The sequence below is a fragment of the Chiloscyllium punctatum genome, chromosome 27, assembly GCF_047496795.1.
Source record: "Chiloscyllium punctatum isolate Juve2018m chromosome 27, sChiPun1.3, whole genome shotgun sequence".
NCBI lineage: Eukaryota > Metazoa > Chordata > Chondrichthyes > Orectolobiformes > Hemiscylliidae > Chiloscyllium > Chiloscyllium punctatum.
Genome location: NC_092765.1, coordinates 68,136,716 through 68,425,073, shown reverse-complemented (window position 1 = coordinate 68,425,073; position 288,358 = coordinate 68,136,716).

Sequence of the window (288,358 nt, the reverse complement as noted above, 5' to 3'; positions counted from 1 at the left end):
TGCAACATCTCCAGCATTGTTTTCACATCTCTGTAACATCTCCAGATATGCTTTACTCTCTATGTAACATCTCCTGATTTGCTTTCCTCTCTATGTAACATCTCCAGCCTTGCTGTCCTCTCTCTCCGCAACGTCTCCAGCCTTGCTTTTGTATCTCTGTAACACCTCTAGCCTTGCTTTCCGATCTCTGTAAAATTTGCTGCCTTCCTTTCCTTTCTCAGTAACATCTCCAGCCTTGCTTTCCTATCACTGCATCATCTCCAGCCTTGCTTTCCTATCACTGTGTCGTATCCAGAGTTGTTTTCCTCTCTCCGTAACATCTCCAGCCTTGCTTTCCTAACTCTGTAACATCTCCAGCCTTGCTTTCCTATCTCTGTATCGTATCCAGACTTGCTTTTCTCCAGCCTTGCTTTCCTATCTCTGCAACATCTCCAGCATTGTTTTCCTCTCTCTGTAACATCTCCATCCTTGCTTTCCTATCTCTGTATCGTCTCCAGACTTGCTTTCCTCTCTCTGTAACATCTCCGGTCTTGCTTTCCTATCACTGTAACGTCTCCAGCCTTGCTTTCCTATCACTGTAACATCTCTAGCGTTGCTTTCCTATCACTGTAACATCTCCAGCCTTGCTTTCCTATCTCTGCAACATCTCCAGCATTGTTTTCCTGTCTCGGTGACATCTCCAGCCTTGCTTTCCTTTTTCTGTAAAATCTCTAGCGTTGCCTTCCTATTTCTGTATCATCTCCAGATTTTCCTCTCTCTCCGAAATATCTCCAGCATTGCTTTCACATCTCTGTAACATCTCCAGATTTGCATTCCTCTCTCTGTAACATCTCCTGATTTGCTTTCCTCTCTATGTAACATCTCCTGCCTTGCTGTCCTCTCTCTCCGCAACGTCTCCAGCCTTGCTTTTGTATCTCTGTAACACCTCTAGCCTTGCTTTCCGATTTCTGTAAAATCTGCTGCCTTCCTTTCCTTTCTCAGTAACATCTCCAGCCTTGCTTTCCACTCTCTGTAACATCGCTAGCCTTGCTTTTCTATCTCTGTAACATCTCCAGCCTTGCTTTCCTCTCTCTCCACAACATTTCCAGTTTTGCTTTCCTCTCTCTGTAACATCTCTAGCCTTGCTTTCCTCTCTCTGTAATATCTCTAGCCTTGCTTTCCTATCTTTGTAAAATCTCCTGCCTTACCTTCCGTACTCTGTAAAATCTCCGGCCCTGCTTTCCTTTCTCGGTAACATCACCAGCCTTGCTTTCCTTTTTCTGTAACGTGTCTAGCCTTGCTTTCCTCTCTCTGTAACATCTCTAGCCTTGCTTTCCTATCACTTAATCATCTCCAGCCTTGCTTTCCTATCACTGTGTCGTATCCAGAGTTGTTTTCCTATCTCTGCAACATCTCCAGCCTTGCGTTCCTCTCTCTGTAACATCTCCAGCCTTGCTTTTGTATCTCTGTAACGTCTCCAGCCTTGCTTTCCTATCTCTGTAACATCTCCAGCATTGCTTTCCTGTCTCTGTAAAATCTCCAGACTTGCTTTCCCACCTCTGCAACATCTCCAGCCTTGCTTTCTTATCTCTGTTTCGTCTCCAGAATGCTTTCCTATCTCTGTAACATTTCCAGCCTTGTTTTCACATCTCTGTAACAGCCCCAGACTTGTATTCCCAACGCTGTGACATCTCCAGCCTTGCTTTCACAACTCTGTAACCGCTCCAGACTTGCATTCCCAATTCTGTAACATCTCTAGCCTTGTGTTTGTATCTGTCTATCATCTCCGGCCTTGCTTTCATATCTCTGTAACATCTCAAGCATTGCTTTCCTGTCTCTGTAACATCTCCAGCCTTGTTTCCTATCTCTGTAACATCTCTAGTTTTGTTTCCTATCTCTGCAACATCTCTAGCCTTCCTTTCCTCTCTCTGTATCATATCCAGCCTTGCTTTCCTCTCTCTCCACAACATCTCCAGCCTTGCTTTCCTATCTCTGTAAAATCTCCTGCCTTTCCTTCCTTACTCTGTAACATCTCTAGCCATCCTTTCCTATCTCTGTAACATCTCTAGTCTTGCTTTCCTATCTCTGCAACATCTCCAGCCTTGCTTTCCTATCTCTCTAACGTCTTTAGTTTTGCTTTCCCAACTCTGCAACATCTCTAGCCTTGCTTTACTATCTCTCCACAACATCTCCAACATTGCTTTTGTATCTCTGTAACATCTCCAGCCTTGCTTTCCTATCTCTGTCAAATCTCCTGCCTTTCCTTCCTTACTCTGTAACATCTCCAGCCTTGCTTTCCCGTCTCTCCGCAATATCTCCAAACTTGCTTTCCTATCTCTGTAACATCTCCAGCATTGCTTTCCTATCTCTGTAAAATCTCCAGACTTGCTTTCCCAGCTCTGTCCGATCACCAGCCTTGCTTTCCAATCTCTGCAACATCTCCAGCCTTGCTATCCTATGTCTGTATCGTCTCCAGAATGCTTTCCTATCTCTGTAACATCTCCAGCCTTGTTTTCTCATCTCTGTAACCGCTCCAGACTTGCTTTCCCAACTCTGTAACATCTCTAGCCGTGTGTTTGTATCTCTGTATCATCTCCGGCCTTGCTTTCACATCTCTGTAACATCTCCAGCATTGCTTTCCATTTTCTGTAACATCTCAAGCATTGCCTTTCTATCTCTGCAACATATCCAGCCTCGCTTTCCTATCTCTGTAACATCTCCAGCCTTGCTTTCCTATCTCTGTAACATCTCCAGCCTTGCTTTCCTATCACTGTAACATCTCCAGCCTTGCGTACCTATCACTGTAACTTCTCCTGCCTTCCTTTCCTATCTCTCCGCAACATCTCCAGAATTGTTTTCCTATCTCTGTGACATCTCCAGACTTGCATTCCTTTCTCTGTAAAATCTCTAGCCTTGCCTGCCTATCACTGTAACATCTCCAGTCTTGCTTTTGTATCTCTGTAACATCTCCATCCTTGCTTTCCTATCTCTGTAACATCTCCAGCATTGCTTTCCTATCTCTGTAAAATCTCCAGACTTGCATTCCCAGCTCTGTACGATCACCAGCCTTGCTTTCATATCCCTGCAGCATCTCCAGCCTTGCTTTCCTATATTTGTATCGTCTTCAGAATGCTTTCCTATCTCTGTAACATCTCCAGCCTTGTTTTCACATCTCTGTAACCGCTCCAGACTTGCTTTTCCAACTCTGTAACATCTCTAGCCTTGTGTTTGTATCTCTGTATCATCTCCGGCCTTGCTTTCATATCTCTGTAACATCTCCAGCATTGCTTTCCATTTTCTGTAACATCTCAAGCATTGCTTTCCTATCTCTGTAACGTCTCCAGCCTTGCTTTCCTTTTTCTGTAAAATCTCCAGCCTTGCTTTCCTCTCTCCGCAACATCTCCAGCCTTGCTTTTGTATCTCTGTAACATGTCTAGCCTTGCTTTCCTATCTCTGTAAAATCTCCTGCCTTCATATCCTTTCTCTGTAACATCTCCAGCCTTGGTTTCCTCTCTCTGTAACATCTCTAGCCTTGCTCTCCACTCTCTGTAAAATCTCTAGCCTTGCTTTCCTATCTCTCTGTAACATCTCTAGCCTTGCTTTCCTATCTCTTCAACATCTCTGGCCTTGCTTTCATTTTTCTGTAACATATCTAGCCTTGCTTTCCGATCACTGTAACATCTGCAGCCTTGCATTCCTATCTGTGCAACAACTCCAGACTTGCTTTCCTCTCCCTCTGTAACATCTCCAGCCTTGCGTTCCTATCTCAGTAACATCTCCAGCATTGCTGTCCTGTCTCTGTAAAATCTTCAGACTTGCTTTCCCAGCTCTGTACGATCTCCAGCCTTGCTTTCCCAACTCTGTAACATCTCTAGCCTTGTGTTTGTATCTCTGTATCATCTCTGGCCTTGCTTTCATATCTCTGTAACATCTCAAGCATTGCTTTCCATTTTCTGTAAAATCTCCAGCCTTGCTTTCCTCTCTCTGTAACATCTCCAGCCTTGCTCTCCTCTGTCTGTAACATCTCCAGCCTTGCTTTCCTTTTTCTGTAAAATTTCTAGCCTTTCTTTCCTATCACTGTAACATCTCCAGCCTTGCTTTCCTATCTCCGTAATATCTCTAGTCTTGCTTTCCTTTTTCTGTAACATCTCTAGCCTTGCTTTCCTTTTTCTGTAAAATTTCTAGCCTTGCTTTCCTCTCTCTGTAACATCTCCAGCCTTCCATTCCTTTCTCTGTAACATGTCCAATCATGCTTATCTATCTCTGCAACATCTCCAGCCTTGCTTTCCTTTTTCTGTAACATGTCTAGCCTTGCTTTCCTTTCACTGTAACGTCTCCAGCCTTGCCTGCCTATCACTGTAACATCTCCAGTCTTGCTTTTGTATCTCTGTAACATCTCTGTCCTTGCTTTTGTATCTCTGTAACATCTGCAGCCTTGCTTTCCTCTCTCTGTAACATCTCCAGCGTTGCCTTCCTATCTCTGTATCATCTGCAGATTTTCCTCTCTCTCCGTGACATCTCCAGCATTGCATTCACATCTCTGTAACATCTCCAGATTTTCATTCCTCTCTCTGTAACATCTCCTGATTTGCTTTCCTCTCTATGTATCATCTCCTGCCTTGCTGTCCTCTCTCTCCGCAACGTCTCCAGCCTTGCTTTTGTATCTCTGTAACACCTCTAGCCTTGCTTTCCGATTTCTGTAAAATCTGCTGCCTTCCTTTCCTTTCTCAGTAACATCTCCAGCCTTGCTTTCCACTCTCTGTAACATCGCTAGCCTTGCTTTTCTATCTCTGTAACATCTCCAGCCTTGCTTTCCTCTCTCTCCACAACATTTCCAGTTTTGCTTTCCTCTCTCTGTAACATCTCTAGCCTTGCTTTCCTCTCTCTGTAATATCTCTAGCCTTGCTTTCCTATCTTTGTAAAATCTCCTGCCTTACCTTCCGTACTCTGTAAAATCTCCGGCCCTGCTTTCCTTTCTCGGTAACATCACCAGCCTTGCTTTCCTTTTTCTGTAACGTGTCTAGCCTTGCTTTCCTCTCTCTGTAACATCTCTAGCCTTGCTTTCCTATCACTTAATCATCTCCAGCCTTGCTTTCCTATCACTGTGTCGTATCCAGAGTTGTTTTCCTATCTCTGCAACATCTCCAGCCTTGCGTTCCTCTCTCTGTAACATCTCCAGCCTTGCTTTTGTATCTCTGTAACGTCTCCAGCCTTGCTTTCCTATCTCTGTAACATCTCTAGTTTTGTTTCCTATCTCTGCAACATCTCTAGCCTTCCTTTCCTCTCTCTGTATCATATCCAGCCTTGCTTTCCTCTCTCTCCACAACATCTCCAGCCTTGCTTTCCTATCTCTGTAAAATCTCCTGCCTTTCCTTCCTTACTCTGTAACATCTCTAGCCATCCTTTCCTATCTCTGTAACATCTCTAGTCTTGCTTTCCTATCTCTGCAACATCTCCAGCCTTGCTTTCCTATCTCTCTAACGTCTTTAGTTTTGCTTTCCCAACTCTGCAACATCTCTAGCCTTGCTTTACTATCTCTCCACAACATCTCCAACATTGCTTTTGTATCTCTGTAACATCTCCAGCCTTGCTTTCCTATCTCTGTCAAATCTCCTGCCTTTCCTTCCTTACTCTGTAACATCTCCAGCCTTGCTTTCCCGTCTCTCCGCAATATCTCCAAACTTGCTTTCCTATCTCTGTAACATCTCCAGCATTGCTTTCCTATCTCTGTAAAATCTCCAGACTTGCTTTCCCAGCTCTGTCCGATCACCAGCCTTGCTTTCCAATCTCTGCAACATCTCCAGCCTTGCTATCCTATGTCTGTATCGTCTCCAGAATGCTTTCCTATCTCTGTAACATCTCCAGCCTTGTTTTCTCATCTCTGTAACCGCTCCAGACTTGCTTTCCCAACTCTGTAACATCTCTAGCCGTGTGTTTGTATCTCTGTATCATCTCCGGCCTTGCTTTCACATCTCTGTAACATCTCCAGCATTGCTTTCCATTTTCTGTAACATCTCAAGCATTGCCTTTCTATCTCTGCAACATATCCAGCCTCGCTTTCCTATCTCTGTAACATCTCCAGCCTTGCTTTCCTATCTCTGTAACATCTCCAGCCTTGCTTTCCTATCACTGTAACATCTCCAGCCTTGCGTACCTATCACTGTAACTTCTCCTGCCTTCCTTTCCTATCTCTCCGCAACATCTCCAGAATTGTTTTCCTATCTCTGTGACATCTCCAGACTTGCATTCCTTTCTCTGTAAAATCTCTAGCCTTGCCTGCCTATCACTGTAACATCTCCAGTCTTGCTTTTGTATCTCTGTAACATCTCCATCCTTGCTTTCCTATCTCTGTAACATCTCCAGCATTGCTTTCCTATCTCTGTAAAATCTCCAGACTTGCTTTCCCAGCTCTGTACGATCACCAGCCTTGCTTTCATATCCCTGCAGCATCTCCAGCCTTGCTTTCCTATATTTGTATCGTCTTCAGAATGCTTTCCTATCTCTGTAACATCTCCAGCCTTGTTTTCACATCTCTGTAACCGCTCCAGACTTGCTTTTCCAACTCTGTAACATCTCTAGCCTTGTGTTTGTATCTCTGTATCATCTCCGGCCTTGCTTTCATATCTCTGTAACATCTCCAGCATTGCTTTCCATTTTCTGTAACATCTCAAGCATTGCTTTCCTATCTCTGTAACGTCTCCAGCCTTGCTTTCCTTTTTCTGTAAAATCTCCAGCCTTGCATTCCTCTCTCCGCAACATCTCCAGCCTTGCTTTTGTATCTCTGTAACATGTCTAGCCTTGCTTTCCTATCTCTGTAAAATCTCCTGCCTTCATATCCTTTCTCTGTAACATCTCCAGCCTTGGTTTCCTCTCTCTGTAACATCTCTAGCCTTGCTCTCCACTCTCTGTAAAATCTCTAGCCTTGCTTTCCTATCTCTCTGTAACATCTCTAGCCTTGCTTTCCTATCTCTTCAACATCTCTGGCCTTGCTTTCATTTTTCTGTAACATATCTAGCCTTGCTTTCCGATCACTGTAACATCTGCAGCCTTGCATTCCTATCTGTGCAACAACTCCAGACTTGCTTTCCTCTCCCTCTGTAACATCTCCAGCCTTGCGTTCCTATCTCAGTAACATCTCCAGCATTGCTGTCCTGTCTCTGTAAAATCTTCAGACTTGCTTTCCCAGCTCTGTACGATCTCCAGCCTTGCTTTCCCAACTCTGTAACATCTCTAGCCTTGTGTTTGTATCTCTGTATCATCTCTGGCCTTGCTTTCATATCTCTGTAACATCTCAAGCATTGCTTTCCATTTTCTGTAAAATCTCCAGCCTTGCTTTCCTCTCTCTGTAACATCTCCAGCCTTGCTCTCCTCTGTCTGTAACATCTCCAGCCTTGCTTTCCTATCTCCGTAATATCTCTAGTCTTGCTTTCCTTTTTCTGTAACATCTCTAGCCTTGCTTTCCTTTTCCTGTAAAATTTCTAGCCTTGCTTTCCTCTCTCTGTAACATCTCCAGCCTTCCATTCCTTTCTCTGTAACATGTCCAATCATGCTTATCTATGTCTGCAACATCTCCAGCCTTGCTTTCCTTTTTCTGTAACATGTCTAGCCTTGCTTTCCTTTCACTGTAACGTCTCCAGCCTTGCCTGCCTATCACTGTAACATCTCCAGTCTTGCTTTTGTATCTCTGTAACATCTCTATCCTTGCTTTTGTATCTCTGTAACATCTGCAGCCTTGCTTTCCTCTCTCTGTTACATCTCCAGCGTTGCCTTCCTATCTCTGTATCATCTGCAGATTTTCCTCTCTCTCCGTGACATCTCCAGCATTGCTTTCACATCTCTGTAACATCTCCAGATTTGCATTCCTCTCTCTGTAACATCTCCTGATTTGCTTTCCTCTATATGTAACATCTCCAGCCTTGCTGTCCTCTCTCTCCGCAACGTCTCCAGCCTTGCTTTTGTATCTCTGTAACACCTCTAGCCTTGCTTTCCGATCTCTGTAAAATCTGCTGCCTTCCTTTCCTATCTCTGTAACATCTCCAGCCTTGCGTTTGTATCTCTGTATCATCTCCGGCCTTGCTTTCCTATCTCTTTAACATCTCCAGCATTGCTTACCTTTTTCTGTAGCATCTCTAGCCTTGTATTCCTAACTCTGTAACATCTTGATCCTTGCTTTCCTATCACTGTCACATCTCCAGCCGTGCTTTCCTATCAAAGTAACATATGCAGCCTTGCTTTCCTATCTCTTTATTGTCTCCAGCCTTGCGTTCCTCTATCTGTAACATCTCCAGCCTTGCTTTTGTTTCTCTGTAACATCTCCAGCCTTGCTTTCCTATCTCTATAACATCTCCAGCATTGCTTTCCTGTCTCTGTAAAATCTCCAGACTTGCTTTCCCACCTCTGCAACATCTCCAGCCTTGCTTTCTTATCTCTGTATCGTCTCCTATCTCTGTAACATTTCCAGCCTTGTTTTCACATCTCTGTAACAGCTACAGACTTGCTTTCCCAACGCTGTGACATCTCCAGCCTTGCTTTCACCTCTCTGTAACCGCTCCAGTCTTGCTTTTCCAACTCTGTAACATCACTAGCCTAGTGTTTGTATCTCTGTATCATCTCCGGCATTGCTTTCATATCTCTGTACCATCTCAAGCATTGCTTTCCTGTCTCTGTAACATCTCCAGCCTGGCTTTCCTCTGTCTGTAACATCGCTAGCCTTGCTTTCCTATCTCTGTAACATCTCCAGCCTTGCTTTCCTCTGTCTGTAACATCGCTAGCCTTGCTTTCCTATCTCTGTAACATCTCCAGTATTGCTTTCCTCTCTGTAAAATCTCCAGCATTGCTTTCCCACCTCTGCAACATCTCCAGCCTTGCTTTCCTATCTCTGTAACATCTCTAGCCTTCCTTTCCTCTCTCTGCATCATCTCTAGCCTTGCTTTCCTCTCTCTCCACAACATCTCTAGCCTTGCTTTCGTATCTCTGTAAAATCTCCTGCCTTCCCTTCCTTACTCTGTAACATCTCAAGCCTTGCTTTCCTCTCTCTGTAACATCTCCAGCCTTGCTTTCCTCTCTCTGTAACATCTCCAGCCTTGCTTTCCTCTCTCTGTAGCATCTCTAGCCTTTCTTTCCTATCTCTGTAAAATCTCCTGCCTTCCCTTCCTTACTTTTATACATCTCTAGCCTAGCTTTCCTATCTCTGTATCATCTCTGGCCTTGCTTTCCTTTTTCTGTACATATCTAGCCTTGCTTTCCGATCACTGTTACATCTGCAGCCTTGCATTCCTATCTGTGCAACAACTCCAGACTTGCTTTCCTCTCCCTCTGTAACATCTCCAGCCTTGCGTTCCTATCTCAGTAACATCTCCAGCATTGCTGTCCTGTCTCTGTAAAATCTTCAGACTTGCTTTCCCAGCTCTGTACGATCTCCAGCCTTGCTTTCCCAACTCTGTAACATCTCTAGCCTTGTGTTTGTATCTCTGTATCATCTCTGGCCTTGCTTTCATATCTCTGTAACATCTCAAGCATTGCTTTCCTTTCTCAGTAACATCTCCAGCCTTGCTTTCCACTCTCTGTAACATCGCTAGCCTTGCTTTTCTATCTCTGTAACATCTCCAGCCTTGCTTTCCTCTCTCTCCACAACATTTCCAGTTTTGCTTTCCTCTCTCTGTAACATCTCTAGCCTTGCTTTCCTCTCTCTGTAATATCTCTAGCCTTGCTTTCCTATCTTTGTAAAATCTCCTGCCTTACCTTCCGTACTCTGTAAAATCTCCGGCCCTGCTTTCCTTTCTCGGTAACATCACCAGCCTTGCTTTCCTTTTTCTGTAACGTGTCTAGCCTTGCTTTCCTCTCTCTGTAACATCTCTAGCCTTGCTTTCCTATCACTTAATCATCTCCAGCCTTGCTTTCCTATCACTGTGTCGTATCCAGAGTTGTTTTCCTATCTCTGCAACATCTCCAGCCTTGCGTTCCTCTCTCTGTAACATCTCCAGCCTTGCTTTTGTATCTCTGTAACGTCTCCAGCCTTGCTTTCCTATCTCTGTAACATCTCCAGCATTGCTTTCCTGTCTCTGTAAAATCTCCAGACTTGCTTTCCCACCTCTGCAACATCTCCAGCCTTGCTTTCTTATCTCTGTTTCGTCTCCAGAATGCTTTCCTATCTCTGTAACATTTCCAGCCTTGTTTTCACATCTCTGTAACAGCCCCAGACTTGTATTCCCAACGCTGTGACATCTCCAGCCTTGCTTTCACAACTCTAACCGCTCCAGACTTGCATTCCCAATTCTGTAACATCTCTAGCCTTGTGTTTGTATCTGTCTATCATCTCCGGCCTTGCTTTCATATCTCTGTAACATCTCAAGCATTGCTTTCCTGTCTCTGTAACATCTCCAGCCTTGCTTTCCTATCTCTGTAACATCTCTAGTTTTGTTTCCTATCTCTGCAACATCTCTAGCCTTCCTTTCCTCTCTCTGTATCATATCCAGCCTTGCTTTCCTCTCTCTCCACAACATCTCCAGCCTTGCTTTCCTATCTCTGTAAAATCTCCTGCCTTTCCTTCCTTACTCTGTAACATCTCTAGCCATCCTTTCCTATCTCTGTAACATCTCTAGTCTTGCTTTCCTATCTCTGCAACATCTCCAGCCTTGCTTTCCTATCTCTCTAACGTCTTTAGTTTTGCTTTCCCAACTCTGCAACATCTCTAGCCTTGCTTTACTATCTCTCCACAACATCTCCAACATTGCTTTTGTATCTCTGTAACATCTCCAGCCTTGCTTTCCTATCTCTGTCAAATCTCCTGCCTTTCCTTCCTTACTCTGTAACATCTCCAGCCTTGCTTTCCCGTCTCTCCGCAATATCTCCAAACTTGCTTTCCTATCTCTGTAACATCTCCAGCATTGCTTTCCTATCTCTGTAAAATCTCCAGACTTGCTTTCCCAGCTCTGTCCGATCACCAGCCTTGCTTTCCAATCTCTGCAACATCTCCAGCCTTGCTATCCTATGTCTGTATCGTCTCCAGAATGCTTTCCTATCTCTGTAACATCTCCAGCCTTGTTTTCTCATCTCTGTAACCGCTCCAGACTTGCTTTCCCAACTCTGTAACATCTCTAGCCGTGTGTTTGTATCTCTGTATCATCTCCGGCCTTGCTTTCACATCTCTGTAACATCTCCAGCATTGCTTTCCATTTTCTGTAACATCTCAAGCATTGCCTTTCTATCTCTGCAACATATCCAGCCTCACTTTCCTATCTCTGTAACATCTCCAGCCTTGCTTTCCTATCTCTGTAACATCTCCAGCCTTGCTTTCCTATCACTGTAACATCTCCAGCCTTGCGTACCTATCACTGTAACTTCTCCTGCCTTCCTTTCCTATCTCTCCGCAACATCTCCAGAATTGTTTTCCTATCTCTGTGACATCTCCAGACTTGCATTCCTTTCTCTGTAAAATCTCTAGCCTTGCCTGCCTATCACTGTAACATCTCCAGTCTTGCTTTTGTATCTCTGTAACATCTCCATCCTTGCTTTCCTATCTCTGTAACATCTCCAGCATTGCTTTTCTATCTCTGTAAAATCTCCAGACTTGCTTTCCCAGCTCTGTACGATCACCAGCCTTGCTTTCATATCCCTGCAGCATCTCCAGCCTTGCTTTCCTATATTTGTATCGTCTTCAGAATGCTTTCCTATCTCTGTAACATCTCCAGCCTTGTTTTCACATCTCTGTAACCGCTCCAGACTTGCTTTTCCAACTCTGTAACATCTCTAGCCTTGTGTTTGTATCTCTGTATCATCTCCGGCCTTGCTTTCATATCTCTGTAACATCTCCAGCATTGCTTTCCATTTTCTGTAACATCTCAAGCATTGCTTTCCTATCTCTGTAACGTCTCCAGCCTTGCTTTCATTTTTCTGTAAAATCTCCAGCCTTGCATTCCTCTCTCCGCAACATCTCCAGCCTTGCTTTTGTATCTCTGTAACATGTCTAGCCTTGCTTTCCTATCTCTGTAAAATCTCCTGCCTTCATATCCTTTCTCTGTAACATCTCCAGCCTTGGTTTCCTCTCTCTGTAACATCTCTAGCCTTGCTCTCCACTCTCTGTAAAATCTCTAGCCTTGCTTTCCTATCTCTCTGTAACATCTCTAGCCTTGCTTTCCTATCTCTTCAACATCTCTGGCCTTGCTTTCATTTTTCTGTAACATATCTAGCCTTGCTTTCCGATCACTGTAACATCTGCAGCCTTGCATTCCTATCTGTGCAACAACTCCAGACTTGCTTTCCTCTCCCTCTGTAACATCTCCAGCCTTGCGTTCCTATCTCAGTAACATCTCCAGCATTGCTGTCCTGTCTCTGTAAAATCTTCAGACTTGCTTTCCCAGCTCTGTACGATCTCCAGCCTTGCTTTCCCAACTCTGTAACATCTCTAGCCTTGTGTTTGTATCTCTGTATCATCTCTGGCCTTGCTTTCATATCTCTGTAACATCTCAAGCATTGCTTTCCATTTTCTGTAAAATCTCCAGCCTTGCTTTCCTCTCTCTGTAACATCTCCAGCCTTGCTCTCCTCTGTCTGTAACATCTCCAGCCTTGCTTTCCTTTTTCTGTAAAATTTCTAGCCTTTCTTTCCTATCACTGTAACATCTCCAGCCTTGCTTTCCTATCTCCGTAATATCTCTAGTCTTGCTTTCCTTTTTCTGTAACATCTCTAGCCTTGCTTTCCTTTTTCTGTAAAATTTCTAGCCTTGCTTTCCTCTCTCTGTAACATCTCCAGCCTTCCATTCCTTTCTCTGTAACATGTCCAGTCATGCTTATCTATCTCTGCAACATCTCCAGCCTTGCTTTCCTTTTTCTGTAACATGTCTAGCCTTGCTTTCCTTTCACTGTAACGTCTCCAGCCTTGCCTGCCTATCACTGTAACATCTCCAGTCTTGCTTTTGTATCTCTGTAACATCTCTATCCTTGCTTTTGTATCTCTGTAACATCTGCAGCCTTGCTTTCCTCTCTCTGTTACATCTCCAGCGTTGCCTTCCTATCTCTGTATCATCTGCAGATTTTCCTCTCTCTCCGTGACATCTCCAGCATTGCTTTCACATCTCTGTAACATCTCCAGATTTGCATTCCTCTCTCTGTAACATCTCCTGATTTGCTTTCCTCTCTATGTAACATCTCCAGCCTTGCTGTCCTCTCTCTCCGCAACGTCTCCAGCCTTGCTTTTGTATCTCTGTAACACCTCTAGCCTTGCTTTCCGATCTCTGTAAAATCTGCTGCCTTCCTTTCCTATCTCTGTAACATCTCCAGCCTTGCGTTTGTATCTCTGTATCATCTCCGGCCTTGCTTTCCTATCTCTTTAACATCTCCAGCATTGCTTACCTTTTTCTGTAGCATCTCTAGCCTTGTATTCCTAACTCTGTAACATCTTGATCCTTGCTTTCCTATCACTGTCACATCTCCAGCCGTGCTTTCCTATCAAAGTAACATATGCAGCCTTGCTTTCCTATCTCTTTATTGTCTCCAGCCTTGCGTTCCTCTCTCTGTAACATCTCCAGCCTTGCTTTTGTTTCTCTGTAACATCTCCAGCCTTGCTTTCCTATCTCTATAACATCTCCAGCATTGCTTTCCTGTCTCTGTAAAATCTCCAGACTTGCTTTCCCACCTCTGCAACATCTCCAGCCTTGCTTTCTTATCTCTGTATCGTCTCCTATCTCTGTAACATTTCCAGCCTTGTTTTCACATCTCTGTAACAGCTACAGACTTGCTTTCCCAACGCTGTGACATCTCCAGCCTTGCTTTCACCTCTCTGTAACCGCTCCAGTCTTGCTTTTCCAACTCTGTAACATCACTAGCCTAGTGTTTGTATCTCTGTATCATCTCCGGCATTGCTTTCATATCTCTGTACCATCTCAAGCATTGCTTTCCTGTCTCTGTAACATCTCCAGCCTGGCTTTCCTCTGTCTGTAACATCGCTAGCCTTGCTTTCCTATCTCTGTAACATCTCCAGCCTTGCTTTCCTCTGTCTGTAACATCGCTAGCCTTGCTTTCCTATCTCTGTAACATCTCCAGTATTGCTTTCCTCTCTGTAAAATCTCCAGCATTACTTTCCCACCTCTGCAACATCTCCAGCCTTGCTTTCCTATCTCTGTAACATCTCTAGCCTTCCTTTCCTCTCTCTGCATCATCTCTAGCCTTGCTTTCCTCTCTCTCCACAACATCTCTAGCCTTGCTTTCGTATCTCTGTAAAATCTCCTGCCTTCCCTTCCTTACTCTGTAACATCTCAAGCCTTGCTTTCCTCTCTCTGTAACATCTCCAGCCTTGCTTTCCTCTCTCTGTAACATCTCCAGCCTTGCTTTCCTCTCTCTGTAGCATCTCTAGCCTTTCTTTCCTATCTCTGTAAAATCTCCTGCCTTCCCTTCCTTACTTTTATACATCTCTAGCCTAGCTTTCCTATCTCTGTATCATCTCTGGCCTTGCTTTCCTTTTTCTGTACATATCTAGCCTTGCTTTCCGATCACTGTTACATCTGCAGCCTTGCATTCCTATCTGTGCAACAACTCCAGACTTGCTTTCCTCTCCCTCTGTAACATCTCCAGCCTTGCGTTCCTATCTCAGTAACATCTCCAGCATTGCTGTCCTGTCTCTGTAAAATCTTCAGACTTGCTTTCCCAGCTCTGTACGATCTCCAGCCTTGCTTTCCCAACTCTGTAACATCTCTAGCCTTGTGTTTGTATCTCTGTATCATCTCTGGCCTTGCTTTCATATCTCTGTAACATCTCAAGCATTGCTTTCCTTTCTCAGTAACATCTCCAGCCTTGCTTTCCACTCTCTGTAACATCGCTAGCCTTGCTTTTCTATCTCTGTAACATCTCCAGCCTTGCTTTCCTCTCTCTCCACAACATTTCCAGTTTTGCTTTCCTCTCTCTGTAACATCTCTAGCCTTGCTTTCCTCTCTCTGTAATATCTCTAGCCTTGCTTTCCTATCTTTGTAAAATCTCCTGCCTTACCTTCCGTACTCTGTAAAATCTCCGGCCCTGCTTTCCTTTCTCGGTAACATCACCAGCCTTGCTTTCCTTTTTCTGTAACGTGTCTAGCCTTGCTTTCCTCTCTCTGTAACATCTCTAGCCTTGCTTTCCTATCACTTAATCATCTCCAGCCTTGCTTTCCTATCACTGTGTCGTATCCAGAGTTGTTTTCCTATCTCTGCAACATCTCCAGCCTTGCGTTCCTCTCTCTGTAACATCTCCAGCCTTGCTTTTGTATCTCTGTAACGTCTCCAGCCTTGCTTTCCTATCTCTGTAACATCTCCAGCATTGCTTTCCTGTCTCTGTAAAATCTCCAGACTTGCTTTCCCACCTCTGCAACATCTCCAGCCTTGCTTTCTTATCTCTGTTTCGTCTCCAGAATGCTTTCCTATCTCTGTAACATTTCCAGCCTTGTTTTCACATCTCTGTAACAGCCCCAGACTTGTATTCCCAACGCTGTGACATCTCCAGCCTTGCTTTCACAACTCTAACCGCTCCAGACTTGCATTCCCAATTCTGTAACATCTCTAGCCTTGTGTTTGTATCTGTCTATCATCTCCGGCCTTGCTTTCATATCTCTGTAACATCTCAAGCATTGCTTTCCTGTCTCTGTAACATCTCCAGCCTTGCTTTCCTATCTCTGTAACATCTCTAGTTTTGTTTCCTATCTCTGCAACATCTCTAGCCTTCCTTTCCTCTCTCTGTATCATATCCAGCCTTGCTTTCCTCTCTCTCCACAACATCTCCAGCCTTGCTTTCCTATCTCTGTAAAATCTCCTGCCTTTCCTTCCTTACTCTGTAACATCTCTAGCCATCCTTTCCTATCTCTGTAACATCTCTAGTCTTGCTTTCCTATCTCTGCAACATCTCCAGCCTTGCTTTCCTATCTCTCTAACGTCTTTAGTTTTGCTTTCCCAACTCTGCAACATCTCTAGCCTTGCTTTACTATCTCTCCACAACATCTCCAACATTGCTTTTGTATCTCTGTAACATCTCCAGCCTTGCTTTCCTATCTCTGTCAAATCTCCTGCCTTTCCTTCCTTACTCTGTAACATCTCCAGCCTTGCTTTCCCGTCTCTCCGCAATATCTCCAAACTTGCTTTCCTATCTCTGTAACATCTCCAGCATTGCTTTCCTATCTCTGTAAAATCTCCAGACTTGCTTTCTCAGCTCTGTCCGATCACCAGCCTTGCTTTCCAATCTCTGCAACATCTCCAGCCTTGCTATCCTATGTCTGTATCGTCTCCAGAATGCTTTCCTATCTCTGTAACATCTCCAGCCTTGTTTTCTCATCTCTGTAACCGCTCCAGACTTGCTTTCCCAACTCTGTAACATCTCTAGCCGTGTGTTTGTATCTCTGTATCATCTCCGGCCTTGCTTTCACATCTCTGTAACATCTCCAGCATTGCTTTCCATTTTCTGTAACATCTCAAGCATTGCCTTTCTATCTCTGCAACATATCCAGCCTCACTTTCCTATCTCTGTAACATCTCCAGCCTTGCTTTCCTATCTCTGTAACATCTCCAGCCTTGCTTTCCTATCACTGTAACATCTCCAGCCTTGCGTACCTATCACTGTAACTTCTCCTGCCTTCCTTTCCTATCTCTCCGCAACATCTCCAGAATTGTTTTCCTATCTCTGTGACATCTCCAGACTTGCATTCCTTTCTCTGTAAAATCTCTAGCCTTGCCTGCCTATCACTGTAACATCTCCAGTCTTGCTTTTGTATCTCTGTAACATCTCCATCCTTGCTTTCCTATCTCTGTAACATCTCCAGCATTGCTTTTCTATCTCTGTAAAATCTCCAGACTTGCTTTCCCAGCTCTGTACGATCACCAGCCTTGCTTTCATATCCCTGCAGCATCTCCAGCCTTGCTTTCCTATATTTGTATCGTCTTCAGAATGCTTTCCTATCTCTGTAACATCTCCAGCCTTGTTTTCACATCTCTGTAACCGCTCCAGACTTGCTTTTCCAACTCTGTAACATCTCTAGCCTTGTGTTTGTATCTCTGTATCATCTCCGGCCTTGCTTTCATATCTCTGTAACATCTCCAGCATTGCTTTCCATTTTCTGTAACATCTCAAGCATTGCTTTCCTATCTCTGTAACGTCTCCAGCCTTGCTTTCATTTTTCTGTAAAATCTCCAGCCTTGCATTCCTCTCTCCGCAACATCTCCAGCCTTGCTTTTGTATCTCTGTAACATGTCTAGCCTTGCTTTCCTATCTCTGTAAAATCTCCTGCCTTCATATCCTTTCTCTGTAACATCTCCAGCCTTGGTTTCCTCTCTCTGTAACATCTCTAGCCTTGCTCTCCACTCTCTGTAAAATCTCTAGCCTTGCTTTCCTATCTCTCTGTAACATCTCTAGCCTTGCTTTCCTATCTCTTCAACATCTCTGGCCTTGCTTTCATTTTTCTGTAACATATCTAGCCTTGCTTTCCGATCACTGTAACATCTGCAGCCTTGCATTCCTATCTGTGCAACAACTCCAGACTTGCTTTCCTCTCACTCTGTAACATCTCCAGCCTTGCGTTCCTATCTCAGTAACATCTCCAGCATTGCTGTCCTGTCTCTGTAAAATCTTCAGACTTGCTTTCCCAGCTCTGTACGATCTCCAGCCTTGCTTTCCCAACTCTGTAACATCTCTAGCCTTGTGTTTGTATCTCTGTATCATCTCTGGCCTTGCTTTCATATCTCTGTAACATCTCAAGCATTGCTTTCCATTTTCTGTAAAATCTCCAGCCTTGCTTTCCTCTCTCTGTAACATCTCCAGCCTTGCTCTCCTCTGTCTGTAACATCTCCAGCCTTGCTTTCCTTTTTCTGTAAAATTTCTAGCCTTTCTTTCCTATCACTGTAACATCTCCAGCCTTGCTTTCCTATCTCCGTAATATCTCTAGTCTTGCTTTCCTTTTTCTGTAACATCTCTAGCCTTGCTTTCCTTTTTCTGTAAAATTTCTAGCCTTGCTTTCCTCTCTCTGTAACATCTCCAGCCTTCCATTCCTTTCTCTGTAACATGTCCAATCATGCTTATCTATCTCTGCAACATCTCCAGCCTTGCTTTCCTTTTTCTGTAACATGTCTAGCCTTGCTTTCCTTTCACTGTAACGTCTCCAGCCTTGCCTGCCTATCACTGTAACATCTCCAGTCTTGCTTTTGTATCTCTGTAACATCTCTATCCTTGCTTTTGTATCTCTGTAACATCTGCAGCCTTGCTTTCCTCTCTCTGTTACATCTCCAGCGTTGCCTTCCTATCTCTGTATCATCTGCAGATTTTCCTCTCTCTCCGTGACATCTCCAGCATTGCTTTCACATCTCTGTAACATCTCCAGATTTGCATTCCTCTCTCTGTAACATCTCCTGATTTGCTTTCCTCTCTATGTAACATCTCCAGCCTTGCTGTCCTCTCTCTCCGCAACGTCTCCAGCCTTGCTTTTGTATCTCTGTAACACCTCTAGCCTTGCTTTCCGATCTCTGTAAAATCTGCTGCCTTCCTTTCCTATCTCTGTAACATCTCCAGCCTTGCGTTTGTATCTCTGTATCATCTCCGGCCTTGCTTTCCTATCTCTTTAACATCTCCAGCATTGCTTACCTTTTTCTGTAGCATCTCTAGCCTTGTATTCCTAACTCTGTAACATCTTGATCCTTGCTTTCCTATCACTGTCACATCTCCAGCCGTGCTTTCCTATCAAAGTAACATATGCAGCCTTGCTTTCCTATCTCTTTATTGTCTCCAGCCTTGCGTTCCTCTCTCTGTAACATCTCCAGCCTTGCTTTTGTTTCTCTGTAACATCTCCAGCCTTGCTTTCCTATCTCTATAACATCTCCAGCATTGCTTTCCTGTCTCTGTAAAATCTCCAGACTTGCTTTCCCACCTCTGCAACATCTCCAGCCTTGCTTTCTTATCTCTGTATCGTCTCCTATCTCTGTAACATTTCCAGCCTTGTTTTCACATCTCTGTAACAGCTACAGACTTGCTTTCCCAACGCTGTGACATCTCCAGCCTTGCTTTCACCTCTCTGTAACCGCTCCAGTCTTGCTTTTCCAACTCTGTAACATCACTAGCCTAGTGTTTGTATCTCTGTATCATCTCCGGCATTGCTTTCATATCTCTGTACCATCTCAAGCATTGCTTTCCTGTCTCTGTAACATCTCCAGCCTGGCTTTCCTCTGTCTGTAACATCGCTAGCCTTGCTTTCCTATCTCTGTAACATCTCCAGCCTTGCTTTCCTCTGTCTGTAACATCGCTAGCCTTGCTTTCCTATCTCTGTAACATCTCCAGTATTGCTTTCCTCTCTGTAAAATCTCCAGCATTGCTTTCCCACCTCTGCAACATCTCCAGCCTTGCTTTCCTATCTCTGTAACATCTCTAGCCTTCCTTTCCTCTCTCTGCATCATCTCTAGCCTTGCTTTCCTCTCTCTCCACAACATCTCTAGCCTTGCTTTCGTATCTCTGTAAAATCTCCTGCCTTCCCTTCCTTACTCTGTAACATCTCAAGCCTTGCTTTCCTCTCTCTGTAACATCTCCAGCCTTGCTTTCCTCTCTCTGTAACATCTCCAGCCTTGCTTTCCTCTCTCTGTAGCATCTCTAGCCTTTCTTTCCTATCTCTGTAAAATCTCCTGCCTTCCCTTCCTTACTTTTATACATCTCTAGCCTAGCTTTCCTATCTCTGTATCATCTCTGGCCTTGCTTTCCTTTTTCTGTACATATCTAGCCTTGCTTTCCGATCACTGTTACATCTGCAGCCTTGCATTCCTATCTGTGCAACAACTCCAGACTTGCTTTCCTCTCCCTCTGTAACATCTCCAGCCTTGCGTTCCTATCTCAGTAACATCTCCAGCATTGCTGTCCTGTCTCTGTAAAATCTTCAGACTTGCTTTCCCAGCTCTGTACGATCTCCAGCCTTGCTTTCCCAACTCTGTAACATCTCTAGCCTTGTGTTTGTATCTCTGTATCATCTCTGGCCTTGCTTTCATATCTCTGTAACATCTCAAGCATTGCTTTTCATTTTCTGTAAAATCTCAAGCATTGCTTTCCTATCTCTGTAAAATCTCCAGCCTTGCTCTCCTCTGTCTGTAACATCTCCATCCTTGCTTTCCTTTTTCTGTAAAATTTCTAGCCTTTCTTTCCTATCTCTGAAAAATGTCCTGCCATCCTTTCCTTTCTCTGTAACATCTCCAGCCTTGCTTTCCTATCTCCGTAATATCTCTAGCCTTGCTTTCCTATCTCTGTAAAATCTCCTGCCTTACCTTCCTTATTCTGTAACATCTCCAGCCTTGCTTTCCTTTTTCTGTAACATCTCTAGCCTTGCTTTCCTATCACTGTAACATCTCCAGCCTTGCTTTCCTATTAACTGTATCATATCCAGACTTGCTTTCCTCTCTCTGTAACATCTCCAGCCTTCCATTCCTTTCTCTGCAACATCTCCAGCCTTGCTTTCCTTTTTCTGTAACATGTCTAGCCTTGCTTTCGTTTCAATGTAACGTCTCCAGCCTTGCATTCCTACCTCTGCAACATCTCCAGCCTTGCGTTCCTCTCTCTGTAACATCTCCAGTCTTGCTTTCCTATCTCTCCGCAATATCTCCAGTCTTGCTTTTGTTGCTCTGTAACATCTCCAGCCTTGTTTTCACATCTCTGTAACCGCTCCAGACTTGCTTTCCCAACTCTGTAACATCTCTAGCCTTGTGTTTGTATCTCAGTATCATCTCCGGCTTTGCTTTCATATCTCTGTAACATCTCCAGCATTGCTTTCCTATCTCTCCGCAATATCTCCAAACTTGCTTTTGTATCTCTGTAACATCTCCAGCCTTGCTTTCCTCTCTCTGTAAAATCTCCTGCTTTCATTTCCTTTCTCTGTAACATCTCCAGCCTTGCTTTCCTTTCTCTGTAACATCTCCAGCCTTGCTTTCCTTTCTCTGTAACATCTCCAGCCTTGCTTTCCACTCTCTGTAATATCTCTAGCCTTGCTTTCCTATCACTGTAAAATCTCCTGCCTTCCCTTCCTTACTCTGTAAAATCTCCAGCCTTGCTTTCCTCTCTCTGTAACATCTCTAGCCTTGCTTTCCTATCTCTGTAAAATCTCCTGCCTTCCTTTCCTTTCTCTGTAACATCTCCAGTCTTGCTTTCCTCTCTCTGTAATATCTCTAGCCTTGCTTTCCTATCTCTGTAACATCTTCAGCCTTGCTTTTCTATCTCTGCAACATCTCTAGCCTTGCTTTCCTATCTCTGTATCATCTCTGGCCTTGCTTTCATTTTTCTGTAACATATCTAGCCTTGCTTTCCTATCACTGTACCATCTCCAGCCTTACTTTCCTGTCACTGTATCGTCTCCAAACTTGTTTTCCTATTTTTGTAACATCGCCAGCCTAAATTCCTATCTTTCCAACATCTCTAGACTTGCTTTCCTCTCTCTCTGTAACATCTCCAGCCTTGCGTTCCTTTCTGTGTAACCTCTCCAGCCATGCTTTCCTATCTCTGTAACATCTCCAGCCTTGCTTTCCTGTCTTTGTAACATCTCAAGCATTGCTTTCCTATCTCTGTAACATCTCCAGTCTTGCTTTCCCAACTCTGTAAGATCTCCAGCCATGCTTTCCTATCTCTGTAACATCTCCAGCCTTGCTCTCCTGTCTTTGTAACATCTCAAGCATTGCTTTCCTATCTCTGTAACATCTCCAGTCTTGCTTTCCCAACTCTGTAACATCTCCAGCCTTGCTTTCCTCTCTATGTAACATCTCCAGCCTTGCTTTCCTGTCTTTGTAACATCTCAAGCATTGCTTTCCTATCTCTGTATCATTTCCGGCCTTGCTTTCCTTTTTCTGTATCATTTCCGGCCTTGCTATCCTATCTCTATATTGTCGCCAGATTTGCTTTCCTATCTCTATAACATCTCCAGCCTTGCTTTCCAATCTCTGTAACATCTCCAGCCTGGCCTTTCTGTCTCTGTAACTTCTCCAACCTGTCTTTCCTGTCTCTGTAACATCTCCAGCCTTGCTTTCCTATCTCTGTAACATCTCTAGCTTTGCTTTTCTCTGTAACATCTCCAGCCTTGCTTTCCTATCTCTGGATCATCTCCAGCCTTGCTTTCCTCTCTGTGTAACATCTCCAGCCTTGCGTTCCTACCTCTGTGACATCTCCAGACTTGCATTCACTTTTCTTTAGCATCTTCAACCTTTTCTATGTTGTTCTCAGTATCTCAGATGATCCGGAGTACATCCAGCTTCATCTCCCGAACGTGTCTCCCAGCACCTGGATTTGGGTGCACTTCCCAAACACGTGTATTCATCACGAAGTTGAAGTCTCCCTGAACTGCCACATCCTGCAGGAGGAACATGCGACTGCCCTAACTGCCATCTCGACTGATGTAAGACTAGAGTTCAAAGGAGTTTACCTGAGCTTATCTGCACCTTTTGTTGAGCTGCTGCTCACTGAAACCAATCAAATCCAAGCACGACTACCTACTCTGCTCCTGGCAGCATGTCTATGGACAAATCCACATTTAGTTTTGGTGAGGGAAGGAGGGAGACACTGCAGGGAAAAAGTGTTAGGGCCTGAAGCACTCCTTGACACCAGGCACATAATGACCTTTTCGTCAGTGCAGGTCACCGCTTGACCTTGGAAGGTGTCTTACTGAGGTCTTCCTTCTGGTAGTGGTGACTGCGCTGATGCAAGTATTCCACCGACATCGAAACCACGTTTTCGCATTCCTCTGGTCTTTTCTGACTATTAGTACTGCATTTCTGAATACCTTGAATCTATTGATTGCATTCCAAACTGCGTCTCACTCCCTAGGGAAAGAGGTTGAAATTTCACTGAATACAGGCTATTGGGAAAAAAAGTTTACCATTGGACATATGAGCGACAGTATGCCGATCCGCTCACTGTCTGTTTTTACCTTTCAATTTGCATATATTTATTCTGACAACCCTCCATTCCACTTTCCTACATTTTCCCCATAACACTTGTTTAAAAATCTGTCCATCTCAGCCTTGAAGATATTTAGTGATCGAGCCTCATCAGCCTTCACAATTTTCTACAGTTGTTTTCCTCCCACTGATGTGAGACTTGGTGGTCTTTCAACCCATTGCCTTTTTTTTCTCACACTGTGTGGAAATTGAAACTACATTAACTTCAATCACACCAACTCTGTGGCCAGATCCCAAATAAAAAAAACACAAAGATTTTAGGAGCCTGCAAACTCTTCCCTCATCTTCCACATCAGCCTAGGGTACAGTTCATCCGGATCTAGGGATTTGCCACTTTTTATCCTGCATAAACGTCCAAGTCTTGCTCAGCTTGTGTGTCACTTTGCTTAAAGCACTCTATTAGGGACTGAGTGAATCCAGGAACTGCTTCTCCAAAGTGAAGCACGTGTTTAACATATTCTATGGCTCTGTCCTCAGGCTGCATCCTCGGGCCCTAATACTCCCTATTCTTTTGCTTGTCCTTAATAAACCGATAAAATGTCTTTGGATTATTGAAGCTATTGCCCGCTAATGCTTTTTTAACCCCATTTTAATTCTTCCACTAACTTTCATGAGATTAGCCCTACATGTTCACTGCTCTTCTGGCACCAATTTTTGTATCTGATATGTATTGATATAAGAAGTTCTCTGGAATAAATGTCAAGACATATTTTCCCTCTTAAAAATATTCACTGCCCTCATGAATGTTTTGAATTGAAATGCCTGAATACAATGATCCTATTACTGGATTTACACAACTCAATGAATTGGTTACATGTCTGCTCCTGTACACATGGGTTAGGGGAGGCAGTAAAACTCCGTAACAGCCTCGAGGGATGAATTGAGGAAAAACACATGGCTTAGGGGCAGCAGTTGGCCATTTGGCTGCACCATTCAGAATGCTCATGACTGATCTGAGTTTGTCTGTCCATCCATCTCCTGTCTGTTCCCAATAAACATTTACTCTCCTGTCCATCAAAGATCAGTCAAGCTCATAAGACCATAAGATCATAAGACATAGGAGTGGAAAAAGGCTATTCGGCCCACCGAGTCCACTCCGCCATGGCTGATGGGCATTTCAACTCCACTTAACCGCATTCTCCCCGTAGCTCAGACTTATGCACTTAATGGTAAGGTCCTGGGGAGTGTTGCTAAACAAAGAAGCCTTGGAGTGCAGGGTCATAGCTCTCTGAAAGTGGAGTCGCAGGTAAATAGGATAGTGAAGAAGGCGTTTATTATGCTTTCCTTTATTGGTCAGAGTATTAAGTACAAGAATAGGGAGGTCATGTTGCGACTGTACAGGACATTGGTAAGGCAACTGTTGGGATATTGCATGCAATTCTAGTCTCCTACCTATTGGAAAGATGTTGTGATGCTTGAAAGGGTTCAGAAAAGATTTACAAGGATGTTGCTGGGGTTGGAGGATTTGAGCTATAGGGAGAGGCTGAACATGCTGGGACTGTTTTCCCCGGAGCGTCGGAGTCTGAGGGATGTCCTTATGCAGGTTTACAAAATTATGAGGGGCATGGATAGAATAAATAGACAAAGTATTTTCCCTGGGGTCGGGAGTGCAGAACTAGAGGACATAGGTTTAGGGTGAGAGGGGAAAGATATAAAATAGACCTAAGGGGCAACGTTTTCACGCAGAAGGTGGTACGTTTATGAAATGAGCTGCCAGAGGATGTGGTGGAGTCTGGTACAATTGCAACATTTAAGAGGCATTTGGATGGGTATATGAATAGGAAGGGTTTGGAGGGATATGGGCCGGGTGCTGACAGGTGGGAGTAGATTGGGTTAGGATATCCTGTCGGCATGGACAGGTTGGACTGAAGTGTCTGCTTCCATGCTGTACATGTCTATGATTTTATAAAAGAGTCTTCACTGCTCCCTGAGGATGAGGACACCACAGGAAGCACAACACTAAAGTGAAAGGGACGTCCTTTTTTCTTTGTGGGACCTGTTATTTTAAAACTGAACATCAAATCACCACCTCTTTTCAGAAATAAGGAAAGAATAATTAGAAATAAACATAAACTATTCCGGACTCCAAACTTGTCCCACATTGCCACTGACCCTTTCAAATGGAATATGTATCAAACCCAGCCTCTTCTGCTGTCTCAGGAAGAGAGCACCTGATAGCATAACACCACATCAGCATGAACAATGTAGCAGAATGAGGCCATTCGGCCCATCGTGTGTAATATGCCATTCAATCATATCTTATATGTTCCTCAACGTCATTCTCCTGCCTTCGCCGGAGAATCTTTGATCCCCTTACAAATCAAAAGCTTATCTGTTTGTGTCTTAATGACACTCGTGTCAGTGAGAGTGTGTTTGTGTCCCCATCTGCTTGTCATCTGTGTGTTTGTGCGTCTACGTCTGTCTTTCTGTGTATCAGCCTGTGTGTTGTATCTGTGTTTGTGTCTATTTGTGTGTCACTCTATATGTCTCTGTGTGTTTCTACGTGTTGAATCTGCCTATCCCCTTGTATGTGTTGTGTTTGTTCGTACTTTGGGGTGTTTACCAATAATTCTGTGTATTTCAGTGTCTGCATCTGTATTTTTGGGGGGGAAGTGAAAGGCCTGTTGTTGGAACTGCCAGTGGGTTGAAAGTAAGAATTGTCTTTCACTGAGCACTGTTCCTTAATCGGTCAGTGGGATATGGATGTTTCAGAAACTTCATGCGTGGCATCCCAGTACACTCCATCTTGTACTAGTGTCCTCCCCACATGATTGGGTTAGAGGGGTGAGGGAATGGATAATGGCAATTCCACCACCCGGCTTGGCCATTTCTGCCTTATTCCAGGCTGTTTCTCTTGGAATGGGAGAAAGGGAGGGAGGGAGTGAGGGCAGGAGTGGGTGGCCCTGCTATTAGTGCTGGTGTAGGTGGGGCTGGGGGGAATTGTGAGCTGTCCGGAATGAGTCAGTTGACAGTTTTGAATCCATATAGCGTTATTGTGTGGGGGGAAATTGCGTGGGTGACAGAGAAAGTGTGGGAAGGAAGTTGCTGAATTCAATAGTGAGATTAGTAGTGCGTGAGCCTTATTTGGAAATAGAGCATGAGGATTGTCTGTGCATAGGTGCTATAACAGATACACAGTGAGTGTGAGGGAGCAGAGAGAATACGGTGAGCTTTATCCTTTCAGAGCGGGGAGGATATTGATGCTTGTCCTGTATTGATGGGCATTTCTTCAAATCATCTCAGTGTCGAGGTGAGCATTCCCGAATGTCTTGTCCAAGTCTATCATTAATAATGGCACAGAACTGTCCCTCAGATTCCACAGAATCAGTTTAGGTAGAGTTTACAAATAGCAAGGAGAAGCAAATATTGGTGTGTTATATATCGAAACCAAAACGGTTGCAGAAAATCTGAGCATCATATGCTCTGGAAATTAGATTTGCAAGTATCATGGATACTGCAGTTTTACTGGTTAGTCTCAAGTTGCATCTAAACTGCATTAACTAAGTGACTGCTCACATTTTGAAAAATAAATTCTGTAAGTGTATATGAGGTGGGTTTAAGAGTATGTTGTGAAGCAAACTAGTGAGCAGGTTATTTTGCATTTGGTGTTGTGTGATCAGAAGGATGAATTAATAACCTTGCTCTGAAACAGCTTTTAAGGAATAGTGACATTAATAAGGTGCATTTTACACGGTGTCTGCATATAATATCGAATGCTTGAACATTCTGGTCAAACATCATGGTAGCCTGGAGGGTCAAGTTCGCTCCAGTGAATTGGGAAAGTACAATATAACATTCAGTGGGACACACGCAATGGTTGTTAGAGTCATAGAGTCCGACAACATGGAGACAGGCCCTTCCATTCCGATCAAAATGTACATCCACGCAAACCCCATTTCTCTGCCATTGCCCTTTATCTTTCTAACCCTTTCCTGTCCGTGTATTTGTCCAAATGCCTTTTAAATTTTGCGAATGTTCCCGCCTCAACCACTTCAGCTGGCACATCATTCCATATGCGTACCACCCTCTGTGTATAAAACAGTTGTTCCTCCAGTTCTCTTTTATTGTTTCCCCTCAGACCTTAAACTGATGCCCTCTAGTCCGTGATTGCACAACCTCTGGGCAAATAAAATGTGCGTTCCCTCTGTCCATCCCTCCCATGATCTTATATACTTCTATTAGATTCCCCCTCAGCCTCATACAACTTAAGTAAAAGGTCCTAGCTTGTGCAACCTTCCCAATAACTCAGACCATTGAGTCCTTCGCTATATCTATGTAAATTTCTTCTGCACTCTTTCCAGTTTAATGACATCCTTCCTATAACAAAGTGAACAAAACTGAACATAACGCTACCAATATGGCTTCACCAGCATCCTGTATAACTGCAACGTAACTCGTTAATGTCAATATTCCATGATACACCCTGATGAAGAACAGTGTGCCAAAGGCTTTCTTCACTGCCCTGTCTACCTCTGAATCAACTTTCAGAGAACCATTCACCTGAATCCCAAGGTCCCTCTGTTCCACTACACTCCTTAGGACCCAACCATTTACCAGGAAACTCCAACCTTGATTTGACTTTCTAAAATGCAGGAACTTACACTGATATACATTAAAATCCATTTGCCATTTCTCAGCCACTTCTCCAGGTGATCAAGATACTGCTGCATTTTCTGAAAATTCTGATAAGCTTCTTCACTCTTGATGATGCTGATTTTCTTGTCATCTTCAAACTTACAAATCATGCCTGTACATTCTCATCTAAATCATAGATGTATGTAATATGTAGTGGTCACAGCGCTAAACCGTGAGACATTCCACGAGTCACAGGCCTCCAGGCTGACAAGCATCCTTCCGCTATTACCCCTTGCTTCCTACCTTCAAGACAATTTTGGATCTAATTTGGCAGCTCCTCCTCAATTTCATGTGATCTAACCTTCCAGAACAGCGTACCATATGGAACCTTTTTGAAGGCCTTACTGGAATCCATATAGACTACGTATACCACCCGGACCTCCTCAACGTTGCTGCTCACATCATCAAATAATTCAAACAAATTTGTGAGCCATGATCTCCCATGCACAAAGCTGTGCTGAGTTTGATGATGGGCTTTTGCCTGAAACATTGATTTTCCTGTTCCTCGGATGCTGCTTGACCTGCTGTGATTTTCTAGCACTACTCTAATCTTACTCCTAATCACACCCAGTCTTTCCAAATGCATGTATATCTTATCTCTCAGAACCTTTTCCAGTAAGTTACCTACTACAGATTTTAGGTTTCCTGGTCTATAGTTCCCAGGTTTTTCTTCGTAGCCCTTCTTGAGTAAGGACACAGCATTCGCTACCCTCCAGTCCTCCGGGACCTCACCTGTTGGCCAAGTATGATGCAAAAATATCAGCCAGGGACCCCGAAATTCCTTCCCTGTCCTCCTGCAGTGTTCCTGAATATATCTGGTCAGGACCAAGAGATTTATAGAAATACAAAGTCTGAAAAATACATCTATTTATTTCAGGTACAAACACCACAGAAAGGGAAAGTGACAAAATGATTTTTAACATAACAAATTCGAAAATGTATTAATCATAGGAAGTGGCTTCAGAAGAATTTCAGTCATTGTGGGAACTTGAGAATTTTCAGAAATTCACGATCCAGAAACAAGGGCAACGAAACTGATAAGGAAATCAGAAAGAGAACTTGAATGCTAACAAACAGGAACAAAAAAACCACTGCATAAATCTACAATCTGTATTTCAAAGGAAACAAAATAAAAGCAAGGTCAAATATGGAAATTTGTAATCGGGGGAGGAGTGTTTATTGTGAAGAACAGGGAAATCGGCAAGAAAATAATCAGTTACTATGCATCTGTCTTCATGTATTAAGATCCACAAAATCACCCAGTAATACCAAGTGATCATGTAGGGCTTGTGCAACGAGAGACATAAAGTCAATTTACATCAGTAACAAGGTAGTATTTGAAAAAGTGACTGGATTGAGCATGGCTAAGTCTGACAATCCTGATGTACTTCATATTAAAATGTCAGACATAAATCAGTAATAGAAGTATTAATTGCTCTGTTGATGACTGACTGTTTTATTTTCCTGTGGTTTCTGAAGAGGCCGGAAACCATTGCAGATAAATACAAGTTAGTGAACGTGGTCCAAGCACGATAGATTAATGGAAGGGAGCTAAGCATCTATAAAAGGGAAGAAGACATAGTTTGGAGACCTGCTGATCAATTAACTTGACATCTGCAGGGAAACTGTTGGAATCTATTATACAGCGTGTGATATTGGATACTTAGAAATTAACAGCAACAATGGAGAGGATCCGTATGTATTTCTGACAGACGTCTAACTAGACGCGCTATTAATTGTTAGACCCCAACTACTACACCCTGAGAAAAATAACAGGAAGTGACTTCACCACAGGAAATAACATCACCACAGGAAATGACATCAACATCCCAAAGAAACCCAAACATACGAATAGAAAGCATGAATTTTCAACATTGCTTCGCATGAGGTCCTCTGAAGATGTTACCTCGTAAGGTAATGAAGTGTCTGGAAATGAACCTTCCAGCTCAGCGAGAAAACCTGCATCCATTGGTGAAAATGTGTTGCTGGAAAAGCTCACGCCCGAAGCGTCGATTCTCCTGCTCCTTGGATGCTGCCTGACCTGCTGCGCTTTTCCAGCAACACATTTTCAACTCTGATCTCCAGCACCTGCAGTCCTCACTTTTTCCTGCATCCATTGTGTACAGTTTTAGTGACACAATTGGAGAAAGAATATACTGACCACAAAAAAAGTGCAGTGGACATTCTGCAGATTAGTCCCACAGATGGCGAGGTTGCCTGATGAGGAAACTCAGTCCATGTTCTCCAGAGTTTCAAAGCGAGATGTGTCACAGTGAAATTTAGAAAATTCACAAAACATATGACAGTTTGGAAATTAACAGAACGCTTCTCTGGCTGTCTAATCCACATTCAGGGCAAATAATGGCAAGATAATGGATTGGCCACGTAATACGGTAATAATGAGGAAATTCATCACTTGGTGAGAACTGCCTAAAACAGGGGCATACAAACCTGCTGGTAGGGTAAGATTAAGGAAAATCTCCAGATATTCTGCAAGCGTGTCAAGCAGAAAAGAATAACAAGGGAACAGGTGACTTGTCATTAGTGACTTGCCAAGTTGCATCCAAATTAACTTAGTGTTAGGAGACAAAGGATAGTTGTTGAAGGCTGAAGACCAGTGTGTCTGGAGACCGGTGTCCAATGGTGTATCATATGGATCAGTGCTGTATCCCTAATTATTTGTGATTCAGAGGTGCTGGTGTTATACTGGGGTGGACAAACCTAAAAATCACATAACACCAGGTTATAGTCCAGCTGGTGTATTCAGAGTCACATGCTTTCAAAGTGCACAACACCTGGTGAAGAAGCAGCGCTTCGAAGCTAGTGTCTCCGAATAAACCTTTTGGATTGTAACCTGGTGTTGTGTGAACTATAACCTTATTATTTGTGGTACTCATGAATGATGCAGCTGTAAATACAGACGGGGGTGGCGGGAATGTGACAACTATGTTTGTGTTTGATACAAAGATTGGCCGGGTGGTTCGCAGTGAGGTGGAAGGTCTTATGTTACAGGAAGATACTGATTGAATGGTCAGATGGGCAGATCAATGGCAGATGGAATGTAACCCTGATAAATATGAGGTGATGCACTTTGGGAGAAGGAACCAGACAGGGGAGGACTCAATGAATGGCAGCAGACTCGGGAGCTCAGAGGGTGCTTCTCCACACATCCCTGAATGTGACTAAACAGGTTAATACACAATTTGAGAAAACATCGGGGATGTAAACATAATCTTTATTCATCAAGGCATAGATTATAAGAGCTATGCAGAACTTTGGTTTGGCCAAGTTGGAATACTGTGTGTAGTTCTTGGAACCACATTACGGGAAGGATCTGATTGTAGTGGAGGGGTCTCAGAGGAGATTCACCAGGATGTTCCCTCGGATGGACCATATCAGCTATGGAGATAGGCTGGATAAGCTCGGGTTGTTTACTTTGGAGCAGAGAAGGCTGAGGGGGATGTGATTGCGGAAAAGGGATTGCGGCTGGGGGCCACTTACTGACCAAGCCTGGAATTTCCAAGTGCATTTCCGAAACAACACCTAACCATCTGCGTAGCTTCCATCTGCCTGTTTGTAGCAGGTCCGAAGGGCTGAATGGAACATCAGAACATAGGGCTGAGGGACACGAGTGGGCTAAACGGCCCTTTGACACTACCCCACCAGTAAATAAGGTCATGGCTCATCTCATTGTGGTCCCAGCTGCACTTTTCTCTCCTTGCACCATTATCCCTGATTCACCTGTCTATGGAAAATCAGACATAGCCAGCCTCGATATAATATAAAGATTCAGCCATCCCAAACTTCTGGGAAAGGGAATACCCACTTGAGTGAAATCCGACTTTGTGAATTTTTCCTCACTCCGGTTCTGACTGAAGTTGGAGGGTGTCACTGTTTCCTTTTCTAGTCCCACTACTCCACTGCTCACAACAAATTTTAAATGTAACCAGGTTGGTGATATGACCGATGATAAAGGTCTCAGACGGGGTCAGGTTCAGTGACAGGAACAAGTCAGGCAGATTTCTTTCGTCAGCCGCAGGTAACAAATAGGGCTAATGGAGCAGCATGTTAGATTTGTGGTTAGCACTGCTGCCTCTTATCAGCAAGGAGTTGAACTCAATTCCAACCTCATCCGACACTCTATGTGGAGTTTGAACATTCTTCCCGTGTCTCTGTGGGTTTCTTCCCAGTTCTCCAGTTTCCTCCCACAGTTCAAAGATGTGCAGCTTAGTTTGGTTGGCCATGCTAAATTACCGATTAGTCTGTTTATTTTTGTTTTCTCAGGGTGTAGTGAGTCTTTGAAACACTCTTCCCTGCAGACCATTCGAGGCAGAGATATTGAGTATTTTTGAGGCAAGGTTCACGAATCACAGATGAGTCAAGGATTATCGAGGAGTGGGCAGCAATGTGCCTTGTGGGGAATATGTAGTCAGTGGTACTGAATGACACGGCTCCAGAATATCCAGGAATTAAACGAAATGATAACATCGATAAAGTTTGAATGGGGAAACAAGATGGCAGCGATCTGAAAGGTCAGCTTTGCTGATCTCTGTATCACAATAATGCTCTACCTCACCCCACCACAGTCATTTACTTACAATTGAACACTGAAAGAGCGACAGAATCCTTACTAATGCCATTTTGTCAAGTGGAAATGACAAAACATTGGAAAGGATCGAGTAAGTCCCAACACGCAGCGGACCCGTCAGAAGCTTTCAGCATGTCTGTTACAGGCCGCACCTGTAACACCCTCTGCTCATTCAATGGACCGAGTTACTCACCAGGACTGGTCACCGAGTTCACCAAGTTACGGGAAATGACTGAAACCATGATTGAAGAAAAATTCAGCAGGAAGATAGAACCACTCTCAGCAGTGCTCCAAAAACATGAACAGCAACTTGAAAGGCTTGGAAACAGAACAGATGAGGTCAAGAGCCAAACTGTAGGTGCAGAGACTGTGATCGATTCCTGTAAGGAGCGGATCCTCACCCTTCAAAAACAGGTCCGTACCTTAACTGAACAAAGTGACGACCTCGAGAGCAGGGGCAGGATGAAGAGTGTTCATATCATCCGTCTGCTGGACCGGACATATAGTGATCAGTCAGTGAGTTATTTTGAGAGAACTGGCTGCAGAGATTCCTTCACTTCGAAGCTGAAGAGGGACGGGTGAAGAGTGAGACAGTTCATCAGGTTACAGTGCGCAGGTCAGACTCAGACCAACACCCTCACCCTGTCCTTGTGCTATTACATTGTTGCAGGGACAAACAAAGACTTAGGGAAGCTTCCAGAACACAGGGAAGAGACCCGAAGAGGACTCCAGGATTATGTTCTTCCAGGTCTTTTCAGCGGCAGTGATTCAGAAAAGAAAATCTTTTGATGATATCAAGAGAAGATTAAGGGAACTTGAGATTCAGTATTCCTTAATGGACTCAGCGGTGCTCCGTATGCACTCGTGGATCTTTCAATAGATCCACTAACTCTCCAGAGAATGAGAAAACTTTGTGGACACTTTAAAGTAGGGTGGGTGCGTTAATGGAAAGCGATAACCTTGTTTATCTTTTTTAAAAGAAAGTTTGTTGACCGTTTCTGGTATTAAGCAGTGTTAAATTATAGTCGGGGATGGGTCGAGTACACACTTTTAACTTCTTCATTAGTAATACTACTCGTTTTTCTCTTGCTTAGTTTGTGTGTGGGGTTCGGCTCAAGCTGGAGGAAGTTATGAAGGTGATCGTGATGACTGAATGCCTACCAAAGGGCAGTTCAGTCCCGATGTTTGTGATTAATTGCCCTGGATGCAGTATTGATAATGGGGCAGAAGATAGAGATTTGTGACGTGCAAATGCCCCCAGTCGGCGGCGGGGAAATACCCCTCCTGACAGCCATTGGCACTTTGTATCTTTTTTTTTGTTTTCGTATGTATTTAGTTTTGGAACGTTTTGAGAGCTTGTTAGTTGTAGTAGCTTTTTTGTGTATTTCTTTTAGGTTCTATGATTCTTTTTTCATTGGTGCTCAGTGATTTGTAACTTGAGTTCTTCTTCTCTGGATTTCAAATATTGTTTCAGTGTGTAATGGCTAATGTCATGCTTAAATGGCGTATCTGGAACATTAAGGGGAGCCATTCGCCAGTTAAGAAAAAGGAGAGGGTGGATATTGTCGTAATGCAGAAATGCACTTTGATAACAAGGAACATTCAACATTACAGCAGGGTGGGTTTGATCGGGTTTATTTCTTGTCTTTTAACACTAGGAATAGGAGAGAAGCCATACTGGTGAGGAAGACTCTTTCATTTAAATTAGTAGATTGTATTAGACACCCACGGGAGGATCATAATCCTCGAAGATATATGGGGAAGAAAGCAATAGTTTGAATGTTTATTGCTCCCTGGCTCACTGCCGTAAATTCCTGATAGATATATTTTCCAAATTAAGTAAGCTTTCTTTGTAGTACATTATCGTAGGAGGAGATTTCAACTGTCTTTTGCACCCACGGTGGACAGCATGCCCAAAGGCTCCCAGTACCATCTTTCCAATCTAAGCAATTAGTGGATTTTTGTGTGGAACTGGGGCTGGTGGATGTTTGGAGGCAGATCCACCTCATAAATAGGGATTTTACTTTCTTCTTTAACCCGCAGAAATGCAACACTAGGGTTGATCTCTTCCTCAACTTGCAGCAATCATCGATTCAGTGGTTTTCTGTACAATTGGGAATATTACCATTTCTGACCATGCAGCAGCATACTTACTGGTTAAGATTAAGGGCAATATAGCAGGTTCGAGACACTGGCGAATCCCTTTATTCTTAAGGATAGTAAGTACATTGAGTATTTCTGTAATGAATTCAGATCTTTCTTAGCCATTAATTCAGATTCAACCAGTAACCCATCCATTCTATGGAAAATTGCTAAGATTTATGCCAAAGGAATAATTATTCTTTAGGATGCGGCAGAAGCTTGAGCAGGAACGCTTGCTCCAGGCACGTTTGAAGGCAGCCGAGAGGGCATACTTTGATAGACCCTCGGTGGCTAGGCTGCGGAGGATCACAATGCATCGGTCTGCAGTGAATTCTATGCTCACACAGACAGCCAAGGAAAAACTTAATTTTGCAAAACAAAGGCTGTTTGCGTATGGTAATAAACCGGGCAAGTAGTTAGCCTATCTTGCGATGAAAATGAGAACCCCAAAGCCATTACCTCAACTAGGGAAGGTACTGGGAGCCTTTCGTGCGATTCCATAAAGATTAAAGTAGCATTTCGGAGATTTTACTCCGAATTATATCAGACTAAGCATTATGGGGATAGATGGATTAAGATGGAATCTTTCTTCAAGAACTTGGACCTTCCAGGGGTAACCCCCAAATAAGCGTCTTGCCTTCATTCACCATTGTCAGTGCGGGAGGGTGTAAAGCAGCTTCCAGGCGGAAAGGCACCCGGTCCCGACAGATGTCCACGTAAGTTTTATGAGGAATTTATAAACCTGTTGTCAGAGCCGATGCTTACTATGTTCGTCACTCACACAGTCACGACTGTGTCCCACCATCCTTAAGAGAGGCTCATATCTCTCTTATTCTGAAGAAAAGGAAGACACCAAAAGATTGTGCTCCCTATAGACCCATCTCACAACTAAATGTTGATTTCAAAATTCTATCTGAGTCCCTTACATTGAGGATGGAAACTATTTATCCTTCCATTGTCAAAGTATAACAAACCGGCTTATAAAAGGCTGCAGATATTCCAACAATGTTAGGAGATTACTCAATATGATCCAAGCGTGTCAACAGCAAATTATGCAGCTATTAATGATCTCTTTAGATGCAGAGAAGACATTTGCTTGGGTTGAGTAGCTGTATCTCTTCTATACGTTAGAATGGTTTGGTCTCAGCAAAGTTTTTATCAAGTGGGTGAGGGTCCTTGAAAATGACCCCCTGTGTGCGATCCTGCAAAATGAATATTTCTAGAGGCAGTCGACAAGGTTGTTAATGCCAATGTTGTTTACGATGGTGATGGAGCCACAGGCGAAGGCCATCTGCAGGGAGCCCAACATGTCTGCCCCAGAAGTGGGATAGAAGTCACGTAAGATTACATTGTTTACAGATGATGCTTTTAAATTTTTGTTAAATCCCACAGTTTTGGTACCTCACCTCATGCAATGCATCAGTTCGTTTGGTGCCTTTTCCGGCTATACCATTGATTTTACGAAGTCAGAGGCCATGCCTCTGGGCGAACTCAGGGAAATACCTGATGCCGTGGGAGAATCCTGATTTCCTTTTCAATGGTCCCAGGGGGTAATGGGGATGTTCCCTATTTAGGTATATTCATTAATCCTATCTTTGGACTTATATTTAAGTGGGATTTGTCCATTTGTTTGACAAAATTAAACAAGATCTTTGAAGATGGGAGACACTTCCAATATCCTGGCTAGGTCAGATAGCTCTTATTAACATGAATTCCCTCCCTTATTTGCTATACCCCGTGTGAATGCTTTCTTTGAGGTTTCCCAGACAGACATTTAGGAGACTAAATGGATAATGTAGCTCTTTGATTTGTCACCATAAGCGACCCCTTATCAAGTTAACCAAATTACAACGACCCCACAATTTGTGGGGAGTAGATCTCCCGGATATTAAAAGCTATCAATTAAGCTCTTCTTTACCCGATGTTAGTGAGGCCTCAGTGTCAATATGGTTAGATATTGAAGCTTCTCAGGCAAAGTGCTCCCTTATTAGTCTGCTACTCATAGACAAAATGCGGACAGTAACGAAGTATTAATTTTTCCCAATAAATATCACTAACTTTAAAGTAGGGAGGGCAATGTGTCCGATCGAGGGCAACACAGCCAAACCTCATTTCTTGCCCCAAAGCGTGGTGGACCATGTTTCCGAAGGGGAATACTGGATTCCATGCTTAAACTATGGACAAATCGTGCGTGTTTCTTGCTTTGATGGTTTATCTGAGGGAGAAACAAGGATGTCCTTTGATCAAATGTGTTAACTATAGACTACCGAGTAGAGATCTCTTCTGTTTTCTTTTTATCAGATCAGAGATGTTATTCAGAAAAGAACCACGCTTTTAACAGACCCGTACAGATCCGATAAAGAGAAGAGTGTGTTTATTGCTAAGAACACACTCTCTGTCAGTACCCTTTATCATTTGTTGGAGAGTGACCTCTCAGATGAGACATTGTGACTTTCTGAGGTCTACAAAGAGAGTTGAGGATTCAGATCTCTTTGAACATAGGGGAGGATATTTGTGTAAATGCAAGAAGGATTTCAATCTGCAAGAAGACTCTTGCCATGTAGTTGAAGATTCTTCATAGAGTCTATCTGGCCTCAGACACTCTCTCAAAATTCAAGATGGGAGTCTGTCTTAAATACAAAATATTTATGGACACTCTTACTCATTGCTTGTTGACCTCCCACCGGCGCTATAGGAGTGGTGTGCTCGCTGGGATGGAGAGGATCTTGCGGACCGAATTGGAGATGGATTAGGTTTCCCTTTTCCTGGGCCTGCCCAGTCTACCTTACTCAGATGTGCATAAGAAAAAATACTTCAATACCCTCACTCTCTGAGTTCAGAAAAAAAGGTCTGTTGCATTTGGTGTCTGAAAACCCCCTGGGTCTATTGGTTTGTCATAACCTCGTCATGGAGCATAGCCCTTTGGACTTTTTTAAAGGTATGTTGCACCATAAAATAGAGGATTTTTATAAGACATGGCAGCCCTTTTTGAATTACCAAGGTACAGGCTGATCTGCCATTCTAATAAGGACTTTTATATAGCTATGACGAACTTGACGAATGAATCTAATGGCCAGAGAGGAGGAATTACGAACAAATGAACGTGTATTAGTTAATGCTCTTGAAGGTTGAGAGTTATAGTTTGTTACACTGAGTTCTACTGTTCGTTTTTTAAATTTTTTTATTTTTCTTCGGTCTGTTGATTTACCTTTTCTTTATGTACATTCAAGTGGGTGTAATTGTATTCTTTTTGCATTGCTTTTTGAGTTGGGTACTTATTGGTTCATCGAAGCATTAAAAAGATTTTCTCTGAATAAAAATATTTTTGAAAAAATTAAAATATTAACATGGATAGAATAGAGTCCCAAAGGACCACTTTCTCGTTAGTGAGACCACAAATTATGGTTTATCTTAAGGGTCATCACACTTCGGGTGACAGGATGATGTTGAGAGGGTGTACCCTTCATGACAACCTCTGCCTGTGTGGGGAATTGAAAATGCGCTGTTGGTCCATAATACCACCAATTTTAGTGTCACCTTCAATTTTACTAATCATGCCTTATACATTCTGAAGAATATCATTGAAATAGATAATAAGCAACAATGGGCCCAGCACTGACCCTTGAGGCATTTCATGTGTTACAGGCCTCCAGTCGGAGAACATCATTCCCTATAACCCGCTGTTTACTACCATCAAGCCAATTGTGCACCCAATTTGTCAGATCCCTCTGGATTCCATGCGAATCTAACCTTCCAGACCGACCTATCAAGAGTAATCTTGTCAAAGGCCTTACTGAAAACCATACAGACTATGTCTACTGCGCTACCCTCATCAACATTCCTGGTCGCTTCATCAAAGAACTCAAACAAATTTGTGAGGTATGATCTCCCACTCACAAAGTCATGCAATCGTTCCAATCTAAAAACAACTATTAATAATAATTATTAAAATAAATAACAACAAGCAATAATAAATAATAGTAAGATGACATTTTCAATGGACAAAAAATTATCCATGGTTTGTGGCATTGGAACGTGCATCATTGGTGAAGGGCAGAATAGATTTTGTGGAGAGAGTGAGGACTGCAGATGCTGGAGTTCAGAGCTGAAAATGTGTTGCTGGAAAAGCGAAGCAGGTCAGGCATCATCCAAGGAGCAGGAGAATTGACGTTTCGGGCATGAGCCCTTCTTCAGGAAGGGCTTCAGATTGATTCCTGAAGAAGGGCTCATGCCAAAACGTCGATTCTCCTGCTCCTTGGATGCTGCCTGACCTGCTGCGCTTTTCCAGCAACACAGAACAGATATTGTACCTGTGTCATTGAACTGCGTTGAGAAAAAGCAAGGGTGGCATGGTGGCTCAGTGGTTAGCACTGCTTCCTCATAGTGCCACGGATCCGGCTTTGATTTCAGCCTCGGGTGACTCTCATGTGGAGTTTGCACATTCTCACTGTGTTTGTGTGGGTTTGCTCTGGGAGCTTCATTTTCCTTACACAATCCAAAGATGTACAGGTCAGGTGAATTGGCCACCGCCTTACGTGCATTAGTTAGGGGTAAATATAGATTAGAGGCATGGGACTGGGTGGGTTGCTATTCAGAGGGTCGGTGTGGCCTTGTTGGGCCAAATGGCCTGTTTCTATACTGTAGGAAATTGAAAAAAAAAACTATTTCTAATCAAACCCTGTCTTTCCAAACGTGTGTATATCTTATCCCTCAGAATCTTCTCAAGTAACCTACCTACTCCAGATGTTAGGCTTCCCGGTCTATAGTTCCCAGATTTTTTCTTTGCTTCCCTTCTTGAAAAATGGCACAACGTTTGCTACACTTCAATATTCTGGAACCTAACCTGCGGCGAACGATGATGCAAATATATCACGCATGTCCCCGTAGTTTCTTCTGTAGCCTCTTGCAGTATTCTTGGATGCATCTGTTTAGGACCAGGAGATTTATCCACCTTCATACATTCTAATGCATCCAACACGTCCTCTCCTGTGATATTGACTAACCCCAAGATATCATCACTACCTTTGTTAATCTCCCAAGTCTTCATGTATTTCTCCACGGTAAAGAGAGAGGAGAACTATTCATTGAGAATCTCACACATCTCCTATGGTTCTAGACATGCATGTCCACTTGGGACCTTGAGGGGTCATATTCTCATGTAGTTATTCTTTTAACTATAATATACTTAAAGAACCTCTTTGGCTTCACCCTAATCTTCTCAGACAAGGCTATCGCGTGCGCTCTTTTCGCCCTTCTGCATTCCCACCTGCATGGACCTCATCCACACCTCCTTTTTGCATGTCAAAGCCTCAATATCTCCTGACATCCAGGGTTCCCTCTTCCTACCAACCTTGCCTTTTATCCTCACAGGAACATACAGAACTTGAACTCCAGCCATTTGCCGGAGGTTCCTTCTCCTGCAAACAAACTCCTCCAACCAACCCCTACAAGCTCCTATTTAATTCCATCAAAATTCGCCTTGCCCCGAATTTAGAAATTGAACATGCGGGCCAGTTTTGTCCTTCTCCATAAGTATTTTAAATCTATGGTCACTGGTCCTAGCGTGCTCCCCCACTGTCACCTCAGTCACCTGTCTTGCCCTATTTCTTAGAGTAGGTCAAGTTTTACCTCTTCCCGAATTGGTCTCTCTACATACTGCTTGAGGAAACGTTTCTGAACACACTATCTCAGTCAATGTTAGGAAAATTAAAATCTCCGACTATGGCAATCCTATTGGCCCTGCAAGTCTCCCCAATCTCTGTACATATTTTAATTATTCTAATTCCCCGTTTACTATTTGGGGGCCTATAGTACAACCCAAATAATATCATCACTCCCTTTTTATTTCTTAGCTTCCCCCACAAATCCTCAATGGATGATCCATCAGTTATTTTATCTCTGATTACTGCTGTGGTACTCGCCTTAATCAAAAATGAAACCCCCACACCTCCTTCCACCAACTCTGTCTCGCATAAAGCACCTGTACCTTGGTACATTAAGCTGCCAGTCCTGTCCCTCCCTTAGCCATGTTTCTGTAATGGCTACAATATCCCAGTCCCACGCACCTATCCACGCACTGAGTTCATCGGCCTTACCTGTCAGCCATCTTACATTGAAACAGATGCAATTTAATCCAACAGGCATTCCTTGCTGCCTGTCGTGTTCCTGCCTAACTTGTCTCTGCATTTTACTGTTTGTGATTACGGTATCTCCTTCCAGCCTCGCATTTGCCTCCCTGCTGTTGAGGATCCTACGCCGTCCCCCACGCCAAAAATCTAGTTGAAACCCTCCCTTGTAGCACTAGCAAACCTGTCATCCAGGAGATTAGTCCCCTTCCAATTCAGGTAAAACCTGTCTTTCCTGAACACGTCACCTCTGCCCCACAAAAGATCCGAGTGATCTAAAACTCTGAATCCCTACCTCCTGTACCAATTATTTAGCCACGTATTCATCTGCCATGTCCGCCTGTTCTTACCCTCACTAGCACGGAGCACTGGAAGTAAACCGGATATTACCACTGTCGTGGTCCTGTCTTTTACCCTTTTTTCTCGCTCTCTATCATCACTCTGCATGACCTCATCACTACTTCTACCTGTGTCATTTGTACCAATGTGCACAATGACTTCTGGCTGCTCCCCCACCCCGGTGAGAATGTTCTGCAGCCGCTCTGAGACATCCTGGACCCAGGCACGTAGGAGGCTATACATCATCTTGGATTCCTATTTGCAGCCACAGAATCTCATGCCTGATCCCCTCACATATCGAGTCTGAATAATTACTTCTGAAGTTATTCATCTCGCATAACCTTCTGACAATGGGATTTCTTCCTGAAATAGTTGTATTTGGCTGAATTGCTTTGCTTCAGGCAGTGGGGAGATTCCAATGAATCATCATCAGGAATCCTCCATGAGTGGAAAAGACGACTAGGCTTTTTCTCACTCCCACGCATTGCTGTGTTGAGCGGCAGGGAAACAGAAAGGGAGCAATAGGCTGTTCCTTCACAGATAGACTACATTTTCCTATCTGTGAGTTAAATCATTCACGTTATCAGGCCCCAGACTGGACCATGTGAGCTCTCCTTGAATATTGTCCGAATTATATGACTCCATCACATTCTCGTCTCCAGGCCAGTGCATTAATGCTGTTGTCATACACAGAATCAAATCATTAACAATAAATGGTCCTACTTGTTTTGAAGATGTGTTAAAATGTGCCTGCATAATGTAAACATAAGCGTTTGATGACTTCGCAATATCTGTGTTAAGATGAATATGTTTTTTTCTTAAACAAATAGAGAAATTGCTGGAAAAGCTCAGCCTGTCTGGCATCAGATATGAAGAGAAATCAGAGTTCAATGTTTCCGTCCAATGACTTTTCCTTTGAACCTTACTTATTCTTAAATTATTTCCCAAATTTTATTCTCCCACATAAGAAGAACTCTCCATCCGGTATTCACCAACTACACTCTTCTCAAGATGTTATACGGTCAATAAAACATTCTCAGGTCGAACAGTTCCTTCTTCGTAACGTAATGCCTTCATAACAAGAATGAGTAAAGAGAAAGATCTTTGAAACGTTTCGAAAGCAATTTTGTTTTTATCAGTTAAGGCAATTATAACGACACATAATACATCAGATGTGATTTCAGAAATGCCCTGCACTGATGCAAAAAATCATCGCTAAGATCAAACACAACACCCCTTACACGGAACAGAATAATCCCATTTATTATCAAATCACCAGCTGCCTCTTCAGAGTAATTTGATGTGATTCATGTACAAAGACACACAGATCCCTCTGTACCACTCAGTTCTGCATTCTCCTTGCATTTAAATAATTTTCTGCTGTTTTGTCTATTGCCCAAAACAGAAAATTCCCATCACAGAAATGTTGTACTTTGTTTTCTGCTGAAGGTTTGCTCAAAACTGACCTCTGTCTGGATCCCATTTCAGACGCGCAGCCCTCCCCTATCTGTATCCCATTGCAGACGCACAGCCCTCCCCTGTCTGTATCCCACTGCAGATGCTCTGCCCTCCCTCTGTCTGTATCCCATTGCAGATGCTCTTCCCTCCCTCTGTCTGTATCTCATTGCAGATGCTCTTCCCTCCCCTGTCTGAATCCCATTGCAGACGCTCTTCCCTCCCCCGTCTGTTTCTCATTGCAGAAGCTCTTCCCTCCCCCTGTATGTATCCCATTGCAGATGTGCTGCCCTCCCCCTGTCTGTATCCCATTGCAGAAGCTCTGCCCCCCTCCTGTTAGTATCCCATTGCTTACGCTCTGTCCTCCCCTGTCTGTATCATATTGTAGACGGTCTGCCCTCCCCATCTGTATTCCACAGTAGACGCTATGCCTTCCCCCGTCTGTATCCCACTGCGGACACGCAGCCCTCCCCTGTCCGTATCCCATTGCAGAAGCTCTGCCCCTCCCCAGTTAGTGTCCCATTGCAGACGCTCTGCCCTCCCCCTGTCTGTATCATATTGTAGGCGGTCTGCCCTCCCCCGTCTGTATTCCACTGTAGGCGCTATGCCTTCCCCGTCCATATCCCATTGCAGACGCGCAGCCCTCCCTTGTCTGTATCCCACTGCAGATGCTCTGCCCCTCCCCTGTATGTATCCCCCTGCAGATGCTCTGCCCCTCCCCTGTCTGTATCCCATTGCAGATGCTCTTCCCTCCCCCTGTCTGTATCCCATTGCAGACGCTCTGTCTTCATTTGACATCTTATTGATTGACTATCCTGATGTATGAGCAAACTGAGCTCTATCCCCTTCATCCAATTCATTGGTATGGATTGTAATTTGTTGATGACCTCACACAGATCCCTGAAGAATTCCACTAGTTACAGCTTGCCTAAAATAAAGTAAGTAATGATCTCTTGTCTGTATTTCCTGATGCTGCCCAAGGCGCCCCTGCTCCTGCGTAACAGCCTGGGATGGTTATATGGCGTCCTCCGTGCTGTGTAATTTACTGAAATGATTTGAATACTTCATTCTATTCCTGTCTAACCCCATGGAGGTTCATTATGGCCTGATCTTGCTGTATTATCACGATGCTGACTGGCTGAATGGGATCTTTCTCTCCCACTGTAACAGCCTTGTGGGTGAATTGACAGAACAACGGATGAAGTAGGAACAGCAGTTGCTCATTCGTCCCCTCCAACTTGCTGCTCAGTTTAGAAACATTATGGCTGGTCTGATTGTAACTGAATACCCCTTTCCTGTCAGTTCCCAATAAACATTGACCCTCCTGTCCATCAAAGGTCAGTCAAGGTCAACCTTGAACATCCTCAGTGACACAGACTTCACTGTTCTCGGGGGATGAGAACACCACAGATCGCATAATCCAAAGGAGAAAGGACCAACGTTATCTCAAATGGAAATAGGAGACACCTTTTATATTAAAGCGTGTTAACCTCACAGCAAGTCACCTCCTCTTTTCAGAAACAAGGGCACAGCAAATAGGAACAAACATATACCATTCAGCCCCTCAAACGTATCCCACAGTCCCATTGGCTGTTCAGTCAAGTATTTATCAAACTTAGCTTCTACTGCACCCTTGGAAAATAATCCTGACACCTTAAGGCCACAGAGCATAAGAAATTGGAATTAGGCCATTTGGCCCATCACGTCCACTTTGCTATTTGATCCTGTCGGGTGTGTGTTTCTCACCCAACTTTCCCACCTTATCACTGTAACTCTCGATCGTTGTTTTAATCTAACATTTGTCTTAAAGACATGGTTACGTCAGTGTGTCGGTATGTGTGTGTGATTGCGTGTGTGTTTCTGTGTATATCTGTTTAATGGCAGGAGACAGGGTGATGGTGGATGGTTGTTTTTTGAAATGGAAGCCTGTGAGCAGCGATGATCCAGAGGCCAAATTGTTGGGTCCACTTTTGTTTGTCATTTATATAAATGATTTAGATGAGAGTAATAGAAGATATATTTCGCAAATTTGCGGATAACATCAAGTTTGGGTGTACAGTGGAGAGTGTTTCTATAATGGTGAACAACGAAGATTACAAAGAGACCTTCATTAATTAAATCAATGATTCATAGAGATGTACAACAGGGAAACAGACCCTTCAACTTGTTCATGCCATCCGATTATTCTAAATTAATCCACTCCCATTTGCCAGCATTTGGCCCATGTCCCACTAATCATAAAGCCATCCAGTTGCCTCTTAAATGCTGTAATTGTTCCAGCCTCCACCAGTTTCTCTGGCAGTTTATTCCATAGAAGCACCATCCTCTGCAGGAAAAAAAAGTTGTTCTTCATTGTCTTTCAAATATTTCTCTTCCCACCTTAAACCTATGCCTTCTAGTTTTAGACTCTCCTACCTTGGGGGGAAGGAACCTTGACCACTCACCGTATCCATGCCCTTCATAATTTTATAAACCTCTAGAAAGTGTAAATGTGACTCCAATCAAGACGGTTGGCTGCGCTTTCAGTCATCCTGGGTCTATAGTCTCAAATTCAGTAGTCGTACCTCTTCCTTCTCCATCAAGGCACGATTCCAAAAAAGTTTAATCAACTTGTTCAGACATGTGAAACAGCTCTGTGGGATTTGGAACTAGAATTTTCGTTGCAGTGATAGGGACACTACTATCATTCAGCATTAGCCCCTAAAGCTGCAACATGATGCTCCGGTGTGTTTGTTCTTCAGCCTGTTGTAACATGCTGTGACACACCTCCACAGGACATGACTCCACTCCACCTTCTCCAGAGATAGGGGCACTATCAGACAGTCATGGACTGGAATTGAATCCGGAGCTCCGGCTCAGAAATTTGGGCACCCATCCATTAAACAAGGCCTAAATCATGCCCAGATTTCGGGTCATATTTGAAGTTCATGGATTTATTAAATTCTGGTTAACATTACAAAATTATACAGGGGGCATTTCTAATTGAAAAAAAAGTACAAGTTATTAGTCTAAACAAAAGGATGTTGAGTGCATTCGCTATGCTATTGAGATAGCCAATGAACATCTTCAATTGCTTGGCTATGATTTCCGGTTTAAATAGCTATTACCAGCAGTCTGCGATATTAGGGAAAGAAATCCTGCAGACACACTCTACACTATGAAGGCTCTCGAGTAGATATCAATACTAAACATCAGAGACGAGAAAGGAGCACAATTCTAGGCCCAAAACACCGGTCACTATTTCACATCCCGTGGCTTCCCTCTTCCTAAAATCATTCATTGAGACAAGGCAACTGTTTCCTTTCCAGCTTTTGCTTTCCAACTCCTCCCTCTGCCTGCACAAGGCAAACCAAGTTCTGGGTCTTTGGGAAACTCAAGGCTGGTGTTTGTTGGCCTTATGGACAGGGGATTGTCGTTTAATCCGAAGGGGGAGTGTGAGGGGGCAGTAATATCATTCACTGGGCTAAGTTGTGGCAGATGGAGTTTAACATGGACGCATGTGAGGCATTGTATTTTGATAAAATAAACAAGAGGAGGGCTTATACAATTAATGGTGGGCTTTGGTAGTTATATAGTAAAGAGGGACCTAGGGACGCAGGTATAATTCTTTGAAGTTTGTGGCGCAGGGTGTTTAAGGTTACTTCATTGCTCATACTTTTGAGGTTAGAAGTTGGGAAGTCATGCTGAGATTGTGCAGGATATTGATAAAGCCTCTTCTGAAGTCCTGTGTGCAGTTCTGTTATAGGAAGGAGATTATTAATCCGGAGATGTTTGAGAAGAGATTACCAGGATGTTACCAGTAACACCTCATCTTCTGCCTTGGAAGACACAAACACACGGCATGAACATTGGATTCACTGATTTACAAATCTCCCCTGGCCAACCCAGATCCCAGATCCAACCCCCGGACTCACATCTGCCCTTTCGAGGAGACCTAATGTCCATCTTCCTTCCCACCATCTCCTCCACACTCCCGACCGATCTGTCACTATCACCTCCTAACTTCACTCACCTATCACTGATCTTTCCCCCAGCCTCACCCCATCACCCATTTTCTCTTAGCCCCTTCTCCCTCCCCAGTCCTGAAAAAAGGTCCTGCCTGAAACGTTACTCTCTTACTCCTTGGATGTTGCCTGGCTTCCTGTGCCTTGTCCACCTCCATGCTTTACCTGCCCTGAATTATCCATTATCTGTAGTCCCCATTATCTCTTAGATACAATTCCCTTTTAACATAGCCATGTCACAGTCTGTTATAACCGCATGGAGTCTGCGGGATATTTTCTTATCAGATCATGGACGATAAAAGTTCTCTCAATGTCTTCCTGATATTGCAGTGCCTGATCAGTAGATGCAGAACGTATGTTTCAATTTATAAACGGAGAAGCATGCTTATATTCTGATAAACCCCTGGCATTGCTCCCATATCCAAGGGAGATTGAATGCTTACACATGACTGATCTACCAGACCGAACATAACGTATGCTGTCCCTCAGTCACCCCCACATATCCCACCCAGAATATGTAAATTTTAATCAAAATTTTGAATTTTAATAAAAAGTATTGAATTGAAATGCGTTAACGGGAGGTATTTGTTCAGCGACTGTGATTGATGTTAGTCTCCATGCATCCCAAATACGTCGCTGGAGGGCTTTCCTCTTCTATTAATTAGGGACTCGGTTCAATGTGTTATCTCATAGTATCAGCGGGAGAATCAATGACAGCACTAACAGGCATCAGCAGGTTTAGAGAGAGGGGGAGGAGAGATCAGAATCTGAGAACATTAGACTGGAATGTTCCAACAATGGACAGGAGTTTATCCGAGGTTCTTTACTGTCTGTCTCGGCCTTGGATCTCATTAGTTTTGCAGATCTATGATGTACTGATGGTTGTTCAAGCTGGTTACTATCCCATCCTCGCTAAGTTGGTGTTCCTGGTAATTTATGCTATCTGTTCATTAAACCAGGTTGGACTGAATTGCTGCACGTATTATTTAAAATTTAGAAAGGTGGATGTCAACATTTTCAAATCCAATGAACTATTTCTTTCCTCACAAATTGTATCGAGCAAATTACTCATGACAAGTTACTCACCAAATTGTGAGGAGAACCAGACAGTTCTCAAACTCCATAATCCTTCTAGCCCTGCACAGATTCTACATTTCTATATCCTCCCACTCACTCAACCTGTCCAATACCAAAATCATGATATCACCGACTCCTCCTCTGCCTCAGTGCATCTTCTGAATAAACCATCAATTGTGTCTTTGTTAAATCTGGATACAATTTATCAAGTCCCTTGTAACCACATGTCAATTACAGAATAATTGCTCTTGACTTTGTTGAACTTGTTTACTGCACAGATTCTGTCAGATGGGCAGATGCTGCATGCTGCTTAAATCATTGACACATAATCGAGAGGCACAGAATAATAATCTGTTGATATCTCATGAACGAAATTGATGTGATTGGACTGAAACTATCATCATTTGTGAAAAAAGGCCCATCTGCTTGCTCCATGTCCTTCAGAGAAGCCAATGCATTATCCTTCCCCAGTCATGTCTGTGCAAACCCACAGCAATATGTTTTACTCTTGACTGTCCTGTGGAACAGCTGAACCAGTCACTCAGTTCAAGCTCAGCATAACATGCTGGCCTGACCATGACTGCACACATCCCATGAGTGAAGAACAAAAGTAAAGTTAGCTCCCTTCCTCTGCCTGTTTTCCTTATTTCTACACTTCATTTCCATTCAGGTAGGTGACCATTCCCTATTTCAAGTGCAATCTTTCTGACAAAGTCCCTCCCCAAGAGTGATGTTCATCTCCACAGGCACCTCTGGTACTGGCTTTACTGATGCTGACATGCAGATGTAAGGAACGTTTAAATTCCACAACAGTGGCAGTGCATAGAGAAGGAATGGGTTTTTATGTCATAATAAAGATACGGAGACCAATAAGTGAGGGAAAGGAATTATTGTGATCATCACTAAGAGTGTAGTTGAGGTAGTACTTGGGGTATTATGGACAGATTTTTCTCCTTTAGAAGGAATTATCTCACTACAATAGAGGCTGTGTAAAGGAATTTCATGAGACTAATCCCTGGGCTGATGGTAAAAGAGGAGTGAGTGAAGGTTAATCTGTAGCACAGTCAGAGAATAAGAGGTCATTGCATTGAAACTTGATGGTGATGGACAATCACTCGTTATGTTCTATACAGTCACCGAGAAGGTGATAAATTCCATGATTTGCATTTTTATTTTTAATCGGGATGCATGATTCTTGATATTTAAGTGCCTCTGTGGATAAAATCTTCAGTCAAATCCTGCCTTGATATCAGGGTCAATCCCTCTTACCTAAGCAGGTCAGTTAAACACTTTTGTTAATGTTAATATGTGATGGTGTCTGTGTGGAGAGTATTTTCTTCTCATAGAGGGCAGTGAATGTCAGGAATTCTCAGGTCTAGAAAGTTAGGGGGGGGCGATATTACTCCAAGAGGAGGTAGATGGATTTTTGACCTGTCAGAGAGCTGAGGGGTGTGAAGAATTGCGCATTAAAGAAGAGTTAATGCCAACAGTAGGTCAGCCATGATGGCATACAATGGTGTGAGCATCCAAATTACTACTCCTGTTTTTATGTTCTCATATTCTGTCTTTGGAAAGTTAATGGTTTTAATTTTCCTGGAAGTGTTGTTATTGAATGTTGAGGACAGTGAGAGAAAAGCATTTTGTGAGCCATCTCTGGGAGAGGTATGGGCCCGATATTCACATGAATCTGGGTCTACAACATGACCAACATACGAAACACCATTTGCAGAGAGGAGACACTCTTTAAAGAGGTGGGAGACCACTTTCATACACAGTTTGGATTTCCCATCACATTTTCCAACCCACAGCAAACCACACAGTGTTGACGGACTGAATGATATCCTGTAATACTGCGGACCAGGTATTTGCAGCAAGTGGTCTCCATCTGCTCCTATACAAGTGGTTTTAAGGACTGAATGGAAGATAGGAACAGAGAACTGAGGAGCAGGAGGGGGTCATTAGACACTTTGTCATTGCTCGACCAGACAATAAGATCATGGCTGATCTGAGTGTGGTCTGCGCAGCACTTTTCAGTCTGTCCACAATTTTCCTCCATTCACATGTCTGTCAAATGTTGTAAAACACAACTTTGAATAAATGCAGGCACCCAGGCACAATACTAGGAAACTGCACAAAGTCAAAGTACACAGGCAGCACAATTCTGGAAGGAAACAGACATTTATCTATCAGTCTTGTTCCCATTCAATTAATTCTGCTGCAGTTTATCATTTTAGATTTGTTCATGGAATGTGGGTGTTGTTGATAGGCCAACATTTATGGACCATGTCTAATTACGCTGGAAGTGGTGGTGTTTAGCTGCCACCTTGAGCTGAAACCTCTGGGGAAAAGAATTCCCATTTGAACAACCCATGTGAATTTCTCATTTCTGCTCCGACAAATGTTGGAGGGTCGCTGTGTCCTTTTGCAGCCCCACTTCTCCACTGGTTACAACAGGTTTGAAGTGTAACCTAGCCCAGTCTCTCTAAAAATGTGAGACACAGAGTCACACACGTACAGACACATACACAATCACATTGTCTGAAGATGAAAACGTATAGGAAAATGTTTCCAGAGTTTCATAGTAGGTGAACTCATTTCAAATGGAAAAGAAATGATGCGTCCCAACTGATATTCTGTCTCCGACGTTATTCTACTCAAACGAGCTGCTGGTATGAGACTTCTACCTGGAATAGTTGGATTTCCTTTCCTTCAAGCAGTGGAGCGATTCCCATGAATCCTCAACAGGAATGCTCCAAGTTTGGTGAAGATGACTCAGGGATTTTTTACTCTCACATTTTGCTGTCAGAAAGGACAAAGTGAGAGAGAGGGGGCAATAGACTGTCGCTTACGACCATAAGATCATCGGATATAGGAACAGAAATTAGACCATTCAGCCCATCGAGTCTAATCCACTCTTCAATTATGGCTGACAAGTTTCTCAAAACCATTCTCCTGTCTTCTCCCTGTAACCCTTGATCCCTTTGATACTCAAGAAGCTAACTACCTCTATCTTAATTATACACAATGACCTGACCTCCACTGCCTTCTGTGAAAATGAATTCCATAGATTCTCCACTCTCTGGCTGAAGACGTTTCTCCTTACCTCCATTCTTCAAGGATTTCCCTTTACTCTAAGGCTATATCCTTGGGTCCTAGAGTCTCCTACCAATGGAAGTCTTCCCACCATCCACACTGTCCAGGCCATTTAGTATTCTGTATGTTTCAATTAGATCCCCCCACAGCCCTCTGAACCCCATCAAGAACAGACCCAGAGTCCTCAAACGTTCTCATATATTAAGCTTTTCATTCCTGAGACCATTCCCATGTACCTCCTGTGAACCCATTCCAAGGTCAGCACATCCTTCCTGAGTTGTGGGGATAAAAACAGCGCACAATACTCCAAATATGGTCTGACAAGAGCCTTATAGACCCTCAGAAGTACATCCCTGCTTTTATATTCAAATCCTTTCCAAATAAATTCCATCACTGCATTTGCCTTCCTAATTACTGACTCAATCTGCAATTTTACATTGAGAAAATCCTGGAGTAGAACTCCCAAGTCCCTTTGTCCTTCAGACATCTGAATTTTCTCGGTAGTCCATGTTTTTTTTCTTCCTAACAAAGTGCATATTCCCACAATTTCCCACTTTGTACTCCATCTGCCATTTCTTTGCTCATATTCCTAACCTATCCAAATTCTTCGTGAGCCTCCTTGCCTCTTCAATGTTACCTGTCCCTATACCAATTTTTGTTTCATCTTCAAACGTAGATAGAATGCCTACAGATCCTTCATCTGGATCGTTAATGTATAAAGTGAAAAGTTGTGGTCCCAACACTGAGCCTTAAGGAACGCCACTTGTCACCGACTGTCAACCTGAGAGGGACACATTTATCGATATTCTTTGCTTCCTGCCAGACACCCAAACTTCTATCCATGCTAGCACCTTGCCACTAACACCATGGGCCCTTGCCTTACTCAGTAGCCTCCTGTCGGCACATTGTCAAAGACTTTCTGGATGTCCAGGTGGATGACATCCATTGGCTCTCCTTGTTCTAAGCTGATCATTACGTCCTCAATGTTTTCTAGCAGATTTTCCAGGCTTACCTCCCCTTGATGAAACCATGGTAACTTTGTCCTACTTTACCATCCACATCCAAGTATTCAGAAATCTCATCCTTCACAATGGAATCCAGGATCTTACCCACAGCCAAGTTTAGATTAATCAGTCTGTAATTTTCCATTTTTTTCTTTACTTTTTTTAAACGGGGGCATCACGTTAGCGATTTTCCAGTCCTCTGGGAATCTCCCTGATTTGAGAGATTCCTGAAAGATCACCACCAACGCCTCTCCTGTCTCATCAGCTATCTGCCTTAGAAATCTGGAGTGGAGTCCATCTGGTCCAGGTGATTTACTTACCTTCAGGCTATTCAGTTTTTCCAACACCTTCTCCTAGGTGATGGCCACCTTACTCACCTTACTGTCCACTAAGTCTTTTCAATGTTTGGGATATTACTCGTGTTTTCAACGATGAAGACTGACAAAAAGTAATTTTTCAGCTCCTCAGCCATTTCCTTGTTCCACATTATTATCAATTTCTAGCGATCAGATGCCCATTTTTGACTCTCGTTTGCCCTTTATGTATCGAAAGAAGCTCTTACAGTCTTTCTTTACATGACTGGCTTGCTTACCTCATATTTAACTTTCTCACTCCTTATATCATTTTTTTTGCTCTCTGTTGGTCTTTGCAAGTGTTACGATATGGGGGTGAACGCCTCTTAATTAAACCAAACACCCTGGAAAGCTCAACTAACCCGTCACCTATTAGAATATGAGTGACAGAGAACTCCCAAATTCCACTATTTAAAGAAAATAACGCCAATTTATTTTTAACTGTAAAAGTGAACATTACGCCACAACTATTTACAACTTTAACCAACCCACCCCCCACAACTGCCCCCAAATCTCTAACAATATGCTGTTTCAATAAGACACTTGTGAAGATTACATCAACTTAATTTCAAAACCACACAGCCACTGCCGTCCTCTGTGATGTTACTCTCCTGGCTGCTGAATTCCCTGGGTCGTCGTATTTCTGTTTACTGTGAATAGGTTTCATATGAAAAAATACATATGATTAGTGAGTATTTCCTAATTTCTTGCAAAGCAAGATGGTTGATCCCCAGGCTTCTTCTGTCTCGATGGCATCTGCTCTCTCCCTAATTTTCAAAATGTTCGCATTTTTATGTCCCCAGCATCCAATTGTCTCACTGGTTCAATGTTGGCAAAACAATAAATTCAATCTCGATTTGCTTTCAGTGACAGAGTGAAGGAAAGGGAGTGTTGCATGCGAAGGTGAGAGTGGTGTAGCAAGAGCCTTGTTCGGGGGTAGGTGCTGTAACAGATATACAGACAGTGTGAGGGAGTAGAGAGAACAGGGAGACATTTGTCCTGGCCGAGCGGGGAAGGTTATTGATGCTTGTCCTGTATCGATGTGCATTTCTTCAGATTATCTCAGTATCGGGGTGAGCCTCCCCAATGTCCTGTCCATGTCTATTACTAATAACACCACACACCACATCCCACAGCTTCTTCAGAATCAGTTTGTATGGATCGTGCAAACAACAAGGAGGAACACACATTGGTGCCTTACATATCTAAACCAAGACTGTTGTGCAACTTTGTGCATCCGATTCTCTGGAAATTAGATATGCAAATATCGTGGGTGCTGCAGTAATACTGGATTATCTAAAACTGCATCTAAAGTGTGTTAACTAAATGATTGCTAATGCTGTGAAAAATCAATTTCATGTGTATATGAGGTAGGTTGAAGAGTATGTTGTGAACTAAAGTAGAGAGCAGGTTATTTTGGGCGTGGTGTTGTGTGGTCAGAAGGACTGATGACTGACCGTGCTCTGAGGCAGCTATTGGCCAATCGTGACATTAATATGTTGCATTTTACACGGCGCCTGCAAGCAATATAGAATTTTTGAACATTACACTCAAATATCATGGAAACCCGAAGGCTAGAGGGTCAAGTGAATTGGAAAAATACAATATGACACTTAGTGTGAGACAAACATTGGCTGGTAGTCATAGAAATACTGTATATATCTGAACAATATGTACATATCACTAAGTTACAAACACCAGCGAAAGGGAAGGTGACTCATTAATGGTTAACGTAAGAAATTAATGATTGCATTAAATTGAAGCAGCTTCAGAAGAATTCCAGGTATTGTGCAAACCTGAACATACAGAGAGATTTACTTTTCTGAAAATAAGGACGAAGAAAGTGTTAAGGAAATCAAAAAGAACATGAATACGAACAAACAGGAAATAAAAAAGCCTGCTTAAATCTCCGATCCATATACCAAAGAAAACAAAAGTAAGGCCAAATGTGGAAATTTGTAAGGTATAGGAGAATTTATTTTGGGGAACAAGGAAATGGCAGAGAAACTAACCAGCTACTTTGCATCTGTCTTCATTGAGAAAGCGCCAGGCAATCTCTGTGTAAAGCAAGTGATCACATGGGACTTGTGGAACAAAAGACATGAAGTCCATTCATATCAGCAAAATGGTAGTACTTGAAAATTGAGCTAGATTAATCATTGCTAAGTCTGATGGGCCAGATATACTTCATATCAAAATGTCAGAAATAAAACAGCATATTTATTGCACTGCCGGTGACTGTGTTTTATTTTCTTGCAGATCCAGCCATTGTAGGTAACTGAAAGGGAGTAAACATGTCCCATCTATGTACACAGGGAAGAAGTGATAATGTGGAGGACTGCAGACCAATTAATTTGACATATGTATGGAAAGAGTTGGAATCCATGATATAAGATGTGATATTGTGTACGTAGAAATGAACAGCAAAATTGCAGAGAATCACAATGCATTTCTGACAGAGAAATCATGCCCGACAAACTTCGGAATTGTTTGAAGTTGTTTCTTGCAGCATAGACCACAGACAACCAGTGGGAGTAGTGTATTTGGATTTTCAGATGTCTGGGCGGGCGGGAAAAATTTCTGGCTGTAACAGCTGCTCCTCATTTTGAGGTATTTTAGGTGTTAGAGGTGATTTCCTCGAATTCCAGAAAGCAGCAATTACTCTTTTGTATGCACTTGCATTGTTTTGGAACTTTGGGATAAAGAAAGTCAAAGAAACAGCAGTTTTAAGAGGGAAAAGAACGGACAAAGGAAGCACATGGTGAGGGGAAGAAAGTGGCAGGACAGCGTACCTGCACAGTTACTGCCTTTGCTGTTTGAATTCATGTATCGCTGGATATCGGAGTGCCTCTTGGAAAATTAACAAACAGTGAAATTTTAAACTGGTTTGGAGGAACTGTTTGAGCAAAGTTCCCAGCCAGATAGTGGATTGTTTTAAATGTGTCCTACAGAAAGTCTGCAGAAGTAAGTAGAGTGGGTTATTCCTTAATTATATATTTTTGAGGTATGTCTTTTGATTAATCTTAAAATATAAGCCATAAATATTAATATAACCTTGGGCAGTGTTTTGTAGAGGAATAAGACAGTTTTGTTTTTCTGGGTCTGTAGATTGTGAAGGAGCACAAATGGCCTTAGTAGAATCATATGTGCTTCTTGTCAGATGTGGGAGTTTAAGGAGGATTTAAGGGTTACTGCGGATTATATCTGCAATAAATGCTTCTGGTTGCGAATCCTATCAGATTGTATGGATCGGTTGGAGAGACAGTATAAGACAATGAAGAATTGATAACAGCAACAGTATGTGATGGACGGCAGTTATAAGAAGGGGGGAAAGTCTCAGATACAGTTACATAGATGGGTTAACTCCAAGAAAGGCAAGATAATGAAGTAGCTAGTGCAGGAGTCTTCTGTGGCTGTCCCCGTTTCAAACAAATATGCTGTTTTGGAAAATGTAGCGGGTGATGGATTCACACGGAACGTAGCACAAACAAACAAGTTTGTGGTATGGAGACTGGCTCTAATGCAAAAAGGGATACGTCGGATTCCACGAGGTCAATTGTGTTAGGGAACTCGCTAGTCTGAGGTACAGACAGACGGTTCTGTGGACAGCAGAGAAATAAGCAGATTAGTGTGTTGCTTCCCTGGTGCCAGGAACAAGGATGTCTCAGAAAGGGTGCGGAATGTTCTCACAGGGGAGAGGGTCCAGCAAGAGGTCATTGTCCAAATTGGAACCAACAATATAGGAAGGGAAATGTTTGAGATTATGGACGGAGATTGCAGGGTGATAGGCAGAAATTTAAAAAGGAGTTTCTTGAGAGTAGTAATATCTGGATTACTCCCGGCGCTACAAGCTAGTGAGGGCAGAAATACAGGGATAGACCAGATGAATGCATGGCTGTGGAGCTGGTGTATGTGAGAAGTATTCACATTTTTGGATCACTGGAATCTCTTTTGAGGTAGAAGGAACCTGTACCAGAAGGACGGATTGCACCTAAATTGAAAGGGGGCAAATATACTGGCAGGGAGATTTGCGAGAGCTGCTCGGGAGGATTTAAACTAGTAAGGGAGTGGGGGTGCTGGGGGCAGGGAGATAGTGAGTAAATAGATCAATCTGAGATTGGTACAATTGAGAACAGAAACGAGTCAAACAGTCAGGGCAGGCAGGGACAAGATAGGACTAATAAAGTAAACCGCGTTTATTTCAATGCAAAGGGGCCGAACAGGGAAGGCAGATGAACTCAGGGCATGGTTAGGAACATGGGACTGAGATATCCTAGCAGTTACAGAAACATGGTTCAGGGATGGGCAAGGCTGGCATCTAAATGTTCCAGTTTACAACTGTTACAGGAAAGATAGAAAGGGAGGCAGGACAGGAGGGGGAGTGGAGTTTTTGATTAGGGATAGCATTACAGCTGTACTGAGGGAGGATATTCGTGGAAATACATCCAGGGAAGTTATTTGGGTCGAACTGAGAAATAAGAACGGGATGATCACCTTATTGGGATTGTATTATAGACTACCTAATAGTCAGAGGGAAACTGAGAAACATACTTATAAGGAGATCTCAGCTATCTGTAAGAAAGTAGGTTGATTATGGTAGCAGATTTTAACTTTCCAAACATAGACTGGGGTCTAGATGGAGAGGAATTTAATAAGTGTGTACAAGAAAATTTTCTGATTCAGTATGTGGACGAACCTACTAGAGACGGTGCAAAATTTGACCCACTCTGGGGAAATAAGGCAGGGCAGGTGACTGAGGAGTCAGTGGAGGTGCACTTTGGCACCAGCTACCATAATTATATTAGATTTAAAATGATTATGGAAAAGGATAGACCAGTTCTTAAAGTTGAAGTTCTAAATTGGAGAAAGGCCAATTTTGACAGTATTTGGCAAGAACTTTCAAAACCTGATTGGGGGCAGATGTTCACAGGTAAACGGACGGCTGGATAATGGAAAGCCTTCAGAAATTAGATAACAAGAGAAAGTATATTCCTGTTAGGATGAAAAGAAAGGCTGGTAGTATAGGGATTGCTGGCTAACTAAAGGGTTTGATTAATAAAAAGAAGGAAGCATATGTCAGGTATAGACAGGATAGATCGAACAAATCCTTAGAAGAGTATAAAGGCAGTAGGAGTATACTTAAGAGGGAAATCAGGAGGGCAAAAAGGGGACATGAGATAGCTTTAGCAAGTAGAATTAAGGAGAATCCAAAGGGTTTTTAACAAAAACATTAAGGACAAAATCATAACTAGGGAGAGAATAGAGCCCCTCAAAGATCAGCAAGGCAGCCCTTGTGTGGAGTTACAGGAAATGGGGGAGATACTAAACGAGTATTTTGCATCAGTATTTACAGTGGAAATGGATATGGAAGATATAGAATGTCAGGAAATAAATGGTTACACGTTGAAAAATGTATAAATTACAGAGGAGGAAGTGCTGGATGTCTTGAAACGTGTAAACGTGGATAAATCCCCAGGACCCGAACAGGTGTACCATAGAACTCTGTGGGAAGCTTGAGAAGTGATTGCTGGGCTTCTTGCTGAGATATTTGTACTCTTGATAGTCACAGGAGAGGTGACAGAAGACTGGAGTTTGGCAAACGTGGTGCCACTGTTTTAAGAAGGGTGGTACTGACAAGCCAAGGAACTATTGGCCAGTGAGCCTGACGTCGGTGGTGAGCAAGTTGTTGAAGGGAATCCTGAAGGACAGGATGTACATGCATTTGGAAAGACAAGGACTGATTAGGGATAGTCAACATGGCTTTGTGTATGGGAAATCATATCTCACAATCTTGATTGAGTTTTTTGAAGAAGTAACGAAGACGGCAGAGCAGTAGATGTGATCGATATGGACTTCAGTAACGCGTTCAACAAGATTCTCCATGGGAGATTTGTTAGCAAGTTTAGATCTCACGGAATACAGGGGCAAGTAGCCATTTGGATACAGAATTGGCTCAAAGGTTGCAGACAGAGAGTGGAGGTGGAGGGTTGCTTTTCAGACTGGAGGCCTTTGACCAGTGGAGTACCACAAGGATCAGTGCTGGGTCCTCTATTTTTTACCATTTACATAAATACTTTGGATGCGAGCATAAGAAGTATCGTTAGTAAGTTTGCAGATGACAACAAAAGTGGAGGTGTAGTGGACAGCGAAGAGGGTTACCTCAGAGTACAATAGGATCTTGATCAGATGGGCCAATGGGCTGAGAAGTGGCAGATGGAGTTTAATTCAGATAAATGTGAGGTGCTGCATTTTGTGAAAGCAAATTTTAGCAGGACTTATGCACTTAATGGTAAGGTCCTGGGGAGTGTTGCTGAACAAAGAGACCTTTGAGTGCAGGTTCATGGCTCCTTGAAAGTGGAGTCGCAGGTAGATAGGATAGTTAAGGCGGTGTTTGGTATGCTTTCCTTTAGTTAGAGTATTGAGTATTGGAGTTGGGAGGTCATGTTGCAGCTGTTCGGGAAACTGGTTAGGCCACTGTTGGAATATTGTGTGGAATTCTGGTTTCCTTCCTATCAGAAATATGTTATAAAAATTGAAAGGGTTCAGGAAAGATTTACAAGGATGTTGACAGGGTTGGAGAATTTAAGGTATAAGGAGAGGCTGTACAGGCTGGGGCTGTTTTCCCTTGAGTATTGGAGGCTGAAGGGTGACCTTCTCGACATGTAAAAAATTGCTAAGGGCAAGGACAGGATAAAGGGATAAAGTCTATTCCCTGTTGTCGGGGAGTCCAGAACTAAAGGGCATAGGTTTAGGGTGAGAGGAGCAAGATGTTGGGCGGCACAGTGGCACAGTGGTTAGCAATGCTCCCTCACAACGCCAGAGACTCCGCTTCAATTCCTGCTTCAGGCTGTGTGAACTCTCTATGTGGAGTTTGCGCATTCTCCCTATGTCTGCGTGGGTTTCCTCCCACAATCCAAAAATGGGCAGGCTAGGTGAATTGGCAATGCTAAATTGCCAGTAGTATTAGGTTAAGGGGTAAATGTAGGGGTTTTGGTGGGTCGGTGTAGACTTGTTTCCACTCTTTAAAAAATCTAAACGTAAAAGAGACCGAAAGGGCAACTTTTTCATACAGATGGTGGTACATGTATGGAATGTGGTGCCAGAGGATGTGGTGGAGGCTTGTACAATTGCAGCATTTAAAAGGCATTTGGATGGTTATATGAATAGGAAGGTTTCGAGGAATATGGGCCAGGTGCGGTCAGGTGGGACGAGATTGGGTTGGGATATCTGCTTGACATGGACGGATTGGACTAAAGGGTCTGTTTCCATACTGTACATCTCTATGACTCTATAACTCACAGAGTGAGTTCGTAAATGCAATTAGTGTGAATGGTATTTGGTGCAATACATGTAATTGGAAAGTTAAAGTTAGGTTGGAGTTTGTTTAAGGGACTCAGAATAGAGAGGTAAAGACATCATGAAGCAGTTGCATAGAGTGTTGGTGAGAGTGTATCTTAGGTATTGAGTGCAGTGTTGGTGACCTAATCTAAGAAAGATTACACTGATCACAGAGGACGTGCAATGGACATTCCCCAGATTAATTCCTGAGATGACAAGATTTTCTGATGGGGAGATTTGTCCTGCGACCTCTCCAGTTTCAAAGCATGAGAGGTTATCGCAGTGAAATTTCAAAACTCTATGCTACATGTGATGAGGTGGAAATGCATAGGATGTTTCTCTAGCTGTCTACTCTATACTTAAGGTAAATAATGACCGGATAAGGGATATGTCATTTAAGACCGTAATAAGGAGGAAAGCCTTCCCTCAGAGGGGACTGACTAACACAGGGGCAGGGAAGGGCAAGATTAAGGAGAATCCCCAGATATTCCTCACGTATATCAAGTGGAACAGAACAACCCGGGAACATGTAGGGCCTATTAGTGACTTGGCAAGTTGCATCCAAACTCAACTTCATGATAGAAGGCTGTTTGTGTGACTGGAGCACAATTTCCCTAGGTGTACCACAGAGATCAGTGCTGTGTCCCTTATTATTTGTGGTATTCATAAGAGAAGTGAATGTGAAGTGGGTGGGGGAGTGTGATAAGTAAGATTGTGTTTGACACAAAGATTAGCCGGGTGGTTGGCAGTGAGGAGGAAGGTCTTATGTTACAGGAAGATACAGATGGTATGGTCAGATGGTCAGATCAATGGCAGATGGAATGTAACCCTGATAAATATGAGGTGATACAGTTTGGATGAAGGAACCAGACAGGGGAGTACTCAAAGAATGGCAGCACACTAGGAAGCTCAGAGCGTGCCTCTCCACGCATCCCTGAATGTGAATGGATATGATAATTGATGAGTTCAGCATGACTGTAGATAAAGCTTTTATTCATTGACCCAATGCCATACGAGTTTTATATGGCAACTTTGGTTAAGCCAAATGAGATATTGTGTGCAGTTCTGGGAGCCACATTATAGGAAAGATATGATTGTACTGGATGAGGTTCAGAGGAGATTCACCAGGATATTCCCTGGGATGGAGCATATGAGCTATGGAGAGAGGCTGGGTAAGCTCGAGTTATTTATTTGGAGCAGAGGAAGTTGAGTTGGTAAGTAATTCAGGTTTAAGATTACAAGGGGCATGGACAAGGTGAATAGACAACAGCTGTTCTTTTTCGTCGATGTTTCAGATTCCTTTCAGTCTGAATCCAGGGAATGGAGAATGGAGAACAGAGAAACATGACACAACTACTTCATTTCTGTCTTCACAGAAAAATACATAAACAAAGCCTTCCCAGCAATAGGAGAAAACCTGAGTCTGATGAGGAAATGATGTGGAATGAAATTTGCAATCAAACTAATTTGGAGAAATTGTTGGATCTGAAAATAATGGGCATAGAAAAAAATCAACACACATTGATGAAATTGGAAACATATTTGAGAAACTGACTAGTAGATTAATTACAGAAAAATAACAATAGAGGCACTGAACTTGGATTTTCAGCAAGAATTTTAATAGAGTCCCAAGCCTAGTGTGCAAAGTAAAAACACATGGGATAGGGGGTAATATATGAACATCGTGTGAAAATGGGAGTGTTGACAGGAAACAATGAGTAGGAATAAATGGATGGTTTTCAGTTTGGAAGGCTCATGAGGCATCGCAATGATTGGTGCTGGGGCGCCAAATATTCACAATACATCTCAAACATCTCGTTGAGGGAAACAAATGCAAAGTTTCCAAGTCTGCTGATGGAATTGGATTTTGAAAATTGAGGAGGATGTGAAAAAAACTTTAAGGTGATTGAAACAAATGGAGTGAATGAATAAATATGTCGCAGATGAAGAGCATTTGGATAGATGTGATTTTGTCCACTTTGTTGGGAAACACTAAAATGCCAGCCAACCATTGGGAAAGGAGGTGGTTGAGAAATGTCGATCTTTAAAGGGAACTGTACTTTTCTCCTGTTATTGTTTGGACAGACATCTGAGTTCCATGCAGGGCAATGAGTTCTGAAGACAGAAGCCAATACTGGGAATACATTGGCACACAGACCAGTTTACGCAGACCCACCAAGTGGGGAGCTGTAACATTGAAAATGATCTCGGATCTCCCTGTACATCAGTCACTGAAAGCAAGATTGCAGGAGCAGAAAGCAGTCAGGAAGATAAATGGGGTGTTGACCCTAATTTCTGGTGGACTTGAGTCCAGCAGTAAGGGTGTCTCAGTGCAGCTATACAGGCCCTTGGTGAGACCTCAACTCGAACATTGTGCAGTATTGTGTGCAGTTTTGGTCTCCGTCCCTCATAAAGGACAAACCTGACATTGAGGGAGTGCAGCAAAGGATGACCAGACTGATCTCTGGGATGACAGATTTTTTTATGGAGCAGGGTTTGGGGCGACTGAGCCTGTATCCCATGGGGTTTAGGAAAATGAGTGGAGATCTCAGTGAGATATATAAAACACTGACAGGGTTAGGTAGATTGGAAGCAGTGATGATAATTCCCCTGCCTGGGAAGTCTAAAACAAGAGGCCACAGTATTAAATACAGATGGGTCACATTGCATTTAGATACCAATAAATGTCTGCACTCAGAGACTGGTGAACCTGGGAATTCTCTCTCACATAAGGCTGTGGAAGACAAGGCACTAAAGACTAATAAGGATGTCTAGACACCGAAAGGATGGGGGAGAGAGCAGGAGTGTGGTGTAGAAATAAAGGGTTATATATATATATCATTATATTGAATTGGATAGCAAACTCGACAGACCAAGGGGACGACTGTAGTTCCTATTTTATAGCTTCACAAGGTTAATCACATTAAGGCATGTGTACAGTGTGTGGGGAAAGTGCATTGAGGAGATGTTCAGACATGAACTAGAATGGGGCAGGCTCAATGTGCTCTATGGCCTATTCCATTCCCGATGTTTCTGTGTGGTCTATAGGAAAGCTCTGTAAATGTTGTCACAAGTTCACAGATGTTAGGAAGGAGGTCTCTGCAGGGTCAACAGGACTGTCTTTCCCGTTCCCTTTTCCATACTGAGGCTGGGGCTGGGTGCTCTGTCAGGTTTTATCCTTTAAGACTTCAGAGCAGTTTGATAGAATAGAGTGTCTTGCTTGGCCTTTTCAGAGACCATTGAAGAGTTGATACATGTCTGTGTATCTGGAGTCAGACATAGGCCAAACCAGGAAAGCACGGGAGATTCACTTCCTGAAAGTTCATTGGAAAAGCAAATTGGTGTTTACAAACAACGTTGACTTCAAGGCCGCTGTTACTGACACCAGATTTGAGATCTCGATATTTTATTAATTGTTTTTAATTTCCACCAGCTGCCAGAGCATTAGCCTGGTCTGGATTATTCATCCAGTAACTTTTCCAAAACAGCACCATCTCCACATGGGGACCAATCAGAAACCAAAATGAGCAAGTTTATGTCTGTGCTGCTTGACAGCTCTATCAAAACGAACTCCCAATTTGACTATCGTGATGAGACTGAGAGGGTTGTAATTGGTCAGATTGTAATTATTCCCCGACACTGAGTAATTTTCCACATTGCCAGGGAGATGTCAGAGTTGGAGCTGGAAGGAAACCGCTTCCCCAGGGACACGGCTTGTTGTACAGCACAAGTCTTCAGTCCTATTACAGGAATGGTGTCAGGACCCATTGCCTTTGCTATCTCTACTGTGTTCAGCTGTTTCTTCATGTCACGTGCAGCGAATTGAATTGATTGAAGACTGATCTGTGAATCTGTGGGCATGATGATGACGGTGAGTTAATCATCGACTCAACACCCCTGGCTAGGATGGTACAGATACTATTTCCTTGTTTTTTACACTGATGTGCAGAGCTTATCCATTGATAGAATGGAAATAATTGTGGAGCCCTCTCCATCAGTCAGTTGTTTAATCGTCTATCACGATTTTTGGCCGGATGTGGCAGACTGCAGAGTTCGATCTGGGTGTATTGACCTTGTGACAATTTCGCTCTCTCTATCATTAGATTTGGTTTCATTTGATTTGATAGGAGTAATTGTCATATGTATCTAAGTGGAGTGAAACTCTTTGTTTATACACAGTTCTGGCAGATCATAGTGAGAATTGGAGCTGCCTTTTTTTTAGAGACATGGAGTGGCCAAAATATAAAAGTCTACTTCAACTGTCTGTTTTTAAAGAGCTACAAAATAGACAGAAATTAAAATAGATTGCTTCAGCATTCGTGAAAAAAGGGCCTTTGAAAAGGGAATTATTCCAATGCAAAATAAATGATAATCTGATTCGTAAGATTCTGAAACATGCCAACAGAGTGATAAAGAAAGTTCTTTTTTAAAGAATCGATGATTTTTAACAGAACACAGAAGAAATAATGAAATTGTAGCACAAAAACTTTGAAGAATCATTACAAAAGGTAACTTATTCTGATCTCAGTAAGGATTCTTTTCATCCACAAAAACAGCAACTCAAGTTATCTTTCAGAAGCGCGCTGTTCCTTTGAAACTATTTACAATTGTAATAAGTCCGAGTTAAATATTTGGTAAATAATCATGGACACAGATTTCAACGTAATTCTAAAAGCTTAAAGAGATGCCTGGCATGTCTTGTCTAATTCATTAAGAAAAAGTTTAACAGTAGAAATAATAATAACAATACGAATTTTGTAACAGCATCAACTTTTTAATGTAAAATGTGATCTCGGAATTTGATAAGACATAGCCTGCCCATTGGAGAATAGAATTTATGCAATCCTTCAAGATAAACAATGAGGGCTATGACTAAAAAGAGCGCAACCACTAACTTTGGGAATGCATTATCGAAAGATCCCAAGGCCTAGAGATAACAATTGTTAAACATCCGAAACAAATAAGAACCTCGAGCTGTCCCTGGGAGTGTCCATCATTGATCAGTTGTTTTACAAGATTGGTTCTGCAGAAGGGGAGTGGAGTGTACACTGACAAAGTTGTGTATGATCATTGCAACACAGAAAGTATAAAAATACTGTCCTTTTACTGTAAACTCGAAGTGTGTCATTGATTTGCCGTCTGATCTGAGCTAAAGATTAAGAAAACGATTCTCTTCTCATGTCAAAGCCAGATTCTAGGAAGATCCTTTGGTATTCTCCCAGCATTAACCAGTTTTTGCTTGAATTAAAGTCCATTCCGTGCCTGTGCCCTGTCTGCCTCCAGAGTCTTTGTCCCTAGTAGGGGAATCTCACTCTTACAATAAGCAAGGACATACAGATCATAGGGTAAAGGAAAAATTTGTACTGAGGCATACAGGCTACACCAGAAAGGGCATGCAATAGGCAACATCAATGTGAGCAAGATCAGCATAATTTGAAGTTAGAGAGTCCATTCCTCAGTTTAATAATGGTCTGGGAAGATGCTGTTCATGAGCCGCTGGTTTGTGTGTTCAAGAATCTGTATTGTCTCCATGATGGAAGAGATTGTAGGAGATCCAGGGTACGATGTGTCTTTGATCATGTTGTCAGCCTTTCCACGGCAGCGAGCTGTGTAAATGGAGACAATGGATAGGACGTTGGTTTCCGTGATGGCATGGGCTGTGCACACAACCTTCTGTCATTTCTCTTACTGTCCTGGGCAGGGCTGTGGCCACACCAGGTCATTATGCACACAGATAGTTTGCTGTCAGTGGTGCATTTGTAGACATTGGTGAGGGTCCTTGTGGACATGTCAAATGTCATGAGCAGCCAGAGAAAGAAGAAGCGTTGTTGTGCCATCTCGTCTGTCACATCTACATGGGAGGTCTGTTATGGTCACTCCAAGCAACTTAATGCTTGCAACTCTTTCAACTTCAGTTCCATTGATGCAGATGGGGGCATGTTCTCCTCATTTCTTTCTGAAGTCATTGATCAGTTGGTTAGTTCTGCCGACGTTGAAAGAGAGATTGGTCTCAGTGCAGCACATCACCAAGTCCTCTATTTCCGTTCTGTATTTTGACTTGCCATCATTACATACCTGCCCTACTATGATGGTGTCACCAGTGAACACGTAGATGGCATTTGTTCAAAATTTGGCAATACAATCGTGGGTGAAAAGGGAGTATACTAGGGGGCTGAGGACACATCCTTTGGGATTTCAGTATAGAATGTTTTCATGGAAGAGACACACTGACCTATTTTCACTCACTCTGTACTGTAGGTCAGAAAGATGGGGATCCAAATTCAGAGGGTGAAGCCAAGACTAAGGTCAGGGAGTTTGGTGATCAGTCTGAAGGAATAATGGTGTTGAAGGTGAACCTATAGTCAATTAGCAGGAATCTGACGTGGGTGCCCTTGTTGTCCAGATGTTCCAGGGATATGGCACCCGCTATGAACCCATTCCACTGGTAGGAAAATTGTAGGGGATCGAGGCAGGCTGGGTGACTGGAACTGATGTGGACCATGACGAGCTTCTCGAAGAACTTCATGCCTCCCTCAGTCTCCTGTGCTCTAAAGAGAAATGTCCCAGCTTATCCAACGTCTCCCTATGACTCAGACCCTTGAATCCTGGCCAAATCCTTGTAAAGTTTCAGTTTAATACCATCCTTCCTATAGCAAGGTGACCAAAACTGAACACAATGCTGAACTGGGAAATATTTGGAACTATAAGTTTCATTCTGCTGCCAATTATTATGCTGCTGTGATATTGCTTTATTTTTTGAGTTATTCTGAAACATTAAAATTCATTGAATCCTCTGACGGTAATCCCCTCGGGTGAACGTCCTGCTGACTGTTTGAATTTGAATCAATCTATTTTGTTTGGACTGATATTTTGAGGCCACTGTATATCAGAGAACAGGAAGAGATGATGGATGATTGTGCAGTGTGTGTCCCTTACTGGACCAGCTTGTCTCTCCAGGCACCTAAAGATTTTATTGTGGGCCAGAGTACCTCAGAATCGTTACATCAGAGAAGAACGCTACTTAGCCCATTGTAGGTCCATGCACACAGAACATTACTGCTCAGTACCTACAACATCCTTCAGCACTGCCGACAGATCCACCGAGCTTACTGTCAACCGTAAATTTACTAACTCATCCTTCTATACCCTCATTAAGGTCATTTTCAAAAGGACAAACAACAGTCACTCCAAAGCAGATCCTTGCAGTATACCACGAGTAACTAAACTCCAGGATGAACATTCCCCATCAACGACCACCTTCTCTCTGCTTTCAGCTAGCCGATTTGTGATCCAAACGCTAAATCACCCACAATTCCACGTCTCCATATTTTCTGGGAGAAAGTAAAGACTGCAGATGTTTGAGATCAGAGTCGAGATTGTGGCGCTGGAAACGCACAGCAGGTCAGGCAACATCCGAGGAGCGAGGAGAAAATGAAGACTGCAAATGCTGCAGACCAGAAAACTGATTCCTGATGAAAGGCTTACAAGAGAAACATCAACTTGCATGCATCTTGGACGCTGCCTCATCTGTTCTGCTTTTCCAACACCACACTCTCCATATTTTCTTCAATAGCCTACCATGAGGGACCTTATCAAACGCTTAAATGAAATCCACATAACTGACTCTACCCTCATCCACCTATTTGGTCACCTTCTCAATAAACTCGGTAAGATTTGTGAGGCATGACATACCCTTCACAAAACCTTGTTGACTATTCCTAATCAAATGATTCCTTTCTAGATGATAGTAAATCCTATCTCTTATAATCCTTTCCAACACCTTACCCACAACCAAAGTAAGACAGGTATCTAATTACCAGGCTTGTCTCTTCTCCATTTCTTGAGCAAGGGGACAACGTTTGCTGTCCTCCAGTCTTCTGGCACTAATCCTGTAGATAATGGCGATGTAAAAATCCGAACAGATGGTTGTGTAAACTCCTCCCTAGCTTCTCAGAGAATCCGAGGATAAATCCCATCTGGCCCAGGGGACTTATCTATTTTCACACTCTCCAGAACAGCTAACATCAATTACAAACTTCAATCCTGTCTAGTCTAATAGCCTGTATCTCAGTATTGGCCTCAACAGCATTTTCTTTTTCCATTGTGAATACTGATTCAAATATTAATTTACAGCCTGTCCTATCTCCTCAGACTCCACACACAACTTAACACTACTGTGTTTGATTGCCATTCATCTTCATTTGTTCATTCTATTATTCATGACGTACTGATAGAAAGGTTGAGGGTTTTCCGCGATCCTACTTGCCAAAGACTTCTCATGTTCTCTCCTGGCTATTCTTAGCTCTTTCTTTAAGACCTTCCAGGCTGACTTGTAACTCTCAAGCATCTGAACTGAGCCTTCACGTTTCATCTTAAAATAAGACTCCTTCTTCCTCTTGACAAGAGATTCAACTGCTTCAGTAAACCACAGCAGCCTCACTTCCTCCTTTCCTGACAGGTATAAACTTATCAAGGACACACAGTAGCTGTTGTTTGAAAAAGCTCCACACTTAAATTGTACCCATCCTCTGCAATTTCCTTCCCCATCCTATGCATCCGAAATCCTTTCCTAATTGGGCGGCACGGTGGCACAGTGGTTAGCACTGCTGCCTCACAGCACCAGAGACCCGGGTTCAATTCCTGCCTCAGGCGACTGACTGTGTGGAGTTTGCACATTCTCCCCGTGTCTGCGTGGGTTTCCTCCGGGTGCTCCGGTTTCCTCCCACAGTCCAAAGATGTGCAGGTCAGGTGAATTGGCCATGCTAAATTGCCCCTAGTGTTAGGTAGGGGGTAGATGTAGGGGTATGGGTGGGTTGCGCTTCGGCGGGGCGGTGTGGACTTGTTGGGCCGAAGGGCCTGTTTCCACACTGTAATCTAATCTAATCTAATCTAATCTAATAATTGCCTTTCCCCCCAGCTATAACTCTTGTCCTGCGGTATACACCTGTCCCTTTCCATTGCTAAGGTAAACATAACTAAATTGTGGTCACTATCAGCAAAATGTTCACCTACCTCAAAATCTAACACCTGGTCTGGTTCATTACTCAGTACCAAATCCAATTTGGCCTCGGCCCTTGTTGGCCTATCTGCATACTGTGTCAGGAAACATTTCTGTGCACATTGGACAAAAACTGACCCATATAAAGTAATTGAACGGCAGCATTTCGAGTCAATATTTGGAAAGTTAAACTCTTCATTGACAACTACTCTGTTATTTTCGCTCCTATCCAGTATCATCTTTGTAATCCTTTCCTCTACATCTCTGGAACTTTTCAGACGGCAGTACAGAACTTTCAGAAGAGTGACCTCCCCGTGTTTGTATCTAACCTCTTCCCATACGCCCTCACTAGACGAGTCCTTCTCAAGCATCCTTTCTACCAACGTAATGCTGTCTTTGATTTCCAATGACACCTCACCCTCCCCCACACCCAACCCCCACCCCCACCCCACTGTTAGTACCTTCCTTGTTCTTATTAAAGCATCTATACCCGGACCCTCCAACAATCAGTCCTGTCCCTGTTCTATCCATTTCACTAAAATGGCCAAAACATCAAGCTGTACAACTGCACAATTTGGAAACAGGGAGTGATTGGAGGGATGCTAAAAGAGGGTGAGTTGGATAGATCAGAAGACAGCATGAGGGGAGATAGACAGGAACGGACAGAAAATGGAAGTTTTATTTAGAAATTCTCACGGATGGCAAGGTCTTTATCTATTGCCATACCGTTTGAGCACTGTGCGGATACTGGCTGTGGTCCCAGAGCATTTATCGCCAATAATATCACAGAGCTGAGTTGCTGACAGTTAAACAGAGTCCAAAAGGCAAAGTGTTTTTTTTTCTCTACAGTGAGAAGGTGATTTAATTTAAATAGACTGGATGAACAGCAGCAGGAACTGAGAATCGTGCTCGATACTGAGACACTGCGCCAGCGAATCTCAATGAGGTGAATCACTGACAGAGGGGAAATCAGCATCTCAGCTGTGGGCCAAAAAATGATTGACAAAGATTACACACCACTTCCGTGGTTTTGTAATGCACATTTCAATTTATGAAGCTCAATATCATGAGTGTATCTTATTTCTTTGTACTACCCATAGTTTAGCACGGACAGAAAATTATTTTGTCCCCGTACTTTGTGTTCAATAAACAAATTTTACTCCTCATTCCTCACATTAGATGTATCCTTGAATCTGTTCTTCACATGAGTTATAAAGAGTAACATTCCAATGCTGACGACTGGGGAATATTATTGTCCCTCCCTCCAGTCTGAACTGCCATGTCTCACAATTCTCTCTGTTTCCTGTCTCCTCCACAATGCCATAATCACACTGTAATTGAAGTCCAGTAAATAACATTTTATCACAGTTCACTAACATCGATAACAACAATAGCACAGGCCTCATCTGCCTCTCTCTAAACCTGGAATAACAATCTGAATTGTATTCGATACGTTCAATTCTCTGTTAACATATCGATGCTTCTTGTCTGTGACAACCCCACGTTTCTCAGACACGCATTCACCTCAGATCATGAATTATAAAAATTGTCTCAATGTTTAATTGAAATTATGATGCTTGATCAATAGTTCCAGGATGTATGTTTCCATTTATAATCAGAGACACGTGTTTACGTTCTGATAAACTTATGGCATTACTCCTGCATCCAAGACAGATTGAATGATTACACTCAATTGATCTACCGGCCTCAAGATTTGTTCCATCAGTCACCCTCACATATCCCATCCAGGAAATGACAGTTTGAATCATTGTTTTGAATATGAATAAAACAATATTGAATTGAAAGGCGTTGGCTGGAGCTATTTGTTCAGTGACTGTGATTGATGTCAGTCTCCGTGGATCCGAGATGTGTCACTGGAGGGTTTGCCTCTTCTATTAATTAGGGACTCGGTTCAATGTGTTATCCCAGTATGGGCAGGAGCATCAATGACTGGACTAACAGGGATCAACAGCTCGAGAGACAGGGGGAGGAGAGATCAGAATCTGAGAACATTAGACTGGGATGTTCCCTTAATGGATCAGAATCTGAGAACCTTAGACTGGAATATTACAACAGACAGGAGTTTATCCGAGGGTCTTTACTACCTTTCTCAGCCTTGGATATCATTAGCCTCACGGATCGAAGATATCCTTTGGATTATTCAAGGTGGTTACTATCCTATCCTCGGTATAGTTGGTGTTCCTGGTAAGTCATTCCATCAGACCATTAAGCTGAGTTGTACTGAATTGTTGTTCATATTCAAATTTTAAAATTTGCAAGTCATCATTTTCAGGTCCAGTCAAAAATTTTATTCCTTACTGATTATAACTAGCAAATTCCTATTCATAGCTTACTCAACAATACACGAGGAGAAACCAGACTGTTCCTAATTTCCATTATCTTTTTTCTTCATTCATATTTACATTTATACTTATTCTCCCCACTCACCAATCCTGCCCAAGACCACTACCAAGATATTTCAGTCACCTTCTCAGCCTCAATGCTGCTGTTGCTGAATAATCCATCGTTTGTGCCTTTGGTAGATCCAGATATAACCGTTTCAAGTCCCTTCTAACTAAGCTTACGTCACTTGAGCTGGTTAATTTGTCCTCTCCACAGAATCTGTCAGATGGACAGACAGTGCATGGTGGTCAAGTCATTTATTCATAATCAAGTGGCACAGAATAATAATCTTTTGGTGTCTCATGAAAGAAGTTGATGGAATGAAAATGAAATCATCACCACTAGTTTTAAACAGGAGCATATCTGTTTGCCTCATGTCCTTTTGAGAAGGCAATGGGTTATCCTTTCATGTTCAGGTCTCTGTGTGACTGCAAACCCACAGCAATGTGGTTTGCTCTTTATTATCCTGTGCAACAGCTGATTCAGCCACTCAGTTCAAGATCAGCATAACATGCTGGCCTGACCAGGGCTGCAGACATCCCGTGAGAACAGAACAAAAGGAAAGATCGCTCCCTTCCTCTGCCTGATTTCCATTTTCCTGCAAGTCATTTCCATTCAGGTAGGTGACCATTTCCTTTTTCAAGTGAATTCTTTCTGATTGAGTCTCCCTCTGAACGTGATATACATCTCCATCGACACCTCTGGTGATGACTGACGCACAGATGTAAGAAACTTCAAATTTCCACATCATTCGCAGTGCAGAGAGAAGGAATGGCTTTTTATACCATAGGCAAGAAGCTGAGACAGCTAAGTGAGGGAACAGAATTATTGTGATCAACCTTAGAGTGTTGTTGAGATAGTATTTGGAGTATTGTGCACAGATTTTCTCTCCTTTATAAGGAATAATCCTCTTGGCAGAAACAGTATAAAGGAGTTTCACCAGACTAATTATTGGGATGATTGTACCATCGGGAGTGCATGAGGATCTGTAGCGCTTTGAAGAATAAGAGGTGATTGCATTGAAACTTAAGGTGATGGACAGTCACTCATTATATCCCAAACAGAACAAATACGGTGATAAATTCCGTGTTTGTTTAACATGGTTTACATAATTCTCAATGGCTTAAAAGACTCTGAGAATGTCCCTCTCAGTCCACGCCACTCCCCATTTCGACAAACTCTTCCAACATTAATCCAGTGCATTTGGTGTGTGATCATACATAGAACTTCACGTTATCCTCCATCGCGACAGGAGCCACAATACCTTCATTCTAAAACAGTTAACTATCCCTACCAGCTTCTATCCCCCAGGGAGAACATGGGTCTGTCTTCTTGGAGATGGAAGATGCCTCCTTGAGGCTTGGCACAAAACATTTGATTCCTTCCTCATTGCCAGCGAAACACGTTAAAGAATCATCTGTTCCACAGGCAATGGAGCCACGAGGAACATTGTGAGCAGTCTATGAGTGCAGTCTCTGCTCCGTTCGTTTTCCAGGTTGGAGAATCAATGACACCCTCCTATTCCTGTATAAGTGTCTCGAGGGGTGAATGGTCTCCTCCTGGTTCCATAGAACAGGTTTAGGGGTCTTACTGAACTCTGCCTGTTCCTGTTTAACAGTTCAATGTACTGACCAGACGCCTCCTCTTCCTGTGGAACAGGCAGAAGGATTGAATGGGTTGTCCCTCTTCTTGTTCAGTCATTTCGATGGGCTGAATAGTTTCCACATATCCGGGTGTAACCAGATTGAGGTGCTGAATGAGTTTCTCTTTTAAATGTGGAAATGTGCAGTGCCTGGCCGTTCTGTTACATCAATGTTACCGACACTTTAACAGCACAAATGTGAATGTTGTTTGGGTCTTGCTGAATATGGACACATACCTGTTCAGGAGCTGAGTGGGGACAAAATGTTCTGAATATTGTGTGATCTTCAGTGATCACTCCGCTTCTGATCTTGGGATAGATGGGGGGCGCCGGGAATGGGGGCACATAGACACATAGACGTTGACGAAGGAGCTGAAGATGCTTGTGCTGAGGAAGTTACTCTGAGGATCTCCTGAAGTGATGTCCTGGGACTGAGAGGATTGTCAGCCAACGACCACAAACATCTTCCTTTGTGCCCTGAAAGACCCCAACCAGTGAGAACGTTAGACCTGATTCTCATTAAGCTCAGATAAGTAGGTGGTCTTGATGACATCCTCAGTCAACTACTGCCTTGATATCAAGGCCATTCACTCTTTCCTGAGCCCCTGTGTTCACCTCTTGTTCACATCAACAGGGTGACGGTGTATGCGTAGAGAGTGTTTTCCTCTCACAGAGGGTAATCAATGTCAGGAATTATCTGGACTAGAAAGTTAGGGGAGCGACATCACTGAAAGTATTTAATGGGGTGGTACATGAATCGTTGACCTGTCAGAGAGCTGAGGAGTTTGAATAACTGGGCATTAAGGAGGAGTTAATGCGAACAGTAGATTAGCTATGATCGTATACAATGGCTTGACCGTCCGAATTACCTATTCCTGTTCCTTATGTTTTCATTTTCTGTAATTTCAAAGTAAATGGCTGTAATTTTCCTGGATGTACTGTTATTGCATGTTGCAATTAGAGAGCAAAGCACTTTTGAGTCATCTCTGAGTGAGGCTCTACCATGCACTATGATCTGATTAAGGTCTCAGCACTTTTCTGTCAGTGTACCATTTTCCCACATTCATTTGTCTTTCAAATGTCTTACATAGACAATTTTGAACAAATGGAAATATCTAGGAAATATCACAATCTTCTGTGGAAGGGAATTCACACCTTGACAACCCTATGAGAATCTCTTGTTCGTGTTCTGACCAATGTTGGAGGGTCACACATGTCTTTTCCCACTCCTCTATTGGTGAAAGCAAATTTTAAATGTAACCAGTTGAGTGCTGTGTCCAATGATATAGGTATCGGACTGGGTAATTTTTCTTCAAAAATCTGAGACACAGAAAGTTGAACTGTGAACAAATGGTAAAATGATAGTGTCCCAAATGTTTTTTTCTGACTTTCAACTTATTCTGCTCACACAAATGTCTGGGAATGCGGATTTCTTCCCGGAACAGTTGGATTTGGCTGAATTCCCTTTGCTTCGAGCTGTACAGAGATTCTTATGAATCCTCATCAGGAATCCTCCACGAGTGGTAAAGATGACTCAGGAGTTTTCTGCTCTCACGCCTTGTTTTCAGGCAGAAGTAAGTAAGAGAGAGAGACCAATTGGCTGCTGCTTCTGAAGCAAATAATATTTTTCTCCGTCTTTGTATGGAAAAATACAAGAATGTCAACTGAACACCAAATTGGACCATGTGCACTCTCCATGTACATTCTCTGGAATGGATGATAATAGACTGTATGCTGTATGCAGCATCATTGCTGTTGTTGTGCACAATGTTTGTTCATTAGCAAAAGAAAATAATGTCCGCACCGACCACCCCACCAACCTCCATGTACAGCATATGATCCGCCGCCATTTCCGCCACCTCCAAACGGACCCCACCACCAGGGATATATTTCCCTCTCCTCCCCTATCAGCATCTCTACAAAGAAAGTAATGTGCCCGTTTGATGATTTGATGAGATGTTTGTATACATCTCCGTAATTTTTAAAAAATGGGTTGATATCTTCATAGTATTTGTGTTAATACCAATGCATCTCATTCAAAAATTATTATCGAGCTTTAGTCTTCTTAACAAGGGAAAATGTGTATCCAGCTGAAAAACTTCTCTGAAAATCGTGGTTTAATAAGATTTCTCATCTAAGATCAAAACAGATAATCCCTGATAACAAAAGGCCTTCATTTCAGGAATGAGTAAAGGGAAACATCTTTGAACATTTTTGAAAGGAATTGTATCCGGTTGTATTTTTAGTTTAGAGGATCAGAACTTCACCCAGAGTATCTGATGTGGTCTCAGCAATGCCCTGTACAGATACAGTGAAATATTCCGAATTAAACCCAATACCCGTTGCTAAAAACAGCATCATTCCACTTACCTTCCGAATCACTTGCTGCATCTGCAGACAGACTTCGTATCAGTCATGTAACAAGAATATGAAAAACATCTGCATCAAAGAGTTCTGCAATCTCTCTGCATTTAAATTGCTCCCGACTGCAATAAACAACTCACATTATATTATTTCTGTTGAGGGTATGCTCACTAACCTTCCCTGTCTACATCATAATGCAGATTCACTCCCTCCAGTTGAAGATCTATTGAATGATCATTTTGGTGTAGAAGATAGTTCAGCTTTGATCCATTCAGTCCCTTCATCCAGATATTTTACATAGATTATTGATCATTGATGACCTTACAGTGATCTCTGAGTCAAAACTAGTTACAATTTTGTTTAAAAAATCATATATCTCTACGATATCCTGTTAGTGACAGCATCCCTGTTCCTGTGCAGCAGTTCAGGCGGGTTGAATGGCCTCGTCCTGGGTTGTGTAATGTACTCAACGAGCTGAATTAATTCATCCTATATTCCTGTGTAATTCTTTGGAGGGGCAGAATGGTCTCCTCCCGTCTCATTGTAACGATCCATTCAGGCTGAATGGGATGGTCCTCCACCCTGTAATCGCACTCAGTGGTGGATGAGGGAACAACACATGGGGTATGGTCAGCAGTATATCTCTGTAACGGCCGGGAGTGTGGATTGAGGGAACAACAGATTGGAAAGTGGCAGCAGTTGGCCATTTAGCGGCACCATACAGAATGCTCATGGCTGATCCGGGTGTGTCTGACCATCCGTCTCCCGTCTGTTCCCAATAAACATTGTGTCTCCTGCCCGGCAAAGATCAGTCAAACTCAAACTAAAATACCTAAATTAACCGAGTCTTCATTACTCCCTGAGGATGAGGACACCACAGATCGCACAACAATAAAGGGAAAGGGACATCCTTCTTTCATTGTGGGACACATTTTTTAAAAACTGTGTTAACCTCATATCAAATCACTACCCCTTTTCGGATATAGTGGTACATTAACGAGGAATAGACATTAACCATTCTGCCCTCCAATCTTTACCCACATTACAACTGACTGTTTCCAATCAAATATGTTACTGTTGGTGTCTCAGGAAGAGAATACCTGATAGCATAACACCATACGGGCATTTAAAAAAAGGAGCAGAATTAGACCATTTGGTTCATCGAGTCTGATATACCATTCAGTCATTTCTAATATGTTCCTCAACATCACTCTCCTACCTTCTCCCTAGAATCCTTGATCTCCTTATAAATCAAAAACTTATTTATTTGAGTCTTAATGACACTCGCGTCTGTGTCTTAATGTGTATTTATGTGTGTGTGTGTCCATGTGCTTGTTACTTTTGTATTTGTGTGACTATGTCTGTCTGTCTTTGTATCAGCCTGTGTGTTTCTATCTGCGTTTGTGTCTATTTGTGTATGACTGTTTATATCTTTGTGTGCTTCTCTGTGTGTGCATGCTTATCTCCTTGTATCCATTGTGTATGTTAGTATATTGGGGTATTTACCAATACGTCTGTGTATATCAATGCCTGCATCTCTGTGCAATGGGGTATCTGTTCTTCTACGAGTGAGAGAGATGAGGTTGGAACTGACAGTAGGTTTGAATTGAGAATTGCTCTTTACTAAATACTGCTCCTTATTCGGTTGGTGGGACGTGGATGTTTCCGAATCTCCACACAAGGCCTCCTGGTCCTCTCCGGCTCTCTCCAGGATCCTCCCACATATCAGGGTAGGGGGATGAGGGAACGGATATCTGGCACTCCACCACCCGGCGTGGCCCGTTCTGTCCTATTCCAGGCTGTTTCTCCTGGAATGGGATAAAGGGAAGGAAGGAGTGTGGGTGGAAGTGGATGGTCCTGCTGTTAGTACTGGGGTAGGTGAGGTGTGATATGGTGAGGTGGCCGGAGGGAGTCTGTCCATAGTGTTGTATCCATGTCGTGCTATTAGTGTGTGGGGCTATTGCATCAGGGACAGGAAATGTCGGGGAAGGAAGGTGCTGAATTCAACAGTGAGTGTGGTCGTGCTTGAGCCTTATTGGAGTTAGAGTGTGAGCCTTGGTCGAGGGTAGGTGATATAACAGACATACAGTGAGTGTCAGGGAGCAGTGAGAATATACGGTGATACTTATCCTGACAGAGCGGAATGGATATTGATGCTTGTCCTGTATTGCTGGTCATGTCTTCAGATCATCTCAACATCGATGTGAGCCTCCCCGAATGTCTTATCCAAGTCTATCACTAATAACGACACAGGCTCTGTCCCTCAGATTCCACAGAATGAGTTTGGTTGGGTCTTACAAATAGCAAGGAGAAACAAACTTGTTGTGTTATATATCTGAACCAAAACTGTCGTGCAAATATTTTGCATCATATGCTCTGGAAATTATATATGCAACTATACTCAAAGGGAAGCTATGACATAGTGATATTATCGCTGGGCTCTTAACCCAGAGACACAGCTAATGTTCTGGGGACATGGTTTCTAATCCTGCCATGGCAGATTGTGGAATTTGAATTCAATATGTATCTGGAATCAAGGGTTTATGATGATTAGGAATCCATTCCTGATTGTTGGAAAAACTCATCTGGTTCACTAATGACCTTTAGGGAAGGAAACGGCTGTTCTTATGTGATCTGGCCTGCATGTCACTCCAGTTCCAAGGCAACGCTGTTGACTCTTAACTGCCGTCTGGAATGGCCAGTAAATGCTGGTTATCCAGCTGAGTCCCCATCCTGTGAATGTGCAACAAATACTCGTGGGTTCTGCAGTAATAATGAATGGTGTCAAGTTGCATCGAAACTGAGTTAACTAAGTGACTGCTAATGTTGTGAAAAATAAATTCCTTTAGTGTATATCAGATAGGTTGGAGAGTATGTTGTGAACCAAACTAGAGAGCAGATTATTTCGGATTTGGTGTTGTGTGATACTGATTAAGGATGATCAGCCATGATCATATTGAATGGTGGTGCAGGCTCGATAGGGCAGAATGGCCTACTCCAGCACCTATTGTTTATTATCTATTGTGTGATCTGAAGGACTAATTACGAACCTTGCTCTGAAGCAGCTTTGGAGGAATAGTGACATTAATATGTTGTATTTTACACAGCGTCTGCATTCAATGTGGAATGTTTGAACATTCTGGTCAAACATCATAGAAGCCCAGAGGTTAGAGGGTCAAGTTCACTCCAGTGAATTGGGAAAATACAATATAACATTCAGTAGGAGAACAATGGTTGTTAGACCCATAGAGTCTGACAGCACGGAGACAGGCCATTCGGCCCAAACTGGTCCATTCGAAACAAAATGTCTATTCACACTAACCCCATTTCCCTGCCATTTCCCTGTATATTTCTAATTCTTTCCTACCTGTGTATTTGTCCAAATGTATTTTAAATTTTGTGAATGTACCCGCCTCAACTACTTCTGCTGTCAGCTCATCCCATATGCAGACCACCCTGTGTGTAAAAGAAATTGCCCCTCAGCTTCCCTTTTACTCTTTCCCCTCTGACCTGAAATTGATGTCCTCTAGTCCGTGATTGCCCAATCCTGGGGAAAAAAAGACTGAGTGCATTGACTCTACCCATGCCTCCCCTGACCTTATACACTACTATCAGATCCCCCTCAGCCTCATATATTCTAAAGTACAAACTCCTAGCTTGTTCAACCTCTCACTATAACTCAGACCATTGAGTCTTGGCACCATCCTTGTAAATTTCTTCTGCAGTCTTTCCAGTTTAATAACATCCTTCCTCGAGCAAAGTGAACAAAACTGAACATGACGCTACAAGTATGGACTCACCAACATCTTGTATAACTGCAACATAACTCCCTAATTTCGATACTCAGTGCTCTAACTGATGAAGGGCAGTGAGTCAAAAGCCTTTTTCAGTGCCTTGTCGACCTGGGACTCCACTTACAGAAGATCGTGCACCTGAATTCCAACGTCACTCTGTTCCCCTGCACTCCTTAAGGCCCTGCCATTCACCATGAAATTCCAGCTTTCTAAAATGCAAGAACTTACACTTATCTGAATTAAACTCAATTTGCCATTTCTCTGCCCAATTCCCCACCTGATCAAGGTACTGCTGTAATTTCTGAGATTTCTGATAACCTTCCTCACTGTCCACGATACCACCTATTTTAGTGTCACCTTCAAACTTACAAATCATACCTGTACATTCTCATCTAAATCATAGATATTTGTAATATATGAATATATAGTCCCAGCACCGACCCCTAAGGCATTCCACTCATCACAGGCCTCCAGTCCGACCAGCATCCTTCCGCGATTACCCTGTTCTTCCTATCATCAAGCTAATTTTGGACCTAATTTGCCAACTCCCACTCAATTCCATGTGATCTAACCTTCCAGAGCAGCGTACCATGTGGAATCTTCTTGAAGGCCTTACTGCAATCTATATATACAAGCATGCCCTTGCCAAAGTTACTGGTCACTTCATCAATGCAGTCTACCAAACCTGTGAGCCATAATGCTCCATTCACAAGGCCCTGTCTTTCCAAATGCATGTATATCTTCTCCCTCAGAATCTTGTCAAGTAACTTACCTGCTACAGATTTTAGGTTTACTGGTCTATAGTTCCCCGGTTTTTATTTGTACCCCTTTTTGAATAACAGCACAGCATTCACTACCCTCCAGTCCTCCAGGATCTTACCCATTGACGACCGATGATGCAAAAGTACCAACCAGGGCCCCCGCTATTTCTTTCCTGTCCTCCTGCAGTGTTCCTGAATATATATGGTCAGGACCAGGAGATTGATAGAAATACTACAAAGTCTGAAAAATATGTCTCTTTATTTCAGGTAAAACATCCAAGAGTGAGAAAGTGAGTTTACAATGATTAGCATAATAAATTAAAGATTACACGAATCACAGGAAGTAACTTCAGAAGAATTCCAGACATTGTGGAATCCTGAGAATTCTCAGAAAATTAGGATCCAGAAAAGCAGGGCCATGAAACAGGTAAGGAAATCAAAAAGGGAACATGCATACAAACAAACAGGAACACAAGGACTGCATAAATCTATGATCTGTATTTCAAAGGAAAGAGAAAAGCATAGTCAAATGTGGAAATCTGCAATCAGGAGAGACGAGCTTATTATGGATAACAGAGAAATGGCCAAGCAAATAACCAGTTACTTTCTATCTGTCTTCTTGGAGGAAGATCCAGAAAATCACCCAAAATTACAACGTCATTATATAAGACTTGTGGATCGAAAGACATAAAGTCAATTTATATCAGTAACAAGGCTCTACTTGAACATACAGCTGGATTGAGCATTGTTAACCTTGACAAACCAGATGTACTTCATCCCAAAATCTTCAGAAATAAACCACTAATAGAAGTATTAGTTGCACTGTCGATGACTGTGTTCTATTACTCAGTGCATTCTGCATAGTCTGGATCCAAGCACTATAGATGAACGGTAGTGATCCAAGCATCTACAAAGGGAAGAAGAGATAGTGTGGAGAAGTGCAGACCAATTAACTTGACATTTGTGGGGAAACTGTTTGGAGTCTATTATATAGGATGTGATATTCGTTATTTAGAAATTAACAGCAACATTGGAGAGAATCAGTATGTATTTCTGAAAGGGAAATCATACTTGACAAGCTTTGGAATTGTTTGAAGTTGATTCTCACAGCATAGATAATGGGGAACCAGTACAAATGGCATATTTTAGATTATCAGAAGGTTTTCGATAAGAACTCACACAATGAGTTTGTAAATGCAATGAATGTGAAGGGTATTTGTAGGAATATATGCAAGTGGTAAGTTAAAGTTTGGATTGCATTGCTTTAAGGGAGTCAGAATATAGATGTAAAGACATGTTGAAGCAGTTTAACAGCGTGTTGGTGAGACTGTACCTGGAATATTGAGGACAGTTTTGGTCACCAAATCTGAGAAAGAATATACTGACCACAGAGGAAGTTCAATGGACATTCCCCAGATTAATCCCTCAGTTGGCGAGATTGCGCGATGAGGAAACTCGACCTGTGTTCTCTCGAGTTTCAAAGAATTAGAGATTGGTCACTGTGAAATGCATAAATTTCACAAAACATGTGACAAGTTGGAACTTAACAGGATGTTTCTCCGGCTGCCTAATACACAATCAAGGGAAATAATGGCAGGATAAAGGACAGACCATTTAAGACTGCAATAAGGAGGAAATTCTGCATGCGAAGGGATCCAACGAATACAGGGGCATGGAAACCTGCTGGCAGGGCAAGATTAGGGATTCCCAATTATTCTACAAGTGTATACAGCGGAACAGAATAACCAGGGAACAGGTAGGTTTCATTAGTGACTTGCCAAATTGCATCAAAATGAAGTTTAGTGGTAGGAGACACAAGGTGGTGCTTGACTCCTTTTGTGACTGGAGACCAGTGTCCAATGGTATACAACAGGGATCAGTGCTGTATCCCTTATTATTTGTGATTCGGAGATGCTGGTGTTGCACTGGGTGGACAATGCTAAAAATCGCATAACAACAGATTCTGGTCCAATAGGTTTATTCGGCGGCACTAGCTTTCTAAATGCTGCATCTTCATCAAAGCGCACAATCACCTGATGAAGAAGTAGCGCTTTGAAAGCTAGTGCCTCCGAATAAACCTGTTGGACTCTAATCTAATGTTGTGCGATTTTCAACTTTAATATTTGTGGTACTCATAAATGATGTAGCTGTGAATATGGACGAGGGGTGGGGAGTGTGATAAGTAAGTTTGTGTTTGATACACAGATTGGCCATTGGCTGGCAGTGAGGAGGAAGGCCTTAAGTAACGGGAAGATACAGATGAAATGGTCAGATGGACAGATCAATGGCAGATGGAATGTAACCCTGATAAGTATGAGGTGATACACTTTGGAAGAAGGAGAGGACTCAATGAATGGCAGCACACTGGGAAGGTCAGAGGGTGCTTCTCCACACATCCCTGAATGTGACTGGACAGGTTCATACACAATTTGGAAAGCATAGGGGACTGTAAACATAACCTTGATTCATTGAGGCACAGATTATAAGAGCGATGCGGAACTTTGGTGACGCCAAGATGGAATACTGTGTGTAGTTCTGGGAACCATATTACAGGAAGGATGTGACTGCACGGGAGGGTTTGAAGAGGAGATTCACCAGGATGTTCCCTGGGATTGAGCATATCAGCTATAGAGAGAGGCTGGATAAAATTGAGTTGTTTAGTTTGGAGGAAAGGAGGCTGAGGGGGCCGCATTCAAAAGCATAGGATTACGAGGAGCATGGACGGGGTGGATGGACAGCAGCTGTTCCTTTTAGTCAAAGGGGCACACTTTTAAAGTGAAGAGTTTGCGGTTTAGTGAGGATTTGAGGATTGCTTTTCAGCCAGTGTGTATTGGGGTCTGAAGTGCACTTCTTGAGAGGGGAGATGTCATGACAAACTCAAACTCATTCGAAAATACACGGTTGTGCACTTGAAGTGCCTTAAGATACACGATTAGGCGTATTGTGTCGGAAATTGGGCCTTATGTAGACCATGCTGTATTTCTGATAGTACAGAGTCTTTGCTTCTGTGATTGTATGGCTGTGGAAGGCCAATCAGTGAGTACCTTAAAATTGGAATTGATAGGTTTCTGAAGAATGTCTTAACAAAGTGTATAAGACAGAACTTACGATATTTTCTGAAAATATGTTAATGGCAAAATTAAGAGAAAGAAATGTGCAGCTTTCTTACAGTTTGATGTCAGATAATTGAGGACTGGGTCATGGTAGAACTATGGAACAAAAGTTTCAGTCATGCCTTCACAGAGGAAAACAAAATAAAAAAGAAAACTTCCTAGCAATACTAGGGATCTTTAGTCTGGTGAGAAAAGGGGAATAGAATGAAATTAGCAACTAAACAGTTTAGAGAAAGTATCGGAATGAAATTAATGGACGTAGACAAAGTCAACAGAGATTTATGAAATGGGAATCATATTTGAGAAAGTGGCTTTTAGCAACATTATGGAGAAGGTATCAATGTAATACGAAGGGAATCTCAGAAAGATTTTTGATAAAGCCCCAAGCCTATTGTGCAAATTCGAATCCTGTGGGACTGGCTCTAACGTATGGTCATGGTTTTAGAATGGGAGAGCTGGCAGGAAACACTGCGCAGGAATGAAACAACATTTTTTTTTAAAATGGAAGGCTAGGAGGATATAGCAAGGTTCGTGTCTTGGGCCTCAGCTATTCCCAACACACATCATATATTTGGTTGACGGGCTCAAATGCAATATTCCCAAGTCTGCTGACAGCACTAAACATTATCAGCCTGTCAGTTGGCGAGAAAGATGTAAAAATGCTCCAAAGTGACTGAGACAAGTGAAATTACTTGGATAATATGTGGCAGATGGAGAGCAATTGGGAGAGATGTGATGTTGTGTACTTTGATGGGAACAATAGAATGGCAGCCTCTCATTTGAAAAGGGAGTGGTTGAAAAATGTTCTACAAAGGAACTTAAGCTGCATTTTCGTTTATTTCTGCACAGCCCTCTGAGTACATATAGGACAGTGATTCTGAAGCTAGAAGTCAATACTGGGAATGGCATTGACACGCTGACCAGTGTATATAGACCCAGCAAGTGGGGAGCTGTAACATTGAAGGATGACCTTGTACCAGTCACTAAAGCAATATTGCAGGAGCAGAAAGCAGGTAGACAGATAAATGATGTATTTCACCTTCATTTCAGGGGAATTGAGTGCAGGAGTAAGAGTATCCTACTGCAGTTGTACAGGGTCTTGGTGAGACCCCATCTCGAACATTGTACAGTATTGTGTGCAGTTTTGGGCTCCCTACCCAATAAAGGACAAACCTGACATTGAGGGAGAGCAGCGAAGGATGACCAGACTGATCTCTGGGATGACAGGCTTGTTGTGGGAGCAGGGTTTTGGGCGACTGGACCTGTATTCCATGGGATTTAGGAAAATGAGTGGTGATCACAGTGAAATATACAAAACTCTGACAGGATGCGACAGATTGCAAGCTGGCTTGGATGCCTCAGACAAAGGGCCACAGCATTAAGTACAGAGAGGCCACTTTGCATTGAGATGAGAATAAATGTCTTCACTCTGAGACTGGCGAACGAGAGTGTTCTCTCCCAGCTCAGGCTGTGGAAACCTAGGCACTGAATATAAATAAGGATTTCTGGAAATTAAAAGGATAGCGGAGTATCGTTTGAAGATAGAAGATCAGCTATCAATCCAGGTTATTCTCCAATAACTCGGTAGCTGTGTTCCTGTGCAACACCGTGTTGTCCAAAATCGTGCAATATTAATAATGGGGTCTATGGGAAAAAGAGGGTAAGGGGCGAACCCCCAAAATTATTAGTAAAGCCAAAAATTTAGCTTAGTCTACCACACATACTAGCAAAGTCTAAATAAAACTTTAAGTCACATATTGTAATAAAACAGTGCTGTAAATGTAACACTTTCAATATACAGGTCACTGACTACAGCAGTGTACCTTTCATCACACTCTTCACCAGAAAGCGCGTGGAGCTGACTGACCACGTCATGTCGATGGGAAGATTCCAGTTCTCCTCAAGAATCTCCCCACAGTTTGAAATAAAGTTCTTTCTAAGCGGATACTACAATTCCCCGTTTCAGGCTCAGTTTCAAGGCTTCCAGAGCGGATTACATTCCTGTTTTAGCTGAACACATTAATTGTACATTTTGCAGACAGAGGATCCTGAGGCTGGGCTTTGCTGTTCAGTTGGTTCCCGGCAAGGAATTGCGTCACAATAAACGGGAGTTCACTTTATGGAAAAAGGTTCATGAATCACATTGCAACCAAATTGTATTTAATCAACACGCGTTATCTGAGAACTGCCTGTATATTGAATGGAGGAGCAAGATTGATGGGCTGAAGGGACTACAGCAGTTCTCACTTTATATTTCACAATGTTTAAACATATTAAGGGACATGAATATTGAATGGGTAAAACTGCATGAAGGAGATGTTCGACCATTAACTTGCACAGAGAAAGCTCGATGTGTTGTGTGACGTACTCATTTCCCGAAGTTCCTGCACAGTTTGTGGGAAAGCTCAGTAAGAGTTGTCACAAACCGTCAGACGTTAGGAAGGAGGTCTCTGTAGGGTCAACAGGACTATGTTTCCCGTTCCCTTTTCCAACACCAAAGTTGGAGCCAGGTGTTCTCTCCGGGTATATCCTTTAAGAGCTCTGAGCAGTTGATACAATTGAGTCTCTTGCTTGGCCGTTTTAGAGACTATTGAAGAGTTTATCACATGGCTGTATGTCTGGAGTCACTGTTAGGACAGACCAGGAAAACATGGAGATTCACTTCCTGAATGTACATTGGGTAAGGAGATCGATGGACTCATTGTTACTGAACCAGATTTTAGTTCTTGATATGTTAATAATTGTTTTTTATCTTCCACCAGCTGCCCAAGCATGAGCCTGGTCTGTATTAGTAATCCAATGACAATTCCATGACCGCACCATCTCCACATGGAGACCTATCTGAAACCACACTGAGCTGGTTATTTTTGTGCTACTTGACAGCTCTGTCATATAGAACTCCCACCAATGTGACTGTCGGGATGGGACTGATGGGGTGGTAATTGGTCAGATTGTATTTATTCCCCTCTTAGGGAACTGGACATAGCTGAGTAATTTTCCACGTTGCCAGGGAGATGTCAGAGTTGGAGCTGGAATGAAACAGCTTCCCCAGTGACACGGCTTATTGTACCACACAAGTCTTCAGTCCCATTGCAGGAATGGGGTCAGGGCCCATTGCCTTTGTTGTATTTACTATGTTCAGCGGTTTCTTCATGTCACGTGCAGCGGATCGAATTGGTTGAAGACTGCCAACAGTGATTCTGTGGGCATCATGATAGGGTAGGTTGGATCATCCACTCAACACGTCTGGCTGAGGATAGTGCAGACATCACATACTTGACTTTTACACTGATGTGCAGGACTGTTCCATTATTTAGGATGGGAATATTTGTGGAGTCCTCTCCCCCAGTAAGTTGTTTAATGGTCCGTCGACATTCATGCTTGGATTTGGCAGGATGACATTGCTTCGATCTGATTTGTTACTCGTGGTATAATTTCTGCCTCTGTACCAGATGTTAGTTCTGCTGTTTTGAGAGAAACCAGCCAATTGCGGTAGCTTTAATGGGTTTTCATCATATAAAGGTACACATGGTACTGACCCTGGCATGTTCACCCACACTCGTCACTAAACTATAGATCGGCTTGAGGGTAATGGTGGACTGAGGCATTATCCTGGGGGAAAGGTTACAGGTTGTCATTGAATACAATTCTGCTTCTGCTGTTGCTGCTGTGACCTACAGCATCAGATGATAACCCAGTTTTCGCTGCAATATCTACAATTCAATTCTACTGACTGTCCCCCAGTTCACACCGAGACCCATTCACCCATCAGCCCTGTATTCAGTGACCTACTCTGGTTTCTGATGCAGCAACCCTTCAATTTTCATATTCTCATTCTGCTGAAATTCTTTCCTTGGTGCCACGCCTCCAATTTGTTACGTTAACTCAATCAATTTAAGTTACGAATCTAAATCTTTTCCTTTCAGTAATGCCATCTTCTGTATTTGAAGTGAATGTGTTTCCTTCTGTTTTTCTCCCTGACCGTGAGTCAGAACACTGCAGTGTCAGTGATGCCAGCCTTATGCAGTTCCAGAGTTAAGGAACTTGTCACCATGCGTTATCGTTCAGTTCCCAGTGTACGGCACTCCATGTTCGACAGGATGTTTGAGCATCTTTGACGTTTGTCGTTGGAAATTGTTCAAAAACAGAAATTGCTGAAGATGTTGCAGCATTATATGGAGTGAATGCAGATATAAACTTTCAGGTCCAGTGAACCTTCTAAAAAGCTCCCGGTTTCTCTAGCAATTTTTGATATTTTTATTTCCAGTATCGATCGTTATTTTTTAATTGAAAATATGTTCTGTGCCGCTATTCATTTCTCGAGAAACTCAGCAGGTCTGTCAGCATCTGCAGAGACAGGGAAACAGAATTAGCGTTTCAAGTCTAGCGTGACACTTCTTCAGAACTCAAAATGATTGGAAAATGTGCTTTAAATCCCTAGCCAGAGTTGGGGAATGGGTGACAGGGGAAAGAGGGTGTGGCAAAAGATAAAAGAAGATTCTGTGAAATGAGTTTAACTTAGGATGCGATGGGGAAAGGGGTTCTCTCTATTGAGTGCAAGATAAGGAAGACACAAGCACGCAATGTCATTGGGAGGCCAGGAGGGGGAATGTTGACTATGTTTTATTATATCGATCTGGCCATAGATACGTTTTCATTGTCGAGATCATCACCCCCGTTAGACAAATAAATTCAGGTGCGTGACTTGTTATTGGCACTAAATAAGCGTTTCATGCTGCCTCAGTATTGTAATAAGGAGAAAAACAAATAATAGTATGAAGTTTTGACTGAGTATTGTTTTACTGTCATGTTTAATATAGTTTCAAATTTGCAGTACTTATCTTTAAATGCTTGTTCTTGAAGTTAGTATCAGATGGAGTGCAGAAGTTTGTGGGCTGACATTATAGAAGTTTATGAAATCAAGAGAGGTATGGATCGGGTGAATAGCCAAGGGCTTTTCCACAGGAGGGGAGAGTTCAACCATAGGAGGCATAGGTTTAAGGTGAAAGGGGGAAGATTTAAAATGGACGCAGGGGCAGTGTTTTTATACAGAGTGGCACGGGTATAGAATGAGCTTTCAGATGAAGAGTGGTAGATGCCAGTACAGCTATAAGATTTAAAACTCATTTGGACAAACATACGAATGGGAAACATTTAGAGGCCTATGGGCCAAATTAAAGCAGATGGGGCTAGTTTAGATTGGAAAACCTGGCCAGCATGGACATTAAGAAAAGCTTCATGCAGTGTAAATGTGGGTTTGTGAAAAGGAAATTATATTTTTCCCTGTAAGATCATGCAAAGATTTCTGGAGATGCCTGAAAATATAACAAGCGGACTTGATAAAGGGGATCTAGTAGAAAGAGGCTTTTCAGAGATTTTCCGCAGAGTATTACAAAATAAAAGATCTTACTCAAGCCAGAAGCTTGTAGGATGACAGATAATGTATTAACATAGGATGATGATTGGTTAACACATAGAAATCGGAGAGTCAGGATTAATGGATCTTTATGATAAAGGTGTTACTGCTGGAGCACCACAAATATCAGTCCGATGGCATCAGTTATTGCAATCTATACTGACAGCCTGAAGGAGGGGACTGAGTGCAAGAAACATCCGAGTTTGTGGAAGACACTGAGAACCAAAAGGCTGGCTGTTATTTAATGGAGAGGACTTCCAGAAAAGGAGGAGTACAAAGTGATTGGAGTCTTCCTGAGTATGAAACATAACGACAGCATGCTGATGCAGCAAGTAACTAGGTTGGATCATTAACCGGCTTCCAGAGATGAAAGGGTTGAGTTATTCAGAATCTCTATAATGGTGAGGTGATTATTCATTGCGGTTTAAATGAATGAAGAGGGATACTGTTGAAATATACAAGATACAGAGTGGGTTTGAGACGGTCGATGTTGAGAAGTTGCTCCCATTCCGGGGCAGAGTGTCGAACTCGAGGATAAAGATACCGAATAAGGAACATCGATTTCAATCTGAGATGCAAAGTTATGTCTTCTCTCAGAAGGTAGTGAATATCTGGAATTCCCTAACCCAGAGAGGTGTGGAGAGATACAGGAGTCGGCAAGAAAGTGGAGTTGAGCCCTGGAGTAGATCAGCCACGTTATTATTTTATGACAGGGCTAGCTTGAGGGGGCGAATGACCTACTTCCGTTCCTATTTATTACTTTCACATGTTACGATATTGGAAACTAACAGGGTTTTTTCCTGGAAGTCGTGTTGCACAATGTTGCGTTCAGGGACAACAGATGATTTGTTTCAGTTAACTGTAGGTGGGGTATAGGGGCTGTATCCCCAGCGTATCTAAGTCTGTAACATGACCCACATCTGGAACAGATGTTACAGAGAGGGGAAGCCTGGAAAGAAAGCTTGGGGGTGGCGGTGGGCTCCTGACCCAGCCTGAATTTTGCAAGTAGTTTTCCGAAACTACACCTAACCATTGGAGTGGCCTCGATGTGCCTTTGTGTAGCAGGTCCGAAGGGTTGAACGTAACATCAGAACGTGGCGCTGAGGGACATGAGTGGGCCATTCAGCCCATTGACACTACTCCACCAGTAAATAAGATTGTGGTTTATCTAATTGTGTTCCCAGCTGCACTTTACTCCCGATGCTCCTGATGCACCTGTTTGCGGAAAATCATTTTATATTATATCGAAGCCAGCCTCGATATAATATAAAGATTCAACCATCCCAAACTTCCGGGAAAGAGAATTTCCACTGGAATAAATTCCCACTTGGTGAATTTCCCCGAATTCCTGCTCTGACTGAGGTTGGAGGGTGTCACTGTTTCATTTTTATCCCTCTCCTCCACTGCTCCCAACAAATTTAAAGTGTAGCTTAAAAATGTGTTGCTGGAAAAGCGCAGCAGGTCAGGCAGCATCAAAGGAGCAGGAGAATGAACATTTCGAGCATATGCCCTGCTTCAGCAATGAGGAGGGTGTGCCAACCAGGCTACGATAAAAGGTAGGGAGGAGGGACTTGTGGGGAGGGGCGTTGGGAATACGATAGGTGGAAGGAGGTTAAAGTGAAGGTGATAGGCCGGAGAGTGGTGAGGCGGAGAGGCCGGGAAGATGATTGTAGCTCAAGAAGGCGGTGCTGAGTGTGAGGGACTGGGAAAAGGTGGGGAGAGGGGAAATGAAGAAGCTGGAGAACTCTGCATTCATCCCTTGTGGTTGGAAGGTTCCTAGGCGGAAGATGAGGTGCTCTTCCTCCAGGCTCTTCCTCCTCTTGCGATGGAGGACGCCAAGGACCTGCATGTCTTTGGCAGAGTGAAAGGTGTAGTTAAAGTGTTCAGCCACAGTGCGGTTGGGTTGGTTGGTGCGGGTGTCCCAGACGTTTTCTCTGAAACGTTCTGCAAGTTGGCGGTCTGTCTCCCCAATTTAGAGGAGGCCATATCGGGTGCAGCAGATGCAGTAAATGATGTGTGTGGAGGTGCAGGTGAATTTCTGACGGATATGGAAGGATCCCTTGGGGCCTTGGAGGGAAGTGAGGGGGGAGGTGTTGGCGCATGTTTTGCATTTCTTGCAGTTACATGGGAAGGTGCCGGGAGTGGTGGTTGGGTTGGTGGGGGGTGTGGATCTGACGAGGGAGTCGCGGAGGGAGTGGTCTTTCCAGAACACTGATAGGAGTGGGGAAGGAAATATATCCTTGGTGGTGGGGTCTGTTTGGAGGTGGCGGAAATGACGAAGGATGATACGTTGGACATGGAGGTTGGTGGGGTGGTAGGTGAGGACCAGTGGGGTTCTGTCCTTTTGGTGATTGGAGGGACGGGGTTCACGGGCGGAGGAGCGGGAAGTGGAGGAGATGCGCTGGAGAGCATCGTCGACCACGTCTGAGGGGAAATTGCGGTCTTTGAAGAAGGAGGCCATCTGGGTTGTTCAGTATTTGAATTGGTCCGCCTGGGAGCAGATGCAGCGGAGGCGAAGGAATTAGGAATATGGGATGGCATTTTTACAGGGGGCAGGGTGGGAGGAGGTGTAATCTAGGTAGCTGTGGGAGTCATTCGGTTTATAGTAAACATTCCTGTTGAGTCGGTCGTCTGATATAGAAATGGAGAGGTCTAGGAAGGGAGAGAGGTGTCTGAGACTGTCCAGGTAAATTTGAGGTCGGGTGGAAGGTGTTAGTAAAGTTGATGAACTATTCTCCTCGTAAACTTTAAATGCAACCAGGTTGGTGATATGGCCGATTATAAAGTTATCAGACTTGTCAGGTTCAGTGACAGGAACAAGTCAGGCAGATTTCTTTAGTCAGCCACAAATAACTAATAGAAGTGACGGATGTGCATGATGGATATCTGGTTAGCACTGCTCCCTCCCATCATCAAGGAGCTGCGTTCAATATAACCTCAGGCGACGCTATGTGTGGAGTTTGAGCATTCTCTCTGCAGATTTCTGTGTGGGTTTCCTCCCAATGCTCCAACAGTCCAAAGATCCGCAGCTTAGAGTGGATTGGCCATGCTAAATTGCCCATCGTGCCCAGGGATGTGTAAGTTAGGTAGGTTAGTCACGGGAAATGCAGGATTACTTGGATAGGATAGGGGGGCAGGTCCGGTGGATGCTGTTTGGAGGGTAAGAGTGGAGTTGATGAATGGGATGCCCTGCTTCCACACTGTAGAGATTCTGTAAAAATGGCAAGAAATTTGGTCTATACCCAGTGGGTATCTATCTGATCCACTCTCATTTAGGTCTTGTACGTTTCAATAAGATCATCTCTCTTTTCAAGAGTGATCTGTTAAATCCTTCATAATATAAGGTACTCATTCCTGGAATGCGTGATGTGAAACATCTCCGAACTGCTTCCAATGTAATTATATTCTTTCTCAGATAAGGAGACAAAGAAAAAATAATCTCACACTCAGATCTTGCGTTTTATTTTTTTTTCTCAGTGTTGTGGTTCTTTTTAACTCTCTTCCTCACAGAGCATTGGAGGCAGAGATATTGAATAATTTTGAGGCATAGACAGAAGATTCATAAATAACAACGGTGTCGAGGATTATCAGGGATTGGCATAATATGCGGTATAGGGGTAAATGTAGACAGTGGTACCAAATGACACTGCTCCAGAACATCCAGGAATATAATTCAAAACGAAATGGTGGAGATCTGGAAGGTCTGTTTTACTGGGTCTGTGCATCACAGCACAGGCAAAGTGGTTCTCTAACCCACCCCATACCAGCCAGTTACTTAACATTCAACACTAAAAAGAGTGATAGAATCTTTACTAATCCCGTTTTGTCAAGTGGAAATGACAAAACATGGGAAAGGATTGAGTAAGTCCCAACACGTGGTGCACCCGTCAGAAGCATCGAGCAGGCCTGAGGCTGTAGCTGCAAGACATTCTGCTCGTTCAATTGACCCAGTTACTCACCAGGCCTTGGTCACTGAGTTCACCAACTTAAGTGAAATGATTGAAGGCATGACTGAACAGAAGTTCAGCTGTGGCTAGAACCGCTCTCAGACGTGCTCCAAAAACATGAGCAGCAACTAGTCAGCCTTGGAAACAGAACATACAATGTCAAGTGACGAAATGCATTGACTGAGACTGCGATCAATTCCTCTCGGGAGGGGATCCTTCCCCTTGAAATACAGGTCCATACCTTAACTGAACAAGATGACCACCTCGAGAACAGGGACAGGATGAAGAATGTTCACATCGTCGATCTGCTGGGCCAGACAGCAGGTGCTCAGCTCGTGAGTTTTTTGAGATCTGCCTGCTGTGATTCCTTCACTTCGAAGCTGAAGAGGGATGGGTGAAGACAGTTCATCGGGTTATGGCGCGGCGGTTAGACTCAGACCAACGCCTTTGCCCTGTTCTTGTGCAGTTACATAGTTACAGGGATAAACAAAGACTGATGGAAGCTCAGTGTGGTTTCCGATGGCTTTAATTCACGAGAGCTCCAGCATTATATTCTTTCAGGACTTTTCAGCATCAGTGATTCAGGAAAGAAAATCTTTTGATGATATCAAGAGTAGTGTAAGGGAACTCGGGATTCAGTATTCCTTATGGTTCCCAGTGGTGTTCCGTATTGCTTTGAATGGATCAATGAACTCGACTGACTCTCCAGAGAAAGCGAAAACTTTGTGGACATTTTAAAGTAAGCTGGATGTTTAGATAATCATGTTTCTCCCTTAAAGAAATGTTGTTGGATTTTTCTGGTATTAACCAGTGTTAAATTGCAGTCGGGGATGGGTAGAGTTCATACTTTTAACTTCTTCATTAGTAATACGACTCGTTTTCTCTTTCTTTGCTTGTGTCGGAGGTGTGGCTCAAGCTGGAGGGAGTTACAAAGGTAGTTGTGATGACAAACTGCCGACCGAAGGACAGTTGAAGCCTGGTTTTTGTTATTAATTGCCGTGAATGCCATATTGGTAGCGGGCAGAAGATAAAGTTTTGGGATATGTAAGCGTCCCCAATGGGAGGGGGATAATTCCCCTATAAAGTGTCATTAGCACTTGGGATTTTGTTTCGTTCATTGTTTTTTAATGTGTTTAGCTTTGGAAAGTTTTGTGAGCTTATTAGTTATACTAGTTTTAGTTTGTATAGTTTTTAGGGTCGCTGAGTCTTTTATGATTAATGCTCAGCGATGTGTAATTCGATGTGAAACTCTCTCGAATTCAAATGTTGCTGCAGTGTGTTATGGATTATTATGTGCTTAAAATCGTTTACCTGAAACATTAACGGCAGTGATCTGCCAGTCAAGAGAAAAAATGTAATTTCTCGACTTAAAAGAAAAGTGGGTGGATGTTCCTCCATTGCAGGAGAGGCACCGTGATGGCAAGGAACATTTGACGTGACAGCAGGGCGGCTTTATTCGGGTTTATTTCGCGTCTTTTAATACTAGGAGTAGGAGAAAAGTCATAATGGATAGTAAGAATCTTCCATTTAAATTATTAGATTGCATTAAACACTCATGGAAGGATCATAATCCTCAAAGCCTTGAACTATGGGAATTAATACAGTATTTTGAATATTTATTGCCACCCAGTGCATCCTCTTAAAATCCTGGTAGATGCATTTCCCAAATTAAGTTATCTTGCATCGTGGCACATTATTGTAGAAGGATATTTCAACTGTCTTATGTACCCCACAATGGACAGAATGTCCAAAGGTCCCCAATAACCTCGTTATAATGTACGTAATTAGTGGATTTGTGTGCAGAATCAGAGCTGGTGGATGTCTGGAGGCAGTTCCACCTCACTAGTCGAGATTTTATTTTGTTCTTGAACCCGCATAAATGGCACACGAGAGTTGATGTCTTCCCCATCCCTGCAACAATCTTAGGTTCATTGGCATTCTGCACAATTGGGAATATTATCCCAACATACCTGCCCCAGAAGTGGGATAGAAGTCACATAAGATTATGTTGTTTGCAGATGAAGGTCTTATATTTTTGTCAAATCCCGCAATTTCGGAAGCTCACGTGATGCAATGCATTAATTTGCTTGTGGCCTTTTTGAGCTTTAAGATTAATTTTACAAAATTGGAGTCCATGCCGATGTGAGGTCTTAGGGAAATACCTGATTTTGAGGGTAAATCCTGTTTTCCTTTTAAATGGACGGGGAGGTGGGGGAGGTAGCTCTATTTCAGTATATTCATTACATCCGTTTTTGATCATTTATTTAACGTGAACTATGTCCATTTGTTTGAAAAATTAAACAAGACATTCAAAGAAGGGAGGCACTTCCAATATCCTGGCTAGGTCGGATACCTGCTCTTAAAATGAATGTTCTTCCTCATTTACTATTCCCTGTGTGAATGCTTCCTTTGATGTTTCCCAGACAGACATTTAGGAGACTTTATGGCTGGTTTAGCTATTTCATTTGGGGTCATAAGCGACTCTCTATCAAGCTAACCAAATTTTAACTACCCCGCAGATTGTGGGGAGTAGATCTCCCAGATTAAAAGCTATGAATTCAGGACTTTTTTATCCTATGTTAGTGCCTGGGCCGCTGAGGACTCGGCGTCAATAGGATTAGATATTGAACCCTCTCAGACAAAGTGAACCCTTATACGTCTGCTGGTCTTAGACAAAATGACAACACTTATGGAGTATTGTCATAACCCAATAATTATCAATACTGTTATAGCTTGAATCACAATGCGTCAGATCGAGGTCAATACAGCAAAAACCATGTTTCTTACCCCTATAATTGGTATACCGGGTTTTCATCCTGGGATAATGGATTCCAGGTTTAAACTGTGGGCAGCAAGGGGTGCGCCTTGCTTGAGTGATTTAGAATTAGTAGAATCCTTTCAGTGTGGATACAAGCCCTTGGGCCCAGCAAATCCACTTTGACCCGCTGAAGAGTAGCGCACCCAGACCCATTCCCCTACCATCCTATATTTACCCTGACTAATGACCCAACCTACTCATCACTGAACACTATGGGTGATTTATCAATGATCAATTCATCTAACCAGCACATCTTTGGACTGTGGGAGGAAACCCACACAGACACGGCGTGAATGTGTTAACTCCACGCAGCCAGGCATCCAAGGTCGGAACCAAAGCCGGGACCCTGCTGTTGTAAGGCAGCAATGTTCACCACCGATCGACCTAGTGTTATTTGAGGGAGAAATGATGATGTCATTTGATCAAATAACTCGTACATATGGACTGGCTAGTGGAGACCTCTTCTCAATCTTTTCCAGATCAGAGATTTGATTTTAAAAAAAACTTACTTGTAACAGACTCTTACAGATCCAATAGACAGAAGAGGGTGCTTATTTCTTAGAATTCACTCTCTGTCAGTACCCTTTATCATTAGTTGGAGAGTGTCCCCTCAGACGAGGCTGTGCAGCTTTGTGATGTCTGCAAGAGAGAGTTGGGGCTTCAGGCCACTTCGGAAACATGGGAGGATAATTGTGAAAATGCTCGACGAATTTCATCTGCAATAGGATCCATTCCATGCAGTTGAAAATTCTTAAAAGGGTCTATCTGACCCTAGATTACCTCCTAAAATTCAAAGTGGGATTATCTTCAGCATGTCCGAAATGCAGAATGACTACAGGCACACTTACTCATTGCATGTGGTCCTGCTGCAGGCTTCATATATATTGGAGCACTGCGTTAGGTGTGATAGAGTGGGTCTTGGAGACCGAATTGGAGATGGACCTGGTTTCTCTTTTCCTGGGCGTGCACAAGTTACTTTACACAGATTCACATGTGAAATAATATCCTTACTTTCTGTGCTAGGAAAAGCATTCTGTTGTGTTGGATGTCTTAAACCCTGCCGCCGCCCCCTCTCCCCACCCCCGGGTCAACGTAAGCTCTTCATGGAGAATATCCCTTTGGACTTTTTCACTAGCATGGTGCACCAAAAAACAGAGATTTATATAGGACATTGCAGACCTTTTTGGATTACCATGATACAGGCTTATTTGGCACTCTCAGAAGGGCTTTTATACAGCCCTGACGATATTATATAATGACTCTTATATCCAGAGAGGAAGAATAATGAACAGAAAAATGGATATCAGTTAATGCTGTTGAAGAACGAGAGCTATCATTTTGTTACGCTGAGCTGCATTATTTATTCATTATTTATTGCTTATTTTTGTTTTTCTTCTGTCCGTTTAGTTTTTTTAACTTGTTTTGTATGTACATGCACATGCGTTTAATTTTGATCAGTTACTGGAGTTGTGTTGCTATTGGTTTATTATAATATTAAAAATCCATTTTTCAATAAAGATATTTTTAAAAATATTAAAATGCTAACATTGATAGAATAGAGTCCGAAAGAACTCTCATTAGAGAGACCACTGATAGTGGTTTAACCTGAGGGTCACCACACCTCGGGTGATTGGGTGAGGTTGAGAGAGCATCCCCTTCATGGTAACCTCTGTCAGTGTGAGGAACTGACCCTGAACTGTTGGCCTCCCTCTGTATCACAAACCTGCCGTCCTGCCAACTGAGTGGGAGACAGTGTAACTGTTACACACAGAAACAGTCACAGACAAAGGGCAAGAGAAACTTTCATAACAAGGAAAGTGGTACAGTTCAGATAACGGTCAAGATAACGGCTGGGGGTAAAAACGTTCTCTGCTCGAAATTGTATTTTATAACAAGACGTCTTTAGAAGCTGTTTTTGGTTTAATATTTAAGGTGAGTCAAGTGAAATAACTAGACTTACTCAGTGTGATTGGATATCTATAACTATAAAATAAGTGTATATTTTTGTTTGGTCTGTGTAAAGCATGCTGACCATTGCATGAAAGTATATAATTAATGGAATATACTGTTAGGAGAGTGCATTCCATGGGAAAAGCCCTCAAACAGGCGCTTGAAGAAAACTGGGGTAAAAGTGCCTGAGTGCCGTCTGGACAGTGACAGGAACTCAGGGGGTTGAATGACTGAAAGTTTCTGTAACATGGAGCTGAGAAAAGCATCAGATCAGCCGGGACCTATTAAATGCTAGAGCACGTTTGAAGGGCTGAATGGCCTCAACAGGATTTGAAATGTGTGTGATTTGGAAAAAGTGCATCCCTACTCCTTCCTCTTATGTGGTTCCACACTGGGCCACTGCATTTTCCTGAAACTGGGCATTATTTGGAACACTGTGTGGAACATTCCATAATTGGTATTCTCCGGAATATTCTCTAACTGTGTGGGGGATATTGCAAAGGTGTGTGTGTGTGTGTGAGAGAGAGAGAGAGAGAGAGAGAGAGAGAGAGAGCAAAGCTGCTGCATGCGACGGTGAGAGTGGTGGAGCATGAGCCTTGTTCGTGCTATAACAGATATACAGTGAGTGTGAGGGAGCAGAGAGAATACGGTGAGCCTTAACCTGACAGAGCTGGGAAGGTTATTGATGCTTGTCCTGTATTGCTGGACATTTCTTCAGACCGCAGATACTTAACTGAGCTGGGTGGTGAGCACAGACCACGCTCAGTGCGTCTGGTGGTAAGGCCCCCTCTGGGAAGGCAATGGTCCACCTCTGTACTAGCCCATCTACTATGCACACCATGCAGCGTCAACAAACTGTGGTATAATTGCCGCTTATCTGCCATGATCGGGGTAAACTGTGCAGGGCAGCTCCAAACTGAAAAAGCTCAGCCGTGTGCCCCTTGGCCTTTTAAAGATGGCACCAGTGCCAGGGAACACGGAATATCTAGGGAAATCCTGGCGACTGTGAGTACCTCCAATCCTAATGGGTGGCAGAATCGGGCTGGAATTCAATGAGAGGTGGGTGGTATTTAATGAGGTGAGTTCGATAAGATTGCACCAGGAAACTAGCTCAGCTTCGTACAGACAATACCTTTGTCACACTCAATGAAAATGACACTGAGACATATTACTGTTTTATACAGTTCAAAGAGCCGAAGACTCTGCTGTCCTCACTCCCAGTTACAAAGCTGCAGAACAAATGCTCATTCAAAACTCTCCATCGCCTGAACTCACAGCAATATTCCATTCACTCATGTTGCATGATACTATCGAAATGTCTTCATATCAGCATTCTGAAACTTGGGAACATATCTTTCCATGACATGTTTTCTCACTCTGTTCCTCTCTGTCTCTATCCCCAAACGCACATATTTTCAGTCATACATTTCTACTGCATGGAAACAAGCCCTTAAGCCTAGCTGTTCCATGCCGACCAAAATGTACATCCACACTCAGCCCATTTCCCTGCCCTTGTTCCTTTCCTATCCATGTATTTTGCCAAATACCTTTTCAATGTTGCTATTGTACCCACCTCAACCACTTCCACTGGCAGCTCAGTCCATATGCAAACCACACTTTGTGTAAAAAAGTTGACCCTCAGGTTCCTTTTTATTTTTGTCCTCTCCAAACATGAACATTTGTCCTCTAGTCCTTGGTTCCCCAACCTTGCAAAAAAAAATAAATATTCACCCCTATGCATATTCTAACTTGTACAAATTCTCCCTATAACTCAGACCCTTTAGCCCAGGAAACATCTTTGTAAATTTGTTCTACATTCTTTCTCGTTCAATAATATCCTTTCTAGGGCAAGGTGAACAAACCTGAGCACAATACTCCAAATACAACTTTAACAACATCCCGTACAACTGCAACATAACGTCCTAAATTCTCTACTTAATGCCCTGATGAAGGCCAGTGTGCCAACAGCCTTCTTCACTGTCCTGTGTATCTGCGACTCAAATTCAGACAATCGTGCACCTTATTTCCAACATCCTTTTGTTCCACTACACTCCTTAAAGCCCTCTCATTCACTATTAACCTCCCACCTGAATTTGACTTTCCAAAATGCAAGACATCACACTTGCATTTGCTATTTCTCAGCCCACTTCCCCAGCTGATCAAGGTACTGCTGCAATTTCTGATAACCTTCCTCACTGTGAACAATGCCTCCCATTTTAGTTTCATCTGCAAACTTACTAACCTTGCATGTGCACTCTCATCCAAATCATTGATATAGATAACAAACAGAAATGGGGACAGAACCGACCCCTGAAGCACTCCAATAGTCACAGGTCTCCAGTCCAACAAGCATACCTCCACTGTAGCCAGTTGCTTCATAATGTCAAATCAATTGTGTCGCCAAGTTGCCCGTTTACCTTGGAGTCCATGCGATCTAACCTTCTCGAGCGGCCTTCCATGTGGAACCTTATCAAAGGCCTTACTGAAACCCATATAGACTATGTCCACCGTCCTGCCCTCGTCAACCTTCCTGGTCACTTCTGCCAAAAACTCAAACAAAATTTGTAAGGCATGATCCGCCACGCAAAAAGCCATGCTGACTGCTCCAAGTCAAACTCTGTCTTTCCAAATTCATGCATATCTTATTTCTCAGAATCTTCTCAAGTGGTTTACCGAAAACAGATGTGAAGCTTACTGGTCTATATATTCCAGGCATTTATTTTCAGCCCTTCTTGAAGAAGGGCACTACGTTTGCTACTGCCCAGTCTTCCAGGACCTTGGACTCTTAACAGTCTTATCTCGCCTCTTGCAGTGCTCTTGGATATATCTAGTCAGGACCAAGAGATTTATCTGACTTTGTGCATTCTCATATGTCCAACAACAGCTCTACTGTGATATGGACAGTACTAAAATATCTCAACTAAACTTCCAAAGGTCAAAGGTCTTCATGTCTTTCTACATGATAAACACATAGGGGAAATTGAGGACCTCAACCACCTCTTGAAGTTATACACATACGTGCCCATTTTGGTTTTCAAGGCGTCCTATTCTCTCTCTAGTTGTTCTTTTTCTTTACTATCGTGATTTTGGATTCACCCTAATCCTCTCAGGCAAGGCTATCTCATACTCCCTTTTCGCCTTGCTGATTTCCTTCTTCATTAAACTCCAATATCTCCCGTGTACCTCCAGGGTTTCCCTTGATTCCAGCTGCTTGCACCTGGGGCACGCCTCCTTTTTTTGCTGGTCAGAGCCTCAATATCTCTTGTCATCCAGGGTTTTCTCTTCCAGCCTCACTTTCCCTTCACCCTCACAGGAATATATAAACCTTGAAGTCGAGCTATCTCACTTTTACAGCCCTCCCTCGTGCCCGACATCCTTTAACCTGAAAACAAACTACTCCAATTAATCCCTGCAATCCCCTGTCTAATTCCAACAAAATATGCCTTGCTCCAATTTAGACTTGAATCTGTGGACCAATTTTGTCCCTCCCATAACTATTTTAAAATTAATACAGCGCTAGTCACTTTTCCCAAAATACTCCCCCACTTTACCACCGTCACCTATTCATCCCTATTTCCCAACAGTAGGTCGAGTGTGTCCATTCCCGTGTAGGACCCTTTATATACTGCTTGGGGAAACTTTCGTGAACAAACTTAAGAAATTACATTCCATTGAAGTTCTTAACCATCTGGATGTCCCAGTTTATGTTAGGAAATTTTAAATCTATTATGACAATCCTATTGCTCCTGCTACTCTCACCAGTTTCCCTGCCTATTTGTTCACCCAATTCCCATTGTTGATTTGGAGGCTTATAGTGCAACCACTATAACATCACCATCCCCCCTTTCTTCCTTGCACATTCACAAAAGCTCATCGGATATTATCTCAGTTATTTCATCTTTAAATACTTGTGTGATACTCGCCTTGATTAGAATATTGGCATATCAACTGTTTCCATTTGCAATGATTTTCACATCTGCAGCATCCCTTTTCAAGGTACATTGGAGATATGGAGTTGTAACTGGATGGCAGCTGCATATCCTGTCACTTCCAATATGGGCTGCAAGTTTCCCCACACTGGGCAGTGATCTAACACAGTGTTACCGAACAATGCAACAACCTGTGTTTATATATGAATGAGCAAGTGGGGTCTGCACAGCTCCCCACGCTGGACATTTAGCCCAGGATTATAGATCAAGTATTGGTGTGGGCTGCACAGAGTTCCATTCTGGATATTGCTGGGTTGTATTCAGCAGTACACTAGCCAGATCTACACAGTGCTCCATCCTGAATGTATTATGGATGAGCTGGTTATGGGAGTTTGATTGCGAATGTGGCAATACCTTTATTTTGTGTTTTCATTCTTGTGATTGGACCCTTCAAATCCTGACACATCCTTAGACCTGATCGTCTGGATGAGTGATGGTGACTGTTGTTACAGCATCTGAGTCTGTAACATGACCAACAAATGGAGCAGAGGCTGCAGAGAGGGCAGTCTCCGTAAAATGGAATGAGGGAATCACCATCAGATCAGCCGTGGTCTCAGTGAATGTTGGGGCAGGATTGAATGGACCACTAATGCAATTTATTCATATATTTCTGTTTGTTCCAAGCAAACTCTCCTTCTCTCCCAGTGTCCCATACTGGTGGGGAGTGAGGTACCTCCTCCTATTCCTGCATAACAGGACCATGGAAACTCACTAGCCTACAGATTTCCCTGTGGCCCAGTTTCGAGCAGTTGAGTGACTGTCTCCTGTCCCTGTGTCCCAGTTTCAAACAGTTGAATGACTGCCTCCTGATCCCAAGTTTGTGAAAGTGGATGTCCTCCTCCTGCTCCTGAGTAACAGGTTCCAGTAGCTTTGTGTTCACCTGCTGCTCCTGTGAATGGAGTTGAGGGACTGAATGGCCTCCTCACATTCCTTACAGCTTTTCTTACAGCATTGACTAAAAGCAATTCTCCTGCTTCTGTAAAACACCATCAAAATGTGACTGATGTATTTTTGTATTTTACTCTCAGAAATTGAGCAAACAAACCGACTGACAGAATTCAGAAGCTGAATAGCCTCCTCCTGTTCCTGTGTTATACACTCAAGAAGCAATAGACTATCAGAGATGTACAGCACAGAAAAAATCCTTCAGTTCAGTCGTCCATGCCGACCAAATATCCGAAATTAATCTCGTCCCCCTTACCAGCAGTTAGCCCATCTCCCTCTAAACCCTTCCCATTCATGTATCCATCCAAATGCCTTTTAAATGGTGTAACTGTACCTGCCTCCACCACCTCTTTTGTCTGTTCAATCCATACACACAGCAGTCTCTGTGTGAAAATGTTATCCCTCATGTCCCTATTTTAATCTTTCCACCTCACCTTAAACCTTTGTCTTCTAATTTTTGACTCGTCTATCCTGGGTAAAAGACGTTGACTGTTTACTTTATCTATTCCCCTCATGATTTTATAAACCTCTTTAACGTCCCCCCTCAGCCTCAACACTTTAAAATAGCCCCACCCTATTCAAACTCTCCCTGTAACTCTAATCCTCCAACACCTGCAACATTCTTTCGCATGTCTTCTGTACCCTTTCAAGTTTGACATTTTTCCGACAGTAGGGTAACCATAATTAAAAGCAATTTTACAAAAGTGGCCAAACCAATGTCCTGTACAGATGCAACACGTCGTGAAAATGTTCAGATTCAAAGCACGCACCAATAAAGGGAAGATCACCAAATGCCTTCTTCACTATGTTGTCTACCTGTGACAGCACTTTTAAGGAACGGAGAGCCTGCACCACAAGGTGACACAGTAGCTCAGTGACTAGCATTGCTGCTTCAGAGCACAGCGATCTGGGTTTAATTCCATCCTTGAATGACTGCCTGGGTGGAGTTTGCACATTCTCCCCGTGTCTGCATGAGTTTCATCCGGGTGTTATGTTTTCCTCCGACATTACAAAGACATACAGATAAGGGTAGATTGGCCATGCTAAATTGTGTATAGTACCCAGGGATTTGTAGGCGAGGTGGATTAGCCATTGGAAATGCAGACTGAGAGGGATAGGGTAGGGGTTTGTCCAGTGGGTCGGTGTGGCTTCGATGGGCTTAATAGCCTGTTTCCTTACTGTAGGGATTCCATAATTTATATGAGGTTCTCCTTTATTGGCAGCTTTCGATAGGCCCCTACCTATATGTCTTGCCTTGATTTTTCTTGCCAAAATGCAACACCTCACATTCAACTAAAATAAACCCCATCTGCCACTCCTCGGTTCACCTTAGCAAAGTCCCATTATAGTCTGAGAGATCATTCTTCACTGACGACTGCACCAACAAATTTGTTATTATCTACAACCTTACTGACCATACTTCATATACTCAAATGTAAATGATTTATACAAGTGACAAAAGGCAGTGGACCCACTATTGATCTTTGTGACACGCCACTGGTCACATGACTCCAAGTTTATTGAACAAATGTCCACTGTCACGCCCTGTCTCCAATATTCAAGAACATTTTGGATCTAAATGCTGAGCTCTCCCTGGATCCCAGGCAGTCTAACCTTGTTAACCAGTCTACCATGTAGAACATTTTGGTTTTCTTACTGAATTCCATAAAGACAACATCCACTAGCCTGCCTTCAGTAATCATCTTCATCACTTCCTCAAAAGATTACATTGAGTCCTGAGATGTGAATTCCAATGTACAAAGCCCTCTGCAGTCCTTGTATTTTCAAATGCATGCACATCCTTTCCATCAAAGTTCCCTCCAACAAATTAGTCACCATTGACGTCAGGCTCAGTGATCTATAGTTACCTGGGTTTTCCTTACTTTCTCAAATAATGACACTATGTTAGCAGCCCTTCAGTCTTTTGACACCTCACCTGTGGAAATCAATGATACAAATATATCAGCAAAATGCTGACCAATGTCTTTCCTAGCTTCCCACATACATTTGGGATACAAATGATCAGGCCCCAGGGATTAGTTCACCTTTATGTGTTTTAAAATGTCAAACACCTCCTTGTGATATAGATACTTTTCAAGATATCACTATATATTTATTAATTCTCTCGCTCTTGTAACGTCCTCCACATTAAATACTGAGGTGAAATTGTTGTTTCTAATCCCTCCAATCTCCTGTGGTTCCACACATAGGTAACCTTACTGATCTTTAACGCGCCTTATTCTTTCCCTAGTTAATCGTTTACCATTAAAGGATTTGTAGAATTTCTTCAATGCCTCGTTAACCCTATTTCTAAAGCCATCTCATGTCCACATTATTCAGGCCTGATTTCCCCATTGACTATGCACTTGCTGCCCTTATACACCTCTCGGGATTCACTTGATCTCAGCTCTGTTTCCCTGATATATGCCTCCTTCCTTACCTTGACCATAACATCAATATATCTGGCCATCCAGCACTTCCTGCACCCACCAGCCTTGCCCCTCTCACTAATAGGAACACGTTGTCTCTGGACTCTCTGAAACCAAGTTTTGATGGCCTTGCATTTACCAACCATCCCTTTACCTGTGAAGAGGGTATTCCAATCAGCCTTTCACAGGGCTCGCCTAACACTTTCAAAATTGACCTTGTTCAAAGTTAGAACATTAATGTTTACATCAGGTCTTTCCTATTCCAAAACTAATTTAAAACTAATATTTATGCGTAACAGACTTGAATGTTAAATAAACACTTCCTGCCTCTATGTGACATGCTCGAGAGGCTGAATGGCCTCCTCATTTCCTTCTGTAATAGACTGAAGAGGCTTAATTGCCTCCTCCTCTTCCTCTATAACACACTCGAGAGGCTGCATGGCCTCCTCCTGTCCTTGTGTAACAGACCCGAGACATTAAATGACACAGCAACCCGTGGATTACAAGCAGCCGTTAAACTGTATCTAATGGGGGTCCATCCCTTCTCAGTTACAGAAACACAACCAGGTGCACTCCAGGTGCCCTTTCAGTAACACCTCATACAGCGGCAGTGACACATCTCTTTGTTTTGAATGATTCTGTTGGCAAAATGTGACAATATTCTAGATTTCCACCTTTTCAAGTAACAACAAGCTAATATGGGATGAATGGCCTTCTATTATCCCTCTGTAAGAGGCCCATAGGGACAGAATTATTTCGGCCTGTTGCTGAGCAGCAGTCTCAATGCTCTGTCTCAAGGTTATGAAAGGATTTGGTAGTAGAGCACTTAAAACCAGGAGTAGCCTCACACTGGTCAATAATTACCGTACTTTGTATTGAGGTATCTAGAAACTTGCCCACCCAACTTTTTTTTATGCAACCGATCTGTTATTCTATAACTGCCTCCTTTCATAAACAGAGTGGAACATATATAGACTCCTGCAGTGTTCTGCTAATACTCTCATATACAAGATAAAAAAAAGATTTAAGATTGGTCCATCCCTCAGCAATCCTCATCCATTCCATCCAAACCCAGTAATTGTTCTCTTTTATAGTGATATGAAAAGTGATGTGTGGAACTGGTAAATTGAATCTGTTTGCTCAGTCATGAGTTGGAGATGCCGGTGTTGGACTGGGATGTACAAAGTTAAAAGTCACACAACACCAGGTTATAGTCCAACAGGTTTAATTGGAAGCACACTAGCTTTCGGAGCGCTGCTCCTTCATCAGGTGATAGTGGAGGACCCACTTCTAAGGCACATAATTTATATCAAACATTTACAGTGTGATGTAACTGAAATTATACATTGAAAAATACCTTGATTGTCTGTTGAATTTTTATCTGTTCTAATACCATTAAAGTTTCACTTCTTTCATGTGTAAATCACAGAACATTTTTTTTTAAATGTTGCATTCTCAGGTTACCTGTAACAGTGTGTTAGCTAGACAATATGCTGAAAGTGTTAGCCCCCTGTGTTCTCTGTCTATGCCATAATGTTTAGTTTGATTCTAATCTGAAAAGTGAGATAACAGTGAGATTTACATGAATCCATGAAATTTTTGAGTTCAGAGTTTTACATGAATTCATGCAGTTTTGAGCAAATTACAATGAAAGTCTGCAAGTGCAAATTCACCCCACAAAATATATGTGTGCATGTCGGTCTTTGTCTGTGTGTGTGTGTATCGTGCAATGGTGGTCACCTGTATTGTGACATTAAACCAAGGTCCCATTTGAGGTCCTCCCTTTAGGTACAGAAATTAGCTATCAGCCTCTGCTCGGCCACTTTTCGCTGCTGCCTGTCCTGAAGTCCGCCTTGGAGGCTGGTCACCCGTAGGTCCAAGGTTGAAGGTCCTTGACCACTGAAGTGTTCCAGAACTTGGAGGGAACCCTCCTGTCTGTTGATTGTTGTGCAGTGCCCATTCATCCGTTGCCGTAGCCTTTGCTCGGATTCCCAGTGTTTGTACAGTGACTGTGCTCAATGCCAATCTCCATGGATTCTAATTATTCTGGTGGAGCGTTTCCATCCTTTAAAGATAAATGGGCGCTGTTCAATGTATTATTCCTTAACATCACCGACAGCACTGACAGGGATCAGCAGATCCAGAGAGAGGGGGAGGAGAGATCAGAATCTGAGAACATTAGACTGGAATGTGCCAACAATGGATCAGAACCAGAGGACATTAGACTGGTTCAAAACTGTACCAGAATCTGGGAACATTAGACTGGCATGTTCCATCAATAGACAGGAGTTTATCCAATTATGTTTGGTATCTTTCTGCATTGTGTTGGTGGTCATTATCATTGATGATTTATTACACTATTCTCATTATTCAATATTTTTATTAACCTTTCCTGGCTATCTTTGGTGTTCCTGGTAAGTGTCACTGTCCAGATTTTTTTTTCTATTAACCGGTTATGACTGTATTATTGTTCTTTCTTATATTCTATCCTTCTTGTCACTATTATTTTCCTGTTGAAACTCTCAATCCATATATTCAGTCTACAGACCACGACTAACTACATCAATGAATGTGTTCAATTATTGTCTCCCTTTCAGCACTGGCATTGTTACTCATTCTTCTCTCTGTTGACCTAATCAGTTCCAGCTGCGAACTACAACTTACTGTATCATTGCCTTTGTTATTTAAATATTAAATATTAAGAGCACGGAGGTCACTCTCTACTGTTCTGGTTACAAACTCCACTTCCTTCCACTGTTTCCATCCCATCCCTGGCCAATATCTGCGGCTGAAGCCGACAAGTCACAACTGTGGGAGATCCCTTTGACAATGAGCTGATTCCTGACACCATACCCTGACCATTTCTAACTTGAAATGCTCACCACCCCAGAATATATCTCACTGGTTTAGTCCATCTGCTGTTTCAACCTTGAGCTATGAAATACTGTCTTAATGAAGCCAATAATCTGCTGCTGACACTCCCGGCTTCAAACCTGCCGAAGCAAATCTGATTCGAACTCACACCGAACTCCCATCCATCTGTCATTCATGTGCACGCCGATGTATATTGCTATTGTGTCTGGCAATGCCTTTATTTTAACATTCTCAAACACTTTACCTCATCTGTCCATGCAATTTCTCTCGTTCTCTCTCTGTCGACTAACAAAAAGCCTGCTAGTTGTTCTTATTTAAAATAGGTTCCTCCATGTGCGTTCCTTCTTAAACAATGAGTTTCACATTCAAACACGCCAATCGCGCACAAACACGCACTCTCTCTCAGTTTCTGATGAACATGCATGCACAAACACACATGCATCAATTATAGACATTATAGACAGTACCTTCCCATTATAGACAGTAATCTGATGCGAATATAGTTTGCATGTAATAGTAAAGTTTGCAATACTCACTATGCTGGGCAGATAGTGCAGCTTACTGAGCAACACACTAACATGGTCTGCACAGCTCTCCATGCTGGGCTGTCATCGTGTCCCAGTTTATGTTTTTTTGTGGTGTTCTGTGAAGCAGATTCAGAATTTGATGTAACAAACCATTTCAGCTGATCTGACAATGCCTATATTCAATGTTTTCATTCTTGTAAGTTTACTCTCGAAGATTTCACTTCTCCAGTTAGTCCCACTGTCCTGTCTGTTTCTCCATATTTCCACAAGATTTTTCAATTAATTAACTGTCTGTTTCTGTCTTTGATGTGAATCTTTCTGTTCCTCTGTATCTTTCCCTGGGCTTAGCTTTTAGCTCCCTAGTGTATCGAGTGCTGGCATTGTGAAGGTCAGAAACAGTGAAATGGTGTGTGTCAGGCTGTTGTTCACTTCCCGGTATGTCCCATGAGATGGTCTATGGACAGGGGTGTTTCAGAAGTTATGAGACACATCCTTGTAACTTGATCTGTACCTGTCTTTGTCCCTCTCGGGTGACCTTGCGATCAGTAACATTAGGAAGCCCCTTAAGTAAAGGACCAGGCATCTAAATTGTGTGCCAATGCAGTCACTTTAAAAAAAAGTTCTCCTTGCTTTAAATAAGTGATCTTGAAGGCAAAACTGCCGACTGAAAACGGCTCAAGTAAATAACTTACGACGCTTTTAGGGTTTATAATAAATAGTAGTAACAACGGCCTAGTAACTTATCCCCAGTTGCTACTCTCTCTGAAACCTGACTTGATGCTGCTTCCTCCTGGATTGGAGAACTGTATGCAAGAATGTATGTCTGAATGTTTCTTTTTGCCAAGAGGTTTGTTTATGGGATGTTAGTATATTGGAACAGTTCATTTGTAGAAGATACTGTATCCATTATTCGGGAAAGGATTCCAATAGTTAAATTATTCTAAATTCCTCTTCACTGTGTATGGACTTTCATTAGAGGGTTTAAATATATTGTGTTTTACTTAATGGTGAACAGTTTGACGAGTAACATCACATCTGGAACAACCGTTTCACATCTATCCTTTAAAATAAGAAAAGGTGTGTATCCAAGCTACCCTCCTAAAATCGTTTGAGGCAGTCTAGTTGGTCTATTACAAATTGACGAGTCATGTCTGGTTCCAAATCGATAATACTAAATTGGGTTTAGAATTTCAATCCCTACATTGTACAAACAGGCCATTCGACCCAACAAGTCCACACCGACACTCCGAGGAGTAACCTACCCAGACCCAATCCTCTACCCTATTATTACACATTTATCCAGACAAAGGCTCCTAACCCATACATCCCTGGAAACTACAAACAATTTAGCATGGCCAATTCAGCTGACATGCACATTTTTGTATTGTGGGAGGAAACCAGAGAATCCAGAATAAGCTCATGCAGACACTGGAGATTATGCACTGGGAGACTATTGGGTTCAAAGGTCGTGTATGGTAGCTGTTAGTGCCTCTTGTTCCGGATGTTGAATTCGGTTGGTTTAAACCGTGTTTTGTGTATAAAGATTATTTCACTCACTAAGAGTTCTCTGGGTGAGGAAGAAGTGAATTTGGCGGTTTTACAAAAGGGAATGTAGGCAAAGTAGTAGGAATTGACAGACAAGCTGGAGTTGGGGTTGTGATTGTCTGTGAGAAAATGAGAGATAATTACAGCTATAGATCGGCAATTGCATTTTGTTGAACCACCATCAGACTCTTTGGAAATGGCTAGAATTCAAATTCAAATGAGGCATTTTGAACATGAGAAAAAATTGAAACAGTTTGAATCATGATGAAAAGTAGAAATAAAAGAAAAGGAAGTGAAGGCGAAACAGAGAAAAAGACAGAAGAAAAGCAGAGAGTTTCAACTTAAAAAGTTAGCAATTAGAGAGGAAAGCTGGCATAGAAGGCGGAGATGAAGTTAGATGATAGGCTGGATAAGGAGGATAGTGAGGTTGAGCAACCCTATTGTAACCAATGGTCTAATGGGGTTCTGTTTAAATACATCCAGGCATTATCTACATTGGATGAGAAGGATGGGGAAACATTTTGAATTTCATTTGAGGAAGTGGCTGAACAAATGTACTGCTCAGTGACCATGTGGATTTAGTTGATCCAAACCAAGCTGATAGATATTTGCATCCTTATTGGAGGAGGTATCTGGCCAGTATGAGGAGACAAAGAAAGCCATCTGAAGTATATATGACGTTGTGTCAGAAGGTGACAGACAGTGTTTCAGGAATCTAAAAAAGGGTCCCTGGTTAAACGCACATTGAGTTTGAAAGGATCAAACAAAGTAATTTTGAAAGGTGGGTAAGGGTACTAAAAACAGAGCAAACCTGTGACACTGTTAGAGAGATTCTTATTTTGGAGAAGCTCAACAATTCACTTCCTGCAGTCGTGAGAACTCGTGTAGAAGAGCAGAGAGAAACAATGGCAAGATTCGAAGCTGAAATGGCTGATGATGATGATGATTGAGTTCAGAAATCAATGTTTGGTTTCTGTGAGAGATTGAGAAGAATGTGTGAGATCTTCTTAAATCATATATCTGTGAAAGTAAGGTTTACTGGCATAGGCCAGGAGTATCAGGTAAATAGGTTATAGCATTAAGAGGTACAGGAGCATGCAATTCTTTTAAGCTGAGACATGAGGAGCTATGCCATTCAGAAGGACTATTGGAGAGATGAGAAGTGCTCCATTATGTAACGTGTGGTTGGAGTGTCCAGTGGAAACACCAACAGATTTATTCTACAATGGGGAAGGAGGCCTTGAGCTTGGTGTTGCAACATTTCAGAATTTAAATTGCAAATAACATACATGAGCCAAGTCTTTTTCACTGATCGTGGTCCCTTAATGTTTTTGGAGATGTTTAGGGAGAGAAATAACAGTCTGTTCCGATTGAGCTTATTATTTCTGCCATTCAATTTGAAATTATACAGGTTACAGGGCGAGAAAACCTAAGTTTTAACATGTTGTGGAGACTTGAATGAAGAAAGACAAAGGCATTTTGTGGCAGGAGTAAAATGACTGAAATCGAAACTAGTTGTGAACAATTGTATGCTCAGTCAATGAACTATATGTATGCTTTGCAGACTACTAACACAGGAAGACTAGGACGTCTAAAATGAATTCACGCTTGTATATTGATGGATTATTTTATTATAGATGGAGTCTCAGGATACTATCACTGTATAAAGGTTATTTTCTCTTCGATTTATTTTGAAGAGAGGTTTTAAAGACAGAGGTGCAGAACTCCTGTCTGAAAACAGTTTAAGCAAAAAACAGAAAAAGACTTTAGTTTTAATTAAAACGGTGGTAACAATTGAAGGGCAGTGGCCAGCTCTCCCAGACCAGGTTTCCTCGTTTTGCTTTTAGCTGCAGCATCCAGAAGCTGCTGGGGATCCCAGAAGGGTTGGAAGTTTCAAAACATGATCCCCAGCTGCTTTTCTCTCTGAGATCTGTGTTGATGTTGTTTTTCTCCTGGATTGGAAAACTGCTGTAAGGATCTGTATTTGAATATATCTTTGTGCCAAGCGGTGTAAACCAAGAAGATACGGTATCTATTGTTTGTGCAAGTATTCCAATATATAAGCTATCCAAAAATAGTATTTTCTTTGATTGTATTTTAACTAAAGCATTTTAATAGATCATACTTTGCTTAATGTCGACTGGTTTGACCAGTCACAACGTATCTGGAACACACACATCCCATCTATATTCAAAATAAGGAAAGGTTTAGGTCTAAGCAGCCTTCTTAAAATATTTTGCAGGGATCTGGTCTGGCCAACAACACTTGTAGCCGAGGGGATTGTGACTGACTCCTGTAATTGAAAATTTAGTGATGAGGCTGGGGATGGTTTGCTGGAGGTTGTGCTGTGAGCTGCCTCAGACATTCAGGGAGACCTGAGGATTTGGTGACCCAACTCTGGATGGAGCATGGGGACTGTAGTTACAACATCTGGGTCTGTAACATGAACAACAAATGGAGCAGAGGCTGCAGAGAGGGGAAGCTCTGAAACCAGGCAGTGAGTGTGTGTGGGGGGAAAGGGAACTACTGTATCCACCCCGGGTTTTCCAGGAACAGCTTCCCAAGCTCCATTTATGGGAGGAGCAATGCGTGAGGGGATCCTGACTGAACAAACAGCTGGTCACAGAGTGGTGTCACTTCCTTCGACACGACCTGAAGCTTCATTCCAGGTGGTAGGGCAGTCCTGCCAGTGGCTGTTAGGGTTACAGTTTCATTCAGCTTCTCTGATCCGGAACTTTCCAGGCATGAGCTGGTGACATTTCCATCATTCGCCACTATCTCAATATCAATATCACCATTCGGTGCCGGAGGATGTATATAGTGGATGAGGTAAATAGATTGTTTCTCCCACAGCAGGGAGCTATCGAGTGTATCCTTATTTTCCAGTATAGTAGGATTCCCGATGATGTCCATGGCATCTTCAGAGTACCCATATCAATGGAGAGAGGTAGAGGAACTGAAGGAGCTCTCTCTCTTTGTTAATGTTACCGTGTGTCCATGCACAGTACATCATGTCCTGACAGCAGCCACAGTTCCTTCATTCAAAGGCAGCCAGCCATTCCCATCGTCTTCTGGTCTCCATGTAGAAAGGAATGAGTTTATCTTGGATAAAGGCTGTCCCCTTGATACACATTTCAAAACATCATCCCACCACTAAGCAACCACAACAAAATATTCCATGTGTACGGAGCGCAATGGAGTCACTTGGAGCGTCAAGGAGCAGATGATCAGGGAACGAGCAAATGCTTCCATGTCTGAACGGATCTGAGTGAACCCCCCACTACACCGTATCATTACGACCTGTAATCCCTCTTCATTTCAGTAACATACTACCTTCCATTAGTCCTGTAAATGAAATGACAGGTTATATCAAGTTATATTACACCTGCCAAACGATTATCCATTGTTTTTACCACTCTGTATCTATTTGCAGGCTCTCCATCCTCTCTTGATAATGTAATTTCTTCCTTATCACCGCGACATCGCCAAACCCAGTACATCTATTCAATCCCACTGATCGTTGATATGGATTGTAAATCATTGAGGACCCAACGGTGGTCGCTATATGACTCAACATTTTATGATCAGTCCAACTGATTAAGACTTATTTATCCGGAGTGCCTGTTTCCTGTTTCATAGCCAGTCCTCCCCCATTGCTGTGTAACACATTCGAAGGGCTGAATAAGAACAAGGAGCATCAGTCGTCTATTTACCCCCCTCGAGCCTGCTCCACTATTGAATACAATAATGGCTGATGTCATCCCTGCTCCGCCATTGAATACAATAATGGCTGATGTCATCCCTCCTCCCCCACTGAATACAATAATGGCTGATGCCATCTCTGCTCCACCATTGAATACAATCATGGCTGATGTCATCCCTGCTCCACCATTGAATACAATCATGGCTGATGTCATCCCTGCTCCCCCACTGAATACAATCATGGCTGATGCCATCTCTGCTCCACCATTGAATACAATCATGGCTGATGTCATCCCTGCTCCGCCATTGAATACAATAATGGCTGATGTCATCCCTGCTCCCCCAATGAATACAATAATGGCTGATGTCATCCCTGCTCCACCATTGAATACAATCATGGCTGATGTCATCCCTGCTCCGCCATTTAATTCAAACATAGCTGATGTCATCCCTGTTCCCCCACTGAATACAATAATGGCTGATGCCATCTCTGCTCCACCATTGAATACAATCATGGCTGATGTCATCCCTGCTCCGCCATTTAATTCAAACATGGCTGATGTCATCCCTTCTCCACCATTGAATACAATCACGGCTGATGTCCTCTCTGCTCCGCCATTGAATACAATCATGGATGATGTCATCCCTGCTCCACCATTGAATACAATCATGGCTGATGTCCTCTCTGCTCCGCCACTGAATACAATCATGGCTGATGTCATCTCTGCTCCACCATTGAATACAATCATGGCTGATGTCATCCCTGCTCCACCATTGAATACAATCATGGCTGATGTCCTCTCTGCTCCGCCATTGAATACAATCATGGCTGATGTCATCTCTGCTCCACCATTGAATACAATCATGGCTGATGTCATCTCTGCTCCACCATTGAATACAATCATGGCTGATGTCATCTCTGCTCCACCATTGAATACAATCATGGCTGATGTCATCCCTGCTCCACCATTGAATACAATCATGGCTGATGTCATCCCTGCTCCCCCACTGAATACAATCATGGCTGATGTCATCCCTGCTCCGCCATTGAATACAATCATGGCTGATGTCATCTCTGCTCCACCATTGAATACAATCATGGCTGATGTCATCCCTGCTCCACCATTGAATACAATCATGGCCAATGCCATCTCTGCTCCACCATTGAATACAATCATGGCTGATGTCATCTCTGCTCCGCCATTGAATACAATAATGGCTGATGTCATCCCTGCTCCCCCAATGAATACAATCATGGCTGATGTCATCCCTGCTCCACCATTGAATACAATCATGGCTAATGCCATCTCTGCTCCACCATTGAATACAATCATGGCTGATGTCATCTCTGCTCCGCCATTGAATACAATCATGGCTGATGTCATCCCTGCTCCACCATTGAATACAATCATGGCTGATGTCCTCTCTGCTCCGCCATTGATTACAATCATGGCTGATGTCATCTCTGCTCCACCATTGAATACAATCATGGCTGATGTCATCCCTGCTCCACCATTGAATACAATCATGGCTAATGCCATCTCTGCTCCACCATTGAATACAATCATGGTTGATGTCATCTCTGCTCCGCCATTGAATACAATAATGGCTGATGTCATCCCTGCTCCACCATTGAATACAATCATGGCTGATGTCATCCCTGCTCCACCATTGAATACAATCATGGCTAATGCCATCTCTGCTCCACCATTGAATACAATCATGGCTGATGTCATCTCTGCTCCGCCATTGAATACAATCATGGCTGATGTCATCCCTGCTCCACCATTGAATACAATCATGGCTGATGTCCTCTCTGCTCCACCATTGAATACAATCATGGCTGATGTCATCTCTGCTCCACCATTGAATACAATCATGGCTAATGCCATCTCTGCTCCACCATTGAATACAATCATGGTTGATGTCATCTCTGCTCCGCCATTGAATACAATAATGGCTGATGTCATCTCTGCTCCACGATTGAATACAATCATGGCTGATGTCATCCCTGCTCCACCATTGAATACAATCATGGCTAATGCCATCTCTGCTCCACCATTGAATACAATCATGGCTGATGTCATCTCTGCTCCGCCATTGAATACAATCATGGCTGATGTCATCCCTGCTCCACCATTGAATACAATCATGGCTGATGTCCTCTCTGCTCCGCCATTGTATACAATCATGGCTGATGTCATCTCTGCTCCACCATTGAATACAATCATGGCTGATGTCATCCGTGCTCCACCATTGAATACAATCATGGCTGATGTCCTCTCTGTTCCGCCATTGAATAGAAGCATGGCAGGTGTCATTGCGGCCTCTGTTCCACTTTACTGCCATCTCTCAATCCTAAAACGCTGGGCTCTTGCTGTAGAATGCACCACATGAAAAAAATATCCATTCCACATCTACATTCACAATTAGTCTTAACATTTTGCAGATCTCAATGAGATCTCCTTTCATTCTTATAAACTTGAGAATATCGTCCTTAACTGCTCAATTTCTCTTCATTAGACAACCGTTTCATCTCTGGAATCAATCTAATGAACCTCTTCTGTATTAATTCCAATATAAGTCGATCCTTCCACAAGACTGGGCATCTAAACTGTACTCCATTTGCAGCCTCACGAAAGCCTTGCATAGCTACAGTCACACACCCTAACCTTCTAGTCTGGCATTGTCCAAATAAACTTTGAAATTATGCTTGTATTTCTCATTGCTTGCAGTACCTGCATGCAGGGTTTCTGTGAAATGCAAGTGGACACCGATATCCCTCTGCTCCTAACCACTTTGAAGTTTCTGTACATTTTGCTAATAATTTTCCTTCCGATGATGCTGGCCAACTTGAATAACCCATACTTATCCAATTTAATTTTCATTGCCAAATTATGGCCCATTCAACCAAACTATCCATGTTTATTTTGATATCTCTTCCATCTTCATTCCAAAGTAATTTCCCACCAATGTTAGTGTCCTCTGTTGTGGTTCTGTTCGACGAGCTGGGAATTTGTGTTGCAGACGTTTTGTCCTCTGTCTAGGTGACATCCTCAGTGCTTGGGAGCCTCCTGTGAAGCACTTCTGTGAAATGCTTATTGATTGAATCTGTTGTCCCAATCGAACTCATGTTGCTTGTCATCTGCGTGTGTGGCTCCTAAGGATAGTTGGTCGTGTCGTTTCGAGGCTAGTTGGTGTTCGAATAGGGCAACACTAATATTGTAGGACAAGCCAAACAGAGAACAGCCAGGGAATTCCTAGAGGCATGGTACTCATCACAGATTCAATCAATAAGAACATCGACCTGGACCCAATATACCAATCACTACAACGGACAGCTGGAACTGACAACCGGAAGCGGCAGATTCAAACCACTACAAATGCCGGAGGAAAGATCACAGAAGTGCTTCACAGGAGGCTCCCAAGCACTGAGGATATCACCTAGACAGGGGACGAAACGTCTGCAACACAAATTCCCAGCTCGGCGAACAGAACCACAACAACAAGCACTGAGTTTCAAATCTTCTCACAAACTTAGTGTCCTCTGAAAATAGTATTTTCTATCTCATCAACCGAGTAATAATATCGAATGCAAATAGTTGAGGCATAAGTACTGAAATCTACGGTACTCCACAAATTGCATTTGCCAAAAGAAAATGACACATCTGACTGCATTTTGTTGGTTAACCAATCCCCCATCCAAGCTTATAATTTACTCCTAAACCCATGTTCTCTGATCTTACCACTTACTCTTTGGATAAGCAACATATCCAATGCCTTCAGGAAGACCAGATACATTCCATCTCCAAGAATCCTACTATCTAACTTGCTTGCTACATCCTTAAGTAACTCACGCAAACAATTCATACTCAGTTGATCCTTCGTAAAACCGTGTTGACTCTGATGGATTGTGGTTTGACTTTGCAAATGTCCTCAACAACGGATTCTAATAATTTGCCGTAAATTGCGATAGTTTTATCGATATGTTTTAATGTAATGTATACAGTTATTGTAAGTTCTTCCCTTTTGAAAACCTTTACGTTTTCTTTGAATTCCTGTTTAACGTGCAAACGTTTTTAAAGGATCTGCTCCAATTGTTGTGTAAGAGGCATGTGTGGTTGCATGGATTCATCATCCTGGTGGTGTACACAATCGATGGGCTGACGTCTTTCTGGTTTTATGATATTCTAATCTCTATGGCCAGAATGACCTCCTCCTGTTGATGCGTTAGAGGGTTGGGGGATTATGGAATCTTCCTGTTGCTGTGTAACATTTTGAGGGGATGATGGGTCTTCTCTTTTTCTTCCATAACAGGCTGGAGATACTGAACAGTCTCCTGATGTATCCCTGAGATGGGACTGAGGGAGTGATTGGTCTTCTCCTGTTCTCACACAACAGACATGTATCTGAATTACCTCCAACTTTCTTACTAAAAAAAAGTATCTGATACTTTGTATCCTTATCCAATTCCCCTACAAAGGATCGGAGGGGCTGACTGACCTCCTGTTATCTCAGTGTAGCAAATCTCCAGTCATTGTGTGGCCTCTTCCAGTTCCTGTGTTACAGACTTGAAGATGCTGAATGGACTGATCCTGTTGCTGTGTAACAGGATACTGGTGCAGCGTGGCCTACTCTGGGTTCAGTGTTTTGATCGAGGGGCTGATTGGCCTCCTCCTGTAACCTTACATCAGGCTCCGGGACTGAATACCCTTGTCCTGTTCTGGTGTAAAAGGGTCGAAGGTATGAATATCCTTCTGCTGTTCCTGTGCAACAAGCTGGAGAAGTGGAATGGATTCCTCCATTTATTGTGTAATTGACTTCGATTTCTGACTCCTTCCGGTGTCCGTTGTAAAAATACGGTCATCTTTCGGTCTTTTAAACACAACCTGATCATCCTTTCCTTATAGTTTAACACTTCATAACAGGAATCAATTGAGGGAACTATCTCTGAGCTGCTTCGAATATAACAATATCCGTTCCTCATTGAGGAGATTAAATCTGTACACACTACTCCAGATGTGATCTCACTAAGACCTTGTTCAGCAGCAGCAACACTTTACAAGCCTGCTGTAAGGTCCCCACCCAGGTTACAGCAGTCTCAGCTGGCTGGGCAAATACACAGCATTGTTGAAAGATCATTGTCCTTCTCTACCCCACCAGCATAACAGGAGATCTGAAGAAGAGCATAAATGATGTGGCGAGATGATCTCCAACATTAATTTACCCAGAGCCCACTTCGCTCAGGTTCTACAGAATCTAATAAGGTGGAGCTCAGAAACAGCAAGGAGGAGCAAACATTGATGGGAATTATATATCAAAGTGAAAGCTGCAATACAAATACTGGGTATGTTATAAAATAGGAAAATGAGATATACACGTTTGTGGCTACTGCAGGAATAATGTACTGCAAATTAGATCTAAGCTGCATTAACCAAACTGAATACTAATGCTGAGAAAAATGGATTTCATGAGCATGTTTGAGATGGCTTGTATTAATATTATGTCTAGCACCGAGCTCGAGATAAGATTACTTAGGAATTGGAGTTGGATGATCAGAAGAGCTCATTGAAAACTTTGCTGTAAATGACCATTTGGGACCAGTGACAATAATGCATTGGTTTTCGTTTAGGATGATTGAGTCCACGACAATTTTTGTTTTATTTGACGTACCCGTTATAAATCTGAGTCATGCAAGCCATGAAGGTGTGAGGAGGAAGTGGAGACGACCGACGTTGGAGATCAGAGTAGAAGAGTATGGTGCTGGAAAAGCATAGACAGGCAGTCTACTAAGAGCAGGAGTAAAGATGTTTGAGCATAAGCCTTTCATCAGGAATGAGGCTTGTGGGCCAAGGGGGCTGAGGGATAAATGAGAAGTGGGTGTGGCAAAAGGGAGGTCGCTGGGAATGCTATAGGAAGATGAAGGTGGGGTTGAAAGTGATAGGTGATGAACGGAGACGAAAAGCCTAAACGACTGCATCCATTACACCCAATGTAGTCTTCCCGACATTGGAGAGACAGGACGCCAACTTGTGGATCATTTCAGAGAATATCACTGGGACAGCCACATTGACCAACTCCACTGTCTTGTGGCTGAATACTTTAACTCCCCTTCCCACTCTGCCAAGAACATGAGGGTTTTGGGCCTGCTCCATCGCCACTCCCTAAGCACCAGAAGCCTGGAGGAAGAAAGCCTCATCTTCCGACTTGGGATCCTCCAACCACACGGGATCATAGTGGATTTCACCAGTTTCCCCACTTCCTCAAACCCCATCTTATCCCAGTCCAAACTTGCAACTCAGCACCGCCATTTTGAACGTTCCTATGTGTCCACCTGCCATCCCATCAGCCCCACCTTCATCTACTTATTAGATCAAAGCAGGCAGCTTAGGAAAATGCCAAGTGTTGTAGTAGGCCAGTGGATTCAGAGAGATGTAAGGCCCAGTAAAGGATGGCCAAGAAACTGAGAAGAAAATCAAAAACGTAAAGCATGCAAACGAAAGAAAAGCAAAAGCCTGCTAAAAAGCTTCTGTCAATGTATGAAACAAAATCAAAAACACGCTCAAATGTGGGACAGTGAGTGTGCAGACAGGATCATTTATTGTAGAGAACAGAAAAATCACAGGGAAATTAAACAGTTATTTTTGTGTCCTTCTTCAAGGAAGGATATCCAGAAATTCTCCCAGAAATACCAAGAGACCATGGGATTTGTGTAAGTAAAGTCAAAGATCATTCATATCAGTGATGAGGTCTTCATTGAAAAAACAGCCAGATTGAGTATTGATAAATCTGACAGACCAGATATAGTACATACAAGTATTTCAAATGAAGCAGCAATGGACATATTGATTGCATTGCAGATTTTCATGTTATTTTCCTACACATTACTGAAAGGCATTTAGCTAATCTGAATAAGGTGAAGTTTATAAATATTATCCGACAGTTTAAGAAAGGATGAAGATAGAGAGCGGTGAACTCCAGACCAGTTAACTTGTCATCTGCGGTCGGGTGTCTGTTGGACTCAATTACAAAGAACGTGCTGCTAGATATATAGAAGGTCATGGCAAAACCGGGAAGTATGATAACGCATCGATGAAATGAAAGCCATAAGTAGCAAACACTTTTTGGAATGGTTTGAAAGATGATTCTTGTAGACATAAGCAATGAGGAACCAATGGATAACGTATAGTTGGATATTCAGGAGCAATATTTTGAGAAGTCATACAGTAAGCTCATAAGAAAAAATAAAGCGCAAGGTATTGGGAAAGATATATGCAAACGGGACAGTTAAAATTAGGTTTACATTCATGTGAATGTAATTGCAATGTAGAACATGTCGTGCACCAGTTGCATAGAGTGTTAGTGAGACTAAACTTAAAGTATTGTGTACCGTTTGGAGTCCCAATCGAAGATATAATATACTGACTACAGAGGAACTGCAAAAGGTATTATCCAGATTAATCCATAAAATTGCAAGATTGTCTGAGGGGAAACTCACCCTGTGATCTTGCTTTTCATAATTTGATTACAGTAAAAGTTAGAAATATCGAGGGGACTGAATAACAGAGGGACATGGAGAAGTGCAAACAGGCGAGATTAGCGAGAATCCCACGATATTCTACATGTACAAGTAGAATAGAATAAATGGCAAACAGTTAGTGTCCATTAGAAACCAAAGGGGGGCAATCTGTGTGAGAAGCTGGTGAGCATTGATAGGTTGTTACATGAGACCTTCGCATCTGTTTTACTAGGGAGAAGGAGGAGTCAGGTAGAGAATTCGAGAAGATGGACTGAACCGCTCTCGAACAGATTGACGTAAAATACGAGCAGGAATTTGAGGCTTTGACCGGTATAAAATTGGACCAATCCCCGGTCTGGATGAGTTGTATCACAGGCTGCTGTCAGGGTCAAAAGAGGAAAGACCCTGACTGAAAATTGTAATTAGAATCTGACCATAGGGGAGGTGCCAGAGGACTGGAGAACAGCTAATGTGACTCCACTTCATGGTAAGGGTGGTAGAGATAGATCAGGGAACTATAGACAAGTGAGTGTTAGATCATTGATAGGAAAATTACTGGAGAAAACAGGGAAGGAAAAAAATCGAACTCTAATCAGAGTGTCAAGGGTGATCAGCGATAATCATCATGACTTTATCAGAGGGAAGTCACATTTAATGAATTTGATTGAATTAGTTTGAGGAAGTCGCTTATTTAGTTTTGTAGCAAGGCCTTTGACAAAGTTCCACATGTGAAACTGAGAAATAAAGTATTCTCACAGTATAAGAATAACTTGACAAGTTATAACAAAAGTTGTCGTAGTGTCAGGAGACAGAGGGTGGTGGGAGAAGGCTGTTTGTGTGACTGGAGACCAGTGTCCCCTGGTGTACCACAGGGATCAGTCCTGTGTCCCTTATTTTTTGTGGTACTCATAAATGGTGTAGATGTGAATCTGCAGGGAGATGGGTAGAGGAGGTAGGAGTTGTGATAAGTAAGTTTGCGTTTGATACAATGATTGGCCGGGTGGTTGGCAGTGAGGAGGAAGGCTTTATGTTGCAGGAAGATACAGAAGGAATGGTCAGACGGTTGGATCATTGACAGATGGAATGTAAACCTGGTAAGTATGAGGAGATGCACTTTGGAAGAAGGAACCAGACAGGAGAGTACTCAATGAATGGCAGCGCACAGGAAGCTTAGACTGTGCACCTTCACACATCCCTGAATGTGACTGGACAGGATAATGGGCTAGTTAAGAATTGGACCTTGGGTGCAGCATTTATTAATCAGTGTGTAGATTATAAGAGCTATACAGCGCTTTCGTTAGGCCAAGATGGAATACTGTGTGGAGTTCTGGGAGCAACATTACAGGAAGGATGTGATTGTACTGGAGGGTGTGCAGTGGAGATTCACCAGGATGTGGAGAGAGACTGGATAAGCTCGGGTTGTTTACTTTGGAGTAGAGAAGGCTGAGGGGGATGTGATTCAGAAGGATAAGATAATGAGGGACATGGACAGGGTGGAGAGACAACAGTTGTTTCTTTTAGTCAGAGGGTCAAGAACAAGGGAGCACAATTTTACAGTGAGGAGTTTGAGGTACAGAGAAAATTTAATTTTTTTTCTCACCCAGAAGGTGTTATGGTCTGGAATGCACTTGCTGAAAAGGGAGTTATCATGGGTAACCACACAACCGTTAAAAAGTGCTTGGACGAGAACTTGGAAGTGTCATGGCATTCCCGGCTATGGACCTGATGTTGGAAAATGGGACTAATATAGATCGTGCTGTATTTCTGTTGGCACACAGTCTATAGTACTGAGAGTGTATGGTGTGCAAGGTCAATTATTGAGCAGCTGAATGCACGAATTGATCGGTTTCTGAAAAGTGAATGTAATAGCTTGTTTAATATTGTCAATGTGAGAGGTATGAGAAAGTAAGTGCAGCTTCCTGAAACCAGAGAATAGGCAATGGGAAACAGGGAAATGGCAGAACGATGAAGTCACTACTTCAGTTCTGTCTTCACAGAACTTTCTAACAATACTAGGAAAACCAAGTCTGGTGTGGGAAAATGACATAGTACACGGAACAGAGAACATAGTTAGTAAATGGATTAGGAGAAATTATTGGGACTGAAAATAATGGCCATAGTCAACTTTAATATAGATTTAAGAAATGGGAATTATGATTGTGAAACAGACAGGAAGACAAATGAAAGAGAAACAATGGATGTAATACATTTATATTTTCAGAAAAAAACTTTGGTAAAGCGCCAAGCCTAGTTTGCAAAATTCAATCTTAGTGGATTGGGACTAATATATGGCCATGTTTCTAGAATGGGACAGCTGGCAGGAAACAGTGAATAGAAATAAACAGACTTGTGAAGCAACAGCCTGACATTGTATTTAAGGTATGATTCTGTGAGTATGACTCTGTCCCAGACACCCCATCACCTTCCCCGGAGATCTCCTGTCTCACAAGCAGGACAGACACAGCAGATGTGACGGCAGAGTGAGATACAGTCCTCAATAGTGACTCTGTATCCCATGAAGTCTCACGGTGTAGTTTAGACATGGGAAAGGAAACCTCCTGCTGATAACCATATACCAGCCTCTCTCAACTGAAGAATCAATATTCCTCCATGCTGAACAACACTTGGAGGAAACACTGACGCTGGTAAGGATGCAAGATGTACTCTGGGTGGGGGATTCCAATGTCCACCTCCAAGAGTATCTCAGCTACAGCATTACTGATCGAGCGGGCCGTGTCCTAAAGGATATAACAGCTCGACTGGGTCGGTGGCAGGCGGTGAAGGAACCAACTAGAGGAAAATACATACTTGACCACATCCTTATTCAGCCAATTGCAGAAGTATCTGCCCATGACAATATTGGTAAGAGTGACTACCGCATAGTCATTGTGGAGACAAGTCACACCTTCACATTGAGAATAACCTCCATCAGTTTGGGTGGGACTATCCACGTGCTAAACAAGACAGACTTCGAACAGATCTAGCAGCTCAAGTCTGGGTTTCCATAAGGTATTGTGGGTCATCAGTAGCAGCAGAATTGTACTCCCACACAACGTCATGGCCTGGCATGTCCCCCTCACAACAATTACCATCAAGCCAGAGGATCAACCTTGGTTCAATAGAGTGTGCAGGAGGGCAGGAACAGCACCGGGCACACTTGACATTGAGATGTCAGCCTGGTGAAGCATGAAACAGGACTACATGTGTGCCAAAGAGCAGAAGCAATAAGTGATAGACAGAGCTAAGTGATCCCACAAGCAACGGATCAGATGTAATCTCTGCAGTCCTTCCACTTCTCATCGAGAAACGTTGGGGATAATTAAACAATTCACTGGATGAAGAGATTCCACAAATAACCCCTTCCACCATGATGGTAAAGCCCAGCACCTCAGTGTATAAGATAAGGCTGATACATTCGTACCAATCTTCAGTCAGAAATGCTGAGTGGATGATCCATCTCAGCCTCCTCGAGTGGTCCTCAGCAATTCAGTTACCAGTCATCCACAGCAAGTGGACTGCAGCAATTCAACAAGACAGCTCATCACCGCCTTATCAAGGGGAACTAGGGACAGGAAATAGATTCTGGCCCAACCAGTGACACCCAGATTGACGAAATAAATAATTTGGAAAAATAAAATTAACAGGAAGGTTGCTGAGGTATCGCAGGGATCGGTGCTCAGGCCCCAGCTGTTCGCAATACCAATTAAACATTTGATTGCAGGAATCAAATACAATATATCCCAGCCTGTTGAAAGCACGAAAGGATGTGGGATTGTGAGTGGGTGGGGAGGATGTTAAAAAGTGCCAAGGTAACTGAGACAAGTGGAGTTAATGGACAAATACGTAGCAGATGGAGAACAAGGTGGGTAGAGGTGACGGTGTGCCCTTTGGTGGGAAGAATAGATTGTCAGCTTATATTTGAAACATGTTGCTCTATAAAGCGATGTCTGCTCCTTTTTGTTGTTTCTTTCTGAGCAGCGCTCCAAGGTCCCTGAAGCACAGAGAGTTCTCAACCCAGAGGTCAATACTGGGAATGGCATTGTCATGCTGACCAGTGTACATAGACCCTCCAAGGGGGGAGCTGTAACATTGAAAAGGATCTGAATCTCCTTGTACACCAGTCACTGAAAGCAGTATTGCAGAAACAGAAAGCAGTTAGGAAGATAAACGGTGCATTGACCTTCATTTCAGGATTTAAGCCCAGGAGTAAGGGTGACTTACTGCAGCTGTACAGGGCTTAGTTGGGACCCCATCTTGAACACTGTGCAGTGTTGTGTGCAGTTTTGGTCTCCTTACCTAATAAAGGACAAACCTGACATTGAGGGAGAGCAGCAAAGAATAACCAGACTGATTCTCTGGGATGACTGGCTTGTTGTGGGAACAGAGTTTGGGGCGACAGGTTCTGTATTCCATGGACTTTATGAAAATGAGTGGTGATCTCAGTGAGATATATAAAACTCTAACAGGGTGTGACAGTATTGAATCAGGGATGGTAATTCCCCTGGCTGATATGTCTAAAACAGGCAGGACTCTGTGCATTGAGATGAGAATAAATATCTGCACTCAGAGACTGGGGCACCTGGGGAATTCGCTCACACTGAGAAGCCAAGGCACTGAATCTAAATAAGGATTTAGAGGCAGTAAACGGATGAGGTGAGAGCAAGAGTGCAGTGTGGAAATGAAAGGCCAGCCATCATTATACTGAATTGGGTAGCAAACTCGATGGGCCAAAGGGACTACTGTACTTCCTATTTATAGTTTTCCAAGGTTACTCACATTAACGGATATATTCATTTAGTGCGATAAGTGCATTGAGGAGATGTTTGAACATGAACTAGAATGGGGGAGGCACAATATGTTGTATGACCTCCTTCTTTGGGTCCATTTCTGGAACAGTTGAGGAACCCAAAGTGTGGGGGTAAGTACATGAAAGTTTTTGGTACTTACTGTCTTTAATTTCCGATATGGCTAGGAAGAACTGTTTGTTTAATGTCTGGATTCTTCTGTGGATGTTTCTCCTTCTTTACCGGTGTTTGTGTGTAGTCTGTGGGAAAATTGTCACAAACTCTCAGAAGTAAGGAAGGAGGTCTCTGCAGGGGCGACAGGATTGTGTTTACCATTCCCTTTTCCGATACCGAAACTGGTGCTGGGCGTTCTGTCTGGTTTTATCCTTGAAGACATCGGAACAGTTTGATACAATTGAGGATCTTGCTTTGCCATTTCAGAGACTATTGAAGAGTTTATCACATGTCTATGTTTCTGGAGTCACTTTGAGGCCAGTCCAGGAAAGCACGGGAGATTCACTTCCTGAAAGTACATTGGAAAATAATGGGTGGGAGAATCGGGCTAGTATTGAATGAGAGGAAGACCATGAGGTGGGGTGGGTAGTTAATGAGGTGAGTTCGATAAGATAGCACCAGGAAACAAGCTCAGCCTCGTACAGACAATCCCTCTGCTACACTCAAAGAAAATGGAACTGAGACAAATTATTGTATGATTCAGACCAATGAGTTGAAGACGATACTGACCTTACTCCCAGTTACAAATGCGCAGAAAAAAAGATCAACTGACTTGACACCAATATCCCTTTTTCCCATCTTTCCTGGGAAGACTGACTCATATTACAGGATGCTATCAAAGTGTCTACATTTCAACATTCTGAAACCTCGGCACACATCTTTCAATGACGCTATCTCTCAGTCTCCCCCTCTCTGTCTATACCCCAAACCACTCCCATGTGATGATATTAAACTGAATCCCCTGCCATCTCTCTCTGGCAGTGATGTTCACACCCACATCAACCCCTCGTCAGGGCACAATGGAGATATGGAGCTGTAAATGGGTGGGAGCTGCACATCCTGTCACTTCCAGCATGGGCTGCCAGAATTCCCACGCTGGGCAAGGATCTAACACAGTGTTACTGAGCAATGCACTGGGGTGGGGTACACAATCCTACATGCTGGGAGGGTAACTGCTCCTGGGTTACAGATCAATGCACTGGGGTGGTGTACACAGTCCTACATGGTGGGAGGGTAACTGCTCCTGGGTTACAGATCAATGCACTGGGGTGGGGTACACAGTTCTACATGCTGGGAGGGTAACTGCTCCTGGGTTATAGATCAATGCACTGGGGTGGTGTACACAGTCCTACATGGTGGGAGGGTAACTGCTCCTGGGTTACAGATCAATGCACTGGGGTGGGGTACACAGTTCTACATGCTGGGAAGGTAACTGCTCCTGGGTTATAGATCAATGCACTGGGGTGGTGTACGCAGTACTACATGCTGGGAGGGTAACTGCTGCTGGGTTACAGACCAATGTAGTGGTGTGGGATACACAGTCCTACATGCCGGGAGGGGAACAGCTCCTGGGTTACAGATCAATGTACTGGGGTGGTGTACACAGTCCTGCATGCTGGGAGGGTAACTGCTCCTCGGTTACTGATCAATGCACTGGGGAGATGTGCACAGTCCTACATGCTGGGAGGGTAACTGCTCCTGGTTTACAGATCAATGTACTGGGGTGGGGTACACAGTCCTACATGCTGGGGGGTGGGGGTAACTGCTCCTGGGTTAAAGATCAATGTAGTGGTGTGGGATACACAGTCCTACATGCCGGGAGGGGAACAGCTCCTGGGTTCCAGATCAATGTACTGGGGTGGTATACACAGTCCTACATGCTGGGAGGGTAACTGCTCCTGGGTTACAGATCAATGTACTGGGGTGGTATACACAGTCCTACATGCTGGGAGGGTAACTGCTCCTGGGTTACAGATCAATGTACTGGGGTGGTATACACAGTCCTACATGCTGGGAGGGTAACTGCTCCTGGTTTACATATCAATGTACTGGGGTGGTGTACACAGTCCTACATGCTGGGAGGGTAACTACTCCTGAGTTACAGATCAATGTACTGGGGTGGTGTACACAGTCCTGCATGCTGGGAGGGTAACTGCTCCTCGGTTACTGATCAATGCACTGGGGAGATGTGCACAGTCCTACATGCTGGGAGGGTAACTGCTCCTGGTTTACAGATCAATGTACTGGGGTGGTGTACACAGTCCTACATGCTGGGAGGGTAACTGCTCCTGGGTTACATATCAATGTACTGGGGTGGTATACACAGTCCTACATGCTGGGAGGGTAACTGCTCCTGGGTTACAGATCAATGTACTGGGGTGGTATACACAGTCCTACATGCTGGGAGGGTAACTGCTCCTGGGTTACAGATCAATGTACTGGGGTGGTATACACAGTCCTACATGCTGGGAGGGTAACTGCTCCTGGTTTACATATCAATGTACTGGGGTGGTGTACACAGTCCTACATGCTGGGAGGGTAACTACTCCTGAGTTACAGATCAATGTACTGGGGTGGTGTACACAGTCCTACATGCTGGGAGGGTAACTGCTCCTGGGTTACAGATCAATGTACTGGGTTGGGGTACACAGTCCTACATGCTGGGAGGGTAACTGCTCCTGGGTTACAGATCAATGTACTGGGGTGGTGTACACAGTCCTACATGCTGGGAGGGTAACTGCTCCTGGTTTACAGATCAATGCACTGGGGTGGGGTTCACAGTCCTACATGCTGGGAGGGTAGCAGCTCCTGGGTTACAGATTAATTCACGAGTAATCACAGCATAGCTCGCTGTGCTGGTCAGACTATCTGTTTGAGGTTTATTGATGAATGCACTGTTGTGGTCTGCATAGCTCCCTGTGCTGGACAGATATCTCGTCCGCGTTTACAGATCAATGCACGGGTGTGGTCTGCACTGTTTCCCATGCTGAATACTTGCTGGAGGAACACTGCAAGCCAGGCAGTATCAGGAGGAGTGGAATTTGATGTTTCGGTGTCGACCTCTGTCAGGACTCTTGCAGAAGGGATACACCTGAAACGTCGACTTCTCTACATCACAGCGTGACTTGCTGTGTTCTCCAAGCTTCCTGTCTGTCTTCTTTGGATTCCAGCATCTGCAGCTTTTCTCTCTCTGTCCCAGTTTTCCATCGTGTACACATGTCTCATCTGCGTTTGAAGATAAGTGCCCTGACATGATCTGCGCAGTGTTCCACTCTGGACAGATTGCTGAATTGTATTGACCAGTGTAATGGATGATTCTGCACAGATTGCTGGGTTGTACTGAGCAGGACACTGGCCTGGTCTGTACAGTGTTCCACGGTGAACAGATATCTCCTCTGGGTATATGGTGTCTGGGCTGGTTCTGTGAGGTGGATTGAGAATGTGGTATATCTAACCATTTCAGCTGATCTGGCAATGCCTTTAGTTCCCATTCCTGTGATTGGACCCTCCGTCTCTCCCCCCATTAATGTTAATGTCACCCCAGGCACAGTACATCATGTTGGTGGGGTGGGTAGGGGGGAAAGGTCATGGACAGGTCAAGGGGTTCCCCGGAAATTTCTGTCCCCGACATTCTATAACTGACATTCCTTGGAACGTTCTATCCCTGACATTGTTTGTGAACGGCCGGACGTCAGTGAAATAAACAAACGATAAGATCCCGAGGGAAGAGATCCCGTTCCAGGGAGAAGGAGACACTGTTCCGAAGGCCGCTCAGACAGTTAAAGGGGGGAATACGTTTTCCCTGCGTTTACATTTCTTCACGACACAGGGTCGACCACAATTTAGAACAAAATACAGGAATTCCCAAACTCTGTTTGTCTTCAGGAAACTGGGAGAGAATCCTTCAGGACAGCAACATTCCCACCCTCCGTATTAGGAACTGGGAAGGAGTGACCTGTGTCTGCTCTCGAGGGATCGAGTGTGTGGGAATGTTCTAGAAACCATCTGTCCTTATGGATGTGTCTCTGTGTGTTTGGGGAGGGAGGGTTTCTTGTGGTTTATGTCACATTTTTGTCAGTAATTCAGACGTTCCCATTTGTTTTTCCAGCTCCAATTATTTTAATAAATCCCTGAATACAGGGACACATTTGAAAACCTCACTGGGTCCCCGATCAAACGGGTCCCTTTGCCTCCAGGCTGATGGATAATGGGTTTGTTTTCCTTCCTCACAGTTAACATTGTGACCATCTACGTCCTGCTTTATAAAGATTGTGGACTGTCTCCATGTGTCAGACGTTACCTGGGGGCCATGGCAGCGGCGGATCTCCTGGTCATTATCCTCGACCTGATCCTGAGACACATTCCCATTGTTTATCATGAACAGTTTTATTTCCTGAGGGACTCCGTCCGCGTGTGTAATATCCACGCCGTCCTGCTTTATGCAGCCACTGACTGCTCTGTCTGGTTCACCGTCACTTTCACATTTGATCGGTTTGTGGCCATTTGTTGCCAGAAGATGAAAGGTAAATATTGCAGTGAGAAAACGGCGGCTGTGGTTCTGGGAGCAGTGACTGTGCTGAGCTGTTTAAAGAACATTTTCTGGTATTTTATGCTCACGGCTCGGTATCGGCTGATGAACGTCCCCACGTTTTGTGATATAACAGACGCTGTTCTATTCTCCAGTGTCTGGACCACAAGCGAGTTCCTCCACCACATTCTAACCCCGTGTGTCCCATTTCTCCTGATTCTGCTGCTCAATGTTCTCACCGTCAGATACATTTTAGTGACCAGCAGAGCCCGCAGGAGACTCCGCACTCACACCAATGGGGACGCTCAGTCTGACACTGAAATGAGAAACCGAAAAAAATCCATCATTTTACTATTTGTGATCTCGGCCAATTTCATCCTGTTATGGTCAACGTTCATGCTGTATTCTCTTTGGGTCCGGATGTATTATTTTGGGTATAAGTCTGTGTATCTCGATCGCTTTGTGCAGGAATTGGGCTTCATGCTGCAGCTCCTCAGTTGCTGCACAAACACCGCGATTTATGCCGTGACCCAGACTAAGTTCAGGCAGCAGCTGAACAATGTGCTGAAATATCCCTTCACCCAAATCCATCCATCCATCAAATTCCCTCATTAATCAATCCATCCGGGATTTTCTCATTTAGGTTCAGTGTTTCAGCGATGGAGCAGCCTGTCGCTATGGTAGCAGACTGAGGGTAGCGCTGGTTTGTCCATCCTTATCCCACAGAGGGGTTACAGGGAAACATTTCAATGTTTCTCACAACTCAGGGGTCAGTGAGAAAAGGCACCATCCCACTGACTGTATCCATCACTTCCATTTGTAACCAATAAAAATGTTGATTAAAGTGTGCCGAGCAGCAGAGTGACCGATGTTGTTGTGTGTCTTTGTGTTGAAGAAGCTGAGCTGGAGAGAGACAGACTCAGCCCCAAGTCCTGGGCCTCAGGGAAGGGGAGGGTACCGTGCCCTGAGCTCAGGAGCTGGGTTTAACTCCCTCTGACCACCCCCCCCCCAATCCAACCTGGCCTCCCCAATTCCTCACCCCCACTTTTCCTCCTCAATTCTCTCCCTCTCTCCCTTCCTGCACAATCTCTCTTTCTCACCACCTCTCCCTTTCACTCTGTCTGGTCCCCTCTCTGACAGCCCCCAACCCCAGTTTCTCCACCTGCCTCCACTATTCTTTCTGCCTCACTCTCCCCCTCTCTCTCTCACACCCCCAACATGAGTTTATCAGCTGCCTCCATTCTTCTCTCTCCCCCTCCCCCTCACTCTCTCTCTCTCTCTCTCTCTCTCTCTCTCTCTCTCTCCCCTGCCGTCTCTACCTCCTTCTCACAATTCTGGCTCTACCCCATTTTCCCCACCTCGCACTTCCCACATCTCTCGATCAACTCACACCCACACGCCGCCCCCACCCGCCCCCCCCACAAGCAGACTCACCACCAACCTGCAGTCTCTGGGTCAGAGGGAGAGGGAAGGACCAGGGAGACAGAGTGTGTCAGAGAGAGAGCGAGTAAGGGCGGGACAGAAGGGAGAGAGATTCAGATAGAGAGAAACGGAGGGTGGTGGGGAGAAAGAGACCAAGATAGGGGGATCGAGAGTGAGAGAATTTGGAGAGAGAGCGAAGGAGCAGGGAAAGACTGGGAGAGAGAGAGGGAAAGGAGAGATAAGGTGAGGGAGGGAGGGAGAGAGAGAGAAATAGGGGAGGACATAATGAGAGAGGGGTCAGAGAGAGAGGGGGACAGAGAGAGAGGGTGACAGAGAGAGGGGGACAGAGAGAGCTAGGGAGACAGAGAGAGAGGGAGACAGAGAGAGAGGGGGGGCAGAGAGAGAGGGGGGCAGAGAGAGAGCGAGACAGAGAGAGAAGGGAACAGAGAGAGAGGGGACAGAGAGAGACGGGGACAGGGAGAGAGAGGGACAGAGAGAGAGGGGGGAGAGAGAGAGGGTGACAGAGAATGTGGGGGACAGAGAGAGATACAGAGAGAGAGGGAGACAGAGAGAGAGAGGGAGACAAAGATAGAGGGGAACAGAGAGAGAGGGGAACAGAGAGAGCGAGGGAGACAGAGAGAGAGTGAGACAAAGAGAGAGGGGAACAGAGAGAGTGGGGGACGGGGGGGCAGAGAGAGAGGGGGGCAGAGAGAGAGGGGGGCAGCGAGAGAGCGAGAGTGAGAGGGGGCAGAGAAAGAGAGGGGGAGAGAGAGAGAGGGAGACAGAGAGAGAGGGGACAGAGAGAGAGGGGGACAGGGAGAGAGAGGGACAGAGAGAGAGGAGGGAGAGAGAGAGGGTGACAGAGAATGTGGGGGACAGAGAGAGAGACACACAGAGAGAGAGGGATACAAAGAGAGAGGGGAACAGAGAGAGAGGGGAACAGAGAGTGTGGGGGACAGAGAGAGAGAGGGGCAGAGAGAGGGGGGGGCAGAGAGAGAAGGGGGCAGAGAGAGAGGGGGGCCAGAGAGAGAGGGGGCAGAGAGAGAGAGGGGAACAGGGAGAGGGGACAGAGACAGCGGGGGCAGAGAGAGAGGGGGGCAGAGAGAGAGGAGGCGGGGGGGCAGAGAGAAGGCGAGAGAGAGAGAGGGGGACAGAGAGAGAGGGGACGGAGAGAGACGGGGGCAGAGAGAGGGGGGCAGAGAGAGAGAAACAGAGAGAAGGGGACGGAGAGAGGGGACAAAGAGAGAGGGGGACAGAGAGAGAGGGGGCAAAGAGAGAGGGGGGGCAGAGGGGGCTGAGAGAGTGGGAGACAGAGAGAGGGGGGGACAGAGAGAGAAAGGGACAGAGAGAGAGGGGGACAGAGAGAGAGGGAGACAGAGAGAGAGGGAGACAGAGAGAGAGGGAGACAAAGAGAGGGGGGGCAGAGACAGTGGGAGACAGAGAGAGGAGGGGCAGAGAGAGAGACAGAGAGAAGGGGACAGAGAGAGTGGACAGAGAGAGAGGGGGCAAAGAGAGAGGGGGGCAGAGAGAGAGAGGGCAGAGAGAGGCGGGGGCAGAGAGAGAGGGGGGCCAGAGAGAGAGGGGGCAGAGAGAGGGGGGGGGCAGAGAGAGGGGGCAGAGAGAGTGGGAGACAGAGAGAGGAAGGACAGAGAGAGAGGGAGACAGAGAGAAGGGGACAGAGAGAAACGGGAACAGAGAGAGAGGGGGGACAGAGAGGGGGGCAGAGAGCGGGGGGCACAGAGAGAGAGACAGAGAGAAGGGAACAGAGAGAGGGGACAGAGAGAGAGGGGGACAGAGAGAGAGGGGGCAGAGAGAGAGGGGGGCAGAGAGAGAGGAGGCAGAGAGAGCGGGAGACAGAGAGAGGAGGGACAGAGAGAGAGGGGGGGGACAGAGAGAGAAGGGGACAGAGAGAGAGGGGGACAGAGAGAGAGGGGACAGAGAGAGAGGGGACAGAGAGAGGGGGCAGAGACAGCGGGGGGCAGAGAGAGAGGGGAGCAGAGAGAGAGGGGGCGGGGGGGCAGAGAGAAGGCGAGAGAGAGAGACGGGGACAGAGAGAGAGGGGGGAGAGAGAGACGGGGGCAGAGAGTGAGGGGGGCAGAGAGAGAGAGACAGAGAGAAGGGGACAGAGAGAGGGGATAGAGAGAGGGGGCGACAGAGAGAGAGGGGGCAAAGAGAGAGGGGGGCAGAGAGAGAGGGGGCTGAGAGAGTGGGAGACAGAGAGAGGAGGGACAGAGAGAGAGGGGACAGAGAGAGAAGGGGACAGAGAGAGAGGGGGCAAAGAGAGAGGGGGCAGAGAGAGAGGGGACAGAGAGAGTGGGAGACAGAGAGAGGGGGACAGAGAGACTGAGAGAGACAGAGAGAGAGAGAGACAGAGAGAGAGGGAGACAAAAAGAGAGGGGAACAGAGAGAGAGGGACAAAGAGAGGGTGGGGGACAGAGAGAGAGAGGGAGGCAGAGAGAGAGGGGCAGAGAGAGGGGGTGGCAGAGAGAGAGAGGGGGGCAGAGAGAGAGAGGTCAGAGAGCGAGGGGGCAGAGAGAGCGCGAGAGAGAGAGGGGAGAGAGAGAGGGGGAGATAGAGAGAGAGGGGAACACAGAGAGAGGGGAACACTGACAGAGGGGTGCAGAGAGAGGGGGGAACAGAGAGAGGGGGACAGAGAGGGGGGGGCAGAGAGAGGGGGGAGACAGAGAGAGGGGGACAGAGAGAGGGGGGACAGAGAGACGGGGGAAAGGAGAGAGGGTGGACAGAGAATGGGGGGACAAAGAGAGAGGGACACACAGAGAGGGGGTCAGAGAGAGGGAAGGATAGAGAGAGAGGGGGATAGATAGAGGGGGCAGAGAGAGAGGGGGCGGGGGGGAACAGAGAGAGGCGGGGAACAGAGAGAGGGAGGACAGAGAGAGAGGGGACAGAGAGAGAAGGGGATAGAAAGAGAAGGGGACAGAGAGGGGAAGCAAGAGAGGGGGGGACAGAGAGGGGGGACAGGGAGGGGGTAAAGAGAGGGGGGGGGCAGAGAGAGAAGTACAGAGAGAGGGGGACAGAGAGAGAAGTGGACAGAGAGAGGGCAGGACAGAGAGAGATGGGACAGAGAGAGAGGGGTCAGAGAGAAGGCGACGGGGGGGGTGGGGACAGTGAGAGAGAGGGTGGACAGAGAGAGGGGGAACAGAGAGATGGCGACAGAGAGAGGATGACAGAGAGAGGGGGGGACAGAGAGAGAGGGGGACAGAGAGAGAGGGAGAGAGAGAGAGAGGGGGGAGCGGTGGAGAAGAGAGAGGGGGGCAGAGAGAGAAGGGGACAGAGAAAGAGGGGGACAGAGAAAGAGGGGGACAGAGAGAGGGGAACAGAGAGACGGGGACAGAGCGAGAGGGGACAGAGAGAGGGGGGGCAGAGAGAGAGGGGGCATAGAGAGGGCGAGAGAGAGAGGGCAGAGAGGAAGGGGGACAGAGAGAGAGGGGGGCAGAAAGAGAGGAAGACAGAGAGAGGGGAACAGAGGGAGTGGGGGATAGAGAGAGAGGGGGCAGAGAGAGAGGGGGCAGAGAGAGCAAGAGATAAAGAGGGGGCAGAGAGAGGGGGGGACAGAGAGAGGGAGGGAGACAGAGTGAGAGAGGGGAACAGAGAGAGAGGGGGAGAGGGAGAGAGAGGGGGAGCGGGGGGAAGAGAGAGAGGGGGGCAGAGAGAGAAGGGGACAGAGAAAGAGGGGGACAGAGAGAGAGGGGACAGAGAGAGGGGAACAGAGAGACGGGGACAGTGAGAGAGGGGACAGAGAGAGAGGGGGGCAGAGAGAGAAGGGGACAGAGAGAGAAGGGGGCAGACAGAGAGGGGGCAGAGAGAGAGGGGGGCAGAGAGAGGGCGAGAGAGAGAGGGGGTAGAGAGGTAGGGGGACAGAGTGAGAGGGGGGCAGAAAGAGAGGGGGACAGAGAGAGAGGTAGACAGAGAGAGGGGGGTCAGAGAGAGGGGGACAGAGAGAGAGGGGCAGAGAGAGTGTGGAGCAGAGAGAAGGGGCAAACAAGGGAGGGCAGAGAGAGGGGAGCAGACAGAGAGGGGACAGAGAGAGAGGGGACAGAGAGAGAGGGGGGGACAGAGAGAGAGGGGCAGAGAGAGGGGGCAGAGAGAGAGCGGGAAAGAGAGCGGGGGACAGAGAGGGGGGCAGAGGGGGCGGACAGAGGGGGGTACAGAGAGGGGGGACAGAGAGGGGGGTACAGAGAGAGGGGGACAGAGAGAGAAGTGGACAGAGAGAGAGGGGACAGAGAGAGAGTGGACAGAGAGGGAGGGGTCAGAGAGAAGGCGATGGGGGGGACAGTGAGAGAGAGGGACAGAGACAGAAAGGGGACAGAGAGAGAGAGAGGGACGGGGTGGACAGAGAGAGGCGGGAGACAGAGAGACGGGGACAGAGAGAGAGGGGGGCAGAGAGAGAGGGAAACAGAGAGAGAGGGAGACAGAGAGACGGGGACAGAGAGGGGGACAGAGAGAGGGGTGGACAGCGAGGGGGAACAGAGAGGGAAGGAGAGAGAGAGAAGTGGACAGAGAGAGAGCAGGACAGAGAGAGATGGGACAGAGAGAGAGGGGTCAGAGAAAAGGCGACAGAGGGGAGGGACAGTGAGAGAGAGGGGGGACAGAGAGAGGGGTGACAGAGAGAGGGGTGACAGAGAGAGAAGGGGATAGAAAGAGAAGGGGACAGAGAGATGGCGACAGAGAGAGGATGACAGAGAGAGAGGGGACAGAGAGACAGGTGGACAGAGAGAGAGGGGCAGAGAGAGAGGGGTACACAGAGACAGGGAACAGAGAGAGGGGGGGCAGAGAGAGAGGGCGACAGAGAGGGAGACAGAGAGAGGGGAACAGAGAGAGGGGGTCAGAGAGAGAGAGGGGGCAGAGAGGGTAGGACAGAGAGAGAGGGGACAGAGAGAGGGAGACAGAGAGAGAGTGGAGCAGAGAGAGGGGGCAGACAGTGGGGGACAGAGATAGGGGAAACAGAGAGAGAGGGGCAGAGAGATGGGCACAGAGATAGAGGGGCAGAGAGAGATCGGGACAGAGAGAGTGGGACAGAGTGAGGGGGTCAGAGAGAGAGGGAGACAGAGAGAGGGGGGACAGAGAGAGGGGGTACAGAGAGAGGGGGGGACAGAGAGAGGGGGACAGAGAGAGGGGCACAGAGAAAGGCGCACAGAGAAAGGGGGCAGAGAGAGGGGGTCAGAGAGAGGGTGACGGAAAAGGTGGAGGTAGAGGGGGTCAGAGAGAGTGTGGATAGAGGGGGACAGAGGGTGGGGGACAGAGAATAGGGGTCAGAGAAAGGGGTACAGAGTGGGGGTGAGAGAGAGGGTCAGAGAGTGGGGGGGTGGAGAGGGGGGACAGAGAGAGAGGGGACAGAGAAAGTGGGGGACAGAGAGAGGGGGACAGAGAGTGGGGGGATGGAGAGGGGGGACAGAGGGAGAGGGGACAGAGGGAGGGGGGACAGAAAGAGAGGGACAGAGAGAGAGGGGGAGAGAGAGGGGGGGGCGCGAGCGGGGGGAAGAGAGAGGGGGCAGAGAGAGAAGGGGACAGAGAAAGAGGGGGGCAGAGAGACGGGGACAGAGAGAGGGGACAGAGAGCGAGGGGGGCAGAGAGAGGGGGACAGAGAGAGAGGGGAACACAGTCAGAGGGGGCAGGGAGAGGGGGGGAACAGAGAGGGGGACAGAGAGAGGGGGGGACAGAGAAAGAGGGAGCAGAGAGAGAGGGGGCCAGAGAGAGAGGGGGGCAGAGAGAGAGGGCGTCAGAGAGAGAGGGGGTCAGAGAGAGAGGGGGGGCAGAGAGAGGGCGAGAGAGAGAGGGGGGCAGAGAGAGAGAGGGACAGAGAGAGAAGGGGAAAGAGAGAGAGGGGGACAGAGAGGGAGGGGGTCAGAGAGAGAGGGGGCAGAGAGAGCGAGAGATAAAGAGGGGGCAGAGAGAGAGGGGGACAGAGAGAGAGGGAGACAGAGAGAGAGAGGGGAACAGAGAGAGAGAGGGGTAATAGAGAGTGGGGCAGAGAGAGAGGGGAGCAGAGAGAGGGGGCAGAGAGAGAGGGGGACAGCGAGAGAGGGGAACAGAGAGAGAGGGGGTCAGAGAGAGGGGGACAGAGAGAGAGGGGCAGAGAGAGTGTGGAGCAGAGAGAGAGGGCAGACAAGGGAGGGCAGAGAGAGGGGAGGCAGAGAGAGGGGAGCAGAGAGAGAGGGGACAGAGAGAGAGGGGACAGAGAATGGGGGAAAGAGAGGGTGGGGGACAGAGAGAGAGTGGGACTGAAAGAGAGGGACAGAGAGAGGGGGGCAGAGAGCGGCGGACAGAGTGGGGGTGAGAAGGTGGGACAGAGAGAGGGGGGACAGAGAGAGAGTGGGACAGAAAGAGAGGGACAGAGAGAGGGGGCAGAGAGATGATGACAGAGAGAGGATAACAGAGAGAGGGGGGACAGAGAGAGAGGGGGACAGAGAGAGGGGGGGAGAGAGAGAGAGTGGGGGCGAGCGGGGAGGAAGAGAGAGGGGGCAGAGAGAGAAGGGGACAGAGAAAGAGGGGGACAGAGAGACGGGGACAGAGAGAGAGGGGACAGAGAGCGACCGGGGCAGAGAGAGGGGGACAGAGAGAGGGGAACACAGACAGAGGGAGGAACAGTGAGAGGGGGACAGAGAGAGGGGATGACAGAGAGAAAGGGGGGCTGAGAGAGAGGGGGACAGAGAGAGAGGGGGACAGGGAGAGAGGGGACAGAGAGAGGGGTGGACAGAGAGGGGAAGGCAGAGAGAGGGGGGCCAGACGGGGAGACAGAGAGCGGGTCGAAAGAGGGGGGTACAGGGAGGGGGGACAGAGAGGGGGGGACAGAGAGAGGAGGGACAGAGAGAGAAGTGGACAGAGAGAGGGCAGGACAGAAAGAGATGGGACAGAGAGAGAGGGGTCAGAGAAAAGGCGACAGAGGGGAGGGACAGTGAGAGAGAGGGGGGACAGAGAGAGGGGTGACAGAGAGAGGGGTGACAGAGAGAGAAGGGGATAGAAAGAGAAGGGGACAGAGAGATGGCGACAGAGAGAGGATGACAGAGAGAGAGGGGACAGAGAGACAGGTGGACAGAGAGAGAGGGGCAGAGAGAGAGGGGTACACAGAGACAGGGAACAGAGAGAGGGGGGGCAGAGAGAGAGGGCGACAGAGAGGGAGACAGAGAGAGGGGAACAGAGAGAGGGGGTCAGAGAGAGAGAGGGGGCAGAGAGGGTAGGACAGAGAGAGAGGGGACAGAGAGAGGGAGACAGAGAGAGAGTGGAGCAGAGAGAGGGGGCAGACAGTGGGGGACAGAGATAGGGGAAACAGAGAGAGAGGGGCAGAGAGATGGGCACAGAGATAGAGGGGCAGAGAGAGATCGGGACAGAGAGAGTGGGACAGAGTGAGGGGGTCAGAGAGAGAGGGAGACAGAGAGAGGGGGGACAGAGAGAGGGGGTACAGAGAGAGGGGGGACAGAGAGAGGGGGACAGAGAGAGGGGCACAGAGAAAGGCGCACAGAGAAAGGGGGCAGAGAGAGGGGGTCAGAGAGAGGGTGACGGAAAAGGTGGAGGTAGAGGGGGTCAGAGAGAGTGTGGATAGAGGGGGACAGAGGGTGGGGGACAGAGAATAGGGGTCAGAGAAAGGGGTACAGAGTGGGGGTGAGAGAGAGGGTCAGAGAGTGGGGGGGTGGAGAGGGGGGACAGAGAGAGAGGGGACAGAGAAAGTGGGGGACAGAGAGAGGGGGACAGAGAGTGGGGGGATGGAGAGGGGGGACAGAGGGAGAGGGGACAGAGGGAGGGGGGACAGAAAGAGAGGGACAGAGAGAGAGGGGGAGAGAGAGGGGGGGGCGCGAGCGGGGGGAAGAGAGAGGGGGCAGAGAGAGAAGGGGACAGAGAAAGAGGGGGGCAGAGAGACGGGGACAGAGAGAGGGGACAGAGAGCGAGGGGGGCAGAGAGAGGGGGACAGAGAGAGAGGGGAACACAGTCAGAGGGGGCAGGGAGAGGGGGGGAACAGAGAGGGGGACAGAGAGAGGGGGGGACAGAGAAAGAGGGAGCAGAGAGAGAGGGGGCCAGAGAGAGAGGGGGGCAGAGAGAGAGGGCGTCAGAGAGAGAGGGGGTCAGAGAGAGAGGGGGGGCAGAGAGAGGGCGAGAGAGAGAGGGGGGCAGAGAGAGAGAGGGACAGAGAGAGAAGGGGAAAGAGAGAGAGGGGGACAGAGAGGGAGGGGGTCAGAGAGAGAGGGGGCAGAGAGAGCGAGAGATAAAGAGGGGGCAGAGAGAGAGGGGGACAGAGAGAGAGGGAGACAGAGAGAGAGAGGGGAACAGAGAGAGAGAGGGGTAATAGAGAGTGGGGCAGAGAGAGAGGGGAGCAGAGAGAGGGGGCAGAGAGAGAGGGGGACAGCGAGAGAGGGGAACAGAGAGAGAGGGGGTCAGAGAGAGGGGGACAGAGAGAGAGGGGCAGAGAGAGTGTGGAGCAGAGAGAGAGGGCAGACAAGGGAGGGCAGAGAGAGGGGAGGCAGAGAGAGGGGAGCAGAGAGAGAGGGGACAGAGAGAGAGGGGACAGAGAATGGGGGAAAGAGAGGGTGGGGGACAGAGAGAGAGTGGGACTGAAAGAGAGGGACAGAGAGAGGGGGGCAGAGAGCGGCGGACAGAGTGGGGGTGAGAAGGTGGGACAGAGAGAGGGGGGACAGAGAGAGAGTGGGACAGAAAGAGAGGGACAGAGAGAGGGGGCAGAGAGATGATGACAGAGAGAGGATAACAGAGAGAGGGGGGACAGAGAGAGAGGGGGACAGAGAGAGGGGGGGAGAGAGAGAGAGTGGGGGCGAGCGGGGAGGAAGAGAGAGGGGGCAGAGAGAGAAGGGGACAGAGAAAGAGGGGGACAGAGAGACGGGGACAGAGAGAGAGGGGACAGAGAGCGACCGGGGCAGAGAGAGGGGGACAGAGAGAGGGGAACACAGACAGAGGGAGGAACAGTGAGAGGGGGACAGAGAGAGGGGATGACAGAGAGAAAGGGGGGCTGAGAGAGAGGGGGACAGAGAGAGAGGGGGACAGGGAGAGAGGGGACAGAGAGAGGGGTGGACAGAGAGGGGAAGGCAGAGAGAGGGGGGCCAGACGGGGAGACAGAGAGCGGGTCGAAAGAGGGGGGTACAGGGAGGGGGGACAGAGAGGGGGGGACAGAGAGAGGAGGGACAGAGAGAGAAGTGGACAGAGAGAGGGCAGGACAGAAAGAGATGGGACAGAGAGAGAGGGGTCAGAGAGAAGGCGACGGGGGGTGGGAACAGTGAGAGAGAGGGTGGACAGAGAGAGGGGGGACAGAGAGAGGGAGACAGAGAGAGAGTGGAGCAGAGAGAGGGGGCAGACAGTGGGGGACAGAGATAGGGGAAACAGAGAGAGAGGGGCAGAGAGATGGGCACAGAGATAGAGGGGCAGAGAGAGATCGGGACAGAGAGAGTGGGACAGAGTGAGGGGGTCAGAGAGAGAGGGAGACAGAGAGAGGGGGGACAGAGAGAGGGGGTACAGAGAGAGGGGGGACAGAGAGAGGGGGACAGAGAGAGGGGCACAGAGAAAGGCGCACAGAGAAAGGGGGCAGAGAGAGGGGGTCAGAGAGAGGGTGACGGAAAAGGTGGAGGTAGAGGGGGTCAGAGAGAGTGTGGATAGAGGGGGACAGAGGGTGGGGGACAGAGAATAGGGGTCAGAGAAAGGGGTACAGAGTGGGGGTGAGAGAGAGGGTCAGAGAGTGGGGGGGTGGAGAGGGGGGACAGAGAGAGAGGGGACAGAGAAAGTGGGGGACAGAGAGAGGGGGACAGAGAGTGGGGGGATGGAGAGGGGGGACAGAGGGAGAGGGGACAGAGGGAGGGGGGACAGAAAGAGAGGGACAGAGAGAGAGGGGGAGAGAGAGGGGGGGGCGCGAGCGGGGGGAAGAGAGAGGGGGCAGAGAGAGAAGGGGACAGAGAAAGAGGGGGGCAGAGAGACGGGGACAGAGAGAGGGGACAGAGAGCGAGGGGGGCAGAGAGAGGGGGACAGAGAGAGAGGGGAACACAGTCAGAGGGGGCAGGGAGAGGGGGGGAACAGAGAGGGGGACAGAGAGAGGGGGGGACAGAGAAAGAGGGAGCAGAGAGAGAGGGGGCCAGAGAGAGAGGGGGGCAGAGAGAGAGGGCGTCAGAGAGAGAGGGGGTCAGAGAGAGAGGGGGGGCAGAGAGAGGGCGAGAGAGAGAGGGGGGCAGAGAGAGAGAGGGACAGAGAGAGAAGGGGAAAGAGAGAGAGGGGGACAGAGAGGGAGGGGGTCAGAGAGAGAGGGGGCAGAGAGAGCGAGAGATAAAGAGGGGGCAGAGAGAGAGGGGGACAGAGAGAGAGGGAGACAGAGAGAGAGAGGGGAACAGAGAGAGAGAGGGGTAATAGAGAGTGGGGCAGAGAGAGAGGGGAGCAGAGAGAGGGGGCAGAGAGAGAGGGGGACAGCGAGAGAGGGGAACAGAGAGAGAGGGGGTCAGAGAGAGGGGGACAGAGAGAGAGGGGCAGAGAGAGTGTGGAGCAGAGAGAGAGGGCAGACAAGGGAGGGCAGAGAGAGGGGAGGCAGAGAGAGGGGAGCAGAGAGAGAGGGGACAGAGAGAGAGGGGACAGAGAATGGGGGAAAGAGAGGGTGGGGGACAGAGAGAGAGTGGGACTGAAAGAGAGGGACAGAGAGAGGGGGGCAGAGAGCGGCGGACAGAGTGGGGGTGAGAAGGTGGGACAGAGAGAGGGGGGACAGAGAGAGAGTGGGACAGAAAGAGAGGGACAGAGAGAGGGGGCAGAGAGATGATGACAGAGAGAGGATAACAGAGAGAGGGGGGACAGAGAGAGAGGGGGACAGAGAGAGGGGGGGAGAGAGAGAGAGTGGGGGCGAGCGGGGAGGAAGAGAGAGGGGGCAGAGAGAGAAGGGGACAGAGAAAGAGGGGGACAGAGAGACGGGGACAGAGAGAGAGGGGACAGAGAGCGACCGGGGCAGAGAGAGGGGGACAGAGAGAGGGGAACACAGACAGAGGGAGGAACAGTGAGAGGGGGACAGAGAGAGGGGATGACAGAGAGAAAGGGGGGCTGAGAGAGAGGGGGACAGAGAGAGAGGGGGACAGGGAGAGAGGGGACAGAGAGAGGGGTGGACAGAGAGGGGAAGGCAGAGAGAGGGGGGCCAGACGGGGAGACAGAGAGCGGGTCGAAAGAGGGGGGTACAGGGAGGGGGGACAGAGAGGGGGGGACAGAGAGAGGAGGGACAGAGAGAGAAGTGGACAGAGAGAGGGCAGGACAGAAAGAGATGGGACAGAGAGAGAGGGGTCAGAGAGAAGGCGACGGGGGGTGGGAACAGTGAGAGAGAGGGTGGACAGAGAGAGGGGGGACAGAGAGAGGGGTGACAGAGAGAGGGGGGGACAGAGAGAGAGGGAGACAGGGAGAGAGGGAGACAGAGAGAGAGCGGACAGAGAGAGGGGGGACAGAGAGAGGGGTGACAGGGAGAGAAGGGCATAGAGAGAGAAGGGAACAGAGAGATGGCGACAGAGAGAGGATGACAGAGAGAGGGGGGACAGAGAGAGAAGGGGACAGAGAGAGGGGGGACAGAGAGAGGGGAACAGAGAGACGGGGACAGAGAGAGAGGGGACAGAGATAAAGGGGGGCAGAGAGAGAGGGGGTCAGAGAGAGAGGGGGGCAGAGAGAGGGCGAGAAAGAGAGGGGGGCAGAGAGAGAGGGACAGAGAGAGAAGGGGAAAGAGAGGGAGGGGGGACAGAGCGGGAAGGGAACAGAGAGAGAGGGGGCAGAAAGAGAGGGAGACAGAGAGAGAGGGGAACAGGGAGAGAGAAGGGTAAGAGAGAGAGGGGCAGAGAGAGAGGGGAGCAGAGAGAGGGGGCAGAGAGAGGAGGTCAGAGAGAGGGGGACAGAGAGAGAGGGGCAGAGAGAGTGTGGAGCAGAGAGAGAGGGCAGACAAGGGAGGGCAGAGAGAGAGGAGGCAGAGAGAGGGGAGCAGAGAGAGAGGGGACAGAGAGAGAGGGGACAGAGAGACAGGGGTACAGAGAGAAGGCGACAGAGGGGAGGGACAGTGAGAGAGAGGGTGGACAGAGAGAGGGGGGACAGAGAGAGAAGGGGATAGAAAGAGAAGGGGACAGAGATATGGCAACAGAGAGAGGATGACAGAGAGAGAGGGGGACAGAGAGAGAGGGGGAGAGAGAGAGGGGAGCACAGAGACAGGGGACAGAGAGAGAGGGGACAGAGAGAGAGGGGGCAGAGAGAGAGGGGGCAGAGAGAGGGGGCAGACAGAGAGAGAGGGGACAGAGAGAGGGAGACAGAGAGAGGGGGGAACAGAGAGAGAGGGGTCAGAGAGACGGGGACAGAGAGAGAGGGGCAGAGAGAGAGTGGAGCAGAGAGAGGGAGCAGACAGTGGGGGACAGAGAGAGGGGGGGACAGAGAGAGGGGGGACAGAGAGAAGGGGTGGAGAGAGAGAGAAAGGGATAGAGAGAGAAGGGGGCAGAGAGAGGGGGCAGAGAGAGGGGGGCAGAGACAGAGTGGGGCAGAGAGATGGGGCAGACAGAGGGGGGCAGAGAGAGGGGGGACAGAGAGAGGGGGACAGAGAGTGGGGGAAATAGAGGGAGTCAGAGAGAGGGGGACAGAAAGAGGGGCACAGAGAGTGGGGGAGATAGAGGGGGACAGAGAGAGAGGGCACAGAGAGGGTGAGGCAGAGAGAGTGGGACAGAGTGAGAGGATCAGAGAGAGAGCAGGACAGACAGGGAGCAGAGAGAGAGGGGAACAGAGAGAGGGGAAAGATAGAGGCGGGTGGGAGGGAGAGGGGGACAGGGAGAGGGCGACAGAGAGTGGGGCACAGAGAGTGGGGGAGATAGATGGGGACAGAGAGGGGACAGAGAGAGAGGGGCAGAGAGAGTGGGACAGAGAGAGGGGATCAGACAGAGGGGGACAGAGAGAGAGGGGAACAGAGAGAGAGGGGGACAGAGAGAGGGGGGACAGAGAGAGGGGGACAGAGAGGGGGGGACAGAGAGAGGGGGACGTAGAGGGGGTGAGAGAGAGGGGAACAGAAAGAGGGGGAGGTAGAGGGTGTCAGAGAGAGGGGGACAGAGGGAGGGGCAGAGAGAGTGCGGGAGGTAGAGAGGGACAGAGAGAGAGGAGACAGAGGTAGAGGGGCAGAGAGTGGGGGCAGAGAGAGGGGGAAGAGAGAGAGTGGGAAGAGAGAGAGGGGCACAGGGAGTGGGGGTGATAGAGGGGGTCAGAGAGGGGGTCCAGAAAAAGTGGGAGGTAGAGGGGGTCAGAGAGAGGGGGACAGAGAGATGGGCATGGAGAGAGGGGCACAGAGAGTGGGAGAGATAGAGGGGGACAGAGAGAGAGGGGCAGAGAGAGATCGGGGCAGAGAGAGTGGGACAGAGAGAAGGGCACAGAGAAAGGCGCACAGAGAAATGGGGGCAGAGAGAGGGGCGCAGAGAGAAGGGGAGATAGAGGGGGTCAGAGAGAGAAGGACGGAAAGGGCAGAGGTAGAGGGGGTCAGAGAGAGGGGGGATAGAGGGGGACAGAGAGTGGGGGACGGAAAAGGCAGAGGTAGAGGGGTCAGAGAGAGGGGGGATAGAGGGGGACAGAGAGAGGGGGACAGAGAGGGTGGGGGACAGAAAGTGAGGGCGACAGAGGGGGGCAGAGATGGGGGAGAGAGAGAGGGGGAGAGAGTGAGGGGGCAGAGAGAGAGGGGGATAGAAAGAGGGGGACAGAGAGAGAGGCAGGTGGGAGAGAGAGAGGGGTCAGAGAGAGGCTGGTGGGAGAGAGCGTGTGACAGAGAGGGGGGGCAGAGAGAGAGGGGGCCAAAGAGGGGGGATAGAGGGAAGCGGATGGGAGATGGGAGGGGGCAGAGAGAGGGCAACAGACAGAGGGGGGCAGAGAGCGGGGGTGAGAGAGAGGCGGGTGGGAGAGAGAGGGGGACAGAGAGAGGGGGATCAGAGACAGGGGGACAGAGAGAGGGGGACAGAGAGAGGGGAACAGAGAGAGGAGGACAGAGAGAGGAGTACAGAGAGGGGGGACAGAGAGAGAGGGGATAGAGAGAGAGGGCGTAGAGAGAGAGGGGACAGAGCGAGAGGGGGACAGAGAGAGAGCGGGACAGAGAGAGAGAGGGGGAAAGAGAGGGTTGGGGGGAAGAGAGAGGGGGACAGTGAGGGGGACAGAGAGAGAGGGACAGTGAGAGGGGGGACAGAGAGAGGGGAAAGATAGAGGCGGGTGGGAGGGAGAGGGGGGACAGGGAGAGGGCGACAGAGAGAGGGGAACAGAGAGTGGGGGAGATAGTAGGGGACAGAGAGGGGACAGAGAGAGAGGGGCAGAGAGAGTGGGACAGAAAGAGGGGAGCAGAGAGAGAGGGGGCAGAGAGAGGGGGCAGAGATATGGAGGAACAGAGAGAGGGAGAAAGAGAGAGGCGGGTGTGAGGGAGAGGGGGACTGAAAGAGGGGCAGGTAGCGGGGGTCAGTGAGTGGGGGACAGAAAGAGAGGGGTCCAGAGTGGGGTGAGAGAGGGGGTCAGAGAGTAGAGGAGAGAGAGGGGTACAGAGTGGGGTGGGAGAGGGGTTCAGAGAGTGGGGGGATGGCGATAGTAGAGGACAGAGAGAGTGGGGAACAGAGAGAGTGGGGGACAGAGAGAGAGGGGGACAGAAAGTGAGGGCGACAGAGGGGGGGGCAGAGATGGGGGAGAGAGAGAGGGGGAGAGAGTGAGGGGGCAGAGAGAGAGGGGGACAGAAAGAGGGGGACAGAGAGAGAGGCAGGTGGGAGAGAGAGAGGGGGTCAGAGAGAGGCTGGTGGGAGAGAGCGTGTGACAGAGAGGGGGGGGGGCAGAGAGAGAGGGGGCCAAAGAGGGGGGATAGAGGGAAGCGGATGGGAGATGGGAGGGGGCAGAGAGAGGGCAACAGACAGAGGGGGGCAGAGAGCGGGGGTGAGAGAGAGGCGGGTGGGAGAGAGAGGGGGCAGAGAGAGGGGGATAAGAGACAGGGGGACAGAGAGAGGGGAACAGAGAGAGCATGACAGAGAGAGCGTGACAGAGAGAGAGGGGGACAGAGGGAGGGTGACAGAGAGGGTGCAGAGAGAGGGCGACAGAGTTAAAGGGACAGAGAAAGGGGGATCAGAGAGAGGGGGAGAGGGGGGGAGATAGAGAGGGGGAGAGAGAGGGGGAGAGAGAGAGGGGGACACAGAGAGGGGGACAGAGGGAGGGGGACAGAGAAGGGGCAGAGAGAGGGTGACAGAGAGAGGGAGACAGAGAGAGGGAGGCAGAGAGAGAGGGTGAGAGAGAGATGCAGACAGAGAGAGGGGACAGCGAGTGGGGGAGATGGAGGGGATCAGAGAGAGGGGGACAGAGAGAGAGGGGACATATAGAGGCGGGACAGAGAGGGGGGACAGAGAGAGGAGGGCAGAGAGAGAGTGACAGAAAGAGAGGACAGAGAGTGGGGGAGATAGAGGTGGTCAGAGAGAGAGGGACAGAGAGAGAGAGGGACAGAGAGAGAGGGGGACAGAGAGAGAGGGGACAGAGAGAGGGGATCAGAGAGAGAGGGGACAGAGATAAAGGGGCACAGAGAGAGGGGCACAGAGAGTGGGAGAGATAGAGGGGGACAGAGAGAGAGGGGACAGAGGTAGAGTGGCAGAGAGAGGGAGCAGAGAGAGGGGGGAAAAGAGAGAGGGGGAAGAGAGAGAGCGGTACAGGGGTGATAGAGGGGGTCAGAGAGGGGGGACAGAAAAAGTGGGAAGTAGAGGGGGTCAGAGAGAGGGGGACAGAGAGATGGGCACAGAGAGAGGGGCACAGAGAGTGGGAGAGATAGAGGGGGACAGAGAGAGAGAGGGGCAGAGAGAGATCGGGGCAGAGTTAGTGGAACAGAGTAAAGGGGTCAGAGAGAGAGTGGGACAGAGGGGGGGGGACAGAGAGAGGGGGGACAAAGAGAGGGGGGACAGAGAGAGGGGGGACAAAGAGAGGGGGGACAGAGAGAGGAGGGACAGAGAAATGGGGGCAGAGAGAGGGGCGCAGAGAGAAGGGGAGATAGAGGGGATCAGAGAGAGTGTGACGGATAAGGCGGAGGTTGAGGGGGTCAGAGAGAGGGGGGATAGAGGGGGACAGAGGGTGGGGGACAGAGAATGGGGGTCAGAGAAAGGGGTACGGAGTGGGGGTGAGACAGGGCGTCAGAGAGTGGGGGAATGGAGGGGGGGACAGAGAGAGAGGGGACAGAGAAAGTGGGGGACAGAGAGAGGGGGGCAGAGAGAGGCGGACAGAGTGGGGGTGAGGGGGGGGACAGAGAGAGGGGGGACAGAGAGAGAGTGGGACAGAAAGAGAGGGGCAGAGAGAGGGGGCAGAGAGAGGCAGACAGAGTGGGGGTGAGAGGGGGGGACAGAGAGATGGGGGGCAAAGAGAGAGGAAGACAGAGAGGGACAGACAGAGGGGGGGAAAGAGAGGGGGGCAGAGAGAGGTGGACAGAGAGTGGGGGGACAGAGAGAGGGGGACAGAGAGAGGGGGACAGAGAGAGGAGGACAGAGAGAGAGGGACAGAGAGGGGGGACAGAGAGAGAGGGGATAGAGAGAGAGGGCGTAGAGAGAGAGGGGACAGAGAGAGAGGGTGACAGAGAGAGAGGGGACAGAGAGAAAGAGGGGGAAAGAGAGGGTTGGGGTGGAAGAGAGAGGGGGGACAGAGAGAGGTGGGAGACAGAGAGAGAGGGGGGACAGAGAGAGGGGGACGGGGGACATAGAGTGGGGGACAGAGAGAGGGGTGATAGAGAGAGGAGGACAGAGAGAGGAAGGGGTGTCAGACAGAGGGGGCAGAGAGGGTTGATAGATAGAGGCAGGACAGAGGGGGGACAGAGAGAGGAGCACAGAGAGAGGGTGACAGAGAGAGAGGGGGCAGAGAGGGAGGCGACAGAGAGAGAGGGGACAGAGAGAGAGGGGGTAGGGAGAGGGGACAGAGAGAGCGGGTCAGAGAGAGAGCAACAGAGAGAGGAGGACAGGGAGTGCGGAGATACGGGGGCAGAGAGAGAGGGGTAGAGAGAGTTGGAGAGAGTGAGGGGACAGAGAGAGGGCGACAGAGAGAGGGTGACAGAGGGGGGGGGAGAGAGAGAGGGGGAGATAGAGGGCGTCACAAGTCGGAGGTAGAGAGGGTTAGAGAGAGGGGTGATAGAAGGGGACAGAGAGTGGGGGACAGAGAGGGGGGCAGAGAGTGGGGTTCAGAGAGAGGGGTACAGAGTGGGAATGAGAGAGGAGGTCAGAGGGTGGGGGATGGAAAGTGTGGGGGACAGAGAGAGGGGGAACAGAGAGAGAGGGGGAAAGAGAGAGGGGGGCAGAGGGGGGACAGAGAGAGGGGACAGAGAGAGAGGGGACAGAGCGAGAGAGGGGGGGGACAGAGAGAGGGGGGCAGAGAGAGGGGGCAGAGAGTGAAGGACAGAGAGGAGCGGTACAGAGTTGGGGTGAGAGAGGAGTTCAGAGAGTGGGGGGATGGAGAGAGTGGGGGACAGAGAGAGAGGGGACAGAGAGAGAGGGGGAAAGAGAGAGGGGGCAGAGGGAGGGGGGCAGAGAGATGGGGACAGAGAGAGAGGGACAGAGAGAGGGCGAGATAGAGGGGGACAGAGAGAGGCGGGTGGGAGAGAGTGCGGGACAGAGAGAGAAAGAGGGGGGACAGAGAGTGGGGGACAGAGAGAGAGGCGGGTGGGAGAGTGCGTGGGACAGAGCGAGAGGGGGACAGAGAGAGAGGGGGGAAAGAGAGAGGGGCGACAGAGAGAGGGGGATAGAGAGAGGGGTATAGAGAGAGGGGGATAGAGAGAGGGGGACAGAAAAGTTCAGAGGTTGAGGGGGTCAGAGAGAGGGGAGATAGAGGGCGACAGAGTGAGGAGGACAGAGAGAGGGCGACAGAGAGTGGGGGACAGAGAGTGGTGGACAGAGAGTGGGGGACAGAGAGAGGGGTATAAAGTGGAGGTGAGAGAGAGGGTCAGAGATTGCGGGGATGGAGAGAGTTGGGGACAGAGAGAGAGGTGACAGAGTGAGTGGGGGACAGAGAGAGAGGGGGACAGAAAGGGGGGGATAGAGGGAGGGGGACAGAGAGAGAGGGGGACAGAGAGAGGGGGCAGAGGGAGGGCGACAGAGAGAGGGGACAGAGAGAGGGGGACAGAGAGAGGGGGACAGAGAGTGGGTCAGACAGAGGGGATCAGAGAGAGGGGGACAGATAGAGGCGGGTGGGATAGAGCACGGGACAGAGGGGGGGACAGAGTGAGGGGGATAGAGAGAGCGTGACAGAGAGAGAGAGCGTGACAGAGAGAGAGGGGGACAGAGAGAGAGGGGAACAGAGAGAGGGGCGGACAGAGAGGGGGGGGACAGACAGAGGGGGGGCACAGAGAGAGGGAAGACAGAGAGAGAGGGGGACAGAGAGAGAGGGGGACAGAGAGAGGGGGGACAGAGAGAGAGGGGGACAGAGAGAGAGGGGGACAGAGAGAGGGGGACAGAGAGAGGGGGAAGTACAGGGGGAGAGAGAGGGGGGGACCTAAGAGGGGGAGGTAGAGGGGGTCAGAGAGAGGGGGACAGAGGGAGGGGCACAGAGAGTGCGGGAGGTAGAGGGGATCAGAGAGGGGGACAGAGAGAGGGGCACAGAGAGTGGGGGAGGTAGAGAGGGACAGAGAGAGAGGGGACAGAGGTAGAGGCGCAGAGAGAGGGGGCAGAGAGAGGGAGGAAGAGAGAGAGGGGGAGGAGAGAGAGGGGCACAGGGAGTGGGGGAGATAGAGGGGGTCAGAGAGGGGGGACAGAAAAGGTGGGACGTAAAGGGGGTTAGAGAGAGGGGGACAGAGAGAGGGGCACAGAGAGTGGGGGTGATAGAGGGGGACAGAGAGAGAGGGGCAGAGAGAGAAGGGGACAGAGAGAGTGGGACAGAGTGAGGGGGTCAGACAGAGAGAGGGGAGAGAGAGAGGGGGGACAAAGAGAGGGGGGACAGAGAGAGGGGGACAGAGAGAGGGGCACAACGAAAGGCGCCCAGAGAAAGGGGACAGAGAGAGAGGCGCAGAGAGAAGGGGAGATAGAGGGGGTCAGAGAGAGGGGAGCGGAAAAGGCGGAGGTAGAGGGGGTCAGAGAGAGGGGGGATAGAGGGGGACAGAGAGTGGGGGACAGAGAATGGGGGTCAGAGAAAGGGGTACAGAGTGGGGGTAGGAGAGGGGGTCAGAGAGTGGGGGTTGGAGGGGGGACAGAGAGAGAGGGGGCAGAGAAAGTGGGGGAACAGAGAGAGGGAGACAGAGAGGGTGGGGGACAGAGAGAGGGAGGACAGAGAGAGGGGGACAGAGAGAGAGGGGCAGAGGGAGGGGGCAGAGAGTGGGGGAAAGAGAGGAGGGTACAGAGTGGGGGTGATAGAGGGGGTCAGAGAGTGGGTGGATGGAGGGGGGACAGAGAGAGAGGGGACAGTGAAAGTGGGGGACAGAGAGAGGGGGACATACAGGGTGGGGGATAGAGAGAAGGGGACAGAGAGAGGGGGCAGAGAGTGGGGGAAAGAGAGGAGGGGTACAGAGTGGGGGTGAGAGAGGAGTTCAGAGAGTGGGGGGATGGAGAGAGTGGGGGACAGAGAGAGAGAGGACAGAGAAAGAGGGGGAAAGAGAGAGAGGGGCAGAAGGAGGGGGCAGAGAGTGGGGGACAGAGAGAGGGGTATAAAGTGGAGGTGAGAGAGGGGTTCAGAGATTGGGGGGAGGGAGAGAGTTGGGGACAGAGAGAGAGGTGACAGAGAGAGTGTGGGACAGAGAGAGAGGGGGACAGAGAGAGAGGGGGACAGAGAGATAGGGGTACAGACAGGCGGGATAGAGGGAGGGGGGCAGAGAGAGAGGGGGACAGAGAGAGGGGGACAGAGAGAGGCAGGTGGGGGACAGAGAGTGGGTCAGACATAGGGGGTCAGAGAGAGGGGGACAGAGAGAGGGGGTCAGAGAGAGGCGGGTGGGAGGGAGAGCGGGACGGAGATAGAGGGGGAGAGAGAGAGGGGGACAAAGAGGGGTGATAGAGGGAGGCGGGTGGGAGAGTGAGGGGGCAGAGAGAGAGGGACAGAGAGAGGGCGACAGATGGGGCAGAAGAGAGCGGGGGTGAGAGAGAGGCGAGTGGGAGAGGGAGGGTCAGAGAGAGAGGGCGACAGAGAGAGTGGGACAGAGAGTGGGTCAAATAGAGGGGGTCAGAGAGAGATGTTCAGAGAGAGGGGGACAGAGAGAGGGGAACAGAGAGTGGGTCAAATAGAGGGGGTCAGAGAGAGGGGTACAGAGAGAGGGGGACAGAGAGAGGGGACAGAGAGAGGCGGGTGGGGGACAGAGAGTGGGTCAGACAGAGGGGGTCAGAGAGAGGGGGTCAGAGAGAGGCGGGTGGGATAGAGCGGGGGACGGGGGGGACAGAGAGAGGGGTACAGAGAGAGAGGCGTGTGCGAGAGAGAGGGGGTCAGAGAGAGGCGGGTGTGAGGGAGAGCGGGACAGAGATAGAGGGGGAGAGAGAGAGGGAGACAAAGAGGGGTGATAAAGGGAGGCGGGTGGGAGAGAGAGGGGGCAGAGAGAGGGGGACAGAGAGAGGGCGACAGACGGGGGGAGAGCGGGTTTGAGAGATAGGCGGGTTGGAGAGGGATGGTCAGAGAGAGAGGGCGACAGAGAGATTGGGACAGAGAGTGGGTCAGATAGAGAGGGTCAGAGAAAGGGGGACAGAGAGAGGTGGACAGAGAGAGAGGGGGACAGAGAGAGGGGGGCAGAGAGAGAGTGACAGAGAGAGAGGGGGACAGAGAGCAGGGGACAGAGAGAGAGGGGGACAGAGAGTGGGGGGATGGAGAAAGTGGGGCACAGAGATAGAAGGGACAGAGAGAGTGGGGGACAGAGATGGAAGGGGCAGAGAGAGGGCGAAGAGAGAGGGGACAGAGAGCGGGGGAGACTGAGGGGGGACAGGGAGAGGGGGACAGAGAGACGGGGAAAGAGAGACGGGTGTGCGAGATAAGTGGCTGTCTAGCACCATCTACGGCACTTTTTATTTCCCTTCCCAGGAACAAAGACACGGAGGAGTCTGTCCAAAACTTTTTCATTCAACTTTGCAAAGTCGGGTGCTGTTCCCAAAGGTACACACACACAAGCATAGTAATCTCCACGCATTATGTACATGTATATGTGGGCTGGGTCTCCTACTGCTGCCTTGACCAATGAGTGCTAGGATTCCCCACTGCTTTCCTTATTTCGGTTCTGGTGCCTGCGATTATTTTGTTATTCACTTGACCAATCAGTGTTTGAGCTTCCCGTTCTTTCCTTATATGGATGATGTTGTACAACTGTGGTTAAGGGCGGCCTCTCAACTATCGAGGAAAGCTGTTACAACTGTTTCATTCATATAAACGTGGGGGAGGTCCGGCAACAGTTTCGAGTGTCTGCTTGTGTTTACTATTAGGTAGAAAAGACTAAAAGGCAGCTAACCGTCTACCCCCTACATGCTTGTGTTCACTATGAGGTAGAAAAGACTAAAAGGCAGCTAACCGTTTAAAAATTACACTACCCCCTACAAATCCCCCGTGTCTTTTCTTACGGCCTGTAATTTTTCAACCGTAAGTTTCTTCTCCAGGGCATTTAATAACTCCCGAGCTTGTTCATCAAACTGCCCTTCTCTAATACTACCCCCGCCCAAGAGGGATTCACGTTGTTCCATCTCGAGATTTATTCGTTCAACCTGCCCATAGGGAACATCCTTCTTAGTAAGGGCGGTTTCGATCAGTCGTTGAGTTAATCCCCGGACACAGGGAATAACGCAACGCCCAAGGGCAGTGAGTACTCCTGCCACCACTATACATGAGACAAGAAAGGGAACGACCACCCCCGTCCATTTACCGAACCAAGCTTCCAACCAGTCCGTGAGGCCAGAGTCGATGCCCGAGTTTTCGGCCAGTTCATCCGCCAATGTGGTGAGTCCATCCAGGGCGCGGGTGATGGACCCATCAGGGGCTGTGTTGTTGGGGATGAAAGTGCAGCACTGAGTGCCTATCATGACACAAACACCCCCCTTCTCTGCCAACATCATGTCTAAGTCCAACCTATTTTCCCACGCCATCCTACTAGTGGCGTCCAGTTGTTCTGCTATTCCTTTCACTGCATCCCGGGTATAATTAATGAACCTCTGCTGATTGTAGTAAATATAATTAATCCAATCCACATTCTTATTGATGTTCACCCACCAGAACAGTGACGACTCAAAACCCGCCGCTATCTGGTTCCTAGCTTTGTATTCGTCAGGAACACCCCTGGGGACCCCTATGGCATCTAAATATATGTTATCATCGAAAGAGGTCTCCAAAGAACGGGGTTGCTCTTGTTTTTCGAATACCAGGGTGAATGGGATGGCCAATTGAACGATCGCACAAGTGCCCGTCCATTTTTGGGGCAGGGTCGGTCGTAGAACCCTCCCACCACAGTACCACCAGAGGTCTGCCCTAGGCACATGAATGTGGGAGTCATTCCCACCCCCGGTAGTTTCATTGACCAGCCGAATTGATCCGCTGCACTTGTCAAATGTCCCCACATCGTCGTCCCACTGTAGTCCCGTCCGAGAGACGCAGGCCTGGTGCGTACCCGTTACCCTTGAGAATGATGGCGGGCGGGGCGCCCCCTCAGACCTGACGGGGGGGAAACTTCAAACTCAAGGGTCGACAAGTGGGGTCGTTCCAGGCCTCTCGGTCCTGGTACAGCCTTATCATGCAGTCCATGGCTCGTGGGTGTTTCTCCCATCCCAGCGGGAATGGGACCACCTGAGGGTTAGGGTGGGCACTCGTGCATGCGTAGCAATCACTCTTTTTCATGCTCCTCACAGTATATTTGACCGATTCCATCCAGGCATTCGCCTCCCCGTATCCCGTTTCTATTTCAAAGGTCTTTTCCAAATCCGTCGTCTCAATTATTCTAATCTTTTCCTGCTTATCAGTGGTGGATGAGCCCCCAGACTCAGCTTCAATGACCGTGATATACGTGCAGCACAGCTGCATCCCCCCCATCCTGCCTGGCCCCCAACTCTAATACCTAGTATTGTTCTATTAAGGCTCGCCTCGTTCTTTTCCAAGTTCTTTATGGTCAGATAAAGCGGATTGCACTGATTCTGCCCACAATCTCGTCCAGGGGTGATGGGATCACGGACAACTGACACCATAGCCTGGACCCCGGGGGCTGGAGGCCTATTTAGGCCTTCCCTACCATACAATTGTAATACTAACGCCTGACCCTGGAATCCCCTTTCTCTCTCTAGGTTCCGCTTAGTTTGATTCAGTTGACTTTTAGTCCTACAGGGCACCAACTCACATAGGTCTAAGCTAAGTGTCTGTGTTGATTGGTTGGCAAGCACGGAGATGGTGAACCACTGACGGTCCTCTGCTTGTTTTTTCCAGAGGCCAAATTGGGTAACACGCACACTATGACCCAGCCCAAGGATAATGGCATAGCAAGTTAACAATACGATTGACCGCATTTTTTTTTCCGCGACACCCGTAGCCCGAGGGCACAGTTCCTTTAGAGTCGCCAAAGTCCAATTAGTTCGTTCTCAGGGTCTCTGTTCCTTAGGTGCCTTTGTCAGAGAGGTTTGTTCGTCCTCCGTCGGTTGTGGCACTGGTCCCTTGACTCGAGTGTAATGTGTCCAGCACTTTTCGGCCGTACGGACAGCCGTTTCGGTCGTCAAAAGTACCAGGAAGGGACCATCCCAAGTTGGTTCGAGGGTACGTTGCTTCCAGCTTTTAATCAGGACCCAATGACCCGGCTTGACGGTGTGCACCGCAAACTCGTGGGGCGGCGTCTGTGCCAAAAGTCCCTGTTGGCGTAAACGAGATAGAGCAGACCCCAGAGCCACCACATATTTTTGCACAAACATATCCAGAGACTCGAATACAGGAGGTTCCCCCTTCGGCCCATGGAACGGGAGGCCAAACAGCATTTCGAAAGGGGAGACGCCCAAATCCCGCCTTGGCTGGGTGCGAATTTGCAATAGGGCGAGGGGTAGGCATTTGGTCCAAGGCAGGCCAATTTCACTAGTGAGTTTGGTTAGCTGCTTTTTGATGGTCTGGTTCATTCTTTCGACCTTGCCCGAGGAGGAGGGATGCCAGGGGGTATGCAAATCCCAGTCAATCCCCATTGCTTGCACTACATTCTGGAGGACGGTCGAGGTGAAGTGGCTCCCCTGGTCAGAGTCAATAATGCAGGGTAGCCCAAATCGTGGGATGATTTGCTCGAGTAGAATCTTGCTAACCTGAGTTGCCGTTGCCGTGGTAGTGGGGAAAGCTTCCACCCATCCTGTCAGGTGATCTACCACTACTAATAGATACTTCAGGCGACCTATGCGGGGGGAACTCAGTGTAATCTACCTGGACACACTCAAACGGCCTATAGGCCGGACTCCTACCCCCTTGTCTTGCATGCTGCCGCAGCCCCCTTTTGTTAATCTTTCGACACGTTATGCAATCTCCTGTGACCTGCTTGGCTACCGTGTACAGACCAGGGTGAGCATATCGGCGCAGGAAGGCATCACACAGTGCCTGGGCGCCCCAGTGACCCCCTTGGTGTAAACGGGCAATAATGTCCCACGTCAACGGTCGATTTAGTAGCTGGCGGCCATCGGGTAAGGTCCACTTGCCTTCGCTGTCCTTTGTACCCCCCAGAGACGCGAGAAGAGTTTCTTCTTTGTCAGTAAACCTGGGCACTTCGGTAATTTCGGATATCTGTGGAATCCTTACCAGGCAGTTTATTACTTCCTTCCCCATCCCAGCCAATTTTGCCTGTTCATCTGCCAATTGATTCCCCAGGGTCTCTATTTTATCGTCTTTCTGGTGTCCTTTCACATGTACTACAGCAATCTCTTGTGGCAGCAACAAATCCTCCAAGATCATGGCTACTAGTTCCTCGTGGACCAACTCCTTTCCTCTACTATTTATCATTCCCCTTTCTTTCCAGATCTTTAGTAAGGGGGGCATAGTCGTCTATCCATAACCGACAATAGCCTAAGAGTCCCAAGAACTTCCGCAACTCCCTCTTGGTCGTTGGGAGGCCTAGTTCGATTATTGCCCGCACTCTGTCCGGACTTATTCGTTTCTGTCCCTGGCTTATCAAGTGTCCCAGGTACTTAACCTCTTTCTCGACATATTGGAGCTTCTTCTGGCTCACTCTTAACCCCTTCTCAGCTAGGTAATTTAACAGGGCATTAGTCCCACGTAGGACGTCCTCCTCCGCCGGTCCGGATAAAAGGAGATCGTCCACGTATTGTATAAGCTTAAGGGCCGGGGACAAGGTTAGTCCCTCCAATAATTGTTCCAGAATCTGCCCGAACAGAGTCGGGGACTCAGTGAATCCTTGGGGGAGTACGGTCCACCTGTACTGTTGTTTTCTGCCAGTATCAGGATCCTCCCATTCAAAAGCAAAAAGATCCCTACTGTCCTTGTCCATGGGACACGCCCAGAAGGCATCCTTTAAGTCGATAACACTAAACCAGCCGTGGTCCGGGGGGATTCGCCCCAGAATAGTGTATGGGTTCAGTACCACAGGGTGCCGTACTTGGACAATTTTATTTACTTCCCTTAGGTCTTGGACCATTCGGTAGTTCCCATCCGACTTCCGGACCGGCAGGATGGGGGAGTTGTATCGTGACATACAGGGCTCTACCAATCCATCTTTTATTAGGTCTTCCATAACTGTCTTGAGGCCCTGCCTCCCTTCCCAAGAGATGGGGTATTGGCGCACTCTGACGTCGGGGCTCTGGGGCTTTACTTTTACCTCCACAGGTCGAATTCCGAGTCCCCCCCGGTTCCCTTTGGCGACCCAAACCCTAGGTCTATCTCTGTCAATCGGGACTCACTAAGGTATGACATGGTAACGGCTAATTCTTCCTCTTCTCCCACTTCTATTCGCAATCCGAAACGGACTATCAAATCCCGTCCCAACAACCCACAGGGAAGATGGGGGAGCTGAAGGAGTTCCATCTGGAGCTCCTCCTCCTCCAGCCGCAAGGGTTGTGGTTCGAATATTTTCGCACTAAAAACCCCACCCTTAACTCCTGAAATGTTTAACGTTTTAGCTTGGAAGCCAACCCCCCTCGGTGGAGGGGAATTGAGGACCTGACAGCGCCTCTGTCAACTAAGAAGGTAACATCTTGTCTAAATGGGCCCACCCGTAAATTTACCAGGGGTTCTTGGTAGGCCCGTGTTCCGATCCTCCCCTGACTTCCCTAATCCATTTGTTCACACTCCATTTCATGCATCCCTTCTCTTTCCCTTTTAAACTCGGGACAATCCCTTTTGAAGTGTCCCAGTTTCCCGCAATGGTAACATCCGGCCTTCTGAGGGCGCTCAATTCCCTAAGATCCTCCTCTCTCACTTCTGCCCCGTCTCGCTTCTCTCCCTCTCCAACTTTTCTTCGACGTTCCTCTTTCCACCCCATAATCTCCCTCCCCCATTCCGGTGGATTTACAAGCTTCCCGTACGGCTGCCACCATCATTTTTGTCTTATGTTTCTCCCTTATTACATCCCTCTGAACGTACACCTTCTGTGCTTCCCGTAATAATTCTGCAACATCCTTTTCAGCCCAATCCTCCACTTTCTGTAATTTCTTCTGAATGTCAGGCCATGACTTAGTCACAAAGTGCACCTTAAGCATGCTCTTGCCCATTTCCCCATCGGGGTCTAAACCTGAATACTTTCGCATGGACTCCCGCAAACGGTCTAAAAACTCACTCGGGGATTCATCCTTTTTCTGTCCAACTTCAAATGCTTTCGCTAAATTCCGCTGTTTGGGCACGCAGGTTTGGATCCCCCTGATTATAAGGCTTCTGAGGTCTGTCATATTGGCCCGTCCCCCCGCGTCGTTATGATCCTACCGGGGGTCCTCTAAGGGGTATTTCTGCTCTCCACGCTGAGGGCCGTCCTGATGCTCCCTATCCCAAATGGCCATTGCACTATTCCGGATCATAACAATTTCATCGTAATTAAATTGTATTCTCATCATGGCCTGCAGTTCAGCCCATGTGTATATACTGGGCCCCAGAAATTGGTCCAGTTTTATTCCCACACTGACGGGGTCGTCCAGTTGACGGGGTAGTTCATTACGGAGTTGCCGGATATCACCAGAATTTAAAGGTTGTACTACGAACCCGGTCCGTTCGTTCCCAAACGGCACCTTTCGTAAGGGGTTCAGCTGTTCGATATTGTCACTCCTCCCAGCTCTCAATCCCTCTTCTCGACCTCTCCGCATCTCGAGTTGGACTGATTTCCTAGTGCCTGGGGTGAGTTCTGCGCCCCCTCCTGTGCCCCCCCCCCCCCAGCAGTCCCCTTCCTCACTGGTCGTAGCCTGCTGGGACTCGGAATTATCCGTCGCAGGAGGGAGGTCCGCGCTGGACGCCTGGTCGTGCACGGGTGGTATATACGGGGGCGGGGCAGACGGTGGCAAACCATCGGTGAGGATGTCCCAAGACTGCTGGGGCTTCCTCGGGTCTGTTTGGGGAATCAGAGGATAGAGACGCGTGGGACTCTCGCTGTCGCCCGCTAACCAGGCGGCGGCATATTTGCTCTCCTCTGGGTCAAACGGTTGTTTTCTGTTAACGTATACATTTAGGATTTGACACACCCAGTCTTCATCAGACCCATACTCGGGCCAAACTACCGAGGGGGCGCGGATAGGTTCTTTGGTCCATATAAAACAACAATCTTTTATCATGGTCTCTTTCTTTAAGTGCTTTGTTCTCCTACTGTCCGTTCATAGACTTAACTTCCGACCTAATCGACTATCGGGGGGTATTTCTTTCCCATTTGCAGTCTTCCCTGACTTTTCCTTAGTAAATCTAGAAGTCTGATTTCCCATGGTTTATCTTCGGTCCTGGTCTTAAACGCCCAAAGCGTTTTCACAGATGACCGTCAAAACCACAATTTCCCGTGGTTTACCTTCAGTCCTGGTCTTAAACGCCCAAAGCGTTTTCACAGATGACCGTCAAAACCACGCGGCCAACAAGGAAGAACAAAAGAATCTCTTACCTTGATCCGTGCACGGAGTTGTCTGGCCTTTTTAAATGTGTGTACCCCCGTGTATAGTCACTAACCGGTCGTCCCAGCACTCGTCCGTGTGTTCCTTTTCCAGGATTCAAAATTATTTTTAAATGAGTCGGGTCACGTCCTCTCTTGGCCGACGGCCGACGGACCAAGCTGATCAGTGAGAAGTATAAATATATACTAGACGCGTCTTTGTTGTAATCAGGCTTGATCCGTGAGCCGAAGAGACTGCCCCCCCCCCCGGCAATAATTATTTCATCCCGGACGAACCCCCAATTGTGCGAGATAAGTGGCTGTCCAGCCCCATCTACGGCACTTTTTATTTCCCTTCCCAGGAAGAAAGACACGGAGGAGTCTGTCCAAAGCTTTTTCATTCAACTTTGCAAAGTCGGGTGTTGTTCCCAAAGGTACACACACATAAGCATAGTGATCTCCACGCATTATATACATGTATATGTGGGCTGGGTCTACTACTGCTGTCTTGACCAACGAGTGCTAGGATTCCCCACTGTTTTCCTTATTTGGGTTCTGGTGCCTGCGATTATTTTGTTATTCACTTGGTCAATCATTGTTTGAGCTTCCCGTTCTTTCCTTATATGGATGATGTTGTACAACTGTGGTTAAGGGCGGCCTCTCAACTATCGAGGAAAGCTGTTACAACTGTTTCATCCATATAAACATGGGGGAGGTCCGGCAACAGTTTCGAGTGTCTGCTTGTGTTTACTATGAGGTAGAAAAGACTAAAAGGCAGCTAACCGTTTACCCCCTACATGCTTGTGTTTACTATAAGTTAGAAAAGACTAAAAGGCAGCTAACCGTTTAAAAATTACACTACCCCCTACACCACTGTTTCCTTTTCTAGTACCACTCCTCCACTTTTCGCAACAAATTTAAATGTAACCATGTTGGAGATATGGCCAATGATAAAGGTCTCAAACTGGGTCAGGTTCAGTGATAGGAACAAGTCACGCAGACTTCTTCAGTCAGCCACATATAACTAATAGAAATAATGGATGAGCATGGTGGATCTGCGGTTAGCACTGCTGCCTCATATCAGCAAGGAGCTGGGTTCAATTGCAACCTTCAATTCTCCCCGTGTCTATGTGTGTTTCCTCCATTTGATCCAGTTTCCTAACACGATCCAAAGATGTGCAGGTTAGAGTTAATTGGCCATGCTCAATTGGCCATAGTGCGCAGTGATGTTGGTTTAGTCATGGAAAATGCAGGATTACATGGTTAGGGTAGGGGGATAGGTCTTGGTGGGATGCAGTTCAGTTGGCCAGTGTGGACTCAATGGACAGAATGTCCTGCTTCTACACTATAGAGGTTCTATGACAATGACAAGTTTGGACTAGACAAACACCCAGTGGGTATCTATCTGATCCATGCTCCTCAAGGTCTTGCATATTTCAATAAGATCACCTCTCATTCCAAGAATAATCTGTTAAAGCCTCTATGATATAAAGTTAAAAATCACACAACACCCGGTTATAGTCCAACAGGTTTAATTGGAAGCAATCTAGCTTTCGGAGCGACGCTCCTTCATCAAGTAATAGTGGTGGGCTCGATCGTAACACAGAATTTATAGCAGAAATTTACATTGTGATATAACTGAAATTATACATTGAAACATTGATAGTCTGTTCAGCCTTTCATCTATTAGAATACAGTAATAGTTTCACTTCTTTCATGTGTAAATCGCAAAACCGTTTTTTTTGAAGTTGCAGTCTCGGGTTAGCTGTTAACAATGGTGATAGCTAGACACCACCTTCAACATATTGTCTAGTTTTCACCATTGTTAACAGCTAACCCGAGACTGCAACTGCAAAAAAAAAGTTTTTGCGATTTACACATGAAAAAAGTGAAACTATCACTATATTCTAATAGATGAAATGTTTAACAAACAATCAATGTTTCAATGTATCATTTCAGTTACATCCCACAGGAAATTTCTGCTATAAATTCTGTGTTACGATCGAGCCCTCCAATGTCACCTGATGAAGGAGTGTCGCTCTGAAAGCTAGATTGCTTCCAATTAAACCTGTTGGGCTATAACCTGATGTTGTGTGATTTTTAACTTTGTACACCTCAGCCCAACACCGGCATCTCCAAATCATGTCTATAATATAAGCCCTTTATCCCTGGAATACGTGAAGTGAAACATCTCTGAACTGCTTCCAATGTAATTATATCTTTACTCAGGTAAGGAGACAAAATAACAACCTCAAACCCCAGATGAGATCATTTATTATTTTCTCAGTGTTGTGAGACTTTGGAAATCTATTCCTGCAGAGGATTGGAGGCAGAGATATTGAATATTTTTGAGGCACAGACGGAAGGTTCTTAGATAATAATGGAGTCAAGCATTATGGGGCAGGAATGTGCAGTGTGGGGGAAATGATGGCAGTAGTACAAAATGATACTGATCCAAAATACCCAGGAACATAATGCAAAACAAATGTTAACGTATATTTTAAAAATGCAAAAGTGATAGAATATAGTTCCAAAGGACCATGGGGCTGCTCTGTCATGAGAGAGAGAGAACACTCGTAGTGGTTCAACATGAGGGTCAGCACACCTAAGGTGTCGGGGTGAGGTTGAGAGAGCGTCCTCTTCATATTAGCCGCTGTCAGTGTGGGAAATTGAACCTGCACGGGTGTCCTCCCTTTGCATCACAAACCAGCCATCCAGCAAAATGGGTGGGAGACTGTGTAACTGTTACAGACAGAAACAGCCACAGACAAAGGACAATAGAAACTTTCATAACAAGGGAAAAAGGTACAATTCAGATAACGGTCAAGATAACGGCGGAGGACAAAAATATTCTCGGCTCGAAATTGTATTTTATAATGAGACAAGTGTTTAGAAGCTGTCTTTGACTGAATAAAATAAGGTGAGACAAGTGAAATAACCAGAATACTAATTGTTATTGCTTACCGATAACCATAAAATAAGTGTAGATATTGGTCAGTCTGTGTAAAATGAGGTTATCATTACATAAAAGTATACAACTGATGGAATATATTGTTTGGTTGTCCGTCCCTGTGGGAAATTCCCTCGAAAAGGCGCTTGAAGAAACCGGGGTAAAAATGCCTGAATGTCGTCTGGTCAGTGACAGGAACCCAGGGGGTTGAATAACTGAACGTTCCTACGACATGGAGCTGAGAAAACCATCAAATAAGCCGCAATCTTATTATATGCTAGAGCACATTTGAAGGGTTGATTGCCCTCATGATGGATTTTAAATGGATGTGATTTCAATAACATACATCTCTACTCCTTCCCATTATATGTTACATACTGGTGCATTGACACTTTCCTGAAAACAGAAATTACTTGGAACATGTTCTGGAACATCCCATAATCGACATTCTCCACAATGTTCTATCACCGTGTGAGTGTATTGGAAAGGCGAGAGAGAAAGAGAGAAAGAGAAAAGGCGCTGCGTGCAGCAGTGAGAGTGATGGAGCATGAGCCTTGTTCGAGGGTAGATGCTGTAACAGATTTCAATAGTGTGCGGGAACAGAGAGAAGATGGTGACCCTTATCCTAGCAGAATGGGGAAAGTTATTGATGCCTGTCCTGTACTGTTGGACATTTCTTCAGACCGCAGATCCTGCACTGAGCTGGGTGGTGAGCTGTCACCACTGTGCAGGGCAGCTCCAAACTGAGAAAGCTCAACCGTTTACCAATTGGCCTTTTAAAGATGGTACAAGTGCCAGGGATCACTTACTATCCATGGGGCATCCAAGCAATTGTGTTTACCTCGAGCCATGAAGGGTGGGAGAATTATAGGGACACCGTGGGATGGGTGGGTAGTGAATGAGGTGAGTTCGATAAGGTAGCACCAGGAAACTAACTCGGCCTCGTACAGGTGATCCTTCAGTCACACTCAATGAAAATGGCACTGAGATAAATTATTATTAGTTACTGCCCAATGAGTTGAAGAATCTGCTGACTCCACTCCGCTACAAAGCTGAAGAACAAATTATCACCCAAAACTTTCCATAATTCGAACTCACATCAATATCCCATTCACCCATCATTCCTGGGAATACTGGCTCACGTTGCAGAATGCTGTCAAAATATCTTCATTTCAGCATTCTGAAACCTATGATCTTCCATGAAATTGTCTCTCAATCTCCCTTTCCCTTTTTTTCTCCAAAATTATTTTGTTCGTTGATATTTACATTGATTCCCCCGCCATCTCTCTCTGGCAGTGATGTTCACATCCACAGCACCCCCTTGTCATGGCACAATGGACATATGGGGCTGTAAATGCATGGACGCTGCACATCCTGTCAATTCCAGCATGGGCTGCAAGATTCCTGACTCTGGGCAGTGATGTACCACAGTGTTACTGAGCAATGTACTGGGGTGGTGAAAACAGCTGTTTTGACAGTAACTGTTCCAGGTTGATAGATCCATTCACTGCAAAGTTCTCCATACTTTACACGGCTATAAAGCAAGACAGTGGTGTGGGCTGCATATCACCCCATACTGGACAGACCGTTTCATCAGTGTTTCCGAATCAGTGCATCGGTGTGTACTGTACTGCTCCACGTGTTGAACAGATAGCTAGTGGACTGGAGAGACCTGTGCTATATTCCATTCTGGACTGATTGCTGGGTTGTACTCAACCTGGTCTGTACAGTGCTCCATGTTGAGTAGATATCTCATCTGGGCTTATACGGTCTGGGCTGGATCTGTGAGGTGGATTAACTATGCGATATAATTCTTGATAGAGTTATCGCTCCTCCAGCATGGCGAATTCCGCTGTCCAATCCTGTGTTTCTGCAAGATGTTGTTCATTAAGTAATTAGCCAATTAAAACGTGAATATCTGTCTTTTTTGTTATGCAACTGAATAGACACATCTCAAAATATATGCTGAATGTAATCTTGACCAGAACATTTTCTTATTTTAAATAAAAATGTGAGGTGCTGTGTTTTAGATGCAATTCACTTGGTTAAAATATTCGATATGAAGCAAAACACAATTCATTCAACCACTGTCAACAAAACACAAAAAAATGGAGTAATAGATTGTTTACCTACTAAACAATAACTGTTCCTACATGGTAAAATCCTATAAGCACACACTTGTCAAAGAACAAATTCAGGAAACAGATTGTTTCACATGTAGTTCTCCAATCCAGGAGGAAAGAACATCAAAAGACAATTCTGAGAGAAATCTTTCCAGCCTTCCACTCCTGCTGAGACCCCAGCAATAACTGGGGCAAGGTAAAATGAAGAATGCTGGTTCTGTGACAGCTTGACCGTCACTCCAAAGGACTGGGCCGCAGCTGCAAGGACCGCAAGGAATGGACTGTATCTACGCTGTTTATGGAACTGTAGGAGCCTCTCAAAAATGTCTAGCCCCACCTAAGACGTTAAATGATGGTAAGATAAATGTCAAAGTTAAATATAAATAACTAAAATGAAAGGATACAGCAGGCCTGGTTATCAGACACAGCCGGCCCTCGGAGCCCAACAATTCCGACCCTGCCAAAACATAGTAGGATCATTGAGCTAGAGGATAGAAAGCATCAGCTGTCTGCCTCACCTATAACCTTACAAGTAGAGATGATGTTATTAGCCCAATAGTCAGCGATGTCAACATCCCAACCAGACCAAGTATTATTGTGACTTATAAGGATTGTAGTGAAAGAGTTAACTGGAGATGTTTGTACAGTGACTGTGATTGATGCCAGTCATCGTGGATACTAACTGTGTCATTGAAGGGTTTCCCTCTTCTATTAGTAAGGGGCTTCCGTCAACCTGTTATTCCATATTATCAGGGGCAGCGTCATCCTCAAGATGATTGGGCTCAGCAGCTACAGGGAGAGGGAGACGAAAAAAATCTTTGAACAACAGACTGGAATGATCCAACAATGGATCTGAATCTGAGAGCATTAGACTGGAATTTTCCAACAATGTATCAGAATATGAGAGCATAAGACTGGAATGTTCCAACAATGGATCAGAATCTGAGAGCATAAGACTGGAATGTTCCAGCAATGGATCAGAATCCGAGAGCATAAGACTGGAATGTTCCAACAATGGATCAGAATCTGAGAGCATTAGACTGGAATGTTCCAACAATGGATCAGAATCTGAGAGCATAGGACTAGAATGTTCCAACAATGGAATGTCGTTTATCCTTGGGTCTATACTTGGTTTCTCAGGATTGGGCATGGTTAGAATTGAGGATACGAGCTGTACTGATGATTATTCAGGCAGGTTGCCATCCTATCCTCGCTATTGTTGGTGTTCCTGGTAAGCGTATCTCTGTCAATTCTTTTAGCGATGGTGAAGGTTATTGCTATTTCTGTTATTTATATTTAACAAATACATAACCTGTTATCTTCAGTCACAAATTCCACTTCATTTCTATCGATTTCCGAATCCTCACTCATAAACATCTAAGAAGGAACAAGTCTGTTCAGACCCTTGAGTGTTCCTTTTGCCCCGAACTGTTTTATGTCTCTCTATTCTCTCTGTTATCAACCCTGCCTACACCCACCACTATAATATCCACAGTCTCCAGCTGTCCCTCAGTGCTATTGCAAAATAAGCTATCATCTGCCCTCTTGTTAACTTCAGATTTCATTTCTGACCACTCTTCCAGTTACAAATATTTTTACTACAATTTTGTACTTGTGTCTCCAGTTATTTCATAATAGGGACCTCATATCTGAATAATAATGTCACTTGCCGTGTTATGACTCTAAACACATTGTGTCAAATTCTACCAGAACCAATGATAGAACTTAAATTCAAACGGCAACAATTGGAAAGAAACCTCATTTTACAAACGGCAACGATAAACCATCAGGATTTCTTTTATTATTTCACTGATAACCTTTGGTAATGAAACCAAGTGTGACAAAAAAAGGTTGAGTCCATATTGTCTTGACAAATGGTCTCGCGGTCAACCACAATTAGTGATGGATGACCAGTGCTGCCCTTGCCAGTGATGTGGACATCTCGTGAAACAACAGAATTAAAGTTGAACTAAACCAAGGAACTGTGGATGATGGATATCTGAAATAAAATTCCCCAGCGTCAGAAAATATTGGAGAATCTCAGCAAGTATGGCAGCCTCTGTCAGGAGAAAAACAGATAAAGTTCCAAATCTAGTGACCCTATATCACAACTGAAAGCAACTGGGAAGTAATGTTATTTATATCAGGGACGGTCGGATGTGTGAGGGGGAAGTTAGTTGAATGGATGTAGAAATGCCCAGCGAGAAAGAGAGAGAGAAATGAAAAGCAAACATAGGAACTGCTGATGATGAACCATAAGGAAAATAACATGAGACCGTATTCTAACATTTCCCCTTTTCCCATATTCGTGAATATCAGGTGAATTTAGATGTGTCCCTGTTTACATTGAGTTATATTCCCTTTGTCTTTCTTCTCTGAGTGTGATGATCAACTCTATCGGCAATACTGGTGCCGCCCTTATAGTTGCTGAGATACAAAGGGACGGAATGTCACATTGTCAACTGATTATTTTGGAGAAGGGAACTGTAACTGTAGGGCTGTGCAGAGATGTAACTGTTTTTTTCTGCTAAGAACAGAAACATTTTCAACACTGAATGGGTGCACCGTGTGTGGGGGGATTTGGTTTGCTCCAGTAATTACAGAGTAAAGAGACGTTATGTGGACACTTTTCACTGGTTTGTGTTATCAGCTGCTGCATCCACTCAGAGAGACCCAAGGGTATGGTGACCCCACTCTGGACGAGATGTGAGCACTGCATTTACAGAGTTTTCTGGGTTCATGGTAAACACATGGAATCGTGGCTACACAGAAGGGAAGCTCTGTACACAGGGAGGACCAGGGCACTGCATGTTCCTACCAGGAATTTCCAGAACCATTTGGCTAAACTGGACCCATTCCAAGTGTAAAATGTGAAACCAGCGTCTTTCAAAAATGAGGTGGTCACTGAGCTGTGTCCCCTCCTTCAAACTCACAGCAGGGACAGGACTGTGCTGACACTTACCATAAAGTGAACTGGAATGATTCTGGAACTTTACAGGCAGAGTGGGTGACATATCCATCACCATGAAGTGTATTGGATTGAGTCTGGAACTTTCCAGGCAGGAGTGAGTAACATATCCAGAGTGCAGTCCTCTGTTATATCACTAGCTGATAGAAACCCATCTGCCTGCTGAGAGGATTACATTGGTTCGGTGTCCATAGAAGAAGGTGCAGAAACTAACTTTCAGAAATAGTAGGGAACAGGGGCCCTGGTGAAAATGAGGGGCGGCACGAAATTAGAATTAATGGACAGTATGTCTTTGAAAATCTAATCGAATAGAAGACTGGCATGTTGCTGGAACTGATGAGCTACATCCCCTATTATGGAGGAGGTGGCAACAGAGCTAGTGAAAGAATTCCTGACTATTCGTCAAAGCTGGTTAGATTCTGGAAAGGATCCTGCAGACTGTAAAACAGCAATTGTAAACCTAAACATTTTAAACAGGACGGAGACGGCAAACAGAAAACGAAATAGCTTGATGTCAGCTGTGAGAAAAACATTTTAACCTTTTATAAGGAATGTGACAGCTAGACGTTTGGGAAGTAATGATATGATTTGGCAGAGTCAGCCTAGATTCAGGAAAGGGAAATGATCTTTGATAAACCTGCTGTAGATTGTGGAGATTGTCCATTGTGACATCGAAAAGTGACAACTAGTGGGAGTAGAGGATTTGAATTTTCAGAAAACATTTGACACGGTTGAATACTGGTGAGTGGGGAATGTTAGAGTCCATGGGTAGGTAGGGGTGGAACACACAGAATGGATCCAAAATTGGATAATGTGCAAAATGAAGAGAGTAGTGTTTTTCTGTGGGTGGAAGGCTTGTGGGGTGTCAAAAGGATCTGTGCTTGGGCAATAGCTATTCGCAAGGTGTAACATGACTCAGGTGGGAACAACAAATGTAATGATTCTCATTTAAGTTTATTAAATGGTGAGAGGTTGGGAAGTTCTGTTGTTGAAATGGACCTGGATGTCCTTGGTTATAAGTCACTTACAGAATTCAGATGGGACACTAAATAATTATAACCGGAAATGATATCTGGTCTTTCATGCAAAGTACTTGAAGCACTACAGCAAATATACCTTACTCAATGGTAGTGTTTTGTTGAAAGTGCATTTGGGGTATTATGTACAGACTGAGTCTACTTCATAAATAATGATCCTGGCCTGATTGTATCATCAGGAGAGAGCGGTAACTATTTAGTTAACCTGTAGCATTATGAGAGAATACAATGGTGAAACTTGACGGTTATGGACAGACACTCATTTTGTCCCAAGCAGCCAATGATAAGGTGAGAAATTTCGTCCTTTCCACAGGATGCTCGATTCCCAATAGTTTACGTGCCAGTGCATAGACCTCATTTCGATTAACAGAGAGGTACAGGCTCCAAAATAACTCTGAACACTGTAATGTGCAGTTAACGTGTGACCCTCCACTCAACGTTACATTGTCCATAATACTATCCGCAGCCACAATACCTTCATTCTGAAACAGTTAGCCATTCCCCAACAGCTTCTGATTTCCAGAGAGAACATAGGTCTGCTCTCGCAGCTACGAATATGCTTTGGAGACTTTATTTTTAAAAAAGGCTTCATTCCCACAGCCAGAAAGGCATGCTAACATAACCCTGATGCACTACGAATAATGAAGCCACCAGGAATACCATTGAACAGTCCATCTGTGCAGTTCCTGCTCCTTTTGTTTGTTATGCTGAAGAATCTCTGACACTTTCCTGTTCCTGCGTTAGTGTCTTGAGAAGGTGAATGGCCTCTTCCTGTTCCTTTGTAAGCGATTCTAGGTGTGAAATGGTCACTTTCTGATCCCGTGTAAGTCATGTGTGGGAGTGAGCAGATTCCTTGTCTTCCTGTGTAAAGGCAGGAGGGATTGAATGGGCTATCCCTCTTATTGTCCAGTAGTTTTGATGGGCCGAATGATTTTGCCATATTCCTGTGAAGCCAGATTGAGGTACTGAGTGAACGCCTCCTTTTTCTGTGGAAATGAGCAGCGCTGTTTCATGAATGTTATCGACAGTTTAACATCACAGGCTTGAATGTTGTCTAAGTCTTGTTGCACATGGACACAGACTGCATCAGGAGGTCAAGGATGACAAAGCTTTCTGAGTATTATGTAACGTACAGTAAATATCGCCACTTCTGATCGATGTGGGCTCAATGGGATGAATGGCCTCCTTCCTCACAGCAGGGATTCCCTGCTGACAACTGGGGATGCCTGGGCTGAGGTAGCTACCCTGAGGATCTCCTGCGGAGATGTCCCACGGCTGAGATGATTGATGCCCACCGATGATAAACATGTTCCATTGTGCTGTGGATGATTCCAAACACTGGAGAGTTTGCAATGGATTCTGATGAAGTGTAATTTTGCTCAGGCTCCTTGATATTAAAAACTGCCTTGATATCAGGGCCAGTCGCTCTATTGCTCATATCAATAGGGCATCGTGAAGGAACAGGCAGTGATTTCTTCAAACAGGGGTTCGTGAATGTCAGGAATTCTCTATTCCAGAGAGTCAAGGGAGCGATAGCAGTAAATGGCCTCCAACTGCATGTGTCTAGCAGGCTGGTGGGTCTGAAAGAACATCAGAACAGGAGCAGGGTTATATCGTTAGACACGATGAACATTCTCCACCAGGCACTACGATTGTGGCTGATCAGGTTGTGGTCTCAGCCACACTTTCCTGTCTGTATCCGATCATGTTTGACTCACTTCTCTGTCAAATATTTAACTAACTCAGCTTTCGATAAATGTGAACAAAGAGGCACCACATACCTCTGGAGAAGAGAGTTCCCACTCAAATGGTCCTTTTAGAATTTCTCCTCATCTCCCTTATAGTGTCATGCAGCACGGAGACCTGTCCACATAACTCAGACATCCCAATCTGATCTAGTCCTACTTGCCAGGATTAGGCCCATATTCTTCTAAATCCTTCCTATTAATATGCATACCCAGATGTCTTTTAAATGTTGTAACTGTACCAGGCTCAATCACTTTCTCTGAGAGCTCATTCCATACACACTACACAACCTGAAAACATTGACCCTTTACTATCTTTCTTCTGTCACCTAAAGCCTTTTTCCTATCACTTTGGAGTCCCCTGACGTGGGAAAAAATACCTTGGCTATTCAGATTATCCACGTTCCTCATGATTTTATAAACCTCTATAATGTCACGTCTCAGCCTCCGATGCTGCAGAGTAAACAAACCCCAGTCTGTCCAGCCTCTCCCTGTAGCCTAATCCCTCCATGCCCGGCAATATCATTGTACATTTTTTCTGCGCCCTCTCAAGTTTAACAACATCCTTCCTGTAGGAGAGCGAACTGAATTAAATACAGTATTCTAAATCTGGCCTCAGCAACATCCTGCCCAGTTGCAACATGATCTCCCGACTCGCATACTCAATGTACTGATAAATGAAAGCAAGCATATGAAACCCCACCTTCACCACCCTGTCTACCTGCGACTTCACTTTCAAGGATCTATGATTGTGGGCTCTTTTGTTCAATAACGCTCCCCATGACCTCACCATTAATTGTATATGTCTTGCCATATTTTACCTTACCAAATGCAATACTTCACATTTATCTAAGTTTAACTCCATCTATCACTCCTTGGCCCATGGCCCATCTGACCAAGGTCTCATTGTACTCTGAGGTAAAACTCGCTGGCCACTGCACCTCCAATTTTAATGTCATGTGTAAACATAATAAACGGGCAAATATTCACATTCAAATCATTTATATAAATAATGAAAAGCAGTGGATTCAGTACGGCTCTTTGTGGCACATCTCTGGTCATAGACCTCCAGTCTGAAAAAACAGTTCTTTGCCACCTCTGTCTCCTACCTTCAATCTAATTTTGTCGTCAATTGGCTAGCTTATCTTGGATCTATTTATGACCTAACCGTACTAACTTGTCTGCCATGTGGGATCCTGTCGACTGCCTTGCTAAATCTATATGGACAGCGTCGACGACACTGTCATCTTCAATCTTCTTTGTCACCTCTTCACAAAATGCAATCAACTTTGTTAGAAATGATTCCCCATGCACAAAGCCATGTTGACTATCCTTCATCAGTTGCATTTGCAAATACATGGAAATCCTGCCCCTCTCAATGCTCTCCAACAATATGACCACCAATGACGTTCACTGTCTCACTGATCTATGGTTCAGGTCACTATTCCATTTCCTCGTCCCACGCTTCCGCTGCTCATGTTAACGTTAATGTAACCAGGTTGGTGATATGATCAATAATATAGGTCTCACACTGTGTGAGGATTAGGAACGAATCAGGCAGGATTCTTTAATCTGCTAAAATTAACAAGTTTATGACCGAAACAAAGTTACTCAAACTAAGATGGAAAGATGAATGACAAATAGTTTGACTACTGCAAATCTGTGTGTCGATCTTTCCCTCTCTAAAAATACTGACACATGCACACGTTTGATGACAAACGGAAAAATATAATCTGTGCAGAACGTTAACTTGAAAGAACTGTGCCCAAATATTAATTGAACTCATGGTGAAAGGAAACATGAGTGATAGTTCCAAACATCATTCAGTTTATGAAGCTACTCTGCTCTTACAAGCTACTGGTAATGGGATAACTTCCTGGAACAGGTGGGTTTAGTTGGATTGCCTTTACTTCAGGCAGTGGAGCGATTCCAATCAATCCTCGACAGGAATCCTCCATGAGTGGTAAAGACGACTAAGAAGTTTTCAGCTCACACACATTGCTGGGAAGAGGAACAGCGAGAGAGGGAGCAACAGGCTGTTACTTCTCAGGAAGGATGCATTTCCTCCATCTCTGAGTTGAATCACACAATAACGTTATCCGGCCCCAAACTGGACCAAATGAAGTCTGTTTGAACAGTGTCTGAACTGTACGACTCCATCACATTCACTGCTCCATGTAGGTACCTCACTGCTGCTGTTGGACGCCTAGCCATTTCTTTTGGAACAAATAACGCCACTAGGCCTCAAAGGCTTCCGCTTCTTCCTTTCCCGCCGGACCAACCAGTACCCTTCCACTGACACCCTCGTTCGACTGACTGAACTCGTCCTCACTCCGAACAACTTGTCTTTTCAATCCTCCCACTTTCTCCAAATCAAAGGAGTAGCCATGGGGACCCGCATGGGCCCCAGCTATGCCTGCCTCTTCAACGGATATGTGGAAGAGTCCAGCTACACTGGCATCACCCCCCCTACCTTTTCCTCCGCGACATCGACAACTTTATTGGCGCTACCTCGTGCTCCCACGAGGATGTTGAACAGTTCGTCCACTTTACTAACAGCTTCCACCCCAACCTCAGATTTACCTGGACCGTCGCAGACTCCTCCCTCTCCTTCCTAGACCTCTCCATTTCTATCTCGGACGACCGACTCAACACGGATGTTTACTATAAACCGACCGACTCCCACAGCTACCTAGATTACAACTTATCCCACCCTGCCCCTGTAAAAACACCATCCCATATTCCCAATTTCTTCGCCTCCGCCGCATTTGCTCCCAGGAAGACCAATTCCAATACCAAACAACCCAGATGGCCTCCTTCTTCAAAGACTGCAATTTCCCCTCAGACGTGATTGACGATGCTCTCCACCACATTTCCCCCACTTCCCGCTCCTCGGCCCTTGAACTCCGCCCCTCCAGTCGCCACCAGGACAGAGCCCCACTGGTCCTCACCTACCACCCCAATAACCTCAAGATACATTGTATCATCCTTCGTCATTTCAGCAAACTCCAAACAGACCCCACCACCAGGGTTATATTTCCCTTCCCTCCCCTACCAGTGTTCCGGAAAGATCACTCCCTCCGCGACTCCCACGTCAGTTCCACACCCCCCACCAACCCAACCTGCACTCCATGAACCTTCCCATGCCACCGCAAGAAATGCAAACTTGCGCCCATACCTCTCCCCTCACTTCCCTCCAAGGCCCCAAGGGATCCTCTCCTATCCATCACAAATACACCTGCCCCTGCACACACATCATTTACTGCATCCGCTGCACCCGATGTGGACTCCTCTACATTGGGGAGACAGGTCGCCTACTTGCAGAACGTTTCAGAGAACATCTCTGGGATAGCCGCACCAACCAACCCAACAACCCCCGTGGCTGAACACTTTAACTCCCCCTCCCACTACGCCAAGGACATTCAGGTCCTTGGACTCCTCCATCGCCAGACCATAGCAACACGGCGCCTGGTTGAAGAGCGCCTCATCTTCCACCTAGGAACTCTCCAACTACAAGGGATGAATGCTGATTTCTCCTTTTTTCTCATTTCCCCTCTCCCACCTTTTCTCAGTCCCAACCGTCGGACTCAGCACAGCCTTCTTGACCTGCAATCTTCTTCCCGACCTGTCCGCCCCCACCCCCTCTCCGGCCTATCACCCTCACCTGAACCTCCTTCCACCTATCCCATTCCCAACGCCCCTCCCCCAAGTCCCTCCTCCCTACCTTTTATCTTAGCCTGCTTGACACACCCTCCTCATGCCTGAAACGTCGATTCTCCTGCTCATTGGATGCTGCCTGACCTGCTTCGCTTTTCCAGCAAAAGGTATTTTTCCTGTCGTAAGGGAGTCCAGAACTAGACGGCATAGGTTTAGGGTGAGAAGAGAAATATATAAAAGAGTCCTCACAGGCAACTTGTTCATGCAGAGGGTGGTTCGTGTATGGAATGATTCATGAGAGCAAGCGGTGGAAGCTAGTACAACTGCATCATTTGAAAGGCATCTGCATGGGTATATCAGTAGGAGGGCTTTGGAGCGATCTGGCAGTTGGGACTAGTTTGGGTTAGGATATGTGGTCAGTATGGAGTTAGACCGAGATGTCTGTTTCCATGCTGTACATCACTAGGACTCTAGGACTCTATGGCCCAGCCTTCACTGTTCACTGGGGATGAGAATACCACAGACCGTACAACTCTAAGGAGATAGGAACATCCTTATCTCAATCTTAAATGGGAAAACATTTAATTGTAAAAGTGTATGAACCTCACAGCAAGTCGGCTTCCATTTTTTTAAAAATGAGGGCACAACCAATAGGAAAGACAAAGACCATTCAGCCCCTCAAACCTATCCCACCTTCCCATTGGCTACATTTAGTAAAGTATTTATCAAACGCAGCCTCCACTGCTCCCTTGGTTAGCATTTCAGATAGCGTAAACCATAGAACATATGAAATTGGTGAAGAACTAGACTGTTTCAGTCAACAAGTTTGATCTGCTGTTCAATCAGGGCTGACATGTTTCTCAACAAATTTATCCGCTTTCTCACTGTTATCTTTATCCATGTATCAATCAGAATATAGCTATCTGTGTCTGTGCTCTATGTCTGTATGCATGTGTGTGTTTCAGCTTATTGGCAGGAGGCAGAGGGTAGTGGAGGAAAGGTGACTTTTGGACTGGAGGCCTGTGACCAGTGACATTCCAAAGGGATTGCTGCTGGATCCACTTTTGCTTGTCATTTACATCAATTATTTAGATGAGAATTATACAAAGTATGGTGAGCAAATTTACATACGACAAAAAGATTAGTTATATAGTGAAAGGTGAAGAAGATTACATAAGATTACAACGAGATCATGTTTAATTTCTCAATGTATCATAGAAATGTACAGCACAGAAACGGACGCTCTGGTCAAACTCATTCGTGCCAACCAGATGTTGTAAGTTAACTTAGTTTCATTTTTCAGCATTTGTACCATATCGCTCTTAACCCTTCCAATTCATGTCCCCATCCAGATGCGTTTTAAATGATGCAATTGTACCATCCTCTACCACTTCGTCTGGCAGCTCATTGCATACATTTAACACCTTCTGTATGAAAATGGTCTCCTTAGGTCCCTTTTATATTTTGTACATTTCATCTTAAATCTATTTCCCCTCGTTTTGGATTTCCCTACACTGGGGAAAAGACCCTGAATATTCACCTTATCCATCGTCTTCATGATTTTACGAAACTCTAGAATGTGCAAAATTCACTCCAATCAACACGAATGGCTCTGTTTTCAGTAAACCTGGGCCTAAATTTTGAAATTCAATACTGACTCCTCTTCCTTCTTCATCACATCAGAATTCTAAATTCATTATAACAACTTGTTCAGCCACATTATGAAACACCTCTGTGGGATTTGAATAAAAACTTATGGGCTCAAAGGTAGACATACTACCACCATTTGGCAACAATTCCTGAAGCTGAAACATTATTCTTCTGTGTGTTTGTTCATCAGACACTTTTGAAATACTGTGGCATACTTCTGTGACAGTCAGGTCTTGAATCAAGACATTCTGGTCCACAGTGACAGACGCTACCACGCAAGTTCATGTATTGGAATCTAACCCAGAGCTCTGGCTCAGAGGCATGGGCGTTACTCACTATACAAGTCTTAAACCATGCCCAGATTTTTGGTCACATTTTAAATGTCAGCTTTCAGCTCGGTGTGGATTCATTAAAATTTGGTTCACTTCACTGACTCACACAATTAAATGAATTACATTGTTAAACAGGTGAAATGCACTCACTTCAACTCTAGATTGTTGAGTTTATGTGTGCTGCCTTCGAGATAAACTATGAAGATCTTTAATTGCTTGGCTATGGTTTCCACCTGAAGTGGCTATTATCTGAGATCTGCAATATTAGGGAGAAAGCATCCTGCAGACACACTCTGCACTATAAAGGATCTGGAATAGATATTTATTACTGAACACCAGAGACGAAGAAAGAGCATACTTACTGGATCAAAAACACCAATCACTCTTTCCTGCTTCTAATGTGCGGCTGCTCTCTTCTTAAAACCACGAAGGAACCCAAGGCAGCTGATTACTGTCCAGCCTTTCTTCCCCAGTACTATGAGTCACTGGACTGAGGAGTGGCAGATGGATTTTAATTTCAATAATTACAATGTATCACAATTTGAGAAAACAAACAAGGAGAGGACATCTACAATTAAATGCCAGGCCATTGGTAGTATTGTAGAACAGACATATCTAGGGTTCTGTTTTTTTTTGAAGTTTGCAAAATGTGAAGGCACGGTGGTTATGAAGGCGTTTGGTTTGCTAGCCTTCATTGCTCAGACCTTTGAGTACAGGAGCTGGAACATTATCTTCAGGTTGCACTGGACATTCGTGAGGTCTATCCTGAAGTACTGTGTAGTTATGGTCACCCAGTTACATTGAGGATATTATTAAACTGGAGAGGGTTCAGAAAGGATTTGTCAGTCTGTTGTTGGGAATGGAGTGTTTAAGGACAGGTTCGATGGACTGGGACCTTTGCCACTGCAGCGTAGAAGTTTGAGGCAATATCAAACTTAAAGAGGTTTATAAAACATTTAGGGGTATGGATAATGTTGAATGGAAGGTGCCCTTTCCTTACAGTGGTGGATTTCAAGACTAGGGGGTAATTTTAAGATGACAGGAGAAAGGTTTACAGAAGACAAAGTGTCATAAAGCTACCCAGCTCTACCCAACCTCTCCCTGCCAAACAGATGACCTATATTAGTGTAGTTCAATTTGCCAGCATTTGGCGTATATCCCCCTAAACACTTCCTATTCACGTGGCCGTCCAGATGCCTTTTAAATGTTGTACTTGTCCCAGCCTGCACAACTTCTTCTGGCAGCTCGTTATATATAAAGCACCCTCTCTTTGAAAGCGTTGCCCCTTACATCCCTTTTAAGTCTTGCCCCTCTGAACTTCAACCTACGTCCTCTAGCTTTGAAGCATTCTACCCTGGAGAAAAGACCTTGACTATTGACACTACCCATTCCCCTTATGAGTATATAAACCTCTATGATCACAATTCAACCGCTGATGCTTCAGGGAAAATAATCCCGGCATATTAAGCCTCTCCATAAATCTCAAAACATCCAACCCTGGCAATATGTTTGTAAATCTTTTCTGAATTCTTTCACGATTCACGCATCTTTCCTCGAATAACGGGACCATAATTGCACGAAGTATTAAATAGTGGCCTAACCAATGTCCTGTACAGCTGAAAAATGACCTTCCAACTCCGACATTAAATGCACTGTCCAACAACGACAAGCATATCAAACACCTCAAAGTTGGTGAGAAGATTTGTTGCTCGGATGCTCGTTGTTGTGGTTCTGTTCACCGAGCTGGGAATTTGTATTGCAGACGTTTCATCCCCTGTCTAGGTGACATCCTCAGTGCTTGGGAGCCTCCTGTGAAGCGCTTCTGTGATCTTTCCTCCCACATTTATAGTGGTTTGAATCTGCCGCTTCCACTTGTCATATCCAGCTGTCCGTTGCAGTGGCCGGCATATTGGGTCCAGGTCGATGTGCTTGTTGATTGAGTCTGTGGACGAGTGCCATGCATCTGGGAATTCCCTGGCTGTTCTCTGTTTGGCTTGTCCTATAATAGTAGTATTGTCCCAGTCGAACTGATGTTGCTTGTCATCTGCGTGTGGCTACTAAGGATAGCTGGTCGTGTCGTTTCGTGGCTCGTTGGTGTTCATGGATGAAGATCGTTAGCTGTCTTCCTGTTTGTCCTATGTAGTGTTTTGTGCAGTGCTTGCATGGGATTCTGTACACTACATAATTGAGTCAGAGTTCTGGATGGAGTACAATTTGTACGAAGCATCCAGGAGAGTTGTCTTGAGCAGTATGTCAATAGTCCGACGAGAGAAATGGCCATATTGGTCCTGGTACTGGGAACGAGCCAGGACAAGTGGTAGAAGTTGCGTTGGGGGATTTCCTTTGGAACAGTGACCACAATTCCGTAAGTTTCAGAATACTTGTAAATAAAGAAGAGAGTGGTCCTCAGGGAAGTGTACTAAACTGGGCCAAAACCAATTATTTCAAAATTAGTCAGGAGCTGGGAAATGTGGATTGGGGACAGTTATTTGAAGGGAAGTCCACATTTTGAGATGTGGGAGGCTTTCAAAGATAGGCTAAAGATCGTATAGGATAGGCATGTCCAGTTGAAGGCAAAGGATAGGAAGAGCAAGATTCGTGAACCGTGGATGACAGCAGAAATTGTACGACTAGCCAAGAGGAAAAGGGAAGCGTACATAAGATCTAGGCATCTGAGAACAGAACGGGTCCTGGAGGAATATCGGAAGAGTAGGACAAGTCTTAAACAAGGAATCAAGCAGACGAAAGGGGGTAATGAAATAGCTTTAGCAAGCAGAATTAAGGAAAATCCCAAAGCATTTTGTTCTTATATAAGAAGCAAGTGGGTAACTAGTGAAAGAATTAGTCCACTAAAAGACAATGAAGGATGGCTGTGTGCCGAACCTGAGAGTGTTCACTGAGGAGAGGAACATGATGAATCTTGAGAATAGAGATAGACGCTTGATTAGTATCGATCACGTTGGCATAAGTAGGGAAGATGTGTTGGGTATCTAGACGCTATTAAGGTGGACAAATCCCCAGGACCAGATGGGATCTGTCCCAGGTTGTTGAGGGAGGCGAGAGAGGAAATAACTGAGGCCCAGAAAGATATCTTTGTTGCATCCTTTACTGCAAGCGTGGTGCCAGAGGACGAGAGAGTAGATTAGGTTGTACCCCTGTATAAGAAGGGTAATAGGGATATTCTGGGTAACTACAGACCAGTGAACCTGACGTCAGTGGTGGGGAATGTGCTGGAGAGAGTACTAAGAGATAGGATCTATTTATATTTTGTAAAGAATGAGCTTATCAGTGATAGGCTACGTGGTTTTGTGCAGGCGAGATTGTGCCTTACCAACTAAATAGATTTCTTCGAGTAAGTAACCAAGTTGTTTGATGAAGGAAGAGCTGTTGATGTCATATACATGGAGTTTAGTAAGGCGTTTGGTAAAGTTCCCCATTGTAGGCTAATGGAGAAAGTGAAGTCACATGGTGTGCAGCTAGGTGGAAAAAGAACTGGTTGAGCAACAGGAGACAGAGAGTAGTAGTTGAAGGGAATTTCTCGAAATGGAGAAAGCTGACCAACGGTGTTCCACATGAGGTCAGTGCTGGGACCATGTTGTTTGTAATATACATAAATGATCCAGAAGAGGGCATGATCATCAGGTTTGCAGATGACACAAAGATTAGCAGAAAACATAAGAGACTGTCAGAGAATACAGGAGGATATAGATAGACTGGAGAGTTGGGCAGAAAAGTGGCAGATAAAGTTCATTCCAGGTAAATGTGAAGTGATGCATTTTGGCAAGTCTAATTCTAGAGCGAATTATACAATGAATGGAAGAGCCTTGGGGAGGTTGATGGGTAGAGAGATCTGGGAAAGCAGGTCCATTGTACCCTGAACGTTGCTACGCAGGTGGATAGAGTGGTCAAGAAGGCATATAGTACGCTTGCCTTCATTGGACCGGATATTGAGTATAAGAGCTGGCAAGTCATGTTAAAATTTTACAAGACATTGGTTCGGCCGCATTTAGAATATTGTATACATTTCTGTCCGCCACAATACCAAAAGGATGTGCACGCTTTGGAGAGGGTGTAGAGAAGGTTTACGAGGATGTTGCCTAGTATGGGAGGTGCTAGCTATCAAGAGAGGTTTAGTAGGTTAGGTTTATGTTCACTAGAAGAGAGTGAGGGGGGACCTGATTGAGGTTTACAAAATCGTGAAGGGCATAGACAGGCTGGATAGAGACAAGCTTTTTTCCAAGGGTGAAGGATTCAATCAACAGAAGTCATGCTTTCAAGATGAGAGGTGGAAAGTTCAAGTGGGATACACGCGGCAAGTACTTCACACAGAGGGCGGTTGGAACACATTGCCAGCAGAGGTGGTAGAGGCAGGCACGGTAGGTTAAGTTAAGATGCGTCTGGATAGATGCATGAGTAGGTGGGGAGCAGAGGGATACAAATACTTAGAAATTGACTGACAGGTTTGGACAATACATTTGGATCGGCTCAGGCTTGAAGGGCCGAAGGGACTGTTCCTGGGCTGCAAATTTTCTTTGTTCTTCTTCTTTGATTCTTTGTTCTTTGTAAGTGTGCGTGTGTGGGGAGTGTGGGTGTCTGTGTGTGTGTGTGGGGGGGGGCGAGGGGGGGTGTCTTCGTCGGTGGGAAGTGTGGCTGTCTGTGTCTTTGTGCGTGTGTCGTTATGTGTGTCTCTGTCTGTCTGTGTGTTTCTGTGTCTGTCTGTGTGTGATTTTCTGCGTCTGTGTGTGTGTGTTTCTGCGTCTATGTGTGTGCATGTGTGTGTCTGTGTTGAAAGAGTGTGGTGCTGAAAAACCGCAACCATTCACGCAGAATCCTAGGAGCAGCAGAGTTGAAATATCGAGCATGATCCCTTCATTAGAAAAGAGGCGTCTGGGCCAAGGGGACTGAGGGATAAATGTGAGGGGGTGGTGCTGGGGGCAAGGTAGCTGGGAAGGTGTTTCAGAGTCTCCACACGAGGCATCCCGGTCCTCTCGGGCTCATACAAGGGTCTTCCCCACATGAGGAGGGAGGGTAGGGAACGGATATCGGGCACTCCACCACTCAGCTTGGCCCTTTCTGTCCTATTCCAGGCTGTGTCTCCTGGAATGGGAGAAAGGGAGGGAGGGAGGGTGGGAGTGGGTCGCTCTGCTGTTAGTCTGGTGCAGGTGGGGTGGTGTACAGAGGGATTCGGTCCACAGTGTTGTATCCATGCAGTGTTATTTGTATGGGAAGTAAAGTGGAGCGAGAGAGAGAGAAAGAGAGAGTGAGAGAGAGACGGCATGCAGTAGTGAGAGTGATGGAGCATGAGCCTTGTTCGGGGGTAGGCGCTATAACAGATATACAGTGGGTTTGCGGGAGCAGAGAATGTGGTGTGCCTTATCCTGATTGTTGTGGTTCTGTTCACCGAGCTGGGAATTTGTGTTGCTCCTGATAGAGCGGGGAAGATTATTGATGCTTGTTCTTTATTGCTGGACATTTCTTCAGATTGCAGATACTGCACTGAGCTGGGTGGTGAGTTCAGACCATGCTCACACTAATATCCTGTTCACCCATCATTCCTGGGAACATTGGCTCATGGTGCAAAATACGGTAGAAATTTCTTCATTTCAGCATTCTGGAACCATGCACACATCCTTCCATGACACTATCTCTCAATCTCACTCACTCTGTCTATTCCACAAACCCCTCCCATTTGTTGATACCTTGAACTGATTTCCCCGCCATCTCTCTCTGGCAGTGATGTTCACACCCACAGCACCCTCATGTGATAGCACAAGGGAGATATGGAGCTGTAATTGGATGGGAGCTGCACATTCTGCCACTTCCAGCATGGGCTGCAAGTTTCCCCTCACTGGGCAGTGATCTCACACAGTGTTACTGAGCAATGTACTAGGGTGATGGACACAATTCCACACCCTGGTCACAGAGCTTATCTGGGTTTATAGATCAATGCACTGCTATAATGTGCAGTGTTCTGCTCTGGACTGATTGCAGGGTGGGGTTCAGCAGTACACTAGCCTGGTCTGCACAGTGCGCCGTGCTGAACTGATATCTCCACTGGGTTTATAGTGTCTGGTCTGGTTCCGTGAGGTGGATTGAGAACCTGATATAACTGATCCTTTCACTTGATATGGCAATGCCTTTATTTTTGTTCGCAACCATGTTAATGGACCCTCCAAATTCTGACTCCGCCAGCCAGTCCCATTCTTCAGTCTAATTCCATAGGTCAGCAACATGTTGTCCCATGAGTAATTGTCCAGTTTCAATGTGAATAACTATTCTGTCTATTTCCCGGGCCTTTGGCCTTGCTCATCCTGGAGCATCGGAATTCACCGCAATAAACCTCAGTAAGGTCACTCCTGAGAACCAACGCTCCAGGGAACATAATCCCAGCCCATTCATACTCTCCATCACTCGCCACCACCACCCTGCACAACTCTGTCAATATACTTCGAAAACTTTTCTGCATGCTTTCAAGTTTAACAACATCTTTCCTGTCGCAGTGTGAACAGAATTAAAGGCCGTATTACAGAAGTGATTAAAACTAGCGAAAGTAAGTATAGCAGATGCGAGATTAGAGTCGAGAGTGTGAAAAATGTCGAAGTTTCCAGCTCCTCGAATGCTGCCTGACCCGCTGTGTTTTTCCTGCACCGCTCTTTGAACCCAGTATATATCCCAGATGGCCTCCTTCTTCAAAGACAACAATTTACCCTCCCGCATGGTCGACAATGCCATCCAGTGCATCTCATCCACTTCCCATACCTCCGCCTTCGAATCCCACCCTTCCAAACTCAACAGGAAAAGAACACCCCGTTCCTTACCTTCTATCCCACCAAACCTCCAGATACAACGCATTATCCTCCCCCATGTGCGCCACCTACAAACAGACTCCACTACCATGGATATATTCCCCCCTTCCCACTTGATCTGCTTTCCATAAAGAACATTCCCATCGTGACTCCTTTGTCAGGTCCACACAACCCGCCAACACAGCATTCACTCCTGGCACCTTCCACTGCCACCGTATGATTTGGAAAACCAGGACCCTAACCTTTGTCCGAAACCCCAAAGGATCCTTCCACATCCTTCAGAGTTTTACCTGCACTTACACAAGTCACCTACAGTATTCATTGCTCCTGTTGGCTCCTCGACATTGGGGAGATAGAATGCCAACGTGTGGAACACTTCAGGGAATATCTCTGGGACAACGGCACCAACAAACCTCACCATCCCGTGGCTGAACACTTTAACTCCCCCTCCCATTCCGCCATAGACATTCAGGTCCTGGGCATCCTCCACCACCGAACCTTAACCATCCAATGCCTGGTGGAAGAAATACTGATCTTCTGCCTTGGGACGCTGGAACCACATGGGGTCAATGTGGATTTCACCAGTTTCCTCATTTCCCCTCCCCCCACGTTATCCCAGATCTACCCTACCAATCCAGCACCCATGACCTGCCTTACCTGTACATCTTCGTTCTCCCCATCCACTCCACCTTCCTCTCCGACATTTTACATCCAACACCAACTTCATTGCCCTATCGCATTCTCAGCTACCTTCCCCTAGCACCATCCCCTTCCCATTTATCTCTCAGTACCCTTGGGCCACAAACAGCATTCCTGATGAAAAGCTTACACAAGAAATGCCGATGCTCCTCCAATGCTGCTTGACAGCCTGTGCTTTTTCAGCACCACATTCTCGACTCTGATCTCCAGCATCTGCAATCCTAATTTTGTCCCTTGAGTTAATGCATCCCGTAATTTCCCCACCAGACATCTTAGTTAGCTTTTCTGTTAATATTCTCCTTTCCCTTTCTCCTTTATAAACAGAGCGGGACATATACAGCCCCGCAGTGCGCTGGCAATTCTCCCACATACAATGAAAAAGTTTTTATAAATTGCAAGATTTATAGGCCGTTCATCAGTAACCATCATCCATTCCATTCAGATTGAGAAAATATTCCCTTTTATTGTGATGTGAAATGTTATGTAAGGAAAGGGTTAATTGAACTTGTTTGTTTAGTGACTTTGATTAATGGCAGTCACCGTGTTTTGTAATTATCCCAGTGGAGAGTTTCCATCTTTTAATGATCAATGGGCTCCATTCAATGTGTTATGCCATAGTATGAGCAGAAACATCACCGACAGCACTAACAGGGATCAGCAGCTCCAGAGAGAAGGGGGAGGAGAGATCATTATCTAAGGATGTTAGATTTGAATTTTCCAACAATGGATCAGAATCTGAGAACATTAGACTGGAATGTTCCAACAATGTATCCGAATCTGAGAACTTCGGACTGGAACGTTACAACAATGGACAGGAGTTTATTCTATTATGTTTGGTTTCTTTCTACATATTATTATTGGTTGTCATTGAATTCGCAGATTTATTGTGGTCTTCACATTATTCAATATTTTTATTATCCTCTCTGTTGGTGTTCCTGGTAAGTCTCACTGTCCAGATATGTTTTCCTTTAAACTAATTACGACTGCATTACTGCTCTTTCATATAGTCTTCACTTCTTGCCACTATTATTGTTCATGTTGAGACTCTGAATCCAGATATTCATTCTGCAGATCACGTCTAACTGCATCAGTGAACTTGTTCAATTACTTACAAATCCTTGATTCTGGCAGTGTTACTCATGGGTCTCTATGTTGACCTACTCACTTTCAGATGCGAACCATTGTCTCACTGTCCTTGTTATTTAAATATTGGGAGCGTGGAGGTCATTGTCGTCTATTCTGTTTACAAACTCCGTTTCCTTCCTGGGACTCCATCTCATTCCTGGCCAATATTTTTATTCATTCATTTCTTGGACTTGGGTGTCGCTGGTTGGCCAGCATTGATAGCCTCACTCTATTTGCCCTTGAGAAGGTAGTGGTGAGCTGCCTTTTTGAATCGCTGCAGTCCACTTGCTGTCGGTTGACCTATAATGCTGGTAGGGAGGGAATTCCAGGATTTTGACCCAACGACTGTGAAGAAACAACGGTATATTTCCAAGTCAGGGTAGTAAGTGGCTTGGAGGGGAACTTGCAGGTGGTGTTTAAACCAGACAAATCACAACATTGGTCATCCCTTTAGCCATGAGCTGAATCCTGACACCATGCCCTGACCATTATTAACTTGAACTATTCACTGTTCCAGAATATACTTCACTGGCATAACCCCTCTGCTGTTTAAACCTTGAGCTGTGTAACACAGACTTAATGATAACAACAATCTGCTGCTGACACTCTCGGGTTGAAACCTGCAGAAATCTGATTCGAACTCAGATCCAATTTCCATCTATCTGACATTCTTGTGCACGATGATCTATATCGCTATTGTGTCAAAAATGCCTTTATTTTACTATTCTCAAGTACTTTAACTCATCTGTCCATGACACTTCCCTCAGTCGCTCTGTGTGGATTATCCAAATCCCTGCCAATTGTTCATATTTAACCTGGTTTCCTTTAAGTATAGTTTTCAATACTCCTCATGCTGGACAGATAATCCAGTCTACTGAGCAATTCACTAGCATAGTCTGCACAGCTCTCCATGTTGGCCTGTCATCTTGTCACAGCGTATGTTGTTTGGAGTGTTCTGTGAAACCGATTCAGAATTTGATTAAACAATCCATTTCAGCTGATCCGAAAATACCTTTATTCAATGATCTCGTTCTTGCAATTTTGCTGTCTAGGTGATCAATTCTCCAGTTAGTCCAACTACCCAGTCTTTTTCTCCATATTTCCACAACATGGTCTCAGTTAGTTAATTGTCTGTTTCAGTCTTTAATGTGAATCTCTCTATCCCCCTGTACCTTTCCCTAGCCTTAGGCTTTGACTCTCTCGTGTGTTGAGTGCTGGCATTGTGAAGCTCAAAAGCAATGAAATGTTGTGTGTCAGGCTGTTGTTCACTTCCCAGTGTGTGCCATGCGGTGTTCCACGGATGGGGGGTGGGAGGTGGAAAAGAATTAGGTAGTGTGTGTCAGCCTGTTATTCACTTCCATGTGGTGTTCCATATTGGAAAGGTGTGTGTGTGTGTGTGTGTGTGTGTGTGTATCCGTCGGTTGTTCATTTCCCCGTGTGTCCCATGTGGTGCTCCATGTTGGATAGGGGTGACAGCAACTTTGACTCATGTCTTTGAAAGATGGTCTGTGCCTGCCCACTGAACGTCTGACGTCTGTATTTGTCCCTTTGAGCTGATTGTGTGGTCAGTGACACGAGGCATCCCCTTGAGTATTATTGTGAAAGGCCAGGTGTCTAACATCTGTGGCAATGCTGTCACTTTAAAAAAAAGTTTATTTTCTCATTTTCTTCAAAGAGAGATCTTAAAGGCCGAACTTCCTACTGCAAACGGCTGAAATAAATAACTTAGGAGGCTTTTAGGCATTTTAAAAAAATAAATAGTGATAACAATGGCCAGCTCCTACAGACCAGACTTCCCAGGTTTGCTGAGCTATAACAATCACCAGATTCCTGGGGTGGGAGAAAGGTTGGATGCTTCAGTAAATGATCCCTAGCTGTATTATCTCTGAAATCTGTCTTGATGCTGTTTCCTCCAGTATTGGATGTGTCTTTTTGCCAAGGGACGAGTTTATTGGATGTTAGGACATTGAAACTCTTCATTATTGGAAAGTATTGGATCTAATATTCTGTTAAGATTTTCAATAGTTAAGTTATTCTAAACATCTCTTCTTTTTGTATGCATTTTTAATATGGTGTTTAAATAAATTGTGTTTTGGTTTAGGTTGAGTGGTTTGACCAGCCGCATCACATCTGAAGCACCCATTTCACATCTACCTTTACTAAAAGGTAGTGGGGCGACCGCACCAGGGACCCAAGTTCAATTCCCACTGATGACTGTGTGGAGTTTGCACATTCTCTCTGTATCTGCGTGGGTTTCCTCTGGGTTCTGTGGTTTCCTCCCACAATCCAACGATATTTAGATCAGGTAAATTGCCCATAGTGTTAGGTGCATTAGTCAGGGGTAAATATGGGGTAGGGGAGAGGGGCTGGGTGGTTACGTCTTCGGTGGGTCAGTGTGGACTTGTTGGGCTGTATGGCCTGTTTTAATACTGTTGGAAATCTAACCTAAGACAACGTTGGCGTCCAGGCTACCATCTTAAAGCATGTGAAGGCAGTCTGGTCTGTTCCATAGCAAAGTGGAACTTGTCCAGTTGTCCAGTTCAAAATCGATAATTCCAAATTGGGTTCAGGATTAGAATCCCTACAGAGTGGAAGCAGGCCATTTGGCCAAACAAGTTCACACCAACCCTCCGAAGAGTAAATTACCCAGATTCGTTCCCCTCCACTATAACTCCATATTTGCCCCTGACTAGTGCAAATAACCTACACATCACTGAACGTTACGGGCAATTTAACATGGCCATTTCGCCCAAACTACATATATTTGTACTGTAGGAGCAAATTGGAGCACCTGGAGAAAACCCACGTAGGGACGGGGAAAATGAGCACAGGGAGATTGTTGGGCTCAAAGGCAGTATTTTGTAGTTGTTAGTATCTTTTGTTGTGGGTGATGAATTTGTTTGGTTTGTACAATGTTTTGTGTAGTAATGGCTATTTCTGTCACTAAGAGTTCTCTGGGTGAGGACAAAGTGAAGTTGGAGATTTTACAAAAGATGAGCAAGGCAAAGCTTTTAATATTGGCAGACAAGCTGGAGTTGATTTTGTGTTTGTCTGTGAGAAAAGGAGATAATTACAGCTGTAGCTTTACATTTAAATTTTTGCGGAAAGATCATCAGAATCTTTGGAAATAGCTAGAATTCATTTGCAGATGGAGCAGCTTGGACACAAAAAGGAATTGAGACAGTTTGAAATATGATTTAAAGTAGAATTAAAATAAGAGGAAGAAGAAAGACAGAAAAAGAATGAAGAACAGCAGAAAGAGAGAGAAAGTTTCAACTTCAAACGTTAGCAATTTGAGAGGAAAGTCGACTTAGCAGGGTGGAGATGAAGGGAGATGGTCGGCTGGATGAGGAGGATAGTGAGGATGAACAACTCTATGGTAGCCAAAGGCCTGAGGGGGATCTGTTTAAATATGTACAGACATTGTCTAAATTTGATGAAAAGGATGCAGAAGTCTTTTTAATTTCATTTGAGAAAGTGGCTAAACGGATGCCCTGATCACTGACCAAGTGGTTTGAGTTAATCCAAACAAAGCTGGTCGGTATTACGGGTGATGTATTTGTATCCCTATTGGAAGAGGAATCTGGAGAGTATGAGAAGGTGAAGAAAGACATTTGAAGGGCATATGAACTTGTGCCAGAAGCTCACTGACAGTGATTTAGAATGTAAAATTGTGTCCCTCATTAAATGCACAATGAGTTTGAAAGGATTAACCAAAGTAATTTTGAAAGGTGAATCAGGGTATTAAAAACAGAGCAACCTATGACACTCTTCGACAGACTCATACTTTGGAGGAGTTCAAAAACTCACTTCCTGCAGTCGTGAGAACGCGTGGGGAAGACCGGAGAGTTGAAATGGCACAATTCGAATCTGAAATGACTGATGATCATCAGTTGGTCCATAAATCAAAGTTTGGATTTTGGGAGGACTTGAGGAGAATGTGCAAGATGTTAAAATATACACCTATGTGTAAGATTTAGTGGCATAGGCCAGGATTAGCAGGTAAAGAGGTTACAGCATTAAGACGTACAGGAAGATGTAAATCCTTTAAGCTGAGACATGGGGAGATATGACATTGAGAAGAACTACATTAGAGATGAGAAGTGCTCCATTATGTAAATTTGTTTGGAGTGTCTGGTGACGCCATCAATTGTAAAATATTTCACAATTGGGAAAGAGGCCTTGAGCTTGGTGTTGATGTTACAATATTTCAGCATCTAAGTTGCCAATACCGTGTCAAGACAAAGATATATATATACTGATTATAACGCCTGAACGATTTGGACAAATTTAGGGAGAATACTTCCAGTCCATTCAGACAGAGGTTATTATTGTTGCCATTCAATTTGGAAGTTATACAGGTGACCGGACGAGAACCTGTACTTGCTGACAATTTGTCGAAACTTAGATGAAGAAAAACAGAGGCGTTCAGTCGCAGAAGTAAACTGACTGAAATACAATAGAGTTGTGAATGTTAGCACACTTAGTGTCAATGTAATATATATGTATTGCAGTCTACTGGAACAATAAGAATAAAGGGTTTAAATGAGGCCGTCTTTGCAAATGGATGTTTCTTTTTTCACTTTAAAAAGGTTATTTTCTCTTGTGCTTTTTTTTGAAGAGAGGTCTTTAAGGCAGCGATGCCGAACTGTCACCTGAAAACAGCTTAAGTAAATAACTGAGAAGTCATTCAGGTTTTATTAAAGCGTTGGGAACAATGGAAGGGGAGTGGCCAGGTTTTCTCGTTTTGTTTTTAGCTGAAGCATTCAGAAGCTGCTTGGGATCCCAGAAGGGTTGGAAGTTTCAATGCATGATCCTCAGCTGCTATTCTCTCTGAAAACTCACTTAAAGTTGCTTCCTCCTGGATTGGAGAACTGCACATAAGATTCTGTGCTTGAATTTACCTTTTTGCCAACGGGTGTGTTTATGGGATGTTCCTGTATTACCGCAGTTAATTAGTAGAAGGCACTGTATCTAATGGTAACATAGATATTCCAGTAGAGAAGCTATCCCAAATTGTTCTTCTCTTTGATTGTGTCTTAATTGAGGCTTTTGAATGGATTGCATTTTGCCTAACGTTGAGTGGGGTGACCAGTTGCAACACATCTGGAACACACATTTAACATCTACATTTAAAATAAGGGAAAGTTAGGTTCCAGGCTGCCTGCTTAAAATATTTTGACGAAGTCTGGTCAGATCCATAACACTTGTAGCTGAGGGGCTTCTGACTGTCTCCTGCTATTGCAAAGTTAGTGGAAGTGTTGGGGATGGTTTTCTGGAGGTTGTGCTGTGAGCTGCCTCAGACATTCATGGAGACCCAAGGATTTGGTGACCCAACTCTGGATGGAGAATGGGGACTGTAGTTACAGCATCTGGGTCTGTATCATGAACAGCTAATGGAATAGAGGCTGTAGAGAGGGGAGGCTCTGAAACCACGGTGTGAATGTGTCTGGGGAAAGGGACCTACTGGATCCACCCCGTGTTTTCCAGGAACAGCTTGCAAAGTTCCACTTAACCCTGGAGCAGAGTGTAAGGGGACCCTGACTGAATAAGGAGCTGGTCACAGAGCTGGGTCACCTCCTTCCACAGGACCTGCAGCTTCACACCAGGGTGAGGATGGTGCTGCCGGTGACAATTCGAGTCACTGTTTCATTCAGATTCTATTATCTGGAACTTTCCAGGCCGGAGTGGGTGGCATGTGCATTATCTCCCGGTGGCATAGTGGTTAGCAGTGCTGCCTCAGAACGCCAGAGACAGGGGTTCAATTCCCGCCTCAGGTGCATTGCTATGTGGCGCTTGCACATCCTTCGCGTGTCTGCGTGGGTTTGCTCTGGTTTCCTCCCACAGTCCAAAAATGTGCAGGTTAGGTGAATTGGCTATGCTAAATTCACCTGCAGTGTGAGTTGAAGGGGTAAATATACGAGAATGGGTCTGAGTAGGTGGCGGGTCGATGTGGACTTGTTGGGCCAAAGGGTCTGTTTGCACACTGTAAGTAATTTAATCTCAGCATCAATGTCACCATTTGGTGATGAAGGGTATATATTTTGGATGAGGTGAATGTTTTCTCTCTCAGCAGAGAGTTGCCAGGTGTATCCATGTTTTCTCAGTATTGCAGGATTCCCAATGATGTACATGGCTCTATGGGCTTCCCATGTTAATGAGGAGAGCTCGAGGAACTGAAGGAGCTCTCACTCCATTAATGTTACAGAGTGCCCATGCACAGTACATCATGTTGGTGAATACTCACTGTCCTGGCAGCAGCCACTGCATCTTATTTCAGAAGCAGTCAGCCATTCCCATCGTCTTTGGGTCTCCATTCGGAAAGAAAGGATAGGCTCTCCGCCTTTGATAGACGTCTCAAAACAACCTCCCCCTCACCACTCCCACCGCCAACAAACCACATCAAAATATCCCGGGTGTTCTGAAAGTAGTAGGACCAATGGTAATGTCAGGGAGCAGACCATCAGGGAGATTGTGCAACACTTCTCATGTCTGAATGGGTTAGATTAAACCCTCCACAACACACTGTCTCTCTATATTGAGTAATCCATCTCCATTTCAGTATCATACTGCCTTCCATTCTTCCAGAAAAAAGCTGGCAGGTTATACATTCCGTTATATTCCACGTGGCAAAGTATTATTCATTGACTTTACCTGTCCATATCAATTTGCAGACTTTCCACATTCTCTTGATAGTTTAACGTCTTGTTTACCTCAGTGTCAATACCAAACTTAGTAGCAGTACTTCTGTTCTATCATCCTGATCACTGATATCGATTGAAAACAGTTAAGGACCCAGCACTCTTCCCTGTGTGACTCCGCTCGTTACGTTCTGTCAAACTGTTTAAAACTGATTTATCCAGAGTGCCTGTTTCCTGATCGATAACCAGTCCTCCCCCGTTCCTGTGGAGCACAGTCAAAGGACTGAATAAGAAAGAGGAACAATCCAGCCCCTCAAGTCTGTTCCACCATTGAGTACAATCATGGCTGATGTAATCGCCGGCTCAGGTCCATTCCCCTGCCTGCTCTCCAAATCCCTTCATTTACTCAATGTCCCAGCATCCCCTGCACACTGGGACAGTGAGCTACACAGATCCACAATCCATTGAGAGAAGTAAGTTCTCCTCACCCCGTTTTAAATCTGCTCTGCCAAAACCTAAAACTATGATCTGTGTTCTAGTTTGCCCAAGATGAGGAAATTTCCACTCCAAACCGACATTGTGAATTGCCTTTAACATCTTCCAGGCCTCAATGAGGTTTCCTCTCATTCTTCTGAACATAGAGTGCATTGGCCTGATCTGCTCGAACTCGCTTCAAAAGACAAATTCATCTCTGGAATCAATCTGAAGTACTTATTCTGAACTGCCTTCTTTGTAACAACATCACTACTGCGTCAGGACAACAAACCTGATCACAGTACGTCAGTTACAGTCTCACTAATATCTTGCAGAATTGCAGTATTTCTTCCCTCCATTTATACTCTATTCTTTTACAAGTACTTGCTGAAATTGCACTTGCTTTGCTTATTTCCTGCTGTACCTGCATGTGCGTTTTCTGTGATCTGCACAAGGACACCCAGATGCCTCTGCAAGTAAGCACTCTGAAGTTTCTCTCCATTTCCACAACATGTTGGATTCCTCTGATCAAAATAGTTAATCCCATATTATCCACGTTAAATTTTATCCGCCAGATGTTGGCACATTCATCTAAACTGTTCATGGCCATTTGTAATTTTTCGACAACTTCATTACACCAACCTACTTTCCCACTTGTTTTTGTGTCAGCTGAAAATGTGGCTGTAGTGTTTTCTCTCCTCTCATCCAAGTAATACAATGGATGGTAAATTGTTGAGTCATGTGATCTGAACTCTATGGAATCTCAAAAGTTGGCAAACATTAACGAAACAACTATTCCATCTCACTGCATGTTGTTGGCTCACCAGCCCTCTATCCAGGTGAATTATCTCCTCCCAAACCCATGTCCTATTTTACAGCTTAATATTTTGTGCAGCGTTTAATCAATGTCTTTCCAAAGTCCAGGTACTTTACTTATCCAGGATCCACATTGTCTACTTTGCATGTTACATCTTCAAAGAATTCGAGCAAACAAATGCTTTAAAAATGCTGATTCTGATGTATACTGGTTTTACTTTGCAAATCCCCTGTTATTAATTAATTAATAATGGAATCTCACAATTTCCCTTAATTCCCAACAGAATGCTCACGAACTTTTGTTGACAAGTGAAGTGATTATCCTAATTCCTAACTTTTCTATACACTCTACGTTCCCTTTCCCATGTTCCTCTGAAACAGGTACAAATCTTTAAAAGATCTGCTCCAATCGCTGTGTAATAGACATGAGTGTCTGAATGGATTCACTCAGTTCCTGGTTTATACGCTCAATGGGCTGAATGTCCCCATGGTGTTCCTACATTATAGTTTCGATGGCTGGAATGTCCTGATTTACAGGTTCAAGGTCTGCTTCTCCTCCTCTTGATAATATGTCAAAAGCCTGAGAGATTGTGGAATCGTTCTGTTGCTGTGCAACATTTTGAGGGGCTCAAAAGTCTCTTCATATTCCTTCAGAACTGTCTCGAGATACTGAACAATCACCTCCTGCATCTCTGAAATGGGATAGAAGGAGTGATTTGTCTTCTTCTGTTCCCGGACAACAGACTCATGGGTGAATTACCTCCAACTTTCCATAACATATCCCAAATAATTTGATCTCCTTCTTTAATTCTCATGCTGAATGGCCTCCTGTTATTCTAGTGTACCAATCTCTTCCAGTTCCTGTGTTAGAGACTTGAGGAAGCTAGATAGACTGATCCTGTTGCTGCATAAAAGTATATTGGTACCTCATGGCCCTCTCTGCATGCAGTGTTATAGACTCGAGGGGCGGACTAGCCTCCTCCTGTAACTGTATATCAGGATTCAGGGGCTGAATAACCAAGTCCTGTTCTGGTGTAACAGGATCGAAGTCCTGAATATCCTTCTGCTGTTCCTGTGTTACAGGATGGAGAAATGGAATTGGCTATGTAATTGGCTTCTGTTGCTGACTCTTTCTGGTGTTCTATTTAAAAATGAAGCCACTTTTCATTCTTTTTAACTCTACTGCGTATTGGATCAACCTGATGATCCTTACCATGTAAGTTAACCGTTTCATTGCAGGAATCAGATGGAGGAAGCATTTCTGATCTGCTTCCAATATAGCAATATCCTTTCTTCAGTGAGGAGACTAAATCTGTGCACACGACTCTAGATGTGATCTGATTATGATCCTGTACAGTAACAGCAACACTTTACCAATCTGCTGTAAGGTTCCCAGCCAGGACAGAGCACGCTCAGCTGTCTGGGGGAATGCGTGGCATTGTTGAAAGATCATTGTCCTTTTCTACCCCACCAGCATAACGGGAGATCTGGTGAAAATGTCATAATAATACTTGAGAAGAATGAATAACGTGACAAGATTATCTCAATGTCCAAATACCCTTCACCAAATATCTCACCTGAATCTACCATTGATCTCCCAAGAGGCCACATCGCTCAGATTCCACACAATCTGCTAAGGTGAAGCTTAGAAACAGCAAGGAGAAGCAAAGATTGATGGAAGTTATATGTCAAAGTGAAAGTTGCAATACAAATGTTGGGTATGTTATAAAACAGGAAATAAGATACCCAGGTTTGTTGGTACTGCAATAATAATAAACAGTTTCAAGCTACATCTAAACTGTGGCAACCCCCGTGAATAATAACACTGAGAAAATTGATTTCATTAACGTATTTGAGATGGTTTCCTTTAACAGTACATTGATCACTGAAGTAGAAGTGAGGCTGTTTTGAAATTGATGCTATGTGCTCAGAAAAGCCAATTGAAAACCATGCTGAAAAGGAGGCTTCGGGAATAGTAATAACAATATATTGAATTTTATATGATGTCTGAATACAAAACAGTTGTTTTTGAAATTGTAGTTATAAATCTGAGTCATGCAATTCACTAAAGTATGAGGCTAAAATTAGATTCAGTGAATTGGAGAAGTACATGAAAAAGATTTACTGGAAGACAGGCAATGGTTGTTGTTTAAACAAACACTTGAAAATGTACAATACCGACATATCCACCACAGTTCAAACAGCAAAGGGGTAAGGTGACTTAACAATAGTTTACAAAAGAAGCTAAAGTTTGCATTAGGTCAAAGGAAGAAGCTCAGGAAATTGTCAGATATTGTTGTAAGTCATGGATTCAGAGACATTTGAGGACCAAAGAACTAATAATGAAATAATAAAAAGGAATGCAAATTAACAAGAAACATTAGAATGACCAAACGCTTCTCGCGATACTTGATAGGAATGTGAAGGCAAGGACACGTGTGGAATGGGGAATATCCACACAAAAAAAATTCTTGAAGAGAACTTGGAAATTACAGAGAAACTAAACAGTTACTTTCATGCCAATCTTATTAGAGGCAAGATTAACTGATGGTGAAATTCAGTTTGTGTTCTCAGTGATTGCCAAAATGAAAGGAGATTGCAGTGAAGCTTAGAAAGTTCACACAGAGAGACGGACTGACACAGGGGCACAGAGAAGTGTTGCCAGGCAAGGTTAGGGAGAATCCAAAGATGTTGTCCACGTATATCAATCAGAAAAAAATAACCAGGATACAAATGGGGCCCATTAGAGACCAAGGGAGCACTCTGTGTGTGAAGCTGGAGAACATTGATCGATTGTTACATGAAAGCTCCATATCTGTTTTACTTGGAGAAGGAGGATGCAGGGCCAGAATTCAAAAAGATGGGTTGGGAAGCTCTTGACCAGACTGATATAAGATGGGAGCAGGGATTGGAGGCTTTGGTCGGTATAAAATTGGACTGATTGCCAGGTCTGGATAAGTTGCATTACAGGCTGCTGTTAGAGACAAAGGACAAAAGTCGCTGACTCAAATTTTTTAAGTCGAATCTGGCTACAGGGAAGTTGGAGTTGCCAGATGACTGGAGAACAACGAATATGGTCCCACTGTACTGGAAGGATTGTGGAAATAGCCTGACCATTGACCAGTAAGTATTAGATCAGTCTTAGGGCAAGTACTGGAGAAAATAGGAAAGGAAAAAAATATCTCTCTTTGCAGAGGCAAGGTTTGATCAGGGGGAGTCAGCATGACATCATAGGAGGGAAGTCATACCAAGTGAATGTTATTGTTTGTTTTAGAGCATGTTGTTCTTATGGTTTTTTCCGCAAGACCTTTGACCAAGCCCCATATGTGAAACTGATTTTAAAAAGTCATGATATTAAGGGTAACTTAGTGAGTTACTCGCAGGAGACTGAGGGTGGTGGAGGAAGGCTATTTGTGTGACTGGAAACCAGTGTCCCCTCTGATATACCACAGGGATCATTGCAGTGTATCTTATTATTTGTGGTATTCATAAATGATCTAGGTGTGAACGTGTTGGGGGGTGGTAGTGAGGGAGTGTGCTAATTAAGTTTGTATTTGACACAAAGTTTGGCCGGGTGGCAGTGAGGAGGAAGGCCTTATGTTACAGGAAGGTACAGATGGAATGGTAAGATGGAATATAACCCTGATAAACATGTGTTGAAGAAATGGGGTAAAACAATGAATTGCAGCACAGTAAAAGCTGAGAGGGTGTTCCTCCACAGATCCCTGAATGTGATGGCACACGGTAATAGGTTAGGGAAAAAATGAGGACCGCAGATGTTTGAGGTCAGAATCAAGAAGTGGACTTCTGGTAAAGCACAGTCGGTCCGGAAGCATGCAAGGAGCAGGAGAGTCGATGTTTCGAGCATAAGCTTTTTATCAGGATTGGTGACCACATTCCTAATGAAAAGCATATTCTCAAAAAGTCGACTTTCCTGCTTCTTGGAAGCTGGCTGATCTGCTGTGCTGTTCCAGCAATATACTTTTTGACTGAGGTTAATACGTTAGTTAATAAGGCAGAGGAAACCGGAGGCAGACCCTTCATTCACCGACGTATAGATTGTCAGAGCTATACAAGACTATGGTTAGGCCATGTTGGAACACTGTGCGTACTTCTGGGAGCCATATTGCAGGAAGGAATGTGATTGTAGTGGAGGGATGCAGAGGAGATTCACCGGGATGCTCCCTGGGATGGAGCATATCAGCTATGTAGAGAGGCTGGATAAGCTCAGGTTGTTTACTTTGGAGCAGAGAAGGCTGAGGGAGAGGTGATTCTCAAGGATAAGATTACGATGGAGATCTCCGGAAAGATTTTTGCTGAAGTCCCAAACCCAGTGTTCAAAATCATATCTTATGGGATTGTGGCAAATATTTGGACATGGTAACAGAATGGGACAGCTGGCAGGAAAGAGTGAGTAAAAGTTTTTGATTTTGATTTTATGACCAGGTGTATTTTCCAGGATAAATGGAATAAAACACAGTGAAATGCTTTCATTTGTTGCCACAAATTGGTGCCATTTTGGATAATTGAAGACAATGGATTTAACAGAGGATACAGCCTGATGAGAGTTTATGGGTTGTGAGACAGCTCCTCATTATCGACCACCCCTGCAACCCAACCCCTCCATGACAGCTTCATCCCCATCTACATCAGACCCCAACAACATCGAAGTTGCTGATCCTCAGGCACCATCTTTGCCACTGGGCAGATACTCCCCCGTCACCAGCTCATTGCCCCCTGTGCCAGGCCATTAAAATGTCAGAAATATGTCTCTTACTGCTGGGCCCACCTCATCATGTTACTATCATGTCCTTCTACTATCCGCTTCATACAACCAGTGCAGGACCCAAACAACAACATGTCTCCAATCTTCAGGCATCACCTTTTACTGCTGGGCCCTATCTCACTCATGTTGATTCTGCTGTTGTTGCAGCTGCCAATTCCAGGTCATGTGCTTGTTCCAGAAAAGTAAGGACTCACTCTCCTCCGCATTGGGCTTAGCTTGTGTTCCAAACCCTGGGTCCAGCTTGTGGTCAGTAAATTACAAAAAGGAAGTTGGAGGAGAAAATAAGAAAAAGAAAGCAGGTCAGCAAAGGAGGCCTTGGACCGGAAAAACAGGAATAAAATGATCCTTTTATTGGAGATTGACAGGTCGTGGAGTATCTCAGGATTATGTCCTCGAGTCTCAGCTATTCGCAAACACCTCAAACATTTGGTTGATGGAATCAATTACAACATATCACAGTCTGCTGTAAGAGAAATGCATTGAGGAGATTCTCGGCCATGATAAGAACGTGGGAGGCTCACTGCGTTGAATGACCTCCTCCTTTCCCAATGTTTCTATGTAGTCTGTGGATAAACACTATCAATGTTGTCACGAGCTCTCAGATGTTAGGAAGGAAGTCTCTGCAGTGTTGACAGACCTGTGTTTCCCTTTCCTAATGCAGAAGCTGGTGCCGGGCATTCTGACCGGTTATATCCTTTAAGAATTCGTAGCAGTTTGATACAATTTAGTGTCTTGCTTGGCCATTTCAGAGACCATTGAAGAGTACCTCCCATGTCTGTGTGTCTGGAGTCACTTTTCGGCCAGACCAGGAAAACATGGGAGATTCACTTCCTGAAAGTACATTGTGGAAGCAAATTGGTGTTTATAATTGACATTGGCTTTAAGGTCATTATTACTGACTCAAGATTTTAGATCTCGATATTTTATTAATTGTTATTAACTTCCATTAGCTGCCAAAGCATTAGCCTGGTCTGGATTAGAAATCCAGTGACATTTCCATCTCCACAAGTAACCTATCGCAAACCACACTGAGCAGTTTATTTCTGTGCTGCTTGACAACTCTGTCAAAAAGAACTCCCAACAATTTGAGTGTCATTATGGAATTGAGGGGGTGATGTCGGTCATACTGTACTTATTCTCCTCTTAAGGGACTTGTCATAGTTGAGTAATTTTCCACATTGCTATATAGATGTCAGAGTTGGAACTGGAATGAAACAGCTTCCCCAGGGACATGGCTTGTTGTACATTGCCTTTGTCATATCTACTGTGTTCAGATGTTTCTTCATGTCGCATAGAGCGAATCAGATTGTTTGAAAACTGCCATCTCTAATTCTGTGGGCATCCTGACGAGGTGAGGTAGATCATTGACTCAATACTTCTGGCTGAGTATGTCGCAGATAACTACATGCTTGTCTTTTGCACTGATGTGCAGGGCTGTTCCATTATTAAGGAGGGGGACATGTGTTGGGTCCTCTCCTGCAGTGAGTAGTTTAATCCAATAATGGCTGATCTGGCAGGACAGTAGAGTATCGAACTGATCTGTTGGTCTTGCAATCATTCCGCCCTCCCTATCAGATGGTACTTCTGCTGTTTGGAATGCAAACATCAAGTGTAGTGGCTCTATGGTTTGCCATCAGTTTTAGGTACACATAGTTCTGCCCTGGCATGTTCACCACACTCGTCGCTGAAGCATAGATTCGCTTATTGGTAATGGTAGTCTGAGGGATAATCCCAGGAAAAAAATCCCAGGCAGATTATGGTTGAATATAATTTTGCTTCTGTTGCTGTTGTGGTCTACAGCATCACATGGAACACACAGGTTGAGCAGCAATATCTCCAATACAGTCCTGCTGCCTGTCCCCCAGTTCACACCAAGTCCCACTCACCCATCAGCCATGTACTCAGTGACCTACTTTGGTTTCTGATGTGGCACACTTCCAATTTTATATTCTCATTCTACTGAGGGTCTCTCTATGGTGTCACATTTACAGTTTGCCTCATTGCCCAACACCCTTTAACATAATCATCTGAATCCTTTCCTTTCCAGTATGTGCTACCTTCTGTGTTTAGAGTGAATCATGTCCCTCTGTTTCTCTCCCGAACTAACAGTGAGAACTCTGTAGTTTCAGTGATGCCGGCTTTACATCATTTCAGAGACACGGAAATTGTGCATCTCGTGTTATCTTTCACTTCCCGGCTTATGGCGCTCAAGGTTGAACCGGGCCTTTGGGCCAAGTTGACACATGTCTTTGAAACGTGGTAAAAGCAGAAATTGTTAGATAAATTAAGCAGGTCTGGCAGCATCCGTGGAGTGAAAGCAGACTTAATCATTTGGGTGCAGTGATCATTACTCAAGTCTCACAGCTTTTTTTTTGTTCTCGTTTCAGATTTCAAGTATCCAGAGTTATTTGTTTAATTGAAAATGTGCTTTTTTTCATTTCTGGAGAAACACAGCAGATCTGGCAGCATCTGCGGAGAGAGAGAAACACAGTTAGCATTTCAAGTTCAGTGTGACTCCTTTTCAGAATAGAAAAGGATTGGAAAATGGGCTTTTAAATCCCTTCATCAAGGTAGAGGAGGGGTGATGGGAAACAAGACGGTGTGGAAGAGCAATGCCACTGACAAGTTGACTTTTATATCTGGTAAAAGAGAATCAAATGTAAAATGAGTATTAATTAGATTGTGAATGGGGGATATGAGTTACTTAATTAAGTGCAAGACAAACGATTCACAAACAGGGCAAGTTCATTGGGAGACCAGGAGAAAGAATGTGTGAAGAATGGAGAACAGCCATAATGCGGTCAGGCTGTGGAAGTATGGAATTGAATAAAAACTCCTTCAGGATAGAACGTACCAAGGTCTAAAGTGAGGTGTTACTCGAGGTAGAGTTGTGCTTCATTGGAGCATTGCAGCAAGGTACATTAATGAAATGGGAAGCAATGAGAAGGTCAGGGTTATTCCCACAGACAGAGTGGGAGTGTTCCTCAAAACAGTTTCTGTTTGGTTTCCCCAATGTTAAGGAGACTGCATCGTGAGCAGAAATGACAGAAGACTGGATTGAAAGAGTACAAACTAAATGCTGCTTCATCTGGAATGTGTATATTGGGTTGTTATGAAATAACGGATGTGTCCGCGTTCTTTTCAAATGTCCAAATTTATTTCTTCTTATATATAGACCACCTAGTTCCACAGCTTGGAGAGATGAAGTACTATAGGTGCGGGAGACCAGAGTTAATAAACTTCGAGTTGGATAAACACAGCAGACCAGACAGAATAGAGGAGCAGCAAAGGCAATATTTTGATCTTGGACCTTTCGTCAGGACTGGTGAGTGGGAGGGGATCCCTGAAATGGAGTGATGGGATATGAAATGGCGGTGGGTAGGTATAGTGATGGTAGGTACATGCAGGTATGAGGTTACTGTGATTGGACATTGAGAAGGATGGAGCAGATACAGGTGGGTCTGGTCAGGGAAAAGGGATATGGGATAAGGGTGTGGATGGAGGTCGTTTGAAGCAGCTTCAGTCAATATTGAGGCCACTGGGCTATCAGCTTCAAAGGTAAACTCTCAGCTGGTGTTTCTCTGACAGTGGACAGGCTAAGGATGGGCATGTCGCCGGGCGAGTGGGATTTGAAATTAAAATGAATGGTAACTGGAAAGTTGAGTTGGTTGTTTCGTGCAGAGCACTAATGCTCCAGACAGAGCCTGATCCTGACCCACTGAGCAAATCTCCAACTCGCAACGTGGTATCCTCTATGTTGTGGAGACCAAAGGGAGACTCAGGGACATATTCATGGAGCATCTGCTCTCTGCACGCTTTAACAAACTCAACATTCCAATTGCCATCCATTTCAATCACTCCCTTCCCGGTGTTCATCTGGAAACAGGTCCATCTTTGCCCTCCTCCACTGTTAGAGTGAGGTCAAACAGAAACTGGAGAACACAACTTGATATTTCAGCTGGAGGCCTTACAGCTCAATGATCTCAATATTGCCTTCACTGGCTTCAAAGTCTCTCTATTCACAGCCTTACCCCATGTCCCCTTCCCTGACCTGACCAAAGCTGTCCGTCCTCCCATTCGTATATCTGTTGTACCCTTCCCACTGACCAATCACAATAATTCTCTGCCTGCATCCCCCTATCGCCATCCCACCTACCCTTCCACCAGCCACACGCCCCTCCCTCTATTTACTTCCCGGCTCCCCTTCCCTCACCCCAATCCTGATTAAGTATTTCAGCCTGAAACGTTGACTTTCCTGTTCCCAGGATGCTGTCTCACTTGCTTTGCTTTTTCAGCTTCATATGTATTGGCGATATAGTTGTACGTTGAGACCTTATCAGCAACAGATTTTATTGTGCTTTTTATGCATTCCTTTTTGTCTCTTTACTGACAAGCTTATCTCAACATTCTCAATGCAGATCGAGGAAACATTCTTTTCTGTCACTAATGCTCCTGTCTGCTTCGAACTGATTTCATTTGTTTTAACCGTACTTTCATCACTGCTGTTCGTAATGGCATTGTAAACGTAACTCTTGTTATGCTGTAGCTTAATCACACCATTTCCAATATATTTCACAACTTCCTTGGTCTTATACTCCACACATCTTTTCATAAACCCCAAGATCCAATAAGTCCTTCTATAATTTCCTGTCTTCTGTGTCCCTCTCTCCTTAAACAGGGAGGTTACATTTACCAGTCCTCCCTCACTCCAAAATTTCCTGAAAGGTCACCAGCAATGCCTCCACAATTAACTTCGATATCTCTTTAGAACTATGAGCTGTTGTCCAACTGGTCTCGCTGATTGACTCAACTTCACCTTCCCCAGCACGTTGTCTTTACTAAGGTCAGTATACTCAACTCTATACACTGACTGTCTTGAAGTTCTGGCATTTTACTGGTGTCTTCCACCGTGAAGCCTGATGTAAAGTATCTATTCAATTCTTCTGCCATTCTATTGCTTCCCATAACTACTCAAGCCTCATTTTCCAACAGTCCTTTGTTTGTTTTTTTAACTCCATGTCTCCCTTGTTATATATCTAAAATTCGCTTTCCTTATTCTTTTACACGATTAAGAAGCATAATGTTATATTTCACCCTCTCCTCCCATTTGCTGTTATTAGTTATCCGTGATGGAATTTGTAGACTTCGTAATCCTTTGGATTCCCAATAATCTTCACCACATTGTGCGCATTTTCTTTTGTTTTTATGCTTTCCCTGAATTCGTTATCACTCACGGCTGGCTTGTCTTCTGCTTAATATTGTACTTCTTACTTGCGATGAGTTTCTGATGTGCTGCTGAATTATCCCCAGAAACTCCTGTCACTGCTTTTTCACCATCTTCCCGTGCTCAGCTTCCCTTCCAACTGACTCTGGCCAACTGCTCCCTCATGTCTTGTAGTTACATTACTCAATTATAAGACAGCACATCCAAAAGTGCGCAATAGATGTAAACAGAAGGAGGGACGTCTGAGGCATGGGACAGAAAGAACGATTGAACGAAGTATCAATTAGATTAAAAGAGAAATCGAGAGACAGAGACAGAGACAATTTCACATGGAGATATAAAAATAGAGAAGTCTACATGACTGATATATATATATAGATGTACTTCTGTATTTGGATTGACAATTCCTGTGTGTTGTGGTCCTTTATACAGTATACGTGCAACAGAATAATATGTTGAAATATCGGTCTGATGCCAGAACTCCAGCAATATGACAGGCAACAGTTGTTGCCAGAACCCAGCAGGCCAATGTATATGTTTCCCGGTAGAAAATTGATTAACTGAAATAAATTGGAAGCAGGAATTTATAACATACATCCTGAAAAGAATTAGAGATTAGGTCTGGGAATGCAAGGAAGAGGCAGGAGGCAGAGTGTACGTTGAAAGAAGGGGAACATAACATCTCAGCTGAAGACTAAATAACATGTTAACGTTTTATAAATTTTGTGCAACACATGCATCATTTTTGTTAACTATGTCTCTCTTCTTCATTCTGAATATGGTGCACACATATGAACAGTCTTATGTATGCACACACACACACCAACACACAGACAAACACAGAGACACCCACACACACTCACACACACACAGACACCCACACACAGACTCACACCCACACACAGAGACTCACGTACAGACACCCACACACTCACTCGCAGAGACACACACACACGCATACAGACACACATACTCACACACAGACAGACACACAGAGAGACACAGACAGACACACAGCCAGACACACACATACACTCTAACACACACACAGACTCTCTCTCTCTCTCTCTCTCTCTCTCTCTCTCTCTCTCACACACACACACACACACACACACACACACACACACACACACACACTGATCAATAGTTTTTCGGCCATTCTATTTCAAATTATCCTGTTTTATTTACACTGTCACTTGTAATTCCTTCTTTCGAATATATTCTGTTTCTTTCTCTACATTTGATATTATTCTGTCTGTCAAGAAGACATTGGGGACTGGGGGATGTCACTTTACTCCACGTCAGTCTCCACAGTCACTGTCTTCTATCCCTTTCTGGTTCTTAGCCCATTAAAAATACATACTGTGTCTAACCTTTGAATCCTGTTAAACAGGTCACTTTTTTAAAAGATTACCTACAGTATGGAAACAGGTCCTTCGGCCCAACAACTCCACACCGAACCTCCGAAGAGTAACCCACCCCGACCCATTCCCCTACCCTCTATTCATCCCTAACACTATGGGCAGTTTAGAATGGCCAATTCACCTAACCTGCATATCTTTGGACTGTGGGAGGAAATCGTAGCACCCGGAGGAAACCCATGCAGACACTGGGGGAATATGTAAACGTCACACAGACAGTTGCCCAAGGCATGTTCAGTGAACAAAACATTTACTTTTGTGCTAAGGCTACAACAAATCTAAAAAAGAAAAGGCATACAAACTGTGCAATAAGATGTTTGCACCTTTGCACGCAAATTATTGAATTATATTGTGTAAATGATAATTAACTGATAAAAGATATGAGAGTATAATCCAGCGAAATCCGTAGCACAGCGAGAGAATAACAAGCAATTACATTTAAACTTGAGGATTATGGACAAACATTTATTATGTCCAGAAAAAAAGATGGTGATTTTGCGAGAAAGTGCATTTTCCCCATGATTTGTAATTCCCAATAGTTCACAGTTCAGTGTGGAGACCCCATGTTGGTTGAGAGGGAGCTCCAGGCTCTGAATGAATTCTCACCATCTCAATGTGCAGTTGACGTGTGTCTCTGCACTGTTCATAAATCTATCAGCAGCTTTAATGCCTCACTCCTGAAATAGTTCGCCATTTCCACCAGCTTCTGACCTCTATAGGAGTGCAATAATGTCTTCTCGGAGATAGAAGGCATTTCCTTGAGACTTGACACAAACCATTCACTTTTCCCCCTCACGTTCAGCAAACCAAGTTAAAGCGACACATATGTACCACGAGCAAAGGAACCAGGAGGAACAACATAGAGCAGTCTATCTGAGTAGACTCTGCTTCACTCTTTGTTATTTTCGAGCATCAAAGACATCTTCCTATTTCTGTACACATGGTTCGATAGGCTGAATGGCCACCTACTGGTCATTTGTAAGCTGCTCAAGGACCTGACTTGGCAACTCCGTTCCTGTTTAACATCTCGATGTGCTGACTACACTCGTTTCCTTGTGTAATAGGCAGTAGAGTCTGAGTGGGCTATCCCTATTCTTGTCCAATAGTTTCAATTGATTGAATGGTGTCCTTGCATTCTGTTGAAACCAAGTTTCGGGCAGAAGCTTATGCTCAGAAACGGCGATTTTCCTGCTCCTCGGATGCTGCCTGACCTGCTGTGCTTTTACAGCGCTACACTATCGAGTCTTCAGTCACTGAAGGGTCTCCTCTGTTTCTGTGTACCAGGTTATCGGAATAAATAAACTCCAAATGCTCCTGTCTTGCACTTTTGAAGAACTGAATGGAACAAAGGGACGTAGGACTGAGGAGTAGGAGTGTGTCATTAGACACTTTAAGCCCTCTCAACTGGGCAGTAAGATCGTGGCTGATTTGGATGTGGTCTCAGCTCCACTGCCATATCTGTAGTTCATTGTCCTTTACTATCCAATATCTAAATGCTTTGACTAAATGCAAACACAGAGGCACCATAAACCTCTGGGGAAGAGCATTCCCACTCAAACAACCCTTTGTGAAATTCTCCTCATCCATGTTCTGACAGGGGTTGGACCGACCACTGTTTCATTTTCTAGTCCTGTTCCTCCATTGATCATGATAAATTTTAAATGTAACCTAGTTGGTGATATGACCAATGATATAGGTCTCAAACTAGATCAGGTTCTTTGCTGGGGACAAGACATCTCGATATCTTACATTTGTAAAAATAATTAACCAAAGCAAAGTTACTCAAAGCTAAGATGGAAAAATACATGGCCAACATTTGGACAAATATTTACATTAATATTTATCTTTCAACATACACACAGACACCCACTAAGACATACACAGTGTCTCACACACGCAAGTGCACACAGACACACACATACACATGCCTAAATACAAGCAGGGAAAAAAACCCTGCAAAATATCAACTTGAAAGAGCTTTGTCCACGCAACAGTTAAACTCAAGACAAAAGTAAAATAATTAAATGTTATTCTGCCTCTGAGGTTGTTCTGCTCACACAAGCAGGATTTATTCCTGGAACATTCGGAATTGGCTTAAAAACGTTTGAATTTAGGCAGTAGGGAGATGCCAATGATTCCTCAACAGTAATCCTACATGAATGATAAAGATGACTGAACGGTTTTCACCTCTCATACATTTCTGCGAGAAGGAACAAGAAAAGAGAGGGAGCAATAAGCAGTGGCTTTTCCAGCATGTTGCATTTTCTCCATCTCGCAGCAGAAATATACAATAATGTTATCTCAACACCAAACTGGACCACGTGAGGCCTCCTTGAACATTCTCGGAACTGTAGGACTATGTCCCTGTTCTCTGCTCCATGTAGGAGTTTTAATGAAGTTACGTTTGTATGTATCCTCACATTTTTGTCCAATAAAATCATGTCTTCATAGTATTTGTTTTCTTATACTGTGAAAAGCGTATGTAACATACACATGTTGTTTTCTTAAATTTGAATCCTCAGTTCTAGACTCCCATACCAGAGAAAATGTCCATAGGCTATGCACCAGATACACTCTCCTCAATATCTTATACGGTTCAATACGAACGCCTCTCGTTCTCAATCCTGAAGTGCTCTCGCCTTATAGAGGTTTATAACATCATGAGGAGCAAGGAAATGGTGAAGATCCAAGAACATTTTCCTAGCTTAGGGAAGTCCAAAAATAGAGCTCATAGATTGAAGGTGAGGGGAGAAAGATTTAAAAGGGAAAAAAGTGGGAACTTTTCACAGAGTGTATCGAATGAACTGCCAGAGGAAACGTTGGAGGCTGGGGCAGCTACAGTATTTAAAGTCATTTGAATGAAGTCTTTTGAGTGAACACGAAGGTTTTATGGGATATGGGGAAAATGCTGGCAAATGGAATGTGATTAATTTAGGACACCTGGTCGGCATGGACATGGTGCACCGAAGGGTCTGTTTCCGTGCTGTATGACAGAATAAGGCCAACTTTCCAGGGGCAAGTACAGTGAAACATCTTCGCAAAGCTTCTAAAGCGATTGTGTATATTTATTTTGCAGTTTATGGAATCATCACAGCCCACAATACATCAGATGTTGACTCAGAAATCCCCTGTACACATGCAGTAAAACATCTTGATCGCCTTTTCATGAAGTAATCATTCCTAATTACTTGCTGCATCTGCATACTAACCCCGTGTGATGTATGTACCAGGGTGAACAAATGCCTTTGTACAAATGAGTTTTGTGATCTCTCTTCTTTTAATTAGTTTACTGTTGTTTTACCCTTCTGCCACAGCACAAACCTCAGTAGGCCATGTTATCCTGTTTCTGCTGAAGGTTTACACACTAACCTTCCCTGTCTATATCACATTACAGACTCTCTACCTCCACTTGACATCTTATCGAATCTTCGTGGTTGAGCCAATTGAGTTCCATCCAATCAGTCCCCACACGCAGATCATTTACAGATTCCAAGTAGCTTTTGATGTTGCACTGATCTCTGAGGCACTTCACCAAGTTAAAGATTTCCAACCCGAAAATATACATTTCTGCCGACTGTCTATTTCCTGATAGTTACCCAGGGCTCCCCTTTTCCTGTGTAGCAATCTCGAAAATCGGTGAGACCTCCTCGTGTGCTGCGTAATGTACTGAAAAGGCTGAAGAGATTCATCCTATTCCTTCGTAAATCCTTAGAGGGACAGAAAGGTCTCCTCATGTCTCATTGAATCGATCCAGAATGGCTGAATGCGATTTTCCTCACCCTACATAACAGAATTGCGAGGTTGAGTGAGTGAACAACACATGAAGCAAGAGCAGCAGGTGGTCATTCAACCCCTCGAGCTTGCTGCACAATTCAGAATGGACATTGTTGATGTGATTGTAACTAAGCATCCGTTTTCTGTCTGTTCCCAACAATCATTGATTGTCTTGTTCATCAACGATCAATATAACTCCTCCTTGAATGTTTTCAGTAACCCAGTCTTCACTGCTCCTTGGGCATGAGAAGAACACAGACCACACAATCCTGAAGAGAAAGGAACATCCCTTTCCCCGTCTGAAATAGGAATGCCTTTATTCTCAAAATGATTTCCCCTCAAACCAATCATCATTCTTTTGACACAACGATGATGAACAGATATAGACCATTCCGCACCTCAAACCTCCCCAAATTTCCATTAAGCCTCGACGACCAAATACTGACCAGATTAACCTCCACTGAAGTTAAAGGAATTCCAGGTACAATATTTTCACAAGAGTTCAAGAAATTAGAACTGCAAACATTGAACAGTACAGCACAGTAAGAGCCCTTCAGCCCTCAATGGTGTGCCGACCTTTTATCCTACTCTAAGATTAAACTAAACTACAGAGCCTTCCTCCTATTGTCATCTATATGCCTAACCAAGAGTTACTTGAATATCCCTAATGTAGCTGATTCTACTACCACTGCTGGCAGTGCATTCCACGCACCTATCACTACCTGTGTAAACAATCTGCTTCTGACATGTCCCCAAAACCTTCCTCCAATCACATTAAAATTATACTTTCCTCGTTTTAGCCATTTCCACCCTATGAAAAAGACTCTACTTATCCATTCAATCTGTGCCTCTCATCATCTTGCACACCTCTGACAAGTCACTGTTCATCCTTCTTTACTCTAATGAGAAAAGCTAAAGCTCCCTCAAACCTTCTTCATTAGACATTCCCTATAGGACAGGCAACGTGCTGGGAACTCCCGTCTTCACCATTTCTGAAGGTTCCACATCCTTCCTTTAATGGGGCGAACAGAACTCAACACAATATTCCAAGTGTGGTCGAACCAGGCCTCTATGGAGCTGCAGCATAACCTCGCAGCTCTAAACTCAATCCCCGAGTTTATGAAAGCCAACACATCACACACATTCTTAACAGCCCTATCACCTTGAGGGCTTTGGCAACTTTGAGGAATCTATAGACGTGGACCCCAAGATCCCTTTGTCCCTACACACTGCCAAGAAGCCTACCTTTAACACGGTAATCTGCAAACAAGTTCAACCTTTGAATGCTCTCTCCTGAAAATGGGAACATGGAGCAGAATCAGGCCCCTTATCCCATTGGATCTGATGTGCCATTGGATTACAGCTGAACTGTTTCTCTCCGACATTCTCCTGCCTTCGCCAAATGATCATTGATTCCCGATTTAATGAAAAGCTTATTCAACTCTATCTTAAAGAAACTGTGTGCAGGAGTGTGTGTGTTTGTTTTTGTGTGTCCATATCTGTGTTTATATATGTTGTGTGTTTAACGTGTCTGTGTATGTTTGTGTGTATCGCCGTGAGACGAGGTCTTGCCGTTTTTTCGGGTAAATCCATTGAATTTGAGATCAACCCGTCACCACCCCCCACACCTCTACGTCTGTCCCTGTTAAGTTTATAGTTACACAATGCCACCCTCTGCTCGCCTCCCCATGCCTTTGCACTAGTGTCAGTTTTATTTTGTTTCTTTCAGAGAACATCACATACTGTCAATCTCTCACATTTCATGGCTGTTTGGTTTTTCAAATAACGTCTTTTACGCACAGAGCAGTTTCGTCTGAAACCTAGTGATATCGTTCCTGAGATATTATCACCACCACTGTGTCAGTTTCAGGACTTTTCAATCTTTTTTCATTTATAATTTGTAGGAGTATATTGTAAAACATTTCAAGATAATCAACGTGCAATATATTCATTGCATTGACTTACAAGTGGTTCCGTCAACCTTGCTTGGATGCATTTGCGATGGTAACATTCTTTAATTTGTGCACTCTGTGTCATGAGTAATCTTCAAAGACAAATCACTTCCACATTGCAGACCGACCATAGACATAACTTGACATGAACATTCTCCAAACTAAGGGTCCTCAGTACGAATACAATCCTCCATATACCAAACTGTGTGTGTGTGCGTGTGCAGATGGTTCTATCAGTTTGGATGGCGCTATGAGCTGCCTCCCTCCCCCTCCCTCCGAGACTTAATTCTCTGATGGTTGTCACCCTGCGGTGCTGTCAACGCAGAGGAGTGTGAAGGCCAGCAGAGGGAGACATTGCATCACTTTAAACACCAGAGAGCCGGACAGATTCTCTGTGTACATGGACACACAGATACACAGAGAGAAGAATACAGGCACGCAGACAAAACACAGAGATGAAAACAGACACGCAAATACACAAAGAGACAAATACAGACACACAGACATGAATGCAGGTGCACAGGCGCACAGAGAGACGAATACAGACGTGCAGTGACACACAGAAACAAATACAGGCACACAGAGACAAATACAGACAGGCAGATACACAAGAGAGATGAATACAGGCACGCAGATGCACTTAGAGACGAATACAGGCACGCAGATACGGAGATGAATATAGATATGCAGATACACATAGAGACAAATATAGACACGCAGATACACGCAAAGATGAATAAACTCACACAGATGCCCACAGGGATGAATACAGACACATGGATACACACAGAGATGAACACAGACACACAGATACACACAGAGACAAACACAGACGCGCAGCTACACACAGAGACGAATACAGACACACAGATACTCACACATGAATACAGGCATGCAGATAGACATAGAGACGAACACAGACATGCAGATACAGATATGTATACAGACATGCAGATAGACATAGAGACGAATACACACTCGCAGATACAGACATGAATGTAGGCACACAGATACGCACAGAGATGGATGCAGACACGAAGTTACACACAGAAACACGCAGATAGACAGAGAGATGGATAGAGACATGCAGATACACGCAATATGAATACAGACACGCAGATATACACATAGACAAACACAAACACGCAGATACACACAGAGACGAATAGAGTCACACAGATGCCCACAGAGACGAATACAGATACACAAATACGCACAGAGATGAAAACAGACACACGAATACACACAGAGACAAACACAGACGTGCAGGTCCACATAGAGTCTCGCAGATGCACACAGAGATGAATTAATGACACACACAGATGAATACAGGCACGCAGATGCACATAGAGATGAATACCGACACACAGATACACAGAAAGACAAATATAGACACGCAGATACACAGAAAGACAAATACAGACACGCAGTTACACACAGAGATGAATAAAGTCACAGAGATACCAACAGTGACGAATACAGATACACGTATACACACAGAGCTGAACACAGATAAACCGATATACAGAGACAAAAACAGACGCGCTGATACACACAGAGATAGGCAGATAAACACAGAGACGAATAGAGTCACGCAGATACAAACAGAGGTGAACACAGACAGTCAGATACACACAGAGACGAATACAGACATGCAGCTGCACATAGACATAAATACAGGCATGTAGATACTCACTGAGACAAATACAGATATGCAGATATACACAGCGATGAATGCAGAAACGCAGATACACACAGTGACAAAATCAGACATGCAGAGACACACAGAGAGGAGCATGGATGCACAGACACACACGGAGACTGATGCAATAGCACATATACTAAAACATGCACACATAGACAAATACCAATACACAGCTGCACATGCACACACAGATACCCAGTCATCAATACAGACGTACTACACCCACTGCCACACTGATGTTTATATAGACATAGGGAATCTGCCAGTGTTTATTTTTTCACGTGGTGACTTTCTCAGTATTTCACTCACTCTGTGTGGCTTGTGTCAATCTCTCTGCTGTTCCATAGGTAATTCTCTGCAACCTCTCTATATCTTCCACCTCATTCCTTTAATGAGGTGACTAGAACATGGTACTACAAGTGTGTGTTATGACACAGCGATGAACCCTTCTGTTAATGAAACCAAACACTCAGAAAAGCTCACCTCGCTCATAATCTGTTAAAGTCAAGTGACAGAGAGCTCGCAAATTCCGCTACTTAACAGGAAATAATATCAATGTATTCCTTAATTCTAAAAGTGAACATTGAACAACAACGGTTTTTCCCTACTCTCAGCTTCCCTTTTTCTGAACTGTTATCTTCATCCACCTTTAACAATGTACTCTTCCAATTAAAGAAAAAACTGTATTAAAATTACATAAACCAGACAGTGGCTGTAGTATCCAATGCCCTCCTTCTTTCCACTGAATATCTCCCTGGGTCATGTTCTGTCTTTTAATGCAAGGGTTTTTGGTCCAAAAAATGAATCTTGCATAGAGAATGTTGGTCATGGCAGACTATCCCGATGGAATTTTACTCTCTGTCTAACTTCCAAAATGCGTGCCTCTTTATTCCCTCACTATCAACTCATCTCCTTGGTTTGATGTTGGCAAAACAATAAATTTAAAATCGAATGGGTTTAGTATAGTGTGACATAATTTAAACTTGGTTGTTTAAATTCGAATAGTTGTCAAAAGAGCAACCAAATCTCAATATATCTGTTTCACAGCCAGATGTTACATAGTTTCAGTCCAGTCTACTCTGAAAATATTAGCTAGTCATATGACAAGTACTTGCAAGCTATCAATGCAGAACAGCATTCAACTTCATCACAGTGGGTTAAACAGTGGGATTATAGAGCTGCAGCATAACGTCACAGCTCTGAATCTGATCTCCCTGGCTGTGAAAGCCAACACCTCATATGTCTTCCAAACAACAGCATCAACCTGGATGGCAACTTTGCGGATCTATAGACATGACCCCAAGATCCCGCTGTTCCAGATTTATCTCAATCTGTCACTCATCAGCTCAGTTCTGTCAATGTCCTGTTGCAACCTACAACAGCCCTCCATTCTAACCACCAACACCACCAAAGTTCGTGACATCAGCGAACCTATGAACCCACCCTTCCAATTCGTCATCCAACTCTCTTATAAAAAAATCACAAAGAGCAGAGGTCCCAGAACAGATCACCAAGCTAGTCACCAAGCTCCAGGCTGCATCTGTTCCATCTACCACCATCTTCTGTCTTCTATTGACCAGCCAATTCTGCATCCAGACAGCCAGATCTCCCTGTAAGCCACGCCTCCTTATCTTGTGAATGAGCTTACCGTGGATAACTTTTTCAAACGCCTTGTTAAATTCCATATATACCACATCCACTGCTCTAATTCATCAACGTGTTTTGTCACATCCTTACGGAATTCAATAAGATCTATGAGGCATGACCTGCTCCTCACAAAGCCATGTTGACTGTCTCTAATCATTTATAATTTTCCAAATATTCATAAATCCTGTCTCTCAAATCCTCTCCAATACTTTGCCCGTCACTGCTATATGACTGTTTAGCCAATAATTCCCAGGATTATCCCTATTCCCTTTCTTGAACCAGGCATTAACTTTTGCCTGCCTCCTGTCATCTGGCACGACTCCAGTGTACAGTGAGAATGCAAAGATCATCGCAAAATGCGCAACAATCTCTTCTCGCTTCCTATAGTATCCTATGGCTTATCCTGTTTGACCAAATAAATTTATCTTTCCGTGTGTTTCTCAAACTTTGCAACACATCGTCCTGTTCTAGCATATCCACCTGTTTCATGCTGTCCTCAGAAACGTCAAGGTCCATCTCATTAGTGAATACTGAAGCAAACCTTCATTAAGAACCTCCCCTACCTCCTCCTACTCCTGGCGCAAGTTCCCTCCACTATCACTGATCAGTCCTACTCTGCCATCCTCTTGTTCCTGACATAAGTGTAGAACTTCTTAGGTTTTACCTTAATTCTACCCGCCAAGCCTTTATCGTGCACACTTTTATCTCTCCTGAGTTCATTCTTCAGTTCCACCCTGGTTATCTTGCAACCTTCTAGAGCATTGTCTAACCCTTGCCTCCTCAACCTTATGTATGGTAGATGAGAACAATAGGCCCACTGGGAACATCAGACAGAAGACGATCAGGGTGATGAGAAACACTTGCCATGTCTGAACGGCTCAGAGTGAACCCTCTGGTATACACGGTATCACTATGTCCTGTAATCCCTCTGTATTTCAGTCACATACTGCCTGCCGTTCTTCCTGGAAGAAAATGACAGGTTATATATGACGTTAAAGCCCACCTGCCAAACTTTTATCCATTGATTAACTTGTTCATATCCATTTACAGACACTACAACTTCCATTGATTATTTAATTTCCTGCTTATGTTAGTTCCATTGGCAAACTTAGTTACAGTACATTTGTTCCACTTCTCTAGGTCATTGATATAGATGGTAAATAGCTGAGGACCCTGCACTGGTCACTGTGTGACCCGACTGGTTACATTCTTTTAAACTGATTAAATTGATTTATCCCGAGTGCCTGAATTCTGGCCAAACACCAGTTCTCACCCATTCCTATGTAACACGTTTGAAGGGCTGAAGAAGGACGAGAAACATCAGTCAGCAATCCAGCCCCTCCAGCCTGCTCCATTATTGAATACAATCATTTCTGATGTCAACCTACTCCACCATTGAATACAAACATGGCTGAAGTCAGCCTGCTCCACCATTGAATACAATAATGGCTGATGTCAGCCTACTCCGCCATTGAATACAATCATGGCTGATGTCAACCTACTCCACCATTGAATACAAAATGGCTGACGTCAGCCTACTCCACCATTGAATACAATCATGGATGATGTCAACCTACTCCACCATTGAATAAAAACATGGCTGATGTCAGCCTACTCCACCATTGAATATAATCATGGCTGATGTCATCTCGGACTCAGTCCCACTTTCCGGCCCACTCTCCATATCCCTTCAGTAACTCAATATCCCATAATCCACTGCATTGTGGAACAGTGGATTACACTGATTTACAATCTTTTGATAGAAGTTCTCTCATAACTGTTTTAAATCATCTCCACTTATCCTAAAACTATGATCTCTTGTTGTAGATTGCCCCACATGAGGAAATACCCAATGCATGTCGACATTATCAATCACCTTTAGCATTGTCCAGTCCTTAGAGATATCCTCAATTTTTTCTAAACTCCAGAGAGTATAGGCCTGAATTGCTCAATCTCCCTTCAGAAGACAAACTCCTTTTCTCTGGAATCAGTCGAGTAAACCTCTTCTGATCTGCCTCTATGTTAATTACATCCCTCCTGCAGTCAGGACATGAAAACTGTACACAGGACTCAATTGCGATCTCACAAATGCCTGTCATTATTGCAGCAGTACCTCCCTCGCTTTATAATCTATTCTTTCAGAAATAAATGCCAAATTTGTAGTTTCCTTTCTCATTATCTGTTACACCTGCATCTGTGCTTTTTGCGATATGGATGAGGATACCATATCCCTCTGTACCTAAGCACTCTGTAGTTTCCCTCTGTTTGGATAGTAAGTTGCCTTTCTGTTACACCGACCAAAACGGCCTCATACTTTTCATTGTTTCATTTCATCTGGCAAAAAATGGCCCAAGCTATCCTTAACCATTCATTACAATTTATCCCCTGAGTCAGTGTCTTCTGAAAAACTGATTATAGCATGTCCATCCCCTCAAATAGGAGATAGTATTGATTGCTAATAGTTGGAGCCTGGGGACTGAGCCCTCTGGAATTTTTGGAAACAGAAAATGAACCAGTTATTCCAACTCAATACAATTCTTTGTTTCGCCAAGCCTACCTCCAAGCGAATAGATTACTTCTAACCATATGCGATCTTATTCTGCAGAATGATCTTTATTCAATGTCTTCTGCAAATCCTGATTTTACATCTCCAGCATCCCCATTATGCAGCTTGCTTTTCACTCTCTTAAAGACTCAAATAAATAATGAAAATACGATTCATGCTTTGTAAACTTATGTTGATTCTGATGGATTGTGGCTTGACTCGGCAAATGTCCTTTCATTAATTCCTGAATAATCGATTTTAACAATTTTCTTAAATTCCAGCAGTTTTGTTACTACTTTATATTCCATCGTGAAGGTGATAAGCTTGAATTCTCACCTCTATATATTCTCTTCATTCCCTCCAATCCTGTATAATTGACGCACGGTGTGAAATGACCTACTCTGTTTGCTGCGTAAGAAGCATGAGTGGCTGAATGGACTCTTTATCTTCCCTGTGCACAAAATCAATGGGCTCATATCAAAACAAAATCAAAACAAAATATAGATTAAACCGAGCTGAACCAAGGCAAATTAAATTAAATTACACGAAGTTACATCACCCAGCACAATACTACCAAAGCTCCCCATCACTGGTAGCATGTGTTGCCATATCCATATTTTTTCAGAATTCTTCCTCTCAGAGCCCTCACCGTTACACAAATGTCCTGATCAATATAGCCAATAAAACCATGTCTATATGGTTGAAATAGGGCCGCCACGTCCTATAACAATGTTCATGTTTCTGTTGCCCATACTCGTAAGGAAGTCCAGGGGGGTGGGTTCCATAACTAGTCTACACCACGATCAGAGTCCCGGGAGGTTTCCTGGAACCCAGTTCATCAGAATGTTCTTCCTCGCACAAAATCAAAGAATACTAAACAATTTATTCCAATGTAAGTCCAAAGAGGGAAGGTTCAGCGAACCCAAGAGGAGGGAACCAGATTTGCCTTGACCTTGGTTCCCAAAACCCCTTCCAAAACACTTGCTATAGTGCACCAATACCTACGAAGCTTGTGGCATGATCACAAGCAATAAGTAAGTATACCAACATCTATTGTACATTTGGGGCATATTGGGGACGCTCCTGTCTTAAATTTGACAAGCTGCTCCAGTGTCAATTAAACCCAGTGGAGTACCATCAACTGCATAGCCTACGTCCTATTGCAAATTGAAATCTTCCTTACGGTCTCCCAAATATTTTCCCACTCCTCTGGAGATATCTCCACCCACAATTCCTGAGCCCAGATTCCATGCAGCCGCTTTATATTCTTTGAGACACTACGTCTTAATAAATGATAGAGGGTGCTGACCGAGAGACCACCTGTGGACCGAAGCTCTCTTCTCTCCATTTCCGACCTATGGGGACGAACCATTAATGTAGTCTTTTTTTTCTGTCTAAAATTCCTCATCTGAAAGTAACGAAAGTGGCCCCTCTAAGATAACTCATATTTCTGGCTCAGCTGCTCTAGAACCATCATGACCACCACGTCAAATAATTCTCCCAAACAGGAAACTCCTCTGGACTCCCAGAGCCGAAAGCCATAATCCATCAATCCCAGCTGGGATCCGAACAATCCTACAATGGGAATAAAAGGGAAAGTTCATTTTTGTAAATTGCCCTCACTTTGTCACATCATTTTCCAGGCTTTAACTATTTTATGGACAATTGGATTTCTGCAATGGTCCATAACAGTCCTCGTCTTGCCCACGAACAACAGATTAATGAGGGGTCATTTTGCCTGGGTTACCTCAATGTCCAGCCAAACTGACCGCAGGTCTTTACAAGCTCAATCAGCCACATCCGATTGCAGGGAACCTCGTTGGTATTCCTTAAAGTCCAGACAATCACACCCTTCATCTCCCGCAGAAGCTGCAACTTGGCGAGCTTCATAACATGCCATCTATGGTGCCAGATAAACAAGCTTAACCAACTGTAAAGCCTTCATAGCACCGACCTGGAGAGCATCAAAAGGACCATTCACGTGGAAGAGAAGAAACGAGGAAGTACATTCCTATTAACCGGAGGTATTCTACCCAATCAGGATATAGGAATATCTTCCCAGAGCCGAAGGGCCTGCCTTATCTTCTCGAGCACCTGCGTGAAGTTTGCTTTATATAATTGACCGAAGGCTGGTGTGACAAAAATTCCTAAAAAAGGAAACCTCCTTGTGACCATCTGAAAGGGAATCGGATTGCACCCCCCATGATCAGGTACTCGAATAACACCCCGACAGGCATGGCCAACGATTTCATTCACTACTGTTCACAGGCCTCCAGACTGAAAAGCAATCCTCTACCAATCACTGTCGCCTCCCTTCAATCTGATTTTGTGTTCAGTTGGCTTGGGTGCGTTGTTTCCCATGTGACCTAACTTTACTAACTTGCTAATATGCACAATCTTGTCGCAGAATTGCTCCAGTCTATATGGAGAGCATCCGCAACACTGATTTCATCAATATGCTTTGTCACCTCTTTAACAGACTCAGTCAAATTAGTGCAATACGATTTCTCATGCAAAAAGCTATGGTGACTCTCCCAAATCAATCCTAATCTTTGAAAATGCATGCAATTGGCTATCTCTCAGAATCCTCTCCAATAACTCACAGACCACTGATGTCAGGCTCACCGGTCCAGAGTTCCCTGTGTTGTTGAGTAACTGTTTTCTTCTCTACTGCCTCTCCTCCATTGGTCACAGCAAATTATTGGTGCAACCAGTTTGATGATATGGCCTATGATATAGGTCGCATATTAGGTCAGGGTTTTCCTAGGAAGAAGTCATGTAGATTTCCTTCATCTGTTAAAATAACAAATTCATGATGGAAACAAAAGTTCCTCAAGCTATGATGGAAAGATGAATGACAAACAGTATAGAAATTACAAAATGTACATTGATATTTCCATTTCTAAAAATTATGATGAGCACAAATATATGCAGACACATGCACAGATACATACACAGACAGGCGTATATAGACACACTCAAACACACACACACAGACATACGCACACAGACACACTCAAACACATTCACACAGACATGCACACACAGACTCAAATACACAAAAGTACAGACACCCAAAAACATGGACACATAGACACACATGCACATGTAAATACAAACACTAACACAGACAAATGCATGCACCATAGAGCGTAAAATATTGGAGCAGAGAAAAGGCCATTTGGCCCATCCAGTCTACTGATCTATTGATCATGGATGACATGTTTTTAAAGCCAATTCTACTTCCCTCTCATAACAATCCTTGAGCCAATCTTTAATCATAACTTATTGTGTTTTACCCTAAAGACGCTAAGATGTTTGTGTGTGGCATGCGTATGCATGTGTGTCTCTCTGTATATGTGTCTGAGCGTGTGTGTGTATGTCAGTGCGTGTATGTCTCTTTGTGGGTCTATGTGTGTCTGTGTACATGTGTTGTCTGTGTGTGTGTCTATGCGTGTGCATGTGTCTGTGTGTCTCTGTGTGCGTGTCTTTGTGTGTGTGTATCTGTGCATGTGTGGCTGGGTGTGTGTGTCTGTGTACGTGTCTGTGTACGTGTCTGTGTATGTTTGCCTAATAGCAGGAGACAGCATTATCGAGGAGGGGTGTTTTTCAGACTGGAGGCCTGTTGTTATGGACCAGGCCAGACCACTCAAAATTTTCTTAACCAGGCTGTGCATACCGTAACATTGTAATTTGTTTCAGTAAGTGCACAGTGAAAATTATCAGGTTTTAAAACAGAAGAAAAAATACAAAATTACACAACTAGACTTAATTAGCTGTTCTGGAATCACACAAACATCCCAATAAGCAAACCCCCCTTAAGAACAGTGCAAATGTAACAAATGCTTACAGGTTGAAGCTAGAAGGGCAGGAGAGAGAGAGAGAGAGAGAGAGAGAGAAAGAGAGAGAGAGAGAGAGAGAGTGTGTCTGCGTGGGTTTCCTCCGGGTGGTCCGGTTTCGTCCCACAGTCCAAAGATGTGCAGGTCAGGTGAATTGGCCATGCTAAATTGCCCGTTGTGTTAGGTAAGGGGTAAAGGTAGGGGTATGGGTGGGTTGCGCTTCGGTGGGGCGGTGTGGACTTGTTGGGCCGAAGGACTTGTTTCCACACTGTAAGTAATCTAATCTAATCTAATCTAATCTACTTGGGGCGGTGCGGTGGCTCAGTGCTACTGTCTCACAGTACCAGGGACCTGTGTTTGATTGCTGGCTCAGCTGACTGACTGTGTGGAGTTTTTACATTCTCACTGTGTCTGCGTGTGTTTCCTCCCACAGTCCAAAGTTGTGCAGGTTATGTGAATGAGCCATGCAAAGTTGCACATAATGTCAGGTGCATTAGTTGGGGGTAAATGTGGCGAGATGGTTCTGGGTGGGTAACTCTTCAGAGGGTTGGTGTGGACTTGTGCTACACTATAGCTAATGTAATCTATTTGCCAGCAATTGGCCCATATCACTCTAAATCCTTCCTATTAATCTACCCATCTGTATGATTTTTAAATGTTGTAATTGTACCAACCTCCACCACTTTGTCCGGCAGTTCATTTCCACTTTCTGAGTGAAAAAGTTGCCTCAAGGTGACTTTAAAATCTTTTCCCTCTCACATTAAATCTATGCCTACCAATTTTGGACTTCCAAACATGGGGAAAAGATGTTGACTACTCACCCCCTATCCCTGCATTTCATGAATGTATAAACCTCTAGAAGATGCAAATGTCCCTCCCACCCAGGGTCTGTGCTTTCAGTCATCCGGGGCTTAAATTCTAAAATTCAATACCGACACCTCTTCCATAGTGATCAAACCACAATTTTAAAATAATTTCAGTCAACGCGTTCAGACATATTATCAAACATCTCTCGTAGGATTAGAACCTAGACCTTTGGGGGCCAGAGTTTGGGACACTACCACCACTTCACAATAGCCCCAAAACTCGCAAAATTATTCTCCTGTGTGTTTGTTCATCAGCCTGTTCTGACACGCTGCACCAGAATCTAGACCATCTGGTCTCGAGCTAGGGATACTACCAGACAAGTTCTGGGATTGAAATAGAATCCAGAGCTCTGCCTCAGATGCAGGGATACTACCGACTACACAAGAACTACACCATGCCGAAATATTTTACTTTAATTGCCAGCTTTCAGATCGGTATTGATTCATTGAAATCTGGTTCACTTTACTGACTTACCCAGTTCAAATAATTACGTTGTTAAAAAATGCAAAAACCATAAAACTTGCCTCAGCTGTAGGATATCAAGTTTACGTGCTCTGCCTTCGAGATAAACTACGAACATCTTTTATTTCCAGTATTATTTTCATATTATCTCCAGTTTAAATGGCTATTATCTGTAGTCTGCAATATGAGGGAATGAAATCCTGTAGACACACTCTGCACTGTGAAGGAACTCGAATAGATATCAACACTGAACATCAGAGACAAAGACAGAGCATACTTACTGGCCTGAAACACCCACCTGTAGCGTGTGACTTCCCTCTTCCTGAAACCATTAAATTATACAAGACAACTGATGACTTTCCAGCCTTTCTTCCCCAGTGTTATCACTTAATGGGCTAAAGAATTGTAGCTAGAGCTTAATGTTGATAAATTCAAGGTATTGTACTTTGGTAAAACAAAATAATAAAACAATTATACAATTAAATGTTGAGTCATTGCTCGTGTTGTAGAACAGAGCAACCTCGGGTTTCGGGCATAATTCTTTGAAGTTTGCTTCATATGTAGACAGTGTGGTTATGAAGGTGTTTCACTTGTTGGCGTTCATTATAAAGACATAGAGTCATAGAGATGTACTGTACGGAAATAGACCCTCTAGTGCAATTTGCCCATGTCGACCAGATACCCGAACATAATCTTGGCAATTTTGCCAATACTTGCCCGTATCCCTCTGAACCCTTCGTATTTATATATTCATCCAGATGTCTTTTAAATACTTTAATTTGACCAACCTCTGGCAACTCATTCCATACACATACAACCCTCTATGCATAAAAATTGCCCCTGAGGTCCCTTTTAAATTTTTCCCCTCTCATCCTAAACCTGTGCACTCTAGTTGTGGACTCGCCCACCCTGGGGCAAAGACATTATCTTTTTACCGTATGCATGCCTCTCATGATTTTATAAACTTCTGTAATTCACCTTTGAGCCTCTAATGACTCAGAGAAAACAGCCCCAGCCTTTTCCTGCTCTCCCTACAGCCCAAATCGTCCAGCCCTTGCAAATCTTTTCTGAACCCTTCCAAGTTTCTCAACATCTTTCCGATAGGAATGAGACAAGAATTGCACGCAGTATTCCAAAAGTGCCTAACCAATGTGCTGCACAGCCACAAAATGACCTCCCAACTCTTGTACTCAGTGGTTTGAACAATTAAGGAATGAATATTAAACACCTAGTTCACTATCCTATCGACCAACAACTCTACTTTCAAGGAAATATGAACCTGTTCGCCAAGGTCTCTTTATTGAGCAAAACTCTCCAGGACTTTATCATGAAGTGTATAAGTCATGCTCTGATTTGCTTTTCCAAAAGGTAGCACCTCGCATTTATCTAATTACATCTCCATCGCTACTCCTCAGTGCATTGGCCCATCTGATCAAGATTCCAGTTTACTCTGTGGTAAATTTCTTAACTATTCACGACACCTCTAATTTTGGTGTCATCTGCAAATTTACTAGCTATATCTCCTATGTTTACATGTAATCATTTATATAAATGACGAATAGCAGTGGACAATCCTTTGAGTACAGGAGTTGAGGCGTTATGTTCTGGTTGCACAAGACTTTCGTGAGGAATGTCCTGGAGGACTGTGTGCAGTTCTGGTCGCCCGTTGTATAGAGAATATTATCAAGCTCGGGAGAGTTCAGAAGAGGTTTATCAGGATGTTGCTGGGAATGGAGTGTTTGAACAGGATCAACAGACTCAGACATTTTCTACTGGAGGGTAGGAGGCTGAGAGGTAACCTTGTACAGGTTTATAATATCATGAAAGGTATCGATAATGTTGAATATTAGGTCTCTTTTCCTTTGAGTGAGGGATTGTTTTAATATAAGAGAGGAAGTTTCTTAAAAGACATAGCTTCATAGAGCTGCATAGCATGGAAACAGACCCTTTGGTCCAACGTGTCCATGTCAACCAGATTGCCAAAATTATTCTCTTCCCATTTACTGGCATTTGGTCAATTTCCATCTAAACCCTTCCCATTCATCTGTCCATCCAGATGCCTATTAAATGTTGTAATTGTGCCAGCCTCAATACCTTCCTCTGGAGGCTCATTACACACGGACCATCCTCTACATGAAGATGTTGCCCATTCGAACTCATTTATGTCTTTCCCATCCCATATTAAACCTTTGCCATCTAGTATCTTTTTCTCCACTACCCTAGGGAAAAGACCTTGGCTATTCACGCTATCCGTTGCACCCATGATTTTACTAACCGCTAATATCAACCTTCATCCTCTGATTCTCCAGGGAAAACAGGCTTAGCCTATCCAGCCTCTCCCTGTAACTCAAAACCTCCAACCATGGCAATCTCAGCGTAAACTCTTCTTGGACCTTTTCAAGTTTGACAACATGCTTCCTAAGAGCAGGGAGATCAGAAGGGCACACAGTATTTCAAAAGTGGCCTAACCAATATCCTGTACAGTCGCAATCCAGTCTCCTAACGCATATACACAATGCACTGACCAATAACATATCAAATATTTTCTTCCCTGTCCTATCTACCTGCAAATCCACTTTCAAGGAACTATAAACCTGTACTCTGAGATCATTTTGTTCAGCAACACTCCCCCGGATTTTACCATTAAGTTTACAAGTCCTGCCCAGATATGCCTTTCCAATATGCAGCATCTCACATTTATCTAAATTAAACTCTGTCTGCCACTCCTCGGCCCATTGACCCATCTGATTAAGATCCCGTCGTAATCTGAGATAACATTCTTTGCTGGCCACTGCACCTCCAATTTTTGTGTCACTTGCAGACTTACTAACTGTCCTATGTTCATATCATAATCATTTATATTAATGACGAAAAGTAATGGACCCAGCACCGATCCGTGTAGCACTCTAATGGTCACAGGCCTCCAGTCTGCAAAGAAACCCTCCACCACCACCCTCTGTCCTCTACCTTTGAACCAGTTCTCTATCCAACTGGCTAATTCTCCCTGTATTCCATATGATCTAACCTTGCTAACCAGTCTCCATGGGGAACAATGTCAAATGCTGAACTGAAGTCCATATAGATCACATCCAGCGATCTGCCGTCATCAATCCTCTCACTTACTTCTCAACAAAAAAAATCAAATTAGTGAGACATGATTATCCACGCACAACCCCATTTCACTCTCCAGACAAAGGGCTTTTGCACAGAACGTCGATTTTCCTGCTCCTCAGATGCTGTGCATTTCCACTACCACTCTCATCTAGACACTGATCTCCACCATCACCATCCTCACTTTTGCCTGTCCTGAATCAGTCCTTGCCTTTCCAAATGCATGTAAATCCTGTAGCTCATGATTCCCTCCAACACTGTGCCCACCGCTGATGTCAGGATCCCCAATCTATAGTTCATCGCTTTTTCTTTCTATTTTGTTTAATTGCAAACCTTTACTCAAACCCATGACTTCCAGCATTTCACCTGTGGCTATTGATGAAAACCACATCTCAGCAACGGACCCAGCAATCTTAGCTTCCTACAAATTTATTGGGTCCACCTGATCAGGACCTGTGAGGTGATTCTTTTTTTAGACAGCATTTGGTTCGTGGAGGGAATGAACTTCCTGAGGAAGTGATGGATATTGGGTAAAGTTATTTAAAGTTTATTTAAAATGCATTTGGTTAAGTACATGAATAAGAGAACACTTGGACAAATCTGGGCCCAGCGCAGGCAGGTGGGAATAATTTAGCTTGGGATTGTGGTCAGCATGGACTGTATGAGCCAATAGGCCTGTTTGCAAATACCGTGTATAACTCGATAAGTTTGTGTGTGTTTGTATGTCCAAGTATGTATCTGCATATTTCTGTTCGTGTTTGTCTATTCCTGTGTGTCTACATATGTCTCTGTTAACCTCTGTTTGCATGTCTATCTCTCTGTGCTTGTTACATGTGATCCTGCATTAGTGTGTGGATCTCTGTCTCTGCATCTCTGTGCAATGGGATCTCTTCTTGTTTTTGGCGTGAATCACTGAAACGGGATCAAAATCACTCTCACTTCCTCTCCCTTTCTCACTTTTCTTTAAAATGATACAAGCCCACACTCTTCTGGTCTGGTTTAGGTCTTTTCAATCCTTTCTCACATGTAAGGTTACTTGTCAGAGTAAAACATCAATACTTCCAAGTTAAAGAAAGTGCATTAAAATTAATCTCATCGCCTTGGAAAGTGGCTCACTCGGAATTGCTTGGATATAATTGCAATGGAATTATGCTTTAATGTGTATACTGTGCATTGGAAATACTACCCAGTGAAAAACCATTTCCACATTGCAGAAGGAGCGCAGACATTTCTCCACACGAACATGTTCCACTCTGCGGGCCTAAGGTCAATGACAATCCTCTCCAAACCAACCGAGTGTGTGCATGTGCATGTGTGTATGTTCACCCGCGCGTGTATGCGTGTGTGTGTGTGTGTGTGTGTGTGTGTGTGTGTTTGGTGCAATCAAAATTCAGGTTGGATTGTGCTGTGAACTGCTGCCCTCCGTCTCTCCCTCCCAGACTGAATCCCTGATCGTTTACACACTTCAGCATCACGATTACAGTGGCATGGGGGGTGGGGGATCGGGGTGGGGGTGCAACAGAGATTGACAACAACAGAAATCTCCACAGCTCTGGAAGCATCTTTGGACAAAAATGAAAGTTGACATTTTACAATGAGTGATCCTTACTCAGCATTCATATCGGGGGATATTACATCACTTTAAACACCACAGAGACTGCCAGACCCGCCCCACACAGATACACACACGAATACAGACACATAGAGGCACTCACTATGCATTGACAATAATACAGACATGGAGCTTGTGTCAACATTTCACTCCCTCTGTCTGGTGTGTGTCAGTATTTTTGGGTGGAATCTGACTGTCGGACAATTTCAATATTTTCAGATACCAAACCTAAAAGAATTGTGAAGTTTGTTGAGGACGGTATGGAACTCCAACTGGAAAGTTATAAATTGGTGTAGTCTTCAGGTGTATGGCAGATGAGGATCAATGCAGCGCAATGAGGTGGTGCTCTTTAGTAGGAAGGACATTGAAAGACAATATAAAACAGGTTGTACCGTTATAAAGGAGGTGCAGGAACAGATGGCCCAGGGTGTATATGAGAACAGATTATTGCAGATGCCAGGACAACTGGGGAAAGCAGTAAATCTCACAGATTAGTTTCAGTATCTGAGCTGTTTACAGGGGGAGGTGTAGGAGGGAATCTCCATGCTTCCTTCCTGGGAGGTGGTGGTGACGATGTGTTGTGAGCCCACCCTCCTGCCCACCGAGGCCGTGGGGATTCCATTTGTACCAGCTCGACATAAAAGGAAGGTGGTATCAGGGCCACGGCTTCTAAGTTGTGCCGGCGGGAAATGGAGCTGCCAGTGGGTTTAAAGTGAGAATTGCCCTTCACTGAACATTACTCCGTACTCGATCCGTGGGACGTGGATGTTTCAGAATTTCCACACGAGGCGTCCCAGTCCTTTCTGGCGCATACCAGGGTCCTCTCCACATGGCGGGGGGAGGGGGTTGAGGGAACGGATATCGGGCACTCCACCACCTGGCTTGGCCCTTTCTGTCCTATTCCAGGCTGTTTCTCCTGGAATGGGAGAAAGGTAGGTAGGGAGGGAGGGAGTGGGTACCCCTGCTGTTAATGTAGGTGGGGGGAGATATGGTGAGTTGTCTGGAGGGAGTCAGTCCACAGTGTTGTATCCATTTAATGTTATCGGTGTGTGTATGGGGGGTGGGAAATAATGGAGAGAGAGAGAGAGAGAGGGTAGAAGCTGCAAGCAGTAGTGAGAGCTGTGGAGCATGAACGTTTTTCTGGATCGCTGCTGTAACAGATATACAGTGAGTGTGAGGGAGCAGAGAGAATACGGTGACACTTATCCTGACAGAGTTGGGACGGTTAATGATGCTTGTCCTGTATTGCTATACATTTCTTCACACCGCAGATACTGCACTGAGCTGGGTGGGGAGCTCAGACCATGCTCTGTGAGTCTGATAGTTTGACCCTTTCTGTGAAGAGAATGGTCCCCCTCTGTTCTACCCCATCCACGAGGACCTCCGTCCCCCTTCGGCAAACTGTGGTGTAATTGCCCCTTATCTGCCATGCTCGGGGTAAACTGTACAAACCATCTCTGACATCAAAAAAGCTCAACTGTGTGCCCATTGGCCTTTTAAAGATGGCACCAGTACCAGTGATCACGGAATACCTAGGGGCATCAGTGCGATAGTGAGTACCTCCAGCCGTGATGGGTGGGAGAATAGGGCTGGCATTGAATGAGAGGGACACCATGGGGTGGGGTAGGTAGTTAATGAGGTGTGTTCGATAAGGTTGCACTAGGAAATTAGCTCGACCTTGTGCAGACAATCCCTCTGTCACACTCAATGAAAATGGCACTGAGATAAATTATGGTTAGATCCAGCCCAATGAGACGAAGACACTGCTGAGCCCAATCCCAGTTATAACGCTGCAGCTGCTTGACCAATGTTCTCCATCACAGAGAAGGAGCTCAACGTCACCTTCCCCTTGGGAAATATCGCAGGGCAGGAGACTGAGCTATCAGTGGGGAAGCACTTTGGGACACATAATCATAATTCTATTAGTTTTACAATATAGATGGGAAAGAATGAACTGGGTCTAAAAGGTAACGCTCTAACATGGAAGAAGGCCAATTTTGATGATATTAGCAAGAACTTCCAAACTGGATTGGAACAGATATTCGCACTTACGGGGCCAGCTGGGAAGAGGGAAGCCTTCAAAAAGGAGATGTAAATATCACAGAGACAGTCTGCCCCTGTTAGGGTGAAGGGTAAGGCTGGTAGGTGTAAGGAATGCTGGAGGACGGGAGGAATTGAGTGTCTGGTCACCGATAAGAGGGAAGCATATGTCAGGTAGGGAGAGCAGGAGTCAAGTTTTTATTCAGTCCTCATTCACGGGTTGAGGGTATCACTGGTTGGACCTGCATTCATTACCCATTACTAATTGCCCAGCGGGCAGTGGGCCTCCGTCACTGCCGCTCCCTCATCACCAGTCGCCTGTAGGAAGAAAGCCTCATCTTCCGCCTTGGAATACTTCAACTACTGGGCATCAATGTGGACTTCAACAGTTTCCTCATTTCCCCTTCCCCCACCTCACCCTAGTTCCAAACTTCAAGCTCAGCACTGACCCCGTGACTTGTCCTGACTTGTCCTATCTTCCTATCTTCTTTTCCACCTATCCACTCCACCCTCCTCCCGCCCCCGACCTGTCACCTTCATCCCCTCCACCACTCACCTATTGTCCTCTATGCTACTTTCCCCCCACCTGCACCCTCCTCTAGCTTATCTCTCTACACTTCAAGCTCTCTGACTTCATTCCTGATCAAGGACTTTTGCCCGAAACGTCGATTTTACTGCTCCTCGGATGCTGCCTGAATTGCTGTGATCTTCCAGTACCACTAATCCAGTTACGAGTCACACACATGGTTGTCGGTCTGGAGTCACATGTAACCCAGGCCTGGTAAGGCAGCAGGTTGCTTCCTTCAAGGCCATCAGCGAACGTGATGGGCTTTTCCAAAAATCGAAAATGTATTCACTATCGTCATTTGGCTCTTAATTCCAGATTTAAAGTGACTGTCAAGAAGGGTCTAAAGCCATTAGGAGAATACATAAGAGGGAAATCCGGAGGCCATAAAGGGGACATGAGATAGTTCTGGCAAATAGGGTTAAGGAGAATCCAAAGGGACTCCACACATACATTAAGGACAAAAGAGTAACTCAGGAGAGTTTTGGGCCACTTAAAGATCAGCAAGGTTGCCGATGTGCAAAACCGTAGGAGATGGAGGCGATATTAAACAAGCATCTTGCATCAGTATTGGCTGTGCAGAAGGATATGCAAGCTAAAGAACTTTGGAAATAAACCGTGACATGTTGGAAAGTGCCTGTATTACAGAGAAGGAGATGCTGGAGCTCATAAAGCCCGTAAGGGTGGGAAAATCTCCAGGACCTGATCAGATGTACCCGAGAACTCTGTGGGAAGCGAGTGAAGTGATTGCTGGGCCCCTTGCTGAGATATTTGTATCGTCAATTGTCACAGATGAGGTACTGGAAGACAGGAGGCTTGCGAACTTGGTGCGATTATTGACAACATTTAAGAAGGATGGTAAGGAAATGCTAGTGAGCCTGACTTCAGTGGAGGTAAAGTTGTTGGTAAGGATTATGAGGCACAAGCTTTGCATGGATTTTGAAAAGCAAGGACTGATAAGTGATAGGCCACATGGATCGAAGCATGGAAAGTCGTGTCTCACTAAATTTACTAAGTATGTTTGAAGAAGTGACTAAGAGGATTCATTGAGGCAGAGGTGTGTATTGTTGGTATGGACTTCAGTAAGGCATTTGCCAACTTCCTGCATGGTAGATTGGTAAACAAGTTTAGTTCATGTGGAATACAGGGAGAACTAGCCATATGTAAACAGAATTAGCCCGAAGGCAGGAGACAGAGGGTGGTGGTGAAGGATTGTTTTTCGAAAAGGAGGGTTGTGACCATTGGTGTGCTACAAGGGTTGGTGCTGGCTCCACTGCTTTTTACTATTCACAGAAATCATTTGGATGTGAACATTGCAGCAATAGTTGCTAAGTTTGCAGATGAAACCAAAAATGATGGTGCAGTGGACAGCAAAGGAGGTTTACCTCAAGAGACAATCGAAGCTTGATCAGATGGGCAGATGGGCTGACAATTGGCAGGTGGTTTTTAATCGAGATAAATGGGAGGTGCTGCATTTTTGAAATGCAAATCAGGGCAGGGCATGTACACTTCATGATAACGTCCTCGGGACTACCTCCTGTTTCTCCCTGTTCCTGAGCAGCAATTTGAATGCTCTGAATGATGTCACAAGGTTAAGAAAGGACTTGATAACAGGGAATTTCAAACTTGGAGCAGCATTACACAAAGGGATCTAGAAACGTCTCCACCAAACATTTTATGCAGCTCGTCTGTTATTTTATTCCTGTCTCCTTTTATAAACAGGGTGAATCATATACAAGAGTGCAGTGTTCCGACAATACTCCCATATATAGGGAAGACAGATTTAAAAAGATTGAAATATTTATGACCTATCCCTCAGCAACTCTCATTCATTCCATCCAAACCTGGTAAATGTTCCCTTTTATTGTGTTATGTAAAATGATGCAAGGAACTGGTTAACTGAACCTGTTTGTTTGGTGACTGTGACTAATGTCAGTCTCCATGGATTCTAATTATCCTCGTGGAGAGTTTCCATATTTTAATCATAAAAGGGCTCCATTCAATATGTTATCCCATAATATGGGCGGGAGCACGACCGATAGAATTAACAGGGATCGGCTCCTCCAGAGAGAGGGAGAGATCAGAAACTGAGAACATTAGACTGGACAGTTCCTACAGTGGATCAGAATCTGAGAACAATAGACTGGAATGTTCCAACAATGGACAGGAGTTTATCCTCTTATATTTGGATTCTTTCTACATATTCTTGGCTGTTAACATCGCGGATCAAATATGCACTTTACATTATTCAATTTTTTTATTATCCTATCCTGGCTATTGTTGGTGTCCCTGGTAAGTTTCACTGTCGATATATTATTTGCATTAACCATGTGCGACTGTATTACTGTTCTTTTCATTTACTGTACTCTGTAAGTATTCACGCTCCAAACCACAACAAACAACAGTGAACTTGTTCATTCTTTCTCTCCTTCTTTCGTTCTGGCACTGGGCCTTGTTGGTTGACCTACTCACTTTCAGGTATGAACCAGGATTCATTGCACCACTGCCCTTGCTATTTAAATATTGAAAGCTTGGAGGTCACTGTCTTCTCTTCTGGATGCAATCTCCATTTCCTTCCTCTCCTCCATCTCATCCCTGGCCAATAACTGAGTCTGAAACAGACGAGTCACAACTATGGTGACCCCTTTGGCCACAAGCTGATTACTGACACCATATCCTGACAATTCATAATTTTAACTATTGTCAACTGCAGAATATATTTCACTGGTCCATGCCATCTGCTGTTTGAACCTTCAGCTATGAAACACAACCTTAATAAAGCCAATAATCTGCTGTTGCTTAACCAAATCTGACTCGGTATTCCATGGCTTGTATCGAAAGGCAGACCAAAATCCCATCATTCCTGTACGGATTGCTTATATTGTTGTTGGGTCTGGCAATGCCTTTACTTTAGTATTCACAAGCACATCGTCACCTCTGTCTATAACACCTCAGTCTCCCACTGTTAATGGCATAAAACCCTGTCAGTTGTTCACATCTAAACTGATTACCTCTATGTCTATTCTCTCTCAAATAACAATTTTCATATCTACTGCCACCAACACACACACACACACACACACACACACACACACACACACACACACAGACACACACACAGACACACACACACACACACACACACACACACACACACACACACACACACACACACACACACACGCACACACACACAATCTCTTATCTTATATTTCAGCAGTGGAGATACAGAGCCATACATTTGTGGGAGTCCATTTACTATTACCTACTGCATGGGTTACGCATCTTCCCGTGCAAGGCATTTCTGTAGTCCAAGTATAGTAGCAATATACTGGCAAAGGTTTGCAATGGTCCCCATGCTGGGCAGGTAGTCCTGTTTATAGAGTAGTCCACTAGCATGGTCTGCACAGATCTCCATTTTGGCTCGTACCTTGTCCCAGTTTATGGTGTCTGGGATGGTTCTGTGAGGCATATTCACAATTTGTTGTAACTAACCTTTTCAACTGATCTGGCAATAATTTTATTGAATGCTCCCATTCTTGTGATTGGACCAACCATTGTCTCACTTCTCCAGTTACTCCCACTCCCCTGTCTCCTCATCCATATTTCCACAACATGTTATCAGTTAATTAATTGTTTGTTTTTCTGTACCTTTCCCTGGTGTTGTTTTTTCACTCCCGAGTGTATCGAGTGCTAGAATTGTGAAGCTCAGAAAAAATGAAATGGTATGTGGTGGGCTGTTGCTCCAAGTTGGAAAGGAGGTTCCAGCAACTTTGAGACACGTCTTTGAAACTTGGTCTGTGCCTGACCTCTGAAGGCCTGTGTTTGTCCGTCTCAGTTGATTGTGCAGACCATAACATGAGGAAACCCCTCGAGTATTATTGTCAAGGAACAGGAGCTGAGGGACATCTGACTAGCTCCTGTCATGGAAAGGTTAGTGGAGAGGATGGAGATGGTTTACTTGAGGTTGTGCTTAGAGCTGCCTTAGACAATCAGGAAGACCTGAGGTTTTGGTGAACCAACTCTGGATGGAGCATGGAGAGTGTAGTTACAGCATCTGGGTCTGCAACATGAACAACAAATGGAGCAGAGGCTGCAGAGAGGGGGAGCTCTGAAACCACAGAGTGTTTGTGGGGAAAGGCATCTGCCAAATCTGCTATGTTTTAACGAGGATACACACATCCTTTCCCTCTCCCCTTTAAATACACACATGCAAATTCACCGTCTCCTTCCCACGCACAAACACATTCCCCCCTCTCACATGCACACACACACACACTCTCCCCTCTCTCACACGCATGCATACCCTCTCTCTCCCTCCCAAAGACACACATACTCCCCCTCACTCTCTCACAAACACACACACTCTCTCTCCTTCCCACAGACACTCCACCTTGTTTTCAATCACACACACCCACGCGCGCGCGCGCGCACACACACACACACACACGCACACACACACACACACACACACAGACATCTAATCTGTAAGACGAATTTACATTTGCCGGTTTGTATTTACAGATGCATTATATTTTCTCAACAAAAATACAATTTGTAGGGAGTCAGTCAATACGATATTTTATTAACTCCAACTTTGGAAATAAACCCAGTCTGATTCCAGGTGAAGACACATACAGACCCCAAACAAGACCGCATGCCTAAAATACGATGTCAGACTGGAGGGGTCACCTCCTTTATATCGATAATTCCTGAAGGTATCTCCAGGTAGGACTTGAAAGGAACTCTGGGTTTGAATATTCGTCAATCAAAATCTGTATCTCCATTCTAACCAATTAAAGATTTAGCAGCCATCTTAGATGTGATCAATTCATGTGCATGTGTTGTACAACTCTTTCATCTTTTCCTTATAAATTTTGTGCCTAAGGTCTTCTCTCTCTCAGACCTGACGACGGAGCAGGACAATGAAAGCTTGTGTTTTCAAATTAACCCGTCAGACTATAACCTGGTGCCATATGATTATTGACCTAACTCAACGCAGTCCAAAGCTAGCACCTCCATACCATGGTTTTTTATTAGTTAGCCAATTTTCACTCCAAGCAAATAAATTGTCCTAACTCATGTGCTCTTCTCTTGCATATTAATCTTGCATCAAGCATTGCCTTCTTGAAGTCCAGATATAATACATCTTTCAGATCCCCGATATTCAACTTGTTTGTCACACGTTTTAAGTTTAAAAAGTTCGGAAAATCATTCAAACAAGATTTATCCTTAATACAACCATGTCGACTTTGATGGGTTGTGTTTTGACTTTCAAAGTCTCCTGTTGTTAATTCCTTAATAACAGATTCAAACAATTTGCCTTCAATAATTTGTTCATAACTTTTCATTCCCGATTGAAGTTGGTTATTCGAAGTTCTTCCCTTTCCATAACCTCGACAGTCCGTTTCAATTCCTGTGAAATAGGCACGAGACTGTAAAAGATCGGCTCCAATTATTGTGTGAGGGGCATGGGTGACTGATTGGACTCATTCTGTTCCTGATTTACACACACGATGGGCTGAATGTCCTCCTGGTGTTCCTACACTATAGCTTCGATGTCTTGCATGTCCTGCGCCTGTTCCTGACCAAGCTGCTTAAGATATCATTGTCCTCATCCTGTTGCACAATGACAATGTTGGGGACTTATGGAACCTCCCTGCTGTTATGCCACATTTCGAGTGTTGAATTGAGCAGGCAGGTTGCATTGTCCACAGTGGGTAGCTCAGTGGTTAGCACTGCTGCCTCCCAGCACCAGAGATCTGGTTCAGTTTCAGTCCCGGGTCACTGATTGTGTGGAGTTTGCACATTTTCCCTGTGCTTGCAAGGGTTTCTGTCGTGGACTGCAGTTTCCTCCCACAGTCCCAAGATGTGCCAGTTAGGTGCCTTAGTCATGGAAAATGCTAGGTTGCAGATATTGGGTTGAGATGGGGGTTGGAGAGTGGGGTTTGTATGGGATGGCCTTCGGAGGATCAGTGTGGAGTCGATAGGTTAAATGGTCTGCTTCCACACTGTAGGGATTCTATGATTAACACTTTAATTGCAGAAATCAGTTGAGGGAATAATATCTGAGTTAATACCAATACCCTTTCTTAGTGAGGAGATTAAATCTGTACACATTACTCCAGATGTGATCTCACTAAGACCCTGTACAGCAGCAGCCACACTTTACCAGCCTGTTGTAAGGTTCCCACTCAGGTCAGAGCAGGCTCAGCTGTCACGGGAATACACTATTTTGTTTAAAATGAATGGTGTGCTGACCTTCAGGATGTTTTGAGTCCAGGAGTAAGGGTGTCTTACTGCAGCTGTACAGGGCCTTAGTAAAACCCACCTCGAACATTGTGCAGTATTGTATGCAGTATTGGTCTCCTTACCTAATAACAGACAAACCTGACATTGCAGGAGAGCAGCGAAGGATGACCAGACTGGTCTCTGGGATGACAGCCTTGTTGTGGGAGAAGAGTTTGGGACGACTGTGCCTGTATTCCATGAGGTTTAGGAGAGTGAGTGAACTACATAAAACTCTGACATGGCGAGACAGATTGGAGGCAGGGATGATAATTTCCCTGGGTGGGATGTCCAAACCATGGGCTCACAGTGTTGGGTACAGCCAGGCCAAATTGCGTTGAGATGAGACTAAATGTCTGCACTCAGGGACTGGTGAACTTGGGGAATTATTTCCCTGATCAGGCTGTGAAAGCTAAAGTACTGAATATAAATAAGGATTTCAAGACACAGAAGGGATGGGGAGAGTGCAGGAGTTTGGTGTGGAGATATAGAGTCAGCAATACTTACAGGCAGTTATCCAATAATGTGGCAGTGGTGTTTCTGTGGAAAACCGTATTATAGAAAACGGTGCAATATCAATAATGGGGCCAATGGGAAAAAGAGGCTTCCGTGCAAACCCCCAAAATTACCAGGAAAAATCAAAACAAAAATAATAGTCAGCCTAACACAAACAATAGCACAGGCTACATAAATATTTAAACTGTGTATTGTAAGGAGTTAGTGCAGTAAATGTCACACTTTAACACTACATCCACTGACTACAGCACTGTATCTTTCACCAAGATCTTCCCCAGAAATTGCGTGGGCTGACTGACCACGTGATGCAGAATTCCAGTTCTCTACAAAATATTCCAGTCCCGTTTTGAAATAAAGTTCCTTCTAAATGTAGACCACAAATCCCACATTCAGGCACAGTTTCAAGGCTTGCAGAGCGGATTACAGACCTGCTTTATCTGAACACACTGAGGGTGCATTTGGCAGACAGAGGGATCCTGAGGCTGGGGTTTGCTGTTCAGTTGGTGCCAGAGACGGACTCCCATAACAGTGAACGGGAGCACACCGTATAAAGAAAGGTGTTCAATTCACTAATTGTGTTGCAGCGAAATTGCGTTTAATAAACACACCTTTATTGGATAACTGCCTGTATATCGAATGGAGGATCAAAATTGATGGACCAAGGCGAATACAGTAGATCCTATTTTATATGTTCCGATGATTAACCATACTAAAGGATACGAACACTGTGTGGGGAAAACTGAATTGAGGAGATTTTCACCATGAACTAGAATGGAGGATGCTCAGTGTGTTGAATGACCTACTCCTTTCCCGAAGTTTCTGTGCAGTCTGTGGAAAAGCTCTGTAAATGTTGCCAGCAGCTCACAGATGTTAGGAAGGTGGTCTCTGCAAGGTCAATAGGATAGTGTTTCCCGTTCCAATACTGAGGCTGGTGCCAGGTGATTTGTACGGTTTTATCCTTTAAGATCTCGGAGCAGTTTGACACAATAGAGTGTCTTGCTTGGCCGTTTCCGAGACCATTGAAGAGTTTATCACATGTCTGTGTATCTGGAGTCACTTTTAGGCCAGACCAGGAAAGCATGCGAGATTCACTTCCTGAAAGGACATTGAGGAAGGAAATTGGCGTTTACAATCGACATTGGCTTCAAGGTCACTGTTAATGACTCTAGGTTTTAAATCTCGATATTTTATTAATTATAACTTCCACCGGCTGCCAGAGCATTAGCCTGCTCTGGATTAGTAATCAGATGATATTTCCACAACATCACCATCTCCACATGGGGACCTATGTGAAACCACACTGACCAGGTTATGTCGGTGCTGCTTGACAGATCTGCCAGAAAGAACTCCCACCAATGTGACTATTGCGATGGGACTCAGGGCGAGGTAAATGGTCAGGCTGTAGTTATTCCCTTGTTATGGGATTGGATTTAGCTGAGTTATTTTCCACATTGCCTGGGAGATGACAGAGATGGAGCTGCAATGAAACAGCTTCCCCAGGGACACGGCTTGTTGTGCAGCACAAGTCTTCAGACCGATTGCAGGAATGGTGTCTGGGCCCATTGCCTTTGTCGTATCTTCTGTGTTAAGCTGTTTGTTCATGTCACATGTGCGGTAGCTTTAATGGATTGTCATCAGGTTTAGGTACACATGGTTCCGACCCAATCGTATTCACCCACACTTGTCGCTGAACCATAGATCAGCTTTATGGTAATGGTAGGCTGAGGGATTATCCTGGGGAAAATGTTAGATTGTAGGTGAATTCAAATCTGCTGCTGCCGTGATTCTAACGCACCACACAAATGCCCATTTTGAGCTCCAGTATGTTCAATTCAATTCTACTGACTATCCCTCAGTTCACACTAGGACCCATATCTTAATCTGGTTTCTGATGTGATAACACTTCCTTTTTCCTATTCCCGTTGTTCTGAGGGTCTGTTTCTGGTGTCACGCCTCCAATTTGTTACTTTACTCAAACCCCTTAACATACGCATCCGAATCTTTTCCATTCCCCCAGTGCCATCTTCTGTGTTTGATGTGAATGTGTTCCCCTCTGTTTCTCTCCCTGACCAAGATTAAGAGCTCTGCAGTGTCAGTGATGCCAGCTTTATGTAGTTTCAGATCAAGGAATTTGTGCACCTTCCATTATCGGTTACATCCCAGTGCATTCCGTGTGAGACAGAGCATTTGAGCAGCTTTAACACACGTCTATGGAACTTGTTCAAAAACAGAAATTGGTGATGAAACTCAGCAGGTCTGGCAGCATCTTGTGCAGTGAAAGCAGAGTTAATCTTTCAGGACCAGTGATCATTCTACAAAGCTCCCATTTTCTCCAGCAATTTTTGCATTTTCATTTCCAGTCTCCACAGTTATTTGTTTAATTGAAAACTTGTTCTGAGCCTATTAATTTCTCGAGAAACTCAACAGGTCTGGTATCATATGCAGAGACAGAGAAACAGAGTTAGCGTTTCAAGTCCTGTATGACCCTTCTTCAGAACTGATAAAGGATTGGAAGATGAGCTTTATAATCCCTTGACAGATATGGGGAGTGGGTTGACAGGTAAAAGTAGGTGTGGCAAAAGATAAACATGCTTTTAGTAGTGGTGAACGAGAAGACCATGTGAAATAGCTTTAAATTAAGATGTGAATAGGGAAAAGGGGTTCTCTCTATTGATTGGAAGATAAAGAAGATCCAACCACACAAGGTCATAGGGAGGCCAGGAGGGAGGTAGTACGGAAATTGAAGAACAGTTATAATGGGGTCAGACTGTGAAATTATGAAATTGTACATTAACTTCTAAAAGCTGTAACGTACGAAAGTGTAAAGTAAGTTGTTACTCGAGCTTGGGTTGTGCTGCCTTGGAACATTGCAACGGCCCAGGGCTGAAATGTTAGCATAAGAGCAAGGTGAGTTATTGAAATGGGAAGCAATGAAAAGGTCAGGGTTATTTCTACAGACAGAGTGGGTGTGTTCCTCAAAGCAATCTCTATTTGGTCTCGCCAATATAAAGAGACTGCATTATGAGCAGCAATGACAGTAGATCAGATTGAAAGTTTACAAGTGAAATGCTGCTTCACCTGGAAGCGATGTTTGGGGCCTTGGACAGTGAGGAGGGAAGAGATGAATTGACAAGTGTTGCAGCTTCTGTAATTGCATGGGAAGGTGCGATGGGGGAGTGGGGAAACGTTCGGGGTGATGGACGGTGACACAGAGGGAACGGTCGCTGTGAAATACTGACAGTGGGCGGGAGGGGAAGATGTGTTTGATGATGCTGTCCTGCTGGAGATGGTGGAAATGGTGTAGGATGAATATGTGAATGTGGATTCTCGTGCAGGCAGAAATGTGGACAAGGAGGAATCTATCATTGTTCTGAGGTGGAGGGGACGGATTGAGGGCAACACTGTGGGAGATGGGACAGTCATTGCTGAAGGCCCTGTCCACCAGAATTCGGGGATTTCTGGTTTGATGGAAAAGGAGGTCACGTTAGACACAGCTCACAGAAATGTGGCATCATCAAACAGAAATAACAGAGATGGAGAAACTTGAAGAATGGAGTCAGCCTCCGCTGATCTTGTGTTCAGCCACAGGCAGCAGTTCCTTCTGAATGATTAAAAATAACCAGGCATCTAATTTGAGGATTTCTGCCTCACATCTGGTCTGAAGCGGAATGTGAAAATAGACCCAGAGGAAGGCCAGTGAGTATACGTGAGCAGACATTCAAGCAGATATCCCAAACCGCTCAGTTATTATTGTTTCTGTTCAAAAAGATGAACTCGATAAGAAGGTGAACCACCCATGGTTGACAAAGGCTCTCAAGGATACTATGCATAAGCATGAGTGGAGGGCCAGATATGGATTTTTATTTCAGGGACCAGAAGCAGATGCTGGGTATGAATTTCAGCTGTGCTTCCTGAATTCCCCCCAGAAACTGCTGCCATTGCTGCTCCATCTTCTTCCCTGCTCGTGTCTCCTTCCTGATTCCAGGTTCTCCCTCTCAAATTACAGAGTACATTCTCTTTCATTATGGTCCCTCCCCACTCCACCTGAAACTCTTTGTTCAAGTCTACCTACTCTGCAGTAGTATCAAGCTGCGTTTTGTGCTGCCACTTTGCCTCTGGTCTCAGTGTGGCTCGACCTCTCCATTCATGCTGTTTTACACCTCCCACTCACATCTCACTCCGGAAAGTTTCCTTCATTGAGTAAACCTTATTGAAAAGACCTGTCCCCCTTTACACTGAATTCTCACTGTGATCCAAATTTCAAAAGTATACTCAGCCTTCACCTCACTCTGCTAAAGGCAACTGCACGCTGACCGTGTGGTACAAGAATTCCCATTCTTATATGGTTCAGGCCAGTGATGCGCTTTCACTGTAGAGATTATCACCCCATTTGGACAAAGCAATTCAGGTGTTTGAACTCTTATTGGTACTCGTAACAGTTTCCTGCTGCCTTAGTATTATAACATGGAGAAAAATAAATCACAGTATGAAGCTTGGGCTGAATGTTATTTACTTGTCATATGAATACTGTTTCAAATTTGCAGTGCTTTATCTTGAAATGCTTGTTCGTAAAGTTAGTGTCAGAATAGAATGTAGGAGGTTGAGGGGTGACATTGTAGAAGTTTATAAAATCATGAGAGGTATGAATAGAGTGACCAGCCAAGGTCTTTCCCACGGGATGGGGGTGTTCAACCATAGAAGGCAGAGGTTTAAGGTGAAAGAGGGGAGATTTGAAATGGACGAAGGGTCAATGTTTTCACACAGAGGGGGATGTATGTATGTGGAATGAGCTGGCAGAGAAAGAGTGGGAGGTGCAAGTACAGCTCCAACATTTAAAACTCATTAGGACAAACATATGAATGGGAAAAGCTTAGAGCCATATAGACAAAATGCAATCAGATGGGATTAGTTTAGTTTGAAAAACCTGGTCAGCATGGACAAGTTGGACCAAATGGTCTGTTTGTGCGCTATATGACTGTATCAATCTAGAAAGCGAGGAAAAGGGGAGAAAAGACATGATGTAGTAAATTGGCAAGAAATACAAAAACAAGCAGCACGATCTTTTCCGAGCATATAAAAAAAGTTCAAGATGAGTGTGTGATCTTAGGTGAAATTAATTAGGAAAGTATACTGAGGATAATTGGAGGGTGTAACTGAAGAATTGGCTACAGGGAGCAGACTGATAATTTACAAACATGTTTTACATCTTTCCTCACAGGGGAAGGTACAGGAAGTATTTCAAAGATGTAAACAAAATGGGAATAGGAGGGAAGTTCTTGAACTGTCTCTAACAAAAGGAACAAGCATTTTCTAACAGATAAGAGTAAGAGTAGACAGGCCAGCAGTAATTCATAGTTGTTTTAAAAGAAGTGGTCACAGTCTTGTGGTCATGGCGCCCCCTCTATCAGATGTTAGTTCTGCTGTTTGGTAATGTAAGCAGTAAGTGCGGTCGCTTGAATGGGTTGTCATCAGGTTTAGGTACACACAGTTCTGATCGTGGCATGTTCATCCACACTCATCACTGAACCGGAGGTCGATTTCATGTTAATGGTAGACTGAGACATTATATTGTGGTTGAATATAATTCTGCTGCTGCTGCTGCTATGACAGCTGCTATGATTTGCAGTATCACATGAATGCCCAGTTTGAGATGCATTATCTACAATACAATTCTGCTGCCTGTCCTCATTCGCATTGGGGACACGGTCGTCCTCCTCCTCTGTACACAGTGCTCTATCCCAGTTTCTCATGTGGGAACACTTCCTTTTTTAAAAATTCTCATCCTGTTTGGGTGTCTTCATGACGCCATGCCTCCAATAGTCGCATTCCTCAAAAGCATTTAACGTTTTCACCTGAATATTTTCCCCTCCAGTAATGCCATCTTCTGTTTAAAGCGAATGTGTTTCCCTCTGTTTCTCTCCATGACCATGATTAAGAGCTCTGGAGTGTCGGTGATGACAGCCTTATGTAGTTTCAGAACAAATGAATTTGTATACCTTGTATTATCATTCACTTCCCAATGTATGGCGATCCATGTTGGTCAGGGCGTATGAGCAGCTTTGACACACATGTTTGAAACTTATTCAAAACCAGAAAGTGCTGAAGACACTGACCAGTCTGACAGCATCTGTGGAGTGAAAGCAGAGTTCATCTTTCGGGTTCTGTGACTGTCCCTCAAAGCACCAAGTAAGTCCAACAATTTTTGTTTTTGTTTCAGATTTCCTGTATCCAATGACCTTCGCTATATTGAAAATGTGTTCTGTAACTTTTCATTTTTGAAGGAACTCAGGGGTCTGGCAACATCTGCAGAGACAGAGAAACAATGTTAATGTTTCAAGTCCAGTGTAAATCTTCTTCAGACGTGTAAAGGATAGGAAAGTGAGCGCTTTATTATCTTGGCAGAGGTGGGAAAGAGTGTTTGGAGGCCCAGTGTGAAAGACAAATGGGCTTGAAATTGTGGCGAAAGAGACACAGGTCTATAATGTGTGTAAATTAATATGTAAATATTAGAAATTGATTTTCTCTGTTGAATGGAACACAAACAAGACACGAACTTAGGGAGCACAGGAGGGAGCGTGTACGGAAAATGGAGAACAGCCATAATGGGTTCAGGCTGTGAATTTATGGAATTCAATATTAATTCCGACAGACTAACGTACCAAAGTGTAAAGTGAGCTGTTACTCGAGCGTGGGTTGTGCTTCATTAGAACATTGCAGCAGCCTGCATTTTCTTAGAATCCCTGCAGTGTGAAAACAGGCCCTTCAGCCAAACAGGTCTATACTGACCCTCCAAAGAGTATGCGAATCTATCCCATTCTCCACCCAAATACTACACATAGACCCTTGACTATTGCACCAAACATCAACATCCCTGAACACAATCGGCAATTCAGCATGGCCAGTTCACCTAACCTGCACAACTTTGAACTGTGACAGGAAACTAGAACACCCAGAGGAAATCGAACTCAGTTCCCTGATGCTGTGAGGCACCAGTGCAAACCACCGGGGCCCCCTCCCATCCAGGACCGAAATATTATAAGACCACAACTCTATACGAGCAGATATGAAGTCATTCGGACCATCAAGTCTGCTCTGGCATTCGATCGCGAATTATAGGTTCTCAACCCCATTTCCCTGCTTCCTGCCAGTTATATTTGATCCCCTTGTCAATCAAGAACTTATCTGAGTCTCTTTTAATTATACGAAATAGAACGTAGAACAGGACAGCACAGAATAGGCCCTTTGGACCATGATATTGTCCTGAGATTTAATCTTAATGTAAAATGTGGTAATTTAATCTATGCACCCCTCAACTCCCTGCTATCCACGTGCAGATTCATCAGTCGCTTAAATGTCCCCAGTAACTCTGCTTCCACCAACGGAGCTAGCAATGCATTCCATGAATTCACAACTCTCTGCATAAAGAACCTACCTCTGATGTCTCCCTTTTACCTTCCTCCTAATATCTTCAAACTATGACTTATCGTACTTGTCAATCCTACCCTGGGGAAAAGTCTCTGGGTATTGTCTCTCTCTATTCCTCTCATTATCTGTTATACCTCAATCAGGTCTCCTCTCTTCCCCCTTCACTCCAGAGAGAAAAGTCTGAGCTTAGTCAACTTATCTTCCTAAGGCAAGCCCTCCAGTCCAGGCAGCATCCTGGTAAACTTTCTTTGCATCCTCTCTAAAGCCCCTGTATCTTTCCTATAGTAGGGGGTCCACAACTGGACACAATATTGCAAGTGTGGTCTCACCATGGACTTGTAGAGCTGCAGAAAATCTTTGCAGCTCTTAAGCTCAATCCCTCTGTTAATGAAAGCCAAAACACCATATACGTTCTTGACACCATATCCACTTGCGTGGCAACTTTGAAGGATCTATGCACTTGCGCACCCAGATCCCTCTATTCCTCTACACTGCCAAGAATCCTGTATTGAATGCTATATTGAGGATTCGAATTTGACCTTCCAAAATGAATCACTTCGCATTTACCCAGGTTGAACTCCATCTGCCATTTCTCAGCCCAGCTCTGCATCCTGTCTATGTCGCGCTGCAGCCTACAGTAGCCCTCTATACTATCGACGACGCCTCTAATCTTTGTGTCATAAGCAAATTTACTAACCCACCCCATAACCTCCTCATCCAAGTCATTTATAAAATCTACAAAGAGCAGAGGCCCAAGGACATAGCCCTGTGGGATCCCTCTCAACACTATCCTCCAAGCAGAATATTTTCCATCTACAACCACTGTCTGCCTTCTGCTAGCCAGCCAATTCTGAATCCAGATAACCAAATCTCCCCGTATCCCATACTTCCTGACTTTATGACTGATCCTTCCATGGGGAACCCTATCAAATGCCTTGCTGAAGTTCACATGCACCACGTCCACTGCTCGACCGTCGTCGAACTGTCTTGACACCTCCTCAAAGAAATCAATAAGATTTGTGAGGCATAACCTGCCCCTTCCAAAGCCATGCTGACTGCTTTAATCACACTATGCTTTGCCAAATAGTCATAAATCCTATCCCTCAGAAATTTTTCCAAACTTTGCTGACCGCTGACGTAAGAGTGACTGGTCTGTAATTGCCAGGGATTTCCCTATTAGCCTTCTTGAAATAAGGAACAACATTCGCCTCCTTCCAATCCTCTGGTACGACTCCTGTGGAGACTGAGGAAGCAAATATCCTCACCAGCAGCTTAGCAAACGCCTTTCTCGCTTCCCGGAGCTATCTAGGATAAATCTGGCCCTGGGGACGTATCTATCTTAATGTTTTCCAAAATTTCTAGCACATTAATTTCATCAATCTTGATCTGAACCAGCTCCTCTAAGTTTTCATTTACAGCAAGTTCCCTTTCCCTGGTGAAAGTCGAACCAAAAACCTCATTTAGGACTTCCCCTATTTGCTCAGATTCCACACATAAGTTCCCTACACTACCCCTGATTGGCCCTACCTTCTCCCTAATTATTCCCTTATTCCTCACGTATGAGAAAAATGCCTTTGAGTTCTCCCTAATCCTTCTTGCCAAGCCTTTTTCATGCCCCATCATGGCTCGCCTCGGTCCATTTCTGAGCTCCTTTCTAGCGAGCCTGTAATCCTCTAAAGCTGTGTTAGATTCTTGCTTCCTCCATCTTCCGTAAGCTGCCTGCTTCCTTTTGACGAGAAGTTTCTCTCTTCTCGTCATCCAAGGTTCCTTAATCTTACCCCATCTTACCTGTCCCAGAAGAACAAATTTGTGTATCACTCGCAACAACTGCTCCTTAAACAGTCTCCACATGCCTGCTGTGCCCTTTCTGTGGAACAAATGCTCCCAGTCTGTACTTCCCAATTCCTGTCTGATAGCATCATAATTTCCTTTTCCCTAATTAAATATCTTCCTTCGGAAACTGCTCCTTTCACTCTCGCAGACTATGCTACATATGAGGCAGTTGTGATCACTTTCGACAAAGTGCTCCCCCACCATTAGTTCTGACACCTGTCCTGGCTCGTTGCCGAACACCAAATCCAAAATAACCTCTCCTCTTGTTGGTCTGTCTCCATACTGAGCAAGGAAACTATCTTGAACACACCTGACAAAAACGGCTTCATCCACACCATCTGCACTTAGGAGGTTCCAGTCGATATTGGAAAAGTTGAAATCGCCCATAACATTAACCCTGCTACTTTTGCACTTTTCTGGAATCTGCCCGCCTATGAGATCTTCAATCTCTCTACTGCTATTAGATGGTCTGTAGAATACCCCCAAATGCGGCGACTGTTCCCTTGCTGGTCCTAACTTCCACCCACACTGACTCAGTAGACAAACCTTCCTCAACAACCTTCATTTCTGTAGCTGTGACGGACTCTCTGATTAGGAATGTTACACCCTCTCCTCATTTTCCACTCACCCCGTTCTTTTTTAGATCAGATTAGATTACTTACAGTGTGGAAACAGGCCCTTCGGTCCAACAAGTCCACACCAACCCTCCACAGAACAACCCACCCAGAACCATTCCCCTACATTTACCCCTTCCTCTAACATTACGGGCAATTAAGCATGTGCCAGTTCACCTAAACTGCACATTTTTCGATTATGGAGGGAAACCGAAGTACACCCACGGGGAAACTCCACACAGACAGTTCCCTGAGTTGGGAATTGAACCCGGGTCTCTGGCGCTGTGAGGCAGCATTACTAAACATTGAGACTCTGTGCTGTCCCGAAACATTTTAAAACGTTATAAACCCTGGAACATCAAGCAACCATCCCTGCCCCTGTGAAACCTACGTCTCCGTTAAGGCCACGATATCGTAGCCCAAGTACTGATCCATAATCTAAGTTTGTCACTCTTAGATCAGACATTCCTTGCGTTAAAGCAGATGCACTTTAACTGATCCCTTTGTTTCATCGCGTGAGAAACCTTCCTGGTAGATTCAATATATCCTGTCACTGTTCTGTCTTCAACTAACCCCCTCTCAGACATGTGGTCTTATTCCTACCCCCCTCTGCCAAACGTGTTTTAAACACGCCAGAATCACACGAGCAAACCTCCCAAACAGGACATTTGTGCCCCTCCAGTTCAGGTGCAACCCGTCCTTCAAGTACAGCTCCCACCTTACACCGAAGGTATCCCGATGGTCTAGGTATCTGAAGCCCTCCCTCCTGCATCAGCCCCGCAGTCACGTGTAAATCTGCATTCGCTGACTGTTCCTCATCTCACTAGCCCGTGGCACTGGTAGCAAACCTGAGATCACTACTCTACTCGTCCTACTCTTCAGCTTCCAAACTAACTCTCTGGAGTCACTTTTCAGATCCTCAGTCCCTTTCCTGGTTATATCGTTGGTGCCAAATAATCTGGTTTCCAAAGCCTTCTGTGGTAAGGATTTCCACAATTTTACCAGTCTCTGCCTAAAGACGTTTAATCTTATCTTCATTTAAGTGGGTTTTCCCTTTGCTCTAAGCCTGTGTCCTCCTGGCAGTGCCAACGTGCTCCCAATTTTGTCTGTATCCAGGTCATTCTTTATTCTGTAAGTTTCAATATGAACCCCCCCCCCTCCCCCACCCATCCTTCTAATCTCCATCGAGTATAAATCCAGTGTTCTCCAACGTTCCTCATGTGTTAAGCTTTTCATTTCTGGTGAACCTACTCTTGACACACACCAAGGCTAATACATACTTCCTGAGGTATGAGGCACAAAATACTGGAAATGTGTTCTGACCAGAGCCTTCGAAAGCCTCAGAATCCCCACCATTATATCCTACTCCTCTCGAGATGAATGACAACATTGAATCTGCCTTCTTAACTACTGACTCAACCTGCAAGTTTATCTAAGGCAAATCCTGCGCTTGGAATCCCAAGTCCCTTTGTTACTCAGATTTCTGATTTTTTCCCCATTTAGTAAATAGTCCATGCCTGTATTCTTCATACCAATGTGCATGACCTCACACTGCCCCACATTGTATTCCATCTGCTACTCCTTTTCCCACTCTCCGAAACTGTCGAAATCTTTCTGCAGGATCCCTGCCTCCTCAATATTACATGCATCTCCACCTATCTTTGCTTCATCTGCAAACGTAGCCAGAATGCCTTCTGTCCCGCCACTCAGATCACTAACCTATAAAGTGAAATGTTGTGATCTCAACACTGACTCTTGTGGAACACTGCAAGTCACCAGCTGCCATCCTGAGAGAGACAAATTTATCCTCACTCTGTAACCTGTAAGAGAGGCAATATTTTATCCATGCTAGTCCCTGTCCTCTGAGAACCATGGGTCCAAATCTTACTCTGCAGCCTACTGTGGGATACCATATCAGAGGCCTTCTGGAAGTTCAGATAGGTAACTCTCAATTGTCCAACCCGTCGTTACCTCCTCAAAGAATTTTCATTATCTTGAGAGCAATGTAGGTTCTTGAAATGGGGAGCAATCAGAATGTCAGTGTCATTCCTACAGACAGAGTGGAGATGTTCATCAAAGCAGTTTCTGTTTATCTCAGTAATGTAAAGGAGACTGCATTCTCAGCAGCAATGACAGGAGATTGGATTGGAAGCGTACAAGTGAAATGCTGCTTCACCTGGATGGTGTGTTTAGAGCCTTGGACAGTGAAGAGGGAAGAGGTGAATGGGCAAAAGTTGCAGCTTTACATGGGAAGGTGCCATGGGGGAGTGGGGAAGTGTTCAGAGTCATGGAGAGTGCCACAGAAGGAATGGTCCCTGTGAATTTCTGATAATGGACGGGAGGGGAAGATGTGTTTGCTGGTGCTGTCCTGCTGGAGGTGTTGGAAGTGGCGGAGGATGATTCTGTGAATGCAGATTCTAGTGCAGAAGGAAATGTGGACAAGGGGAGATCTATCATTGTTCTGGGGAGGAAGGGACGGAGTGAGGGCAGACGTGAGGGAGATGGGACAGACACAGCTGAAAACTCAGTCCATCAGATTTAGGGGATTTCTCGTTTAAGAGAAAAGGATGACATGTAGGAAGCTTCCCTCTGGAATGTGACATCATCGAACAGAAATGACAGAGCCAGGGAAACTGGGAGAATGGAGTCACCTTCAGCTGATCATGTGTTCAGCCACATACGTAGGTTCCCCCGAATGATTGAAAAGAGCCAGGCATTTCAAATGCAGATTTATGTCATATATCTGGTCAAATACGGAGTGTGAAAATAGACACAGATGAAGGTCAGCAGATATGTGTGTGGCGGGAGTGGGGTGTAGGAGGGAGGGGTGTGGGAACATTGAAGCAGGTACTGATTAATAACTCTCAGTAATGTTTGGCTCTGGTGAAAAAGAAGATGATATGAAGATGTAAAGATGAACCACCTATGATGCACAAAGGCTGTGAAGTATGCTCATCAATCACAAACTAAAGAATTCAGATTGTTGAGCTGTAGCGTCGGCCACATTTGGGAAGTTTAATTTTGGAACAACAAGCAGATTGTATAAAACAAAATACAAAGAAAAAACATTTCAAAACTGACAAGAAATATGAAAAGAAACTAACCGCAAGAGTTTTCCCATATCGAATAAAAAACATTCATGAAGTGTGTGTGACCCTTGGAAGGAAGGCAGGAAAGAATATGTGGGACACCTGTAGGATGTGACTGGGGAACTGATTTCAGGGAACATGCAGAGAATTAAAAACATTATTTTACATTGTTCCTCGCAGAGGAAGGCACGAAGAGTTTCAACATTATAAACAAAATTGGAGTCAGATGAAAGTTTTGCATTGTCTCTAACAAAATGAACAAGGCTTTTCTCAAACCAAAGGTAAACAGCTCATCAGCAATTCATAGCTTGTTTTGATAGAAATGGTTACAGAGTGACTGGTAGCACTGTGTGAAATATTCCATAACTCTCAGGATTGCAGGAGTGTTCCAGTGAAATTGGCGAAACTCCAAAGTGGCGCCTGTCTTCAAGAAGAGAGTGAGTCTTCAAGTGTTTAGGTGCTCCCTTTGCTTGATTAGTGGAGCATATTTGAGAGGATTAATGGCCTCATGATGCACTTCCATCCTGAGGGATTTAAAAAAAAAGTAAAACTCTGCTCCTTCCTCTGATGCGTTGCATACTTGGGGATGAACATTTTGCTGAAATTGAATTATTTTGTAAATTATTTGGAACATTGTACGAACGACATCAACCAGAGAATTCTAGAAACTGCACTCATAATAACATTTTATAACCATGTGGGGGTATTGCGTAGGTGAGAGAGAGAGAGAGAGAGAGAGAGAGAGAGAGAGAGAGAAGGTGCTGTATTGCAGTGGTAAGAGTGATGGAGCCTTATTCTGGGGAAGGCACTAACAGAAAAACAATGAGTGTGAGAGAGCAGAGAGAATACATTGACCCTTATCCTGACAGAACGGGGAAGGTTATTGATGCTTTTCCTGTATTGCTGGACGTTTCTTCGGACGCAGATACTGCACTGAGCTGGGTGGTGTGCTCAGACCATGGTCTGGGAAGAGAATGGTCCCTCTCCGTACTAGACCATTCACCATGACCTCCGTGCCTCTGTCGTCAAGCTGTGGTGCAATTTCCCTTTATCTGCCATGCTCGGGTAAACTGTGCAGGGCAGCTCCAAACTGAGAAAACTCAACTGTGTGCCCATTGGCCTTTTCATGATGGCAGCAGTACCAGCGCTCACGGAATATCCAGGGGTATCTGGGCGATGGTGCGCACCTCCAGCCATAATGGGTGGGGAAATCGTGCTGGCGTTGAATGAGAGGGACACCATGAGGTAGGGTGGGTAGTTAATGAGGTGAGTTCGATAAGGTAACACCAGGAAACTAGCTCTGCCTCGTGCAGATATTCCTTCTGTCACATTCAATGAAAATGGGACTGAGACAAATTATTGTACGATTCAGCCCAGTAAGTCGAAAACTTTGCTGATCCTACTCCCAGTTACAACGCTGCAGGACAAATGCTTATCCAAAATTCTCAACCATCATAACTTACACAAATATCCTGCTCACCCATCATTCCTAGAAACAGTGCAAGACGCTATCAAAATGTTCTCATTTCACGATTTTTAAACCTACCATCAGATCATTCTCTGAAATTCTCTCTCAATCTTCCCCTCGCTTTTAACAAAGTTCCTCCCATTTATTGGTATTTAAACTGATTCCCCCGCCATCTCTCTCTGGCAGTGAGTTTCACACCCACAGCACTCCTGTGTCATGCGACAATGGAGATATGGAGCGGTAAATGGAGAGGTGCTGTACATTCTGTCGCTTCCAGCATGAGCTGCAAGGTTCCCCACGCTGGGCAGTGATCTAATACAGTGTTACACAGCAATGCAGCAATTGGTGCACGCAGCTGCGTTTGCTGGGAAGGTAATTGCTCCAGATTAAAAGATAAATTCACTGCTATTTACTGCACAGCTCCGCATGCTGCACAGATATCCAGTCCGTGTGTATAGAACAATGCCTTTGTGTGTTCTGCACAGCGCCCTGTGTTGAACAGATCATTTTGTCCAAATTTATAGATCAGTGCACTGTTGGACACATAAGTAGTGAACTTCTGAGCTCTAAACAGTGTTCGATCCTGAACGGATTGCTGAGCAGTGCAGTAGCCTGGTCTACGCAGCGCTTCATGTTGAGTAGGTACCTCATCTGGGCTTATACGTGCCCGGGCTGGATCTGAGAGGTGGATTGGGTAACCGATATAATTCTTGACATGATTATCACTCCTCCAGCTCGGCCCATTCCTCTGGTAAATGTAAGGTGATGTGTTTCAGATAGAATTTACTTTGTCAAAATATTTGACATTAAGCAAAACACAATTTATTCGAAGACTGTCGATAAAAGACAACAAAAGGAAGACGAACTTTCAATAACTTAATTCTGTCCGAAAACATTGCAGAATAATAGTTTATTTAACTACTATACACTAACTGCTCCAATATGGTATCATCCAATAAGCACGCAAAGGTCAAAAAACAAATGCAGGAAACAGATTGTCTGACATGCAGTTCTCCAATCCAGGAGGAAAGAACATCAAAAGACAGTTCCGAGAGAAATCACAGAGTGTGTAGAACCGGGGAAAAATTTCCTGCCTTCCAACCCTGCTGAGACACCAGCAATAACTGGTGATATGTAAAATTAAGAGTCCTGGTTCTGTGAGAGTTTGACCATCACTCCACAGGACCCAGGCCGTGGCTGCAAGAACACAAGGAATGGACTGTATCTACACCGTCAATGGCTCTGTAGGTGTCCCTCAAAAATGCCTAAACCCACCTAAGCCGTTAAATGCTGGACAGACAAAAGTCAAAGTTAAACATAAATAAATGAAACAAAAAGATGCAGCGGGCCTGGTGATCAGACACAGACAGCCTCGGGAGCCCAGCAATTCCTATATTGCTAAAACACAGCAGAATCATCGAGCTTGTGAAGAGAAAGAATTATATCTCTCCCTCACCTCGATGTTTACAACTGGAGATGTGCCATGAGCCCAATAATCATCGATATCAAAATCCCACCCACACCAATTATTGTGATATTTCAGAGTTGTCGTGAAATGGGTTAACTTGATCTATTTGTTCAGTGACTGATTAATAGCAGTCTTTTTGGACCCACCTGGGTCACTGGAGGCTTTCCCTCTTCCATAATTAGAGCCTTCTTTCAACTTGTTATGTCATAGTATTCTGCACAGCGTCAACCTCAACAAGATTGAGATCAGCAGCTACAGAGGAAGAGAGAGAAATCAGAATCTGAGAACATTAAAATGGATTTAATTTGAGAAGTTTAGACTAGAATGTTCCAACAATTGATCCGAATCTGAGAACATTAGACTTGAATGTTATAACAGTGGACAGGAGTTTATTATTGGGTCTTTCCTGGCTTTCTCAGGATTGGGCATGGTGAAGTTGCGGATACGAGCCGTACTGCTGATTAGTCAAGCTGGGTACTATCCCATTCTCGCTATTATTGGTGTTCCTGATAAGTCTATCTCTGCCGATTCTATAAATGATGCTGAATGTTATGGCTATTCTGGTTGATTATATTTAACAAATACATAATCTTGGAGTCCCAAACGCCACGTCCTTCTCATGCATTTCCAAAGTACTTACCCATAAACATCTGAGAAGGAATAAGACTGTTCGGAACCTTGAGTTTCCTTTTTACTGTGAACTGTTTTCTGTCTCCATATACTCTCTCTGTGATCAAACCTGCCGACACCCATCTTCATAATATACCCAACCTCCAGCTCTGCCTGAGTTCTGTTGCTGACTTCGCCATCACCTACCCCTTCGTTAATGACAGATTTTATGGCTCCAGTTCTCTTCTGACCCCTCTTCCAGTTACAAATAGTTTGACCACAAACTTGTTCTTGTCTCTACAGTTACTTCACAACAGGGACTCGTAAACAGAGTAATAATGTCACTGACTGTGTAATTAAGATGTGCAAGTCATGACTCTAAAAGCATTGTCTGAAATCCTACCACTGCCGATGACTAAAGTTAAATTCCAACATCAAACATTGGAATGAAACCTAATTTTACTCATGGCAAGCATAAACCATCAGGATTTCTTTTCTTATTTTATTGATAACCTTTGGTAAAGAAGCCTAACATAGTTGCCCTGTCTGAACTAAGTGTCACCTCAGATCCACAACAATTTAGTTGCCTCCATATTGCCTTGACAAATGTCCGCGTGGTCAATGGCAGCTAGGATGGACAATAAATACTGCCCTTGCCAGTGATGCTGGCATCCTGCGAAACAACAACATTAAAGGTGAAATAACCAAGGAAATGTGGATGCTGGTGATCTGAAATAAAATTCTCCCCTTCTGAAGGAATGTTGGAGAATCTCAGCAGGTATGGCAGTCTGTCAGAAAAAAAAAACAAATAGCGTTTCGAGTTCAGTGAACCTATCAAAACTGAATGCAACTGAGAAATAATATTATTATATCAGGGATGGTAGGAAGGATAAGCGGGAGGTTTGTGTTGAGTGGATGATGTCCAGCAAGAGAGAGAAAGTGAGAGAGAAAAGGAGAGAGATGGAGAGAGAGAGAGAGAAAGGAAAAGCAAGCAAAAGGATTGCTGATGATGGACTGGAAGGAAAACAGAATGGGAAGTTATTCTACCATTTCCCCTTTTCACATATTCCTGAATATCATATTTATTATGGGATCTCCCTGCTTACCGTGAGTTATTTTCCCTCTATCTCTTGTCTCTGAGTGTGGTGATCAACTCCATCAGCAATACATATAGTCGCTGAGATATAGAGAAATGTAATGTGCCATTGTCAACTGTTTATTTGGAGACAGGAACTGTTCCTGTGCGACACTGTGGAGATGTAAGAGCTTTCTCAAACAGGAAGATAAACTGAGCAGCTGAAAAATGTATTGCTGGAAAAGCACAGCAGGTCAGGCAGCATCCAAAGATCAGGAGAATCGACGTTTCAAGCATGCCCTTCTTCAGGAATGAGGAAAGTGCGCCAAGCAGGCTAAGATAAAAGGTAGGGAGGAGTGAGTTGGGGGAGGGGTGTTGGAAATGCGATAGGTGAAAAGAGGTGAAAGTGAGGGTGATAGACTGGAGAGGAAGTGGGGGCGTAGAGGTCAGGAAAAAAATTGCAGATCAGGAAGGTGGTGCTGAGTACGAGGATTGGCATTGAGACAAGGTGGGGGGAGGGGAAATGAGGAAGCTGGAGACATCTGAATTCATCCCTTGCGGTTGGAGGGTTCGTAGGCAGAAGATGAGACGTTCTTCCTCCAGCTGGAAGAGTGCCTCATCTTCCGTCTGGGAACCCTCCAACCACAAGGGATGTATTCAGATTTCTCCAGCTTCCTCATTTCCCCTCCCCCCACCTTATCTCAATCCCAATCCTCGAACTCAGCACCACCTTCCTTACCTGCAATTTCCTTCCTGACCTCTCCGCCCCCACCCCCTCTCCGGCCTACCACCCTCACTTTAACCTCTTTCCAACTCTCGCATTTCCAACACCCCTCCCCCAAATCCCTCCTCCCTACATTTTATCTTAGCCTGCTTGGCACACTTTCCGCATTCCTGAAGAAGGGCTCATGCCCGAAACGTCGATTCTCCAGATCTTTGGATGCTGCCTGACCTGCTGTGCTTTTCCAGCAACACATTTTTCAGCTCTGATCTCCAGTATCTGCAGTCCTCACTGTCTCTGAGAGAAACTGAGGAGACCGAGGCATTTTCAGTAGTGAATGGATGCATTGTAGGTGTGGGGAATTCACTTGCAGCTGCCATCTGGAAAGTCAGTGGAGTCTCTGTGGATGGTGTTCTCAGGATAGTGATGTCAGCTACTGGGTTCATTCAGGGAGCCCCGATGGTCTGGGAACCCCACTCTGGATACTGCATTTGCAGTGTGTCTGGATCCATGATAAACAACTGAAGCTGAGACTACAAAGAAGGGATTCTGTATAAACAGGGAGGAGCGAGACATTATATTTTCCTCTCTGGGATTTCCAGGAAGATTTGTCCAACCTGCACCCATTCAGGTGTAAAGTGTAAAACGAGCGAGTCTCAAAATTGAGGTGATCACTGAGCTGTACCCCCTCCTTCAGTATAACATGTGTTCTCACACCAGTTAGCAATACTGTGCTGACACTCACGATGAATTAAACTGGATTAATTCTGGAACTTTTCAGGCAGCAGTGGGTAATATATCCACCATCTCTGAAGTGCAGTCCTCCAATGTATTCATGAATTGACTGAAACCGTCTGCCTGCTGAGAGGAAAGCGTTGGTTTCACCTCCGCAGGGGAAGGTACAGAAACTACTTTCCACAAATATTTGGGAGCAGAGGGACTGGTAAAAATTGGAAACTGAAGGAAATCAGAATTAATGAAGTGTATGTTATTGAAAATCTAATTGAATTGAAGTTTCATAAGTTGTTGCATCTGATGAGCTCCATCCCAGAGTGATTGAGATCAGATCAGAGTTAGTGAAAGAATTACTGATTATTCTTCAAAGCTAGTTAGATTCTGGAAAGGATCCTGCAGACTGGAAAGCAGCTATTGTCAACCTAAATATTTAAAACAGGATGGAGAGGGAAAACAGAAAACTAAATAATTGGATGTCAGCTGTGAGAAAAAAAAATTGGAACCTTTTCGAAGGAACATGACGACGAGACACTTGGAGAATAATTATATGATTTGGTACATTCGGCCTAGATTCAGGAAAGGGAAATGATCTTTGATAAACCTGCTTGTGGAGATTGTCCGTTGTGACATCGAAAGTTGACAACCAATGGGATTGGAGTATTTTTATTTTTAGAAGACGCTTGACATGTCTGAATACAGGTGAGTGTGGAATGTTTGAGTCCATGGGTAGGTAGGGGTGGAATATATACCACATGGATTAAAATTTGAGTAACGGAGATACAAGAAGAATACTGTTTTTCTCTGGACTGGACGATTGATGGGTGGCAGCAGAATCAGTGTTTTGGCAATAGCTGTTCACAAGGTATAACAATTATTCAGATGTGAACAACAAATATCATCATGTACATTTATATTTATTAAATGGTAGAGAGGTTGGCGAGTGCTTTTGTTGAAAAAGACCTGAATGTCCTTGGTCATAAGTCACTCACAGAATTCATACAGGGGCAGGAAGTAAATGATATGTGGCTCTTCAGGCAAAATGATTCAAGTACAAAAGTTAGAATATCTTTCCCACTGATCGTGTTTTGTTGAGATAGTATTTGGTGCTTTGTGTAAATATTTGGTCTGCTTTATAATCAATGATCTCTTTGTCACCGAGACAGTGCAAAGGAGTTTGACCAGACTAAACACTAGCATGATGTTACCGTGAGGAGAGAGTGCAGTAACGATGTGCTTAATCTGTAGCGCTGTGAGAGAATAAGAAGTTGAAGCTTGATGGGTATGGACAGAAACTCATTATGACCCAAACAGCTGAATGGGGTGTCAATGTCATACTTTTCATTGGATGTTTGATTCACGACAGTTTATGTGCATCTGCAGAACCATCATGTCGATTGACAGCGAGGTGCAGGCTCTGAATGAACTCTGAGCACTTTAAAGCACAGTTACTGTGTGACACTGCATTGAGTGTCACTTTGTACACAATCCTGTCAGCAGCCAAAATACCATCATTCTGAAACAGTTAGTTATTCCACACAGGTTTCTGACCTCCACGTAGACCATGGGTCTGCCTTCTTGGAGATGGAAGATAACTTGGAGAATGGCTAAAAAATGTTGGCTTCATTCCGACTGCCTGAAAACCATGCTAAAGTAACACATATGTACCATGAGTAATTAAGCCATGTGGATCAATTTGGAGCAGTCTGTCTGTGCAGACCCTGCTCCATTTGTTTGTGATGTTGGAGCATCTCTGACACTTTCCTGTTCCTGCGTTAGTGGCTTGACAAGCTGAATAACCTCTTCCTGTTCCTTTGTAAGTGACTCCGGGTGTGAAATGGTTCTTTCTGATCCCAGGTACGTGACATGTGGGAGAGAGCAGACTCTCACCTTGCTGTGCAACAGGCAGGAGGGGCTGAATGGGCTATCCTTCTTTTGCCCAGTTGTTTTGATGGGATGAATGACTTCCCCACATTCTTGTAAAACCAGATTGGGCTGCTGAATGAACTTGTCCTTTTACTGTGGAAATGTACTGTGCTGGTACATAAATGTCAACCAGACTTTAACAACATGGTCTTGAATGATGTCCGACTCTTGCTATACATGGTCATAGATTGTTTCAAGAGCTGAATAGCGAAAACCTGTCCTGAAAACTTTGTAGACTTCAGTGAATGTCCCCGCTTCTGCTGGCACGGTGGCTCAGTAGCTTACACTCCTGCGTCACAGCACCAGGGTCCCAGGTTTGTTTCGAGACTTGTCAACTGTCTGTGTGGAGTTTGCACATTCCCCACTTATCTGCATGAGTTTCCTTCGGGTGCTCCGGTTTCCTCTCACAGTCCGAAGATGTGCACGCAGGGTGAATTGGCCATACTAAATTGTCCATCATGTTAGGTGCATTAGTCAGACGGAAATGTGTTTGGGTGGGTTACTTTTCGGAGGGTCGGTGTGGACTGGTTGGGCCGAAGTGCCTGTTTCCACATTGTAGGGAATCTGATCTGCTCAGTTTGGACTCAATGGGCTGAATAGCCTTCTTCCACACTGTAGGGATTCTATGATGACAAACTGAAGATGCATGAGCTGAGGAAGCTACGCTGAGGATCTCCTGCAGATGTGCTCCACGGTTAAGATGATTGATGCCCAACAATGATAATTATCTTCCCTTGTGCCGTGAATGACTCCAAGCAGTGTTGAGGTCGTAATTAATTCTCAGTAAGTGTGATTTTGTTCAGGCTCCTTGATGCCATCCTCAGTAAAATACTGCCTTGAGTTCCGGGTCAGTCTCTCTTACCTGAGCTCCTGCGTTACCTCTTTTGTTCATATCAATTGGTCATGGTGCAGAAGCAGAGAAGGTTTTCTTCAAACAGGGGGTAGTGTATGTCAGGAACACTCTTACAAAGAGAGTTAGGGGAGCTAGATCACTGAAAGGGACCAGTGGTGTCCCGCTGGGATCAGTTCAGTGACCTCTGCTCTCTGTTATTTTCAAAAATGACTTGGATATGGGTGTTGAAGAGTGGGCTAGTAAGTTTGCCGATGACACAAAGGTGGTTGGAGTGGTACAGAATGTGAAGGGCTATTGTAGGTTGCAATGGGACATCGACAGGATGCAGAGCTGGGCTGAGAAGTGGCACATGGAGTTCAAACTGAAGTAATTCACTTTGCAAGCTGCAATGTGAACGCAGAATACATGGTTAACGATAGGATTCTTGGCAGTGTGGAGAAACAGAGGGATACTGGCGTCCGTGTCCACAGATCCCGCAAAGCTGCCACCCAAGTTGATCGGATTGTTAAGAAGGCGTATGGTATGTTGGCTTTCACTTGCAGGGGGATGGAGTTGAAGAGCCGCGAGGTTATGCAGCAGCTCGATAGAGCCCTGCTCAGACCGCCCAGGGAATATTGTGTTCAGTTCTGGTCTCCTCATTATAGGAAGGATAATGAAGCTTTTGAGAGTGTAAAGAGGAGATTTACCAGGATGCTGCCTGGACTAGAAGTCTTACGAAGAAACCATGAGGGAGTGAGGTCTTTTCTCATGAGGAGATTTACCAGGATGCTGCCTGGACTAGAAGTCTTACGAAGAAACCATGAGGGAGTGAAGTCTTTTCTCATTGGAGGAAAAATAGATGAGAGGTGACTTGATAGAGGTGTACAAGATGATGAGAGGCAGATAGAGAGTGAATAGCCAGAGACATTTTCCCATGGCAGAAATGTCTATCACCAGGTGGCATAATTTTAAGGTAATTGGAGGAAGTTTTAGGGGAGATATCAGAGGTAGATTCTTTACACAGACAGTGGTGGGTGTGTTGAATGCACTACCATCAGTTAGTAGAGTCAAATACGTGAGGGAAACTTAAGAGACTCTTGGATAGGCACATGGAACAAAGTGAACGGAAGCATGTAGGTTAGAGTGGGAAAAACAACACAACGACGAGGACTGAAGGTCCTAACTGCATGCATTCATGTAGAACCTTGAGCTCAAAATCTGCATGAATTCATGTAAAACTCCATTATCTCACTTTTTAGCTTAGAATCAATCTAAACATCATGGCATAGTCAGAGAACACAGGGGGCCAACACCTTCAACATTTTGTCATGCTATCACCATTGTTCACAGCTCAACTGTGAATGCAACATTTTTTTTTAAAATAAAGGTTTTGTGATTTACACATAAAAGAAGTAAAACTATCATGGTATTTTAACAGATGAAAGGCTTAACATACAATCAGTTTTTCCACATATAATTTCAGTTACATCATACTGTAAATTTTTGCTATAAATTCTGTGTTACGTACCAGCCCTCCACTATCACCTGATGAAGGAGCGATGCTCCACAAGCTGGTATGCTTCCAATTAAACCTGTTGGACTATAACCTGGTGCTATGTGATTTCTAACTTTGTACACCCCAGTCGAACAGCGACATCTCCAAATCAGTACTGTTCTTTGCTCTGTGTTCTATGGAAGTTCTCAAGAAGACTTGGACATTAAGAAGATTTGAGACTTGGAGCAGGTCAGCCTTGATCTTAGTAAAGGGCAAGGCAGGCTTGGGATGTGAATGACCTGCCCCTGTTTCTGATGCTCTCCCATTCTGTTATTGGAAACTTTGTATGTGTTATTATCCTGGAAGGTCATTTATGGAATAGTGCAATCAGGGAGACCCGAGGATTTTGTGAGCTATCACTGGGTGAGATTTGGGGGCTGTATTCACAGTGAATCTAGGTCTACAACATGATCAACAAATGAAGCACAAGATTCAGAGAGGGGAATTTTTGTAAAGAGAAATGAGCAACCCCTTCCATATCCAGCCTGGGTCTTCCAATTACATTTTCCAAATCTCCCAAACCGAGTGGGACAGTCTCGAAGGACCGAACTGTTTCCTCTATTTCTGCGCAACATGCTACAACAATAAGTGGACTCTAACTGCTCCTGTCTAGCAGGTTAGAGGGGTTGAATGGAACACAGAAACATGGGAGTGAGGAGCAGGAGTGGGTCATTAGAGAATTTGAGCCTTCTCCACCAGGCATTAAGATTGTGGCTGATCAGATTGTGGTCTCAGCCTCATCGTCCTGTCTGTGTCCCATTATCCGTGACTCGCTTTTCTGTCAAATCTTTAAATAACTCAGCTGTGAATACTTGTAATCAGAGAGGCACCACAACCTGCCGGGGAAGAGAATTCCCATTGGAATGGCCCTTTTAGAATTCTTCCTCATCCCGCTGTGAGAATAAGAGAATCATACAGCGTGGAAACAAATCATTTTGTCCTATTTGTCCATACCAATCAGGCATCTTAATCAGATCTCGTCCCACTTGCCAGCATTTGGCCCACATCACATGATCCATTCCTATTTATGTACCTTTCCAGTTACATTGTAAACATGTAATTGTGCACGTTTTCACGACTTCCTCTGACAGTACACCCACCAGCCTCTGTATGAAAAGGTTTCCCCTCAGGTCCCTTCTAAGTCTTTGCCCTGTCACCTTCACCCAATGCCGTCTAGTTCTGGACGCCCCTACACTGGGAAAAAGATCTTGCCCATTAAGACTATCCATGACCCTCAGGACTTTATTAAACCTCTGTCTTGTCACCATTCAACCTCTGATAGTCCAGGGGAAAAAGCCTCAACCTGTTCATCATCTCTCTGTAGCTCAAACTCTCAGGTTCCAGAAAATCCTTGTAAATCTTTTCTGCACCCTTTCAAGCTTAACAACATCCATCCTTTAAAAGAGTCAACTGATATGTACGCAGTTTTCTTAAAGTGGCCTCACCTACGTCCTGTACATGCGCAACACGTTACTCCCACTCCTATTCTCAATGTTCTGACCGATTAAGGCAAGCATGTCATCCACGTTCCTCACTACTCTACCGACCTAAACTCCACTTACAAGGAACTATGAATCTTCACCCGTAGGTCTCTTTGTTAAGCAACATTTCCCAGGGCACTACCCGCTTTAACTTAGCAAAATGTAAAACCTCACAAATAACTAAACTAAACTCCATCTGCCAGTCCTTGGCTCATTGATGTTCAACGATCCCGTTATATTCTGAGATAATCTTCTCACTGTCCACTGCACCAATTTGGTGATGTTATCTGTAAACTTACTAATCATGCCTCCGATAATCACATCAAAGTTGTTTATGTTCGTGATGAAAAGCAGTGAGCTCAGCACTGATTCTTTCAGAACACCGCTGGCCACAGGTCTTCAGTCTGGAAAACAATCCATTACCTTCAATCTAATTTTGTATCCAATTGGTTAGCTTTTCCTAGATTACATATAACCTAATTTTAGTAATCTGTCTATGATGGGAAACGTTATTAAATGCCTTGCTGAAGTCTGTGTAAAAATTGTACACCACGGTGTATTCTTCAATCTTCTTTGTCACCTCTTCATAATACTCAATCACATTAATTAGCCATGATTTCCATCACACAAATCCATATTGACTATCCCTAATCATTCCTTGTCTTTCTAAATAAATGCAAATTCTATCCCTCAGAATCCCCTCCAAGGAACTCCTCGTCTCTGACGTTGGCTGATTGAGTCGATTATTCCCTGTGTTATTTTGGCTCACTTCTACCTTTTCTAGCCCCACTCCTCCACTGCCCACAAAAAATAATTATGTTGCTGATATAGCCAATAATATAGTTCTCAGAATGTGTCAGGGTCAGTGTTAGGAACAAGTCAGGCAGATTTCTTTAATCTACTAAAACAACATGTCTATGACCAAAACAAACTATGATGGAAAGGGGAATGACGAGACGATATTGCAAATATGTACAGAGATATTTCCCTTTGAAAAATGCTGAGAAACACACACACACACACACACACACACTCAGACACACAGACACACACACACACGCACACACAGAGACACATACACACACACACACACATACACACACACACACATGTGCGCACACACATACGTATTGTTGATAACAAACTGAAAAGCAAAATATCTGCAAAGTTAACTTGAAAGAACATTGTCCAAATATGATTCGAACTTATGCCTAAGGAAAAATGAGAGTTTGACCCAAATGCTGTTCTATTTGTACAGTCATCAAGTCCTACAGCATGGAGAGAGGCAGCGAGGCTCTTTGGCCCACACTCATCCATGCTTACCCAAATATCAACCACACTAAACTCATTTCCCAGCACTTGGCCCATAGCATTCTCGAACTTTCCTGTCCATGTACTTGCCCAAATGCCATTTAAATATCGTTAATATAAATGCTTCAACGCCTTCCGTTGGTAGTTCATTCCCTTTGTGTGCCACTCTCTGTGTAAAACAGTTTCCATCAGTTTCCCTTTTATTCTTTCCACTCTCACCTTAAACTGATGCTCTCCCCTTCTTGATTCCGCAACTCTAGAAAAAAAAGGTTGGGTCCATTTACCTTATCCATTTAAACATCGATAAGGCCCCTCTCCTGTGCTCGAAAGAAAAAAAGTCCTCGCTTGTCCAACCTCTCCCTATAATTCATACTGTTGGGTCCTGGCAACATTTTTGTAAATTCCGTCTGCACACGTTCCAAATTAAAAACATCCTTCCGTTCGCAAAGTGACTAAAACTGAACACAACACGACAAGGGCAGCCTCACCAACATCCTGTATAACTGCTACATAACTTCCCAACTGCTCTCCTCCATGTCCTGACCGATGGTTGCTAGTGTGGCAAAAGCCTTCTTCACTACCATGTCTAACTCTGTCCCCATTTTCAGAGAACGGTGGACCTAAACTCCATGGTCCCTCTGCTCAACTACACTCCTTAAGGTCCTACCAATCAACATGAAACTCCTACCTTGATCTAACATTGCCAAAATATTTCTCAGTCCACTTCTCCAGTTTGATCAAGGTCCTGCTGCAATTTTTGATATACTTCCTCACTGTCCATGATAACACCTATTTTAGTCATGATTCGGAGATGCCGGTGTTGGACTGGGGTGTACAAAGTTAAAAATCACACAACACCAGGTTATAGTCCAACAGGTTTAATTGGAAACACACTAGCATTCGGCGCGACGCTCCTTCATCAGGTGAAAGCTAGTGTGCTTCCAATTAAACCTGTTGGACTATAACCTGGTGTTGTGTGATTTTTAACCTATTTTAGTGTAATCTTCAAGTTTCCTAACCATGCCTTGCACATTCGCAAGAATATCATTGATATAGATAACAAACAGCAACGGGCCCAGCAGAGACCCCTGAAGCACTTCATGTGTCACAGGCCTCCAGTCCGAGAGCATCCTTCCACTATTAACCTCTGCGTAGTACCATCAAGCAAATTGTGTGTCCAATTTGCCAGCTCCCTCTGGATTCCATGCGATTCTAACCTTCCAGACCAGGCTGTCAATGGCAACTTTGTCAATGGCCTTACTGAAAACCACACAGTCTACCTCATCAACATTACTGGTCACTTCATCAATGAACTCAAACAAATTTGAGAGGCATGATCTCCCAATCACAAAGCCATGCGATCTTTCCAGTCTAAAAACAACTATTAATAATAATTATTAAAATTAATAATAACAAACTAATAAATAATAATAATATGACACTTTCAGTGGAGAATAAATTATTCATGGTATGTGATATTGGAACGTGCATCATGGGTGAAGGTCAGAATAGATTTTGTGCCTGTGTCATTGAACTGTGCTGAAAAAAAGCGAGGGAGACATGGTAATTCAGTGGCTAGTACTGGGGCCTCATAGTGCCATGGATCCGGGTTTGGTTCCAGCTTGGGGTGACTCTCTGTGTGGAGTTTGCACATTCTCACTGTTTTTGTGTGTGTTTCCTCTGGGTGCTCCATTTTCCTTCCACAATCCAAAGGTCTATAGGTCAGGTGAATTGGCCATGATAAGTTACCCATAGTGTTATGTGCATTCGTCAGGGGTAAATATAGGGTATGGGAATGGGACTGGGTGGGTTACTGTTTGAAGGGTCGGTGTGGTCTTGTTGGGCCAGATGGCCTGTTTCCATACTGTAGGGAATCTTTCAAAAAAACTATTTCTAAACAAACCTTATCTTTCCAAATGCACGCATATCTCATCCCTCAGAGTCTTCTCAAGGAACCTACGTACCACAGATGTTAGACTTCCTGGACTATCGATCCCACATTTTTCTTTGCTTCCTTTCTTGAATAATGGCACAACATTTGCTAATCTCCAATATTCTGGAACCTAACCTGTCGCTAACAATGATGCACAAATATCAACCAGGGTCCCCGTAATTTCTTCTGTAACCTCTTGCAGCATTCTTGGATGCATCTGTTTAGGACCAGGAGATTTATCCACCTTCATACATTCCAATGCATTCAACACATCTTCTCCTGTGATATTGACTCACCCCAAGGTAACACTACGACTTTTGTTAACCACCCAAGTTTGATGTATTTCTCCACGGTAAAGACAGAGGAGAAATATTCATTGAGACTCTCGCAAATCTCCTACGGTTCGAGACATGCATGTCCATTTTGAATTTGAGGGGTCATATTCTCATTTAGCTATTCTTTTTACTTTAATATACTTAATGATCCTCTTTGGATTCACCCTAATCTTCTCAGGCAAGGCTATCTTGTGGCCCCTTTTAGCCCTCCTGATTTCCATCATCAGTAAACTCCTGTATCCCCTGTCTACCTCCAGGTATTCCCTCGATCCCATCTGCCTGGACCTGAGCCACGCCTCCTTTTTGCTGGTCAAAGCCTCAATATCTCCTGACATCCGAGGTTCCCTCTTCCTACCAACCTTGCCTTTTACCCTCACAGTAACATATAGACCTTGAACTGTAGACATTTCACTTTTAAAGTCCTCCCACTTGCAGGAGGTCACTTTGCCTGCAAACAAACACCTCCAACCAACCCCTACAAGCTCCTGTCAAATTCCATCAAAATTCGCCTTGCCCCAATTTTGAACTTGAACATGTGGACCAGTTTTGTCCTCCGTAACTATTTAAAAATTAATAGAACAATGATCACTGGTCGCAGTGTGCTCCCCCACTGTCACCTCAGTCACCTGTCCTGCCCTAGATCTTAGAGTAGGTCATGCTTCGTCCCTTCCCGAGTTGCACCCTCTACTTACTGCTTGAGCAAACCAGTCTGAACACACTTAATAGATGCACCCCATCCCTGTTCTTAATTCTATGTCATTCCCAGACTATCTTCGGAAAAGTAAAACACCTTCTAATGCAATCCTATTGGCCCTGCAAGTCTCCCCAGTCTGTCTACATACTTTTGTTCCCCTAATTCCTCGTTTATTATTTGGGGGCCTAGAGTACAATTCAAATCCTATCACCATTCCCTTCTTATTTATTCGCTCTCCAGACAAATCCTCACAGGATGATCCATCAGTTATTTTATCTCTGTTTACTGCTGTGTTACTCGCCTTAATGAAAAATGAAACTCCCCGTCCCCTCTTTCCACCATCTCTGTCCCATATAAAACACCTGTACCCTGGTACTTTAAGCTGCCAGTGCTGTTCCTCCCTTAGCCATGTTTCAGTAATGGCTATAATATCCCAGTCCCACGCACCGATCCATGCCCTGAGTTCATCGGCCTTACCTGTCAGCCATCTTGCATTGAAACAGTTGTGATTTAATCCAACAGACATTCCTTGCTCCCTGTCATTGTCTAGCCTGACCTGTCTCTTCATTTTACTGTTTCTGATTACTGTATCTCCTTCTAGCCTCGCACTTCCCTCCCTGCTGTTGAGGATACCACACGCACCCGCCCCCAACCCCAGCAAATCCAGTTGAAATCCTCCGTTGCAGCAGTTGCAAACCTGCCTGCCAGGATATTGGTCCCCTTCCAGTTCAGGAACAACCCGTCCTTCCTGAATACGTCACCTTGCCCCACAAAAGATACCAGTAATCCAAAAATCTCTGACCCCTGCACCAATTCTTTAGCCACCCCTTCATCTGCCATATCCTCCTCTTCTTACCCTCACTAGCACGGAGAACTGGAAGTAAACTGGATATTATCTCTGTCTTTTATCCTTTTCCGTAGCTCTCCCCAATCACTCTGCAGGATGTCATCACTATTTCTACCTGTGTCATTCTGTCCTTTGTACCAATGTGCACAATGACTTCTGGCTGCTTCCCCCCACTCCCCCCCAACCCCCAGTGAGAACGTTCTGCAGTCACTCTGAGACATCCTGGACCCTGGGTATGTGGGAGGCTACACACCATTCCGGATTCCCATTTGCAGCCACAGAATCTCCTGTCTGTTCCCCTCACTATCGAGTCGGATAATTACTTCTGTTGTTATTCTGCTTGCACAGCCTTCTGACAATGGGATTTCTTCATTGAACAGTTGAATTTGGCTGAACTGTTTTGCTTCAGGCAATGGGCAGATTCCAATCATTCCTCATCTGGAGTCCTCCATTAGTGGTAAAGACGACTTTTCACTCCACACATTGCTGTGATGAGCGATAGGGAAACAGAAAGGGCGCAATAGAATGTTTCTCCACAGATCGGCTACATTTTCCATCTGTAAGTAAAATCAGTTACGTTATCAGTCCCACACTGAACTCTGTGAGCTCTTCTTGAACACTGTCTGAACTCTATGACTCCATAACATTCTCGACTCCAGGTCAGTGCATTATTGCAGTATCAATTCATTAACAATAAATGGTTCTACTTGTTTTGAAGATGTGTTACTATGTGCTTGCATAATGTAAAAATAAGTGTTTCATGTCTTCAAAATATCTGTGTTAAAATGAATATTCTTAAATATATACAGTAATTGCTGGAAAAGCTCAGCTTGACTGTCAGCATGTAGGAAGAGAATTTACAGTTCAATTTTACTGTCCAGTGACCTTTCCTTTGAAACTGACTTATTCTTAAATTATTTCCCCAGTTTTATTCTCCCACACAATGAGAAATATCCATCCGGTATTCACCAACTACACTCTCCTCAAGATCTTATATGGCCAATAAAACATCCCTCATTCTCAGGCCGAACTGTTAATTCTTCACAACGTAATGCCTTCATTCCAAGAATGCGTAAAGAGAAACATCTTTGAGACGTTTCGAAAGCAATTTTGTTTTTTTTTCAGTTTAGGCTGTTATAACTCCACATATTGCAACAGATGTAATCTCAGCAATGCCCTATACTGATGCAAAAAAACATCGCTAAGATCATGCCTAACACCCCTTGCACGAAACCGGATCACGACATTTACCTTCCAAATCACTTGCTACATCTTCAGCTTAATTTGATGTGATTCATGTACTAAGACACACAAATCCCTCTGTAACACTGAGTTCTGCATTCTCCTCGCATTTAAATAAATTTCTGCTGTTTCGTCTTTTCCATAAGACAGAAAATTTCCATCACATATATACTGTACTGTTTTTTTTGTGAAGCTTTGCTCACAGCCATCCTCTGTCTGCATGTCATTGCTTGTTGCTATTCCCTCCCCCAGTCTGTGTCCCATTGCAGATGTTCTGCACTCCCACTGTCTGTATCCCATTGCAGAAGCACTGCCCTCCTCCATCTGTATCCCATTGCTGATGCTCTGCCTCCCCGTCTGGAACCAATAGCAGACCCTCTGCCCTCACCCATCAGTATGCCATTGCAGATGCTCTGCCCTTCCCCTGTCTGTATCCCATTGTAGATGCACAGCCCTCACCCAACAGTATACTATTTCAGATGCTCTGCCCGTCCCTGTCTGTATCACATTGCAGACGCTCTGCCCTTCCCCTGTCTGTATCACATTGCAGACACTCTGCCTCCTCCTGTCTTTATCCCATTGCAGACTCTCTGCCCTCCCCCTGTCGGTATCCCACAGCAGACGCTCTGCCCTCCCCCTGTCTGTATACTATTGCAGATGCTCTGCCCTCCCCGTCTGTATCTCACTGCAGACGCTATGCCTCCCCGGTCTGTATCCCACTGCAGACGCTATGCCTCCCTGTCTGTATCCCACTGCAGACTCTCTGCCCTCACCCATCAGTGTTCCATTGCAGGCGCTCTTCCGTCCCCCTGTCTGCATCCCATTGCAGACGGTCTGACCTCCCCTGTCTGTATCCCGTTGCAGACGCCTGCCCTTCCCCTGTCTATGTCTCATTGCAGATGCTCTGTCCCTCCCCTGACTGTATTCCATTGCAGACGCTCTTCCCTCCCCCTGTCTGTATCCCGTTGCAGACGCCTGCGCTTCCCCTGTCTGTATCCCATTGCACAGGTGCATTCCTTCCCCAGTCTGTCTCCCATTGCAGACACACTACCCCTCCCCTGTCTGTATCCCATTGCAGACGCTCTTCCCTCCCCCTGTCTGTATCCCATTGCAGACGCTCTGCCCTTCCCCAGTCTGTCTCCCATTGCAGGCACACTGCCTGTCTTTAGCCCATTGTAGACGTACTGCCCTCGCTCTGCACTCCGCTGTCTGTATCTCATTGCAGGAGCTTTTCCCTCCCCCGTCTGTATCCCATTGCAGGCGCTTTTCCCTCCCCCTGTCTGTATTCCATTGCAGATGCTCTGCCCTCCCCCTGTCTGTATCCCATTGCAGGTACTTTTCCTCCCCCTCTCTGTATCCCATTGCAGACGCTCTGCCCTCCCCCTGTCTGTATCCCACTGCGGACGCTCTGCCCTCCCTCCCGTCTGTATCCAATTGCAGGTGATCTGTCCTTCCCCTGTCTGTATTCCATTGCAGATGCCTGTCCTCCCCCTGTCTGTATCCCATTGCAGACGCTCTGTCTCCATCTGACATCTTATTGAATGACTATCCTGGTGCATGAGCAAACTGAGCTCCATCTGCTTCACCCGGTTCATTAGAATAGATTGTAATTTGCAGATGACCTCACACAGATCCCTGAAAAATTCCACTCGTTACCGCTTTCCAAACACAAAATGAGTAATGATCTATACTCTGTATTTCCTGACAGCTACCCAGGGCACCCCTGCTTCTGCATAACAGCCTGGGATGGTTATATGGCGTCCTCCTGTGCTGTGTAATTTACTGAGTTCTTCATTCTGTTTGGTGGGGCCTGTTTGGTGCAGCCCATTTTGACGCAGACCCTGATAGGCACACAACTATTTCAGCGCATATTTATTCGTTTTCAGGCTTAAATAAAAGCATTAATCAAAGCAATAAATATAAAAATAATGTTTATTCCCTTCAGTAAAAATGTTAAAAAGACACTTGAGTAAGTATAACATTGACTCAGTGTTTTCTTTCAGAGCTAAAATGATAATTTGTCTTGCATTTATTCACATTGAAAACATTCATGAAGCTTTTGAACATTTGTCTGATGCGCTTCCAGATGAACTGCAACCGCTGCTGGCTTGGTTCGAGGATAACTATGGAGGTAGAAGGTTATGCAGAGGAAATGATCGGCGTCCACTGCTTTTTACAGTTGAAATGTGGAATTTATATGAAAGAACTTTAAACAATGAGGACAAAACAAACAGTAATGCAGCAGCAGGGGCGTCACGGTGGCACAGTGGTTAGCACTGCTGCCTCACAGCGCCAGAGACCCGGGTACAATTCCCGCCTCAGGCGACTGACTGTGTGGAGATTGCACATTAGAACATAGAACATAGAACATAGAACAATACAGCGCAGTACAGGCCCTTCGGCCCTCGATGTTGCGCCGATCAAAGCCCACCTAACCTACACTAACCCACTATCCTCCATATACCTATCCAATGCCCGCTTAAATACCCATAAAGAGGGAGAGTCCACTACTGCTACTGGCAGGGCATTCCATGATCTTACGACTCGCTGAGTGAAGAACCTACCCCTAACATCAGTCCTATATCTACCCCCCCTTAATTTAAAGCTATGCCCCCTTGTAATAGCTGACTCCATACGCGGAAAAAGGTTCTCACTGTCAACCCTATCTAACCCCCTAATCATCTTGTACACCTCTATCAAATCACCCCTAAACCTTCTTTTCTCCAAAGAAAACAACCCCAAGTGCCTCAGCCTTTCCTCATAGGATCTTCCTACCATACCAGGCAACATCCTGGTAAACCTCCTCTGCACCCGTTCCAGTGCCTCCACATCCTTCCTATAGTATGGCGACCAAAACTGCACACAATATTCCAGAAGCGGCCGCACCAGAGTCTTATACAACTGCAGCATGACCTCAGGACTCCGGAACTCAATTCCTCTACCAATAAAAGCCAGTACGCCATATGCCTTCTTCACTGCACTATTTACCTGGGTGGCAAATTTCAGAGATCTGTGTACATGGACACCAAGATCCCTCTGCTCTTCTACACTACCAAGTAGTCTACCATTAGCCCAGTAATCCATCTTTTTATTACTCTTACCAAAGTGAATCACTTCACACTTAGCTACATTGAACTCCATTTGCCACCTTTCTGCCCAGCTCTGCAGCTTCTCTATATCCCGCTGTAACCTGCCATATCCTTCCTCACTGTCTACAACTCCTCCGACTTTCGTATCATCCGCAAACTTGCTCACCCAACCTTCTAACCCTTCCTCCAGGTCATTTATAAAAATGACAAACAGCAATGGTCCCAAAACAGATCCTTGCGGAACACCACTAGTGACGGCACTCCAAGATGAACCTTTGCCATCAACTACTACCCTCTGTCTTCTTCCAGAGAGCCAATTCCTAATCCAAACCTCCAACTCACCCTCAATGCCATATCTCTGTATTTTCTGCAGTAGCCTACCATGGGGGACCTTATCAAACGCCTTACTAAAATCCATATATACTACATCTACCGCTTTCCCCTCATCTACCTCCTTCGTCACCTTCTCAAAGAATTCAATAAGGTTTGTGAGGCACGACCTGCCCTTCACAAAACCATGCTGACTATCCTTGATCACATCATTCTTATCCAGATGTGCATAAATCCTATCCCTTATAATTCTCTCTAAGACTTTGCCCACAACAGAAGTGAGACTCACTGGCCTATAGTTACTAGGATTATCCCTACTCCCCTTCTTGAACAAGGGAACCACGTTTGCTAGCCTCCAGTCCTCTGGCACTACTCCTGTAGACAAAGAGGACACAAAAATCAAGGCCAATGGCTCTGCAATCTCCTCCCTTGCTTCCCAGAGAATCCTAGGATAAATGCAATCAGGCCCAGGGGACTTATCTATTTTCACCCTTGCCAGAATTTCCAACACCTCTTCTCTACATATCTCAAAGCCATCCATTCTACTTATTCGTGCCTCAGTATTCATATCGACAACAATGTCCTGTTCCTGAGTGAATACTGACGAAAAGTATTCATTCAGCGCCTCCCCAATCTCTTCAGCCTCCACACGCAACTTCCCATTACTATCCTTGATTGGACCTATTCCTTCCCTAGTCATTCTTTTATTCCTAACATACCTATAGAAAGCCTTAGGGTTTTCCCTAATCCTACCAACTAAGGACCTTTCATGTCCCCTCCTTGCTGCTCTTAGCTCTCTCTTCAGGTCCTTCCGGGCTACCTTATAACTCTCAATCGCCCCTATTGAACCTTCACGCCTCATCTTTACAAAGGCCGCCCTCTTCCATTTAACAAGGGATTCCAACTCCTTATTAAACCACGGCTCCTTCACACGACCCTTTCCTCCCTGCCTGATAGGTACGTACTTATCAAGGACACTCAATAGTTGCTCCTTGAACAAGTTCCACATATCAATTACGCTCTTGCCTTGGAATCTACTTTTCCAATCCACACATCCTAAGTCATGCCTCAACGCATCATAATTTCCCTGCCCCCAGCTATAACTTTTGCCCTGTAGTACACACTTATCCCTCTCCATCACTAGAGTAAAAATCACCGAATTGTGGTCACTGTCCCCAAAGTGCTCACCTACCTCTAGTTCTAATACCTGGCCTGGTTCGTTACCCAGAACCAAATCCAGTATGGCCTCACCTCTTGTTGGCTTATCTACATATTGTGTCAGGAAACTCTCCTGCACACATTGCACAAACACTGACCCATCTAACGAACTTGAGCTATAGCTTTCCCAATCAATATCAGGAAAGTTAAAGTCTCCCATAACAATCACCCTATTACTGTCACTCTTCTCCTGAATCATCTCCCCGTGTCTGCGTGGGTTTCCTCCGGGTACTCCGGTTTCCTCCCACAGTCCAAAGATGTGCATGTCAGGTGAATTGGCGATGCTAAATTGCCCGTAGTGTTAGGTTAGGGGTATGGGAGGGTTGCGCTTCAGCGGGGCGGTGTGGACTTGTTGGGCCGAAGGGCCTGTTTCCACACTGTAAGTAATCTAATCTAAGCTGTCCACAGGAGCTGACAATGCGAACTTGATGTGTAACATCCAGTTATTTGGGAGTATATTGACAGTTTACGAAAAGTTCAGAGAGGAAGGGACATTTACTATGAGTATTTGATAGCAGGGCACGATATTCCATTGAAATTAAAGAAGCCGTTGCTAGAATACAAATACTCGTAAGAAGATTTAGTGAGAGAAATGATGTCGAGTATTTACGTGGATTGCCCATAATTTTGAATGAACGTCATGTTTTAGATTTTTCGTAATGAACTTATATCGTTTAATTGCTCTTTACTGAACATTACTTGGTTGGTGGGACGTCGATGTTTCAGAATCTCCACAGAAGGTGTCCTGGTCCTCTCTGGCTCTTTCCAGGATCCTCCCCACATCTCGAGGTAGAGGGTGAGGGAACGGATATCGGGCACTCTAAAACCCTGCTTGGCCTTTTATGTCCAATTCCAGGATGTTTCTCCCGGAATGAGAGAAGGGGGGGCGGAGTGAGGGTGGGAGTGTGTGTCCCTGCTGTTAATGCTGGTATAGGGGAAGGGGGGAAGGGTGAGATGTCCGGAGGGAGTCGGACCACAGTGTTGTATCCATGAAGTGGTATTAGTGTGCGGGGCTATTGCGTCAGTGACAGACAAAGTGAGGGAAGGAAGGTGCTGAATTCAACAGTGAGTGTAGTCGTGCTTGAGCCTTATTTGGAGATAGAGTGTGAGCCTTGTTCGGAAGGAAGGTATTATAACAGATATACAGTGAGTGTGAGGGAGCAGAAGAATATAGTGACACTTATCCTGGCAAAGTGGGGGGAAAGAATATTGATGCTTCTCCTGTATTGCTGACCAATTCTTTAGATTATCTCAACGTTGAGGTGAGTCTCCCTGAACGTCTTGTCCAAGTCTATCGGTAATAACGCCACAGACCCTTTCCATCACTTCCCACAGAATCAGTTTGGGTGGATCTTATAAATAGCAAGGTGAAGCAAACATTAGTGTGTTTTATATATGAAAACCATATCTGTCAGGTAAATACTTTACAACATATGCTCTGGAAATTAGGTATGCAAGTATATGCAAGGGGGAGCAATGACACAGTGATATTATCGCTGGTCTCTTAACCCAGAGACCCAGGTAATATTCTCGGGAATTGAATTCAAATCCTGCCAAGGCAGATGGTGGAATTAGAATTCAATATGTATCTGGAATCATGGGTTTATGATGACCAGGAATCCATTTTCGATTGTTGGAAAAAACTCATCTGGTTCATTGATATCCTTGAGGGAAGGATACTGCTGTCCTTACCTGGTGTGGCCTGCATGTGACTCCAGATTCAAGACAACGCTGCTTACGCTTAACCGCACTATGGCATGGGCAATAAATACTGGTTATCCAGCGACACTCTCATCCTGTGAACGAGTAACAAATAATGGTGGGTGCTGCAGTAATAATGGATGGTCTCAAGTTGCACCGAAACTGCAGTGACTACTAATACTGTGAAGAAAAACTTCCGTAAGTGTGTATTAGGTAGGTTGAACAATACGTTGTGAACCAAACTAGAGAGCAGGTTATTTCAGATGTGGTGTTGTGTTGTCAGGAGGACTAATTAATAATCTTGCTCTGAAGCAGCTTTGGAGGAATAGTGACATCAATATGTTGCGTTTTTACATGGCGTCTGAATACAATATCGAATGTTTGAACATTCTGGTCAATCGTCATGGAAGTATGGAGGCTAGAGGGTCAAGTACGCTCCAATGAATTGGGGAAGAATAATATAACATTCAATGGGAGAAGCAATGATTGTGAGAGTCATAGAGTCCGACAGCACCGAGAAAGGCCCTTCAGCTCAAACTGGTCCATTCTGAACGAAATGTCTGAACATTAACCCCATTTCCCTGCCCTTGCCCCACGTCCTTCTTATTCTTTCTTTTCCGTGTATTTGTCCAAATGCATTTTAAATTTTGTGAATGTACCTCCCTCAACCACTTCTGCTGGCAGCTCATTCCATGTGTATACCACCCTGTGTGCAAAAGAAATTGCCCCTCAGGTTCCCTTTTACTCTTTCCCCTCGGATCTTAAATTAATGCCCTCAAGTCCGTGGGTTGCTCAATCCTGTGGAATAAAAAAAGACTGAGAACATTCACTCTATCCATGATTCCCATGATCCTATACACTTCTATCAGATCCCCCTCAGTCTCATACACTCTAAAGTAAAAACTCCTAGCTTGCCCAACCTCTCACTCTATCTCAGACCATTGAGTCCGGGCATCATCCTTGTAAATTTCTTCTGCACTATTTCCAGTTTAATAAAATTCTTCCCATAGCAAAGTGAACAACACTGAACATAACACTACCAGTATTGCCTCACCAGCATCCTGCAACATAACTCTAAAATTTCGACACTCATTACTCTGACCGATGAAGGTCAGTCTGCCAAATGCCTTTTTCACTGCCCTTTCTACTTGTTACTCCACTTTCAGAGATCCTTGAACCTGAATTCCAAGGTCCCTTTGTCTCAATACACTCCTTAAGGCCCTGCCATTCACCATGAAACTCCGACCTTGATTTGACTTTCTAAAATGCAAGAACTTACACTTATCTCTATTAACCTCCATTTGCCATTTCTCGGCCCACTTCCCCACCTGATCAAGGCACTGCTGTAATTTCAGAAATTTCTGATAATCTTCCTCACTGTCCACGATACTGCCTATTTTAGTGTCACCTTGAAACTTATAATTCATGCCTGTACATTCTCACCTAAATCATAGATGTGTGTAATATGTAAATATATATACAATATACAGGCATAAAACAAACATTAATGGTCTCAGAACCAACTCCTGAGGCATTCCACTGATCTCAGGCCTTCAGTCTGATAAGCATGCTTCCACTATTACTCGATGTTTCCTACCATCAAGCAAATTTTGGATCTGATTTGCCAGCTCCCCCTCAATTCCATATGTTCTAAACTTCCAGAGTAGCCTACCATGTGGAACCTTACGGAAGGCCTTACTGAAATCCATATACACTATGTACACCACCATGCACTTGTCAACGTTACTTGTCATTTCACCAAAGCAGTCTCACAAATCTTTGAGCCATGATTCCCCCATGCACATAATCACACCCTGACTTGCCAAATGAGTATATATCGTCTGTCTCAGAGTCTTCACAAGAAACGTACCTACTAGAGATGTTAGGTTTACTGGTCTATAATTCCCAGGTTTTTCTTTGTACCTCTTCTTGAATAAGTGCATAGCATTCACTACCCTCCAGGCCTCCGTGACCTCACCCAATGATACAAACGTACCAACCAGGGCCTCCACTATTACTATTACAGGGATGGTGCAGGAGGGAGGGATTTCGGTACTTGGATAACTGGGGTTCTTTCGGGGGAAGGTGGGACCTCTATAAACAGGATGGTCTGCACCTGAACCTGAGGGGCACCAGTATCCTTGGGGGGAGGTTTGCTAGTGCTCTTGGGGGGGGGGGGTTAAACTAGCTCTGCAGGGGCATGGGAACCCAGACTGTAGCTTTAGGGTGCAGGACCTGGAGTGTAGGGAGGTTAGGAATATGGCATCAATCTTAAAGGAGGGTGCCTGTAAACAGATGAGTGGCTTGAAGTGTGTATACGTTAATGACAGAAGTATACGAAATAAGGTAGGTGAACTTGCAGCGTGGGTTGGTACCTGGGACTTCGATGTTGTGGCTATTGCGGAGACGTGGCTAGATCAGGGACAGGATTCGCTGTTGCAGGTTCCAGGGTTTAAATGTTTTAGTAGGGTCAGAGGTGGGGGTAAAAGAGGGGGGTGTGTGGCTTTGCTTGTCAAAGATAGTATTACAGCGGTGGAAAGGAAGATGGACGAAGATTTGCCATCTGAGGTAGTTTGGGTTGAGGTTAGGAATAGGAGAGGTGAGGTCACCCTGTTAGGAGTCTTTTACAGGCCTCCTAATAGTCCTAGAATCGTTGAAGAAAGGATTGCGAAGATGATTCAGGAGAAGAGTGACAGTAATAGGGTGGTTGTTATGGGGTCTTTAACTTTCCTGATATTGATTGGGAAAGCTATAGCTCAAGTTCGTTAGATGGGTCAGTGTTTGTCCAATGTGTGCAGGAGAGTTTCCTGACACAATATGTAGATTAGCCAACAAGAGGTGAGGCCATACTGGATTTGGTTCTGGGTAACGAACCAGGCCAGCTATTAGAACTAGAGGTAGGTGAGCACTTTGGGGACAGTGACCAAAATTCGGTGATTTTTACTCTAGTGATGGAGAGGGATAAGTGTGTACTACAGGGCAAGAGTTATAGCTGGGGGCAGGGAAATTATGATGCGGTGAGGCATGACTTAGGATGTGTGGATTGGAAAAGTAGATTCCAAGGCAAGAGCGTAATTGATATGTGGAACTTGTTCAAGGAGCAACTATTGAGTGTCCTTGATAAGTGCGTACCTATCAGGCAGGGAGGAAAGGGTCGTGTGAGGGAGCCGTGGTTTAATAAGGAATTGGAATCCCTTGTTAAATGGAAGAGGGCGGCCTTTGTAAAGATGAGGCGTGAAGGTTCAATAGGGGCGATTGAGAGTTATAAGGTAGCCCGGAAGGACCTGAAGAGAGAGCTAAGAGCAGCAAGGAGGGGACATGAAAGGTCCTTAGTTGGTAGGATTAGGGAAAACCCTAAGGCTTTCTATAGGTATGTTAGGAATAAAAGAATGACTAGGGTAGGAATGGGTCCAATCAAGGATAGTAATGGGAAGTTGCGTGTGGAGGCTGAAGAGATTGGGGAGGCACTGAATGAATACTTTTCGTCAGTATTCACTCAGGAACAGGACATTGTTGTCGATATGAATACTGAGGCACGAATAAGTAGAATGGATGGATTTGAGATATGTAGAGAAGAGGTGTTGGAAATTCTGGCAAGGGTGAAAATAGATAAGTCCCCTGGGCCTGATGGCATTTATCCTAGGATTCTCTGGGAAGCAAGGGAGGAGATTGCAGAGCCATTGGCCTTGATTTTTGTGTCCTCTTTGTCGACAGGAGTAGTGCCAGAGGACTGGAGGCTAGCAAACGTGGTTCCCTTGTTCAAGAAGGGGAGTAGGGATAATCCTAGTAACTATAGGCCAGTGAGTCTCACTTCTGTTGTGGGCAAAGTCTTAGAGGGAATTGTAAGGGATAGGATTTATGCACATCTGGATAAGAATAAGGTGATCAAGGATAGTCAGCATGGTTTTGTGAAGGGCAGGTCGTGCCTCACAAACCTTATTGAATTCTTTGAGAAGGTGACTAAGGAGGTAGATAAGGGGAAAGCGGTAGATGTGGTATATATGGATTTTAGTAAGGCGTTTGATAAGGTCCCCCATGGTAGGCTACTGCAGTAAATACAGAGATATGGCATTGAGGGTGAGTTGGAGGTTTGGATTAGGAATTGGCTGGCTGGAAGAAGACAGAGGGTAGTAGTTGATGGCAAAGGTTCATCTTGGAGTGCCGTCACTAGCGGTGTTCCGCAAGGATCTGTTTTGGGACCATTGCTGTTTGTCATTTTTATAAATGACCTGGAGGAAGGGTTAGAAGGTTGGGTGAGCAAGTTTGCGGATGATACGAAAGTCGGAGGATTTGTAGACAGTGAGGAAGGATGTGGTAGGTTACAGCGGGATATAGAGAAGCTGCAGAGGTGGGCAGAAAGGTGGCAAATGAAGGTCAATGTAGCTAAGTGTGAAGTGATTCACTTTGGTAAGAGTAACAAAAAGATGGGGTACTGGGCTAATGGTCGGATACTTGGTAGTGTGGAAGAGCAGAGGGATCTTGGTGTCCATGTACACAGATCGCTGAAAGTTGCCACCCAGGTAAATAGTCCAGTGAAGAAGGCATATGGCGTACTGGCTTTTATTGGTAGAGGAATTGAGTTCCGGAGTCCTGAGGTCATGCTGCAGTTGTATAAGACTCTGGTGCGGACGCATCTGGAATATTGCGTGCAGTTTTGGTCGCCATACTATAGGAAGGATGTGGAGGCACTGGAACGTGTGCAGAGGAAGTTTACCAGGATGTTGCCTGGTATGGTAGGAAGATCCGATGAGGAAAGGCTGAGGCACTTGGGGTTGTTTTCATTGGAGAAAAGAAGGTTTAGGGGTGACTTGATAGAGGTGTACAAGATGATTGGGGGTTAGATAGGGTTGACAGTGAGAACCTTTTTCCACGTATGGAGGCAGCTGTTACAAGGGGGCATAGCTTTAAATTAAGGGGGGTAGATATAGGACTGATATTAGGGGTAGGTTCTTCTCTCAGCGAGTCGTAAGTTCATGGAATGCCCTGCCAGTAGCAGTGGTGGACTCTCCCTCTTTATGGGTATTTAAGCGGGCATTGGATAGGTATATGGAGGATAGTGGGTTAGAGTAGGTTAGGTGGGCTTTGAGCGGCGCAACATCGAGGGCCGAAGGGCCTGTACTGCGCTGAATTCTTCTATGTTCTATGGTCAATGTTCTCTGCCCTCCTGCAGTGTTCCTGAATATATCGGATCAGGGCCAGGAGATTTATAGAAATACTGCATAGTCTGAAAGATATGTCTACTTCTTTCAGGTGAAAACACCAAAGAGTGAGCAAGTGACTCAATGATGATTAACATAACAAATTAAAGAATATATTAATCACATGAAGTGACTTCAGAAGAATTCCAGACATTGTGGAATCCTAAGAATTCGCAGAAAATTGCAATCCAGAATAGGAGGGCCATGAAACTGATCAGGAAATCAAAAAGCGAACATGCATGCAAGCAAACAGGAACACAAAGACTGCAAAAATCTTTGATATATATTTCAAAAGAAAATAAACATAGTCAAATGTGGAAATTTGCAATCGGGAGAGACGAGTTTATGGTGGATAACAGGGAAATGGCAAAGCAAATGACCAGTTACTTTACATCTGTCTTAATGGAGTAAGATCCAAAAAATCACCCAGAAATACGAAGTGATCATATAGGACTTGTGGAAGTAAAGACATAAAGTCAATTAATATCACTAACAAGGTAATATTGAACATGCAGCTGGATTGAGCATTGCTAAGCTTGACAAACCAGATGTACTTCATACCAAAATCTTCAGAAATAAATCACAACTAGAAGTATTTATTGCATTGTCGATGACTGGGTTCTATTTTCCTGTACATTCTGCAGAGTCTGGAAGCTGGTGTAGATAAATGCACATTCGTAAACGTGATCCAAGCACTATAGATGAATGGTAGGGATCCACGCATCTTCAAAGAGAAGAAGAGATAGTGTTGAGAACTGCAGACCAATTAACTTGACATTTGTGGCGAAACTGTTGGAATCTATTATTTAGGATGTGATGTTGGATACTTAGACATTAACAGCAACGTTGGAGAGAATCAGTATGCATTCCTGAAAGGGAAATCATACTTGACAAACTTTGGAATTGTTTGAAGTTGATTCTTACAGCATAGATAATGGGGATCCAGTCGAATTGGCATACTTTAGAATATCAGAAGGCTTTCTATAAGAATTCACACAGTGAGTTCGAAAATGCAATGATGTGAAGGGTATTTGGAGAAATATATGTAAGTGGAAACCTAAAGTTTGGATTGCCTTCCTTTCAGGGATTCAGAATATAGATGAAAAGTCATGTTGAAGCAGTTTCACAGAGTGTTGGTGAGACTGTACCTGGAATATTGAGAACGGTTTTGGTAACCAAATCTAAGAAATAATATACTGACCACAGAGGAAGTGTAAAGGACATTATCCAGATAAATCCCTCAGGTGGCGAGATTGCGTGATGAGGAAACTCGGTCTATGCTCTCTAGAGTTTCAACGAATCAGCTGTGGGTCACTGTGAACTTTATAAAACTCACAAAACATACGGCAAGTTGGAAATTAACAGAAAATTTATCAGGCTGTCTAATCCACATTCAAGGCAAATAATAGCAGGATTAGGGACAGACCATTAAAGACTGCAATGAGCAGGAAATTCTGTGCGTTGAGGGGACTGACTAGCACAGGGGCAAGGCAGGGTAAGATTACGGATCATCCCCAGATAACCTACAAGTGTGTCAAGTGGAACAGATTAACCACGAATACGTAGGACTCATTAGTGACTTGGCAAGTTGCATCTAAATCAACTTTAGTAGTAGGAGAAAGAGAGGAGTGGTAGAAGGCTGTTTTTTTGTGACTGGAGGCTAGTGTACCACGGGCATCAGTGCTGATTCCCTTATTATTTGTGATTCGGAGGTGTTCGTGTTGGGCTGTGGTGGACAAATCTAAAAATAGCATAATACCAGACATAGTCTAACAGGTTTATTCGGCAGCACTAGCTTTTGAAATGCAGCTTCTTCATCAAAATGCACAACCACGTGATATAACTGATGTTGAGAGATTTTTAATTTTATTATTTGTGGTATTCATAAATGATGCAGCTGTGTATATGGATGAGGGGTGGGGTGTGTAATAAATAAGTTTGTATTTGATACAAAGATTGGCCGGGTGGTTGGCAGTGAGGAGGAAGGCCTTATGTTACGGGTAGATACTGATGGAATGGTCAAATGGGTGGATCAATGGTAGATGGAATGTAACCCTGATAACTATGAGGTGATGCAACTTTGGAAGAAGGAACCAGTCAGGGGAGTACTCAATGTATGGCAGCACACTGGAAAGCTCAGAGGGTGCTTCTCCACACATTGCTGATGTGTCTGCACAGGTTAGTACACAATCTGGGAAAGGCTAGGGGAATGTAAACAGCCTTTATTCATCGAGGCATAGATTATAAGAACTATGCGGAACATTGGTGAGGGCAAGATGGAATACTGTGTGTAGGTCTGGGAACAACATTACAGGAAGGATGTGATTGTAGTGGAGGGGGTGCAGAGATGTTCCCTTGGATGGAGCATATCAGCCATGGAGAGAGGCTGGATAACCTCAGGTTATTTAGTTTGGAGGAGAGAAGGCTGCGAGGTCTGTGATTCAGAAGGATAGGATTACGAGGTACATGGACAGGGTGAATAGACAGCAGCTGTTGCTGTTACTCAAAGGGCCACACTTTAAAAGTGAATGATTTGCGGTTTAGTGAAGATTTGAGAATTGTTTTTCAACCAGAGCGTGTTGGGGCCTGGAATGCACTTCTTGAGAGTGGAGTTGTCATGCTAACCTCAAACCATTAGAAACGACACAGTTGTGCACTTCAGTGTTGTGCACTTCACATGCTTTAAGATTCACGGCTTAGGTCTTGTGTCAGAAAGTGGGCCTACAGTAGACCGTGCTGTATTTCTGGTAGTACAGAGTCTGTGCTTCTGTGATTGTATGGCTGTGGAAGGTCAATCATTGCGTAGCTTAAGGTAGGAATTGATGGGTTTCTGAAGATTATCTTAACAAAGTTGATAAGAGAGAACTTGTAATATTTTCTGGAAATACGTCAATGGCAAAATTAAGAGAAAAAAAGTTACAGATTTTGTACAGTGTGATACCAGATAATTGAGGACCGGGAAAAAGCAGAACTATGGAGCAAATACTTTGGTTATGCCTTCACAGAAGAAAACAAAACAAAAAAGAAAACTCCCTAGCAATACTAGGGAACTTTAGTCTTGTGAGAAAAGGGGAATAGAATGTAAATAGCAACTAAACAGTTTAGAAAAAGTATTGGACTGAAATTAATGGGCATAGACAGAGTCAACGGAGATTTATGACATGGGAATCATATTTGAGAAATTGGCTTTTAGTAAAATTATGGAGCAGATATCAATGCTATGCGAGTGGATTATCAGAAAGATTTTTGATAAAGCCCCAAGCCTATTGTGCAAATTCGAAACCTATGGGACTCGGGCGAATATATGGTCATAGATTTAGAATGGGAGAGCTGGCAGGAAACAGTGAGTAGGAATAGAACAATGTTTTATTTTTAAATGGAAGGCTTGGAGGATATTTTACGGATCGTGTCTTGGGCTCCAGCTATTCCCAATACACTTCATATCTCTGGGTGAGGGGCGCAAATGCAATATTCCCAAGTCTGCTGACAGCAGTAAACGGTGTCAGCCTGTGAGTGGATGAGGAGGATGTAAAAAAGTTCCAAGGTGATTGAGACAAGTGGAGTGACTGGGCAAATACGTGGCAGGTGGAGAGTAATGGGGGAGATGAGATGTTGTGTACTTTGATGGGAACAATCGACTGGCAGCCTCTCATTTGAAAAAGGAGTAGTTGAAAAACGTTACACTATAAGTGAACTTAAGCTGCACTTTTGGTTATTTGTGCGTAGTCCTCCGAGTCCATGTGTGGCAGTGAGTTCTGCAGCCAGAAGTCAATTCTGGGAATGGCATTGGCACGCTGACTATTGTAGGTAGGCCCAGCACGTGGGGAACTGTAACTTTGAAAGAAATCTGGATCTCCCTGTACACCAATCACTTAAAGCAATATTGCAGTTGTAGAAAGCAGAAAAGAAGATAAATGCTGTATTCACCTTCATTTCAGGGGAATTTGAGTACAGGAGTAAATGTATCTTATTGCAGCTGTTCAGGGCTTTGGTGAGACGCCATCTCGAACATTGCGCAGTATTGTGTGCAGTTTTGGTCTCTTTTCCAAACAGATGACAAACCTGACATTGAGGGAGAGCAGCAAAGGATGACCAGACTGATCTCTGGGATGACAGACTTGTTGTGGGAGTAGAGGTTTGGGCAACTGGACTTGTATTCAATGGGGTTTAGGAAAATGAGTGGAAATCTCAGTGAAATATATAACACTCTGACAGGGCGAGACAGATTAGACGCAGGGATGGTAATTCCCGTGGCTGGGACGTCTAAAACAAGGGGCGACAATATTAGGTACAGACAGGCCACTTTGCATTGAGATGAGAATAAATGTCGGCACTCGGAGACTGGTGAACCAGGGGTACTCTCTCCAAGATCAGGCTGTGGAAGTCAAGGGGATGAGTATAGATAAGGATTTCTGGAAACTAAAGGGATAGGGAGAGAGCAGGAGTATGGTGTGAAGATAGAAAATCAGCTATCATTCCAGGTTGTTCTCCAATAACGCAATAACTGTGTTCCTGTGCAACATTGTGTTGTACAAAATCATGCAATATTAATAATGGGGTCTATGGAAAAAAGAGGGTAATTGGCGAACCCCCGAAAATATCAGTAAAAACCAAAAATTAAATTTGGTCTAACAAACAATAGGACAGTCTAAATAAATCTTTAAATTACATGTTGTAATGGATCAGTGCTGTAAATATAACGCTTTCACACTACAGTCACTCACTGGTGCACTGTAGCTTTCACCACAATCTTTACCAGAAAGCGCGCGTGGGCTGACTGACCATGTGATACCGATGCCGAATTCCAGTTCTCCCCAAGATTCTCCCCACAGTTTGAAATAAAGTTCTTTCTAAATATAGACTACAATTCCCAATTTCAGGCTCAGTTTCAAGGCATGCAGAACCAATTGCACTCCTGTTTTAGCTGAACACATTGATTGTACCTTTTGTAGATAGAGGGTTTCTGAGGCTGGGTTTGCTGTTCAGCTGGTGCCACCTAAGGAACCGCGTCACAGTAAACGCCAGTTCACGTTATAGAAAAAGGTTCATGAATTGCATTGCAGCCTAATTGTATTTAATCAACACGTGTTATTGGTGAACTGCCTGTACATAGAATGGAGGCGCAAAACTGATGGGCTGAATGGACTACAGCAGTTCTCATTTTATGGTTCACAATGTTTAAACATATTAAGGGTTCTGAATATTGTATAGGGAAAACTGCGTTGAGGAGATGTTCGGCCATTAACTAGAATAGGGAAAAACTTTCCCGATACTTCTGTGCAGTGTGTGGGAAAGCTCGTAAACGTTGTCACAAGCTCTCAGCTGTTAGGAAGGAGGTCTCTGCAGGGTCGACAGGATTGTGTTTCCAGTTCCCTTTTCTGATAACGAGGCTGGTGCGGGCTGTTCTCTCCAGGTTTATCCTTTATGATCTTGGAGCAGTTTGATACAATTGAGTGCCTTGCTTGGCCGTTTCAGAGACCATTGAAAAGTGTATCACATGTCTGTGCGTCTGGAGTCACTTTTAGGCAATACCAGGAAAGCAGGGGAGATTCACTTCCTGAAAGTACACTGGGGAAGGAGATCAATGTCTATAATCGACATTGAACACACGATCACTATTACTGACACCAGATAATAGATCTCGATATTTTATTAATTGTTTTTAATTTGCACCAGTTGTCAGAGAATTATCCTGGTCTGGATTAGCAATCCAATGACAATTCCACAACACTACCATCTCCACATGGGGGCCTATCGGAAACCACACGGAACCGATTATTTTTTGTACTGTGTGACAGCTCTTTCAAAAATAACCCCAACCAATTTGACTATCGTGATGGGACTGAGGGCGTGGTAATTGGTCCGATTGTAATTATTCCTCTCTTAGGAGATGAGACATAGTTGGGTAATTACCCACATTAGGAGAAAGTGAGGACTGCAGTTGCTAATTACCCACATTGCCAGGGAGTTGGCAGAGTTGGGGCTGGAATAAAACAGCTTCCCCAGGGATACGGCTTGTTTTGTAGCTAAAGTCCTCAGTCCTATTGCAGGAATGTTGTCAGGGCCAAATGCCTTTGTCATATCTAGAGTGTCCAGCTGTTGCTTCATATCACGTGCAGTGAATTGAATTGGTTAAGACGGGCATCTGTGCTTCTGAGGGTATCATGTTGAGGGTGAGTTGGGTAATCGACTCAACACTTCTAGCTGAGGATGGTGCAGATACTGTATCTTTTACATGGATGCACAGGGCTGTTCCATTATGTGGGATGGGATATTTGTGGAGTCCTCTCCTCCAGTAAGTTGTTTAATGGTCCATCGACTTTTATGCATGGATTTGATTGGACGACAGAGCTTAGATCTGATTTGTTAGTCTTGGGATCATCTCTCTCTCTGTATCAGATGTTAGTCCTGCTGTTCGTAGTGTAACCAGTCAAGTGCGGTAGCTTTAATGGATTGTCTTCAGCTTTAGGTGCACGTGATTCCGACCCGACCATGTTCACCCACACTCGTCACTGACCCATGGATCGGCTTGAATGAAATGGTAGATGGATGGACTATCCTGGGGGAAAAGTTACAGATTGCCATTGAAATCTACAGCATCAGATGATAACCAAGTTTTAGCTGCAATATCTACAATTCAATTCTACTGAATGTCCCCCAGTTCACACCGAGACCCATTCACCCATCAGCCCTGTATTCAATGTCCGACTCTGGTTTCTGATGCGGAAATACTTCCATATTCATATTCTCTTTCTTCTGGAAATCCTTCCTTGGTGTCACGCTTCCAATTTGTTACATAAACAATATCCATTTAAGGTACTAATCAGAAACGTTTCCTTTCAGTAATGCCATCTTCTGTATTTGAAGTGAATGTGTTTCCTTCTGTTTTTCTCCCTGACATGAATCAGAGCTCTGCAGTGTCAGTGATGCCAGCCTTATGCAGTTTCAGAGTCAAGGAACTTGTCACCATGCCTTACTGTTCAGTTCCCAGTGTACAACGCTCCATGTTGGACAGGATGTTTGGGCATCTTTGATAATATGTCGTTGGAATTTGTTCAAAAACAGAAATTGCTGAAGAAATTGCGAAAGATGTTGAAGAAGTTTTTTGGAGTGAATGCAGAGTTAAACTTTCAGGTCCAGTGAACCTTCTGTCAAGGCTTTTTATTTTTATTTCCAGTATCCATAATTATTTATTTAATTGAAAAATTGTTCTGCGTCTATTCATTTCTGGGGAAACTCAGAAGGTCTGTCAACATCTGCAGAGAAAGAGAAACAGAGTTAGCGTTTCCAGTCCAGTGTGACAATTCTTCAAAACTGAATACAATTGCAAAATGGTCGTTTAGTCCCTTGCCAGATGTAGAGGATGGGTTGCAGGGAAAAGAGGGTGTGGCAGTGGTGAAAGGAAAGATTCTGTATAATTGGTCGAATTTAAGGTGTGAATGGGGGAAAGGGGTTCTCTCTATTGAATGTAAGATAAAAAAGACACAACCACACAAAGCTATACGGAGGCCAGGAGGGACAATGTTGACCATGTGGTGTATACATCTGGCCACAGATAAGTTTTCACCGTCGTGATCATCACCCACTTTAGATAAAGGAATTCAGGTGCTTGACTTCTCCTTGACACTAGTAAGCGTTTCATGCTGCCTTAGTATTGTAACATGGAGAAAAACAAATCACAGTTTGACTTTTGGTCCGAGTGTTGGTTACCTGTCATTTTTAATATTGTTTAATTTTGCAGTGCTTATCTTTAAACGCTTGTTCTTGAAGTTAGTATCAGATGGAGTGTAGGATGTTGAGGGGTGACAGTATAGAAACTTACAAAATCATGAGAGGTATGGATAGGGTGAATAGCCAAGGTCTTTTCCACAGGAAAGGGGAACCAAACATAGAGGGAATAGGTTTAAGATGAAAGAGGGTAGATTTAAAAGGGATGAAGGGTCAGCTTTTTGACACAGAGGGCGGTGTGGGTTTGGAATGAGCTTCCAGAGAAAGAGTGGGAGATGCAAGGAGAGCTACAACATTTAAAACTCATTTGGACAAACATATGAATGGGAAACATTTAGAGACCTATGGGCCAAATGAAAGCAAATGGGACGAGCTTAATTTGGAAATGTTGCCCAGCATGGACATTTAGAAAAGCTTCACGCAGAGTCAGGGTGGGTTTCTGAAAGGGAAATGACATTTTGCCCTGTAAAATCATGCAAAGTATTTCTGGAGATGCCTGTAAATGTAACAAGCGGACTTGACAAAGGGGATCTGGTGGACACGAGGCTTTCCAGAGATTTTCCACAATGTATTACAAAACAAAACTTCTTACACAAAACAGAAGCTCCAGGATGTCAGATACAGTGGAAAAACGGGATGATGATTGGTTAACACAGAAATCGGACAGTCAGGATTAATGGATCTTAATGGTAAAGGTTTATCTGCAGGAGTACCACAAATATCAGTCTGATGGCATCAGTTATTTACAATCTATACTGACAGCCTGAAGGAGTGAGCTGAGTGCAGTATACATCCGAGTTTATGGATGACACTGAGAATCAAATGGCAGGCTGTTATTTAATGGAGAGGACTTGCAGAAAAGGAACAGTAAAGGCATTGGAGTCTTCCTGTGTATGAAACATAAAGTCACCATGATGATGCAGCAAGGAACTCGGTTGGTACATTAGGTGGTTTCCTGGGAAGAAAGGGTTGTGTTATTGAGAATCTCTAAGATGATGAGGCGATAATTCATTGGGGTTTAAATGAATGAGGAGTGATGGAGTGATGATGCTGAAGCCGACAAGACACAGAAGGGGTTGAAGAAGGTAGATGTTGAGAAGTTGTTTCCATTCTTGGGCAAAGTGTCGAACTCGATGATATAGATACAGAATAAGGAACATCGATTTCAATCTGAGATGCAGTCTTCTTTCCGAAGGTAGTGAATGTCTGGAATTCCCTAGCTCAGAGAGGTGTGGAGGGATACAAGGAGTCGGCAAGAGAGTTGAGTTGAGCCCTGGAGTAGATCAGCCATGTTCTTATTAAATGACAGGGTTAGCTTGAGGGGCCGATTGACCTACTCCTGTTCCTATTTATTCATTTCACATGTTATGCATTTGGAAAGTTATGGGTTATTTTGCGGGAAATCGTGTTGGACAATGTTGCATTCAGGGAGAGCAGAGCATTTGTTGTTTTAACCCTAGGTGGGGTATGTGGCTGTATTCCCAGCGTATCTGGGTCTGCAACATGACCCACATCTGGAGCAGAAGTTACAGAGAGGGCAAACCTGGAAACAGGGACTGGGGGGTGGGGATGGTGGTCACTTCCTCATCCAGTTTGAATTTTCCAAGTACATTTCCAAAACTACACCTAACCATTGGAGTGGCCTCGATCTGCCCCTGTTCCGCATGTCCGAGGGCTGAATAGAACATCAGAACATAGGGCTGAGGGACACAAGTGGGCCATTCGGCCATTTGACACTATTCCACTAATAAATAAATTTATGGCTCATCTCATTGTGGTTCCAGCTGCACTTTTCTTTCCAGGCACCATTATCCCTGATTCACCTGTCCATGGAAAATCAGAAAAAGCCAGATTAGATACAATTTAAAGATCCAGCCATTCCAAACTTCTGGGTAAGAGAATTCCCAGTTGACTGAAATCCTACTTTGTGTGTTTCTCCTAATTCCTGCTCTGATGGAGGTTGGAGGGTATCACTATTTCATTTTCTCGTCTCATTCCTCCACTGCTGACACATAATTTTAAATGTAACAAAGTTGGTGATATGGCCGATGATAAAGTTCTCAGACTGAGTCGGGTTCAGTGACAGGAACAAGTCAGGAAGATTTCTTTAGTCAGCCACAAATAACTAATACAACTAACGGATGTGCATGGTGGATCTGTGGTTAGCACTGCTACCTCCCATCACCAAGTAGCTGCGTTCAATTCCAACCTCGGGCAACTCTCGATGTGGATTTTGAACATTCTCCCCATGTCTGTGTGGATTTCCGCCCACTGTCCAAAGGTATCGAGCTTAGAGCAGATTGGCTATGCTAAATTGCCTATAGCGCCCAGAGATGTCCTGGTGAGAGAGGTTAGTCATGGGAAATGCAGGGTTACATGGATAGAGTAGGGGGGCAGGTCCGGGGGTGGGGGGGGCGGGGATACTGTTACGAGCATCAATGTGGACTTGATGGACGGAATGTCCTGCTTCCACGATGTCGAGATTCTATAAAAACAACAAGAAGTTTTACTCTACAAACACCCAGTGAGTATCTATCTGATCACTCTCCTCTAGGTTTTGTATGTTTCAATAAGATCACCTCTCATTCCAAGAGTAACCTGTTAAAGCCTTCATAATATAAGACCCTCATCCCTGGAATACATGAAGTGAAATATCTATGAACTACTTCCAATTTAATTATATCCTTTCTTAGGTGAGGAGGCAAAAATAATCTCATACACAGATGAAGTTAATTTTATTATTCTCAATGGTGATAGTATTTGGAAATCTCTTCCCCGCAGAGCATTAGAGGCAGAGATATTGAATATGTTTGAGGCGCAGACAGAAGGTTCATTAGGAATAACGGAGTCAAGGATTATGGAGGAATAGCAGGAATGTGCAGTGTTGGGGAAATGCTGACAGTGGTAAAAAATCACACTGCTCTAGAAGATCCAGGAATATAATGCAAAATGAAATGATAATATCGATAAAATGCTAAGGGGAAATTCAAGATGGTGGCGATCTGGAAGGTCTGCTTTGTTGTGCACTCCATCACAGCCATTTACTTAAAATGCTTAGTTTTGGAAAGATTTGAGATTTGGCAGTTGTAGTAGTTTTAGTTTGTGTAGTTTTTAAGCTCTATGAGACTTGTTTATCAATGATCAGTAATTCGAGTTCTTCGTCTCTCGAGTTCAAATGTTGCTACAGCATGTTCTGGGTAATGATGTGCTTACATGGTGTACCTGGAGCATTAAGGGGAGCCATTAGCCAGAAAAGAGGAAAAATTTACTTTCTAGTTTTAAAAAGAGAGGGTGGATGTTGTCCTATTGCAGGAGATGCACCTTGATGACAAAGAACATTTGACTTTCCAGCAGGTCGTGTTTGATCGGTTTTATTTCTCCTCGTTTAATATTACGAGTTGGGGAGAAGCCATAATGGATAAAAAGAATCTTCCATTCAACCTACTAGATTGTATTTGATACTCACGGGAGGCTCATAATCCCCAAAGCGTTGAACTATCGTAAATAATACAGTATTTTGAATGTTTATTACACCCCCTCCCCACCACCCCACCACCCACCCCCCCCTCGCCCCCCACCCCCGGCGCACCCTCTTAAAATCCTGGTAGATGCACTTTCCAAATTCAGTTATCTTGCATCGTGGCACATTAGTGTAGAAGATTTCAACTGTCTTATGGACCCCACGGTGGACAGAATGTCCAATGGTGCCCCAATACCCTCGTTATAATGTAAGCAATTAGTGGATTTGTGTGCAGAAAGAGAGCTGGTGGATGTCTGGAGGCAGATCCACATCACAAGTAAGGATTCTATTTTCTTCTTTAACCGGCATAAATGCCACACGAGGGTTGATATCTTCCCTATTCCTGCAACAATCTTAGATTCGGTGGCATCCTGCACAATTAGGAATATTACCATTTCTGACCATGAAGCAGTATACTTATTTATTAAGATTAAGGGCAATATAACAGCTTCGAGACACGAGCGAATCGATCTCTTTAGTATTAAGACTAGTTGGTTAATTGAGTATTTAGGTTAGATTACTTACAGCGTAGAAACAGGCTCTTCGGCCCAA